Below are 263,086 nucleotides of genomic sequence, written 5' to 3' on the forward strand. Positions count from 1 at the left end.
TGCTCTTGAGGTAACATTTATTCTTTGTATATCTGCTCCTGCCCCTCGCCTGCTGAGGATGACCAGCGTTGGCCATTGCTACTTCAAGAGACGGGTGTCATGAACAGGAGGGACCACGAGCAAGACAGCTGCTGCACCCATTTACCAGGGACAGGGGACAGTCTGCCACGGGGAGGGTTTGTGACAGAGCACAGTCCTCCCATTTTCTGCAGTTATCTCTGTACTGCACTCAGAGGTCTTTCGGTTGAGCTACTAAGCTTTGTTTTGGAAGAACTTTCCCATTTCACATGCAGAAGCCCCAGACATGCATAAAATCAACATTGGGCCTTCCTTGAATTGTTTCAGATGAAGCCAAACATCTCCACACTCTTGTTTGTACTCCGGGCTTGCTTATCTGCTGTACAGAAGCCAGCAGCGGCACGTGCATGGCACAAGGTAACCAGAGCAGTGCAGCTTCATGGCTCCGCTCCCTTCAGCCTCGGGGCCAGCTCTGGCTAGGTCCGCAGCAGCTTCCTGCAGGGCTGGAGATGGCCAGGCTGCCTTTTACCTGGCGGTGGCCACCTCCAGGGGTAGGGATGGAAGAGGTTTACCAAGTTTTGCCTGACTCGTTCCCTTGCCTTGACCAAGAACAGCACAACACCCGTTCCTAAAGGGAGACATGGAACGAGGAGGGGGAAACCACAGCTCTCACAGAGTGTTCACATTCACCTCAGACCATCACATGAGTGCATGAAGCATCGCTCTGTACGGCCCTTCGGCCTTCCAAAAAAGAAAAAAGCCACTTCACCAGAACAGCACGAGTGTCAGAGAAATTATTCCCCCCCAAAGCAAATCTCCACACACAGGACTGGAGCTAGGGGGGGGGGGCTCCCGGCGGGCCCCGCGCGCTTCCCGCCGCCGCCCCGTTGCCGTGGTACCGCGGCCCGGCCGCCATCATGGCGGAGCCCAGCGCGGCGGTGAGGGAGCCCCGGGCTTCCCCGTGCCGTCCGGTCCCCCGGCCCCGCCGCGCTGAGGCCCCGTGTGTCTGCTTCTCCGCAGGAGCGCCGCTGGCTGCAGGCTGCCGGGGACTTCGTCCGCCGAGCGCTCCCAACCCGACAGGAGCCGGGTGGCGCGGAGCCGCCGCCATCACCAGAGCTGGATGCGGTGCTGCGGTGCCTGAGGAGAGCGGGCCGCGGGGAGCTGCCGCTCGGCTACAGGTGACGGGACGGGACCGGGGACGGGACTGGGGACGGGGGACATGAGGGGGTGTCGGGCATGAGGAGGAGACACCGCCCACCAGGCTCCGGGTGCAGCCGGGGGTCGCGCAGCCAGGCTGGGGGTGCACCACAACCAGCACCACCACTGTGACCAGCAGCAGCACCATCACCACCAGCAGCGTGACCAGCAGCACCACCACCACGACCAGCAGCAGCAGCAGCAGCACCACCACCAGCAGCAGCACCAGCAGCCAAAGCAGCGCTGCGCAGCCTGCCCCGGATGCTGGGGGTGGGAGGGCTGTTGTCGAAGACGGGTAACCGCACGCGTCCTCTTGGCTTCGACATGCCCCCGATCGCTCTTGCGGTATGATTAAGCGCCGTATCCGCTAGTCTGCGGTAGGGAGGGCGCAGAAGCAAAGTGGGGCATCTCGCTGAGAGCTGGATGGTGTGCAGCTGGATCCTGCTAGGCTGCACTGATACCTGTCAGTGTTAGCACGTTGAGGTTTGCGAAGAGGGAATCTAGGATAGCATAGTCCTTGTTTTAGTTGGTAAAAGGCTATTATATGCTTGGCATCATGAAAAGCATGTAACTTGCTGAGAAGGGTTCACATTGGACGGTCTGGATCACCTGGATCTATTTCTGCCATCTCCAACTCATGGTGGGGGAACGTTTGTTAAAGCCCCTGGCTTGTGTGAGAGGCTACTGGGCTGCTTGTAAGCATATGGTGTCCACAGTTAGCCTTCGAGTTCTGGAGCACCAGAGGAGGGTTCAGTAGTTACCTGCATACGATAGCAAGGATCCAGCATACTCCTTTAGTTTTGGTTTATCCAAAAAAACAATCAGCACTCATAATGAAAACATGAACAGCACTGTGTTCTGCTTGTAGACCATAGGCGTCAGTATTAATCCCAATTTTGCTGTATCTCTGAGGATGCAGCAGTTTGCTTATATCCTTTTCAGCTAATCCTTTCCAGTTGAGGTTCCTGCCAAATACACAAGTACCTACACGTGTTTATCTCTTCAGATTAATTTCTTATACGAGCACTATTTATAGCTTATGCAGACCCATCACTTGTCTAGACTAGTTTCTGGCTTTGAACTATTGATACCTGACTTACCAAGTGAAAATTTTCAAATTCATATTCTCTGAATGTGGTTATCTCCTGCTCCTGAAGAAGTGGGTGTTGCGAATACAGCTGCAGTTTCACAACCTGAAATTGTCAGCCAACCTCACTGGAAACAAGTACCAAATCACTAGCCAGAGACTGGCAATACTCATACCTCTTACAGTATTGCTGTTAGCATGGACAGAGGACTTTTGTTAATTCTCTAGCACAGACAGCCAGGTTACGGTCCAGTGAGGATGCTGTCTTGTTCTCCCATATTCAGTACTGTGGTCAGTCCAAGCATGATAGATGCTCAGATGGGGAGAGCCTCAACTGTGGTTGATGTCAGCATTACTCTTTCTTCTCACGCCCTGCCAAGGCTCAGAATGTGGATGGAAAGATTCAGGGCTCACTTGGCTGTGTTCTTACAGGTGAAGGCACAGCCTAAGATTACTGACTTATCTCACTGCTTTGTATCATGTAAGTTATGCACAGGAGCGAATCTGTTCCAAAACTGGCACAGTCTTCATCTGTTCAGCCTTGAAGAAGTTGTTCAGCCTTGCTTTGGCTACAGTTCAGCACTTTTCACACTAAATGATGGAATTAGTTGGTGTTTACCTATGTTCGTTACTGACATGTAAGCTGTCTTGAGCAGTTGTTGCGCTTTTCTCAGTCTCCCATTCAAGTTAAAAATGTCTAAACTCTTCTCTCTCCCACCTTCCCCCCACGTTACTAAAAAATTGAAAACATGTTCCAATTTGTCAGCTCTCAGTTATTACATTTTCCAGGTCTTCTGCCTACTCAGGTGACTGTAACAGCAAAGGGTGTCTGTTTTCAGAGGGGATACTTGGGCAGAACAGACATGTTGGCTGAGCTGAGGGACATCCCTGATAAATGCCGGTGAATGGGTTGATTCTTGCCATATGGTATCATCAAACCATGCCAACAGCTAAGGCTCTTCTGACTGGGCCAAGCTTTGTCCACTCCTAAGATCACTGTAATCCCTAAACTTTGCAGGCTGAGTTCATGCTTCTATGTTCTTCCTTTTCATTTTTTTCCAGTTTCATCTCGATCTCTGACCTAAAGAGTCAGCAGTGCATGCCATGCTGCAGCCACTTGACCTGGAGCACTAATGAATTTAAAGAATGGGCTCGTCAAGGACAAGGTGCTTTACCCACGCACAGCTCTTTGCCAAGGGCTTACCTGATCTTGGTTGGCTATTTAACAGATGGAAGGCAAGAGGACAAAGAGAAGTTGGTAGATGGTTGCCTATATGTGAAAGACAATACTGGGATAATCCCTTGTGAGGTATGTCCTTGGTCTGAGGGTTTCTGTGTCTATTTCTGTTTCTGGGGCTCTGTCTCAGACCGCCACAGGCTTCAAACAGTTTGCCAGGGTCTGTACTGAGAAAAATAACACATCTGCGTAACTGACATGAAAACAGCAAGCTCACATCCTGGGGAGAGGATGGAACATGTCAAATTTGTCATTGCTAGGAGAGCAAATATTGAACATACTGGCCTGGAGAAAGAGAAGAGTAAGCCTAATGTACAGTCCTGTTACACGTTGAACAGCATGAGGTGGCCTGGGAGACACGGAGATCGTAGAATCCTGGTTTTGTTGAATTTCAGCCAGTGGAGAAGAAATAACTTTCTGGAGAACTGTAGTGGTTGTTCAGTGATGCACTGATGACATAATTTGAGGAAGTAATAACTTGTGTGACAGTGGTGTCACACAAAAAGCCTCTTAAAGGTCATAGGACGGGGAGTCTAAATACTAGGTAACCCCTGGAATGGTGATGAAAGAGCAACGAGGCTGTACCTTCCAGGAAAGTGAAGAATAGGCAAAAGTGATTTAGTTCTGTTGGTATCGTCTTCTAAGGCCTATGTTCTAAACATGGGAAAAGAGGGCAAGTGAGAATTTTCGAAAAATAGCCTGGAAATAACAAAGCCTCACGGGGGGAATGATATAATTCAGGAAATGCTAGTTGTAGAGCTCAGCAAATCTGCACCAGATTTGCATCTGGAAGGCCAGAAGTTCTCTGTGCAAGACAGGGAAGTGGGTAGAAAACGCTGCTCTCATTTAGTAATGAAGCCCAGCAGTAGAATAAGAGTTTATGGTGTGTGTAACAGCAAATTAGTAGACTAACATTGTAACTAATGCTGAGAAAAAATACTGTAATTCATCTCAAGGTTTTATCTCTCTGTCTTTTGCCTTAGCTCCTGCATTTTGAACTGGAGTGGCTGGAGTCACTGTTCCTCTTCCCAAGCTGGGCATACATACTGCAGACAGACCAGGGTGCAGCAGGGTACATAGAAATCCTGTTGGATCCCATACCAGTAAATCTCCTCCCGAAGAAAGTACCTGACAGCACTGCAGTCGTCTACCCGGCATCGGCTGAGCCACTGCTTGCCTCCAGGTAAACGCCTAGCGCGGTCATCTACAACGTAGTGCTGTTGGCTCTGGTTTGGCAGGTATCACAAAGAGTGCTTGGCTTAGGAAGAGCCACGTTATGCTTCTGCCACAGGTGGGAGCAGGATGGTGAGTGATGGAAGTAAATGTTATGTAATAAAGCCACTTTTCATCAATAAGCTATTTTCCAGGAGTTTACTTGAAATTTTTATTCCGTATTTTGGCAAAGTAATCAAAATACATCAGGAAATAGTTACAATTTGTCTACTACAGAAAAAGCATGAGAACAAAATGATCACTCAAACTTCTGCTGAGGCTAAAGTTCACTACTTTGCTTAGCACAATTTTTTTCCCTTTTTTTTTTTTTTACTTACAGTGAAACAAAAGTATCATTAGAATCCAGAATTACTTTCCAATATGAAATTAATATATACCACTGGTCAAGTTCTTATCAGATTGCTGAGATAAATGCCAGTTAAATGTCAGATACTAAGAGTTAGCTGTTCTCTTCAGTGGAAATGATACTTACAGTATAAGAAAATCATGGAATGGTTTGGGCTGGAAGGATCATGCAGTTCCAACTCCCCTGCCATGGGCAGGGACACTTCCCACTAGATCAAGTTGCTCCAAGCTCCATCCAACCTCGCCTTGAACACTTCCAGGGATGGGGCATCTACAGCTTCTCTGGGCAACCTGTTCCAGTGCCTCACCACCCTCTGAGTGAAGAATTTTCTTCCTAATACCTAATCTAAATCTACCCTTTTTTAGTTTAAAACCATTACTCCCTGTCCCATCACTACACTCCTTGACAGAATCCCTCCCCAGCTTTCCTGTAGGCCCTCTTTAGGTATTGGATGGCTGCCATAAGGTCTCCCCGGAGCCTTTTCTTCTCCAGGCTGAACAACCCTAGCTCCCTCAGCCTGTCTTCCTAGGAGAGGTGCTCCAGCCATTTGATCATCCTTGTGGCCCTCTGGACTTGTTATAACAGGTCCATGTCCTTCTTGTGCTGGGGGCCCCAGAACTGAACGCAGCGCTACAGCTGGGATCTCACTAGAGCAGAGCAGAGGGGGACAATCACCTCCCTCGCCCTGCTGCCCACACTGCTTTTGATGCAGCTGAAGATACAGTTGGCTTTTTGGGCTGCAAGCGCATATTGCTGGCTCATGTTGAGCTTCTAATCCATTGACACCCCCAGGTCCTTCTCCTCAGAGCTTCTCTCAATTCATTCATTGCCCACTCTGTATTTGTGCTTGGGATTGCCTCAGCCAAGGCGCAGGACTTTGCACTTGGCCTTCTTGAACTTGATGAGGTTTGCCCAGGCCCACCTCTCAAGCCTGCCCAGGTCCCTCTGGATGGCATCCCTTCCCTCCAGCGTGTCGACCATACCACTCAACTTGGAGTCACTGGCAAACCTGCTCAGGGTGCACTTGATCCCACTGTCGATGTCACTGACAAAGATATTAAACAGCGCCAGTCCCAATACTGACCCCCTGAGGAACACCACTCGTTACTGATCTCCACTTGGACATTGAGCTGTTGACTGCAGCTGTCTGAGCATGACCAGCCAATTCCTTACCCACCGAGTGGTTCATCCATAAAATCCATGTCTCTCCAATTTAGAGACAAGGATATCATGGGACACGGTGTCAAATGCTTTGCACAAGTCCAGGTAGATGATGTCCGTTGCTCTTCCCCTATCCACCAGTGCTGTAACCCTGTTGTAGAAAGCCACCAGATTTGTCAGGCGTGATCTTCCCTTAGTGAAGCCATGTTGGCTGTCACCAATCACCTCCTTATTTTCCATGTGCTTTAGCAGAGTTTCCAGGAGGATCTGCTCCTTGATCTTGCCAGGTGCAGAGGTGAGACTGGCCTGTAGTTGCCTGGGTCTTCCTTTTTACCCTTTTTAAAAACGGGGATTATGATTCCCCTCTTCCAGTCAGTGGGAACTTCACTGGACTGACCCAACTTCTCTAATATGATGGGTAGTGGCTTAGCAACTACTTCTGCCAGTTCTCTCAGGACCCACGGATGCATCTCACCAGGTCCCATGGACCTGTGCACCTTTAGGTTCCTTAGCTGGTCTCAAACCTGATCTACAGTGGGCAGTTCATAATTCTCCCAGCCCCTGTCTTTGCCTTCCGGGGCTTGGGCTCTGTGGCTGGAGCTATTGCCCGTGAAGACTGAGGGAAAAAAGTCATTGAGTACTTCAGCCTTCTCCGTATCCCAGGTGACCAGATCTTCCATTTCTTTCCAGAGAGGGCCCACAATTTCCCAAATCTTCCCTTTATCACCGATGTACCTATAGAAGCCTTTCTTGTTGCCCTTGATGTCCCTGACCAAATTTAATTCCATTAGAGCTTTAGCTTTCCTAACCTGATCCCTGGCTGTTTGGATGATTTCTGTGTATCCCTCCCAGGCTATCTGGCCTTGCTTCCACCCTCTGTAGGCCTCCTTCTTCTGTTTGAGTTTGGCCAGGAGATCCTTATTCATCTGTGTAGGCCTCCTGGCATTTTTGCCCAACTTCCTCTTTGTTGGGATGCATCGCTCCTGAGTTTGGACAATGAGCTCCTTGAATATTAACCAGCTCGCTTGGGCCCCTCTTCCCTCCAGGGCTTTGTCCCATGGTACTCTACCAAGCAGATCCCTGAAGAAGCCAAAATCTGCTCTCCCAAAGCCCAGGGTAGTGAACTTGCTGTGCTCCCTCCTCGCTGCCCTCAGGACCCTAAACTACCACCACTTCACGGTCACTGCAGCCAAGGCTGCCCTGGAACTTCACATTCCTCAGCAGCCCCTCCTTGTTGGTAAGAATGAGGTCCAGTATAGCACGTCTCTTCACTGGCTCCTCTGTCACTTGGAGAAGGAAGTTACCATCAATGCATTCCAGGATCCTCCTGGATTGCGTGTGCCCTGCTGTGCTGTTCCTCCACCAGATATCAAGATTACTGAAGTTCCTCATGAGGACATGGGCTTGTGAACATGAGGCTACTTCTAGCTGTCTCTAGAGGACCCCATCTACTTGGTCTTCCTGACCAGGTGGCCTGTAGCAGACCCCCACTGTAATGTCACCTGTCCCTGTCCCCCCTTGAATCCTGACCCATCAGCTCTCTGCCAGCTCCTCACCCATTCCAGGGCAGAGCTCCTTGCACTCCAGCTGCTCATTGATCTGGGGGCAACACCCCCTCTCCCTGCCTGTCCTTCCCCTAGAGCCTGTATCCTTCCATTCCGACACTCCAGTCATGGGAGCCATCCCACCACATCTCCGTAATGCCAGTGAAGTCATAGCCCTGCAGGCATGTGCATCTCTAACTCCTCTTGTTTATTCCCCATGCTACATATGTGTTAGCACGGAGACATTGATTTGGGCCCCTGATGAAGCTGCCTTACTGGCTGGAGTGGCTGGAATTCCTTTGTGCTGCTCTTCAGGTGCTCTCCTGCTGACCCGTGACGCTTCTCCAGGCTCTGGGCACCTATCACTGACACTGGCATCAAACTGGGAGGAGCGAGATGGAGTGAGGTTCCCCTCCCCTGGAAACTGTAGCTTAAAGCCCTCTTCACCAGCTTGACAAGCCTATGACTGGAGATGCTCTTCCCCTTTCCTGACAGAGGAAAAAGTAGCTGAAGGAATTGCAAGTCTTACTCAAGTTCATAATTTCAGGTTGTGCTAGATAATGTTTTATCTTCATGAGCAGACAATTCTAGATGCAACACTAAAAAGTGACTAGTGGGGCTGCTTTATGTTCTTCTGGTTTAATTGGCTTTCTCTGCTTATGAACAACTTCTTTGAGCTTAAGTGTTTGGTTTAGCTCAACAACTTTCTAAACAAGAAAACTTTTTTCATATTTCAGTGTGTACACTATTAGACATTTGTTAACTTAAAGCTTCTCTGCTGGTCCCTGTTATCTGACCAATTTTCCATGTTCCTTCTTTAAAGATGTTATCAATAAAGTTCATCAAATGTTGTTCTTGGGACCTGTGTACGTTGAGGTCCTGGCATTTATTTTTAAAAACTTATTAAATTAAATGATATTTTTTGTCTAAGAATGAAGATTTTCTTTGTTCAGAGTAAGTCGAATGGTTATTTTGAAGTTCAGTACGTGTTTAAATGAAAATGATAAGTACTTGTTTCTTTAAAAGAATAATGTTTGTTGGTGTTTTTTTTTTCTTCATTTTTTGAAATGAAACCGTGAAATGACTAAATATATGCCACCCTTTTCTCCTCTCATCTGCTTTCAGTTTTGCTGCTCTTTTACTCTGTGCCAAGTTTGTCAGGAAGACTGCTGTTGCTTTCAGGCCGCTTTTGTTTATAGGCTTAGGGACTTCATAGTTTCATATTGCATGGATCTACGGAACTGAGTTCTGTTTTCTGCTGCAGAATTGCTTGTGACTTTCTTTTTTCCCCTTTCAACCTATAATTGGCTTCTTGTTTGTGATAAAGCTTTTTATAATCTGGCTCTCATCTTGGAACGTGAATCTTTTCAACACAATCCTGCTGTCTTCAAGTATTAAGGATTTTTAAAATGTCAAAGGGATTTAGTTTATGAAAAGTTAAAGTAAGAATTTTTGTAGCCAAGTGTTGTTTTGAAAACCTCTCTGAGAAATGGTCCACATGACTTTGTTAGATCCTTTATTGCCAGAAGGTGCATGCTATGTGTTTGTGTAACTTGGTTTTGAGATGCTTTGAGTTCTTCCATTTCTGATTTGCTTTGCTTCCTCAATCGTCCTGTAGGATTCCATGTAAGAAAAGACCAAAGCTCAACGTGGCAGGTGAATTGGCCAGGCTCAGCCCTCTCCTTTGTATTCACCGGAAGACATTCTTCTTTCTCTTCCTGAAGTGCTTCACCTCAGCTGTTAGGGTCCCTGTGCTGGTGCAGGTAAGCCCTTGGAGTTTGCCCACCGTATGTATTTGTGTACGTGTTGGTCAATCCATTCTTTGAAGCTTGCCCTTGACTTCTCAGTTTGATTTATGTATCCTTTTACTAGTGACACTTCTTGTCTTATTCCATGCAGCCTACAATAGTCCATGTACCACAAGTCAATTGCTATGCCCTGCAGAGGTACAACCCTCCTCCCTTCTGCAATTGCGTTGCCCTCGAACATCTTGCAGATATCACCCTTTTAGTGAGAGTGTGAGGTGATCCTCTCAAAAGAAGAGATTATTAGGTGGGGTTACCAGGGTTGGGAATAATATTTTTCCTATGCAGGAGATGCTGATGTCACTTTTTCTTTCTCTGCTCTAGAAGCCCAGCCAGCTGGCATGGCACCATGCTCTCCAGTTGGGTCACAGGTACACAGTAACAGGCCTGAGTATGTCCAGCCTGAAGAAATCTGGGCAAAGGATGTTTGTCACTGGTGTTTCTTCCTGCCTTCTGCCTTACTGTGCAGAGCAGGTAAAGGAGCAGTCATTGGACAGTGCTTGGCAAGGAGAATCCTCTCTGTCTGCTTCCCTTGAGACCACAGAGCAGCTCAGTGACTCCTTAGAATTGAGAGTTGAAGAGGAGAGGCTAGGATCAACCAAAAAGTCCAAGATGATCTCATATGTGGTAAGGATTTGTAGCATTAGCCTTCACCCACTCATGCTCTAGGTCTTCAGCTCCTGGCCTGCAAGATCTCATTGTCATCATGAATTTATTTCCCTATCACTCGGGCCTGTGAGTCTCTTATACTCTGGGATACAATCCAGAATTGTAACTTTCTGTTTGCTTTTTATTTAGGGAACCGTCACCAAAATACTCAATGCCCAAGCTGGTCTCTATGAACTTGATAACAAAGTCTGCTTGTGCCTTGCTTACCAGCAGTTGTTGAACTCTGCACGTGGACTGCGACCAGGAGCATGTGTGGAGGTAAAGTTGTGAGACTCGTGAGGTGTGGTGGGTTGATCTTGGCCAGCTGTCAACCAAGCTGTTGTATTGCTCCTCCTCCTCAGCCAGACAGGAGAAAAGAATAACATGGAGGGAAAAGGCTCTTGAGTTGAGATAAGGACGGGGAGATCACTCACCACTTACCATCGCAGGCAGAACAGACTCAAACTGGGGAAGGTTCATTTATTGCTGATTAAAAATAGAGTAAGAAAGAAACAAACAAAACTCAAACCACCTCCCCTTCTTCCCAGGCTCAACTTCACTCTGTTCCTGACTCTTCTCCCTCCTCTTCCCCCCCTACACCCTGTCCCTGTGTGGTGCAGGTGGATGTGGAACGGGGTTGCAATGAGTTCATAATGTTTCATCTCTGGCACTTCATAGGCTCCTTCCTTCTCATACTTTTCCCCTGCTCTACCATGGAGCACTTCCCACGGGCTGCAGTTCTTCAAGAACTGCTCCAGCATGGCTCCTACCCATGGGCTGCAGCTCCTGTCAGAAAACCTAATCCTGTGGGCCGCAGCCTCCTCCAGGCCACATCCACCTGCTCCACCGGGGGCTCCTCCATGGGCTGCAGCGTGGAGATCTGCTCCGTGTGGGACCCATGGGCTGCAGGGGGACAGCCTGCTCCACCAGGGGCCTCTCCGCAGGCCGCAGGGGAACTGCTGCTGCCTGCCTGGAGCACCTCCTGCCCTCCTGCTGCACTGACCTGGGGGGCTGCAGGGCTGTTTTTCTCACATTTTCTCACTCCTCTCACCAGCTGTTGTTGCACAGCAGTTTTTTACCCTTTCTTCAGTCTTCTCCTTCAGGGGCACAACCAGCATTGCTCATTGGTTCAGCTCTGGCCAGCAGTGGGACCCTTTTGGAGCCGGCTGGAACTGGCTTTTACCTGACTTGGGGCAACTTCTGGTCTCTTCTCACCTGGCTACCAAACCCTTGCCCTGGGGCATGGCTTACAAATGTGTGGGTCAACAGAAGACTGCAGGAATATTGGAACTTTTTCAGCAAGTACCTGAAATAAAATCAGGGATTTTACTTACCAGGCTTGGTCGTGAGAGTTGAAATGAGAATTACCTGATTCCTGACTCAGCAGTGGCAGGTACTTCAGTTCCATTGGGTTTATAGACCATCCAACAGAGTAACAAAGGATTTGGGGTGGGGTGATGGCTTCATGGCAGCCTGCTCATTTCCTATCTTAAGTTGGAATGTCTGTCTCTCTCAGCTCATCGATGTCCACCTCATACAGAAGCCTGTGGTGTCCTCTCCTTCCATTGTGCTTGGTGCATGCCTGAACAGCACTGTCACTCTGAAGAGTTTTTCAAGGCTCAGCACCCCTTACCAGCCACCGGCCACTTCAGGAAATCTCTACTTAAAGCTGCTCTTCCGCTATAATCTCGATATGCCATGCTACCTCTGGCTGGTGAGCCTCCTGGAGACGTTTGAGGGGAGGTGAGCATAGTTCTGAAGTCAGGCTTTGTGCAAATGTGCTTTCACAGAATCACAGAATCGTCTTGGTTGGAAGAGACCTCCAAGATCACCCAGTCCAACCTCTGTCCTAACACTAACAAGTCCTCCACTAAACCATATCGCTAAGCTCTACATCTAAACGTCTTTTAAAGACCTCCAGGGATGGTGACTCAACCACTTCCCTGGGCAGCCCATTCCAACACCTAACAACCCTTTCAGTAAAGAAGTTCTTCCAAATATCCAACCTAAACCTCCCCTGGTGCAACGTTAGCCCATTCCCCCTCGTCCTGTCACCCGGCACGTGGGAGAATAGACCAACCCCTACCTCGCTACAGCTACCTGGGCATCATATAGACCACATGTTGGCAAAATTCACGTACTTGAAGACTAATGGCAGCAGCAATTGTTCCTGGTTTACTGGCCTAAGCCAGCCATTCATTTAGGTTTCACATCAAGGCCGGTTGTTTATATCTTACAGTCACTCTTATGAGGAAATCATGGACTTTTTCAGGCCCATGTGCAGTAAGCCCACTGCTCTCTGGAAGCTGCAGTGCTCCAGAGCACATGCTGACCTACTCCCACCTACAAAGCCTTGTTCTGAAATACAGAGGCACTGTAGGAACGCGCACCTTCCAACCTGGTTTGCACGGTAAATGAGCGTTGGCACTGAGGCTGGAGCTGGGAACTGCTAGAACCAAATCACAGACGATATAAAGACTCTTATGTCCTAGTTCCTCACAGGAGCAGCACTACCTGCTCAGCATACTGCTCTTAGATGTTCTGAGTCTTTTCAGTAGTGTGAGCTTCCATTTGAGAACCTCTGTTCTGGCAGGTTTTCCCACACAAGCTTATCTCTGAGGCTTCTGGGTGGTTTCTTGCTCTCTCTGATGGCTGTGCTCTGCAGTACAGCTGTGGGACAGTTTCTGGGTTCGCTTCTGGGTTATGTTACTGAAAATGCTTGTTTTGTTCTGGAATAGTTAGGGTTGATCACCATAACTGCTGCCTCAGACATTAAATACAAAAAGGTATATATTCAATCCCAGACAAATAGCGGTTTTTAGTATGCTCTGTCTTCCTCTCTTTCACTGGCATTGTGACTTTTTACCATGCTTTCCAATAAAACAGCTTTGGTTTTGCTCCAGGAATGATGCTAGCTATAAGTTTTAGTTTTTATTAGCTTTTCCGCTTGCTTTAAATGTCACTGCTAAGTTCTGCTACTGCCTGAAAGTTGTTGCAGTGAGTTAGTTACTCTCTCTCTTTACTTGATTTCACCTTCTGTTATTAAGACTTCGTTTTGACTGGAAGCGCAATCACTTTCAGGTGTTCAAAGTGGTGAGGTAGGCTTCTGAAAGGAACCCAATGCAAGGAAAATATCAGAACAAGAGCAATCTGTGGTTGTTTTGTTCTGTCTTGTGACTTTTGCATCCTGCAAAAGAAAACCAAGTATGCCTAACATGAGTAATCATTATCAAGCTTAGCCAGACTGCGTGGAGGTCCATTTGTGTGACTTAGAGGGAGATTATCTTCATGTGGGTTTTTTGTCCGCTTGACTTTTGAGGTTTTGCCAGTCTGTCCATTTCTGTATCTCTTCCTGTTCCTTGTCTGCTTGCCTGACTTCAATGTGCATCACCCTTAAATGTTCCTTTTTTAATCACCGTCTTCTTTTTGCACTTTCCTTAATTCTTGTCAGCACATTTACTCATAACAAGCAGAAAGAATCCCTGACTTAAATGCAAAACCCACTGAAAAATGAGGACTACTAATGTGTAATCTTTTTCAGGTTTTCTTGTTTCTTTGGGCACCAGCAACTGTTGCGTAGCTCAGTACACCAAAACCCTGGAGCTGCAGAGAAGTTCCTTGTCCCCCTTCTGCAAGCTGTGGTACCTGGCAGAGAGGAAACAAGAGATGTCGATAATGAAATCCTAGCAAAAACACACCAGTGTCCACTGAAGAAGGTAAATGCTCTGTGAGCTGTTTTCTGTTTATCGGATGGGAAGAAACTCTGCTCGTATTATGATGATGATTACTATTTATCTTTTTTCCCCCCTCCCTTAGTATCTGACCCTGGATCCCCCATGCCAGATTCCATCTCTGTCCGCACTGCGTCACATGGCAGAACAGAAGAGCTGGGAAGGCTTCTGTCCCTCGCAGCTGCTCTCCCCCTTGGAGGCACAACACATGGGCACCCAGGAGCTGAATCGCAGGCTGGCCTGGTCCTACTGCACACTCTGGGCAGGAAGTTTCCAGCCCCGACTGGTAAATGCCTAGTTCCCTTTACTGCCTGTGCCCTGAGAGTTCCCAGTTCTCCTTACGCCTTCCAGCACATCTGCTGTCCTTTCCCCTGTCTGCTGCATGCCTGTTCCTCTTGCTAGGGAATGACACCACTTTTCTCAGCTGTGTTGTGTTGAACACAGGCTGCGTTTGGGCTGCTGCTGTGCATGCTCTGATTTATCTTCTTTTGTGTTGTAGATAGTACAAGGTGTGCTGAGAGTCTCCTCTAGGAGCAGTTTGCTCCAGCTGCAGGACAACAGCAGCAGACTTCCCTGTGTGATATCCCACAGGGATGGGAGCCCCTTTGCCAATACAGCTCTCATAGGTATGTCCCACAGAGCTAAACTGGAGGGTGCTGGGCATTTGCTGTTCTGCCATCCCATTACAAAACAAGGAAGAAAAGACTTGGTGTGGAGATGCTGAACTTGTCACTGCCTGGCCTCGTGACTTTAAATGAGGAAACTGAGCTTGCTGTTTTTGTGTTCTCTTTTCATTAGCTCAGCTTCTTTCTCTGTTTTCTTTGCAGGATCACTCTTGCAGGTGGAGAACTATCAGCTTGTAGTGGAAAGATTCATTCAGAGTGATTTTCCCTCCTGGGAGCAGCTGGCAAATCCAGAGTATGTGAGGGAGAAAAAAAGCAGGTGGGTCCCTCTATTCAGTACCCTAGTAAAATCATTACTCTGCAGTTCCACACCTATTTTGGACTATGGTAGAGCTGCTTATCAGCATAATAGTTCAGTGCCAAAGCAACTATCCTTTGCTACTTACAGGAAAGGAGATTTTTATCAGCAACAAATCCACCGTTTCCATTTTGTTCAAAATACGTCCGGCCTGGTAGCTGCCCCCTATTTCACCCTTTCTTGCTGCTCTTTCTGAATACCTGCTGAGCACTCGCCAGAAGTGTTTTTGCCAGATAGGTGTTGTTTTAGGCAGCCACCTGTCAGGAACAGGGAGTATCATTGCTACCATTTGTCATTTCAGTGTCTACGTGCAGTTCTACTTTGAGGATGTTCAGGTTCTCCGTGCTGCGGATGGACAAATCCAGAAGGATTGTAGGGGTGAAAACAGCACCTCTTTGAGGAAAAGGAATGATGGCAGCTCAGCATCTGAGCTGGAAACCCCAGAGGCAAAAATGCTGAAATTGGAAGATCCCAAGCCAGATCCTGACAGAGATGAGAGCTGTCAGAAGGGCCCGAGCAGCACTGGAAGAACCAGCTGTGTATCTCACCTGTTCTTGGTTACCCAGAAAGAGGGTCTGATGTTGCGCAATTACCAGCTAGCCAGAGAAGGAGGTGGAGAAGGACATGAGCTACAGCGTAGCTTTCAAGTCACGGTTCTGTGGCTGGGCAGACCTGTGCTGTGGAACCACCCCAGAGAGATCGGGAACCTACCGGCTCTGGAGGAGATCAGCTATGATGGAGAAGAGGGCACAAAACAGCAAGAAGTGAGGCGGGAGAAGGCTTTGGGGGTGGTTTGTTATGGTTGGGAGCTGGATATGTGATAATTTAAAGATCTAGATTTCTAAACGATGGGAAAGTGATTTTTGTCTTGGGTACAGGTGTGTATTTATACAGGTAACTTCCTGGTGCCGCTCCAAGGGAGTTCCTTCTCTCAGTCAACTTCCTGTAAATACATCCACCTTCCTGGATGGTGCCAACCTTACTATTCAACCAAGACACTCTCTGCTGGGCTTGTTCCCTTTCTGCTCTACTTTCTATTTCCTACCTTTTTCTTAACATTTCTCATCACCTTTTCCCCTTCTCCCCGTCTCCCACCAGGCGCTACTGCTCTTTATGGGGAAGTCACTGCAATGGTTTCCATTTCTGCACCTGGATGGGCTGTATCGTTTCATTGTGCCCCGCTGCTCGGTAAGGGAGAGGTTGTCTTGCTGTTTCCTGTTGGAGAATTTTTGCCAAATTGCATGTGGGAGATGAGCTTAGTCACCCTCTGACTTCTCTGTTCAAGGCTTGGAATTCCCATCTGTCTTGCCAAGGAACTGCCTCAGTTCTGTGTTTAGTTAAAACTTTCAGAGTTTTGAGTTCAGTGGTGGTTGTTTTTCTTTCTTTAAACCATTGTTCATCAGCAGTCCTCTTATCTGCGTAGCTTTCATCTTCTTCCTTTGATAGTCATCTTCTTTGCCTTATCACTCTTCTCTCAGGACGTGGAAGTGTTTGACAAGCTCAGATTTCCACCTGTGCCAGCAGAGTTCTTGGGCAGGTCATCTTGCCCCTTATGCCTGCCTGTCCAAGATACCTGGCGCTTGCAGCATGAGACATGGCTCTCCAGCCCAGCCGAGCACCAGGTATGCACTGCCTGACTGCCCTGGGCTTTTGCGGGTGACTTGTGGTTCTCTCCAGAACTAGCTCAGAAAATTATCGGTATGGAATATCTTGTCGATGAGATCATTCTGCTCTAAGCTCCATCAGGGGCTACTGCTGGGCTTTTTATTTTCCTGCCTTGGAATTATTCTGGGGAGGAAGCATCAGTTGTTTGATGTAAAGTACCTCAAAGCATGCAGAGTTTCTTTACTGCTCTGGCTGCTATAAACTGCAACCCATCTGAGTTGGTCTCTCTCCCAATTCTAGCTGGCAGCCAGGGCAGTGCTGACGGGCATGGACCAGAGAATTTCCTCCATTCCAGAAATACTTAGCAACAGGTTTGTTGGTCTGCCCTGTACTAGATGTGACTATGCCTTATGGAATGGGTCAACGTTGGTTTTTATTGGAGACACTACAACATAAATAAATGAATAATTAATGACTAATGAATTATCTGCCCGACAAGGATTGTTTAGAAATACTCCTATGTGTAAGTAATCCAGGCTGACTCTGTCCTGTTTATCAAAGCTAAAGGGATTGCAGGCTACATGGCTGCAAAATGGTGTCCAGAAAAAATTTGCACTACTGCTGGTATGGAGTAGGTGCCAAAGATCTGTGCTAAATTCCTGTCAGAAGTGGAAACAGGTGCAGCAGGGAAAATGTGGAAGGGTTTTTGTTTTCTTTTGTTTGTTTTCGATGCAACCGGCTCAAATAAATAAGGAGGTTGGAAGCTTTCCTTTTCAAAGCATATTTAATCTGGGGTGATATGCACACACCCCAAAACCTTTACCAGTGTGTTATGGTTAGCTGAGTTTTTCTTTGCTTGACTTCTTCCTCTAAGAAAAATAATCAGGAGTTAAGCAGAAAGGAAAGCTGTAATTTCTCTCCCATTTTCTGTATTCCTGCACCTGAAAAAGCAGAAAGCAAGTTAAGGGGGCCTCTTGTCCCTGGGTGGGGTAGGCTGCAGCAAGCTGCCCTGTATCCAGTCTTTCAGGTGCTCAAGGGCAAGTTCCCCTGAAGCTGGGCTCAAGTAACAGCACTGTGCTTAACCCTGACCTTTGTTGTTGCAATCTGGGTCGGGACTTTTTCCTCTGCCTTTGTCTTCAGGCAAGACGGAAATCCTATGATTCTGGTCTGCTCTCAGTTTCAGAGGTTCCCTTGTTTCTTTCTCTGGTGAGATAGTGGAGAGGATCTTGTGTGCCTCTCCTAAGAATGAGAAGCCTTCTGTGACTCTCAGCCTTCTAAAGCAGAAAGGTAAGATTTCATGACAGCCTTGTCAGGTAATGGATTGTTTCTTGCTTATTTCCGTTTCAGAGAGCCATTGCGCTTGGCTACCTGTGTATTTGAGAACAGGTGGAGGTGTCCCACTGTATGTCAGGGGGGAAATTGTACAGTGTGCATGGTGGCTGTGGGAATACTCTACCTGGAAAATGTGTGAGATGGAACAGTAGCCTCACTGTGACGAGAGAGAAAATACCTCCAGCAGTTTCAGCTCCGTGACAGACTAAGCTACCTGTGTGTGAGCTCATGATGTGTGTTGTTCTCTGCCTCCTTAGGGAGTCTGCTAGCCAGCGATCACTGCGTGAAGCTCAGCATCTCAGTTGCTCCAGGCTCCCCTGTTGTGCTGGACGTTTACATTGCTGCGACCTATATGCAGCATCTGTGGGGTTTGCTTCCTGGAGCCAAGATCCTCTTCCAGAACTTGGAACGCAAAATCTCCAGGTACCTCTGTCTGTAGGTCCCTGATCTGGTTCTGGTCTGGATCGGACCTCCCTTTTACTGTCTTTGAAACCATTTCTCCTCTTGTTTGGGCTTTCCTTATCCCTTGTGCATGCCTTCCTGTCTCCCCAGCCCTCACTACAAATGATTTTCCTACCATGTTACAATTAAGACCAAACCAGCCATCTCTGGTTTGTTTTCTATGAGCTGTTTCTGGCATCTACTCTCTCATATTGCAGATTCCACAATGTGTATTGCACGTACATTGCCTCCAGCTGTGTGACCATCCTCTCTCTGCCAGCTTCTCACCTACTTCTTCCTTCCAGGTGAGTCTAGGGTCTGTTGTCACCTTCAGTGTCCCAAGAAAGGTTTCTCTGTTTCAAGTTTGTCATGTTCCTGTTTCTTCTAGTCCTGCAGGAAAAGCCTCATCCCCCTCACTAGTGTTTCTATCCAACTTGCAACTTCATCTACAAAACCTGCCCCAGGCACGGATTTTATGCCACTTGTCCTGTGTGTTGACCCTGTCCCTGCAGTGGGTTTGCTCACTTTGCAGCAGCATCTTCAAAGAGGTATTCAAGCTGCCAGAGATAATTTGGGAGGAGGCTTGCAGACTTTCTACTCATACATCCTATGCTACCATGTAGAAGAAAGGAGTTCCTATCCCAATTCCAGAACCTCTTTTTCCGGTGTCTGAAAAAGACTTGCATATTGGAAAGGGACCAGAATGACAGCCGATTAGAAGTATGCATCTGATATCAGGCAGGCTTGCAGCCAGGACTGGGGATAAAGTGAGGGCATTCAGGGGGAGAATCCTAATGTGCTAGTGCTCTGCTTTTCCCCTGTGCACTGCCACTGGGGTTCATCACCTTGCAGCATGTGTTTTTTCACCCCTTGCAAACTTTTCCCAAGACATCCAATGGAAATTCAGTGAAATTCTTTAATCCTTTGCATACTTAATTAGGGGGATTAAAAGAAACAGTGGCCGTTCCCCTTTTCTGTTGTGTCCACCCGTACATAGCTGTAGCTTTACTCTTCCTTCAGGGGAAGTGCACCCGACACAGTCCACCCTGCCCATCACACACTGGAGTGAGGCAAGCCAGTGCACGGTAAGCGCTGTAAAGACTGGGTCCGGGAAGAGGTGGGTAGGAGGGAACAATTTACACAAGACGGGAGGGAATAGGCAAATCACGGATGGGCTGCGGACAGGAGAGCGAAGCTGAGAGTTGAGATTCCTCACGTCTTCCCAGCTGTGAACAAACACACTTCTCTCCCCGCTGAGACCCGTTTTCTGGGACGTGACACTTATGAAGGGGCAGGGCGTTGTCCTGACCTCCCTCCACTCCTCAGTCTGCCTGCCCTCTCCATAGGGTGCTGGTGGAGGACGGAACGGGCGAAGCTTTGGTGCTGTGCAGGAACCAGCACGTGGCGGCGATGCTGGGCTTGAGCCTTCTTGATTGGGAAGCTGTGCAGAGCTGCGTGCAGAGCAGGGGCAGAGTGTCCATTCAGTACGGGGAAGCTACTGGGACTGGGGTGAGTGGTTTGTTCTGGCAGTGACTGCAGTGTGCGGGGCTTGAGCCTCAGCTGGACTGGGTTCCTCTTTGCCACGGGTCTTCTAGTGGCTCCCTGCCTCCCTCTGCACATTCACTGACAGCACACACTTCCCTTCCTCAGTGTGCAGAGGATCCCGAGGATCCCATCGCTTGCTACCTGAGGAGCCTTTGCAGGAGTCCTCTCATCTGCCGCCCCATCCTGCTGGATTTCAGCCTAGACAGGAAGCCCTCCAAGATCCTGCAGCCTGGTAAGCAAACACTGTTGGCTTTTGTAATGCTGGGTGGGTGTGGGAAGGAAAGGAGGAGCCGGCTCACCATGCTGGGGAAGGAGAACTGCCTTCACTGCCCACAAAACAGGATCGTTGGAGGATTTCCATGGAATTGTGAGCTCTGTAGCGTAGAGCGAAGATGTCTCAGCAGAACTATGGTTACAAAAATACAGAAATAATGTATAATATTGTTGTATAAAGTGACTTTTATATATGGTTGGTTTTGCTTTACACAGAAGCATAAAAATAGTACTGAATTATCCTTGCAGTTGTGGTGAGGAACTTGGAACTATTCTGTTAACATTTTATATGTGTTTCCAGGGAAATAATTAATGTGGTTCCAGGTTGGTTAAACAACCAGGATAGTAATTGTTCTAAGGTGTCAGTGAGAGGCGTGTGCGTATGTGGTGGTGGTGAGAACATGTTTTATTAGCAACCCCCTTCCACTCTCCCATTCCCCAGTGCTGAGGTAACAGGTTTATTTCTACGGGTTGCCTCATACATAAAAAAAAAGCCTTCCCTTTTACAGCAAGTTTTCCAGCCCTGGGATGGGAGGGGTTCTGGCCAGCCAGAGTTACTGTGTGAACTTTAAAACTAAGTGGCTTTCAGCCTTAGTCAGGACGGCAGGTAGAGTCAAGAGTAGGTCTGGAAATCCTCACCACGGCCACAGAATGTAAAGTGCTGAAGAGTTTTGAGTTCATGGCACATGATGCCACAGCTGTGCAGTTGCTCTATTAAGGGGATGTTCTCCTCAAGCCACTCGTGCTAACACCTAGCACTTGGGTATGGGTCCAGGTGCTGCAGGGGCTGGCTTGTTAAGCTCACCAAAGGATGCTGTGCTGTTGAGTCTGTCTTCTGGACGTGACACTGTACAGCCAGGTTGCTGATGGTGAGAAAAGACACAAAGCTCAGTGTCGCAGCTATGTGAGAGGCGCATCGTTCACAGCAATCCACAATGTAAATGTCAGTTTCCTCTAAGCTGGAGGAATGCTGGCTAAATCCTTTAATCCTGTATTCATTAATCTTCCTGTCCTTTGTGGTCTAGCAGATGCTAAGCAGCTGCTGTAAGGCCTTCCCTCCCCCAGCAACTTTTACATTTGTCTGCTAGAACATGGCAGGAGCCATCTGCTGAGTTGTTACAGGTTGTGTCCTTCCCCTTCAGCTCCACTGCAGCTGAGAAATTTTCGGAGTGGTGAAGTTGAGTTTGTGTCACAAATGGGACCTCGACAGAGCCTGTTGTGCCTGAACGTGGAAGAAGTGGAACAAAAAGCCTTGTGCTATCTGACCAGAGAGAGGATTGGGAGGACGCCAAGTCACTGCTAAGCGGGAGCCATGGCTTAACATCTCCCCCAGTGGGAGGTGAGTTATGGAAATACTTCCTGGAATTAGGAGCTTTATTCTTTACCCCTTTCCAGTGGGAGCACAGGCTGGCGAGCACAGCATGAAGGGTGTAATCAAGAAGCTGCTGGGACTTACGCAATTCTTGAGTTCTGGACCATTGCCACCAGCCATTTTGGACTATGTTTTGTGGGAGAGGTGTTCAGTGTCTCCTGCATGGTAGTCATTGCTCTGGGCCTAAGGCACACAATGTGTGTATTTTATGTGGTAGTATCTACTAAATAAAGCTATTAAAATACAGTTTAAATAACAGTGTCTATTTTAATATTCTTTTACTTGCTGTATGGAGAACTGAAGCAGAATGTAGATTCTTGGTTTATGAGCCAGGGCCAGGCCTTTTGCAAATCATTCACTATCTTCATGGGAAACTGCAGTTGCCACAGGGGAAATTCTCCTTAACCCGCTTGAAATTACTGAAATTATTTTAAATGATTTCCTTCCTCCAAGAGGAGAAGGGAAGTGAATAAATTACTGTTTGGAGACTAAACCATGGCACTAAATAACAGCACTATACAAGCGTTGTTTTACAGTTTAAACAGTGGCCTGAACGTTACCTGGGACTGGGAACAAGAAGGATGCAGTGAGCTCTGGTACGAGTTCACAACATGCTACAGGTTTGTCCATCTGCCACTGATTGGGAAGGGAACGACTGCAAGGGTACGTGCCTGTATCTGTAGCGGCACGGCAGCCTAGCTGGTACGACACACGGGAGGGAGATCACCACTTGACATCTGCTTGCAGCGATGGCTGAGTGTTCTGCACTTGTTTTTGTCAAAATAACATCCAGATCCTTCATCCTGTGCTACAGGTTAGTAAATTCACTTCCCCACCTTACTCAGTGTGTAGTGCGTATTTGAACAGCTACTCTATTTTGGGTTTCATTTGTTCATTTATAATTAAACTTCAGGTGATGGGTTTACTGAGCATGTGTAAAGTGTCTTCACTTTCAAGGCCTGCTGGGCACTTCCAGAACAAAGCACAAGTGGCCCAAGACCTGACCAGTGCCTCTATTCGTTCAACAAAATTCTGATACTCCATCGTAAAGGAGGCTGCAAAACAGCTTAAAGGAAAGGTCTGCACAAGTTTTGCTGTGACAGTTTTTTGTTGTTTTTTTTCCCCACCTCCTGCAGAGGCTTTCTTAGAAATGGTAAAAGATTTTGCTGAAGCTCACCCTTCTCCCCCAAGAAAAACAAAACCAAACAAAAATAAGCTTATCTCAGCCCGAGGAAAACATTGACTGTAAGGACCTAAGATGCAGAGATCAAAATCTGATTAAAAAGTGCAACTGAAAGTATCCTGTAAAATGAAGTAGTAACAAACAATGCTTCAGAAATAGATAGGAAGTGTTAGATAAGAGACTTTAAAAAACAAAAAGGCAAATTTGTATGTGTAGTCTTAACTGTGTTGAATAACTGGGTTTATTTCTGAACTTGAACTTTCCAGTAATACTATTCTCCCTCTTTTCCTCCTCATTATTTTAGTCATCTGTCTGCTCCCTCTATTACTACTCTCCTACTCCTCTTAATTCCTGTTACAAATGTAATCATCCATCCTAATAAAGGACTTCAGAGGCTGTTTACCTTTGTGAGGTTGAAAACCTAACATTTACTCCAGTGTTAGCTATTTTCTAATCCATCAGTTAGCCTGTTAGGTATTTTCTAATCCATCAGGGTTTTGCCATTCACAATGCCTTTTTCAGAAAAGGAGATTCATTACGGTTTTCTGAGAAGATTAAATAGATTACTTACAGTTTTATTAATATATTCAGAGAATCACAAAACATGAGACAGATAAATCAAATCTCTTTGATTTGCCTGCTTTTAGTGTTCTGGGTTTGAAGGACCATTTCCCAGATCCGTTACAGGTAACCCTTTTTCTGTTTATCTCTGTCCACGATCAGAGTTCTGGTCACTGTGTTACTTCAGACAAGAGAACACATCTCGTTCCCATGATCAGAGTTTTTCCTTTATTTATGCAACTGTTCTTATCACAATCCTCACTCTCTTTCTGAAGCCAAAGTATCCTGTTGTTGGCATGAGTAACAAATACAAAGGAAAAATCAACTGGCTTCACTTTGTGCCACTACGTGCTCTTGGAACTGGGAGTTGGTCTTAAAAATTTCTCAACCCAAGAGGGAAGAAAGCATGAAGCATGTTCCGCGTCAGGGTAGCTGTAATGACTGTTCTGCATGGAAGGACAGAGTTGATCATTTTATAGCTAATTTTTCTGTAGCTCTCCATCACCAGTTTGCTGCAATGCTAATCAGTAGCAAAGGCAATTGTTCTGTGTTTTTTTTTTGTTGTTTTTTTTTCACCTGGCCTTGCAGCCTTGAACTGTATTCAAGGCTCGGAGAGCGCTCAGAGCAGCAAGCCAGAAGTCCACTTTTAGGGTCAAAGAGAAGGTTGAGGAGGGAAGGAAAATAAAATCATAGAATCATGAAGGGAAAATGAAGGGAAGAATAAGTGATGGTGTAGACAATGTAAGAGGAGAACATCTGGAGTTGCAGAAAGTCAGCAGGGAGCCTGTGGTGGGGACAAGCCACGTGTCCCACCTAACTTTGAGCATGGAGAAAGGCTGTAGGCAGGAGGAAGACATGTCCTCCCATTCTGCCAGGCTTGAGTTAAACCTGCTGCTGTAACAGAGCTCAGCAAGAGCTTCCATGTATCGTACCAAGCATATATGCTTATCGATTTCTCTTTCCAAGCTCACCTCCTTGGTCCAGCAGTGTTTCCAGATGTTTTATACTGACAGCAGGCACACGGGAAGCAGAAGCATCCAGTGACAGGCTGGAAGGGAGGAGGACACTGACTCTGTGTTCAGGTTCACCAGCTGCAAGTTGGTCCCCCTGGTAATGCTGAAATCTGTAGCAGAAGAATAGTGAGAGGCTACCAGAATGGAGAACACAGAAGAAAAGCAAAATGAGTGTGTTTCTTCCTCCTAATTTTTCTGAATACTGACAGACCCTGCCTCTTTTGCTGGAACTTGCTGCAGAAGAGGTATGACCCTTTCCATGTACAATAGGGAAAGATATCCAAGCTCAAGAAGCATTTGCACAACACTCTCAGACATATGGTTTGATTTTTGGGTGGTCCTGTGTGGAGCCAACAGTTGGACTTGATGATCCCTGTGGGTCCCTTCCAACTCAGGATATCCTATGATACTACAAACTGATTGTAAATACCAGTTTTACAGCAGCAAGATCCTCAATGGTTTTCCAGTTAGTGGGGGAGAGGATGAGAAAATAAATTTTAAATTTTTTCAGTATTCTGTGATGTATGTGCCTGAGATAGCATAGCTGAAGTAAAGTATCCAAAGGGTTCCCTCCAGTACAGTGTTCCTATATTTAATTTATTTATCTTCTGAATGAGATATCTGACTGATAATATCAGTACAGAGCACAGATACTTAGCTTGGAAATATAAATCCAAATGTTTTAGTCATGTATGCAATATAACATTGCCAGTAGTAAGTGTCTGACAGTCTTATTATTGAGTGGTACTATGAATCTTATCCATGCTCTTGGTAAGTGTTGCCTACACAAGTTTGCCTTAAAATAAGAGGCTGAAGATTTAGGATGGTGTAGATGACAAATAATTGAATAACATCCTTAAACCCAGCCACATTCCCTTTCAAACCAAGGTCTAGGATCCCAGGTCTTGCACAAAGTTTATGGATCAAATTCTGTTCTGTAAATGCACTGCTGTTAAAGCATAGGTATTTTACCTAAGTGACTACTTACTTCCTTTAATATACGTGTGGAGGTGGCAGTAGTTAATTGTTAAGGCAATCAGATAGGATTGTGAAGTCTATCCCAAAGTTTCTAGAGAAGCACTGATATTTTATTTTTTTTCCTTGTAGGATCCAAACTAACAAATGAGTCTAATGCCAGGAAAAATGAAGACCTATTAGTCTAGTGATACCAGTGTGGTGCAGACATGCCTGAACTAGTTCGAAAAGATCTAGTTCATTTGCTAAATCCTAGGTCGTGCTACTATTAGCACTTCAGCTATGACTGCAAATGGTAGAATGCCACAAATTCCAGCTAAGCTTTTTTTTGTAAGTTTGCTTTCCTGCAAATAAGGACTTTTAAATAAAGGGAGTGGGCTGCAGTCAGAGAAATTGTCACTAGTACCAACTAACAGCCTCCTGGTGTGTCACAAAAAAAGTGATCTAAACTGAATTGGCTGAAGAAAATGTCAAAAGTTGAGGGGGGGGGGTTGTTTGGCTTTTGTTAAAATAGGAAGGAATGCATTCCTATGAAGTGTGTCCATCCTTCCTTCCTGTTCCCTGCCCGTTCTGTCCCCGTGCCAAGGGAGCGATCGTTACCATGGAGAAGGTCTGACATAGCAGGACCAAACACAGACTGGTTCCATTACCCCAGAGAGAGACGTGCCTGGATTCAGTGGCAGATTTAATGCAATCTACAGACACATCTGACAGGTTCGGGCATCTGCCTATTTGGATAAGGGAATATTGACCAATCTGCCAGATCACATTTTGCTATTTGCGATCCAGCAGTGGAAAGCAAGCAGTGGTCCCCTGCTTTCTCTTCCTTTACAGAAACCTCTCACCAACACAGGGGAGGCAGTGCTGCAGGAGCCCCCCAGCACGCACGGATGCAGGCTTCTCCCCCCCTGCCATGCACGTGGTCTCTGGGTGGTGTTAAACCCTACCTGTCACCTTGATGTCGCCTGTGGCCTTGGCAATGCTGTTTTCAATCACACAGGTGTAGGTGGCATTAGCAGTAATGTTATGCAGCAGGGAGACCACCTTCAGAGTGATGTTTTCAGAGTTCAGCTCGTAGCTGGTGTTGGCAACCCGAGGCAGGCACTTCCCTGTGTCGCTGTAGGCTGTCCAGTGCACGGTGGGTCGAGGGAACCACCGCGGTGCTTCGCACTGCAGCGTGTCCCTGCTGCTGCTGTTCTCCACCTGGACCTGGGGGGTGCTGAAGGCTTGGGGAGGGAAAGCAGGGAGAGAGTCAGAAGAAGGCAAATATCGAGGAATTGGGCACAAAATACCCAGCTGTGCCTGCCTGGCAGTTACAGGTATTTCTAGGGCACTACTGCTCAGCATCTCAGCACTGCACGTAGCCACACAAAACGTGGGCTGTACAGGCTGGGCTGCAAGGGGATGAATGTAGAGGAATAAAGACACCAGGGGCAAGGCACACCGTTTTGACAAGATCTGAGGTTGTGGCACAGCTCCAGCATTTTTAATTCTGCTTAGTGCTTACAAGCTTGTTAACAACACCTGAACAACACCTATGGCCTCCTGCTGTAGCTCTCACACTAAATGGGGCTGCAGCCAAGGGCAGCACCACCTGAATCTGCTGGGGGTGGGAGCAGGTGAAGGTGTGGCCTTGGATGTAGGACTTGGACCAACCTTCCTGGGTTGAACAAAGCATTTAAAGCTATTGTGAACTCAGTTGTATTTGTGTTAGCCTTTGTCTCCTAAAAAAACACACCTCTATATGTTCACTGTATTTCCGATGTGCACTTACATGAAGAGAAATGACAGCTTTTTAGGAGAGCAGAGTTCACCGCTTTCAACAGAAATAAAACACTAATACAGCATTTCATGTGTTATCTCTAATGCCTTTGTGTGGATTACCTTGAACATGGAATCAACCAACATAAAAGCAGGCAGATTCACATGGTTTCAAGGAAGGGTAGATACAAGCTGCTCTTCAATCTGTGCAACTGCAAGATGCCATGGAAAAGCCATGGACCCACTTTTCTCTGCTAAGCCCTGAGCTCAAGGTGTGTGGTAGGACCACAGGGGTGCCAGCAAAAGCCAGCTAGAGAAACACCTGTACAGACTCATGTTGTCGGCATCATGTAGTTGGTGTAACTCACCACAAATTAATTAGAAAGAACCAGAGACAACAAAAAACAGGTGAAACTGCTGAGCTTAGTGGAAGCACATTGTTTTGTGCCAGCAGGGAGTAGGATGACCAAGGCCAGAGGTGTTAGAAGAATTAAACACCCATAAGTGAAAATTCAGCTGTATCAGTACGCCTTTTAAGTTTGGTTCAATCTAGCAAATATGTAATACTTCAGATAACTATGATATGGGCAGTTTGTTGCTTTGAGAGTAATTTTTTAAAATATGTATATATGAATTATAAAAACAGGAAAAGATTCTGAATATGCTAGAATTTTTACTGTGCAGCAGTTCTGGCTGGAGATATATCTTAAGTCTAGAGAGAAAAGGTTAACTTTTGTCTTTAACAGGGATGAAATCTGGATCTTTGGAAAATCATTTAACAATGCCTGTTCTAAAAATAGAGGCTCTTTGCAGTCAGTTAAGTAGCTAGTAGGCTACGTGTGGTAAATGTAAGGAAAAAAAAAAAAAAAGCAAATGCCTAGAAGTGCTAAAATAATCTCCTTTCTCTGAAACAAGGATGTGGAAAGAGAGAGTAAGGCCATTAACACCTCTGGAAAAGGAAAAAAAAAATCCTATTCTCTCACATGTAATTATTTTTCCTGCTCTGGACACTCAGAAGTTGGGGCATGATCAAAAACACTCAGCAAAGCCATGCAGCACTTCCTGCCCTTTGGAACTTCATAGAGGTGGGAAAAAATAGTGTCAGCTTTCAGCTTGTGTCATGCCATGGGATGACGGATACGGTAAAGCCACACAATTGAATTTGGCATTTCACAAAACTAACGTTTCCAAACATCACAAGCAGTTTTCAGCTGGGATTTTTTCCCCCGTCTAAGACATGTGCAATTCCTTTGGCAAGGCTGGTTTCACCAAACCCGCCTCTCAGGGAGAAGATCCTCATGACCACCATCAGACCTGTCCTACCCAGGTGTGAAGGGCCCCATAGTGGCCACTGCTCACAATGGCTCCAGCACCTGAGTAACCTCAGGTAGGTCACACAGCCACAGCATGGCTGAGGTTGGCAGGGACCTCTGGAGGCCATCTGGCCCAACAACCTGCTCAAGCAAGGCCACCTGGAGCAGGTGGTCCAGGGCCACATCCAGGTGGCTTTTGAAGATCTCCAGGAGGGAGACTCCACAACCTCTTCTGGCAACCTGCTCTAGTGGCCAGACCTGGCCGCGCCAGCCTACATTTCATAGCAGGAGTTTCTTTTCTGTATCTCTGGGCAGCATTTCCTCACCTCCTGTCTGGTACTGCAGCTCCGCCACCCCGCTCCCTCGGGACGTGGTGACAGAGCACCTGTAGGTACCGGCGTCGGAGAGCTTCACGTCTCTCAGCTCCAGGGAAGCATTTCCACCGATCACCTGGTCCGCAAACACCGCCGTACGGCCGTGAAATTCCACGTCTTGCTCTTGCAGGTGGTCCTTCCCCCCTCTAAACTCGTGAACCAGCCCGGCCACGCCAGCCTTTGCCCACCGAATTGCTATGCTGCCCATCCTGATGTCAGGCTCGAAGGTGCAGCCCAAGAGGCCGCTCTGGCCGATGTTCCCAGGGGACGTCAAGGCGGTGACGCTGATGGAGCGCTTTCCTGTGAGGAGAAAGCAGAGTGGTGTGAGGAAAGGGAGAGTGGAGAGAAGCCAGGCCACCCCACGGATGGACATCAGCCCCATCCAGACGTGATGGGGCCCTGGCACTTTGTGAGGGCACCTCATCAATATGCTGGTGTGCCTACAAGATGGTGACCCCCAGGAATGACTGATCGAGACAGTGCACAGGAGCATTTCTGTAGCAGTCAGTCTGCTTCAAAAAGTCACTTCCCATATCTCGTTGTAGGAACCAGTCAGAAGAATTAGCAGTCTTTTCTCACTCACTCAGATGTATATGGGATTTTTGTGCCAGAACATGTTTTTCATACTTTTTCTTAGTTGTAACCTCACTTTGTGCAATATAAAGCTGATTGCAAGGCATAATGTTGGCAGGGAAATAAAAGGTTGCTCTTTCACCTTTACTGGAACCACAACCATTTTCTTCTGTGTAAAAGAAATCAGCATTTCCCTTCCCTGGGGACACAGATTGTTCTTCAAGCTGAATCCTAACCAGCAATCCTGAGAGTCAGCTCCTGCCCTGAGCCGTCTCCTCTTTCCCATGCAGCCTGCCCCACGTATCCTCACCTGGCACATGCCAAGGACACCCAGCAAGGTTTTTTTGTCACCTCCAAGTGACTGGGGCAACACGCCCCATCCTGGAAGACACTTCCCAGTACAGCCCTCATTCCCCCCCCATCTGGGAGAAGGAGCACAGTATCTTCAGATCTTTCTGTGTGTTCAGGTTTGGGGCTCCGAGCCCCAGGACAATTCCAGCTAACTCAGCACCAAACCTCCAGCAGCTCAGGCTGCTCCACGCTTACCCACCCCTTTTGTCAGCTGGCTTCCCATGGAGCAGCAGATGGAGGTGGATGTTTCAGTCGCCTGCACACCAGAACCCAAGATAACAAAAACACAACAGAAAAAAAAAATGTCTGTAATTCCGCTGCGAAAGCACAGGTCAAGAATTCACTTCCTGGGGCAAAATCAGAGCTGCTCCCAAGCAGATGGGGCTCATGCGTGCCTGTGACATGTTTTCTCGGAAATTCAGAGCCAAAGAGATTTCCTCACCAAGCTCTGAGTGCCAAGCACTGTTCTTCAGCCTGTGCGCATAAATCTCGGCATTATTTAAACCATTCAAGAGCTCACAGGCTCCTAGGAGCACAGCATAGCCTCTTGGAGAGGACAATGCCCTGCGTTAGCACCACAGCACTGTCAAGGCTGGGTTCAAGTGTGACCAGCAATGCTTTGCAGGTGGCTTCTTCAATGATAGATGTGTTGTAGATTTTCCCTTTTTCTGTACTTTAGGAGGGCTATGCAAGAGCCAGGATGTGGTTTAATGCCATGGAGAGATACTTAGCCAAGAAATGTCAGAACTGAAGTCACGCATGCAATCTTCATTCGATCATCTTGCACGCAATTGCTATAAACCAAGCATTAATTAAAGGTTGGTAGTTGGCACCTCCACACGGTGCTGCACCTCAGCCCATGCTCGGGATGGAGGTTACAGATGCCAGGGCAGGATTTCATCACCCCCTGGCACCAGCAAGAAATCTGAGCAGCCTCATACCTGAGACACCAAACCCGATGATCAGGGCGATCACTGCAGCCAGGACGATAATGACCATGGTCAGGCTATTTGGGGAAAAAAAGGACAACATTACCATGCAGCCCACCTCCCTCACACCTGGCCACATCTGCAGAGCTGCTGGTGGGAAGGAGGTGGAGGCAGGTGAGCTGAAGCCCTAAAGCAAGGTGGTCTGGAAACTGTGAGCTGCCTGAATTTGGGATGTCCCATGCCCAGAGGGAGAAGTGGTTTTTGCATCAGAGTCTAGTGAGAAGAACGTAACTTTCCCAGCACATCTGGCAGCTTCCTGCAAGAGAGCCTGTGGTGTTCATAAGACTGCACTGCTCCTCCCTCACTTACCATGAGCCTGCATCAGTTGCTTATGAAATCTTGCCTGACTCTCCGCAGACGCCATGATTGCAGGACTGATAAGGAGCTCTAGGGAATTGCACCATGTGGGCAAGTCCCTCCTGCGTGAAGCAGCAGGGATGGGAGAAGGGGAAGATGGGCTCACACCTGCTCCTGGTTTCCACCAGGCTGTTTTTATAACCAGGGGACTACAGCTCTTGGCTTTGGGTGGTCGAGCACCCAGGACTGATTGCCTGCTGCTGCCTTCCCTGAAGGCAGGCAGGCAGGGACAAATATCAAATTGGGGGCCCATGTGAGCAGCAGGCTGCTGTCTGCTCCGCAAGCTGCCTGAGCCCAGGGGAACATTGCTGCACCCCCTCACCCTCTCAGCACGAGCAGTGCAGTAAGGAAGAGGAATAGCCAAAAAGGATGGGATTTGGGGTTCCCATGAGCAGTTAATGATTGCGGAGCTCTACATTTCTCAGCATGTCATTTTTATTTTGTGATCTTTTCTTCCCATTCTTTTTTTCCCTGAAATCAACAACAACCTCCCACTGCTCCTCTGAAGCTTCCAGAAAGTCTCCTCCTTCCCTGGGCCATTTCTGCAATTCAAGATGAGCCCGAGGAGGCAATGGCCTCGAAGGAGCCAGCTGCTTGCAGTGGCCTGCCGCACGCAGCTGCCGGGGCAGAAAGGGACACTGGCAGGGCTGGAGGATTGCCCTCACAGCAGCAAGAGGCAGGCGCTCATTTTTTCACACCCATCGGTCATTGCATTTCCCTGACAAGAGCCAGCTGGGCTGTCTGTCTCTGGAGAGTAGCAGGCCTGATTGTTACATGCACTCCAGTCACTTGAGAAATAAGATGCCCAGTGGATATTTACACCACATTACATTATGATTATGATTACATTATGGCATATAATGAGTGCACTTTCATTGGTGAAAAGGTCCATACAATATTACTATTTAGCTCTTCCTTGCTGCCAGATGTGACAAAGCCAGAGCACAGCTCATGCCTGAGACATCACATCCACTCACACACACACTGTCCTGCTCCCAGCATGCTGCTGTGATGGAGACCTAAGCAACTGTCTGAGGGCCAACCCCAAGCTACGAGAGCAGGCACACAGATCCTTTCTCAAGCCATCGATGCCCCAACCTATAACGGCATTAAAATCCAAGATGCTATAATCCACCCATGCAGAGTCTCTAGGATACACATCTCCATCCTGGCTGCAGTCAATGACCCGTGCATGAGTGTCTGACAGCTGCATGGCCTTACTGATTGTGTAAGAGCAGCTGCTCTGGTATTTAAGTAGCAGTATAGAGTCAAGCTGCAAAGAAATGCACTCTTGAAAGCTCCTGGCAGCAGAGTGATGCAGTCAAGGAGTCTGGAAAACGCAGTTCCCTCCCCCCTCTCTGTCCCAAAGCAGACGCAGATAATACCATACCTCCAGAATATGACCTGGCCTTGGGATGCCATGGTCGCTGCACCTACAAAGACAAGCCAAACTCCAGGTGCCTGAAGGACCCACGCAGTGTTCAGCACAGCTCCTGTCCTTTGCATGATGCATTCTCCCAGGCTGTCCTGCTTAAATAACTGAACTCAGCTAAGGGGTGGTGAGAGCAAGCAGTGAACTCTCAGGAATGAGGAAGCATGGAGCATCTCAGCTCCCCCAACCATGCCTTTGACTGGTTAAGTCACTGGGGAACAGGGGAGACCTCCTACACCATCCATTAAAGAAACATTTAGTTTGATTTAAAATAAAATATAACACAGTTCATGTTAGGGTAGCTGGATGATCCTGAGGTCAGAGCGCAGCAGTCTCCCATGCAGATCCACAGCTGACCCATCACTGGTGGGTTGCATTGGTGAGTTGCAGACAGGTCCCACCTGTGGGTCCCTTTCCTGGCCCCATTTGCAACGTGCAGCTTCTCCTGCCTCTCTGTGCTGTGCTAAGAGGTTCCTCTGAGCTCAGAAGAACCACACCGGTGTGGCAATGGCCCCTTTTCTGACTGCTGTTTTCTTCTGCTGAACTCCTCCAGACCAAATCGCTTCTCTTCCCTGAGCCCAGCTCCTGCCGCTCTCAGAGCTGTCATTATGGTGGACGTGAGAGGATGCAAATGAAAGAAACTGGAGCAGACTCTCCAAGCCTTTCCCTCAGTGTCTGGACTCACTTGAGGCTGGGATTAGGCTGAGTAACTCTTGGGGATAAGGGCAAAGAGACTGCGAAGAGAAGGAAAGGCAGCTTGCACCACTGTTTGGTTTCCCAAAAGGGAACCTGCATATCATCTATGTGTGGACTCCTTTCCAGGAAAGATGGTGAAAAGGGAATTTTTGATAGTCCTTTGATATCTCCAGTGAGTTTGGATGGTTAGTGGGAGCTAGCAGCTTTCCCATGCAAAAATTATGATGTCTGGAGGAACTGGGAACAGTCAAGCACTATACCCAGCCTAACCAAAAAAAAAAACACCAAAAACAACAAAACAATCACCACCAACACCAAAAAAAACATCAGAGGTTCAGATAAAGATGCAGCTTATTACCAACACTCGTCAGTGACCAAACTAGCTGCAAAGGCTAAGAAAATTTCAGGAGAGCTTACGATGCCCTGAGGGGCACAGCTGCCACCCAATTGTACATCCCAAGATTTCCTAATGCTCCAATATGGGCTGCTACTGAAAGCTTGTCCTTCATTGTACAGCCTCTGAATGGAACTGAGGAAGGGATATCTCTGAATCACTTACGCCCCTTGATTTTTGCAATAGTTTAAACTTAAAATGCAGACTTTATACAGTTTTCACTTCCTCTCTGCTTTGGCAAGGAATAACACTTTTTAGTCTGATTTATTTTGTAGCATTCCACTGATTACCAAACTTGTTGTAAAGTAGCAAGGCATTACTAAAAGCTAAGAATAGCTCTAGGCCATCTCATCTGGTGGGAAATAAACTTTAAGAAACATCCTGTTGCCCTCAGTGACACCTGATTTACAGCTGCCTTTGGTACACTGCGCAAACCAGGCGTCCCCTTTCAGCAGTGGTTAACTCTGGGGCAACGATCAGGTTACTTCCACTTTGGAAAAACAGGTCTGTCTCAGGCACAGACAGCGCTGGCTGGACCAGGGCAAGTCCCATTCACCTGGGGTAACATCACGTTAATTACAGAGTAGCTCTCAAGCTGGAGACTACCCCTCCCATATGTTTGTAAGGTAAAAAATGAGCTATTAAGGATATCTGACATAAAAAAATACGGATCTGTGATAATACAGTCTGCCCAGCTCTTACCACTTCTGGATTTATTAGCGATACGTCACGAGACATGACAGCAGGATCTGGTCCCACATGGTCTGAAAGCTGGTGAGTGTCTGGAGAAGACAGACATCGGCTTCCTTGGCTGAGGGGAAGGCTGCGGCAGGCACGAAGGGTTGTCGGTTTTGCTGGGCCCACCAGCTGGTAGCCCAGAGCTGGCCACATCACACGCTGCCTCTTGCTCGCATGAGGGAACAGTGTGGGCAGGAAGGGCTGAAAGTGGGTCAGGAAAAAGTAATAATAATAAAGGAGGGGGGGAGGGGCAAGAAGACATTCAGTGGTCTGTGGAAGGCATGGGCATAAGAACCAGACATGCCCTTCATGGTACAACTCATGTATTTGTTCAGAAGTAATAATTGTTCCAGAAGAGTTGCCTCACAGCGAGTTCATGCCTTATTTCAATGTCACTGGAAAGCTGAAGAAGGTACCTGTGAAGGAGAAGAACCAGGAGAAAATGGAGTTGTAGCAGGCTGACAAGCAGAAAACTTGATGAAACATTCAAGAGAGGTGAAGGCGGACAGCAGGCTGAAAAATATGAAAGTTATCCTTGGCCAAAAATGTTGGAGACCATTCTAGCCTCGTGTCCCACATCAGTAATGATGGTGTCAAGAGGTGCTTGAGAGGCACTGCAGACGGATGCACCAGTGGACCGACCCTGGGGGATGGAAGGAGAGCCTGGCTCTGCCTTATCAGCTCTGCCTGTGCCTGGCCTCGCCTCACCTTGAAGGGAAGGTGGAAGCAGCAGCGGCCAGAGCAAACCCTCATCTCAAAACAGGGAGGTGGTGAGCCACCCTGGGCTGGAAATAGGTGAGGCCACCTATGCTGCCGAAGTGCTGCTGCAAGGGTCTGCCTTGATGTGGTCAGAGCGCTCTTGTGGACCACTTTCTGCCTTGGGAAGGCCAAGAAGCCCTGCTGGGCCAGCTTCTGCACTGTTCCTGTGATCTTCTGGGGACAAACTAGACACTCGTGCATGGAGCTGTCAGCGCAGTTGTGTCAGCAGTGTGCATTGCCTCCTCTGAGGAAGGAGAATTACCACAGTAGGATCAGCTACCCTCCCATGTTTTCCCTACCTGGAGACTATGTCATCCTCTTGCCTCTGAAAGCTTCTCCTCACACTCATCACTTTCTTTTTTTTTTTTTTTATATAAGCAAGGCTTTTTTATCAGCAAGGGCATTTGTCCTGCGAAAAACATGCACCTTTACTAGCACAGTTCTGTCAGCACAGCACACGTCTGTCTTGAAAATGTCTTTGCTTGATGATCAGCCGGTCAGAAATAACATCACGCAGCCCAGCAGACCAACTACACCTCCTAATCCACCAACTGCCCAAGGCTGATTACCAAAGAACTGGAAGCCATTCCTGGGGCTCGCTGTTGGGGATCAGTGTTAGACTCCTACAGATAGATCAGCAGGACACACACGATTGGCAAAATATTTTGAGTAATGAATACCGGGCACGGTCTGCTTGCAAGTAATGGGAGGACACTTGCATCTAACCCCCCAAAGTGACTATGGGCATTAAATGTCTGCTGTGAACATGATTTCAGGCTACCACGACACACAGCCATCTTTGCCAAAGCACAGAGAGGTAGCTGGTCGATACTTTATAATCCCTGAGACTTACTGAGCCTTCAAGTCTCACAAAAAGACTGAAACAAGGCCCTCGCCCTGGCAGGACTAGCAGCCCAGGCTGTCCATACGCTGCTCTCCCATGTTAAACATGGAGCTCACACCAAGTTGACTGCAGTTCTCTGAAGGTTTTGTGTTCACTGGTGTAATTCTCATGAACAGCTTCTTGGAAAATGTCAGCGACAGGGTGTGTAAGAGATGCATAACATGAAAACACATTCCTCAGTTCCACGCTCCTCTCTGTTTGAGAGGACAGTGATATTTTAGACAGAACTTTTGTGCCTAGAAGGCAGTGCTGTGCTTATGTGTTCCCTCTGTAACACAGCTGGGAAGTTCCAATTAAAACCAACACATACGCAGGGGTGGGAGGGCAAGAAATAGAGAGACACAGAAAACGACACATTTCTTTTTACAACATCTTCCGGTACTGAGCACATAGTGAGGACAAGAATGGGTTACAGTTTGTTCCATTAAAGATTGCCTCAAATTAAACTTTCACTTTGAAATTTCAGAGTCAGCATCTTGGAGTCTTAAATTGCCTAACTTGGAGATTTAAACTGCCTAACCTTTCCCTGTTTGACAGCCCTTTCTGGATGATTAATGGACAGCTATAAACAACATTTGCATAAGGCTATCTGTCTCCTTTACTGGGAGGAAGAGGTTCCAAAACTGGCTTTGTAAGAGGGAAGATCAACAGATCAGTCTTCTAGGTCTGAGCAAGCAAACAGACAGCACAGATTTCTACTTTTTACAACCCAGCTATTATCATCCAGAAAGCAAGAACCAGTCCCCACTGTTGACACTAGAGCAGCATTCCTCTCCCCAGTGACCAACAGTCAGACCTTTGTCCCCACCCCAGCTCCCCAGGCAGTGTTACCAGACCCTAGCAACACGCACCTGTGGCTGAGGTTACTCCCGGGGCAGCAGCGTTCCCAGTGTCAATGGCACAAATGTGTTTTGTTCAGGAAGGTACCCGGAGCATCTGATTCACCCAGGCAAGTGGCAGACAGCAATCAGCACATTAGCAGTTGCCCTTACAAGAAATTGCCTCTTCCTCCTCCTCAAAGAAGTTGTTTCCCCAGCTATGGGTTGGCAGCATGCATACAAACCCAGGAGATACATCCTCCCTCCCCTGGGGAAAACGGAACAAGCTCTCCTAAAATCAGAGCATTGCCAAGACTGTGCAAGCCAAATCCAGCATATCTGCTGAAATATATCCCTTGATGCTCCTCTTTCTTAAGTTTGGGACAGATACCTGTGAGCTTGCACCTCTGGCTCCTACAGATGCTGATAGTGCCCTCAAACCTTTCCTTGGAGAGACGGATGCTCTCCTGGATCCCACATCACCTAGTAATGCTGTGTCCCACACCACCTCCACAGAGAACATGCAGACCAGGTGAATGACATTCTAGTTCCTGTTCTCATCGGTGCCATGGGTTTTCCTTGAATTTCTCTCAGTTAAATTACAGATCTGCCTTGCTCCTACTTTGCAGGGAGGGCGTAATGAGACTACAGCCCACCTGGAGAAAACATGAGAGCTGCAAACACAACAGCAGTTCTCAGGAGTGTGACTGCGCTATATGCACACATCCAAGGCCAGAACCCAGCCAGATACATGAGGGGGAGGCAGGAGCTGCACTGAGGCTGCCAAGCCTCTCCAAAGCACGAACACAAAGACTGGAATGCGCCCCGACAAGCAGCTTTGGCCTCTTCGAGAAGGACAGCAGACTGTTGATCCCGCAGAATGAGGTACATCTTGACCCTCCTGTGAGGTAACTGCTCAGACTGACTTTCCCCTCAGAGCCTGAACCCACAGGTCTCAAGTCCTCAAAAGTGCAGGCATCAGTACAATTCCTGGAGTTTGCTCCTGTCCAGGCCTAAAACAACCTTGCATACACACCCCCAGGTGGAACATAAGGCACAATTTTATTTTCCCTCATCCCATTCCTCAGTTCACACCCATCACAATGTTATTTTCTGGCAACAAGGCTCTGTAGTGATCGTGGGGATCTTCGTGGCTTGTGTTCATCCGACAGCCACCAGGAAGGACCTGAGCTCCCAGGGGCTCACCTGGCTGCTCAGAGTGCCACTGTCCTGAGCAAACTCCTCTGTGAGCTGTCATTGGGCGGCCCCAAACACTCTGAGCTCTTTGTGACTTGTCCACAGCACGACCAGTGGGGACAGCCAGGGTGACCTTTGTGCCCATGGCCACAGCCTTGGTAGCCACCTGCAAGAGAAGAGGCACCATCAGCTTGACCAAGAGGGGGTCAGAAAATCCCAGCGTGTCAGGGGCTTTCAGCAAGTGCTTCAGCCCCAGGACTTGTCTAAGAAAGGGAGGTACATGCGTGTTTAAAACCAAAATGCCAGGGTTCCATAAGAAAGGGGAATGACCAAGAGGGACTCCCCCTTTCCAGTCACTGGGGATAGCTGAAGATTTCTGTCTCCTTGCCTGCTGAGTAATGCAAGACATAGGCCTGAAGAGCCTCTTGCCAGCTGCTGGTGGCTATTGCCAGAGCTGGATATAGAGCATGCTCCCCCAAAGAAAGGAAGAGTCTGGTTCTGTACTAAACACATGCAAGACACACAGTGAAACATGCAGGTCAAGGGCACAGAAGCTGGTTGGGATTGAACAAACGAGGGAGTTGAACTCTCATCCTAATTAAGGAGTGAGCACACAGCACTGGGCACTGTGTGGCACAGCCAGGAAGCTCCCAGCACGCCAGCGCTGGAACAGAACAGTACAGCCACAGTGGTGCTCAGCCTCACTGACAAGGGCTGATGGATGATCCTTGCCGAGAGCTACCCTGCCCCATCTCCTGCAGGGTTGGCTCAGGCCTCTGTACACGGGGTGTGCTTCAAAGACCCTCAATGTTTCTCACATGTTTCTCACATGTCTCACATGTTTCTCACTGCTGCAGTCCCATCCTACCAGAAGATATGTATACACAGGTTGTCACACGCCTGCCACCTGTGCAAGACAGGAGGTGAGCTGGAGTATCCATCCACTCACATCTACCCTAGGGCAGACCAAAAGCAGCAAACCCTCCTGACGTCAGCAGCACAGGGAAAGCTGCGCACTCACCTGGCATGGTCCCCCCACAGGCGCAGCGAGCAGCTTTCTGCCCTCCACTCGAACAAAATGTGCAGCAGTGAAACACACCTGGGTGCTTGCGGAACTTGTTTTTCACTGTCAGAGTGAATGGAGAGCCCTGCGGAGGACAAGCAAGCAGAGAGGCAGCTGCAGTGGATGCTATCAGATGTTGTGTCTGCATTTGCAGAAAACAGCTGGGTGATCCTGTCGGTCACAGATCAGTAAGCTCAGTCTTAACTGCCAAGCGATAGCAGCAATGCTTTGAAAGATTTTAAGCAAATACTTAGAAAGGAGAAGCATGTAAAGAAGAACCAGTGAAAAAAAAAAAGAAATGTTACCTGTACATGCTGCCCCTTCACACAGACGCAGACGGCATATAAGCCTGGCTCCTCAGGGCTGTAGGAAACATGGTAGGTCCCATCACCGTTATCACACACTGTTGGTTTCACTGCACTACGAACAGACAAAGAGGAGTCCAAGAGGTCAGTGACTGGCAGAAAATTGCTCTACAGGTGAACCACTGTTTGGCCTAGATATGTGGTCAGCTCCTCATCCTCACCCATGTTCAGCAGCTGTGGGTCTCGAGTGAGCTTGACAGGATGCATGAGCAACGCTCGAGCACTGAGCAGCTTTCACATACACCTGCTACCAGGAGCTGCAATAACCATACAAAGGAAGTCACACAAAGCTAAGCTGTGCTGCAAGGATTTGTGGCAGCCCAGAGCGCTGAAAGAGCAGAAGATGACTGACAGCACACTTGCAAACCAGATGATCCCATCTGATAAGAGCCCTCAGAAATGGGGTAAACTCAAAGCTTCAGAGAGCAGTTTACCTCCAGAAGAGCCCTTGAGGAAGACGGGACGTAAGGCAGGTTTGATTCACTTCAACCACTACCCAACTGCACTGACCCCAACTTTTCTCTTCGACTCTCTGAGGAGTTTTAGGTCCTTGCTGGTGAATTTCCCCTTTCCAAAGTGAAGCTCGCTAGGTTTTAAAGGGACCCTGGTGGACAGAGTGACAGGGAAAAAGCATCAGCTAGTTACTTGGGAACCGATTGCCTATTTCACAGAAAGAGCCTTCCGCAGAAAATTAGCAAGCAGCTCTGCTGAAAGTGTTCTTCCTAATCCTCACTAATTAGTCTCTCGTGCCCCGCGACATGAACATCTTTAATCTTCCAGATTTGTAGGTTGTATTCCCCATCCCCCACCATTTCACATCAATACAGCTGCCTACATCATTTCCTGCCATGAACTGTGTGGTGACACTGTGCTCTTCAGTAGCTGCTGTGCCTCTCCCCAAAGCCAGACAGCTTTCAGCAACGGATGTAGCAACTGCACAAGCACAGGACGAAGAAACTGAGTTAATGTGGCCACAGCGACCTCTACCCCACAAAGCAAAATCCACGTAAACCTCATGTTTACACCTTCCTACATCATGAGCACACCTAACAAAGGAAGGTATGTTGGAACAATATTCTTGAACAACGGTTTTTTATTGACAGGCATCTGTGCACCCAGTACTGTTTCTGCATGGCTCACCAATACTTCCCCATAGCAAGGAATTTTAGCGTCCTATCCCTTTTTTCATCAGGTCATCCCCCCCAAGACTGAATCCTGGAACAAGTTAGGCTGGTTTCTTGCTCTAGCTGCAATGTATGTACTATAAAACAGAATAGAAGTTTTTCTTAAGAACTGAACCCCAACTGGTTCTGTTATTTGCATTAATGTCTCACTGCTTCAGAGGAGAAGCGTGGCATGGAAACAGTTACAAAACATTTTTCTGGTCAGTCATTTTCAGTGTGGAAATGGGAGGTCAAGTGCAGTCTTCCCTGCTTTTGCTAGAAAACTTCCAAGCGTGTTAAGGTGCTCAACACTTGGAACTACAGGAGAAAGCATGATGAAGTCTCAACAATGATCTTTTTTTCTCCAGAACATTAATTTAAGCACTTCCATCAACTGCCAGAGGTTCCTGGGCTTAGTGGCCTGTCTGTCTGACTCAGGGTGGTCATTCTGGTGTTGTTCTACACTCGTTAGGTTTTAACAAAACAGGAGCCCTAGGTGTCTGGTGGGGTGGAGGGGGGGAAGCAGCTGTTGCTCACTCTGACAATGTGCAATACCCACTGTGAACTGAATCCTTTCAGTCCCAAACTGCTGAAAGACTCGATACAAGTGTCAGCCAACACTGTCAAACTCCACACAGCAGTAAATGATTGCTAGGAAGCACTGCTTTACTGGTGGGAAGAACTATCGTGCCTTTTCCCCCTACAGATCGTGACCCAGATGCTGAAGCATTTCCTCCCACCTGCCCAAACCAGGAGGGAGCCAGGGTAAGAGAGACAGAAAAGCAAAGCCAGTGTCTGGGGAGTTTTTTGCTGAAATACCCACCAGTCCTTCTTGTCCTTGTGGGTGATGGTGACCCTCACGGCCTCTCCTCCTCTCCCCATCTGCTCTCCCGTGGTGTCATTGCAGAGCAGGGTAAAGCCAGTCAGCTCATTCTGACGAGCGATGCAGAGATCTGTAAGGCAGAGAAACAGGACAAGAAAGGATTCAGAAGAGCCACAATTGCCATCTCCTACCCACTTGGTAGCATTTCACTCATATCTGAGCACAGCCAGGACTCTGCTGCTGGCTATACAGCTCCCTCCACCCACAGGAAAAAGTAAAAGCACCACTGGGGACCAGGAGAGTGCAGAGAGCTGTAGGTACTGGGAGGTGCTGGGCAGGCTTACCCTGGAGGTCTGCATGGACCAGGGTGGTCATGGCCCAACTGGAGACTTCCCACCTCAAGGTGCACTGCGCAACCTGGAGGGAGTAGGAAGAGCCCCACCGTGCAGCGTGGAGCCCTGGAAACCTCACTGCTTACACTTTGACATGTAAAGGACCGAAGGAGCCCTGGGTCTGTCTTACCTGCCCTTCGCAGGCCAGAGGTGGCTGTGCTCTGAGGGCTGGTCTGACCATCACCTATTTGCTTGCCCGGACATTACCTATTTGCTGGCCCTACTCCAAGTCCTTAGTAAGCACACCTCTGTGAAACCATCTATGTCGCAGGCAATCTCCGAAGCTGTAAGGGGAATCAATGTGTTTGCTCAGCCACAGAGAGGATTTGCCAAGACCCATACTGCAAAACAGCTGGGGGCCCTGGCAGAGCATAACGTCCTGCCACTGCAGGCGGCGTTCCCATCCCCTGAGTAAGCCGTGGTCCTTGGCCTAGGGGTTTCCTCACGCCTCGCCCGACGCAGAGGTCAGTGATGCTGCAGAGAGCGGCTGCAGCGTTCTCTGTTACATCTGGCCGGGAATGGCTCTCGGGCTCCCTGCTCAGCACAGCTCCTGTGGGATCCCATCCCCAGCAGCTGCAACCTCTAGCAGGGCTCCAGCCTGCTGCATCCCTCTGCCCCCCTGGCCTGCAGGGAGCCACCAGTGCCTTAAGCTGCACGCTGCGTGGGTACAGGGGACGGAGAGGTGACTTTAGGGAGCACTAAGTGGTACGGCACCCCATTACCTTCCCCATGCAGGGTACATTTGGCTGGATCAACCACTTTATTGAGAATGGTCCCAAAAACCTCATAGCCACAACACTGCCCTGCCCTCTCCTGGGGAGAGAACTGGATGTTGTCATCCACGCTGGGGCGGGTGCTGTAAGCAACGCTGTTCAGCTTTGCCAGCCGGCTCGCCACCACCCCTTTGGTGATGAGGATCTCCAGGTCCGAGCCGCTTGTCAGCAAGCGCTCCGTGAACTCCATGCCTGTCCTCATGTCCAGCAGCAGCTGCTGCAGCTGGGCCTTCTGCAACTGCAGCAGGTTTTCCTTCTGCACCTTCAAGTCCTCCAGCTGCTTCAGCAGCCAGTCCCGGTGCTCTTCAATTGCTTTCACATACCCGCTGGCAAACAGACAGATCTCTGTGGCCACGGCCTCTGCACGAACGCGGACGGCGCTGCCCATGCCATCGATCTGGCTCAGCACGTCTTCTAGGGTGCTCACACGCTGCTGGGTGCTTTCCAGCAGCATCCGCAGGGAGTCCCCGTGCCTGTGGACAATGTTGCTGGCCAAGTCATAGGGGTGCTGCCGGTGCCTGTCTACGACACAGTCCCGGCACACGGGCTGGTCACACTGCTCGCAGAACAGCCGTAGCTCCTCCGATGGATGGGATGGGCAGAAGAGAGGCCTCCCAGCCTGGCTGCAATCCTTGCTGCTCTCCAGCTCTGTCACAGCATGAGAAGCAGTCTTCTTCTGTCTCCTAGAAGGGAGCAACCACAAATTTATGCACATTGGACATGCACGGCAAGCACCCAAGACCCCTCGTGAACGCCAGTCTGTACAGACTGTGCGCTGCTCCCTGCTGTATCCCCTGAAATTCACTCTGCACGAAGGACCTGTGGTCTCCTGAGGACAAGGCTCCACACAAAAGAGGACAGCACTTGCAAACATCTCATTAGAGGCTGCTCCCAGGCTCCCTGTATGCTGTCAGCACAATTTTCAGACACGAGAACCATGCACCCCACCATTGCCACACACAGACCAGGGAGCAGGCTGTCAGGCTGCTCCTGACAGCAGCCCCTACACGGAGCCCGACAGAAGTGGGGTAGCTGCAATTACCCCCAGAGCCCGCTGTGACAGACGGCAGGAGGGTGGTGTGCACAGTGAAGCGAGGGCTGGTGGAAGGTCTTGAAACAGAATTGCTCACCCACAGTCACTTCTGCAGAAGGAACAGGCAGTGTCAGGCTCCTTAGCTGTTAGCCCAATGATTTCCACCAGTTTTAAATCTGCTGAGGCAAATGAGCTCTAATAACCCTTAGGGGAAAATCTAGTTCAGGGGACAGACAGACAACAGTCTGTGGTAAAACATCGATTATTATGAAAGTCAAACCCCATTTCCTTTAGCTGCCAGGTTAGACCCCACTCAGAGGAGACCAAGGATTGGATACAAAAAGCCTGTTTCACCCAGCCATCCACTGTGTGACAGAGCTGCAGGGGAGTATTTTCATTTTGTGCTATTTTGGATGCTGTCAGCTAGTTACCAACCAGAATGTAAAAGCTGTCCCTCCTTCCTTGTCTCCTGCACTAATGACTACATGTGCAAAAGCTGACTTTTGGCAGTTGCAGAGGGAGCTCTGAGCCATAGGCAGAGAAATACTCCGAGGACCAAGCTCTAGAGTTGTTCTGGAAACACAAAGCAAACTAATCACAGAGCAGGATGTGGTCTGTTTTGCTTTTGCTTCCCAGTAATTTCTCTTGGGTCCAGCACATTTTCAATGCCTTCTACCATTGTTTGCTTAACGTCCTTCACATTTACACTTCCCTGACTTCAACCTAAGACATCTGTCACTTATTCCAAAAGACACAACAGTGGCACTCAGATACTTAGAAATCTTCCCTGCACACCAAGAAATCGTTTCAAAATTGTTTTTCTTGGCCCCTGTTCTGTTACACCATGAGGAAAAGGCAGGTGCAAGCCTGCAGATGTTAATAGGGTGAAGAAATGATACCAGTTAATATGGCAGGAAGTGCACCATTGGGACAAATTTTCTGCTGCTTTATACCTCGTACAGCTATTTCTGTCAATGCAGCAGCAGGCTGCTAATCAAGGTCTCAGTTTATCACTCTTCAGCAGCTTGCAGGGGCTGTAAGGCATTAGCTAATCGGAATGGTATGCTGAAAATTACAGCCCCATAGAAAGGTAAGTAAGAGTCTAAGCCATTTCACCACAGGCACCAATATCGGCAGGGGGAAGGGCAGTGAGGAATATGCCTCAGTTCCTTCTGGGAAAATAATTTGCTATTAAATGGAAAGGAGCAGTGAATGAAGAGGGAAAAGGCTGAGCTGATTAATCCAGGCTAAGAGACACCCTGGCTGGTGTCAGTGGGTGTTTTCCTGATCTGGCCTGTGACCTCCTTGCTTCAGAAGGCCATTCAGACTTCCTGACACTTTTCTTCCAAGGCACTGTCTTTCCTCTGCCCTGCTCACAGACCACTGCAGCCTCCTCCTCTCCAGCTCCTAGCCCTACTGCAGTCACCTCTTCTTCCTGCCCTGCTGACAAGACCCTCGCTGAGGTAAAATTCTTCTGCAGGCATTTCTTCAGCTTTCTGGAGGTGAAGAGCGGCAGGCCACCGACAACCCCACCACAGCTTAACTTCCCATCCTTCTCCCGGAGAAGCTTCTCCTTCTCCGAAGCATCCCATCCCAACACGCAAAGCTCTCATCCTACCAGCACCCACTCACATGGGAGCGGCCAACCCCAGTGCCCAGCGCCGCTAAATCAGAAAGCGACCAGGGAGGAGGGCAGCCTCATCTGGGGCCCGCCGGTGCCCGTGCGGGCACGGACCGAGGGGAGGAAGGCGCCCTGCCCGCCGCCCTGCCGCCCGCTCACCTGTGGGCCTGGCGGCAGAAGGGGCAGAGGGCGGCCCCGCACGTCTGGCAGCGCCCCACGGCCGCCCCCTCCGCGCACAGGTCGCAGCCCAGCCGGCCGCGGCCCAGCGCCACGTAGTCGGGGGGGAGCTGCCCGACGCCGCCCGGCGGCAGCGACACCTCGGCGTCGCACAGCGGGCACAGCACGGTGATGGCGGTGGCGGTGGCGGCGGTGGCGGTGCCCGCCCGTGCTGGCTCCCCCAGCGTCCCGAGCCGCCGCAGGCAGGGCGCGCACAGCGAGTGCAGGCACGGTAGCAGCCGCGGCGCCGTGCAGGGCTCCGCGCAGGCCGGGCAGCGCCAGGCGGACGACATCCCTCCGCTCCGCTCCGCCGGGCATCCCGCTAACGGCACCTAACGGCCGCTAACGGCCCGCCCCGGCTCCCCTCACGGCCACCCGCCGCCCTGCCCCCGGCGCCGGGCTCTCGCGCCCGCCCCCAGCCGTTGCTACGGGCGACGGCGGTTGGGGGCGGTTGGCCCGGACCAACAGCAAAAGGCGGTCACTTTTTTTATTATTTATTTATTTACTTATTTATTTATTTAGTGGTTGTCCGTTGACCTTTCTTTGTGATAAAGCAAGCGGGTTCGACGCGTGCTCGCCACAGGGGCGTTTTCTCAGGACTTCCCAGACTCACCCGTTTTCATCTTCTCTCGTAACAGCACAGTCTCCGGAACAAAACGCCGTGTTCTCACACAGATCTCACCCAAACTGCAAAATCTACCGTGTGATCACTTCCCCCTCTGTCCTGCTCCTCTTTGGTGAGGTGCTAGAGATCCAGTTTTGCTGCTTGGACACATACTGTCCTTTCTGAGCCAGCGGTCTGGCAGCAGCCCCTCTCCCCACCACAGGCAGATGTTTCCAGTTCTTCCATTTCCATACCTCGAGGTTTAACACCTGAGCGAGACTGCTCCACAGAGCTGCTGCAGGCCACCTTGGACCAGCCTTCGCAGTCGGTCTTCACAACAGAGCCTTTGCCCATCTACGAGATGTGTTCAGTCGGGTGTTGGGTTTTCCTCCTGAATGTTCACAAAACCAGTGAACGGCCCAGAACAGACACCTGTGCAACCTGAACAGAAATAGCGTCACCCAGCCCAGGTTCCTGGGCTGCCCTTGGAGATCATCTGATAACTGTGTTGACTCATTTCACCTGGGAGTTAAGACTATTGTAGAAGATTGGCTTTGAAATTAGATAACATTAAAGATGCTTAGACTTAGATGGTATCTACAGAATTACTTTTATCCGTCTAACTTGTAAGCTCCTCAAAGAATGAAGTCAGATTTGTTCAAAGCAGAAAAGGTCTTTTCTATAAAGCCGTGTTGACTAACAGCGATGATACTGGTAATACTGGCATTCAGCCCTTCATGACTGGACTTTACACCAGCTTTCCCATTAGTTAGCCTAGGAATCACAGAACCATTATGGTTGGAAAAGACCTCCAAGATCATCTGGTCCAACCACCCCCCTACCACCAATATCACCCAATAAACCATGTCCCTATCTGTCCCATCCTGCTGGCCCTTTTGAATAGGATGTGGCCCTCACTATCTACGAGGAAATGGTTGGCAACCTGCTACAGCACTTGGATGTACGCAAGTCAATGGGGCCGGATGGGATCCACCCGAGGGTACTGAGAGAACTGGCGGAGGAGCTGGCCAAGCCGCTTTCCATCATTTATCGGCAGTCCTGGCTATCAGGGGAGGTCCCAGTCGACTAGCAGCTAGCAAATGTGACGCCCATGTACAAGAAGGGCCGGAGGGCAGACCCGGGGAACTATAGGCCTGTTAGTTTGACCTCAGTGCCAGGGAAGCTCATGGAGCAGATTGTCTTGAGTGTCATCATGCGGCACTTACAGGGCAACCAGGTGATCAGGCCCAGTCAGCATGGGTTTATGAAGGGCAGGTCCTGCTTGACGAACCTGATCTCCTTCTAGGACAAAGTGACATGCTTAGTGGATGAGGGAAAGGCTGTGGATGTGGTCTACCTTGACTTCAGTAAGGCTTTTGACACCGTTTCCCACAACATTCTCCTCAAAAAACTGGCTGCTCATGGCTTGGACTGGCGTACACTTCGTTGGGTTAAAAACTGGCTGGATAGCTGGGCCCAAAGAGTTGTGGTGAATGGAGTCAAATCCAGTTGGAGGCCGGTCACTAGTGGAGTCCCCCAGGGCTCAGTACTGGGGCCAGTCCTCTTCAATATCTTTATCAATGATCTGGATGAGGGGATTGAGTGCACCCTCAGTAAGTCTGCAGACGACACCAAGTTAGGTGCGTGTGTCGATCTGCTCGAGGGTAAGGAGGCTCTGCAGGAGGATCTGGATAGGCTGGACCAATGGGCTGAGGTCAACTGTATGAGGTTCAACAAGGCCAAGTGCCGGGTCCTGCACCTGGGGCGCAACAACCCCAAGCAGAGCTACAGGCTGGGAGATGAGTGGTTGGAAAGCTGCCTGGCAGAGAAGGACCTGGGAGTACTGGTTGATAGTCGGCTGAATATGAGCCAGCAGTGTGCTCAGGTGGCCAAGAAGGCCAACAGCATCCTGGCTTGTATAAGAAGCAGTGTGGCCAGCAGGTCTAGGGAAGTGATTGTCCCCCTGTACTCGGCTCTGGTGAGGCCGCACCTTGAGTACTGTGTTCAGTTTTGGGCCCCTCGCTACAAGAAGGACGTCGAGGTGCTCAAGAGAGTCCAGAGAAGGGCGACGAGGCTGGTGAGGGGTCTGGAGAACAAGTCTTACGAGGAGCGGCTGAGGGAGCTGGGATTGTTCAGCCTGGAGAAGAGGAGGCTCAGGGGCGACCTTATCGCTCTCTACAGGTACCTTAAAGGAGGCTGTAGCGAGGTAGGGGTTGGTCTATTCTCCCACGTGCCAGGACAAGGGGGAATGGGCTAAAGTTGTGCCAGGGGAGGTTTAGGTTGGATATTTGGAAGAACTTCTTTACTGAAAGGGTTGTTAGGCATTGGAATGGGCTGCCCAGGGAAGTGGTTGAGTCACCATCCCTGGAGGTCTTTAAAAGACGTTTAGATGTTGAGCTTAGTGATATGGTTTAGTGGAGGACTTGTTAGTGTTAGGTCAGAGGTTGGACTGGGTGATCTTGGAAGTCTCTTCCAACCTAGACGATTCTGTGATTCTGTGATTCTGTAATACCAACATGAAACAAACGACATTTGACATTCTGGATTTTAAGTTTCCTAAATTGTGTTAAAAATCAACAAGCAAGGGAGATCTTCAGTCAGTTTTTTTTAGGACTGCTGAGAGCAGATTATCTAAACAGAGCAATGTGTAAATACTTAATCGGTAGCAGTGTTAACACTCTTCAACTCATAATGGCTTGACAAAGGCATTGTCTTCTTCATACAATATACTCAAATCTTCCTGTGTCTTTTATGAGATCAAGGCTAGGTCACGGTCAAGTGCTTAAAACCTTGAAGCTGATCAAAAAAAGAAACGTGTTTAGCGGCCTCCATGAACTGTTAACAAGTGAAGTGGTTGCTGTGGGGGTTAGAGAGGATAAAAGTTGCAGTCATTGTGAGACGAGATGACTTGATAACGATGTTAGATGTTGTGGCAGAGAGGAAAGACTGGTTCTTTCAGCCACTCTGGTGGAAGGAATAGCAAATGATGCTGTAAGTGTGGGTGTGGGAAGAAAATGGGAGAATTATAACATAGCCCTTGTGCAAAAAAGGTGAGCTATCTAGAGAAAGGCAGCATCTTCCACCGCTGCAGAGAGAAGGTGAAATGAGCCAAAGCTGGCAACTGCAGAGGAAAACCGAGGTTCCAACTCAGCTGATTTGATCCAATCATGTCGTCTGAGGCCGATCAGACTGGAGGACAGGACAGATCTCTGCTAATTCATGTATCCAAGAGTTGTCAGCACACATCTGCAGCAACCTCCCTGTGACTGGAGGAAGTGACAGTGAAACAGGCGAGAGAGGACAGTCACGAAAGCCTCCTGAAACTCTCAGAGAAAGAAGAGAGGAGAAGCAGAACTGCCAGCAGAAGTGCTAACCCAGTGGCCTGGGAAACTGAAGCAGCATTAGTACAAACTCCAGCGGTGCTTTGGTTTCGGTTATTTTTCCTCACAATGTTGCTTTCTTGGCTATTGCCAGTCAGTGGAGGAAGCCCCTATGCCACAAAGACCTAAGTTGTGGTAGGCAACGCAAGGGACATGTATGCTCGTGCCCTGTGAATACCTCCAAGAAACATATTGGGCTGCAAAGCATTACAAGAATTGGTCAGGAATGCCCTCTCCCATCTTGGATTGCTCAGAGTTTGCTTTGTAGCCAGACAAAAGGTAAGGGTAAAAAGAGAACGTTAACTTATAAACATTGACGGGCAACAGAAGAGGATAGTTACAAAAACAAAACAATGCAAATGTGTCATTACAATTACACTAAATTGTAATGATTTCCTTTTGCCACATTTCACAAGAGCTGATGGATAGGTAATTACCCCCATCATTTGACCCAAGATTTACTTGAAACGGAATCCTCTTCATACTGTCTTTTTTCCTGCTCCTATTGTTAAGTGACTATCAGAGCCACTCAGTACACTTGCTCTGGGTGACCTGTTCTTTGCCTATTGCACTTTCCTTGGAGCTCCTTCTTTTTCCTGTTTATCTGCTGCTTGTTTCCTAACACTAAGCACTGAATCATCATGCAGAGACATGGAAGATTAGATGGTTTCCTCCCCCCTTCCTCTCTTTTGTCTAATATTTCCATTGTATTTGCTAATTAGCCCATTTTAGGAGAGCTTTATGCTGTTTTCCTGTTAATATTTTTTTCTGAAGAAATATTGGTAACACTTTGTACACCATGTACCAAAAACATCATAAAAGCCCAATTGCCTTCCTAGAATCTTTGTGAGTAGTGTGTGCACAAACCAATGTTAAATGTGGAATGGGATGCCTCATGCTTCCCTATTCCTACATACTCTGTTACTTTTAGGGAGCTCTTTCTGAATATCTTGCTATGAGGGGGAAAAAAAAAGTCATTAGTGAACAGGAGCAAGGAGCAGGGCTTGCAGAAATGTCAAAGACGACTGATAATAATAAAAAAGAACCTCTGAAAGTTGCTCAGAAAGAGATCTTATTGACAGAAAATGGAGAAGCTGTTGAAATGCCAAGGCCTGGGTTAATGTCAGTGAAAGGAGGGAGGAAAGCAGCTTATCTGGGGAGTTTACAAGAAAAGAGAAGTGGAACAGACCATTGGCTGCTTTCCAGTTGACCAGCAGCTCCAGCTCCACTGTGGGTTTGTCAGCCCTGAGAGCTGCTGTGGTTCAGAGGCTTCTCTGAACATGCCAAGCAGCCACAATGGTCTTCTGGGAATACTCGAGGCACCGTTGCTTGTTTCCATGCAAACTGTTTTTTGTTGTCTATTCCCTAGCCACACAGCTAACAACTCTTCCTGTTTATATCAACCTCACCTGGAATATCCAAATCCCCAGTTCAACAAGAAATCCAAATTGTCTTCCATTAGGCTCCTGAGGAGTCTGTTTCTATCAGTCTGTTTACAGAGGCTGATGTAAGCTCATCCAAGCCTGTCCCTCAGCAAAGGGTGTGAGGCAAATTTAGATCTGGTGGCAGGCACGGTTGGGTATAAAGTATAATATAAAGGTCTTTAGTGTGCCTTGTATGAATGACACCCTCCTGCTGGGTCCAGGTTTTGTGTGTATATGATCTCAGATATAGTTTTTGTGTGTGCCTAGTTATAACAAAAACTGAGGGACAGATCCACACCCCACACGTATTTCTGGATTGTTCCTGTTGCAATCAAGCACCAAACTTTAAAGCCAACCTCCAAAAGTTGCTTGTTGAATATCTGCTCTGAGCCTGCAGATAGACACATCAGGGCCTGCAAGTGCTCAAACTGAAACTGCACAGAGCTTTTTGCTGCTGGTGTTGCCACATGTAACCCAGGCTACGGCTTTTGAAACAAAGGTCACTGGGAAAATCCCACAAGACGCATCAGAAGACTCCCGATAAAATGCCTTAGGGTGAATTCATGTGTCCCTGTCTCAGCCCGAACTTCCGGGCTGAGTAAGTACGTCCCTTAACTCTGCAGCACTCTTGCTACTAAGCAGTGCCCTGTAACTCCTGAGGCCACACAGCTGTCTTTTTTTTCTTCTTTATCATGACAGAGATGACTCCCACCAGGAGTAGGAGTAGGACTGCTCTCTAACATGGCAGAATCAGGCCACAATTAGTAAGTCTGCCTTCCAAAAAGGAGGTACCACTTGACCTTTGTCTGCGCTGGGCCTGTAAGGCACATGAGCACATTCCTCCAGGCCAAGTCTCACATGACACAATTTCTGGAAGCTGAAGGCATGGGGAATGTGACAGCTGCTGCAGGAAGGCTACACCCATCCCCTGCTTAGGTCACTGACTGGGATAGAGAATGGAGGATGTCTGCCCTAGGGTCCCTCGCAAAGTTACTACGTGGCATTTCTGGGAGTAGTTGCTTTTCTGAGAAACACCTTCATTACCAAACATCTCCCTTCACACGTGCACACCTGTACTCTCTTTCAAATTTTCTAGCAAATTTTTCCTTTCAGGCCAGTGTTGAGTTGGAGGGACTAAAAGAAACTAAAACTGAAGAGCCTTATTTAACATAAGCCCAAGTCTCTTCATCTTCATGCATGACTCTGAAGTACATTTCTGTAAGCTGCTGTCACACATCCAACCCATGCTGCAGCAGAAGGACATAAACCATTGCAGTGTGATATGGGAGAGGTGAAGGAAGAAGGCAGCAAAACAGCACACCCGGCAGGCTAAACCTGTGGAAGAGGCACAGACACCATGTATGAGTGCTTCTCTGGATCCTGAAAGAGCAAACAGGAAGCATAGGGTACAGAGATCTGCAAACACATGAAACGGAAAGCAAAGAGCAAAAAGAGAAAGCTTGATCTCTCATGTCTTCCTGATTTGCAACAGGAAACACTGAGTTCGAGGTGGTCAGCAGCGCCCTTTCAATCAGCAGTGGCTCTTTGAAGACAAAAACAGCTGCAGCTGATGCACCCAGCAGCTCTGGCTTTGCTCAGGCTTGCCCCTGCTGTGGCTTCTGACCAGGCATTCTTGCTCTCCCCTCCACCCTGCTGCGTTCGAGCCACCTGCTGCCACTTCTAGCTTTCTGCCAGCTATATATATATTCTTTTTAATCTATCCTGTGTCCTGCCTGCCTTTTTGGAAGGGAAGATGAAACTGGAATTCTTTCAAGCCAGATTTTCTAAGGAAGTAAGTTCTGTGCGATCTCTCGGGCCTTGCCAGGAGCTTTTTAACCTCCCCTTCAGCCATATTTGAGACAGGGGAGTTGACCTTAAAGATAGTAAGTTCCTATAAGCTAAAGAAAATTGATAAGTAAGACACTTAATGCTCACACCGAGAAGACAACAGAGCCATTCCCCTTTCTCTTCACTGCCCAGACCATGGGGGTCATGAGGGTATTACCTACAGTAGGTTATTCCATGGGGATACAGCTATTACGGTGGTGGCAGGTAGCAGCTGGAAAAATGGGGCAGCAATTCAGCAAAGAGCAAGCTGAATTAATTCTGCTCCTCACAGAGCAACTACAGGTCACACAGTGGAGGTGTATATGTGTGGAAGGAGCAAAGAGCATCCAGGGGGTGAGTCGGAAGTAACAAAATGTGCCATTTGGTGGTGTTACTTTGAGACAGCATCCCAGATAAGGTTTGTGCTCAGTATGAGACCTGACAGAGCTTTATTCTCATGGGTGCATACAGTGTGTGTGTGTGTGTGTGTGAGACAGGGAGAGAGAGAGAATCAGGGAAGGAGGGTGAATATAAAGGCTTTTTTTTGATCCCAGCAAGAACTTCGTCTGGGATCACTTCTCTTCTCCATGGTAGCTCTTCCGGAGCACCTCACTCCCTGTTCCTACCTCAGACACTCACCCAAGCTGCTGTGCAGGGACTACAGAGGAGGCAAATATGTTGTGTCAGAAACAAGCGTCTTTTTTTCCTGTTTCTAAGCTTCCGCTGAAACTGTGCTTGGTCACCAGAGCTGGCAAGCCTGCTAGGCTGAAAAGAGACACTCGCCCTTTTCCTCTTTGGTGCCATCTCAGTTGCACTTGGCAGTTCTCAAGAAGGCTGGGTGGGAGCTTGTGACTAATTGTCGTAAACGGTGAAGTAACTGTGCTGCACAACTTCAAGGAGGGCAGGACACGCAAGCCTGGCAGCTGCTCCCTCCAGCTCTACCCCACCCATTCCTGGAGTCCACTTCTTGTCTGCAGTTAGTGGAGGTTACTGCAAGTTACATCTGCCTTTCCATGCCCATGCCCACCTCGTGCCATCTTGCTCCTCTTGCCCAGGGAATGGTGGCTTTGAAGTGACGTGTAAGAATGATCTGTGTTTTCTGTGCCTCAAGAAATGCTTCCAAGGAAATGCAATTACTTAAGAAATATAAGGGATATACATCTTAATGCTGTTATTAGGATGGAAAATCAGTACTTTGAGACTTACAGGCTCCTCTTCCATGTTGTCCAAAGCCTGCTCTCCCACCACCACCGCTAGCACCCTTCAGGTGCCACAGAAGGAAAGGACAGAAGAACTTTTGTGACTCCTGTCATGGGATAGAGCCATACACAAGACAGTTGCCAGGCTGGGCTGTGCACATGTAAAAACAGCAGAAGATAAAGTCGTGATGATGAAGATAAAATCGTTCTCGACCAGAACTTGTGCTTCTGAAGAGCACAGGTGGCTCAGGACTCTGCAGTCATGCATCCACTCAGAGGCACAGCTTTCACAGTGCGGGGGCAGCGTGTCTCTGAGCCCAGCCCAGCCCAAGGCAGTGCTGTGCTAGGACCAGGAAACTTGGAATTTTCCATAGCTTGCTCCATACCTCAGTTTCCCCAGCTGAAAAAATGGTAAGAAATCCCATTTTCAGATTCTCTCAGATTCTTTAGGTAACAAATGCTATATAAGATGTAAAACATGCATCATGTTTAGCTGCATCTGGATTTGGTGCAGAGCTTTTTATGGATCTCAGCAAGAAAGGACTGACAACAAATAGCTTAATAAAATAGCTGTTTTACTTAGAATAACAAGAGGAATATCAATAGCAAGTAAACCTTATGTCCCTTCAGACGCAAGGAACCCCAAATTCATGCAGCATCACTTGGACCCCAGACGGATTTCTCCCACAGCACACTGCACAGATCCCATCCACGGAGAGAAGCTCCTCCTTTTTGGTCATTCAAGCTATTACACATTGTTTGCTTGCAAGTAAACAATTCTATTAATCATTTCTACAGAAGAGAAGCCCTCAGAGGCCTTCTTGCTGCACTGTTAGATGAAGGCAAGGCCGTGCAGGTGGTACAGTTTCTGGTACCGAGTGGGAGCTGCCTGCAGGCTCCTCTGTTACCACAAGCCAGCTGCGTTTATCCTGCAGCCACAGGGCTTGTACAGTGTGAAGGCCAGGCTGTACCTGCAGCCCAGCCCAGCACTGCCTGCACCCGCTCAGGGTAACTTGTATGTGGATGCATTAAGACAAATACTTTTACATCCAGTAGATCTGTTTCTCAAACTTGGTCTATCCATCCGTCTGTGTCGCTGGAGGTGTAGCTTTATCTCTGTAGCAGGGGCAAAGTGCAAGCCTGAATTCTTGAAGAGTCTTGCTTGTAGCCTATGGGGTTCAGTAAGGGTTGGGCAGGGCTTAGAGAGACAGGGGAGTGGTGCTGCTGCATAGAATTCCTCAAATAGCTTTGACAGCTGCGACAATATTTTTCAAAGGCACAAAACAAGCTGTGCCTGCAGAAACGTGTGGATAAACCTCTGAAAAATGGCTTTGTTAGTGCACAGTATAACATACAGGTATTACAATGTAATAATCATTTTATAGTATAGTTACTGTGTGTCACAGCTGATCTTAGTATTCTGATACTGTACTTCAGCTCTCTTGAGAAGCATCTCTAAAACTGTGTGCCTGAAAGTTCCTTTATCACATTTAACTCCTTACGTTTTACATTCTCAGAGAAACTAGTCATAGATAAAGCATCCCAGACTTTGGCAAAAGCAAGGCACTCAGATCCCCTAGGGTTCAATTAACATAAGGCATTTAAATCCATCACACAAAAAATATTTAAGCCCTTTTTTTTCATTACACTTTCTCAAATAAAGTGTTTTTTTTTTTCCTTAACAAATTACACTGATTAAGCATCTTTCAGCAGTAAAATATTCCAAAATTGTGGAGCTACACAGCTCTGTGCTTTTCTCTCCCTTTGGGTAACAGCACAGCTCTAAAAGCACACTTAAATTAGACCTTATTTTGTCATGGTAGCCTTCCCCTCTCTCTACTGTCATTACAGAGATTCTTCAGGTTGCAAGTGACACTTCCTTTTTTCCACAGCTAAAAAGACTACTAAAAAGACTAAGGCATCTCAGCAACTGCAATGCAATCAATCTTAGCAACTCAGTCCCCGCCACCTCAGACCTATAGGGCTACACCACTACTGTTAGGGATAGTCATCTTAACACCCACCTAGGCAACCTGAGTCAACAGTGCCAGATCACCTTCCTGATGGTGCTGGCAATTCTGTACAGCTAAAGGTTTCAGAGGGAAGAACTCTCACTGGAGCTTTTTCCATTTAAAAAGAGTTTATGGACATTGTACGTCCTCCTAAAGTCTAATGTAAAACAAAGATTGAAGTATCAGTCCTAGAAACCTTTTGGTTTCCCAGAAATTACAGCAAGTATGCATAAGCGTAAAGCAGAAAGCAAGATCTATTTCTGGACTTCATCTCTCTGCTCCCTGCCCTCAGCTATTTATCAGCTATCTAAAATTTCAAAAACAAAATAAAACCCAAGCAAGGCATTGCACAGAGCCTCCTTCATGTAACTACAGAAGGACTGATGACTAGGAAAGATGAAACAATTGAAACCCAAGAAAAACACTTAGTTTTCCCATTTCCAAAACTAAAACGAAAGCACTCTTTGAAATGAAGATTTTAATTTGGAATTTTGCAATCAAAACATTGGTAGGAAACTTTCTCATTCTCTTCCCCTGAAACATTTTCAAAGGGAAACCAACCCCTGTTTTGAACACCTGTTAAACGAGGATAACAAGGAAAAGCAAAGGCTGCAGTGCTTTTCTGTACCTGCTTTTTACTTTTGCGTTTACTGTGGTCTGTGGCCAAATGTCCTCCTGCTGACATTTAAGACAAAAAAAGGAGGAACATGAAACACCTGGAAGAAAGGAAGCAATGCAAGTAAAATGTTTACCATGCAAAAATCTTAAAATCATTAGCAATAAAAACACTGCACTGAGCGCTGGGACTGGATGACACCAGTGTTTCTATGTTTTAACACAACTGAAAAACAAAGATGAAGGCCTAAAACTTTCTCCTTCACCATATATGAAAAATCAGGTGTTACTAGCAGCTGCAGTGTGTTACATTATCTAGAACAGGCAAAAAAAAATCAGTAATACAGTTTCTCATCAACAGTGTAGTAAGATACAGACTTCCAGCATACGCACTTCCACCACACCTCAGCTGCAGCTTGTTTTTAGTCATAAAATACTGTGTGACCCTGAGCAGTAGGATGCTGCCTTCCCCCAGTCCTACGATGTGCAGGAATTTGTGGGAGGACAACTACAGACGCCCAGTAGCACATTCCTGCTTTCTGAAATAGCACAGAGCATTTAGTCCACGTTGAAAGCAAGCTCTGGCACCTGGCTAGCCCAATCAGTGCAGGGTGGCAGCTGAGCCAGCTGGCTGTGCTGAGAGGCAGGAGTGACTAGTTGGAGTTCACTACTTTGCTAACACAGCTATGCAGATTTTGGGACCCGGGCAGTAGTTCTGCACGGACCTACTGCTTCAGATGGCCACGGGCTCTGCACCCCAAATGCCATTTTATGTAGCAAAAGGTCAGTAGTCCCAACTCTGAAGCAGGACCCAAGTGGTCCTCCTGAACCTGAGTTCTACCGATTCCAAGGAGACTCAGACCTTACTCTCAGCAATCAAAAGGAAAGCCAGCAGTACTTCTCTTCTCAGTAAGCGTTTACAAGGCTGGCATACAGCTAAGATGACTCAGCTTTAAAACAAATAATTTGATAAAGGAAGCTTCCAATTCAAGGAAACCAGCTGATGATTCAAAAGGTTGATTCCAATTCTTTTATTCCTAAACAAAATCTCAGACTACATTAATTAGGAAGATAATAATTCAATCTCCTCCCTGATTACACAGCATGTGTGGCAACTGATAACTAACTGATAACTTAGAGGAAGTCAGCAACAACAGCATTAATGTGCAGACACCATGGTTATGCAGTCCCTTCCAACCTTGGCATTGAACAGCTCATGCAGAAGCAGTTATTTCCTCCAAGCAGTTTTAACTGCTGCCTCACAAAACACAGGACTATGGACCTTCGTCACTGCCCAAAGTTAGTACTTGAATAATAAATTGCAGAGATTTCAATGAATATTTGAACAGGTGTTCTTTTTCATCCCACAGTTTTTATATTCAGAAAGTGTGTTTAAAAGCAACTGCTCCCTTCTTAATAGAAAAAAGAAAAAATATTTTTTTTTCATTCTCTTAAAACTGAACTGATTGAAAGGATAGGGACTGGCCCTTTTATACCACACTCCACTAATATCTTTAGGGATGTTAGACCAGGTCAATTTAAAAAACAATAATAATTTTAAAGGGATGCTTTACTCATAAAATGCAGACTTGCAGATTTTTTCTGTCTTAAAAGATCTCAATTGTAAAGGTTTTTGCCCAGGTTTACTATAATGTAAGGAATGAATGTATTTTATTGTCAATCATCACTACTAAAATGACAGCTATTTTTAAAAAGTCAAATAAAATCAATGTGCAAACATGGTCATTAGAGTACTATACACACACAAACATACACACTAGGATAGCTTAATATAACTTACATCAGTTTTCTATTGTATCAAAGATCATATTTCAGTATATAACAAATAGAGATTCTGATTTCAACTTCCAATAGTCACTTTATGTTTACTGTAAAAAAGATATTTAAAAAGCAATCCTCAAGTCCAAAAGCAATCCTTGACATATTAACTGCACAGAAAATACAAATTTGGGGGGGTAACTGTAAAACACAGAAGGAATTATTTCTGAAGCAATTCTCATCCAGCAGAAATAGACTGGCTTCCTAATCTCCAGGTTGTTTTTGAATGTATGTGCGTATCTGTCATCTGAGTTTTTCTGGAATTTTTTCAATCCCATGTCATGTGCAAATACATGCTCCAGAAATGTTAAGTTCCACATACATTTTCTAGATCCTTCTTTCTTCAGCATATGTAATACAGGTATTGGATAAGCGTGCAGCCTGTTTGTATTGCTACAGCAGCCTCTTTGAAAACAGGTGATGCAATGCATCCAGTCTGGAAACTCATTCCCAGGAATTCCTTATTGTATTTGTGCCATACATAGTATTATACCATATTGACCTTTTTATACTGACATGAAAGCGCTCCAGAATTAAACTGTACATCTGGAGAGGGCGACTACAGTGATCCAAATTGCGGTTCATAAGAAAATAAAAAAAGGACTCGAGCGCAGCTTCCTTTACATAATATGCATTGACAATGCAAACCAACCTTCTTCTTTTTGTTTTTCTGCCTGCAAAAGAGGAAACAAGTTGAAAGTCATACATCATAAGCTTCCCACAAACTTGCTAGTCAGCACTGGCTTGCGTAGGATTATCCACTTCCCTGATATGAAGCAATTGTCTGCCACAGGGACCACAGAGGTAATCACACTGTCAACTATAGACACCTAGCTTAAGTCACATCTACCTTAAGTATTCTGAACTTCCCCTATGGGGACGTTTACTTCCCTATCAGGGCAGGAAGTCTTGGACTCCCAAGTTCAGTTATTTTGGATATCTGGAAAGACAGCATTAGTACCTTCTCACGGTTGCTACAAACAGATCTACGAATGGTTTACCAGACTACACTACTGTCTGGAATCCAATGTGAAAGCATCTCTGTAGTCTATATTCTTTTTGCATATTAGGAATCAGTAATCAAGATCAGTGATTTTTCTTTACTTTCAGATTTATTTAGTTTTCAACACTTGTGCAATGGCTATGTGAAAGCTTGCTTTTTTCTTACACATCATTCCACACCATAAAGGCTACTTGAAATTCTCTGGAACCACCAGTGAAAGCCTGAAAGAGGTTCCCCATTCTAAACACAAATAGAAATAAATGCCACAGCAGAAAGAGTAGTTACAGGAATACTCACTTGTAAACACCAGCCCCGTGACAGCAAACAATCAACATCACTAGTGCTAAGTTTGTCCAGAATCTAAACTGACATGAGTCAATTACCTTTCACCACAGCAGATTTACGGTAGGACTGAGCTCCCTACTCCCTTCTTTATCTATCTTGCATTCTCTTTATATGACACGGCAATCAAACTTACTCGTTGAAGATTTTTCAGTCTTACCTTTGGCCTTTGACTGACAGAAGTTAATTTCATGATTTCTGATGTGGCACTTAGGGGTGAACAAGGTTTGCTAGAGTCCCCTACAGACCTGTAAACATAAAAAATGACATTTAAAAAAAAGGAAGTAGTCACTGAAATCACATCTTAGATCTCACGTGATCAGTTTTATGTCACACTATAGGTATTTTAAATACAAACAATGAAATTTGAAGAAGATATTGGATGTTTGTCCTATTTCCAAAGAGCAGAATTTGATGAAGTCTGGGAAAGTTCATGAAGCCAAGAGAAAGACATGGTGATTTTTCCATCATGTTACAGTTCTGCTGTGTATGTGATCAAGACACTACAAAAAATAAAACAGTAAAGGCTCAACATTTACCTTCTCACACTGGTCACACTGGCAGGGGAAACACTATCTTCTTTGGAGCTGTCCATAGAAGCTGCCACAGGAATAGACACTTCAATCGTCCTCCTTGCATTTTCTATGAAATAATTAATAGCTTGATTTTGATGAGAACACAGCAGCATTTCACAATATTCATTTCATTTTCACTTTTTTTTTTTTTGAGGACCACCAAATAACTCTTCACAATTGCATAGAATATATAAACATATATTCATGTGGACATAAAATTTCAGGCTGAAGGTCCATTCAACCCAATATCCATCCTCTTATAACGACAGATATTGAAAGCAGTTATTCAGAGCAACTATGGACAATGTGCATAGAAACAGAATGTCTCTTCCCTGGATAAACACTTTTTTTTTTTTTTTAAAGTAATCGGAGACTTAGAAACCTGAGATTTCTCGACTTCTTTTCCTTTAGATTTTACTTTTCACACTGAATTTATCTTAAAACAGCCATAGAAGTGCTAAAAGTGTTAAGATCCCACTCTGTGAGTCACTGCGTATGCACCTGCATGCATGTGCACACATGCGGTCTCTCCTCCTCCTCCTTCCTCTCCCCACTCAAGTACTTCCCTTTATATATCCTCTGCGGTTTACGAAGGGGGAAAGGGTGGGTGTCCTAGATAGAGCATGTGTGTACTTGCTCACATAGTTCTGCTTGTAATTGCAGTAACTCCACGAAAAAGATTAAGAAGGCCTCATCTGCTGGAAAGTATTTTTGTTTATAGTTACAAATGGCAGCTAATCTACAGGTCTTGAGTTGGCAAGAATATCCCCTTCACTAATTTATCTTTTCAGATAACTGGAAGCTTCAGTTACTTCTTTCTGTTAGCACTGGCAATAACTCAGCAAGGTAGTCTGATGGAAAGAGCGCTCAAAAGACTTAAACTTCAAAAATGTGGTTGAGATACAGATAACATTTTTAGAAGCTTGATGTAAATACTTAGTCTTTTCAAAAAAGATTCTCCATCATAGAGGACTGATTAACATGCTGCAAGAAGAAAGAAAATATTGGGAATTTCAGACACCAAGGATCTCCCTTGCCAACTGCTGGCAACAAAGCCTAGTTCTGCCCTTCAGTGACTGCATAGCAGAACTGTTCTGCAGACAAGGGCACTGCAAAGAACGAATTTACCATGAAACACAATATTTGCAGCAAAGTAACTAATTACTAAAATTAATTTTAGGGGAATTTTAGCTGATAGATTATTTTTAGCTCCCTGAAGTCCTCCACCTCCAAAACCAAGGAGTGTTTGTACCACACAGGCAAGTGTACTGCTGACCACAACTACAATCAGTTCAGGACAGGTCACCCACAAAAGGGGAAAAACATCATCTTACCAGTTTTTGTTTCTCCCGAACTTGGGTACTTACCAGTATAATTTAGGGATGGGGGCAGAACAGAAGATATCATTGGAGAGACCAGATCGGCAGCCGCTACTTTCTGCTGATCTATTAGCTGCAACAGCTTATCACGTGCTTCTGTACTTTGACGATTCAGCTCTGCTATTCTTTCCTCCAAGCTCTTTGTTACCACGAGATGAGTCTACTTAGATAATTGGATAATTATACTTCCAATTAAAAAACTTAAATTTTCACCTTGAGCGAGAGCATGCAATATATTTCAAGTACTTCTATACATTTAATTCTCAAACAAAAAATTAAGTAAACTTAATTACACAGCACCTCCTGTGAGAGATCTGATTTGGTCCCTTTCACTGTCCTCTGTCTAGGTCCTTAATTGACTAAACACAATGTAATTGACTAAACACAACGTTTTAAATAGGTCTTCCTATAAATAGGAAAAATAGCGTATCTGCATCATTCCAAACAGTACCAGCACCAGCACCCCCTCAACCCTCTAGCAATTAACCATAATTAAGAAAATATTTAACCAGAAAGACACACATTCAGGAGTGAGTGTAGAAGCAAAAGCACATTTGTGGCAGAATTATCCTGGAATTCATTTTTAAACCAGGTTTTCATCCATTTTGACCCCTTCCGCTCCAGTAATTATTTTCAAAAAAAGATCATCTAAGAAGTTTGCATAATCCTGTACAACTAAATGACTCAATGTTATACGTATTACAATGAGGATGGTAACCACACATTCTCAGCCTACATTTACATGAGGGAATTTAAAATCTTTAGTATCCTTAATTGAACAGTAATTTAGCCACTGTGATGGAACAGAAGTAAAGATAGTAGCGAGGGCAGGGATGAGACATTTCTGTGATGTTAACTCCACTCGCTGGGGTGCCACTGAATAGCTGTTTAGTTGCAGACTAAAGATTTTCTATGTGAATTGAAGCCTTGAAGTTCTTTCTTTCTCCAAGATTTGGGGATTTTCACCACACAGTAAAAATGCCAAGACAGATCCAACTAGTACATACCCTAGTATCATTTTTTTTTGCAAGTGATGTACCCAAACTATCTTAAATTCCATGGGCTTCTGGGTCAAAGTAGCAGAAGAGACACATGGCATGGATTTAAATACATATTATACAAGCTTGACAAGAACCTGTGGGTTGGTGCAGTGTTTTCACTATTAATATATTTAATGGTTGGACTTGGTGATCTTAGAGGTCTTTTCCAACTTAAATGATTCTATGATTATTCACTGTTACTTCACTGATAGTATTATCCAAGCTACAAGAGATATGCCTATTGCAATCACCTCTTTCTTTGCAGCACAACCATACCCAAAGCATATAAACATGCTGCACACATGGGGCTTTTCAGCACTTGTATACAACATAGGCCCAATATGAGAAACTACTGTTGACCTCCTAAGGGAATGGTAAAATCAAAGTCCATGTGAATGAAAAGAATATCTGTTTTGCTACTCTTTTTCTTAAAAGAACTGACAGGTAGGAAACAGTCTAAAAGCATCAGTAAGTTATGGGGAAGCAGACCAGCAGAAAAGGGAGTCCAGCCTTCTGTTAAATTCTCACCTGTCCTTGCGAAGAGTCTGAACTAGGATTTGTATTTTGCATTGAGTCTGGCTGATGTAGGCAGGCACTTTTGTCTTCTGAGAAGCTTTTCAATTTGCTCAGCTGAGTTTTAATTAGTGAGTTCTGCCGTGTGATCTCAGCTATCTGTCCCAACAGATCACTGCTTTGAGAGAACTCTTCAATTGCGCTGTTTTTTCTGGCATCGGCTGGGCAGGACAGACTGATTTTCTCTTGGGAACTCTCCAAGTCTTTGTCTGCATTAGGAATTGGTTGCCTTTGAGTGATGAGACCGGTTTCCTCAGTTGTGCTCTGTGTTCTCAGGGAGGAAGGTGAGCTCTTTTCTTTGCCTGGTTCTCTCTCAGTGTTTACTGAAAACTGAGAAATTGTTGTAAATACTACAAACAAAAAATAAAGGAACAGTAATGAAAGAGACATGTTTTTTTAAGGAAAACAAATAGTAACTTTATTGCATCAGGCTAGTAACAATCAAGCAGGAATTTGAATTGCAATATCTAGCCTAAATGGCGTATGTTACTGATCAAAATCACTCTATGCAAGATCCTAATGCAAGGACTCAACAGCATTATTTCCTACTGCAAATAGTCTTACATTGTACATGAACTTGAGAAGTCAGGGAGAAGAGAAATGTTTTGAATGTCTTAGCTGATATATCAACCACTGCTTCTGCGTAAGTCCTCCATTTTCCCAAAACCAATTACCTTATCTAATAAACTGTAAGTATGTATTTTCTTCTGCTATTTATATTGGATTGGTAACAAAGCTTTTGGAATGGTACAATACAACACTTCTGGAATAATAATTTACCTATTCCCTAAGAAGAAGTTGAAGCACTGTGGCTAACGGAAAGAGTTGAATATTCTTGTGGTCTTTGTTAGCAAACTGGTAACACATCAAACACATGACCAAATATGTTACAGCGCTGTCACCCGCAAAGTCCAACTTGGATTTTGTGATCAAAACCAGAGGTTCCATGTTTTACATACCAAATAGCCATTCTTTCCCAAGCATTAGCTTTTGCCACTGGAGCAGAGCATGACATTCAAAGATTTAAACCTATATCTACTGTTCTATGAACCATTTTTCATAAAGAAATACTCAAAAAGTATTTGTTGAGCCATTTAGCATTCTTCACAGTCTCAAAAGAACAATGCATTTCTTACATACCTAACTATAGCTAAGTCTATGAGTATGGTTTCACATTCCTGTTTCAAATGGCAGACCATGTCTGACAGTTCTCAATGGGACTGAAGCCAGATGATGCTCTTTGAAGAAAACTATCTTTAGTTTATTTCATCCTTATTTATTATGTGCCTCCTCACAGCACTGCATATTACCAAAAGCTTAAACTAGATATAAGTTTCCAATGGTCTTGTCCTGACAAATTGTTAAAATTAAAGTGACTTTTTGGTCATTTTTCCAACTAAAAAAAGGGTTACAAATCAATACAGACGACAGGGGTAGGACAAAAGGAGAGAAGGCATAAAGCCTCAGTGCTGTGGCCTGTTTCCTGTCAGCAACCAAACCAGTAATTGACACAGTTATCTGTTCCACAACAACAAATACTGACTCTGAGTTAATCTGGCACCACATAATTTCACCCCAAACTTCTTCAACCACTTCCTATGCACTACTAAATAAAACCCATATGGAAACTTGCTCCCAGTTTTTTTTTTCTGGAAAAAATCTCTGCTGGGGAGATTAGCTCAAGGAGTATGCAGCCTACAGACATCCCTGTTTGTCTGCAGCACATGCTGCTAAGGTCCTAGATTTCCAGTCTTCAGTGGTTCCACCCTTATAGGTGACAGAGGCTGGATTACACCCTCAGTGGAGGGAGAGCTCAGATGATGTGCTGTAAATCGTAGACAAAGAGCTACAGCAAACAGTGACAATCAAAACCAGTACAAGTTTAAAAATGCTAGTCTGGTTTGTCACTGACAGAGGACTACAGATGGAGAACTGCAGGGGTCAGAAAGTCTAAAAGAAATCTAGCAATAGGCATAAAAAGAAAAGAAATGCATATCTGAGTGCAGAAGCAGGATATTCCAACTACAGGGCCAAGGCACTTAGGCATTCAGATTTAAAGTTTCATAGAAAAGACATCTCCAAAGGTAACATGAGCCTGAGAAACTGAAATAGTAAAAATCTACTTTGTCCAGAGATCTCACCATTCTGGAGGGGAGACAACTCCTGATTGCTCTTCTGCCGGGGTGGTGACAACAGTACAGCTGGCTGGAAGATGTGAGCCGGCAAGCTTCTGCCTGCTCCTACACCACTTGAGGCACCTGGCTTCTGAGGAAACTTGAAAGGCAGCTCTTCTTGTAGTAACTTCAGCATATTTTCCCTGTTGCTTTCATCGCTCCTGGGCTCAAAATAGCTCAAATCAGTTTTTTCTAAAGACAAACAAAGCAAGAGTAGAATAAAAAAAATAGTTTTATAGCAAAAGCAGTGTAGAAAAAAGTGCCAATGACAATTCTTATGTCTAAAATATCTACATATCTTATGTCTAAGATATCTAAAAAGACAGACTAGACTATGTTCTTCACATAATCCTAAATTCCTTCTGGTCCCCCAGTACAAAACTCCCACTAAGACATAACAAAAATCTTTACTGGGCTTAAGAGAGCAAAAAAAGCTATCATACATAGGCTCACAATTTCAGCATACTGTTAAGAGAACTGTTTGCAGCCCGTGCGTAAGACACACAGACATGAGACTTGTAAGGCACAGATTACCAGGGAGGCAAAAAATGAAAAGCATGAAGTCAAAGCTGTAGCTAGCTGTGAGACCACAGGAATTTTAATATGCTTGCATACGCTGCTCCCTTAGCGCTATCTTTGAATTTACTCTTAACGATTTTGCTCAGAATATTTGTTCCCAAAAGCAAAGTTACCAGAAAATTAGGGAGAACATATGTGATCCCAAAATACAAGAAACAAAAAAACACTCTGCAAAGAGACAAAAGAGGCTGTTTGCCTAAGATATTGTTTGTGGTTCACATTACTGAGATGGAACTTAAAACCTTATACCCCTTATATAATGACCCTGGCAAGAGGTGAGAAAGATCTTCCTCCTCTGCTTCACCATGCAGAACTGCCTTTCCAAAGCATCCTCCCCACATACTGTTTGTCATGATATTTCCCCCTCCAACTCCTCCTTCAGCCACTCTCCCTCTCTCTAGAGATGCTCTATGTTAGCTTAGTCCAGCTGCTTAACAGGTCTAACCAACTGTTGTTTCTGGTCAGCAGCGACCTCCAGTGTTTAACGGAGGAACCAATCTCATACTATGTCTCGGCAACAGACAGGCAGGGTCCTGCTTCAGTTGGACAATTCTTATTTTTTTTTTTAATTCAATTTTTTTTAAGATCCTCAGAATCCACAGAATAATAGAAACATTAAGGTTGGAAGAGACCTCCAAGATCCTCTGGTCCAACCATCACCCCACCACCAATGTCACCCACTAAACCATGTTCCTAAGCACCACGTCCAACCTTTCCTTAAACACTCCCCGGGACAGGAACTCCACCACTTCCCTAGGAAACCCGTTCCAGGATTAACCTGATTTTGTAAGACATCTTAACAGGGTAAGGAACAGAAGGATGCCTCCCATTTGTGAGGAAAGGCTGTTCTCCTTCTGCCTTCTTCTTCAGGAAAATAACGACTTGTCACTTAAAAAGTTCAAGCCCAAGATCTGTCTTTATGGATAATTTCCAAGTCCAGATCCAGATATATGAAAGCCAGCGGGATGGAATTCAGCCTATAGGACTACTTAAAAAAAAGTCTGTAGCAAAGTCCTTCTGCTCACAGCGGAACCCATGGCGTATGAATTTCCAGAAGCGAGATTCAAGCTCACAAGATGTGTTTATTCAAGTAGACATCTCTTAAATACCAGATTTTCTACTGCAGAAATAAAGTAGCCACAATTCCAGTTTTCTCCACACACACATACACATACCTTGGCCATTTGCTGGACTTTTGTTTGCAGTTCCAAAATGGTTTGGACTTTGTTCTCTTCTGGGTTCTACCAAAGGGAGACTTTTAAATGCTTGAGTGAGAGAGGTCATCTGTTCATCTGTTACAATCATGTATTGCTGAAGTTTCTTCTAAGGGAGAGAGAGAGAGAGAGAGAGAGAGAGAAATATTTTTATTCTAGCAACATGAAAACATGGATTAGAAAATTATACACCACAAGCAGTACTGAGAATAAATTCGTCCTCTTAATACCACTGCACAAATTTGTGAGATTCCACTGAGACATTATTCATGTCTCTATGTTTCTTATTTATTTTTTCCTCCTGCTTCAAAAAAAATATCACTTTTCCTTTATTTATCATCCCACTTCCTCTCCAAGGTTCTTTATTGTTTCATTGCCACATGTAACTAATAATAAGAAAAAAAATCTACTTCTACCACAAGCTGAAGAAGTGAAAATGTAGCATTACATCTATTCCACTTCACTGCTCCAATAGTGGCAGGTGCTTAAACTATTAGATTGTACATAACAAAGCTCAGTTTCCAGTTTCAAGGAACTACCACTTTCTCAAGCTTTAAACACAATTTAAAAAAACAAAACGTTGACTTCATAAACATCCCTTCCCCACACCCCACAACTGCTGTTCTCAGACTCCTCATTCAATTTTATCACTTTCTTTCCTGAACATATGGACAATGCATCTCAGACCATATTTGTAGCAAAACTCCGTAGCAAGTTGGGGAAAGGGGCTCAGTACCTGTATAGTAACGTTTTCTTCCCTCACTAGGAGTATTTCTGCAGTCAAAGCATCGATCAGTTCTCGGTGCTCATTCAACATCTCCTCGTGACGTTGCCTCATCAACTCTTTCTCACGCAGTTGTATTTCACTCTAAATAGGGAGAAAAAGTTTAAAACTTACTATAGTTAATACAGATTCATAGTTGAAAACAGGAATGGTTCAACATCACACCACACCGTAACAGCTCTTCCCACTACTGTTAAATTGACTTCACTGGACTTCATTAAATTGCTTACTGTTCCTCGTTCGTTACTCCACAACACTGCAGGGAATCCTATAAATCCGTACAACTTTTCCAGACTGCAGTGACAAGAGAAGAAATGACAAGCGTTGTCTCTGCATTGACATAATTTATTTTTAAGTCATTGATTCTTTTCCATACAGTAATGAAACAATTCCAGGTGCGCTGATGTTTGTCAGTATCCTTTGCTACTTGTGCCTGTTCTTTAGCATTCTTAATAAGCTAATAAAGACAGATTTAACTAAGTAAAGAAAGTACATGCTCATGTTAGCTCCCATGGAGAGAAAAAGTTCTAGAAAGCATCAGTGTTTTTCTTTTTTTTTTTTTTTTTTAAAAACAGGAAAGAGTGTACTTTTTGAGTAATTTACTTGAACACAAGACTTAGTCAATCTATGATTTTAAGATAGGCTACAGCAGCAGACAGGCTTCCTGTACAAGATAGGACACCAGAAACTCCCTTCTATCTTTAATGGGCAAATAGACTACACAACTGCCACTTTTTGGACCATTGTAGCTAGCAGAGCAGAGCTTATCAAGAGTTACACAGGCACCACAGAATTCAGAAACGGGGTCCTCCCCCAAATGGTAGCCTGCCATTTATTCAAGGGAACCCCTGAATAAAAGGCATACCTCCCATCTCCAAAAGGATCCTGAAAAGCAATTTGGGTATCTCTTTTGTGCTGCACTGATGAAATTATAGCAAGAGTAGTCCATCATGTACTGTAGATTCTTTTCTGCTGGCATTAGAACCAGAAGTAAAAAACCACTAAGGAAGAAATTCCTGAAATCAGAGGCTTTTTAAATAGCCACTGCAAACCACTGAGGAAGAAATTCCTGAAATCAGAGGCTTTTTAAATAGCCACTGCAAATTCATTTTCTTGAAACACATTGCCAGCTAGAATTCAAACTTCGGAACTTCACTAGCACTACTGGCTAGGTAAGACAGATGGTGAACACACGGACTTGATTTATTCCTAACATCACAGGCACTAGGTTTTTAGGAAAAAACACAGACAAGCTGTACTTCCCAGTGAATTTTCAAATTCTAACGCTGATTAAAGCTCCATGAAAAGAGGAAAAGTCAGTGAAGATTATGGACGTGTACTGTCTACCTTGAGGAACGCTGAATACAATTAATCACATTTCATAGCTTGAGAGATTTCTGCATATTTCTACTTCAGAATTTAAGAAGTAAATTCACAAAAGCTGAAGATGATCCTACAAACAATCAGCTCCTTGAAGGAAGAAAGGATAACATATCTATTCAAGTAAAAACAGCATCACAGAGGTACTCTGTTAAAACTGGGAATACAAGAGTCAGGATATGTGTTTCACAATATGTAGTCTCAACAAATACTCAAGACTCTTTGCCCTTCTGTTTGAATAGCATAAAAGCTCTTAAGATACATTGGATGGTACCTTCTCTATGGATGTAACAACTAAAGAAAAAAGTGACAAAAGAGTCTTAGAGAAAAAAATGACAGAAAAAGGAATTCAGAGGCTCAGGAACGTGCATTTCTGTGGAACACAAAGAGTAATTAAATTTATAATTCCAGTTACATTTATGACACAAATCTGATGCTATTGACGTTTTCCTAATAGATGGAAACCACTTCATTGGACTTCCAAAAAATCCTTCCCTATAACTACACAAAAAACAAGTTTAATATCCTGCTTTAGCATTGCAACTTTAACACAGAACACGTGCTGTGAACAATATTTAAAACATAACACCTCAGCCAAAGTCCATCCTCTGATGGTAGTAATTTTTCAATCTTGAATTGAGCATTCACTGTTTGCTTCCAACACAGGTCTTAAAGGAGAATCTTTCATATTTCTGTATTACCCAGTATTCAATTTATAAGTTGTTATGCATCCATACATGAAATAATAAAACAAATCAGATTTTTAAAGTAATTTTTCCAATAGTTATACACTCTGAAAAGGAACCAAAAGAGGACAGTTCCACATTCATTAGGAATCTATTGCCCTTGCTATGAAATAGAGCACTGGTATTTAGACAACACATTTTTCTGCATCTGTTAAGAGTGCAAGAACTGTCATAATCTGGTTCACAATTTCACAAGGGCTCAATGAATCTGTGAGCCACTGCTGCATCTTGAATAGCTCTGGATTAGAGATGAAACAAAAACTTCTAAAAACAGTATTTATTTCCACACAGCTTACAGGTAGTTGTCTTTATGAAATTCCATTGATCTGCAGCTGTGCATTACTATAGTAAGCACTTCAGGTCATTCTTGTTTAAGGTGAAATTGCTGCTACAGATGGAAGAAGAAAGCTAAGGAGTTCCTCAAAGAAAACTGAAGATTCGGGTACTCTTTTTGTAGTGACAATAGCATCAACTTTGAAAGGCCACGAAGAAAATGAACTTCTAAACACGGTTGTAGTTAATACCCTGCTACAGCTGTGAACATACATAAAAAATAAGTTTCAAAGTAATTTGATTAATACCTTCTGCAAATAGTGACTTGGAGACTTCCACTGCAGTCAATTCTTCCCTTTTCATTAGGGATACCTGTTTCTAACAAATTAAATTTTATCTCCTAACTGCATGCAATCCAAATAATAAGTAATGATAATTAGACTTCAAAGTAAACTGACTGGGAGCCAGGAAAGACCAAAGTTGATGCCTTTAATGCAAGTTTATATCCTTTTTCTTTCATTCTACAGATGGAATTCAAAGCCTTCTCACCTCTTTGAGGTAGCGCATCAAACGACAGAGAGCATTCACCAGGGATAAGGTAAATCCGGTGAGGCCTTCACTTCTCTGAGCTTTTTGAACCTCACGGCCTGTACATCGCTCATATTCCTCCAGTTCATGCTCCACTTCATGTAACATACAGCTGAGAACATCTAGACTGGATTTATTGTCCCTCTGAAGGTCAACGGGGATTGAATTAGCAAGAGAATCATCTCTCCTCTGTCTTGCCGAGTTCTGTACAGTTTGTTTTCTTTTCACTGGGGGGAGAAAAAAAAGTCATTGAAATTTCAATTTGTATAGAAAGCTTTGCAATAGGAATGAAATTATGTTGCTTATTGAAATAAATCAAAGGAGAGGTCCATAAGAGAACATCGTATGGATGATAAGAGAACATCCCCAGTCACTCTAGTCATTTTCAATAATCAAACCCCTCATTTTCTGTCACCATATTAGTACCTCTCTGGTGTTGCTGTTTGGTGCTTTTATCTTAGAAACCTATTCATACTTTTCTTCTCAGTTAAAAGCACAGAAACAATTTGCCAGTGACCAGCCAGTGAAAAATTTCAGCTGTTTTCAGGTCTCATACTTAATGAGTGACTCTTTTACAACTATCTTTATATGTTACAGCTGTTTAAGGGGATTGACAACAGGTATAAACTACAGGTAGAATATGCAGACTGAAATTCTTCATAAAGCTGTACAGCATCGACCAAAATGCTGTATTAGAAACAGAAAAGCACCACAGGAGGGAGAACTCTACAGCCAGCAAGGTAAAGGGCTGCACCGCAGAATCATATTGGTGGTTCCGTGCTTGCTACAGACTTTGCTTTGTCACCAGAATACACTACGTAAGGGGCTGTGGAATGACAGATGCTCAAGACTTGGACGGCTGAGGCCCCCAATCAGTCTTTGGAGTTCACCCTGCTGTGAGCAGGGAGCACAACTAGATGACTTCCAAAGATCCCTTTCACGCTATGATATTAAGGACCTTAGTCAAAAGAAGGTATGTCATTTTTTAAAAATACTAAACTTTTTGCTGAAATTTGCTTTTGTTTTCCTGAGTTTGGGTTCAGCACTTGTCTCACAGTATAAGTCGAGTCTACTGTCTCTTCTTCGTCTTCATTCTGAAGTCTTGAATGGATTCTCTTGACTACACTGGTAGCATTGAGGGCTGATTTAAATACAAAATCAAAAAAAATACATGAAACTGGAGATACGTTCTTAATAGTAGTATGTTACAAAGTTATTAGAAAGATTAGAAAACTTGGCTTTTTAGACTGGAAGATCATCTGAGCCAAATTAACAAGTCTCTCTCTCTCTCACCCCAACCCAGAACAGGAATTCTGGATGGAATCCTATAAACAGCTTAATAACCCTCGATAGTCTGCGATTTGGCAAATCCAACCTGAACAATCCAATGATGGAGAAAAAGTTGTTGGAGGAGTCAAAGGTACTTCCTGTGATAAGGTAGCTCTTCTCATACCCCTTTCAGCCCACAAACGAGAATTCACCGACGAATTTTCTTCTCTCAGTATCTGAAGCAGCCTACATTCAAAACAAGCGTAATAATGAATTGTGATATAATAGCATGATTCTAGATTATCTTTGCAATCTAGAAAAAGCTTTTTAGAATACCTGTAACTACTCAGGTGAGTTCCCTATTCACATTCATTCCCAGTTTTAAGATTACAACAAAGGCTTTCCCTAGAATTCTGAGGTCAAGAAAGGAGCAGGGAGGGAAACAAACAAACAAACAACAACAAAAAAGACCACACACAACTAACTTAACTACTTCCATACAACATCCTTTAAACTCCTATTTCCAGTATTAAAGAAGTAGAAGCTTGAACAGATATATTTGCACTGACCTGTCAGCATTGACGCTGGATTTGAAATTCAGAGATTCATGCTGTCCATCTTCCGATTGACAGATGGATAATGCTGCTTCTTGCACTTCATTAAGAGCCTTTTTAGGAGACAAAGAAAACAAAAGGAACCTCAGAGAAATATTAAGTTGTCTTTAAGAAGTTATACGTCAATTGGAATTGCTTTAAGAAAAAAAGCCACCTCTCTCCCCCTAATTTGTTTCAATCCCCACCTCCAAAACAAAATTACAAATCAACAACAGAACAAAGAACCCCACAGATCTCCATGGGAAGGTTTTGGGAGACGTTTTAGTATATGAGAAATATTCATACTGACAATTATCTTGGAAAATAACACAGCAAGTGATTAATTCAATACTCATTATTTTATTTCAATGATGCATATTGAATAAGAACTACACACTACATACACTTAGGATAAAAAAAGAATCTATCAGGTTTCTGCCCTTCTGGGTATGCCCCACCGGATAACCTTTAATCATGATTTTCATAGGAATATAAGAAAAAAATCTCACAGAACTCAGCTGACAACTATCAGTACTAGTTTCTTTTAAAAATCTAAGCCTATCCTACCACATGCATCCAGTGATGTGGCTTACAGTGATGCTACAGTTAATTCTTCACTATAAAAGCAAAGCAAAAACAAAACAAAAAAACCCCCACACACTGAAATGCATGGACAGAGCAGTAACACAACTCAAATTGCAGACAATTGTGCAAAACAATAGGAAACAGAATTAGGGAATCAAGAGAATATAACACCATCACTTTCAGTTCCACATTCCTTATGGTCTTCAGCAGTGAGCTACTTTTTAGAGGTGTCATATGACATTTCTCAAACCAAAGTGAGCATTCCTGGTATAATTCGTGCTATGAGAAGAAAATGGAACGCTGACACAATCTAAATAAAAATTTAAATGAATTTATACAAACATTAAAGTTGTTACACAAATCTAAATAATTGCACAATAATGTAAAGTATTAAAAAAAACTTGTAGTACTAATCAAGGTTGTGGAGTTAAGTGAGGTACGTACATATGTGCATGATCTGAAATAAACTGGAGCCCAACTGGCTATGTCCCCATGTATGCAGACAGTTGAAAAATCATAGGTATATTTCATTAAGTTTGTAATTAGTTTGTTCTCTATCCGATAATTAAAAGGGAGAGCATGCTAATGTGAGACATAAGAAGCTGGCGTTTCTCTTACTTAAAGGTTGAGAAATCCAAAAAATCATGATTCTCAGACTCTCGCAAAACTAATTCATCTCAATTTAATAGTTTTCTCTGTATATTATCAAGATGCCACACCATACACAGAAGAAAGGTTTAGGTCTGCTTGGAAACACTACCTTTGAATATTCTTATTTTGTGCAACCCAGAAACGTGGGACATGCATGGAACTCAATATACATTACCTGGGAATCCATGACAGATTCACTAAGGATAGAAAGCTCAGTGGGAGGATCGTGTTTTTGTATGATGGGTCCTTGAGATGATTCTAGGTCATAGTTAGGAGCCACTGTTACATTAGGGAAACCTAAAGGAATCAGATAATATCAGGAAGAATTCAGAGGACTCAGTCTGTAGTACCTCACAGGACTTAATACCAAAAAGCAAGTTCCTGTACATTGTATAAAGAGGAGTCACAGGGGTTTGTCATTTTGACTAACTGGCAAACGCCATAGAATTATCTCAAGACTTTCAGCCATGACGTATCAAGCTTCTGTCCTGTGTAAATAAACTTGTGCAGAAAAAGCATATAGGGTGAAACCATCATTATAAGCAAAAGAGAATGGTAGCCCAAAGAGAAAAAATAAACTTAAGATTTCATATGCAAACAGCATAAGGACTCATAAACCAGGATAAAAAATGGAAAAGCAATGTTCACAAGATGCTGATAAATCTCCTGCAATATCCAAGAACAAGCTGGCAACCCACGTAGCAACAAGAATCAAAACTACTATAGGTGCACAAACTGGCACTCTGTGTAGGTTGGTAACCTTGCTGCAGAAATGGTCAGCATCAGATGTTTCAGAGTAAGTGACCAAAAATTCCACAACAGACTGGTACAGCAGATTAACCAGCCATGGCTCTCTTCCTTGCCACATTAGGTGTTATCCTCATCTGTGTTTCAGCCAACACAAACAGAATCGTGTTATATCAGATGAAAACGGTTAAAAAGAATACTTTGTATAATAAGACTATTTATGAAAAGCAAGAAGATAATCTTAAATGTACTATCACATAGAAATAAGATGGTCTACCTGTTCGTGTGCGAGGAGCATCCCCAAACAAGTCTTTTGCCACAGCCATGACCTGATCAGATCGTTCCAATACATCTTGCAAATGGTACTGATCAGAGAGAATCTGAAAGTATAGCATATAAGGAAATACTTCATACGGTGCAGACTGATTTTTCCTTTGTTGTTCAGGTACAGTTAGCAAAACAGTACAGTTAGCTTCTAAACAGTTAGCAAAAGGATAGCTAAGAATGCAATGTTTACAGAGCTGGTACTGTACAGCGAGATCCCAATTAAGACCAATTGGAAGACCATACTTCATTGAGTGACTAGAATTCACCTTGTTTTTCTGAAACGTTAAGTAGTTATCATTTCTGGGGTCCCCATCAACACTGTCTCATCTGACAGACACAGAAAAAAATGAACTATTTGATTAGATACAAACCAATTCAGACAGACTTGTTTCATTCATCCTTCATTATTGAAAATCCTGCCTTAAAATTAAAATCCTGCCACAAGCCTTCATAAAAGCTTCAATGGACACAAATACAGTTGACTGCACCTGGCAACGCAAAATGATTCAGCCATCTCCACACATTTCTGACAAGATACAGCTTCAGTCTCTCTCTCACCCAGTATTTGAAGTCCATGACTGGAACCATGCCTAAGGAGGCACTCAGCTACCCTACTTTAGATTCAGCTAAATCTGCTCTCACAGCAGCCCAACCAGCGTCGCTCACTGGCTCGGCTCTAGGCAGCAGTGGGTCCCTTTGGAGCTGGCTGGAACTGGCCCTTATCTGACGTGGGGCAGCTTCTGGACTCTTCTCACAGAGGCCGCCCCTGCAGCCATCCCACTGCCAAACCCTTGCCACGTAAACCTAACACAATATGCAAGTGATCTCCACTTTATCATAGTTATTCAATTTTAGCTAGAAAAAGTACTTTAGAAGATCCCACAGAAAGACAGGCTTACTTATGCCCTCGTACACTATGCCTCTTTTGGCAGATATAATTTCTGCTCCCCTGGAAATCATAAGAAAAACTGGCATGCAGCAGTTTCAGAGCACTACATGCTATTATCTTCACAGAGTTTCTTTCAGTGCCCATTGATAAGTTGGCTAATACTTTATATTCAACCTCATTCAAAAAAAAAATCCAGTGGCATTTCACCTGTTTTTTTCCCTCATCTCGCAGTTTCCCCACATACCTCACTTCCATGTCTGTCTAGACTTTTGAGCCTGAATTACACTACAATAGATCACTTTTACTCATAACCAATTTAGCAAATCAGAGAGTATTCATGTCTCTTAATCATCTTGTATATTCGCTTCTCCAAATCACCATTCAGTTTTTATCCTTGATACTAACTTCCCATTTAGCTATCGGATGTCAAATTGATGCAGGTTTTTAGACAATGCTATGCCAGATCTACAGAAGAAAAAAAATACTAATGCTTACCTATTCCAAAACATGATATCCTTTGCCTAAAGCAATTAAAACTAAGTTGATGTGCTTACTGAGACAAAAATTATCCTGATAAATTTGTTTTCATGCTCCCCTACTACATCAGAATCAGCAGGTTCCTAAGTTTCAATCACCTGCTGAACATGTTATAAGCATTTATTTAGAGCACTGTTCCTAAGGTAAATTAGCTCACATTTGTTTGTGGTCAACAGAAAACAAAGTGATATTAGCTTCTAACCCCTCTAGGCCCATTTACACACCCTCAACATACTCACTGACTGCTGCACCTTCTCCCATGTATCACCTATGAATTTCATTTAAATTCATCTTCCTTCCCATTTCAGATTGTTACTAAAGATAATTAAACAGGACTAATCCTAACCATCCCCGCTATGTTAATCCACTCACCACCTACCATTCAGTGTAACGCACTAACAGTATTTTAGAAATATGCTGTTACAGGACCATCCATGTGGAGCTGGAGATGAACTCATTATATCTTCTTTCAGATCTTCAGGCATGCAACCTCTCCCATCGCAAACATTAAAATTTAGATGTTCAGATTCAAAGAGGCCTGAAGCATTACAGATGGCATAGCCAGGGAACAAGGGTGAAACGCTCAACTGCACAGATAAGTTAAGATGTTATGCAGCAGTTAAAACGTTATGCAGCCTATTCCTATCATGGCAAGTAGAAAGCATACACACAGATAAGTCTAACTATCTAAAAAGAGGAACAAATTCTCAGCTATGTGCACGAGCAGTTTTCCCACTACAAATCATCTGCAACAGGCTGAAAAGCACAGATTTAGCTCTTACCTCACGCATCAGAGCCAATTTCCTCTTCTCCAAAGAATCAGGGGCCAGTTGCTTTTGTTTCTTCCATTTTCTTTTCAGTGCCTTGTCTTGCAGTTCTAGATGGGCCAGTGCTTTGTTTTTTGATTTATGTATTTCATGGCGACGCAGCTACACAAATATAAAAGAGACCAGTTAAAAATCAAGGTACAACCTAAAAACAAAAGCAGCAGGACAATGATAACTATCCCTTTTTCTTGATTTTATCCTTCACGCATTGGATGTTTAATTTACTTTCATGGTAGTGCCAATGACAGCACACAAACATCCACAAATGTCAAATCCCATCAGTACTAGCCACATTTAACGCAATTCCAAAGGTGAATGATGGGAGACTCATTTTCCACCTGCAGGAGTTTTCTCAGCTGTAAATGGAGGCAAAAAACATAAACACTCCCACGTATAATAAGCATAAGAAGAGATATTTTCCTGACTTAACACTAGTGTCAATTACCAGCAAAATTCTCGCTCTTCTTCTAACAGCAATACATACATATTCAGTTTAAAAACAAATTACAGAAATCAAATGTGTCAAGTGCTTGCTAAAGTGTCCAAAGAACATCAAGATAACCACATCTATCTCTGCTATTGTATCAATCCGTCCTGACTAGTCCATCAAAATTTAAAAATCAACAACAGCTCTTATTGTCTATTCCATTTTGGTGATCAGTATTACCAATGAAAAAGAAACGGAATTAATGTATTTTGTAATGAACAAGCCATTCAATGTAAAGAAGTGCTGTAAAATTGTTTAAATGAAGATTGAACACCCCCAGAATTATAGAAAATTCCAAAATAAAGCACATTTTTTTGGTCTGTTGCGCAGAGATGAGGCTTAATGTCAAACTACTCCACTGAGTTTTTATTTATCCATGATGGGATACACTATGTTGAAATAAAAACATAGTTACTGCTTCCCAATGGAAACGGAGAACTGAAAAAATACTGACTGCCAGAGGAATAGCTGCAGATTCCTGACATATTATAAACAAAAAAACTAACAGTAAAAGAACCGTATGTTCAGAGGCTTAAAAAGGGAGATTAATTGCTGGCAAAAAACTATCCCAGTACGTATAGCGTACACTTATGCTAGATAACCAGATAAATCTCGTGGTTATAGAAAAGGAGCGATGACAAATGTGAAACTTACGATGTCCTCAGGAGTGGCACGGTGGACTGTCAGATCATGGACAGTACTCTGCAGAAAGGCACACGAGAACACATCAAAAACAAGAACAGAGAAGGAACTGGATTTATTTATTGTTTGTTAAGTTTCAGTAAAAAGCAATCCCTCTAAAACAGAACGTAAGTAGCATAAAATTATACAACGGTACACTTTCATAGCATCGAAAGCATTCCACGTTTAGCGAGGTTATCGGTGAGCAAAAAGGATATCCCTATCAAGGCTGGGAGTGCTCTTCAGCCTCGAGAGGAGGGAGAGGAGGGAGAGGAGGGAGAGGAGGGAGAGGAGGGAGAGGAGGGAGAGGAGGGAGAGGAGGGAGAGGAGGGAGAGGAGGGAGAGGAGGGAGAGGAGGGAGAGGAGGGAGAGGAGGGAGAGGAGGGAGAGGAGGGAGAGGAGGGAGAGGAGGGAGAGGAGGGAGAGGAGGGAGAGGAGGCCCGGGCGGCTGGCAGGGGCAGCACTCACGTCCCAGTCCCGCCTGGCCGCCGCCTTCCTCGGGCCCTTCCTGGCGGCGGCGGCGGGGCCGCGGGGCCGGGCCCGTGCCCCCCGCAGCAGCACCCGCGACATGGCCGCCGCCGCGCGCGCATCCGTTGCTACGGGTCCGGGTCCGTTTGCCCCGCCCGAGGGGGGAGGTGGTGGCGGTTGGCCCCGCCTCGCGCCCCTCGCGGCTCCCTCAGGGCCCGCCCGGTACGTACCGCCCAGATCCAGCACTGGTGGGGCTGTGAGGGGGTGTCTCTGCCCCCTGAGGTGGCTGCTCGTCCCCTTAATTAGCTTCATTAGTACCCCTCTTCGGTGCTCCTGCCGTCCCAAGCCAGCCCTCCGTGTCCCCGTGAGGAAGGCTTGGCAGTTTCCCCATGCGAAAACGCATTCCAAATCCTATTAAGGGGAACTAACAGCAGGATGTCACACAAGCTCTTAAATCAAGATAAAAGGTGACCCTTGGTTGTTTCAACAAACCGACCTCCTAAAGACTTGCCCCACAAGTGCACAAGATCCTCCTCTTCCCTGGGTCACATATGTAGAGATGTAAACTACTTTGAAGGGTTAGAGTTGACACTTTCTAATAATACAATGTGAGCTTAATGTTTTGTCTGTTGGAGGTGAAAAGTGAAGATGTAGGGTTTATCAGCTTCTCATTCAAAAATCATGCCTTGAGGAGAAAAATTCCCTTTCACCCAGATTTCCTGATGTTTAGGAAATGATGATTTATGATTTATTTTCCTGATGTCTGTGAAGTGACGATGTTAGAAATGATGATTTCCTGATGGTTCTTATCAGTCTAACTCCGGCTTAACCAACATCAGTGCAAAGATGCAGATGGTAATGGTCAATGTGCTGAGGGAAGGAATTGCTTTGCATATGATACCTAAAGAAAAAGAAGATGGAAATTATGAAGGGAGAAAAAAAAGTGACAGGAAAATACTAGCAGCAACTGCCTTTGCTGAAGAGCTGAAAAATGTGCCTGAGTCATTTTTTTTATGCTGTAGGTTGCACCTGAACTTCCATTTACATATATACCATATGTAACCTGAAGCTGAACATCAGACTTCAGCCTATAGTAAAAAGAAACAAAAATCCCTGATCTTAAGCATATGTATAAGGCAATGTACTGGATTCATTTCTCTCTGTTTATTTGAAAATTTGGAACCCAAAAGCATAAATTAAGGACACATCTGGAATTCTGTCCTAGAATAGCTTAAAACTGTCTTGAAGAACAAGGTGTATTGGAAAGAGGAGAAAGCAATCATGGCACAATTAGATCAATATATCATCTACTTTGAAATCTCATAAACCTCTCTGCTACTATTAATTACAACCAAATATAAATGTTAAGTACGTCATATAAGCTAATATACTACAAGCCAGAGACACTTGTTATTCAGCCAGCTCTAGTCTCAAACACTTCAGCCACATATCAGAAAATGGGGAGCAGGTTACTGTGCTTCTATCAGTTATCTTAAAGCCTGTCTACCCTTCAGTTCTTGTGCTTCACACTACGTTTACAGCAGCATCTGAAAATGATCCATTATCTCTGCAGAAGCCAGCTGAACATCTACAGCATCTATTTACTCACAGTGGAGCTTATGTAACGTAGAGACTGCATATTCAAACGGCAGACATTTAAAACCCTCATTTTCCAAAATAAGTTTCCAAATAATTTGGTTGGTTATGTTTATACTCTTTTTCTTTTATATTCCAAATTAGTATGATTCAGGGAATTCCTTTGTAATTGAGATCTTTCTCCTGTCCTGGATATTTTTGCAGTACTGGTTACCAGGAGAAATATCACTTCCTTAGAGTGTTTTTTCCAGCAGCAATGTGACTTTCTACTTCTGTTCTATGGAAAAAAAAGAAAAAGAAAAAAAAAGGCACTCTTGTGAGCCTCTGCTTCAGTAGCATCCCTCCTTTCCCCCAAGATGCTCACAACCCTGGGCTTTGCTCATCCTGGGAACAAGGGCCGTGTCAGGAGATGTGTGCCCCAACACATCCAGAGGAAAGGGCCCTGAGAACATCCCCCCTCCTGCAGGTCTGACACCCCGGGCTCGGCGCCAGCACAGAGATAGCACAGCCAAGGGCTGCCCCCCTTCGCTCCAGTGACCTTGGAGGGCACGCTGCAGGGAGGCCTCGGTGAGGGCTGACCTCCTCCATCCCACGGGAGCTGCTTTTAAGCTGGGGCTCTGGAGCTGGGCCCTGCTTGCACTACAGCTGCAGTTGTGTGACAGCCACAACTGACTTCCTGGCCTGACTCGGGTGTTTGCCTGACAATTTGCTCGGGGTTTGCCTGACAATCCGGACTCTCTGTTGACCCCAGCTGCCATCTCCAGGCATGCCCTGTTGTTCTTGCTTGGGTACGGTGGGATGGGGCCCTGGCTGGTGAAGTCCCTGCCCTGCTGGCCATGTTATCACGCTCGGCTCCCTGTGCCTTAGGGAGCTGCCAGTCTTTGCCATCCCCTGATGCCAGAGTGCTGTGGCATGCGTGAGAACACTTCCCCTGATCCAGACCCACGATCTCTCTGGATCAGCATCTTTTCTCTTACAGTGTCCCTGTTCTTTCTTCCAAAATACATGCTGCCATTCAAGAACAAGATTTAGGTGGATGTGAAAAGGGAAAACAGGCTACTCATCTTTACCAGCAGGGCTGAATGAGGAGTTATAAATCAGCCAACCTCCATTTGTTATCTGGAAAGATGATGAAACAAGCTGTTCAGCAGTCAGGGTGCAAACAACTAAAAAACAATACAGTGATGAGAAACAGGCAGTGCACATTTGTCTAGAACAAATCCCGTCAAAGTAACCTAATTTATTTCTTTGCAGAGATAACTGACTTAGGAAGTGCTGAAAGAAACAGATGAAACATTCAGACTTCAGCAGGACTTTTGACATTACATTGAACACCATCCTCATAAAGGCAAGTAGGGTTCAGATTGGAATTAACATGAAAGGAGTGTGTGATTGAACAGCAATTCCCAAAATGTAGCTGTGGCTATTTTCCGGACAACAGGAAGGTATATTCAATTAAGAGATCTGATCTGTCTGCTAAGATTGATTATTTTAATTAGTAACTTGGATGATGGAATTGACCTTTGACTTCAAACTTCTCTAAATAATACCAAGTTGGGCAGTACCGCAAGCACTTCGAAGGCAAGGATTTGAACAAAAGTACAACACTGCTGAATCATAGAAAGAGCCTCAAAACAGTAAGGTGAAATTCAATGAAGACAAGCACAAAGTATGGTATTTTGGAAAGAAAACTTGAATTCTAAAATTCAAAATGAAGAAAAAATGTGTAGTCTTCTGTGGAATACCAAAATATACATCTAGTCAGGGTGGCCACAGAGGGGTATGTGGGGCTGAAGGAGGCAGTGGGTGAGCAAGGAGCTGTGTGGTTTAGGAGCCTTGGCTTCTACAGAATGCTGAGGGGAAGCCACAAGTCTCCCAGTGCCACCACTGCTTGAAGTCCCCCAGAACAGGTCATCCTGTGTCCCAGTAAGAGGCAAGACAGAGTTGCAAGAGCTCAGAGGTGACATTGCTCAGGTCTTCTGGTCTGCACTGCATGAAACTCCAGGCTGGAAGGCACTCCTGGTGTTGGAGTGCCCATCTTCCAGGAGACCTCATGTGGGGGGTTGCCCTTAGTGCCACTTCTTAGGGCTCTGACAGAAGACAGAGTGACTTGCATGTGGTCTGCTTCACTAACGCAGGTCACTGACAATTGTTTTGTTTGTTTGCTGTTGGCAGAGATCGCATGAAGGCCCAAGGATTGAAATGGCAGCATAATGTAAGCTCAGTCGTTTTGCTGAGCCTTACAACTTTTCCTCCAAACAAAAGCAACCCCAGGGAAATCTCTCAGCCTTGAAAACAAACCCCACAGCTTGGAAAACTGCTTTGGCCAGAGATAACACAGTTGGAGGATGCAGGCTGGCTTTATAAAATCGTGGCTTCTATGAGTTTGCCTTCAGTCTGAAAAGCCTTTCAGGTTGCTTCGGTAATGCTCTACCTTCTCTGAGTTAAAAACACATCCCTCTGCCATGGGATCAGACACATTTCCCAGGCATGTTTTCAACAAAAGAGCATAGGAGGGGAAAGCAGTGAGACAGACCTCTGACCCTTTCGCAGCCCAACAGTATCGCTCTCATCTTGCTGAAAAGGTTCAGAGTATCACTGACTTTTGTAGCAGTTTCACGAACACCTCAAATAGCATAAGAAGCACCGAGCCACACTTGAACTGACGGAACGACACCGTGCTGCACCCTTTCACACCTTTGGGCTGAACTAAAAACTGACGGCATTTAACCCCCACTTCTGAGCAGCCAAAACCAGGTGTTTGGGATGGCCCCTGTGTGAGATGTGTCACAGGCACGAACCCGTGCTCCAGCAAGCCAACAGACCGTGCGGCAAGGACACCCATGACTCAGGGGGCCGGAGGCGTCGAAGCCCTGCAGATGCCACAGCCGTGCCCCCGTCCCCACACGCCTGATGACGCCTGTGCGCCCCTAACCCCATATCCCACATCCCGAAGGGGAATAGCTCCCTGACAACCGGCTGCGAAGGCCGGCTCAGAATTTGGGGCCGGGCACACGGAGGAGACCCTCCTCCCGGGGCCAGCCGCCGGCCTCCCCTCCCTCCTCTCCCTCCCTTCCCTTCCCCTCCCCTGTCCCCTCCCCGCGGAGGGTCCTTCCCCAGGAAAGTTGCTCGGGGGGGGGGCCCGGGCCTCGCTGCCTGCCCGCCTCCCCCCACCCCCGTGCGGCCGAGGGATTTATTGAAATCGCAAACCCAGCTCCTGGGCGCCCGCCCCGCCGGGGAGAGGCAGCCGGGTGGCCGGCAGCGGCGGGGCCATGGCCGGGGGGGCGCCCCCAGCCCCCGGGGCCCTGCTCTGCGCCCTGCTCTGGGCGGCGGCGGCGGCCCCGGCCCCGGGGGGCGGCCCCGGGGGCAGCCCCGCTCCGGGAACCTTCGGCCGCCTCTACCGGGGCGCCGTGAACATCAGCGCCGAGCGGCTCTACGCCTTCGCCTACCGCAGCCAGCCCGGGCAGGTAGGAGCCGCGGGGGGGGAAGGCGCCGTGATCCCCCCCGAGAGGGGCACCGGGCACCGGGGGGCTCCCGCTGCCGTGCGGGACCCGGCCGGGCTCTGCGCCCCCCCCTGCCCGCAGCCCCCGGCAAGCACCTGCGGCGAGGCAGGTTGAAGTCTGGGGGGGATCGGGAACCGCACTTAATGAGCCTTTTATAAATACCATTCTGAGGCTTGGGAGCTTCTGTAGGATCACGGGGCTGTCCCCCGGGAGCCCGGCAGGTGAGCCGCGGGGCGAGGGGACTGCGGGGCAGCGCTGCTGAAGGCACGGCTGGGCGCGATGGGGGAGGAAGCACGGCGTTTATGCAGGCTTAGCTACTGCGGATACCCCCCCCCCCCCCTTTATTTATTTATTTATTTTTTTTATTTTTTAATTTCGTGTTTAGATCAAGTAGCTAAGTGGTACCTTGGAAACTCTGCCCCCGTTGTTTGGATCGGGCATTAATTACTGGGTAAAACGCTTCGGTTTTCCAAAAGATGGTGAACCATACAAATGAACCTACCCTCCTGTCCTCAGCTGCACAGAACAAGAGAAAATGGAAAACATCTATCTTTCCACACTGCATTTCTATTTATTTTTTTATACTAAGGGAGTTGATAAGAGCATGATTTTTCAAAAGGTGGTGAGGGGGAACTTTTTGATAAGGCTTTGGTTTACCCTGCAAAATCCAGACCTTTAAAGACTTGTCTTCCTTCTGTTCTGTGTGTTACAGTGTAATAAAATGCACCCGGTATTTATGGGGCATGAATTTTGTTTCAGGGCTGATGCAAGTGAGCCAGCCCAGGTTTATTTAACTATTGGGTGTCACCACAGAGCACAAAAGGCCAAATTCATCCTTTGGACAGGAGCCTTGCTGTAAAAGCTCAGGGTAATGTAAGTTGGGCTTCTTGTGGTGTTACAGGTACTGGGTACTGTAACCAAGGCTGCTAGCAGAATAAATAGTGTCTGGGGCTTGCTAGCAGAGACAATGTGCAATGACTGTTGCCACATTTAAGCGGAAACCCTAGAGTGCTAATCTCTACATCCCCATATGCTGGACTCTGAAATCTCTGCAGTGATGTCGAGCTGGTTGAGAGCATATCTAGGAAAGCAAACTTCAGGTTTGAGGCTTGACAATTTTTGAATGCAGAACTCTCCAAACACTGCCATCAGCACACTTAAAGAGTGCCATACAGATGGCTCTGGCTAGGAAAACTAATTTGAAAGAGAGAACCACTTAAATGTGAACTGTGCTAGGAGACTTTCTGGTGAGGGGTGCCCAGAAGAGATCCTGAGGAGCCCTACAGACACCAGTCCTGAGCTAAGCCAAGCTTGCAGGAAGGTGCTGGCTAACCAGGATAACTGGCTGCACGTGTGTGGTTGTGGCCCTGAACTGATGAGGCGCAGACCTGACTGGGTCTCCTCTTGCCAGCCTGGTCAGAGCTAGAGGTAGGTCTGTCCTGGTGGTCCTGCATCTCTCTGGTGGTGGTGATTGCTCAAAGTTTGGAAGCTGGGTGGTGGGAACCTTGACTTTAATCAGGGACTATGCTCTCGTGGGCAAGCTGCTTGTCCAAGAGTGGTGAAGACGCTTAGGGGCATGCTATTAACTCAGTAGTTGTTGGATCTTCTGAAGGAACATAAGTCCTGCAAAAACTCGGTGTACTAATCCTTCCTTTTCACTGCAGTCTTTAGACTCCAACTTTTAGCGAGTGGAGGATCAGCCAGTGTTAGCCAACTGCTGGCCACGTGCAAGCTCTGCTCTTCCTGATCCCTTCAGTCTCCTCCTGTCTCTGCTGATGGCAGGTCAGCCAGAAGCCTCTTATACCTTGAGGCAGATACCACATGAAACATTAACCTTAGTTACAGGAGATTTAATTGAATAAAAAGAGCATTTTTCCACTAGGAAGGGCTGCAGTGGGTGAGTTTAATTGCTTTCCCTCTGAAGCAAAGCCAGGTCTGGAGTGGTCTGGCTCTGAAACAAAGATTTGTTTTGCTGATGCTGTGGGTTCAGCTGTTCCCCCCGGTGCTCTCACTCATGAGGGCAGGCCTTCAAGGCAGGGGACAACTTGAAGCCAAAGACAAGGCACGAGGGCTGGCCTGTGATCCATCGGCTCTTTGCAAATGCTCTGTTTGCTCACGTGCTGTGGCTGCCAGGACACATCTGAAAATGCAGCTGGATAGAGCAGTGCTTGAATGAGGGATGAGGGAAAGGAGGAAAAAAGGCCATTGCTCCTGTTTGGTGCTTCAGAGACCTATCTCTTTCTGAAAATCTGTGCTTCCTTGATCTCAAAGGGTGATCCTCATCCATGTAGTCCTCCTTATTCTCAGGGATACAGGTATGCACGCCATAGGGAAGGGGAAAGCATTCCTTATCGGATTCTTTTGCCTTGCGTACAACTACTTGTGAGCAAAGTGCAACTCAGGGTTCTGGAGCAGAGTTGCTTTGAGCCAGGCAAAGTCACTTCACTTCTTTGCATCTCCTTTTCTTTGCATATGAAATGACAAGAAGGATTTTTACGTGCTGACTTCGTCACCTGGATGAAACTTATGTATGTATACATTGCTAGTCTGTGGGGGTGAACCTCCTAGGTGCTGTGCAGAAATACTTCACCTTGTGTCTGGAGTTAGGAGAGCTTTCAGGCTTTCTTGTACTTGGCAGCTAGGGTTTAGGCCTTAATTCCTGAGTGGAGCTGTGAAAATAGGGCTGTGCTGAAGGAGGAGGAGCACAGCTACCTCTGCTGTTAGGAGCTTCTAGCGCTGGCCTGCACATGTGTCCCTCCTTGATCCCTCCATGGTTGAAACTCCTTCCTTGGTCTTCCATGGTGGAAAGTCTTCATTTATTGTGGGGTCTTTTATTGCTCTTCTGGTTCTTTTTCTTCTCCTAGCTGCACTTTGAAAATTTCCTCTCTGCACAGTTGTTTGTTTAATGTTTAACCATGAGGGTAAAAAAAATATTAAAAATAATAAAACCAGCTGTTGTTCCTGCTGATATGCACTCTAACAACAAACACAGACATGCTATAGTAGTGAACAATTAGTTGGGCAAGCAGGTTTATCTTATTTTAGGGTTGTTTAAACTGGAGACATCCATGATGGGGGGAGGTGAGGGAAGGGGAACGAACGTGGCGCGCTCCTGAGTGTCTCAAATTCCAAATACTCAACATGTCCCTAATTGGGAGGGAGGGAAGAGTATGTTATGTTGGAGCTGCCTGTGCAGTGTGTCTGTCTGGGAAGCTGAACAAGAGCCGCTGAGTATTTCTGCTGGATGTGCCATTGGCTAGAGAAGGATTTATGTGACAAGTGAGAGAACCTGCTTAGTTCCACAACTGCAATAATACAAGGGCTTCCAAAAAGATGAGGGAGGCTGGGGCAAAGTACTGAAGAAATTCAAAGTGAGCTGTTCTCTCCTCCATTGTAAGCTCTGGCAGTCACTAATGGTTAACTTGCTAGAAACACAAATGGCACTCATATTGTACTTGTGGGTTATTCCTCTACCAGGTTCAAAGTGAAGCTGGGGAGTATCTTGAGGAACAAGACTGTTGGAGACACTACAATTTCTTCCTAATCAGAGAATCAGCTGAGTGCATGTTTTGGAGGATACCTGGATACTTAGAAAAACAAGTATCTCTCAGGAGAACAAGTTTCCAGCTTTCCTTTTCTAGGCAAAACTGCTGCAATCTAGATGCAGCATGTGGACATTCATGCATTTTGGTGACGATGAGCCCAAAAGCTGAGCAGTAGGCTGCACCTATTCTAGGAGAATGAGTGGGTGATATTTTCTTCCTCCTCCTCCCTTGCCAGGAGTAAGAACAGAGTCCCGGTCTCAGTTCCCATATGGCCCAGCCTCACAGTAAGCCGTCATTGGCAGTAGATTAGGCTGTGGCTTCTCTGCTTAGCAGTCGTGTCATGTGAGGATGTGCAGCCCTGGAGTGACTGTTTCTTACGTGGAGCCTGCTTGAGAGGTAAAACCTTACCCCCAGTGAACAAGGGAGAGAGGCTGTGTGCTTCCATGAGACTTGCTAACACCACGGCCCTTCCTTCTTTCATGACTTAGGTGGGGAAGAAGTTGGCCAACCCAAGGGAAGAGGGGAAGCAATGCTAGTGAGAAGGACGGAAGTCTTTCAGCTTGATGCCTGAAGTTGCGTGGCCCTCAGGTGTGCCTTTTCCAACCCAAAGAGTGCGATGCTCTTGGGTTCCCCTGCCCCTGGGTGAGAGAGTCTTTTGTAGCCTGGTGTGGATGGCAGTTGCACTTGCTTTGCTCTGGTCGAGGAGCCAGAACTGAAATTCACCATGCATTCCTCTAAGATTGTGTGAGGAGTCATTTCTTCAGACCAAAGCCATCTGTTGCAGCTACAGGGAAACTGAGCTGTGCCACGCAGAGCAACCTTGTTTAATAACTGCCTGCAATCAGATCCGTGTTTGCTGTCCTCTGCTGTTTGACGTGCATGTCGGTCCCACTCCAGCAGCAGCTGCCGTGTCTGTTGCAACAAATCTATGAGCCTCTTTTTCACCTCTAGCTCCTGGGCTGTTCTTAGGCTGCATGTGTAGGGCTCTGCAGGCTGGAACCAAACTACCTCAGAGTATTCCTGTGCTCTCCCGCGTGTCTGCTCTGTAATGTTGGTCTTGGCTCCAGCCCAGGTTTCAGCCCGCAGCTATACTGTGCATGCAGTAAAACTTTAGTTTCCTGTTTGGAGATGGTCAAACCTGAGCTGCAGGGAGGCAGAACAGGTTAGGCTCTGTCTTTCCTCAATGCTGGGTGGAAGCTCACCATTTTAGCCACAGAGATACAGGTAAAAATCAAATCAATAGGCAAGACTATGGGCTTTTAAGTAAGAAGGAGATCTCTTAAGGTCAGCAGAGCTCTTGCTATTGCAGGATATCCAGAGCCTGAACACTGTTGCATTTTGGTTGCTGAAGCTAGCCTGTTCACCACAGGATGCAGGAAGAGCCTCCGCTCACTATTTCTGGAGCCTAATGTTAAATTAGATGTCTTATGAGCCAGAAATGTAGGCACGGTGTCAAAGCCAGTAAAATCAAAGAAAGTTACAATGTGTGGTGTCTGAAGCCTAGCAAGGTTCGACAGGGTTCCTTTGGAACACTTCTTGCATGCATAATTTGGCTTGGTGAAAGAAACTGAGCAACCCCCTGCTCCCTGGCAAAAATGAGGTAACTTAAGTGAAAGAAAGGTGGGGACCCAGCTCTACTTCAAGCTGGAGATTGGATCTTGTGCCCACCTGAGATCCCCACTCACTTGCAGTATTTTTTTGGCTTTCTGAGATATTTGTGCTTTGTGATTTATTTATTTATTTTTCTACTTAGAGGGGTGAAGGAGACTATCCATTTGTAGGCATTATGACAAAAGCCTACATATGGATAGCCCCCTCCAGTGTTTTGATTTCAAAAAGAAAGGGCATATGAATAAGGGCAACTTCATCAAAACGCCTCTCCTGGGCTTGAACCCTTTCCAAGAGCAGTGTAGCGATTTATAATACAAACATTTACATTGTAATGGAGGCTGAAATGTCCTTAAATAACTTGTGCAGAAGTTGTTGGGTAGGAAGGTATGTCTTTTCCTACCCAGACCTCGCCTGCTATTTTAGGGGATATTCAGGGAATGAAAGTGCAGCCTGTAAAAGCTGTATTGCAAGGGTGTGCCATCTGCCCAGCTTGAGAATACAGTTTAGTGTGCTTGCATAAGCAAGCGTTGTTTCCTGCTGTGTGTACTTATAGAAACACAGAGGACTTCAGAAACAGCCCTCCTTGCTCTATCTTTGCTGATGTTTTTCTTTGGACATAGAAATAAACTAGTTCAGGGTGGTTTAAAACAAACATACAACTGTTAAATGAGAAGAAAACATGTAGGAGATATAATTCAATCCACACCACTGTGATGGAGGTGAAGAACTTGGGATCCAAGAAAGAACCAGATGTTTGTGTTGTGATGGTCATCCCAGAGTTACTGCTGTGAGTTTGGGCTGGGGGAGAATTTAGGAAGGTTAAAAACTCCTTTGGTTTCAGGGGTTGTCCTAGCTCAGAGTTCCAGCTGGTAGGGGTTAGGATGATGCTGTTTGTTAGAGAACAGTTCATTCCTTAACAAGCTGTTCAAAAAGGGATTTACTTATTTATTTACTTATTTAATGCCACCCTGAAGTCTCAGGGTGGTCAGAAACAGGTACCTACTTCACACAGCATGGCAACTCCTAGTTTTTCTTTCCGTCTGGCCTAGAGTCTCCCTGGTGACATTGGTTTGAGGATATAATTTTTTAAAAAAGGAAAACAAAATATTAGCATGGTTTGTATTTGTCTTTCTTCCATTTATGCTGCACAGATACTGTTACAAGCGAGTGAACTCATGGGAACGTCTGTGGCAGGCCATAAGTCCACGCTGAGTGTATTTGCACAAAGCGGAACATTTAAATGAAAATATTCATCCTGGAACAATGTGACTGAGGCTGTGCTTGAAATATCCAGAATCTCTCACTTGGTTTATGCCGCTTTGGGTATTTAATACTTCTGGCAGAGGTGCTGTAAGAAAACTGTGGACCAAGGTTACTTGGCAGATTGCTTTAAACAGCAGTTAAGACTTACTGGCATTTGGGCACAGTGTCAGACGGAAAGGGAATGCTCTTTGAGCTCCAAGCTGTTTTTTGCCATCAGACAGGAGTAATGCTCATAAGAGGGCAGGAAAGAGGTTCTGTAACTCCAGTCGCTCGCCCGTAATTAGTTTCCTTCAGGGTCTCTGCCTCCCCCTGTCGGGCTGGCCGTGGGAAGAGTTGGGCACTAATGGGGATGTGCTGCTTCCTGGCCTCAACTGCTCTCGCCCAGCTGGCTGAATCCAACTTGACTTAGTTTCAGGGTTTATATAAAAACGAAGCGCTTCTTTTCTGCGCACCAGCAGACTGCAGCGTTCAAAAGCTTTTGTAGATGCATCCTGCACTGAGACCTTCCTTTGTAAGCACCAGGCTGCGTGTTTGCTTGCTGGATGTGTTCCCTGCCCACTGGTTTGGCTCAGTGCCTGGTCAGGCCCGCAACCAGGGCTGTTGCAACGTGGACTGATAATCCCCAAAGGCCCTGCAAGGAGAGACTTGTGTATGGGTGCCATGGAGAATGTGGCAAAGCCCCGGCGTGACTCAAAGGTTTTGCTTAGCGTGAGATGGTGAGAAGGGTTTCGACGTCCTCAAAACCCTTTGCTTGCAGCAGAAGCAGTTGCTGCAACCTCCTGCCTGCCCATAAATTCACATCCATGCAGTCTTAAGCTGCTGTGTAATCTCTGTGGGAAATGTAGACTTAATAATCAATCCAAGGACTCTTTCGTGTCAACAAGAGCCCAGTCTATTTTGCTTAATATTTGCAGCCATATTGGTCCTGTTCAGCTGTGTGAGTTTGGGACCAGCTCCTTCTGTCTGTTCCCATCTAAAGAATGGAATTCCATTGCATTTTTTTAATTTCTTCCTTTTATTTTTTCTCCCCCTATCTCCAGGGTGATAGAACTGAAGTGCAAATATTTGTCTTTCCTGGTCTAACACATTTTAATGTAGTGCTGGGAGCTCCCTCTCTTTTCAGCTAACTGCTCTGTCCACCTTGGAACACAGGAAAAAAAGTTCATGTTCAGTCATCTGAGAAACAAAACTGTCGCTAACTTGGCTGGTGAATAGAGATGTGCATGGCAGAGGCTTGGCAATGAGAAGGAGTATGTGGAAGGGAGAGGTTTTCTGTGGTGCTGGAGGTGCCTGGTCCAAAGTGAAGCCCCTCAGCAGTGGTGGTGTTGCAGCAGAGGTGGTGAGCTGGCTGACCACCTTGCTGCCCAGGCAAAGCTTCCTCCTCATCTCATCAGTGCTGAGGGAGTGGGGGTGGATGCAGAGGAGGCTCTGAACTAGATCCTTCTGTTCTAGCGTGGGGGATTGTTATTACGAGAAACAAAAATTGTGCTTTCTAGCTGGATTTCCCCCTTGTTTCTGCATGCAGCGTAGCTAGGATCTTATTTCTGTGTTGGGAGAGAGGGGTGTGTGCGGTGGGATTGGCTGAGGCAGAGAGGAGTCCTTGGGTCAGAATTGCTTGTTCTTAAAATGAAATGATCTTTGGAGAGGTATGGAGGAAGAATGATGTTTGAACTAAATAAAACACTTTGTTTTCCCCTCCCCTCCTGCCTTTTTCTTTTTTTCTAAAATGTTTTGCTGGAGATTGTACCCTTGAGGCAAATGCCAAATGTTGATTTTCAAAGGGAGAGATGCGACTTCTTGCACTGGCTCAATGGTCAAATTTTGAAATCTGTTGCATACAAATGTGTTTATTGTCTATATCCAGACAATAGGATCTAGAAGCAAAATATAGATTAAATGTTTGAGGTGGGTTAATTGTCCCAACACGACACAAACATCTGTTCGTAGGTACTACACTGTTATTCCCATCCCTTGTGATGCTTTTGCTAGACAGATCACCTGCCAAGCAAAATGTCTTCCTCTGCTAATTAGGGTTCTTTACACTCTGTAACAAAAAGTCAGAGTGGCTGACAGCAAACGAGAGAAGCTCTACTTGCAGTTCAATATTAATCTTTTCTCTACTTTCCCAAGCTTCCCTGTAATTGCACCTAAATTCTGCTGAGCTCCTGAACACCCGTTGCAAGGAGTAGATACAATGTGCTGAACCGAGGGAAGGTGGAGAGAAGTCACGTACAGTGGTTACACCATAGAATGGCTTGGGCTGGAAGGGACCTCAAAGATCACCTGGTTCCAACCCCCCTGCCATGGGCAGGGATGCCACCCACTACCAGGTTGCTCAGGGCTTCATCCAACCTGGTCTTGAACACCTCCAGGGATGGGGCATCCACAGCTTCTCTGGGCAGCCTGTGCCAGTGCCTCACCACCCTCTGAGTGAAGAATTTCCTCCTAACCTCTAGTTTAAATCTCTTCTCTTTCAGTTTAAAACCATTCCCCTCATCCTGTCATTATCTGACTGAGCAAAATGTTGCTGTCTATCTTTCTTATAAGTGCCCTTTAAGTCTTGAAAAGCTGCAATGAGGTCATCCTGGAGCCTTTCCTTCTTTGGGCTGGACAGTCGCAGCTCTCTCAGCCTTTCTGTGTAGGAGAGCTGCTCCAGCCCTCTGAGCATCTTCATGGCCCTCCTCTGGACCTGCTCTAACAGATCCACATCTTTCTTGTGCTGGGGGCCCCAGATCTGGACACAGCACTCCAAGTGGGGCCTCACGAGGGCAGAGCAGAGGAGGACAATCACCTCCCTCAACCTGCTGGCCACTCTTCTGTTGATACAGCCCAGGATGCAGTTGGCCTTCTGGGCTGCAAGCATGCACTGCTGGCTCATGTGGAGCTTTTTGTCCACCAGAACCCCCAAGTCCTTCTCTGCAGGGCTGCTCTCAATGAATTCTTCTCCCAGTCTGTACTCATGTCAGGGATTGCCCCAACCCAGGTGCAGCACCTTGCACTTGGACTTGTTGAACCATATTAGGTTCTCAGGCTTGTCCAGGTCCCTTTGGATGGCATCCCTTCCTTCTGTTGTATCGACTGCACCATTCAGCTTGGTGTCATCTGCAAATTTGCTGAGGGTGCACTTGATCCCACTGTCTATGTCATTGATAAAGATATTAAACAGGACAGACCCCTGAGGGACACCACTGGTCACCAGCCTCCACCTGGACACAGAGCCGTTGACCACCACTCTCTAGGCACAGCCTTCAAGCCAATTCCTTATCCACTGAATGGTCCACCCTTCAAATCCATTTCTCTCCAATTTGGAGACCAGGATGTCATCTGAGACCGTGTCAAAGGCCTTGCAGAAGTCCAGGTAGATGACATTGGCTAGTCTTCCTTTGTCAACTGATGCAGTCGCTCCATCTCAGAAGGCCACCAGACCGACCAGGCACAATTTGCCCTTGGTGAAGCCGTGCTGGCTGTCTCGGATCACCTCCTTGTCCTGCATGTGCCTTGCCATTGCTTCCGGGAGGATCTGCTCCATGATCTTTCCAGGCACGGAGGTGAGGCTCACTGGTCTGTAGTTCCCCGGGTCCTCCTTTCTATCCTTTTTAAAACCGGGAGTGATGTTTCCCTTTTTCCAGTCACCAGGGACCTCACCTGACTGCCAGGACTTTTCAAATATGATGGAGAGAGGCTTGGCAACTCCATCAGCCAGTTCCCTCAGGACCCTGGGACGCCTCTCATCAGGCCCCATGGACTTGTACGTGTTTAGTTTCGTCAGGTGGTCTCGAACCCACTCTTTGTTTACAGTGGAAGGGACTTTGCTCCCCCAGCCCTCATCTACAGAGTCAGGGACTCGAGAGACGTGGGCAGCCTGACTGGCAGTGAAGGCTGAGGCAAAGGACTTGTTGAGTACCTCAGCCTTCTCCGTGTCTGTTGTTACCAGAACATGTTACATAGCATATAACACTTTTCATGTGGGTAATAAATGAGAATGAATGCTTAGATTTTAAAGAATATTTAGACTTGAGAATCTTGCCTCCCTCTTCCTAGTAATCCTATTTCTTACTAGTGCAGTGCTAGCAATAATACAAGATCACAGAAATAGGAGCAAAGCTGGTTAAATGTTATAGGTGGTGTATGCTCAGCCTAGTTTTGTGAAGAGAGGGAAACTGAATGGTGGATCTGACTGCTGGATCGCTGCAGAGGGACTTTCTTTCCCCTCGCAGGCTTCTCCCTTTCCAAGCATTAATCACCAAAGCTCTCGTTTCCCTTCCCTTGCCCTGCTCTGGGATAATGAGCAGGCAGCACACCGTGGGGGTGATTAAACCTTTCCTGTATCAGGATGCGGGCTGCAGGATTTACCTCCTGATACTGGCCTAGATGCAGAACAGAAAGTGCATCCTAGGCCTTGGTGTTTGCTCTGTGACAGCTGTTGCTCTTCATAACCCCGGGGGAAACACTGCAGCCCTCCTCTAGCAAAAGGTACAGAAGGCCCAGGTAACCCGGGCACTTGTCCTCTAGGGCTCAGCTTGCCAAGCTTTGATTGTAAGGATCAGTGAGTAGGCCAGATGGAGGTGTCATCTGGGGGAGGTCAGCTCCATTAATTTTGTCAAAACCTTTGGATCTGTAATTGTAAATGTAAACAAACTTGCTTTGAGGTCTGTTTGCAAAGGCTGAGACTTTGAGGACTGCCAGCAGTTGACAAAACAGGCTGGGGTAGGGACTCGAGGTGAGATACCAGCAGAGCATCAAAGAGGGGGAGAGATGGGTGCTTAAGTGCTGCCCAGAAGAAAGCTACGCATCTGTCATCTGGGCAGTAAAAGCGTTGTTGGGCAACTGCTGGAAAGGGACATGACTTGGGGTGGCAAGGTGAATGCACCCCTGAATACTTGAAACTGAGGGAGCTTCTTGGCTGTTTAGTACTGAAACATGAGGCTGAGTGAGCTGCAGGCTTTATAGCCTGGTCTCTCTTCACCTGGTGCTTCTGAGAGTTGTGCAGTAGCAACTGTACAGAGAGCAGGTCTCAGGTTTTGAATGTCTCAGTTGTTTGTCCCCTGCTAAGCTCCAAGCTCATTGCTTGTGGCCCTCTGCCTCTCTTTGCACACTTTAGTCTCTGCATCTGTAAAATGGAGATGGTGACTGCTGTGGGCACATAGCATGTCGTTGCAACACCAGAGGCTTTTCAGAAGTTGTACATTAACTGTATAGTAGAAGACAGAACTTGCAAAAGTCTTCAGTTCTCTGAGCAGGCCCCCCAGGCATCTGGAATGGCAGTTGCCAAAACAGCAGGACTGCCTGAAAACAGATGATCGGTCCTTAACAGAATGAATTAATCTTGGCATTGCTGGTTGTTAGTTAAGTAAACATCTTGGATGCAGCCTTGGATCCATAGGGAGGTCTTTTTTTTCCTTCTACTTTCTCTCCCCCACACCCCTTTTTTTTTGTTTGTTTCCTTGGAGGAAACTTTTCTGATCTTCAGACTAATGGGGCATTTAACCTGGAAGAGCCTTGAGATCTGAAAAAAGACATGCTTAGTGCACTCGCCTGTAGGTTAAGGAGAGAGAAAAGAGTATTAGTGTTGGCAGCAAAGAGGAGGTGATGTGTAACCCTGTGCAAGTAAGGGCAGTAACCCTTGCCCAGGGACATTCCAGCCACCCTAGGCAAGGAGAATCAGGGTCTTGAACTGCAATGTGGACCCAGCTTGGAAAATTTGTCAGCTGCGTTACTGTACCTGCAGCCATTGTCTTAATTAGCTTTCCTTTCACAGGAAAATAAAATGCTAAATCTTCTGGCCAGATTCAGCAGGGGATGTTGAGGCCAAGAGGAGGGTGTCAGGGTAAAAATGTGAGTAGAGTGCTAATAAGTCACTGTATGAGCAGTTTTACTGTTGGGCTTGTCCAGGCAGCTGTTACAGAGGTGACTCCATCTTGTAAAATACTGCAAGGGTTATGCTCTGCGGAGTTGCCTTGGGCAGTTACAAACACCTGGAGTACTGTGTCCAGTTCTGGTCTCCACAGTGCAATAAAAGTGTGGACTTACTGGAGTGAGTCTACTGCAGGGCCACAAAGATAGTGAAGGGTCTGGAGTGCATTTCATATGGGTCATTTCATATGAGGAAAAGATATTGCCTCTGGTCCTAGACTAAGGCCAGTTGTCTGTTGATAGCCCTGCAACAGTGAGGGGTGGTTGAGCTGGAGCAGCCTGAAGGGAAGCCACCGGCCCAGCTGGTTCACCATGTAAGATGTGGTAATACTGCAGAAGGCGAGGATGAGAAGCTTATGTCCTGTTATGCACTGCGAGTTACTGTCTCCTGCAAGGGCAGGAATTGTTATTTCAAATAGCATTCTTGACAGAGGTTCCCAAGGGGAACAGGCTCTGACACCTGCCTCTGCTCTTTGGGTTCATGCCCTGCCTTGTCCAGCAGTGAGCTACACTGTGGGGTACTTGCTGCTCCCAGGTTCTGGGATCTTCAGTAAGATATAGCCCCTGACACCATGCACTCCTGACTCCCTAAGCAGGTAAAGTCTGCTCTCCCATCCTTCTCTTTGGGTATGAGCTGTGGGGTAGGCCATGGTCACTCTTGTCTGCCCATGCGATACTTGGGTCATTTGTGAAGCAGAGCAGGTTCCCCACATCTGATGTGGAGCTCCACAGGCAAGTGTCTGGTGAAGTTCACTTTTGGGAAAGGATGTGACGGCATACCTTGATACATTGCAAACTGCACTGGGGAAGAAATGCCTTCTGTTTTGGATAGGACTCAGAGAGCCCTGCTTTGCTTGGTTTCTTAACATTTTATGAAAGCCGTTCTTTGCATCTTATGTAGAAATGTTCAGGGATGTGTCTTAGCATGGTATTCCCATCTCTTATTAATATTTAGGAATTCCACAAATTGGCCAAGCAGACATTTAAGATTCCACAAAATGTCTAGTGAAGGTCTCGGATTATGAAATTCTGGTATTAAAAATAGTTCTTTGGTCTTGTGTTGGCAGTGTTGTGCTTGTCTGCTTATGAAGCTGTATTTGATTACGTGGCCATGGCTCCTCAGATAATACATGACAGAATGCAGGTAGCATGTGTTCTTACCTGTGTAAGCCAAATGTCATGAGACGTTAATAAAGCTGAAAAATATCCTGCACCACTGGAGATAAGTGACTTGCTGTAACTACACTGTACTGTAACAGTGGGAAGAGCTGGCATTTCCAAGGAGTTTAAGCCTAAATCGTAGAACTATCCCAAATGTATCCTAGTGGATACCAAAAGGTGTACCTTTTAATGACAGAAAGAGAGAGCTCCATTCTGTGTTTCGTAGGACACTTTAGAGCAGTTTTTTCTTTTGGCTGACTTTTCTAAACAGCTTCTAAACTTCTGTTTATGTAGTTTTTATTTTCTTTTTCTTAGAATCAATATTGAAAACGTTTGGTTTGCTGAAAGAGAAGATCTCAGGTGGGAAGAAGAGGTGTTTTCATCTGTGTATGGCTTTCACTTCTGTGTCCAAAGCCTAGGCAAACTGTGAAAGTAGTAGCTTTTTCTTTTTTTAATACAACTCAGCATTAGCATATACTTAAAACAGCTATTCCAGTTCTTAAATTAAGAATTTAGAAGTACAGATGCAGATTTTAAAGTCTTCCAGTTAATACCAATGAATCGTACACACTTCAAGTAAACCCAATTACCTGTGACATAAGCATAACTATGTCTTCTGCACTGATTTTTATGAACCCAGAAAGTACAATTTCCTAATGTGTAGCTTGCATTTGTGAATAGTTGAGGATGCATAACGCAGCAGTACTATTTGCAGAGTGTCTGGTGTGTGCTCCTATTGTGCTGTGCTAATGTGCTGAGCTCTGGAGAGTTCATAGGGTGATGTCTAACTAGAGGCGGTGTAAATCACCTGCATAGGGGGGCTTGCTTGAACCATTTCATGGGCAAAAAGCTTCTTGACATGTAGCTAGAATGTGATCTCTCTGAACTAACAGTTGGTTTCCCTGTGGATGAAGAGTGGCTGCATGTGTTCACTATATTTTCCTGTTCAGTTCCACTGTCCCTTCATTTGGGTCTGGGTTCCACATCACGGCAACTACAGCTACATAAAGTTCACTTACAGCAAACACCTACGAACAGAGCAGCAGATCATTCAGCCCACTCCCTTCATTTCCCAGTTATACCAACATGTGCTGGCTTGGCTCCCATCTGAGCAGGGCACCTACAGAGAGCAAGAAAGCTGTAGAGAAATCTTCCAGTGCTGTCCATTGGCAATGGCCTGCTGTGTTGGCCCTTCAGGTGTTACCTGTGAGTATTGCTTTGTGGTGTTTTTTTCTTAACTTGGTTTTAGCACCCTTGTGTGAAATTCTCTCTGCTTGGAAATGAAATTGCATATGCAGTTCTTGTGGTCAGAAGAAAAAGCTGGAAGGCATGCCAAAAGAGTATTGCAAAGATTTAGAAACCAGAAGGCAATGGAAAGAGTTCCTGGTTTGTACTTCAATCTCAAGGGATTTTTAATTAAATGATTTGTGATTGTTGTTGTTGTTGAAGACTTTATTTTTTAGGAATTGGTGGTTGTCAGTGCTGCATTACTGTGATGATGGCAGGAAAATTGATAATGATTATGGCTTTCAAGAGGGAAGTGTTTTGCTCCAGTAAATAAAACTCCCATGTGATCCTAGAATGACTAAACAAGAATAAACGTGAAATTTTATTCTTTTAGACTTGTGACCGCATTTGCAAAACCCTTCTGCTAAACCTTATTTCTGGTATCTTCAGTGTAAGCATAGCTGCCTCGCTGGTGTCTGGCCAGCTCTGTATGTTTTCTCAGGAGGTGTCACCCCCTTTTACCTTCTCTATGCATGGAGGATAGAAAGTTGAGATATGTATGTCGAGACTTCCACTTGAAAAGTTCAGAAGGATTCTCTCTAGGCGAGATGTGGTGGCTTTATTTCTTATCTACCTGGTATGTTTTCATTGATTTAAAGGCCTCCAATCAAGATGTACTGTGTCTTCTGACTAAAACAAGGCATGAGCTTGCACAACTCGTGAGCAATTCATGCAGCACTGGAGAGGGAGCTGAACAAGGTGTTCCTCTGAAATGGAAATGGGGCCATGGCCACACCAACTGCTTGCCTGCTTTTCAAAGCAAATAGAAAAGTGAGGGCTGCCTTCTTCACAGCTGTCCTACCTCTACAACTGTGTGGTGGCTAGACAATATAAGGCAAGACTTCAGCTGCTGGTACAGTGGGCTATGCTGGGAGCCTTGCTCATAAACCAAAGCATCCTTCCTTGGCCCGTTGAGGGCAGTCAGAAGTGTATTTCTGTTTTATTAGCTGGTGTAAATATGGGTTATGGTCATCTGAGTGTCTGTAACAACAGAGACAGATGCTGACTGCTAACCTGCTTTTTCATCACTGACTTTTAATGCCTTCTTCAGTAATTTTTGTGACTTCCCCAGTAGAGTTGAATGAGTTGGGGACATAAGAGTTCAAGCAAAGAAATTCTAGTTTGTAACCTTGGGTGATTTTTTTGTTGTTATAAAATTAAGGGGGAGTTACTCAGGTTGCTCCTAGTTGGGTAAGTAGAAACTACTAAACTTTCTTCCTCTTATCTACTGCATTTGTTCACTGTGTCTCGTCTAACAGCTCTGGGTTGGAAACAGGGCTGTGATTCTGGATCAGAGCAGCAGGAATGAGGTGCTTCTTAAATGACCCCTGGATCTGAGCAACTGGTTCAGTGACAAACTGATTCATCTGTGGATATTGCCAACATCTATGTCAGTCTAAGGACAGGGATGTGTTCCTCTCACCTGGGTTTGGAGTTGTCTTGTTTGTTGCATTCTGCTAACACCTACCTGTTCTCTCCTTTCTCTTTACACAGGTAGATGCAGTGCGCGTTTACGTGAACAGCAGCTCCGAGAACCTCCAATATCCTGTCCTGTTTGTAGTTCGCCAGCAGAAGGGAGTATTGTCGTGGCAGGTCCCACTAATTTTTCGAGGCCTGTAAGTACTGAAGTCTCTTTTTTGTAACGCATTGGTCTACTAGTTATATCCAGCACCAGCCTTCCTCTGGTGCTAGCTCTATCCACTAGTGTGGACAGCTTGGTTACAAAGCATACTTGGTCACCCTCAGCTGAACATAGGATGACTGTGATCTGGGAGGTAACCTCATGTTTGGCAGCCTGCTTGGTTTCTCAGCTATGTACACACAATACCAGGGGACATGTCTGCTTTGGACCTGCCTGTGTCACCAGTCAGCAGAGTCTGCCAAATGGTGTTGTTATTTCCACAGCTGCTTATGTTGTATGCAAGTTTTTCTTGGCCTCTGGTTTGGACCAGAGTTTGAAAAAGCTCTTGAAAGAGCCCCCTAACTGCTGGGTTACAGTGTATTTTGGGGATAAGATTCTATTTCTTGTACCAGATACAGTTGAGTCTGAGGTTGGTTTTGGAGTATTTTCTTTGTTTTTGTGAACATGATCCTGTTGTGTAGCTTCAGCAACCCCAGAGCTAGTGGCACTGCAAGTATTGAGACTTTGAAGGCACCTTAGACCATCTGAGATGTGAAGCTTCATCATGTAGCTGAAATCCTGGCAGCAGGAAGCCCGCAGTGTCTTGTCTGATGCAGGAGGTGGTAACAACAACACCTGTTCTGAGCTGTTCCTCTCTCTGAAGCTGTCACATGGCAGATGCGCTAGATCAGCAGTTGGCACGGGCGGCCTGGAGGGAAGTGAAATGCTGAGGATGGCCAGCATAACCATGTGCATACCATAAAAACAACAACAGAGGTGGAGTTTGAGCTCTGAATAAAAGGCAGAACAATCTGAAAGGCCAAGACCAATATTTCATTTATGCAGGCAGGGAAAAATCACCTAATTCGTACAACTGCAGAACAATGTCTTAACTACTGTCTTTCTCTTTCCACCTAACTTTCCCTTCTGTCTTTCCACTGGCTGTTACAGCTACCAGAGGACCTACAATTACCAAGAAGTGAGTCGGACCCTCTGTCCCTCGGAGCCAGCACCTGAGACAGGACCATCTGAACAGATTATATTTGTGGACGTTGCTTCCATGGCACCATTTAATATTGCGTATGAGCTGCTAGTGACCAGGCTTGAGAGCTTCCAACTTGAGTAAGCTGGAATGAGTGAATGCAAATGCAATTGCTTCATCCATCTGTTATACAGGGATTTGGCCCATACTTTTACCTTCCCTTTCCTTCCCAGAAAATGAGTTTTTTTTTTGTTTGTTTTTTGCTTAATCTGAAAGTGCTCTGTGTATATTCCAACTCTGAAAGCTTTAGACTTCAACATGCTGGCGTTTCTTTTGTAGGACCAACAAGCCCTTTAACTTCACTGCCAGCCCTTCCCAGCCCCAGGTAAGGAGGAGTCCTGCATGGTGTTGCTTGTATGTCTTCTCATATCTAAATGGCTCACATGATCCTTTGTTAGAGATGGCAAAAGCCTTATGTGGCTGCGTTGTTTCCCACTTAGGATGCGAGGAAGTTTCCTTCCTGTTGGTCTTTTTTCTGTAGATATAGTGAAGAGGTAGCAGTGCCTCAGATACACTGACTGACATGTTTGGATCCTCTTGCAAAACAACTGAGTGCACCAAAAAGTATGACTAGAACAAATGAATGGTATCATACAGTTCAGGAAATTCCAGAAATGTGTAGAGAAGTCCAGAGACCATTGGACTATTGCACTTCTTTGGAAGTAAGATGGTGTACACCAATGTTTTGTTATAGCCAGCACTGGTTCAGTTGCCCTGGAAAGACTTGCTAAGATGCAGTTCTTCATCAGAGAGAACCAAATCAATAAATGAGCTGTAAAGGTACAGCAGAGCTCAAAGCCCTATTCCTTATTCAAGGAAGCAAGTCAAGGTGTGAGGTGATAAATGAAATGCCTGATAAATCTGGTTATTAGTTTGGTAGAGAGAGCTGCACATCTTGCTGAGCAGCCTTGTTTAGAGCCCTGCAGAAACTACAAGTCCTCCCTTGAATAAAAATGCTGTTGGCATTTTCATATACAATAATATAGTAATAGCTATAGTAATACAGCAGGTTGTGGAGCTGAGAAAGTATGTAATTTACCCAGGCTGCCTGGTACTCCATTTTTGCTGTTGCAATCACTGTTAGTAACATCACCTAGTTTTAGGTTTCCTGTTATCAGGCAAACCAGTTAGTCTGGTCTCGAGTGTCTTATGCTGTTTTGCAGATGAATACAATGTTTTGCACTATAGAAGCACAGGAGGTGACGGTTCTTTTGTAAAACGTCACTAATTAGGATTGTAACTTGAATGCAGAGTGTTTAGGATCTAAACAGGGAATTAGCATTGTGACTTCAGTCTGTTATTTGTCATGATGAATAATATGAGATTGGTGACTTTAATTATAGGCCAGATGTAGAGAGTGCAAGATGAGTGTTTCTTAGTTGATATAATGCTGTTTTTTTTTGTAAATCAAAGTATTAAATCATCTGCCAAAAAAAAAAAAAAAAGAAAAAAGAAAAATCTAGACAAGTGTTGTAATAGCATAAAGACTGGAAAAAGACAGGCATAACAATTGCTGAGTTGTCACCCAGAACCCAGCTCATGCCTGAGGGTGGAAGAAGAAATTAGATATACTTGTAAAGGTCAGGAGTGTTGTCTGGATGCGTTTATACACTCGCTGTCTGTGCAGGAGAGTACTGTCAGTCTTGGTGCCCCTTACGGTAACTCTGCACTCTGGTATAAGCATGATTTTAGAAGACAAAGAGAGGGGTTCTCATGAGTGATTTCCTCAAGTATCTAAAGCTCTCCAAGGGTAGTGCACCTGGGTCATCAGGGAGCTCAGACTGCTAGAGTCACTGCTTGGCTGAGATAGAATGTTGTCTGCTAAAGAAACCGGCTTGGTGAGTTTTCGGTTTGAGAGGACTTGTGGCCTCAGAGCCAGTGCTCCCTTAGCAGTAGAGGGACCCTGCTTTAGTAGAAATGGACAAACTTGGGAAAAGCCTGGGTCATTTCTGACTTATCCCTGTCCTTCCAGTTTGGGGTCTTACTTCCTGGGAAGAGGGCAGGGAAATCCAGCTCGTTATTGAGTTTTATGTGACATAAAGGGACCTTTCTAGGTGAGAGTGTCTCTTAGAGAGCTGCAGGAGCTGCCTGCCTGGGGTAGCTCCCCTCCCCATGGGCTCTGCCTGCCCTGGGGCAGCAGCAGCAGCTCCCGAAGGTGACCATAAGGAAGGGTGGGAAGTGGCTGGTGGGGGTCCTCTGCTTTGCATCCCCTCCAGGACGGGGTGAGGTGCCCATCGGGCCCATTGTGGTAGCCGTGTTGCTGAGCCTGAACTCTTAATGTCTGGGCTCCAAGCAGGGTGGTGGGAGCCTCTGCAGCAAGCCTGTCCACAGGCAGGAGCACAGAAACCCTCACCCAGCAGCTAGCAATGGTAGTACATCAAACTCTTACTGGATAAATATACAAACAATCACATTCCCTGGGACGGCTTTTGCCCAAATCTGAAAAGGCCTCTGCAGGGACAGGGGAGTGCATCTCCTGACCCCACAGACTGTCCTGTGGACTTGCTCAAAACATGTCCCTGTCTCCAGAAGGGAAAGTAAGAATATCAGCAGGTGTTGTTTTCTCCTAGTTTTTCCAGAGCTATAGCTGAACTATTTTCCAGGCTGAAGTGAGAAGACAACGCCTCTATTGCCTCCCCAACTATCCTTGAAAACAAACAAAAAATCCAAATCCTACAGTCCAGTGTCAAGCATTCATTTATGAAACTCTTGACTGAGTTCAGCCATTTGACCTAATACTTTTCATTGTCACTCTCTGAGCCAACCCATCTGAGATAAAACTCCATGACATGCTCCATATGTAATGTCCCAACAGTAGTACAGAAACATCTGGAAATTGCTCTCTGCAGTATAAAATAGAGCAGACTATAAAAATGAAGTTGCTTTAGCTTGACCAGGTGGAAAAAAGCTTAAGGGGAACAAAAGCTATGCTGCATCTTGCATGTTGAAAATATCTGTCTAGTGGTGCGCTGTGCAGGGAGGTAAAAGTGATCTGTACCTGTTTAATCTGGTCTTCTCTACTGTAAGGTCATAATATTTGAAATCTGAATTTTTTGTGTAAGCCCACTACATCCAACCCAAAGCCCAGACTGGGCTGTGCAGGTGCCTTAGGGAAGCTGTGAAACTATTGGCAGAGGTGATTTCTGGACTGTAACTCTCAGTACTCTGCTTTCTCCTCAGTATTTTTTATACAAGTTTCCTCAAGATGTTGATTCAGTTATCATTAAGGTGGTGTCTGATGCAGTCTACCCGTGTTCAGTTGTCTCTGTCCAGGATATTGTGGTAAGTCTGAGGGGAGGAGGGTGAGGAGCTGTCTGCTGTCGTTCTGTGAAAACCTATGTGCCCCAACAGAGAGCATGACTCTAAGGAGGGCTTCACCCTGTCATAATGGTGGTGAAGGGAATAACTGAAAGAGGAATGAAAGTCCTGTGGGAAGGAGGCAAAGACAAATGCTGAGTTCAAGCAGCTTATCCAGAGATTTTTAGTTATTGATATTTACTTATTGAGAATTGTATTTATTGGCAAAATAGCGAGCAAGTTGTTCCTCTACAGTCTGTCCAGAGGGCATTTGTTATCATGCTCTCCTCATGAGGTTTAACACTTTACTACCTTGTGGCACAGGTCTGTCTCTCTGTGGGGTGGTGTTGGCTGGGATGCTGGCAGCTGAGTAGAAGCATAGTGCTGTTTCCTTGACTCTCCCTGGCTCAAGGCAGCATGGGGAACTTCTAATTTCCAGCCATGAGGTCTCTCCTCCTTTCCATTTCAATCTTCTCTCTTCCCTCTTGCAATTATTCATTCCCTTTCCTTGAAAGAGGAGAACAGCTGCTCCCTGCTAAGGGAGGTTGGCTGTAACTTGCAGCTGGGAAATAGCCTCCCATTTCTCCTCGCTTCCCACCTCCCTGGATGGTGCAGGGACCAGCAGTGTGGGAGCAGCAAGGCAGTGAGAGGTGCAAGGTGCCTTGGCTACCGGCTCTGAAGTCCCAGCATTTGCCTTTAATACCTGGGGTGGGGAGAGAAATGGGTAACATCAACTTCTGCTTGCATCCCCGTGTTTGAGTGGCAGAAGGGCAGGAGACAAGAGAGTGACAGGTGTTTGTTCGGCCTAGCAGGTAAAGAACTAAGAACTGTAGTGGCAAAGAGTAAGATGAGTCCAAGCACTTGGCGTATGGTACAGACCACAAAGCATGCAACACGCTAAGTGTACAGCTGAGTGTATGTACTGCCCTTTGGGAATGTCAGAGAGATCGATCTGACTGAATCCTCATCTGGGATTTAATCATAGCCCTCTTGTGAGGATGACAAGAGTAGTGAGTTCAGGCAAACTGCATCTTCAGAGCAGCTTTTCTAACTTCTGAATGGGTCCTGGTTGTCTTGTTCCCTTTGTCACCCTCCATCTACTCGTGTATCTGGCTTGACTCTTACTTGTCTGTTTTAGTGCCCAGTGTATGACCTGGACCATAACGTGGAGTTCAACGGTGTTTACCAGTCCATGACAAAGCAGGCAGCCATCACGGTGCAGGTGAGACTGACTTTTTCCAAGTGATGTTTTTCAGTGGCTTGTCCTCTGTATCCCTAGTTCTCTTCTGTTGATTCCAGGAAGGGTGTCTGCTTTCATTAGATCATCTGTTACAATGGAAAGGAGGGATTTTACCTTGACTACAAAGCCTTGGTTGTGTTTGTTTAGGTAGATGTGTTATGCCTTGGGTGCTGGCACCGTAGATCAGCATGGCTGCAGCTTCTGTGAGCAGGTGTCTTCTGTTTGAACCTTGGCTTTTCTACACTGAGCGATTATGATAGGGCCTTTTAATAAACAAAGCTTCAATAGATGGTTTATATTAATTAAAATACATGCTTCAACATTGGTTTGCTTGTACCGGGACATAATGTAATGAATACTGGTGAACTCATCTTATTGTCAGCAAGAATGAGGGGAGCCAGAAGCCAGGCTGTCCAGACCAGGCAGGTCTCTGTAGGGCTGCTGTCTGTGTAGCAATTAAAACCTATATCTAGCCTTTTGGAGCATCACCTCTGCCTTGTATGGAGGGAGAGGCTCCTTCACCTCGCATGGATTTGTCTTCTCTGTGCAGAGAAAGGACTTCCCAGGTGAGCAGTTCTTCGTTGTGTTTGTCATCAAGCCAGAGGATTATGCCTGTGGGGGTTCTGTGCCTTCTTCCATCCATGGTGAGTTGTGCTGGGGGTTGGATTTCGTTGTTCGATCTGGGTGATGGAACAGCAGAAATCCTTTGGGTCCTGCCTTTGGGATGGCAATATAAAGCTGTATCTTATCCAGGTAACTGTGAGGAAGGTTGAAGCAAAAATGTGTCAGGGAGGCTAACAAGTTCTTATCAATCCAGGAAATGTCTGTAGAGAACAGCACCTGGCTTGCTGGGGTTATATGCTCTTGTGAGGAGTGACTGCTGTCTTGGGAGATAATGGAGACATCTAGGCACTACTGGATGCAGCTCTTTTCTTGTTCTTTTCCTTCTTTTCCCTCACTCATGTTTAGCTGTTATTCTCCTGCCTGCGTGGAGGCCCACAGCAGTTCCTGCAGAAGGCATTTTCTCCCATTGCTATCTTGGGATCTATGACTTGGGGGAGCAGGAAACAGTAATAATTTTTTAGAAATAATTTATGAGACTGATTCCAATGCTTTCCCAAGTCAGAAAACAAATATATCCACTTTCTGGGCAGTGGTCATCACCACTCCTGTGATGTCTGAAACTGGAACGAGGGTGCAGCTGTCCTCATAAAAAGTGGAGTTTATTTCAGGTCAGGTACGCTCCTGTCTTCAAAGTTGGGTGGCTTTCTCTCTGTAGGAAAAGTAAGATTTCAATCAGCAGATATACTTGACTTCTGTAGTTCCACCACCGCCACACTACCTGTTCCCTGCCTCCCCTCTCGCTGACCCTCAAAAAAAAAAAAAGGTCCCACTTTGGGTGTCTTATCCTAAAGCTGTCAGCAGAGCCGACCAACTTATGGAAGGCTCAACCATAGTTTTTTTTTTTTTAGTCTGAAAAATAAGTTGTGGCTGGATGGGGAAAAAAGGAAAACAAAACAAAACACTACGTAGGCAAGTCAGGGAAAGGTTTCTGCAAAGCCATGCAAAAATTATAGTGAAAAGCCAGACCCTGTTTTTGCAAATGCAGAGAACTGAGATCAGGGCCAGAGGCCATTAATGTTTGACCATCTTCACATTTGCTGTACACTTTGCATCTCATAGGAAATGTCAACCGTACCTGGAACCTACAGCGGACAAAGAACCTTCAAGTGACGATCGTGCCCTCTATTAAAAGTCAGTGTCTCTGTGCAGAGCAGTGCAGCTTTATGGTGGGGGAACTTGGTGCTTCTGTGGAGGAGGGTATGGCTGGTCTGGCAGCCCTGTCATGGGATGGTGTCATGGAACTGGTTAGCACTGGGGACAAAGAAAGTGGGGAGAGACCTCACAGAAGGTTCTTGTCATCTCCTCTTGAAGAAAGCATATGGGTCCGGAGAGCTGTTTGGGGCTGGGTGTTATCAGCAGGCGGTGCTGGGAAGAGCAGGGCAGGCTCTCCCTGCTCTGTGGGCTGACTGCTGCTTTCTCTTTCTCCAGGGTCTGTTTACATCCAGGCCATGTTCTTCAGCTTCCTGAGCTTCCTCTCCTTTTACCTGGGCTCAGTGGTTGTTGCTTTCGTGCACTATATCAGGTGAGTCAAGGGGTTTTACAAGAACAGCCTTCTTGTTTCTCTTTATTCTTAGAAGTGCCTCATCCTGCATGGCATTTTGGGTGAAAAGGGGCAGCAAGCATCTGAACAGAGCATCTAAACAACCCCCTGATTATTCAGTGGACTCCTAGTTGCAACTGTGAAGGAACACATCAGCCAGAAGACTTTTCTTCCCCTGCTGTGGGGATCATGGCAATGGTGAAAACCTAAGGCTCTGCCCTCTAGTTTTTGCAGTGCCCCTACCCTCTGGGTTTCCCTATATGGGAACACAGGATATCAGATGGAAACTGTGAGAGGGCCAGTCTGGAATATGAGGTGTTAGAGTATTAGGGAATGGAGGTACTTTCTGGAGAGCTGGACCAGCTACTGCAATAAGTGTTGGTGACCCACACAGGACCTCGGAGTCCCAGGAGTCCCTGATCTGTATCCCCAGGGCCTAGTGCCTAGGCTTGTGCTGTGGGAAATATCCATATCTGAGCTGAACTTGGGCACAGCTGCTAAGACACATTGCTCTTTGTGTGGAAAAAGAGTAAAACGTCCTGACTGCCCCAGGGTCCTCTGTCGCTCGCTGGTGGTGACCTTGAAGTCTTCCTGAGTGACAGCAGGACTAGAGGGGCAGAAAGGGGACGGCAGCCCAAAGGAGAGGTAAGATTTGCCCTTGTAGGGCAGGTAACCACTAGCACATGATGAGCCTTGGTGGGGCAGCAGGAAGGTGCTCTTAAGGTAGTGGGGATGGTGGAGTTTGTTGGGATCAGTCACTGCTGCCTGTGTCGGCAGTGACAATGATTAAGCAAATCCTTTGTCCAAAGTGTGGAAGAAGGTTTCTTCTGCATTCCTCCCTGGCTTACTGGGCAAAGGTTGGCATGAGAAGAGCCAAGGAGAGCCTTTGGCAAATAGACTGGTTTTACATGAACAATGATTATCATGGAGCTCTTCAGACTAAAGGTGGCAAACTTTTCCACTGATTCAGAAGAAATGATCTTAAAAGTATGGTGCTTTGAAACAAAACAATTTCAAGATGGGGGGTTTGGCCTAACTTCAAAGACGTTTCAATGAACATCTCACTGGAACAGTTCATATGTCAGGGGAAAAAACTCTGCTGCTTTGAAAATGGGAGAGGTAGCCAGCAAGCAGTCATGGCAGAGCCATTTCTAGTAAAAACAGTACTTTTTTTTTTATTTATTTTTCTTCTTTTGTGGGTTTTTGTTGCTCTCTCTTGGTTTTAAAGCTTGCAGCATTTTGGCCTATTAGCAGTCTAGATAATTTTGCCATGGCTAGCAGGCAATGGGGTTTGTTGGCTGTTTCATGAGTGCCGTCTACTGCTTTTCAGGGTTCGGAGAAAGGCTTCATCTGGAAGATTGAGTCCTGAGGATGGTAAGCTCTCTTTTCTGTTGTGTGACAGCTTTAAGTGAACACGACAAGTCCTAGGCAAGGCAGGAGACAGGCAGTCTGTCAAGTACCTTCTCTCTTTTCAACCCTTCTTCCTTCCATGTACATGTTCCACACAGTCTCTGGTAATAATGAAAGATACTAGAGCTTCCTCTCTGCCCTTACAAGAAAAGGCATTTGAAGCAGGGTCCACCAAACCCTGGTCTGGACCCTTGCTCTGAGGAGCTGGCTTTTGGAGGGGTGGAGGAAGGACAAGCCTTAGCTAGACCTAGTTACAGGCTAATGTTCCCAGTGCCACGTCTGTTTATTTCTAAATAAAGCACTTTGATTTTTGGTTTACTTTTTTCAGCTCTTATGCTTTAAAATTTCCTCTGCCTAGTTTAAGAATGGAGTCTCTCTCTCTCCCATATTAAATTTTAATTTGTTTTTAACTGGGAGTTGCAGAGAACCGAGTAAATGAATGACTAATACAGTTAGGTAGTGTTGTTTGTGTTATTTACTTTGGTATTGGATTCTGTTTACTTTATGCTGCACCCACATTTCTACATACTGCAGATTTCTGTGTTATAAAAACATAGCTGTATCAGAGAAGCTACTGGTGAAAGATGAACATTTTTGTCATGAGGATAGGGGGGCACTGGGCCTCCTGGTGAGGTGTGGGAGGTTGGCTATTTTTTTTGTTTAAATATTTAGTGCTTTAAAAATAGTTCAAAGCATTGGTTTGAGGGTAAAGAAACATCATCACTTGCACCTCTCTCCTGGGGAATGAGAGGACTTTACATTTTAGCAGCAAGAACTTGAAAGGTTCTTGGTGTGTTCTCGTTCTTTTTTTTTTTTTTTTTTTTTTTTTTTAATTCCCTAGCTCCTTCAGTCTCTTAGATTTACTACTTACCATGAGCATAACTGAGCTGTGCTTAAATGATCAGCTATGGAACTTCACTCTGACCTGGCATTATTTGAGTTAATATTTCTTCAAGCAATTGAGGACATTTGGCTTCTCAAGAGTGGCTTCTTCAGCCACTGAGATCCACATATGCATTGCTATATGACACAAGGTGTGTGTGAAAGGTGGTCTTCACAACCACATGAGCAGGGGAGTGTAAAAATGTGATTTAAAAATATTCTAATGTTGAGTGACTGGGGATGGATCCTGCTGTCAGACAACAGCAGGTCTTGGAGCAGTGGGAAATGCATGTGTGCTGAGGAGTTTGGGGAAGTTCAAGGGACCTGGCCAAGGCACTGGAAGGTTTCCAGGCTGGCTGCAAGGGAAGAATGTCTAAGCCCATGAGGCACAGTCTAAGCAGGGTGAGTGCAGAAGCCCCGGGGAGCACTGCTGGTGCTGCAGCTGTGAGTATAGGTGCTGAAGGCAGCTGAGAAGCTGCTTTCCAAGCTGCCCTGGCCAGAGGTGGAAATTAAGTTCTGGTGTTTGGGAAGTTCCCAGAGAAGCTGCAGGGTGTGCATACTGTGCCTAGCACAGACCCAGAGGGTGGGAGACTGGGCTCACAGAGAGGGAGGACTGCTGAACAGCCCTGTGAAAGGACAAAGGAGTGCAATTCCTTCACCATTTCTGGGTTTCCTCCCCAGAGCACCTGCTCCTTCTGTGACTTGTCCTCTTTCTTGTACTCCATGTCACCTTCACGTGCCTGGTACTCCATGTCACAGCCACATCCTTTTCTCTGCAGAAGAACGACATCCTGCCTACATGCTATTTCTTTCTCTGTTGTCTCTTCAGGGTGTGTGTCTGACTGATGCCTATAAACTGATAACTTGCATCTTCCCTGTCCTCCAGATCACCCAGGGCATGCTGGCTTTCTGTTATTTTTTCCTTCTCTTCCCACTCTCTGGAATTTCTTTTCTACTGTAGTGGCCCTGGCTCTTGTCTTCCCCATCACTCCCTTCCCCATGAAGAAAGTGTGGATAGAGGTGCTGAACAACCTGTCTCTGTCCAGTGTCTTTGAATATCCCCTGACTCCATATGCCCCTTTGGTCACTCAGCCAATACCTGGTTTCTGTGGCTAACTTTTTTTCCTTTTTAATCCCCTGGAACGCCTCCCATCCCACACCACTGCTGCCTGGAGGAGACAATAGCTGGAGGAACCACACCCAGGACACTGCATTTACTTTGCTGACTGACTCACACACGGGGCAATGGGACTGAAATTAGTGGGTGAGCTGGATCCAAAGTGACTGCTAGCGACAGTGCAGGGTGCCTCTTCTCCCTGGCACGCCTGCTTTGTCCAGATTTAAAGCTTGATTACTTGGGAGAGGAGGCTGACGTGTCATTTGAGAACATACAGCCTGCCCTTATATAAGAAGGGGAGCATCCCTATGGGACAGGACCGATGGGAGTAGGATGTCTGTGTGTCTCAGTGCTATGAACATGGAGAAATGCCTTTCTTGCACTCTTCCAAGTGATCTGGATTTCCAAATTACTTTACAGCAACAGGAAGAGCTGTGCTGCAAGAGAGGGAGTGTTGCACGGCAGATGAGGAGCAGAAGGCAGATCTTGCTTGCTCCTGCAGCAACCTATGAGGATGTCCTGGCAATCCCTGCTCAGAGCAGAATGGATATCCTGGGGTGGGGGGCTGCAATATGTCATAACCTTTCCTTGGGTGATCAGTTCACACTACATTGTCCACTTTAGAGCCCCTCTGAGCTGTTCATTGCATTGTCAGAAGGATGGGGCAGGAGGGTAAAGAAGATGATATGGAGACCAACTGCTGGCCTATAGTGCAACGAGCACGGTGAACATGCTGAAGGAAAACAGAGATTTGGGCTTGAAAGATCTAATGTCATTGTTGTGTGGGTGCTCACTTGCTTGGGAATAAGGCTCAGGCGTTGTTCTGGGGCTTTTTACATATGTGGCTAATCAAAATGGTATGAAAACCTGCATAAGGTGCTAGAGGTGCCTGGAACTGCCATCTGGAGAGAGGAGTCTGCCTATTCCTGTGAGTCTGGAGGAGGTCAGGTACTAGGAAGCTGGAGGCACAGCTTGGGAAGACAGGGATCATTGCCAGGCTGCAGTAAGGCTGCCAGGCTTTACATGCTGTCCCATGTCCTGTATCCCTTTGCTGCTGACTGGCTGCACAACGTTGTGAGGGCGAAGCTTTAGGGGCAGCTGGGCCAGTCTTGCTGTCTGGCATCACTGGAAGGTGCGGTCCTATTCCCACTGCTCTCACTTCCTCCCTTCTGGGATAGGGGCGTTTGACCCCTCTGTTGTGAGGGGCTCAGCATGCTGGGTTTACTGCCGTGTTTGTCTGCTGCCAGTTCAGCCGCTGAGCCATGCTACAGGGATCAAACAGATACCAGGCAAAAAGAAGGAATGTGGAGCCAGGGGAGGAAAGTCCCAGTGCAACCTGACTGGGAGGTGCAGCCCTCTGTGCTTCAGGCGTGTGTGTGGGAGGCAGGGACTTCTCAGTCCTCAAAGACTTGTCCCTCTTGTCATCAACACAAGATTATTATTTTTTTTATTCATGCAACATTTTTACTTGGTTAAAACTGTGGAGTAGCTGTCTTGCCAAAGGCTGTCTGACTTTTCCAGGGGTAAATGGAGATGGTGATATTTGAATAGATCAATACATGGGGAAGGGAAGGAGAAAAATTGAAAATTCATAAGGGTGCTCTGAATATTATGAGACTTGCTATAGTATTTGCCAAGTTTTGCAGTGATGTGATCTCTATGGGATGCTGGACAGAGGCTTATGCTTTTGTGAGTCAGACTGGCTGCCTCTGTGGGGAGGCTGAAGGGAAGGTGTTTATTTCATATTGCAAAGCTGGAGTTTCCCCTTTGCACAGTATGCTCTAAATGGAGACAGGGTGCCATCTGTTAAGAGAAATGCCGCTTTTCCCAAGCCCCTCCAACTCTTCAAGCTGTTTGCATTCTCCTCAGAGAGATGCTTCAAAGCTCTGATGTGGAACTAACTGGCTCTTTTGGGTCTGTTCTTGTTGCAGGATCTGGGATTATGACGTCTTCGCACCCCATCACATCCAGCACCCCCGAGGGAAGCAGCTATGGTGCTATTGGTACCGTGTCTTCCAGAACTGAGGGCACAGGGAGTGCCCTTCCTGGTGCAGGGGAAGGCACAGATTTGGTGCTTTGGGGCCAGAAGGGAATGAAGCTATGAGCAGCTTTAGTAGCTGCATGCAACTACTTCAAATGAAATTGCAGCTTGGGGGAGCCAGGTTACACTTCAGGGGGAAGGAGGAAGGGGGATAAGGAGGGGTCCACCAAAAAAGTGCCAAATCTCTGGAAGAGGTGCCCAGAGAGTCTCAGTCACTGGAAATGTTCAAGCCTCAAAGAGTTTATCTATGTCACCCGGTTTCTGACCTCTGAACAGCCTGCCTGTATTTTTAGAGCTTTCTGGTTGGTCTCAGACTTCCAGTTTTCAGAGCCCAGGCTACTAAAGAGTAGATAATGTTAGAGATGAAAAGTAGTAGGGTAAAAGCAGGGGGGAAAAAAAGAAAACTACTGAGGGAAGGAGGTGTGAGGGACAAGGAACAGGAAGAATAGAGATAGTCCTTGAAAGTGCTCTTAGCTGATATCTGAGACTTTTAGGAAGCTTTATGATCATGGAAAAGTGTGTTGCCTGAATAACCACATTGGCTCTTCCCAGTGTATTGCTGCAGATATCTGGGCATCCTCCTTGCTGTTGTGCATAGAGGGATTTAGCATTTACCCTGCGTGTTTCCTTCTTCCTGCTGTGCTCCAGATGAGTCTAGCTCCAGTGGTGGACGGCAGTTGTCTTCCCCTGAGCGTGGGCCACCAGCTGGTTCTGACACAGACAGTTCTGTGGAGGAGGAGAGCGACTTCGACACCATGCCAGAAATTGAAAGTGACAAGAATGTCATCCGCACTAAAGTATGGCTGCTGCTGGGGTCGTGGACACAGCTGGGCTAGGACCAACACTAGTCACTCTCCAGAAATTTTAAGTTTCCACTTCCCTCTTGGGTGGTTTTCATTTAATATGGATGAACATGCTTCTTAGTGTTCTTTCAGAGTCTAGGATGTTTTCTTGATGTGCTAAGCACACTGCTGAAATGAGTGACATAAAGTGGAAAATCAGAATGTGTTGGGAACTATTGAGAAAGATGAAGGAATCCCGGAGTGTCCCAGAAAGTCCAAGGACAGCAGAGAGAGAAAATAACGTGCAATGATGTCTGGTAGGAGTAGTGACTCCAGTAGATGTATAGAGTGACTGACATGGTTTGTGATTTAAGCTATCAGCTCTCAGAAATTGCCTTCTTTTGTTGCCCTGCACTGCTCTGTGTGGGACGACAACTGAGAGCCATTCCTGGAGGTCTGAGGGTTTTGTAGAACTAGTTCAACACAGAATCAAGGGATTCTTCATGAGCAAAGGAGCTCTTACATTGCTATGTAAAGATGGTGTAAATTGCACCAAGCTGCATGTTTTCTAAGTGCTTCAAGATTTTCTACTGCCTTTTTCATCAGTTCTTTTCTGTTTTTTTTTCTTCCCTCTTTCTTCTCTCATTAATGTTTTAGGTATTCCTCTATCTCTCAGACTTGTCCAGGAAGGACCGAAGGATTGTCAGCAAAAAATACAAAATTTATTTTTGGTAAGGAGAAGACAAACTGGCAAGGCCCAAGCTTGGGACCCAGTCTCTGGTTGTGGACTCTCCATCTGTGTCCACATGCTTGTCTTTAGAACCACAGATTAGGCCTGAGGATATTCTTTGAGCTGTCCTGTTACACCCTTTTCTAACCAGCAACTGCAGATCCCACGTACCTCAAATGAGGATGTCTGTGGACCAGTGCACACGTGATCCTGGCAATGGTCACTGGTTTGCATTAACTTCTTTAAAGTGTGGTAACAAGCAATGTGCTAGAACATAATGGGGAAGGGGGAACTGAGGTATGGCCAGCGGGATGAGGAAGGTGATTCTCCCCCTCTGCTCTGCTCACTTGATACCCCACCTGGAGTACTACAGGAAGGGGTCCCCAGCACAAGAGAGACATCGACCTATTTGAGTGGGTCCAGAGGAGGGCCAGAAAAATGATCAGAGGGCTGGAGCACCTCTCCTATGAAGAAACACTGAGGGAGTTGGGGTTGTTCAGGCTGGAGAAGAGAAGGCTCCAGGGAGACCTTACAGTGGCCTTCCAATACTGAAAGGGGGTCTATAGGAAAGATGGGGAGAGACTCTTTATTAGGAAATGTAGTAATAATACAAGGGGTAATAGCTTTTAAGGCCGGGTTGGATGAGGCTTTGGGCAACCTGGTCTAGTGGAAGGTGTCCCTGCCCATGGCAGGGGGCTTGGAACTAGGTCTTTAAGGTCCCTTCCAACCCAAATCATTCAATGATTTGGAACCCAAACACACAAGCTTGTGGTGCACATCCTGGCTTTTCTTGTGCCTGTGGCGTTTGCCTCCTGTTTGGATTAGTTCATTTGTTCTTCTGCTTCATGGGGATCACAACCAGAGCTGGTATAAAGCAGTGGCAGGGAGAGAAGGGCCTGTGCCCTTAGGCACTGGGGTGTTCCTGCTCCTCCACCAGCCCTGTGAGGCTCTGTGCTGGGGGTGCAGAGATTGTGTTGGTGTGTGTAACTGCTGCTTCTGCCTCTTCTCTGCAGGAACATCATCACCATCGCAGTGTTTTATGCCCTGCCCGTCATCCAGCTTGTCATCACCTACCAGACGGTGCGTTGGCCTTTGTGGGCTGTCTCCAGGTCTTGGGGTCATCTTGTCTTTAAACATGATCTGTGGCTGCACAGTGCAAGGGTGACAGTTGCACTGAAATTGGGGTCCCCGAGGAATCCTGCTCTGTCTTTGAGGAGCAGTTTACTTTAGCTGCTCTCTGTACCAGGTTTTGATCACTGTTGCTAGCTTGTTATTCTGCTGCAGTTATTCTGCTATTTCTGCATAGTAAGCAGGGATTGCAGCTCCCTGCTCCTCTGTTTTCCTTATCCTCCAATGCCTCATTTAGGGCTTATTTCATTTTAGAGGCAGGAGGAACCTGCTCTTATCTTTGAAAAACAACCAAAAGCAAGTATGGTTTGCTATGATATGAGTGATTTCTTCCAGTCCTTGATATCCTGCTGTTATTCCAAGATTTGCAAGCAGATCTGTTTCTCATCCTAGTTCTGTTAGTGCTGTTGGGTGAGAGTGCACACACTGTTTTCTCCAAAAAACGTTGTCAGGTCTGTGGCCTGTAGCAATATCTTGCCCCCCATAAAAGCTTTGCTTGCAGATGTTGGTACTCCCCATGCCAGTGCTACTGTTAGGCTGCCTCCTGGTCCCTACATGCCTCTTTGCATCTGACTACACAGTGACTTTCTTCTGAAACACTGGCACCTGGTCCCTGCTCTGCCCCAAGTACTGAAGCTAGGCAAAGAGAACAAAAAAGACCAGATGGGTTTCAAGCCAGTCAAGGGCTCAGCCAACAGCAGCTCACCCTAATCCTGTCTGAAGGACTCTGATGGGCTGCCACAAGCTTTGCTGCTTTTCAAGACCTTGTGGATCCTGAGCTACAGTGGCTCATGAAAAGCTGCAGAGTGTAGTGGCTGCAGAGCTGCAGCCCTCAAGTGCTGTACATGCAGTTTGTCACTTACACCTTGTAAATGCACTGTGTTTGCACAACACAAATGCGTCCAAACAGGGAGGATTTGCTAACATTAGGTCTCTCACCTCCTTTCTGTCCAGGTAGTGAATGTGACAGGCAATCAGGACATCTGCTACTACAACTTTCTGTGTGCTCATCCCCTCGGGGTGCTGAGGTGAGTGAGCCCTGTGGTCACTGCATTATTGCCTTATGCATTCAGGGTGCTCATGCTGTGTCCAGGTTGGGGGTTTATCCTTGCAAGATTCGCAGCAACCATGCTGATAAGACCTGCTGATAGTTTAGGGCTCTGAGCAGAGTCTTCCTGGGGTTTCTGTTGAGCTCAGCAGTGGCTTTCTGTTGCAGTCAGATATGCACCCAAGAAAATGTGGGACTTAGGTTGCCCCAGCAAAGCTGCTTGGCAGCAATGAAGGGCTCGTGCTCGTTTGGACACTTTCACATGTATCCAAGGAGAAGCAGCTCTGAAGAGCAGTTCAGATCAGTCCTTTCAGTGCTTCTCTGACCTAATATTGGACTGCAAAAAGAACCCAGAGTTGGGAATCGCACAAAAAAAGTGTTAAATTTACCAAGGCAGATGAACTACTCAACCTAAAATTGTAGTCCAGTGCGTAAAAACGGCAGGTGTTTTGCAGCTGCTGAGGTGGAGGATGGTGGAGGTAAGGGGGGACAAAATGGATTCAGTTTATTGTGGCCCGGAGTTCAGCCTCCTGCTGCTATGCTGCCCTTGTCGTAAACTTTCTTCTTTCCTGCAGTGCCTTCAACAACATTCTCAGCAATGTGGGCCACACGCTGCTGGGTTTTCTCTTCCTCCTCATTGTGTTGCGCAGAGACATCCTCCACCGTCGGGCCATGGAGATGAAAGATGTCTATACCCTGGTAGGGAACATGGTTGCATGGGGCCAAGTAGAGGGAGGAAGGGCAGGGTGAACTTGACAACCAGAGCAATGCACTGTGGTTTTCAATTTGCCTTCCTTGCTGGAGGATTGAATTCTCCTCTTTTTCCTTCACTGAAAAAGGGTGGAGGTGAGACATGTTCCTGCACACCCCACCACTTTACTGCTTGCAGTGTGTCTGTGTTGCTGTGGTTACCCAGCCTGGACTTGCAAAGACAGGGAGATGAGTAGAGGAACAACTCTTGTGGCTGTGTCTCTTCCTCTGGTGTTCACTGTGGAAGAACAGGGACAGATATCTGGAAGCACATCTGGATCCCTGTTTTGTCCCATGACGTGGCAGTGGGGAGAAGCATCTGTCTTCTAGAAAGCAATATGTTCCTGTGAACAAAAAGCTAGACATAGGTTTGTAATGGGGTTTGTGAAAAGTGCAGCCTTAACTAACATCCTGCTAAATGTGGTGTTGCTGAAATATTTGTTTATTTTTTTCTTCCTCTGGAGAGTGCTTTTGTTAGTAGTGAGGTTTGATTTGTACAACACAGCCAAGAGTTTCTTCTTGTTACTCTTGTTAGCAAGAAGGCACAAAGCATAGTATGATAATCCAGAGGAATTTGGCTCTTTGAGCTCTGAAGCAGAGCTTGTTGTAGTCAGAACCTTTACAGTCTCTTCAGTATGTCCCGGGAGATGATGGAGGAAATCTGCAGCCCTGTGGGCAGTCATGCTGGTGATTTCTGGAGAAAGGCAGCTCTTTCACCGGCTTGGTAGCAAGTAAAGGCCTTAGCAGATTTAGGGTTCTGGTGCTTATGGGCTTTCAGATGAGATCCCAGCCAGATCCTGATGGAGACGCTTTCTTAGCTGTGTTGATGGACTCTGCTACCCAGGTGCCTTTAACCCCTCAATGACCACAAGAGCAAGGCTGCTCTTCTGGGTCCCTGTTGCTCTCTCTATTTTGTGCAGGATGTAGCACAGCACAGCTACAGGGCAGTGACATTTTGGTCTCCAGATGTCAGTAACAAGGTCATCTGAGGTCTTTAGACCAGAGGCTTGTGTAGTTAACTTGGATTCCCTGCCTGTGGATTCTACCAGCCACGCAGTATGGCTACAATTGCACACACGCTGAAGGACATGTGTAGGGGTTAGGAGGGATGAATTGATGGAGAATGAAAGTTTGCTTGTAATCAGGACGGTGAGGGCACTTTCTGTACAGCTCTGTTCTCTTCCAGGACTATGGGATCCCAAAGCATTTTGGTCTTTTTTATGCTATGGGCATCGCTCTGATGATGGAAGGCGTGCTCAGTGCCTGTTACCATGTCTGCCCTAACTACTCTAATTTCCAGTTTGGTAAGTTGAGTTGCCTTTTTCTTCTTGCGCTGGAAGTAGGATAGGCCATGCTCTGTCTCCTGCTGAATTGCCAGTGTTTCTCACCCCTCTACCCTTGCTAGGCTCCCTGGAGCTTGCCTGTTCCAGGGCTCAGTCAGGAGGTAGAGAGGCTTTGGATGATGGGGACTGATGTATTTTGGCCTCCTCTCCAGACCTTGAGACTCTGGTAGTGTGCTGTTGGCATGAACTCCCTTTGCCTTTGCCGCTCAGAGTTTGAAGATGGCAAGTGTACAGCCTGAGTGGCCAAGTGCTCAGGCCCAGGAAGCCTCTGTCTGCCATTGCAGTGGAAACTTTCCACTGTGGAGCCCCTTCACCTTCCTGGAGAAGAGGAGGCTCGGGGAGAGGGGGGAAACTTGCCTGCATGCATAAATTTCAGATGAGAGGGAATGAAGACAATGCAACCACGCTGTGCTCAGAGGTGCCCAGTGACAGGATGAGGACAGGAAACTCCATTCAAACACAGGAAAATGCTTTTTTTTTTTTTGTAATTGGGAGGGTCGTCAAAGACTGGAATGGATTGCTCAGAGTTTGTGGAATCTCCTTCTGTGGAGATGTATTCAAAGCCTGACACGGTCCTGAACAACCCTGTCATAGCTGATCCTGCTTAAGCAAGGGAGTGGAATCAGATGACCTCCAGAGGTCTCATTTAACCTCAACCATTCTGCATTTCCTTGCCTATTTCTGTGCTGTCCTGTTTTGGGCACTTTTCTTCTGAGCCTCTTTTTTGTTGCCCCGGAGCATGGTAGGTGTGCTGCAAGATAGCAAAGCACAAGCTGCTGAACGATGCAGTACAGCATCAGGGATTTGTGCCAGCTGGCCTTGAGTTAGACCCTGCTGCCCCATTTCTCTGTACATACTTGGAGCAGCTTTCTCAGCCTGCTGGTAGTACCCAGTACCTGCTTTTACTTTTTATTGCGTTCCCTCCATAGATACCTCCTTCATGTACATGATCGCAGGACTGTGCATGCTTAAGCTCTACCAGACTCGCCACCCAGACATCAATGCCAGCGCCTACTCTGCCTATGCTTCATTTGCTGTGGTCATCTGTCTGGCTGTCCTTGGAGTGGTATGGCTCTCTCTTACCTATGTTCTCTGGGAAGCAGACAGTGTGGCTGGAGATATGGCTTAAGTGGGCAAAGGACAGGGGAGAACAGCAGAGCTGGATAAAAGTGTGTTAAGTAGCTGCTAGAATTTGAATTTCTGGTGCTTTTGGTTTTTTCCTCCTTCCTTTCCCTGATCTCATAGGGATGGGAAGGGCAGAGTTTCCCTAGGTGGGCTCCTTTTCAGGCTTTGCCTACCTACACCCTCCTTCCCTCCTTCGTGCACCAAGGTGTCTGTGTACAGGCACATGGCTCGCCCCCAGTAGGGTGACCCACTTTCGAAGAGGAAGGTGGGGCTGGCTGAGCTTCCCAGACAAGTGTCCTGACCTGGTTGCTTGTGCCTCTTTCTCCCATCTGGAAAAATCTACAGCGCTGGCCACATCTCCTGCCATTGGCCTTGCTATTTTTGGAGAAATACACAGTGAGAATAATGGCTGGTAGGATCCCAGGCAAGTTTCTGGAATATTTGCTTACAGAAGGGCACTAGAGCAGAGGGAGTCACAAGAGGGTCACCCTTTGACACCAGCAGACACTGGTGGGTCAGGCTGGTACAGAGCTTTGCCTCTTTGCTCATAGCATTGCAAGTGCTGAGCTGGGTTTTCCCGAATCCCTGGCCTGTGCTTTCTTTACCTTGGAGGTCTCTGGTTCTCTGCATTTGGAGGACTGGAGGATTGTTTCATTCAGCAGTAACCAGGCAAAATCCTTGCTTTGAACTACTGGCTGGGTCCCAGCAGGACTGTTAGCCAAACTCTACCCCACATAACGCAGAATGCCCATTGATTCTATGAAGGTAAGAGGCTGTCTGTGGGATAAGGCAAGAAGGAATAGCTGGTGAACTTGAGAATTTCCAAGAATCTCTTGATAGCTGTGCTAGATTTGCACAAACACTGTTCAAAACAGGTTCAAAACACTGCACTTTTATTATGGGATGCTGTATGATTTTTTGTGAGATATTTTGAAGTTGTAGGGTGGAGCTTATAAGCTGCATGTCTCTCTTGCTCCATTCATTCAGAGGCTTTCAGCTTGCTTTTTTTCTCAATGCAAAAGGAAAAGTTCAGGCATGTGCTGTGGCTCCAGGGGAGGGGCATGTGTGGTCACAGCCTATCAGCAGACTGGAGTTTCTGGACTCTTCAATGTATAACTGAAATATTAATGTTTTAATAGGTCACTTCCAGTCTTTAAATAAACCAAAAGCCTACAATTACCCACAGAACAGCTTTATCCTTTTGGGATTGCAGTAGTGCACTTGGTAAAGTAATGGTTGGTTCTCTGACTGCCTTTGTAAAATCCAGCTGCTGACCAGAGAGCTTGCCTAATTTGGGAGTCCCTGTTTCTCTGCTCCCTGAGCCAGCTGCAGTCCTTCTGAGCTGTCACCCTTGTCTGAAGGGATATTTGGGAGGAAAAGTCCATCCTCCAGAAGTGCTGAGCTCCTCTTGCTTTCCTGGACTATGTTTGGATTTATAGATCTGTTTCGGCTTGGAGGATTTTGGGGTTTCTCTTCCATGCTCAGTGGGGCTGTCTAATGCACCGTGGTGATACAGGAGAGAAAAGGATCATCCTGCTGGTAACAGGGCCCAGTTTGCTTTTAATATGTCTTTGCTTTCAGGTGTTTGGGAAAAATGGTATGTGGTTTTGGGTCATTTTCTCGATGATCCATGTGCTGGCCTCACTGGCTCTCAGTACCCAGATCTACTACATGGGCCGCTTCAAGATTGGTGAGTGCTGTGGCTGAGCCCTCTTCCCCTGGGGCGTGCAGGTGCCTCCTGCTCAAAGCCATGTGAGCCACCTCAGTGGCATTTGGTGCAGCTGTGAGGCCAGCCTTGCAGTGTGCTCTTGTGTTCTGGGTTATCCTGTCCTCTCCCTCATCTGTTGCTCTTCCTGGCCTCTCAAGTCCTCATGTTGCTGCTTCCCAGACCATGGGAATCAGCAGACCCCGTCTGCCCTGTGGTGCCAAAAGACCTGGGCTCCCAGGGAGTCTGCCGTACAGCTGCAGCTCTACCTTGTGCTGTACTCAGAGGGGTGAGCCAGATAAACCCCCCCCTCGTGGGGAGAGGGGGAGGAGGTTTGGTGGGGATCCTGGGTCTCGTGCTCTGCTTACAAACATGTTTCTCCTTCCTCTTCTGCTCCTGTCTGCCTCAGATGGCCCTGATTCAGGTAACTGGGAGCAGCTCCCATTCTTTGAACAGACTGAACAGCAGCTTAGCGGCTGGGGATGTATGGATGTGAGGGGTGGGCAGGCTCGTGTGCCACCTGGAGAAGCGAAGTCAGTTTGCCAGCAGCTGTGCTGCAGGAAGGGTACGGTGTAGCACAGGAGAGCTCTGATCTTGGCTCGGGAGCCTTCTTGAGCTCCACGTTTGTGACTTAAGAGGGGTGTTTGTGTGCATGCATGTCTGTCCATCCCCACTACCCCTGATGGCTCTCCAGTGAAGTTTTCACAATGCTTTTGGGAGCAGGAATGGCTTGAGTACACCCTGCCTCTCTAGGCCCCTCGTACAACAGATGAGTGTCTGCTGTGTTTTCCTGCTCTGCCAGCTTGTTCCATGGAAAGTACTTTTCCCCTTCCTACATACACATCTGCCCTAAAGAGAAATGGCTGCAAAGCCAACCTGTGTAAGTGGACAGACAGGGCCTATTAGATTTCTGGGCAGTGCCAGTGTCAAGGGGATGTTTGGTTTTTAACCTGTTGTTTTGGCCAAACACTGTTCACATCCCCTGGTGGCTGCCCTTCTGCTCAGCATGGGCTGCTCCCAAAGGGCAAGAAATTAATCTGTGAACACCCTGACCTCCACACTCTGGATCCTCTGTTAGCCAATGGGTGCCTGCATCTTTCTCCTGTGGGCACTTTGGAGCTCGCTCTGCTGGCTACACTGACTTCTCTTCTTTGGCAGACTTGGGGATATTTCGTCGGGCAGCGATGGTGCTGTACACAGACTGTATCCAGCAGTGCAGTCGGCCGATGTACATGGTAGGTGATTTCTCACATCGCAGCACCTCCCTCAGCATTTGGTCACTTTCCAGTGTACAGAAGAAAGGGCTGTGACTATCTGCAAAAGTGATGCTGCCTGCTTCCCTTCTCTCCCCCTGGCCCCACCAATGTATAAGTAATTATAGATCTCTGCTGGAGCTGTTTAACCCCACCAGAACTTCTCGGATGTAAGGCTTGGTGAATAAAACATCAAAGCAAAGATGATACAAGCATGATTGTATTTGCCTTTGCTCTTCCTCCCTGGAGACATCAGTTCAAATGAATTGGGTTAAGGCTCTGTGCAGCACAGCCTCTCCAGGGAATACAGTGACTACCATGGCTGTGTGGCTTATGCAATGGCTATTACTACTACAGCACCTCGGGGCAGGCAGTGTTTTAAAAAAAAAAAAAATACCAAAACAAAACAAACAAACAAACAAAACCCAACAACAACAAAACCAGTAGCTGTTACCTCGTATCCCACTGATTGCTTTCCCCTGGGCAGAGAGCATTTGAAGCCAAATTAAGTTTTTTATTTATGGGCTAAATTTTTTTTAATTCTCCAGTTTCACAATAAGCCTCAGACTGAATTTTGCAAGCAAACTTGGTGCACTCAAGCATAAAATAAGCCTGGCTGGCCTGAAATAGCTAAGTCATAAAAGCAGCTGTGTAAGCATAAATGCACATGCCCCACAGATGTAACCCTTCTGCCATAGTTAAAGTTCTTCCCTTGCTAATGGTGAGACTGGTGAAAAAGAGCTCTCTGAATACGTGTGGGAAGCTATCAAAATTTTTTCCAGCTTCCTCTTTCAAACGTCCTTTTTCTGTGCAATAAACTTCATATAAATTGGTGTGGGGAGAGGAATCTAACGAGGAAAACAGTGGAAACTTAGTCGAAGGATTTACAGACAAATGAGCCTCCCAAGACTGATTCTTAAGTGATGGGCTGGTCCTTTTATGTGGATGTTTAGTCTCTATTTCGCAATGCTCTCGTCAAATCTGTGAGGGCCAGAGCAGTGTTCATATGACACGTGCTACTGTGGAGCAAATGTGAGAGCCAGGTGCATACACATTTACAGGAACCAGACTCCAAATCCTCAGATAATGCTATCCTGAATTTCTGAGGCAAAGGCCTCTTCTTGTTTCCTTCTGCTTTCATACGAATACTGATGTCTTCTTTTCAGGACAGGATGGTGTTGCTCATCGTTGGAAACCTGGTCAACTGGTCCTTGTAAGTAGTGGGCTGCCAGTGTCTTGTGTACTTGTGCGTGTGGGCAGAAGGATTCAGAACTGACATGCAGGTGGTCTGTGGTGGTGGGGAAATGCAGCAGTGCCTTGCAATAGTCCTGTCCTGGAGCCCTTCTGACACATTTTGGCAAAGAGATGGATCCAGGTCTATGGGTTGCAGGGCACTACAGAGATACCTGAGACATCCCTTAGTGTTTCAGCCAGTGCTGTCTCATGGCTTGTGTCTGACAAGCTTGTCCAGGGTTGGTCTGCCACCACAGTGCTCTGTTGTGCTATGCACATGTCCCTTGTAGCTGGGAGGTTTCCAGCACAGCCCAGGTGCAGGAGATTTGATAGAGACACTTAACTAGTCACAGTTGCAGAGCCTAGCTCGGCAGTAACTGGATGGCTGGAGGGACCAGGTCTTGGATGAGACATGAAATTGTTGCCTTAAACTCTTGCTGTTTTCTAAAGCTGCTTCTCAGGAACATGCCCTGTGCTAAACACAGAGATCTGGGGTCAAGTCCTTCTGAGTGAGATCCATTTGGCCATGGGGTGGAAGCAACCCAAGGCCTTTCCTCTGGTATCTCTGGTCACTCTCAGTGGATGAACGTGGATGAGTCTGTTTCACTTTGCGTTTCAATGGGGAACAGGGCTGAACACTATTTTCTCCAGGAAACTGGGAGGCTGCAGCAATGTTGCCATGTCCTGTGGTCTGGGGGGAGATGCAGGTGTTGATCAGTTTGGGGATGTACCCTGTCTCCAATGGAAGAAGCTGTCTAATGTCTCTTCTCCCCTCTCTCCCTTCAGTGCTATCTTTGGGCTGGTGTATCGGCCCAGAGACTTTGCCTCCTACATACTGGGCATCTTTATCTGTAACCTGTTGCTGTATCTGGCTTTCTACATCATCATGAAGGTAAAAAAAGGGAGATATAGCTGTCTCAGGGTTGCCTGCCTCTGAAGGGGAAGGAATAGGCCTCCTTTTGGCTGTAGTCTGGACTCCTGCAGTGCTGCAGAGGGGCATGGGGAGGCCTTTGTGGGGTCTGGGGTGGGACAAGGGGCTGGCATTGGGAAGGGGATGCTGCGCAGTGATTGTCTTCAGGGTAACTGGACTGCATCTTCCTGGAGTGGGCGACCCTTCATGGAGGTTGGCAGGCCAGCCCCGTGTGTGGCTCTGGCCCCTGGGAAGCCCCCGTGGTGAGGCTGCATCCCTCCCTGCAGCTCCGCAGCTCCGAGAAGCTCCTGCCCATCCCTCTGTTCTGCATTGTGGCCACAGCAGTGGTGTGGGCGGCTGCCCTCTACTTCTTCTTCCAGACCCTCAGCAGCTGGGAGGTAATGTTTCCCTTTTGCCATCCTTCTGCCTGTGTCTGTCTCTTGTCACCTTTCCTTCCTGTTGTTCTTTTTCTACAAAAATTAAAATAAAATACTATGGGCAAAAATTTTGGTCTGCTCATGGAGAACTGAAATGGCTCAGCTCCTTTAGCAGATTGGGAAGGGAGCATGAGAAGCTGTGTTGAGCCAACAATGACTTTGCCTGCACCTGTGGAGAGATGACTTATCCAACCCAAGCTGTGGGTTGTGGTCCCAGGTCTCTCCCCAGGTGTGAAGCATTACATTGCATTCCTCCCATGTTCTTGCTTCATGTCCTGTCAACACAGTGCTTTTTCTTTTCTTCCTCGTGGAGGGTTAGAGCAGGGTGCTCTCTAGAGGGTTCAAAGTGGCTTGCACGGTCCTGTGTGAGCAGATAGCAGGTCCTGACCACCTGCTCTCTCCCCTAGGAGACTCCAGCAGAGTCCCGGGAGAAGAACCGGCCATGCATCCTGCTAGGCTTCTTTGATGACCATGATGTCTGGCACTTCCTCTCTGCAGCTGCTCTGTTCTTCTCCTTTCTGGTAAGTCTTGCTCTCAGCTCTGCCATATGGCCTCCCCCTCTCTTCCTTTTCCTTGTCCCTCCATGTGCGTGTGGAGCTGCAGCCACCCTACAACACCACAGAAGTACCCCAACTCTTCTTGGCTCTGCCTCAAGACATCCTTCACAGTGGGATGCTCCCTTGCTACTGGAATCAGGCTTCCTCATTTGCCTTGTTCCTCCCTGTGCCTCATTGCCTCAAATTCCCTCTGGGGCTGTGGGTCCCACAGCTATTCTCCCCAGCTGTGGCTGGCCAGTGAGACCTGAAGCAGCCTTGCATTTCCCTCCTTAGGTCCTGCTGACCCTGGATGATGACCTGGACACGGTGCGCAGGGACAAGATCCCGGTGTTCTGAGCCCCTGGGGGACGGAGGTGTGGGGGCGTCCTCAAGCCCCTTGGCTGAAGCGCCGGACCACTGGTGTCTGTGGGGAATGGGCTTGCTTCAGTGGCCTGCAGCCCCGTGGGAGCGGAGGAGCCGGATCCCACAGCAAGCACCAAGGGGTGCTGCGGTAACTGAGGCAGGACTGGGAGGGAAGATGATGTTTGCTCCTTTGCTACCGCACCCTCTGGGGCAGGTACAACCCAGCAGCTGCAACCAGCGTGCAGCCCTCTGTCTCGTGGGTGCAGCAGGTACTGGAGGCAGTGAAGAGGGTGGAAACAAGAGGTGTTCATAACACCTTTGCTTCCTTTCCTCCCTGCCAATGTGCTCTGCTTCCTCTCCAGTGAGTTTGAGAAGTGCAACACAGCTCCTCCTGCATCGGCAGCCAGTGCCTATTCCCTGCAGGCTGCTACCCTTGGAGGGTCCCTTTTGGCAGCCCAGGGGGAGCGTTTGGCTTCTGTCCCACCGCCACCCCAGCGTGCAGAACAGCTGCCGAGTGAGCAAAGGCCTCCAAGCTGAGGTGGCAGCAGGGGACTGCTTTCTCTTCTGCGGGAGAGGCTCCTCCTGTAGCTGGTGAGGAGCTACAGTAACAAGAGGAACATGTCCAGGGGCTGCAGTGTTGGATGTGGATGGTGGACTAGGGCTGCTCACAAGTGCTCTGCCAGAGGCAGAGCCTCACCTTGCTATTGCAGCCGCTCTCACTCACACATGTTAAACAGCCTCCCGTCCCTTATCTGGCAGCTCCTGTGCAACCACTTGTCAGTGCGATGGTCTCCTTACAGCACCAAACATGCTGTGACCATGAAGGAGATGGAGTGGTGAAGCCACAGCCCAGCATGCTGGGTCGCTCCTTGGTTCCTGCTCCATGGCCCAGTCCAGGAGCCTCACTAAAGGGGTAGGGGAGAGTAGGGAAGCTGTCCAGCAGCCTCAGACTTTCTCTTCCCACAAGCTTTGGGAAACTTGGCAAAGCAGGTTCCCATAATTGCTGGGGTGCAGAGGAGGTCTTGGGGACATTGGGGTTGAGCTCTTTATCTAGAGATCTGGACCAAACTTTTTTCCCCCCGCTTCTTCAACTTTTCTGCATCTGAAGTTTTTTAATGTCTTCACATTCTTCCTGAATGATCAGTTATTTAAAAAAAAAAAAAAAGAGAAAAAAAAGAAAGAGATGTGAATTGTTGCAGGTGTTGCATCTAAAATGTGACCTGCTTTGCTAATTTTGGATTAAAACTATTCTTTGAGGCCTGCTGTCCTTATTTTTGTTATCTGACTTTTTTTTCCTTTGGTGTATATGCATGTATTCAGTGATACAATGGCTCCATTCTGGTTGCGTTTACCAAAGCAGAAGACTCTGGTAATTTTCTACTCTGAGAAGTCTGTATCTCCTAGGAAGGTTTTGCACTAACGGGTTTTTATTTTACTTTTTTCTAAGTTGAAGTTTGTCAAGATGGTCAATAAAATGAATGTTCCTAGTTCCCTGCTCTGCAGGTTGATCTGAATACTTCCTGCTACAGCTCTCAGCATTGGTAAGGGGAGTGCTCGGGGCAAAGGGACACCCGGTGTTGTTAGCCAGCTGCTGTCATCCTTAGGTGTCACTAAGAGCAAACAGTGACCCTGGCAAAGTTTCCTGAGCAGAGGTACTGATGACCTGCTTGTTCTCTTTTCTCCAGTTAGCCCCATGAGGACAATTCAGTTGGGAACAGAGGCTCTTGTTTGGCATGGTAGCCCCTTCAGTGGAGTGCAGAACGGGATGGAGGAGGAATGACATGGGAGGCTGCCAGACATCATTTAGCTGCACCGAGTGCAGCTGCATTACAGGCAGAGTACACAGAAGGCAGCGGTGGTCCCAGCGTGCTGAGCTGGGTTATAATGCTTTGGGCTTGTTGGGGCTTGCTTGCAGGTTTGCTGTGCAGATGGAGTTGTATATTTTCAGTACGCAGAATAGGTATGAATAGGGGCAGGTTTCTCAGACCTGTCGCTAAGTGTGAGCTGTTCTTCCTTCAAGGTATCAGCGTGTGCTGCAGGAAAAAAAAAGATGCCACTTGCTTTTCTCTGAGAAGTGCCAGCAGAGGTGTATCAGGCTGAGGAGTGTCCCTGCTTTCTATTCAGCCACCCTGCAGCCTTGCCGTTTGTTCTTGGTCTAGCTAAAGTGACAGAATCCAATACCAACTACACAGGCTTGCCTGCAGCTTCTTTTTTCTTCTCCATAAGGAGAGACTGCAGGGAAGCCTGACGTGCAAAAACCCCAAATCCTTACTGCTGAGTGCAGCAAACTGGGTGACTCTGATCGGGGCTTCATAGTGAAGCTGTGGAGCTCCATCTTGCTCAGCACAACTGTAAGCTTGCTGTACAGATGGAGCCACTTGGGTTTCTGTACCTAGAAGCGTATAAATGTTTGACTATATATATATAATGTGTATATATATTTAAATACATTTTTATATGTGTGTGTGTGTGTGTGTGTACACACATTTGCAATGCAGGTTCTGTGCTACCCTGTCCTGCTACCCACAAATACGAGGGCTGCTGTAGGAGCCCATGTTTAGGAAGCTGAGGTGTGCAGGATGTGCTCTTCCTGGAGCTTTAAGGTCACACAGTAATACTCAGTGATGGCACTGAGTGCTGCCAGCACCTTCTGTTCCTCCTCCTCTCTGCCTTTTTATTCCTGGCTCCAACAGCAGGAGCAGGACTGAGGCAGGGCTGTGTGGTGGCACCTTGAGGCTGCGTGAAGAACTGCAGAGGTAGAGCTGCTGGGAGGTGACATGTCCATGCCATGGTCATATCACTTGGTGAGGTGAGCAAGTAGGACAGCACTTTGGGGGCAGGACTGGAGATGTAGCAGAAAGAGGGAAGAAAATTTCCCCATGGAGTCCTCACTGTGGGCCTTGTGCTGGCCGTCTCTTTATCTGGCAAGTGCCTGGAAAAGTTCAGGCCAAGCCCCGTGAGGGCCTTTGTGGTGGGTTACGTGGCTTTGTGTGGGGAGGTGCCGCAGCATGGCAGTGCATGGGCTAAATCCTTGGTGCTGGGAGCACAAGGGGTTGAGAACGTGGCCTGTCAACACCAACAGCTGGAGCATCACCTCCTGCCGAGTGGTAAACCAGAAGAAGCATCTCCTTGAGGCAAGGCCCATCCCACCCTGCTGGGACCTGGAGGGCGATGTGTCTCTTTGTCTGGGGTGGGAAATTCTCGGAGGTGGGAGGCATTGCTGAGGTGGTAAAGGTGCTTGAGGTGGAGAGAGTGTCCTGCATTTGCTGGAGGCTCAGTGGTTGGAGCCTCTGCCCCCTGCAGAAACTCCACCAACCTGTGTTTTTGTAACGCCCAGTTTCTCAGTGCCTGTGCTGCTGTCACACCGTGCAGCAGCAATCGCACCAGGCAATGGCACTCTGAATATTTTACACAAAGTGGGCAAGTCTGGCCAGAGGATCCAGTGCAGTTTCTTACAAGATTTAACAGATGCTGCCTCCCTCGGACCCCTTGAGACAGAGAGCTGGGCGGGGTGTGACGTCAATTTAAAAACCTGTTGATCTTGGCAGGGTGTCAGGATCCTGCTGTTTGTGGGTCTGATCCAAAGTCCTGTTTGCTCTCTGTGCTGCCTTCACACCCCTGTCCCTTGCTCAGCCGGGTGCAGGATGGGCTCTTGCCTTGCAGGACTGCCCCAACCTGTGCTTAGCTGGGGAGAAAAAGTGGCAGCTTCTTCTCTTGTAGTCTCAGAGCTTGTTCCAAGCCTGTTTTTGTTGCTGACCAAGAAGCTGGTTATCATTTCTGACTGCGAGAAGAAACTGTAATGTTGAACAGCAGTTGGAAGGGTCAGTGTAGGAGGTAGGAGAGCAACATATGGGCTCGCTGTGCTGAGCACTAAGCAGAGCCGAGCACAGCATGCACACAGCAAGGTGTTAGCAGCAGCGCGGGAGCGACTGGCACAGAACGAGCAGAAAAACAGAGCTAAATACACGGAGAGGAACCTCAAGCCAAGACACGGGGGAGGAGGAGCTGGAATCATCTCCCTGCTGCTTCTGTGCCTACAGCTTGATGCGACGACTTAAATTTCCTCTTGCCTTTGCCCTCCCTTGTTTCTGTTCACGCTTCAGTTCTCCCACCTCAGACCCGGCACTGGCAGAAGTGGCTCTGCCTCTGGCTTGGCCCCTGAGCATACCGCCTGTCCTGGCCAGGCTGGGCTGCGCAGCCCTCAGCAGCTACAGAGCAACTCCTGCCTCTGGTCCTGCAGCACTTAGCTGGTGAATATCCTTGGGGAAGGAGTTTTTGGGGAGGTGGGAGGATCTGTGTTCCCCAATTTACAGGCAACTCCTCTGGGACTCAAGTTCATCTCTTTTTGTTGTTGTTTCATCTCTCTCTGAACAGAACAGCATTTGATGGGGGTACAGGGAAAGAAAAGCAGAGCAGTAACTGTGAAGACCTTGTGTGACAGGGGCTGGTCGCGTGGTCCCTGCATCCACTACCATGTGCTCATCCCTCCTATGCTCAGCACAAACTGCTCTAACACCTCTTGAGAAGAGGATCAAACACTTCAGTTTCCCAGTGAATCCTTTCCTCTTTTTTTTTTTTTTTTTTCTTTCTTCCCCTCAGTTGGTGAGTTTACATGGCTCACTAGGGGCTGAGAAGCATAACAGAAGCAGGAGCTACCCCAGCTGGAAATTGTGGCTGCCAGACTGTGTAGGGCATTTAAAAAAAAAAAAAAAAGCTATCTGCACTTCTACACTGATACTGTTTTCAACAGTTGGTTATTAAATACCAACTTGTGCTGATTTGCTAAGTCATAGTATATGTATTTGCTGGTTTTATAAGCAGAAGCACTACTAACTTTTGGCCTTTTTTTTTTTTACATCTCCTGCAACACCTTTCTCAGTGCTGCACCTGCCTTGGCCTTGAACATCTTCCTCAGTAAAAGCCAGCGCAGCGCTGTCACTAAGTCAAGTGATTTTGGGTGGTGCGTGGGAAGAACCAGCTCCAGCCAGTCTCAGCTGTGCTTTTGTACTCGCAGCACTTGTATGAGCCCGGCAGGACAGGGGCCTTTGGCCCAGAGCAGGCCAGCAAGCACAAGGGGCAGGAAAGTGCTTTAAGACACTGTGCAGGGACAATATTTGCCCTGCATTACTTAGATCGCATACACATTTCTTCTGGATAACAGTTTTATATATATCCAAATAAAGTGGTACATCATTCTAGTATACTGAGTGAATATGTATTGATGGAAAAGCGTAACTGTAAATTCCTACTCTCAAAGCAAAACTTTATTTTTGCTTACCTTGAAAGCCTTCCATCTCACTTTTTTTGTTTTTTGTTTTTTTTTTTAAATAGGGAAAGAAGCTGCACCGAAAAGAATACAGTACTCAAAGAACGTTTTTCCTTTTTTTTAATAAAATACTATCATGTTCATATCTATACAAATAATTATTACAGCTATGAAACAAAGTATTACATTTAACAATAGAAATCTCAGAACTCTGAACAAGATCATGGTTTGGGATATTTACACCCAAATGAAACACATTTGTAAAAAGATGTCAAAATAAACAGAACAAGATCTTATTTACAATTGCAAGATGATGTTCCTGTTCATTCATTATATATTCTACTGCAGATTTCCTTTTTCCATTACAAAATAGTAAGGACGTTCCAGTGGCGCTGTATCCAAGTAATTTACAGCTGTATAAAACAGGAGCACAGCAGAAAATTCTGGACTGAATATAAATAATTTACATTGTGAAGGGCAACAGCATCTTTGATTAATCTCCTGTGGCAAAATCCATCTTTGCTTTCCTTCTCACAGTGAGCAGGCAGGAACATGGGTACAACCCACTGCTGTGTTGGTTGTTGCACGTTTGTGATTGCTGAAACTGCACAGCATATTGCAAACTTGGAACCTACTTGTAAAAATTGTTAGGTTTCTTCTGAAATTATCGTATAAAAACTGGTATAAGCAACTAATAAATGGCTTTCATGTAACTAAGTAAGGATTCTTAGCAGAGAGAAGACTGTTCTGTATCATCATGACCAAACATTTCCGGTAAATCACTGCTTCACAGAATAATTTGCTCTCAGTGTAACAAGTGGGAATAAAGTGTTGGTCTTAGCTCTACTCTAAGGACAGCAGAGGCAGCATGAGGCTGAAGACAAGAGTTCTGTGCAAACTTGTGTCTGCACGGGCATGCCTGTCCTCACAGCTGCTGGCAGTGCTGGGTCGGTGGCAGTGGGAGAAAGGAAAATAAGAGGAAAAAACAGGTTAGGTGATAGGGAATGGAGCTTCTTACATCACTGTATCACAAAGATTGATCAATTTGGTATAAATAGATCCAATTCTACTCTTTCTTGCCAAGTCAAAGTGAGATTGTTATTGAAGTGATAAGCATGGAAGTTATCTGGGGAATAGGGAAAGGTCCCAGCTCTTAATGCATCTGACTACACTTAGTCATCCAGAAACAGACGGCTGCATGCATTCGTGACAAAGTCCTCGAGCCAGGGCTGCACAAGTACCTCTGAACAAGGTGCAAAAGACACCAGGAGATCAGAAATAACGAAATGATGCCTCTCTTCTAGGAATGCCCTTTGCAGTTGCCCTGCCAAACAATTAGTTTCTGCAACAACAGTGACCGACCGCAGCAGCAGCAGCGCAGCTTTAAAGTGCAGTAGGCAATCTGTGCAAACTTGTGGCGGCCCCGTACTAGCACAGCGCATTTCTCTTCAGAGAGGTGCTCTGCCCCTGGGCAGCGGTCCAGTGACCGCAGCAGGAACTACCAGACACACTCCAGTATGGCTCAGACACACACTCAAGTCATTTCTGTTTCCTTAGCTGCGCTTAAATGAGCTCCTTTCTCTCAATCAAACTTACATAAATGTTAATACATTACTTGTTTATTGCCTGCTTTCAACTTAATCTGATTCTGCTCATATTCACCCAGGTTTCTTAAGGGATTAATCAAGGATTACATTAAAATACATGCAATTCAGCCCTATGCCCATTTGCTATCGTTTGTTGAACTCATTTAGGACAAGCTGAAAGCCACAGATGCACAATGCTTGTTCACTGCAGCAGTCCCACCCCAGAGGTAGTTCTGAACATTTCCCTTTTGCTACTACTTTTGTTAAATTAACCAATATGGAGTATTCTTCCTCTCTTCAAATACAAAGCAAACCCCCACTTAGAGTAAGCAGCCTTCAGAAAGATACAGTGGAACCGTTCTGGAAGAAACAATTCCACTCTCAGAACAATAAATTACAATTAAAACCACAAAACCTTTTCCAAATACATTTTTAAAAACAAGAGAACTTTAAAATACCAAGTCATTCTTCTTGGCATTATAGAAGTTTGCTGAACAAAATGCATTTGCCTATAGAATTCTTATGACAACAAGTAGAGCAATTATTTCATCAGCAAAACTTACAGAATCTCCTTTTTCACACACTTTTTTCCCCCAAAAAAGCATGGTCTGAGGTAAGGTAAGCCTTCCTTAAAATTTCATCAACCTGATACATAAAACGGTTTCAATGTTAGGGGAAGAGGAAAAAGAAGAATATTCTTTCAACTCAACAGTAAAGATGTTCCACTCACTGCTCATGCTGAGAGCAAAGCCCTTGCAAAGGGCCAGCACTCAGAAAGCTGAAGCACCAACGTGCCAAAGGCCCGAACCAGCCTCTGGAAAAAATGCAAGAAGCTGAGTTGTCGCCTGGTCCATATGGAAAGGCAGGGGCAATTAGTTTACAGTGAAGAGGAAAACCAAAGCAACTCCATAATTAAAAGCTAAGAAAAGTACTTAACATCTCATTTCCTCTCTTTTGATGCAAACTATCCAGTCCATCAAACGTTCCTCCTACAGGCAGGTGAGCACCAACGTGAGAAACTGAACTCCATGGCAAGCCCACAAGTCACTCTCAAACCAGGGCACCTGGCCAGACAGAGCAAAGACCATCCCCAACTGTCAACTAGACCAAACCACTATGCATTAGAGTCAATTTTTCTTGAATTAAATTGATTTAAATGCCAGTCAACAGTGAAAATAATAGAATTTTTTTGGAAAATAATAGAATTTGGACAAAAAGATTTATACGAAGCTCTTCAGGCTAGGTCTTCCTACCTTTTCTTTCATCCCACGTGAATGACATCAGGATCGTTTGGCATCATTTATGGCATGTAAAAATACTCCTACAGGCATGTGGTTGAACTTCAACAGAAATCGCCCTCTTCAATGAGGGTAGTGAACTGGTCTCCATCCTGGTCTCAGCAGCTTTCATAAAAAGTCCTGAGAAGGACCGTGAAGCAGCATGGTATGGGAACTACCACGCCCTGCAACAGCAACGCAAGGTACAATCCTCTAGAGAAGAATGAAGGTGATACGGTGATTAGTTTTGAGCCACGCACCAGGAAACTGTGCAGTTGCTGCAAAATCAGTCTTTACACCACTAAAATGCCTCTGTGGTAATGGCCTGCACTACAGGTATCCTGTGAATAAGATTGCCTTTTTGGTCATCTTTGTAAACAGAACAGGGGCACACGAAAGTTACTGATGCAGTTACTGCCTGTTCAGAAAACAATGCACACCTTAAAAAACAAAAGATAAAAAAACACTAAAACCCAACACAAACAGTACATTCTATACTGAATACTCATGATCGCGTTAAACCTTGATACAACACCAGTGAAATTAATAGTGAAATCAATATGAAGGAAGAAATATATCCATGTAAGCTTACAGGCTCTCTCCAGTTTTGAAAGACATCATGGGGCAGTGGGAGCTTTCCCAGCAGAGGAAACTAATGCAGTACGACATGAGTGATGAGCAGGATTAACATCTTTAAGTAAAGTCCCGTAAACCAGGGCTTAACTTCTCACTATTTTGTCTTGAAAGCCAAATACGCTTACTCATAACAAACGCCACTTAAAGAGAATAAGAATGGCTCTTTTGCATTCCTCTGCACAGAAGACCCGGTAACAAACGGCGCCACTGCTGAGACAACCCTCCTGTCTCTAGCACCCACAACCCATGGATCCATGCCATGTTAGGGAACACATTTCCACCACCTGACACAGCCCATTTGGGATCTACAGAATTTAGGGGAAACCAGTCTGGTCCAATCAGACAAAACGCAGACCTGCAGTTTGCTCAGTCAGTGCTGAGGACTGACAGTCATTCCTAAGGCTACTGCTCTGCATGGACCACATGCTGCTGTTCTGTGGCAAGTGCAGTAAAGCAGGCTTGCTCTGAAGTAAAATAAATATTCCATCAGTTAGTTTTAATAAACACAAAAATAGTGAACCACCACATTTAGTGTCCTAAAGATACTCCCCATCTGAATTAAAAGGTGATCCCCGATTTGAAGCAGAACCGTTTTACTTGGCTTTGCAGGAAAACATCATACCCCACATCTTAAGAATGGAGACCAGGGTAGACTACATTCTATTTTGCCCAATTCTTTTTTATGCTAAAGCCTCTCAGCCAGGTGTGGGATGATTGCATATGAGGAAACCTAAAGTTACTATGCTATTTGGAGAATATAATCTGGAATGGTATTTCCACGCACTTAAAAATAAAAGACATATTTCTGCTTTTTTTTTTCCAAAAGAAAAATCACATTGCAGAGCCATTAAATAAATAAAACTTACCTAGTTCTTCCCTTTCCCTTAAATGAAATGGGATCAAAATCTGTGGAAGTATACCAGAGACTTAGCTAGCACACACACATTTGTTCTGTCCCTCATGCACACACAAACATGTCCCCCCTTCCTCACAATGCTCAAACCATGTCTTCCTGGTATGCAATATTTCAATCTTGACACATTCGTGTTCTTCCTTCACCCACAATCATATGGGTTTAGACAAAAGGTGCATTCAAGTGCAAAGTACTGATATTAAATTAGGCCCCTACGCTGTCGGCAATGTTAAGTAGCTGCTGTGCCCACGAGGATCCCCATTAATTTTGTGGGATGCCATGGGCTCAGTGCTCCTCCTATGTGCTGTCCAATACAACAGAGGGCTGTCACTCCTAGAAACCAGAAAGCTGGTGCTTGAGCATGGGCCAAAAGAGGAGAAAGAAAAAAAAAAAAGACATTAAGAAGGTGCTAAACAAGGTTCAAGAAACACCCTGAGGTAACTTGCAGCATATGAACAATGAAATGGCAACAAACAGGGCTGCTGTCTCTGCTGACTACACCAGCAGGGGTAGTAAGCTACATTAAAATGTTGACCAAGTTCAGCAGTAACAGATGCCATTGTTAAAACAGATCCAAACAAATTTTGTCTTAGAAACAGAAAGTCATGCTTTAAAGAAATCTCAATTTTCTAAAACAGTATTTTTAATTGCTGACCATAGAAACACAGTAATTTTTGCCAGCCTTAAGTCAAGTGTATGTGACAAGCTTCAAAGAGACAGAAGCTGCACAACAAATGGCTTTATCAAATAATGCTGGATTAACACAGACTTGACTAGTTATGAGGCTCCTGAAAATATTTTACAAAGGAAGAAGAGAAACCCAAGCCACTTCAAGTTCGTCTTTAGTTTTAGGTAAACACATCGTAATTGAAATCTGTAGCATTTTTTTTCCTATCTCTCGTTCGGATGTTCTCAATTCTTTCTTTACATCCAAGTACTACTGAGGGTGGCGATTATCCTGGGACAATCAGACATCAGACTTGATTGTTGTAAAATCAACAATCAATATTTGCACAGCTCTAAATGTTGCATTCTTACCGTTTACTTGTAAGTAAGCATTACTATAGGCACTGGTGCTTAAAAGTTAGTAAGGTGGATGGAAATACAGTGTGTATATAAATACAAAATGTACCCATATACATACGTTTAGGCAAATAAACAGTGATGCTATGAATGGGCTCTTCAGGGATGCCAGTAAGATCTGTTTTCTTTTTCTTAAATATATAAACAACACATCAGACTAGAAGTCAGTCTATCAGTCTTCATACAGCTGAACTGCAATCGTGACCTAGAATATGGCTTATATTGTGGGCAGGTCGGTTTGAGGACTGCTTGGAAGAATCTGAAGCAGATGTGTTTGCAATGGAAAGCAAAGGCGACATTGCTGAACCATCTGGAGGAAGAGCTGTGGCTATTTCTGGAAACAAAGACGTCAAGTTAAAATTGGATAAGTGTGACGTATTGGTCATGTGCATTGGCGGCATATCCGGAAGCAAAGGAAAACTCGGCTGAGCAAAACCAACAGGCCGGGGAGGGGACAAAATGGATCCAAATCGATTGTTCAAACCTCCGCTACTTGGCTTTTCTGTGCTTGGATTAGGAAACATTTGATTGGGAAAGTAAGGGATAGAAATGTCATTGGAAAGAGTGGGATGGGCGGGAGAGTATGGCGGGTAGAAGGATGGCAGCGTATTTTGAGGATCGACTGGGATTAGGGCTGGTGTTCGAGTGGCACTAGGCTGAGTAACTGGTGGGATGAAAGATGCATTGGCATTTATTGGTGGATTCATGCCACCCTCTGGAATAAAAGGGAAGCCAAAGTTCTGAGAGAGCGTGTGTTGGTCAGGGGCTGCGTTATCATTAGACACCTGAGGGCCATCAGACATAAAGCGGACAATGCTTCCTCTTTTTTCTATCGCAGACTGCTGGCGCCCGAGGATCATACTGCCACTGGTAGACAGGGGAAGATGGGGAAGACTAGGGTCAAAGACATTTCCATGTCTTTGATTTCCAGATCGGTTCCTTTCAGGCTGACGTATTTTAGAGCCTCCATTATCTTGCAGAGGATGCCTCGATCGTTGAGTAACTGAAGAATTTGGCTGGCGAACGGATGGTTGCCCTTGTTCACCATTTCCATGAGAAACGGCAGGGTGAGGGTGAGTGGGCCTCACGACTCCATGCATGTTGCTAGAAACAGGCGTATTCATGTGACTCTTTGTTCCATGACTCTCGGTCATCCTCATGGGATTGGACTTCTGTACAGAAATGTTTGGGCTTGTATTTCGACCCTGAATATCTCCCGAGGAAGAAGAACTTGAGAAAGGAATATTTAAAGAACTGTTCCTTGTGTTAATTGAACCAATAGACATGTCACAGCTTTCCCTATTCTGACCATCACCATCTCTTCGGATGTGGACGCTCTCTCGCGCTGGGGGGCAGTTGTACTCGATCGTGGAGGACGCACCACACTGCGTATTCCTTTGATGCTCTGGAAGTGTTCTTTGGCTTCCACTAACTTGCTCTCCAAGGTGAGGGGCAAGTAAACTCTGCATAAAACTTTGGTGGCATGTATTTTCATTTTCCCTTGATGGAAGGGTATTTCCTGTTGGAATACCCTGTACTGGCTGGTAAGGCAATCTCTTCTGTCTTTCTATGGACGGCGCAGTATTTTGACCAATTCGGAAAGCTTGCGACTGCATGCCCCTGAGGGATGACACAGAATTACCAATTTCACTGTTCCTTGAGGCTTGTACATCAAAATTGCCTGTTGGTTGTTGATTGGGTCCTGCTGGCTTAAATGTCTGACAATCAGAAAGCCGTTGCACATCTGAGCCAACCGTATGGTCAACAGATATACGGCCCTGCATATTATGAATGACCAACCCTTTATTTCTAGAAACATCTAGATAGCTTCTCATTTCAAGCTGGTCAGAAACTCTAGGGCCTTGAAGAGATATTCCTATTCTCTGTTCTGAATTAGAGGGTGTCTTCCCGATGAGTGCTTCAGCAGAGTAGCTGGAGACTCTGTTTCTCTCCTGCCTATGAGGAGTGCAAGTCATATCTGATGGTCTGGTTACAATACTTGCCTGGGACACCATTTGCTGCTCTAAGCCCCTCGAGGTCATAAGCCTCTGCATCTGATTATGCCCTGACACATGTTCAGAAGCTGAACCTTGCTGTCTGCTGCTAACATCTGGTTGCTGTTGATGCATAATTTCCTGGTTTATATGGCTCTGAGGGTGGTTATGGTGGTTTCTGCTTGTTGCGGGATTTTCACAGTTCTTTTCAGGCTGGGAAGCTCCAAAGTGCTGCTGCATCTGCTGCTGCATTTGCTGGTGGTGAGGATGAGGCTGACCACCTTTTTGTCGTGTCTGATCACTTCCATGGTGTTTCTGCTGTAGAGAAAGTTGTGTGGCTTGGCTTCCCTGGATAAGATTTCGTTTCTTTTGCATTTGCACCTCCTGCTGTATTGCTCGCTGCTGGTGGACACCGTGGGGTTGAGAGTGGACTGAGTTTTCCCCATGAGTGACATGGTGCTGCAGCTGATACAAGTGGTGCCTTTCTCTTAACTGTCCAGCCTGCTGTTGTTTTAAGTATGGATGATTACTGTGAAGATGAGATATGCCTTGAGAAGGACCGTGCTGAATCGGCTGCAAGTGCTGCCCTGCTTGACCTTGCTGTTCTGAAATTGATGTTTGAGAGCTGCACTGAACTTCAGTTTGTCTCAAAGCTGGTGTTACAAAGTTGCTGTTTGATGGGAATAACCTATTAAGGCCATCCGTGTGCCCTTGATTGCTCACTGATGGCACTGAATTTGATGAATTAGGAGGAATCTGACTGACTAGCATCTGCGTTTGATCAGCAATGCTCTCTGGTGTTCGGTTCATCAGTGCCATGCCTTCGAGCCTTATAGGTGCTGTCTGGCACTGCTTTTGCCTCTTTGCTGTAGAGAGCAGAAGGTCATCTTGAACAGCCCGCTTGGCAGAGTCTTTGCGACCTTCATGGCCTTGCTGCTTTAAGTGTGATTCCTGCAGCTGGGGAGCCTGCATGGTGTTTGCCCTAATAGCATTCAGTTGCTCCTGAGCATATTCATTCATCATAGCTGGTCCCGGAGACTGGTTGACATATGAACTAGATGGAAGGGAGAGACTCACCGTTGCAGGAACACTTGGTGGCTCTGAAGGCTGGGATAAACTTGAGCAACTCACAAGGGGATGGACAATGCGACTCTGGTGTATTAGATTATTCACACTTAAACTGGTTATGCTTGGTGACTGGGAGGCTGAAATCTGCAAAGAAGTGTCTGAGGTTTCCACACCTCCTACAGAACAGCTTGGTTTTTCAACTTGTCTATCAACATTTGTTTGCACTGTATCCTGAGCACTGAATTTGTTTGATGCTGCTTCTAATGGCCCTGCATTGCTTTCTTTCGCTGGTAAAGGTTTAAAAGTCGGTTGTTCTCTCTCCAAAGATGCAACCTCAGTTGACTTAGAGATGGCATCCCTCATATTAACTTGTATTCCTCCTCCACCTTTCTCGAGGTTTTCTTGATCAAAAATAGCTCTTGCTGCAAGAGCTACAATGTCAGGTTGTTCTGAAAATGTGCAGCTGTTACATGTACTGGTTGATGTGCTGCTTGTAACATCTTCTCTGGTGGTATCTGGCAACATCGACGCCACTGAGAAACCTCGACTGCTACCAGAACTGGTTGACATTGGGGAGTCTGCCTGCCTGCTGGCAATTAGGGAAGCACTAACTACTTCCTGATCAGAAATGCAGGTGTGATGCTGGGAGAGAGAATCTCCCTCTGAGTTCATTAACAAAAGTTCCTGCTTCTCAGGCAAATCAACGTTTGATTCTGCTGATTTAGAGTTTTCCATGGGAAAATTAGAATGCTCCCCCTGAACCGTAAAAGAAGAGTTTTTTTCCTCAGCTGTTCTTTCTTTTGTGAGATCAGACAGCATTTTGGTTAGACCCTGCCCCTCTAACAAGTCCGCATCTTGCATGATAATTGAAGAATCCTGTGCAACATTGCAGGACTCCGAAATTGCTCCTGCTTTGGAAGTATGATCTGCTGTGCTGCTCTGTGCTGCTGTCATCCCAGCAACCTGAGAATTTGTCATATGTGCTTCAGTACGAGAAGTCGTTAAGGTGCCAGGGGGTTCACAGGGTGCAGAAGACTCTGACAAGGCAGAGGCAGTAGGTGGATTGCTCTGAGACCGACGCGCCTGCGGGTGAGGAGCAGCATCTTTGGCAGCTGGCGGGTCCAGCACCAATGGTTCGGACACTGTGGGCTGCAGGGGCGAGGAAGCCGGCAGCTCTGCCGAGGGCAGCTCTGGCACAGGGCGGGATCCTGCTGCCTGCTCAGAGCACTCAGACTCTTTGGAATGACAGTCAGAAATGCTCGTGCCACTTGGTGCTGCCACACCACTCGCCTGTGACGTAGCCAAAGCTTGCGATGCTGCCGGAATGTTTTCAGGCAGCCCCTCACCGTTTGCATGCTTTGCCACAGTTTCCACAGGAGCACAATCTACCTTCCCCGCATCTTTGCAAGGAATTGCTGGACAGGAAACTTTACTGTTGACTGCTAGGTGTTTTTTAGTACTTGGCTTTTTGTTTGTCCTTTTTGATTTTGTATTAGATGGCAAACCAGCAGCAGCTTTTTTGGGGGAAGTATTTATTGAATTAGATGCACTAGTTAATACTGAACCCTCTGCAGATATTGCAGATGCCACCGAAGTTGGTAATGACACACAGTTAACTGTGGCGATCTGGCTATGGACAGTTGTGGGATTGGCAGGGTGGCTGAGAGACAAGTGTAAGCAGCTTTGTCCAGCCATTTGTGATATGCTTTGATTGAGGTTAGCTAAAGCACCAAATGTATTGAGGGCAACGTTGGTATTTGGATCTTCGCTGGTGGTGGGTTGAATAATTTGCATAGGGGCTTGATTTGCAGCTCCGGATGAAGACATCACAGGCTGCAATGCAAAAAGCTGCCCATTTAATGAGATAGTTTGAGGATGCTGTTGATTTGACATTGTAACTGAAAATGTTTGTGTAGAGCTAGAAGACGGCAAAGAGGATGGTCTTGGTAATATATGAACAAGGTGTTTCCCTCCAAAAGTCTGTGGAAGAGGGGAATTTTGTACAGAGTTGCTAGAGTTTGCGATTGCAGTAGGCCCATTCATGGGAACTCTTACAGAAGCAGAAGGCTGGGCAGAGAGGAGAGGAAGAGGATTCTGACTAGCAGCTTGTATAATTACAATTTGTTGACTGACATTTTGGCTAGGAACTTCTGCTCTCACGACTGGAGGGCATGGAGTGGTGTTTGGAGGCTGGAGAATTATGACATTCTGGTTGGCTGGTGCTCCTGTTACAGCCGACACAACTGGCTGAGCCATTTGAATTACCTGCATAGCTGAATTTAATGAAAGGATATTTCCTGCAGCCTGAGTTTTAACCTGTGGCTGGCTGATTAATGGCTGCATAGGTAAGGACGGACATGAGGGCAAGGTAACTACAATTTGTTCAGCTGCCTGCACATCTCCAGGCAGAGAAGTATTTAGACTAATGCTTGTAGTCAAAGGCCTGCTGTGAGCAGGAGATACAGTACCAGCGCCATTAACTGGCTCATTTAGTAGCGCAGTCATCATACTGGATGGTGTTTGGCTTAGTGGCTGAACAGTATTTCCTGCTAGCTGCAAAGTTGTCCACGTGGTCTGTGTGTTTCCAGCTGAAGGCATCCGTGTAAGGCTACTCATGTTTTTCAAGTCTGAAGCGCCAACACCTGTAGAGCCTGAAAAAGACCAGCAGTTCTCTAGGGGACTGGCAGGCAGAGTGCTTATTGCCGTTACAGCCTTAATTCCTTCTGCTGCAGAAGTCACAGGCATTCCAGCACTACTTACCAAGTCTGTACTTTTGAGGACATTTACAGAGGAAAAGCTATCTGTACTAGACAGTCTCACAGATGGCACGCAAACTGTGTCACTGTTTGAAATTACACAGCCTTCTTGAAATTCATTCCTAGAATTGGGTGTTTTTGAACAGGTTGCATTCACCTGTTGAACTTGAGAGGCTTCCGTGGAGGCACTGGAAGGAAGGCTGATTCCCTGCAGGACTGTTTTCTTCATTAATTTCGGGCACCCCTCATCATTTTTACTTTTGGAGAGATTTTGATCATTCTGTGATGTATTACTTAGAGAACGCTGTAGTTCCTGTTCTGTTCCAGATTGAGAAGTGCTCTGTGAGCTGGCAGTAGCAAGCACACCTTGCTCATTCTCTAGGGTGGAAAGCTCAAGAACATTCCCTGCTGGGACTGGCTGAGTGGGTGCCAGTGGAGAAACCGTATTCTGAGACCGTGGCTTGTTTTCTGCAGGGTAAATACCAGAAATCGTCACAGGAGTAACTAAGTTGCAAGTTCTCTGAACTGGCACAACATTGGCTGTTTGTTTTTGTAAATTATGACTAACGTTAAACGTTATTCCCTGGACAGATGCTCCCTGGTTATTTCCATTGGGTTGACTCCCATTTGAATAGACGATGATGTTCTTTTGAACCTGATCACCAGGAATAACAACCGAAACCTTTGCATTTTTGAGATTCCCCTTCCAGTGGATTGTAGGATCATCATACAGGCAAATATCATTTGCTTTCAGTAGTTCGATATATCTCCCGTTTTCCTTCTGAAGTTCATCCAATTGTTTCCGGAGTTTTTTTATCTCTTCAGCTACAAAACAGTGAGAGCAATCCATTACTTCAGCACCTGTGCAAATACCAGGTAATACTACCACGTGATTTGGAGAGTAAGTTCTATGCAATATTGAAATACATTACTAACAATGTATGGATTATAATAATAACTTCAAATGGTTAAAATAATGTAAATTAAGAGTATCCTGATAAACCCTTCTACTGAGCAGGAAACTAATGAAACCCACAGACTACTCCACTACCAATAGTTAAATATGTTAATTAGTTAAAAAACAAAACAAAAAAACACAAACACTAATCATTTAATTACCAAATGAAAAACAAACATGGTGATCTATCTTGTTTTTTTTTCCTGATCCTTTGCAGGCACTAAAATTAGTTTTATTGAATCGGTAATCTCATGACTTTCCAGGACACTAAGTTTCATTATATATGAAAATGATATGCAAAACTAAATACAATGCACTTATGTAAAGCCACAAAAAACAACACTTGGAGACAGCTCACCTATCTAGGAAAATCAACTAGGCTTGTCAAATGCAATTACATCAACAAGATGAACTATTTAATAGAATTCTATTCTATGTGGAGAAATAAAAACTACAAACCACAACATTAGCTCTGAGATTATTTCTGTCATATCTCCGTCACTGTATTTTTATGCATCTGTTAAATAAGAATTTATATGATGTATTATATTTTTATAAAGTAGATTGTTACTACCTTCAAAGTATTTGAAAGGAGAAAAAAAGAATATGCATGAAGGAAACCCCATTTTTCCAACAAAAAAAATCTGTCAGAAATTGTTCTGCGCGTTACAGTAGAATACATCGGGATGGAATCTGCTAGATGATCCTGCATTATCTGTGAGCTCTTTACATCACAATATGATTTCTTTATATCTCATAGCTATGTACAAGAATATGCACTTGGGCTTTTCTTCACGTCTTGTTTTGGAAAGAAGTGACAGAAATTCTAAAGCCTCCAGTGAAATCTATTTACCCTGTTCGTTGTTCCCTCCATTTAACAGAAGTTCATCATTCTGTCTTTTCATTTCTGTTATATACTTAAAGGCTTGGTCCAGGATCATGTTCTTGCTCTTTAAAGGAAAAACAAAGAAAAAATTAGGAGAAACCTCATCATTATTGGATCTACCAATAATAGATCTTGCATTTGTTCCAACAGTCTTCATTTTTAAAAAACCTGAATGATTCTCTGAATGTAGTTTTTTTGTTCTTTGTTTTTTAAAAGATGAACCAGAAATTTCATGGGTGATACTGACCTTAAAATGCTGTGAGTTTTTAAAGAACTGAATGTTTCATGATGGAGCTGAAACTTTTCTGATGCCAAAACCTAAATACTAAGCCACAGAATCCAAGCATCAAGCATCATTCTTGTTCACTAATAAACATATACACCACTCGAAATTTCCAGGACACTGCTTCGTATATATTTTATTAGGAAAGAAGCAATCACGGAACAATTATCTAGGGAAGCGTTTGCATAATTTTGAAACTAATATACTGGATAATATGGGATGAATAAACATACCATAACCCTTCCACCATCTTCTTTTTGTAAGATAATGTTTATTCTGCCTGCTAAACTTCTCATTCATTTCTCATTTTCCTTCTTGTTCTGCTGTTCTGTAGTAATAGTCTCTGCTGTAGATTGTTCTGTCTGGAAAAAGATGCTTCTGTGCGTCAGCCTTTGTCATTTTGTCTTTCCATCTCTCACAGGGACACTGTCTTACCTCACTATTAGCATTCGACTTTCAGAATTGCTTTCATCTCATTATATCGAAGACTACAGAAATAAACGTACATGCAATTCAATTTACATCTTAGGACATTAAGCAATCACCAGCAAAGGGCAGAGGAGCGATTGGAGAATGACCTGAAAAATGATTTTGCTTAACCCATAGCTTTCACTAGTTGAGCATTGTAAAGACTGCATTAAACAGTAAAAAAACAACTTGACAAACAGGAGATGCACAATCCAACCAGCAACCCACTGGCCAGATCCAACCTACTTCTGTCCATCCTGCCACCCTTTCATCAGAGGAGAGAGTGAACAGGTATTTGGTCAACACAGGAAAGGCAGCAGCTGGGACAGTTTTTTTTTTTATCTTCTGTTGTTAGTAATGTTCAGGCGCCCTTAATGAGAACTTTGGGAAGCCGTGGATCAGACAGAAAGGCAGACATCGGCAAGATGACTAGATGGCTATGGGCAAATGAGTCTGTCCTATGCCTTCTCAAAAATACCGCAAATGTGAATCAAAGAGAAAGTTGGTCAGTCACATGTCCAACTCATTCCTTCAACAGTTATGTGCAACACCTTCAGATATGAAGCTCAAAATCTGTACAATTGCATTAATGTGGCCCTGTACTTCTAAAAAGGAATTCTATTACATATATCTTTTTTAAATACTGCTAAGACCTAGTAAGATTTCAAGCATGTTAATTCAGACAGTTTTGTGTTCTTTGTAAGACAAATAGCAAAATAAGTATTTATACTTCTATGGACAAGGAAACACACAAGCATTTTACAGGAAACTTCTATGTACCTCTGAATGAACACTTACCTGCTTGAGTGCTGGAGAGCAGGGAATGAGTTCTCCAATTCTGTTTATCCCAGCATTAATCTTCTTCTTTCGATGCCTCTCCACTAAGTAAAGATAATACACACTTTGTCATCTAGTTGGACAAGTCAACAGCAGGACAACTAATACCCATAAGGGCTCGTAAATACATTACTTCCTGAGCTATTGGGACCCTTAATAATATGATAGTGTAAAAAAAATCCTCTAAAGTAAAGCTCAGTTATTGAATTAGCACTCAATGACACTAAAAGCTGTAACGTAAGAATCAGTATCTTTAAAAGGTGAGGATGTTCAGGACCCCTTTGTGGAAAAAGCAGAGCTATTGCAACTCATAATTCAGGTTTTGATAATGCTTTTTAGCTGTTTTCTATGAAACCCTTTTCACAAGGCAGACAGAGTAACTTTATACATACAGAAAACAAATGAAACAAGATTATTTAAAGAATCAGTTTAGGAACGAAATCTGGGTCTCTTAAATCCTAATGTGAAGTTTAGCACCAAAAGAGAAATAATTTCTTTTTTATCAGATTTGAATGTTAAATTCATATTGACGGAGCAGCCAACACAGAATCTAGCTCTAGCTCTAGGAACTATCAGTTACTCATTTTTATGTTCAAAGCTATAACTGTTGTGCAAGTTCTAATTATAATTGGGACTAAATATTTAATGAACAATATTTCTGGTGAATTACCTATTTAGAGAAGGTCAAAAAATGTTTAAATTACAGTCCTCTAGTAACGTGATTTATCTCTTCATGAGGCCTAAACACTTGCAAAAAGGGTACACGCTACATATCTAGTACCTCTGGGCATTTTTTTCAGAGATATTAATCTCTGTTTTCCTCCATAGTAAGCTTCTTTCCAATATAGTTCAGTCTTATGTAAGTTTTTGTTGTTGTTTTTTCTTTTTGAGATTTTTATGTTTTCTCTGCAAGCTCTTTTTACACAAGAGCCTGAATAAAGTTCTGTCATAGCTCTGTCAAGATTTGAATCAATGTGTCATTCACTGTGCCTTATGTTTTGTACAGCAGGGCTGTTTTGATGGCATATAGAAACCCATAGTAACCCAAAGGTTAATGTACATTTTCTACAAGTGAAACAATGCTTTACTTTGTACTCCTTTACAAAGGATATATTGATTTAAGCAGTTTTATTTCAGCAGTCTGTCACTTCAATTTACATTTTTCAAATTACTGAAGTGTTTTTTTTTTCATTATTATTATTTCAGGACAGACTGAAAGGTGTTCACAGAGACAGGCCCAGATACACTAAATGCTATTCTAATACAGCAAGATAAAGCATCTTCTGCAAGAAATTTATGATGTAAAACAAAGACAAAGTCTGAAGGAGAAAAAAAAAAAAAGCATTGCCCCAAGTCTCCATTTAGATAGGAACTGAAGCATGCGGGAATCTGTTATATACACCTCATTTAAAGTATATCCACAAGGTGTCCTCTCTGCTCTGAGGGCTGTCACTTGCCAAGCTTAAGGCAGGGGCAATGTTTGAAAATCATTCCACTTCTTCCCAGTGTTAGACATTTCCTCCCATGTTAGACATTCTAATATGTCTACAGCAAAAGGCCACCCTCCTTTAGAACAAATGAATGACAGACTCCTCAAAGAAATAAAAACCGATCAAATCAGTTACTCTGAACTAAAGCTGCATTTCATACTATTATTTAAAGACAAGGCAGACATTTGCATTCAGCATTTAAAGAAATCCTATAGCCTATCTTCTAAAGCAATTTAACAGCTCTGAAGAGTTAAGCCTGTAACTTTTACATAATATTATCCAATTAAACCACATACGAATTTAAAAGCTCATTAATGGATGCCAGTTTCACCAGTATTCTTAGTGGTCAGTCATACAAGAGCAGCTATATAAACATTAAAACCCACGATCCTTGGGAATTAATTTTTGTATCTCTTACTGTTACTTATACATACAGATATCACAGTGGTTGTGAAGTGCTATTCCTTTGTTTTGATAGTATTATCCACTCTACTCAGATTGTCCAGATATTAATGACTAAGCAAGCTACAGGGTTGGAGGGAGCTGGTCCCCACATCTTGCAGAATTCAGCCCAGAAGATGAAGACTTTGGAAAGCTATCAGCAAGCAAAACAGGAACTGAGAATTAGAATGAGTTTGGCAATCTTAAAAGTAGGCTTGATAAGATTATTTCCTAATACTTCTTAATCCTTAAGAAATTGGCCGCACCCTGGGTACAGCTCTACAAGCTTTATGTTCCACAGCTTTCACATGGAAACTGCTCAGTGTTTTTTCCATTTGAGTTTGTAAAGACCGCACATTTGAATTGTTTGATGGAGAACCAGATTCACAGTCTAGCATTTCTTATCTATATAGATAAACCTGTCAGACTCTTCCAAAGCCTTTCTGCTGATACCTATCAAATAACACTGAAGCTAAAATCTGACAGAGACAAAAGACTGCATGCTGTGTGAGGGATGTAAGTCCTACAACACACAGATGGTATTCACACAGAATTACTGGTGGGTGCCCAAGGGACAGGCTGTAGGAGTATTTCTAATCCATGTAACCTCTAAAGCACTTGGATGAGATACCTCTCTCTGATTTGCTTAAGTGTTTACCTCTGTTTTAAAAGAGGTGATAATTATTTGTGAGTGAATGCCTGTGCATTTATTTTCCTTTATAACTGAACAGAGATTGTTCACTTTTTAGTTTAATAGCAATGGTAAGATTGGCTACATGGTCACACTTTCACACTTGGACATGTTGTGTGGAAAACAGCAACCTAGAGACCAATCAAGAGGCCCTTGTGCATAGGTATTCTAAGCAGGACCACAGAAAGATGCTTTTGCTAGGGTGGCTTTTTTTTTTTTTTTAAATGTAATAAACTCCTATGAAGCAACCTTCTCCATGCAAAATAAGTTTTAATAGTTCAAAGAATATGTGCTTATTTCTAGATCAAAAACCAAAAATTGTGTTCCTACCTGCATTATGTGTCTCCCGGTTTTTCTTTCTGTTAAGCATAAAGGGAAAACAGTGATATGAAACAGAAGGAAAAAAATCTGCATACAAACAAATTTCTCTTATTTTTTTATTTTAATTACAGTTAAAAATACTAAATACTGTATTCTGCTCTGAACAAGAACACGGCAGAAATTACACTCAAAAGGATTGGTATTAGACATTGGTACTAAACAGTTTCTAACAAAAATATCATTAGTGTTCAGACTTAAATCAATTTCAGCAAAACAAAGCATAGTGTAATACTCAATTTGGTTATTGTTACATATTTACAGGACAGAGCAGGATTTTTATGTTTTTGTTCAGCAAGAACTATTACACTATCCAATGTTCAATAAAGCCAATTATTAAAAAAACACTACTTTTGAGCAACAGGAATGCTAATTGTTTGTTTGAAATATTGCTTTTACATTCACAGAATCAATGCAACAGGAGAAAATATTACCACACAAATTGATTCTTTCAGATCTGTTACCTTCAAACGTCATACCTTCTAGTATCAAAGGTTTCCTTTGTGTGAGAAGCCTGAATTACCATTCTTCTGCAACTTTTCCTCTTTACTGCCTCAAAATTCTGTCTATGCTTTTGGGGTGTGATGGTTGTCTTTATTTTCATATGTTCATCTGGGATTTCTGGACCAACAGCTACCAGCATGATCACTGTGCAAAGCCTCAAATTGCTTTGCCGGAAATCAGTAAATCCTAAATATGTACTCTCCATATATAAATCAAATGCTGCTTATTCATGCACTAAGGCAAATACTTTCAGGAAATCTACTAAAGCAAAGCACATGTCTTATGGAAAAAGAAATGTTTCATTAAAAAAAAATTCAAAAGTATTTCTGTCCAGCAGCGCCCTCTTAGTCTAGTTGCAAAAAGCAGAATAGCATTTTCTGCTCTCCACTCACTGTTAAAGCATAGTCCAGACATAACAAGGAATCTGAAGTGAGAAGGCAAGATGTATGTGGATGACACGTGTGATTATTATCAGCCACGTACCCTTTTGTGCTTTGAGTTGGCATTTATTTATGGTAACTCACCAAAAGCAGTGTGTAACTCAGACAACCTTTACAAGATAGTGCTGTTACTGCAGATGGCCATATCTGGAGACATTTGCTAAGAAATCATGCCTAAAGATGAACATCTTAAAGTCAAATAAATGCCACTGAAGCCTGCACATCTGTTCTACAGCTATTCAAGAAGAGATGAATCTTCTGTTCATTGAAAATATGCACCACCAGAACTAAAATGCAAGCAGGAGATCATTGGTTTCTTAATTTACAATAAAATACAATTTTCCCACTTATATACAAAACAATCATCTGTCATTCTTATCATAAATCATATCCTACAAGGCCAGCTAGCATAAAATGGATGCTGTAACTAGGGAATGAAGGACTACCCTGCCACATAAAGTGTTAGATCAATAACCTACTACACAGGAATGAAGACTTGGAAAGGTTGTAATGAATTTTGAGTCCCTCTGTTACAAATTTTGGTTATAGACTTGCTATTCAACCTGCGGGTGTGTTTTGACTTCCACCAGAGATTTGAGAAGACTTAGATTTCACTGCGATTTGAGATAGAGATAAAAACTCCTCCATCAAAATGAGCATAGTGTTCCCCCAACATCTGCAAGGAGTCTCTGCAATAATACAGGCTGCAGTCTAACCTAGGTGGTGATGCAGTCTTACATGCATCTGGCTGGTTTGTGTGATAAAGAAACTCCTTTGCCTTGGTGGCCAAGGTAGACACACCTGACAAATAACTCACCGTAGACAAGGGAAGAGAGAGAGGCAGGTTTGTAGCCATAGTTCCAAGACTTTTGGATCAATCCTGGTCAACCCTCAGAGCTTCTCATTAGTACCCTTATTACCCCTTAGAACCTTTTAGCTAGAAATTTTGTCACTGCAATATGACCACAGGCTACAGAACTACAAAAATCATTTTTCCACAGAAACTCACCGATGTTGCTTCTTAGTAGGTGTCTCATTCTCTGTCATCTCTGGCATGGTTTCAGAGAAGAGAGCCTGAAGAAAATTGTGGAAGGAATTAACAATAACTGCACTCTACAGAATTCTTAGGACACATTTGTTACACCATTTTGCCTTTGACCACAAGAATAGGGCCACACTACACAGTACGCAGAAGTCTATCACCTTGCTTTAGAGGGGCTAGTCATGTGAGCACTGAAAATGAAGTACATTACCTATAAGAGTGCTATAAGAACCACTGCTCTCTATGAAGAACTGGTTTCTGTTTCCTCAGTTAATTTAAACTAAAAAAAAAAAAAACAAAAACAAAAAAAAAACTATAATCCCAACTACTTAAAGAAAGCAAAAAGGAAAATTAGAATATATGATTGTTGGATTTTTTGTTTGCTTCTTTGAACGGGAGGAGGTACAGCTGAACTCGTCTTTTTCATCAGCACTTCCTAGCTGAATATGCTTTCAATTCTCAGTTCTAAATAAAGTTTGAATGCTAAGCAAAATACAAACTACAATGAGGACATTAATTATGTGACTGTTTAATAGCACTCTAATGAAATGACCTCATAATGCAGAAAGTTACAAAACTTGCTTGTTACTGAGTTAATGTACAGTTTAGAACAGACCAAACCGACACCCTACATTCATGTTTTCAGATACATAAAATTCAGTTAAAAATAAAGTTATGAAATAAAGTTATATGTGATGACCTAGTATGTTGCACCTGTCCTCAGCCTGAACACATAAGTAGTCTGTATTAAGACAACAAAAACATGACAAAAAGAGAACAGAATATAAGGTTAAATGAGTGACGATCGAACGCATTTCTACTAGAGCAAGGAGCTTTGTAGACCAAGTAACATGAAGTATACTGTAGATTACACCAGGGGATTTTTTATTTATTTATTTATTTTTGACAAGACAGAGGTCTGTATTTAGTTTCATGCTCCTGCTCATTCTCTCACCAACCAACCTGTTCTTGCAACATTTCCCATGGGCCCTCACACTCCTGGTCGCTTCACCTCTCCTTGGCTCCTCCTGGAAAGCCTATCACCTTCTTTTACTAAGCTTTGTATCTTTAGGGTATTTTGTTTGTCTGCTGGCTTGTTTTTACTGTAAGGAAGTGCGGGTAGGTTTTAATACAACTTTCAACACTAAGCTGTTCTTCAGTAAACTGAGACTACCATTACTGACACTGGCATTTAAAAGATGAGGAAAAAAAATCCCTATGAACTAGGAAGCCAGCCACCTATAGAGCTCCCAGAACACTGAAGCACACAATTCGGAAGGGAGTATGCATGCACATGTGTGTAAAGTTAACAGAAATATTCCCTATTGGGCCAGAGCAGAACTTGGGTTTGCTCTCCAGTCTTGACACCCTTAAAAGTTTGCTTGAATGTAACACTCTCATTCAGTAAGCCTTAATTGATTAACATTGCAGCTGATGCCATTTACCACACTGTCTCTTATTAAAGCACTGTATCTATTCTTAGGAAGACAGAGGAAAAGTTGGCAAACAATGAAATAAAACAAACAGGCAGTATTCTGCAGATAGATCCAGCTCGGGAAACACAAAGTGCGTGAAGTTTTCAAGAACCTAAGTCCACCTGACACAAGAGCATGCACACCAACACAAAGTCAGACACAACGCTGTGCAAGATGAGTTACAGCACTACACCACTCCGCTGGGCATTATGTACAGCCTATCTGAGGCATAACTCACCCAAAGGGAGCACAGCACTACCTACTTCTATTTCTTGACAGGCTTCGCTTTCTCCATTCTCACCAGCCATGCTCTGCCTGAGGTGTGAGAAATACTGAGTTAATGTAGTCTCTTATTGTGGGAAAGTCCTTCAAGTTACTGAAAATTCAAAACTCTGAAGGCCAGAAAACCCAGCTCCACACTCAAGACATTTATAACCTCTCCCCTGAGGTGGTGGTCAGCAGTCCTTACACATATCCTAGCTGCATTCATCGCACCAGGCAGGTGGGGCCACACTGAATGATGAAGGGATTAACTGGGAGAGTTTAGCAGATGTCCAATCCCGATTATAAAAGTAAATCTGGTCAGACCCCAGGCATCTTTTACACTGCTGGCCACCAGAGAGATGCTCACATACACATTGCAGGATTGAGGTCTGCACACCTCATTTCAGTGTTTGATGTTTCAGTTGTATAAAAGCAGCACAGCAATATCTATTGTCATTGAGGCCATCAGAAAAGGCATGAGAAGCAGACTCATTGGCTGGCAATGCTACACTCTTGTCTATCCATCTTTAAGACAGCACCTTGTGTACCAGGTGAACTTGCTGTGCAAGAGGGCACAGGGAACATTCAATTTAGCATATGTAGTTGGGTAAATATGTGGGCAACAGAGTGTGTGGACATAGTTTTGGTACTGAAAAACTCACAAACAAACTTTATGTTTAAAAGATGGAAGATGTTGATTGCATCCTGTGATAGTCATACACCTTGTTTCTTGACTTTTCTGCAGCTATCCGTAAGGGTAGAGTTGGCATCTGTTATTGGACATTACTAGACCATGTCAAGTACACTAGAAGTGAGAACAGAAAGATGAACTATGTCTCCATTTTGGTGAATTTACCATTTTTAAAAGACTAAGTATTTACCAAATAGCTCTGGTTTTTTTTTGGTTTGTTTTTTTGGAAATGTATACAATTTCAGAACCAAAGGAATACTTCTGAAGTACTGTGTATTTAATGTAGAAAGCATTAATATGAATTTAGATGGCCAGTTACTATGCGAGATAAAGCACAGATGTGTCAGAGCTAATGGGTATAAAAACAACCAACCCTCTCCCAAACCAGACACATCTGCTCTGACTCCACCTGCTTCTCCCTACACACAGTCCAGATCATATCCACATTCCCATCTTCTCTCCATGCTCCTACACTAAAGCTGCTTCTGTCTGCATTCCCTCAGCTCAATTCTTACTCCTAATACCAGGTTCCCCATTTACTAAAGGCAAGATCTATGTATTTTTCCACTGGCCTTATTCCTTCCTCCTTAGCAGATGCCTTAAATGATTCGGCAATACATTACATATTTGGGAAGAAAGGCAAGGTCTTATGGGAAGTTTGTGTTGAAATTTATTAATAAAGCTTGTAAACATTTTTAGATCCTGAGAAAATTGAGAGTTCTTATAACAAAGTGTCAAAAGACGTCCTATCTCCCTGTTTCATCCTCCTCTGTCCATTTTTTTTTAATTTTTTATTTATTTTTAATGAGGGTCAACAACCTTCTTCTAAGCAGTGCCATTCCCTGCATATTTCCAGCCAGATGCCACCACATTGAGTGTATTAGCCTCACAAAATATCAAATATAAATAACTAGTAAGATTGCATTTCGTATGGTTCAATTCTGCTGGGAGGCATAGTTCATTTCCTATAGAAGGAACAGGGCACAGGAGTGCTTTGAGTGTTATTCTAACTTCATTTTACTGTGGGATTACTTCAAGCCAGAAGCTTATTGAGATTCACACAATTCAAACAATGTTTCCCCCAAAGTTTCAAAGCAGTTTTATAGGAGTGATAAGAACAAACAAAGCTGTACGCACTACCTAATTAACCTATTAGTTTATTTCATGTTCCAATTTGCTCCTTGAAAAGAAGTGGTTAGATGTATTAAACAGCACTTATATACAACCCTGGGGCATCTATTTCAAGACTGTATGAAAAGAAAGATGGGAAACTGAAGATTTTTTTCTTATTCTTATCCTATAACGACAAAACCCTTTGCATTTTATTTGATAAACCCCAAAACAGAGCTGGCAACAGTAGGTAGGTGGTATTCTAAAGAGTTGTTGAAAACACAGACTCTGAAAATTAAAAATTAAAATATAGCTGCCGAGGCAGAGACTTTTGTGGGCTGCTGTATAATGTTTATCCTACCTCCTTTTCTTCCTAGCAGCTGCCACCACACCAGAGCTTGAACAATGGTTTCTCTTTACTTATTCCATGTCAAGTAATACTTCCAGGAGAGATTCATTTTCTGATTCACCACAGCAGAAGACGAGTATTTGCTTTATAAGCTCAGGAGCAAATATATTTTAAGTTCACTCATGCAACATGCTCACTTGACTCAGCTGAATATCTTTTGCAGAAATAATGTACCAAATTATAAATTCTTTAGACAGATCAAGGAGATGCAATTGGCCATTTATGGCTGTTTACTCCCAAGCTTTATGTAGTTTATAGCTCTTACAACGTCAACTTGAAATACTGGTTTTAGTTTAAATGCAATGCCATCCCCAGAAATGAAAAGATACTTCGTCTTCTGGAGATTTAAGTTTAATGCACTTTAATCGGTGCTACAGTCTTGCAGCTCTTAGGAGTTTCATACTTCAGGTCATGATTTATGGCCAAGATCAGTTCCAAGGCATAGGTATCTACTACACAAATGCTAATTTTTTCCAGCAAGACAGTGTCCTCTTCATTCAAGTGACTATTTTTCCAGTCTTCCATGCATGTTTTACGACAAGGCTAGCTTCAAGCAGGGACTTAATTCAAGCTTTTAATCACAAGCAAGGTGCCCTTGAGATAAAAAGCCACGACTTACTGCCTTTTCTTTATTCTCCCCTCGAGACGCTTCTATGCTCATTTTACATTCTCAGTTGCAGAAAATTTAACTTGAAACTTTATCTTTGTGATTGTTACCTACCTACCAACTACTTTTGCGACTAAAAGTAGCCTTTTAAGACCACTGTCCAGGAAACCAGCAGGAAAAACAGTCCTATTCAAGAGGAAAAATACCCTTGGTATCTTTTAGTTTGGTTTCTGAAGAACCCAAGGTTTTGTTGTTACTGCACTGTGTCTATTCACCTGCATGCTCATGGCAGCCAGGCCCACTGACTGACCTAAAAGAAATCCAAGACATTAAATTGCCAGTTGTTTACCAAAAAACTTGAGACTGCGCAGAGAAGAACAGGTGAGGTCGGTGCTGACACTGACGGTGACCAGATGGATCCTGCCCAACTCTGCGACCAGCTTACTCTACAGCACCTACGTGCTGGCTGGCCAGGGTGGGTCAGGTAGGTCTAGGAGGGTGTATGGGGGATTAAAGGGCAGGCGAGAGTTATCTCAGCTTCTCACAGAACACACGTTCCCAATCCAAAACAGCTGATAATTTCCTTGGGCAAGTGGGCTGCTCCAAGAGCTTCTGCAAAAGTTACTATCAGCAAACCAATGCCAACAAACTACAGCTTGTTATACAATCCACTTCATTCTCTTAACTTGTCTGGAAACAACAGATGGGGGAAAAAAAATTCACTGCTTTTAGAGAATTTTTTCTTTACCTCTTTTGTTTGTACTATCTAACCTCAAAGACATTGGTATTTTCCCTCCTACTAACTTAAAGCAATTAAGTTTCGGTAAGGATGTTATATAAGGTCAAGTAAGAGAACTAGAAAGAGTCTTTTTTCTCTTCCACTATAACTGCATTGCAGGAAGAAGCTGGCTTATCATTCAAGCAACGTTCTCTCACACCTACAGTCATTTTGGTTTATATTTACAAATTCCATAATATTAAAGCCATAATTGCTTGTGACCATTTCCTAACACGTCGTTTCAAGAGAGCATTGCTGTAGCGCCATTCATCTGCAAAATCCTGACCAGATCTGCTTAAGAAACTTCTGAAGATCCACCTGTCCTGTTTATTCTTCTTGCTCTGCCATTGCTGCCCCTCCAGCTCTCCTAGATTACAACCTCATTCACTTAAACCTTGTGGGAGACAGAGAGGAGTTACCGCTTCACTGAATCAAATCTATTACCTGCTCTGCTGTTCTGAAAGCTGTTTGGAGAGGCACCTCTGGACCTTAGCATCCAGAAGCGAACTGCTGCCACCTTCACTCATTGTGTGGATGATCGTGGTACTACAGACAGACTGAGGTGGCATGAAATGCAAGCAAAGGAAAATGCCTACACAAACTGTCTCCTGTGACCAGGATGAACTGTTATATGGAAGCAGGCACTCGGGGAGCAAAGAGTGATAAGCGCACAAGTAGCACACAAGTTAAAATCACTAAGACCAGAGCTGTCACCCTAAAGAGGGTCTCCAGCTATTTTAGATCAAAATAAAGGGACCAGAACTCTTATTGGGAAATCGGAAAAAAAAAAAAAACACACATGCAAATCCTCATGATACCATGCTCATTGGATATTTCATTAAGATTCAAAAGTCACCCCATACCAATTTCATGAAAGAAGTGAGAAAAAAATGAGGCATTTCTTTAAGCTGCAAGACACTGCTCATTTCCCTGGTTTTCAATGTCCAGTGATCCACTGGGCACTTCAAGACATCAGATTAATTTCAAAGTGAAGACATAGATAATTACATCATGCTTGAAAAAGGCATCAAAGACCTTTTTTTGAGGGGGAAGGCTAAGTGGATGCAGTGGCGTGCAGACAACTTCCTTCTGTGACAGGCCATCATTCCCTGTGTGGGCTAGGTTACCTGTAGCAGAGGACAAAAGCAGCCTGTACCGTGTCTGTGAGTGCACTTCCACTCTGGTGCAATAGCATCTACCAGGGAGCCAAACCTTTCTAGCAGGATGTTACCTAAAGAACAAGTCATTTATTTTTCCTGAAAAAGCTGTAACATGCAAGTCTTCCTGGTCTCTGATTAGCGGAAGCTAGATGATTATTTGTAATTGAGGAAGCCCCCCACTGGAAAGCTGTATCCAAAACATTAAAGACTAACTGAACAAATGAGAAGCTACAGATACAGCCAACGGCTAATCTGATTCTGCTTTCTGATATGTCCTCGCCACCAAATGAAATCTCTATTCAAAGACCAGTACTTTGTTACAGGGCTCGATAATCGATTTAAAATCAAAACAGAAACATTTATTTTCACTACCGCACCCAGGATACTACTCTTCACTTAATTTTTTGGTTTAAACCTGACCTGTTGTGCCACTACAAATGATCCTCACAAAGCCTGTTTATGAGGTCTTGAGAAGGTATCAGGTTAGCTGTAAGACCGTCCTCTTGTAGCCATGCCAGATGCACAGGCACTCGCTAAAACTACTTACTGCTCTCTCAAAGTCCCTAACCAATAAGCAGTGCAAAATATCCTAGAACTGAAATGTGCAGGGCATCCACAGCGTTTATGCAAACTTTTTTTTATTCATCTTTTTAGATAAGTAATTAAGTACAAAGGATTACACAATAAAGTTTTTGAATGTTTTAAAGGTTAGGGGTTAAGAAACATGACACAAACCAAGAACTCATCACGTGTTCATGCTACGGGAAGCAGTACTGTGTAGGTCTTCACTACAAAGCTCCTTTAAAACATGCAGAAGAGATCCATCCTGAGATTTGGTTACAAACATTGGCCTCCCAGCATGAAAGCTTTCCCTATGAATCTTAACGGGGCTAAACACAAAAATGGATGAGGTAGAAGGTACCATGAAACAGTACGTAGCTTTATCACACAAGCTAATCTAACTTACCCCCCAACACCACCTTTAAGACATGTAATTTCTGAGTACCTTGATTTTAAAAGAAATAGTTAATGAAACTTCAACTTTCAGAACCCTGCAAAACAGCAACTGTGTGAAAGTGCTTCCAAAGCACCTGTTCAGAGCGTACTGCCATGTCCTTCAGAAAAGGTCAGCACAGGATTCCAGAAATGGTACTTTCACTACCATCAGCTGTAACAAGCTTTAAAATCAACCACCACCACCACAAACCCGACAAAAACGAGCAAAAACCCCACAACCTTGCAATATCCTTTTCATTCCAGGCTCCTAACAAAAGGTTTTAGCAGCCGGAAGAGAGCCACTTCTCCCCTTTGCTCTTCAAAGTTTTTTTCTAGATAAAAGGGGTCCAACAGGCAATTTCTTCAGTTCCAAGAATAAGGAACTCACCTTGTGGTCTGGATGTTTGACAGATAGTTTTGTGTACTACTGGCAGGGATAAAGTTGCAAACTATCTCAGTTAGATGTAACGGAGAGGTCGGAATTAAAGATACCTGAGACCAGGTGACTAGGACAGACACACTGTCTTAACAGCCACATTTAAAAAGAAATTTAAAATCAAGATCAGTATATGTTAGACACCAGAAAAACAGAACAACTAGATGCAAATCCATAGGAAACCTGGATTCATTAATTTGTCGACTTTAGGAACTAGTTATTTATTAGCTTGGGAGAATAAATGTACATGAGCTATCCAGAGGTAAGTAGTTCTGTGAACACCAGAAAAATCACACAGGACTATTACAGAAATTCACCACCAGTAATGGAGAAGAAGCTAAAAGCAGACTTCCAAGTTATTACTTTGTGGAAGTTTGAAAGAAATGGGTAATGGCAAGGGACAGGAACAACAGACAGACTAATATCATGATCCTTAAAGTTTTACTTCATTAGAAAATCCTTCTCTAAAATGAAAATGCTTGACTTCCATCTTCTTTTTTTTCTATAATTGTCTGAAATTATCTCCCAGTTGCCACCTGAGACTACCTTGGCAAGAATATCTTAAAGTGCGACTAGAAGGGAGAGATCCCCATTGTGTTCCTGAGCAAGGGATAGCCCAAATGCATTAGTTTTTCCAAGCTAAGAAACAAGGTTCTCCCATCCCTGCCCTGCCAAAATAAAACAGAAAAACAAACAAACAAACAGAAACAAAAAACAAACAGAAAAAATAAAGCCACAAAATGAGTAAGAGGGAGTGGAAAGCCTCTTGAAACAATTTACAGGCGGGACTCTTTATACCTTGCCAAACACAGCAAGCATAAAATATACACTACTGCTTCAGACAAAAGCAATCCTTAACAATCCAAATCGTCAGGTGTTGGAACTGACCATCACCCTTGGTCTCAGACTTAAAAACCGAACAGACAAACCTCAAAGCCTTCAGCTCTCTCCTACTTCCACTTAAACGAAGGAAAGAACTATTGGAAGTTTCCCGTTCCAATCACAGGCACAAGCTAAGCCCCCTCCAGCAGGAGAATTTTTGAACTTGAGCCATGGAGAGGAAGACACGGGAAGATACATTTTATTATTGTAGTAAATGAGGAAGAAGAGTTGTAGTACTGAGGAAAAGGCAGTTTGAAGACAACCTAAGACTAGCGTTCAATTTCTAGCTAACTTCACTGGTGTAGGAAAGCAGGGCAGGGTCCAACTGCACCAAAGGGTGAAGGTCGGCATGAATTTAATGTCCCATAAGCCAACCACTCGTTACAGACTATAGACGCAGGCAGGCATCCCAAACACTTTCAGATCCTAAGATCTGAGAAACATGCACCTAGACTTATAAGTTACTAGATCCAAGCTCTAATCTCTCCAGCCTCACTAGAGAGGGGCCCCAAAAAACTCATTTTGGTTCAAGAGTACCAGCACAATCGGTGTGCTTTTAGATGGAATCGATCTCATTTTATGGTACTCCTCTTAACCAATTAACCTGACAGAAGTACCAGCACAGGTAACTGGGCGAGAAAGGCACTTGTTAACATGGAGCACAGAACATCTTTAACAGCCCGCTACTTTCTTCTCATCTGAAGCACAATGGCACACGGCTTGGCTGATGTAAAAGATTGCTATCGCACGTCATGGCTGCGAAGTAACTCATTCATCTTAGAAGAGTGATGCCACAGCTCTCCATACAGGAAACAAACTTTGTTTGCACAAGATTTGTCAATCCTGTGCATGCAGCAGAATCACTTTTGTGCTTACTCAGAGCATGACAACAGCGCTACACTTGTCAAGTCACAACAAAGCACACTTTGGATACATGAAGTGCACATGTAAAAGCTGGAATTGTATTTTAACCGTGGAGTTACATTACCATTATATAAGCGTGGCACTGCACAGGGTTGCTTCATCAGGGAGCTATGATCTTTACAAGCTTTACTGCATTGTGAAAAAAGGGAAGCCCTACCGCTCAGTGGTTCAATCCAAGATGTTTTCACTCGACTTTTCAGAACCACATTATGATCAATACCCTTCAGAATAGGAAAATATGTTCCTGAGGGACTTGACTTGGAGTCACAAATATAACAGAGATAAAGAATGCTAGCACAGGAAATAAGTTATAAAGGGACTCCAAATACTAGGAGCGAGTAGTCCTTAAAGCTGAAGACAAGCATAACGTGTCTTCAGAGGCCCAAAAACTGTAACTCAACCTGTTCTTAAACTCTTAGTGATATTAATGTTGTCAGATGCTGCACATACACACAGAGTTTATATACCCACTTTCCTAAAAACATCTGGTTTGTACACACAGCTAGGCACGCATCTCCAACGGCATTTTGGTATTCATGGACAATGTTCAGTATTATGTTACTTAACAGAAAACAGAGTCAGCTGAAACGTTGTGCTGTGACACTCATTCACTACCCTTCAAAGTGGCATAGGTTTCACAATAAGTATATATATACACACACACACGTGTAATAATATATATATTTAAAAGTTAAGATGTAAACAGCCGTGATTCATGGAGGATCTCTTCACATCAAACACTACTTATACTTCCCCCCAGGCATGTGTCATTTACAAAGTTAATTTTAAGACCATCCTGGATCTAAACGGTTATTGTAATAACACAAGCACTCATACAAAAATTAAACAATTGACTTGTCCTTGCCAAATTCAGCATGACCCCACCCATGTCCTCCATGAGTATTTAACTTCTACCCTGTTTAGAATCCAAATTCAATCCATACATTACATTAACTCACGCCAAAACTGAAGATGACTATGTATAACATCACACACTTCGCGCCAACCCGCTTTGCGAAGTAAACGTGCTTGCGAATAGAGCTCAACTCCAAGTCACCCTGCTGACTAATTTGTCAGACTTCAATACCTGGAAGCCTGAGGTGTTGTTTGTTTTCTTAGTATGTTGAAATCATAACAAACAAACAACACACAGAAGTAGCTCTTTAATTCCTCCCCTTAAAGAAGCTGGAAGCACCCTCTACATTGACCCAAGAAGAGAAAGGGGAAAGGCCGGAGCAGCTCGGTCCGTGGTGTCAGCAGAACACTGCCGCTTAATTTTTGCCGCCTTCTTCACGTGTTGTCTTCAGAATCGCAGCCTAAGGCTAACGCTTGGCTACAACAGTCGAGCCCGTGATGCACACAGCAGGCACGTGCCAGACACACACCACAACGCCACACACCGGACAGACACTTCAGTCCATCCCCGCTCAGCTCTTGGGAACACTTACTGCTTTGAAAGCCAGGAACCAAAGGAGTAAAGCCCCCAGCACACACCCACAACCTAATTCTCTCCTTGCAGCTGTCAGACTCCTCCAGGCTCCAGCACCAGTTTTCTCTCCACTCTTAAAATCCTTCCAGGTGTTGATAACCTTATTCTGAAAGGCAGTAAGTAATATCCAAGTACTACATGGGTTGTATCTATTCTCATGGTGCTTCACACACTTGATATGTTATTTTGAACATACCCGCCTTAAAGTCACGCTTGGAACACAAACAGTTTCTAAGTTTAGTTCCAGTTAAGTGATGAACGTATTTCCAGTTGTCAAACCTACTTCACTCCAAAAAGTACTTATCATTATTTTAGCACGATCATTATTATACCAGTAATTGAAAGTCAGAATTAAACTTCTAAATCTTTATAATAATACTAAGGACCATTTCTCCATATTTATTCCTTCTTGCTTGTTTGATTATTGCACACGTGTGACAAGTAACACCCTCCGGTTTGTTAAAGTGCCGTATAACGTAATCAACGTAAGCAACATTGCTCCAATGCACTGGATATGGAGGAGAAAAAGAAACTAAAGTCATGTTTCCAAACCAAGCTTTTACATCACCCACTCCTGACTGCTTAATGTGCAATCGTTATGTTATCTTTGCTTAATGTTTTTAATAATCGCATCTGCATGCGATGTAATAGAAAGCTAAGCTATTACGCGAAAAGTAAAAATAAAGACATGCAGTTTTCTAGGTACTTACGGCCAATGACCCAACGTATCCTTCTGCCTTACCCCGGTCTCCGTAAGGCCTCTGCTACTGCCAAATCCGACTGAAATCAGCCAGAATTTTTAATTCTGACATGGCTCGGGGTGTGCCCACAAGCCTCCTTCCCTCAGGAGCCCCAGCCGAAGGTACACCCGAGGGGGAGAGCCAGTCTCCAAGGGCCGTGCCGTGAATAAGCCCCGGACACAACCGGGCCCCGGTCGTGTTCCCCCCTCACGGACAAAGGGGCCCTGTGGGGGGGGGGGGAGAGAGAGACCCGCCGTCACCATGGCAACAGGCCGAAGCCCGGCGCGCGCCCTCCAACCGTCGCCTCCCTCAGGGCAACGGTCCGGGAGGGCATAACGGCGACCCTCTTCCCTTCCCTTCCCTTCCCTTCCCCTCCCCTCCCCTCCCTTCCCCTTCCCCTCACCGGCGGGCTGGGCGGGCTGGGCGGCGGCGCCCCCACGGCGGGCACCATCCTCCGTGCGGGCACCCCGCGCTGCCGCCGCTGCCTCCCCTCCGCTCCGTTCCCCTGCCGCGCACCCGAGCCTGCTGCCCGCACGCGCGGCCCGCCGCAGCCAATCCGGCGGCGCGGGTCGAGCCGCCGCGGCCAATCAAAGAGCGGTGGGCGGGGGAAGGCGTCGCTCGCTGGAAGTGGGAGAGGCGGAGGCGGCGCGGGGCCAATCGGCGGGCGGAGGGGTCGAAGCTGGCGGCGCGAGCCGTCAACAAGTTAAGGTGGCCGAAACAGGAACTGCCGCAGATCGGCACCCCGGCCGGCCAATGAGAGAGCGGGGGAGGGCGGAAGCTCTTAAAGGGGAAGCAGCTGCCGGGAGGCCCCGCCCCGGCGGGCGGCCGTTACCGGCCCCACAGGGCCCTGAGGTGGGGCTCGAGACCACAGCTGGCTCCGAGCGCTTCCACAACCGGTGAGCTGGCAAAGTTAAAATAAAATAAAATTTTGATTTCTTCTCCCATTTAAAATGTTTTGTTCACAGAATACCTATGGGACAGAGATAAAGAAATAAATAAAAGTAAATAAATAAAAAATAAAAGTTGTTTCTGTCATTAAACGCTGGCCTCTGCCTCCTTACCCTTCCCCACCACCCCCTGCAATTAGCTGCCCTACACACCCATCACTTACATATAAGGGGTAACATCCTTACCTTGCTTTTTTTTAAAACAAGGATTTTCCCTAAAAATGCAGCCCTCGTCCAAACCAGAAAAAACGAGCTTACTTTTTGCTACCCCGTGGTGCCCTGGAGTGCTCCATGAAATCCTCACATCACCAGTGCAGCGCATTCTGCACTTGACGTACAGTTAGAAGAAGCCAGCAAAAAGTTGCAGGTGAAATCACATGCGGCAGGAAATTAGTTAGGATCAGCAGTCCATTAACATACATTAGTTAAAACAATACATTTTTGCACAAATATTCAGGAAGTTGCACACTGGGTAGGATGAGATGATTTGCTGTTATGGTGATGGATGAAAACAAAACATCTGGACTACATGGGTTGAAAACATTTGGAGAACGCCAATGAGAAGGTATTAGTGCAAGAAACAGATTACAATACTCTACCAATGGCTCACCCCGAGGAGCTCCAGCAAAGCCTTTCTGTATGTTATGCCCATTACTAGTATTTTTGTAAAGGAAGCCTTATCAAATCATACTTAATTACTTGAAGAGGAGTAGATCAACCCATGGGCAATGGAAATTTGTTTGGTGGATATCCAAAGGGACTACAAATGAACCCTAAAGTAAGAGATGCCTGTCCAAACACTTAAACAATCAAAGCTACATCAGAGGATAGTATCCTCACAGGGCTAGAATCTGATGAAAAGGCAGAAATGAGAAAGTATGGAATAGGAGATGAGTTTTCATGTCAGTGGGAAGCCAACAGTGGAGTCCCACAAAAGTCTATGTTGGGGGTCCATCTTCCTCCACCCTACTGTACTGTAAAAAGGGAGTAGAGTGAGGTAAAGTTTAGTGGAGTTTAGTAAGGGTAATAAGAATGAGGAATGACAGATGAACCTTCCAATACTGAGTGTCAGAGAAGCAAAGTACACCCAGCACATACGGCTAAGTACACAATATAGGAAAGAAATCCCACTTTTCCATGTGAAGTAAATGAGTTGATACTCAGTTAGATAATGGCATTATAATTGTTCTTTGAATACATCACCTCAGTAACAAACAAACGCAAAGTGCTAAAAGAGATCATAGCACACCACAAGTTGTGACAAGGACCATGTAAATACCTGAGTATTGAATACTGCGGGGGAAGTAACTGCATGCCTTCAGTTAGTAGCAGAGCCACCTAATCTATAGAAGAGGGCAACATGAACAATCAGGGTATTCGCTAGTTTTCCTGTAAAGGATTAAATGAGTTGTCTGCAATTTTACAGACTGATTGGAGGTGATTGGGACAAGTATGGAGAAGGACAGAAACATTAAAGAGATCAGAATAAGCAGAATGGTTTGGAATGCTGAGGCAATTTGAAGTACAGCAAGTCTTCCAGCTTCTGCAGCTGCCTTGTGAGGCTAAAGTGGATGAGGATTGCTCTCCAGATAGATCTCCAGCTGTGCCTTCTAGGCCCTCCAGTAGAGGTCAGGGAAGACAGCTGCTAGCAGCAGCTCAAGAATACAGTCAAGTCTGCAGTCTGAACTTTACTTTTGCATGGTATCCTAACAGATGCAGACTCCAACCACTGCTAAAGCAGTCTCCATAAGCAGATACACTAACATATTTGGGGTTACATTCCGCCCCCCAAAAAAGTGTACCACAATACAGCACTCCATAAATGGCACTTCAAAGCACGAAAGGAGCTGAAAAATTAGTTTTAAAATATCTGTAAGAGAAGATGGAACTAGAATAGTTAAGAAGAGGTGAGTTTTACTTAAGTACCTTTCTAAAAAAGGTCAGTATTGAAGAACACTCACCACATACTACAATAAATTATGTGTACAGACTTTTTTTTTCCAAAGGTTGTCTAACTGGTGATAGCTAGCAATTAATTTCAATACTTTCAAAATACTTAGCCTATAAAAAGCCTGAGTTTAACTCAGATGAATTATTTATTATATATTATTTATAACAACTATAAAACACTAGGCTCTTGATGCCTGGTCTGTTTGTTTCAAGGCCTCTCACTATTTGATGCAAAAGTAGTCCAGGACAGTTGTAATTCTTCTCCTTCCCTCCACCCCACAAGACCGAGGATTTCTGAGAAAAGGCTCATGACTTCAGGGAAAACAAAACTCCCACTTTTCTCAGTCGTCAGACACACATGGCATTCATCACACAGCAGCCTAATTTACAGTTTATGTTAGAAATCTTCACAGTTAGTTTGTGAAGCTTTGGAAGAATGTTCTGTATCTGATTTCAGAAGGACACAGCTGGGCTGCAAAAAATGCACAACAAGTCATAAGTGACATAACTCAAATAGTGCACGTTTATTCTGAACGGTATTTCTAAAGAGTTTGAGAAAAAACAAAAACATGCTCCTGATGTACAACAAGGGCAATGATATAGATTAAAAATGGACCATCTTATTTGTAAAGAATTTGCTCCCCCTGCAACTTAAATTGTAACATTGAGAATGCATTTGTAAACTGCAAACAGCATACCTTTAACTAAATTTAAACTCAAGAGACCAGGGGTGGTCTCAGCCAAATTAAATCAGGAAGCAGTCGCAGATTCAAAATAAACATCCAAGTCAGCAAACACTTTACAAAACACAGACTTTGTGGATAGCAGCTGACCCTGGATTACAACACAGGGGAGAATATAACAATGGATGTTTGGGGGATCAAATTTTTACTAGACATCACAGGGCACCATCAAGAATTAACAAAATATCACATAAGTTTGTTTCAATTGTAACAGCATGTCATATTTAGTTGGCAGGTTTAACCATTAGCTGCATCATGTAAACTCAGCCAGTTTCTGTATACACAAAATAAATTCTCTCCCTTCCCCCTCCCAAAAGTGAGGGATATCTCTCCTGGATGATTCTTTTTCCCCTGTACTATGGTGTCCTTCAGTAGGAGTCTCTTTGTAGGTATCATCTTCATTCTTCAATCCATGTATGACAAAACAGGTTGCAGAGGTTCAGGAATAACACTTATATACACACCTTATGCTCTGAGGCTGCTAGTTGCATACCTTTTTCTTGCTACATCTTCATCCAGAACAGGAAATGCTGGTGGCTTTTTTTCTCTCCACTTAAACTCCTAACTTAAAAAAAAATGTATTTGTTCATATGCCATTATAAGTCATCATTTTTGAGCTAAAAGGAGGTCTTGTTGCAGCAAAATATAAAGTAACTGAAGTTCTCTGCAGTAAGCTCATACTTCACACAGTTTCAGTGTCTCTGGAAAACAGCACTACAGCATTGTCCTCCTACAGCCACACAGCTGATACACTAATGCAACTGTTTGTCATTCAGAACTACTGACCTTCACTCTCATCCATGTACAGGGAACACAGCTTTCTAAGAGATTTAGATTAAACCTTGTATTCAAGATTCAACAACCGTTCTCCAGGATTAATAGCCTGGGAAAAGGAGTCTTAGACGTGTGGTTACTCTTTCTTCCACCTCCTACAATACATTTCATCAGAAGTTACAATGAGGCAGGTTTGCTGTGGAATAGGAGCTCTAAGAATCGTTTTCAGGGATACATTCATAGAACGATGGCAGCCCAAAGCAAAAAGAGACAGAAACAAAAGGTTAATCCAAGCAAGTTCAGACATCAGACTCGTACTTTTAAACCTGAAGGAAAACTGTCTGTGAAACACACCAATTTGTGGAAGCCTACGACAACAGCAAATCCTAAGAGTTCATATCCCCACACCCATCTACCCAACCCAAACACTTACCACTTAGTTCTAGAAGAATGAAGAGCACTTTGCTTGGCACCAGAGGCAGCTATGGTCTGAGTTACAGCTGTGCTGCACAAACATCCTCAAGTACAATACTATCTCTCTCTTCTGCCACATACTTCTCTTGATTTGGTCTACAGATGGCCAGGGAAACTATGCTGGCATATGACAAGCTAATTGTGCTTCAGTACATCCCCCTTCTAGAAAGATGCTGGAACTGCCAACATAACCAGTGCAAGCAGGTCCTAAAAATAAGCTTTTGTCAAAAGTAGGCTGCCTCTGGCCAAAGAAACTGGTGCACAGCTTCCTGGCCAGAGTCTGCTACCAAGTGTTGCAAACACAGGTGCCCAGGCCATGCAGAGGGGCTTTTGTTGTTAGACATCTGCCCATCACCAAGACTCAATTAGTGCAAACCCAGCAAAGAGAGTAGCTGTTTCCCAGCATAGGTCTGTCCAGATGCATGCCAACAAACACTCCACACCTCTGGGAAAGTAGCAGGAATCCTGGAGCAGCTTGTATAGTCACCCCTCAGGTATCAAAAACCACACAGTGTGCAATGAGGGGTACCATCCCTTCCCTTATCACAGCTATCATCTTGAAATCCTTGGTTCCCAAATCACCCTCAAACAACTGGACAGCACCTACTAACAAGATGTAGGCTGCAGTGCGCACTACAGGTTGGAGGCTTTCAAAGTGGATGAATTCAAGATGCAAGATCAAACCTAAAAAAACTCAAACAGGAAAGGAATGCAGTTCTGTATCTACTTGGGGAATGGGGCAGGTTGGTGTTGTCTCAGCTCAGTGCACTTTCCCAGATGCTTGGAGAAGAGTCCAAGCTCAAGTTGGTATTTGTGTTGGCATACGTAAAATTGCTGACAACAGTGCGTAGAAAGGAGCACTGATGTTCACACAAAGAAAGCATGAGAGGATGCAAAGCAGAGCTTAATAGAGTTTACTGTAGCTTTGAGGTTACAGTACTAGGAAGAAGCCATTCGGTTTATTTTCTAAACCCATAAAATGGTCTAGAATATGCTGCTTTCTCCAGTGCTCCATGAACACCCTCTCATGAGGGGAGAACTGCATTATTACAGCTGAAGGGGAAAAGGGGAAAAGAATCTTCAAAGGAGCAAAACGTGCAGTTTTTAAACCACCTCCTCCCGAAGGAGCACAAACACAGCAAGCCAAGCCACTCCCAAGCAAATCCAGGAGACCCATGCAAAGCTATGTGATTAGGGTCAGATTCTTACTCATGTTCTCAACCCTGCTGACTGGCTTCCTCAACCCTTGCCTCAGATTTCCTCATCTCAGATTTGTCACCACAGATTTAGTATCTGTAGCAAATTTACCTGGAGACAGGTGCTTGCCTTATGTGATCAAAGCAACTAAGATGGTCACAATCACTTTTCCCATTCCAACAACACAGATAAAACTAACTTTCAATGAGCCCGACAGCGTTTCACCGATTTTTTGAACAAGGATCTTGCCTCAGGATTCTTTTCCTTTTTTAAAAAAAAGTTCTCTCTTGCCAACAGCAGCTATAGCTCTTACTCTGGCAGAAGTCTGCTGGGAATTTGATAAGTGAAGATAAGAAAAAATGAAGACCACTCTAAACCCTCCTCTTAGTCAGTTAAGAAATGTAGCACCAGCTTGGGTGAGGATTATTTAAAAAAAAAAGCGCATTCAAAAAGATCAGCCCAGGCAGAGTAAAAAGGTATGGTAAAGTAGCCCGCCCTTCTCAGCAAAAGATGGAGGAAAAAGCCATACTCAAAAATATTGGGAAAAACTAAAAATACTTTTTTTGAGGTGGGGGGAATTAAGAGGAAGAATGGGAAGTACTGAAGTAACATTCAAAGGCTGGGGGGAGTAAAGTACCCTGTAGGTTATAAAAAACACGATCATGTAGGAATCAAAGGACAAGATATTGCTGTTCCTTTTCCCCCCGCCTCAGATTTACATTCTGCTTACTGAAACAGATTAATTCTCTGAAGGAAGCTTGTCATCAGGATAACCTGCTCAAGCCCTCCGCACCTCAGACTAAAGAGATCTGCACACCTCTTCCCACCCCTAAAAATAAAAAGATCAAAAAAACCCCATGATCTGACAATCCTTGGAAGAAGCATTACATTTTGTTGGAGAGAGGTCAAGATAAAAAAATTAAGAAGGGGTGGAATAAAAAAAATTCAATAGGCCTCTCTTTCCTTATTTGGCGACAAGCAAGTGCAAGAAAGTGTTCATTGGGGCTTTGTTCAGTTGTCGGTCTTTTGCACATCTGTGTTCTGGCCAAGACAAGGGGCTTTGAGGTTTTTTTGCAGCACGTGAGCATCTGCGGGCTCTATCCTCTTGTAGTAGTTTTTCTTCGTCTCAATGATCTCAAAGCCAAACTTCCTGTAGAAGTCAATTGCTGACTCATTGCTGATCTGGACATGCCTGGGACAGAAAGGAGGAGACAGACAGATATCAGAACTCTGTGGTATAAAATTGTGCATCCACACTGTGAACAAAGGATAAAGAACATCAGCAAGATAAGAAAAGGAGCTATCTAGATAGAGACAAATGATTGTGTAGTTCAGGATTCAAAGTTTTCATCTTCTCAATTTAATCCTGAGCTAACACAGCTCCTAGATGACCTGTGGCAATCGTTCTGAGAATTGGCAAATACTTCCCCCTCAGTAAAACTATTTTAAAGAACACAAATATTAGAGAAACTCTGCAGTATTACTGTGTAATTCCAACTTTTCTTAATTTACAAGTGATAGATAGTTCGTAGAAATACATAGAAAGTTTCAGAGACTTTTTTTTAGCTTCCTTTAGAAACACTTCTTAAATGGCCCAAAACAGTTGTCTGAGTGATGATCCCTACACACTGTAGCACAAAACCAACCAGTGATTGCACTAACATGCCATTTGATATGATTTTAACTCTTTGCTCATTGCTTACTGCCCTTCTCCCCTCACAAAAAACTAAGTCAGTACAAAGCAGCCCTATGGACTTAGGGATTCCTCCTCCCTTCCCTTCCCCCCAGGGTTTTACAGATCTTGCTCCAGTGTATTCCCAGAATTTGAAGGCCTCCAAAAATAACAGCTACTAGTTCTTCCCTCTAAGCAACTAAGGCATTTATTTGCACAAGTTCTACCAAAAAAAAAGCTTGGCTCAGCAAAAGGTATTCATCAAATACTCCCCAAATTCAGTGGACACTGCACAAGCTCATGAATCACTTTGTCATGACAACATGCTGCAAAACCATAGAACCAAAGCAACTCCAGAAGTAACAGCAGAGCAAAACAAAAGATGTTAGTGTCAAGTCCAATAAACACCAAGTATCTAAAAGCGAATTTCATAACAAATTTAGCCAGTGATATCAAATTGGGTGCCTACACTGCATAAGTATGTTCAGTCTGTAGGAGCACAGGCAACAGAGCAGTAAAACCAACGGGCCAATCAAAGAATTTTGTTGTGCCCAACTGTGGGAGCTATTTATTATCATCCCAGAATCCCACTCTGGCAAACTGAAAGAAGGATTATGAAGGATTTTTTTCATTAAAAACAGCAAACAGTTCCTCTGCTGTGCACACAGTAATGTGCAAAAAAGAAAGCCTGTGCCAATTAGCAGGCATCTGAGAGAGAATTCATTACCACTTCCTCTGAGAGAGGAGAACAGAAATATAAGCCAAAAGCAGCTTTAATCACACTCCTCTTTAAAAGACCTGCTCCTCTTACAGACTGGACACAGCTACACTAGTAGAGGATTTGCACCTTCTTGGCAGAGTAGGACTCAGCTTGAGGAGAAAGTCACTCTATTTACACTGATATCAGTGTATGAAACACTCCTCACTGCACATCTTCAGTCCTGGCAAGAGCTCAGGGTACAGTTCTGTGGCAGCTTAAGTGCATCTAAGCCACGGCTGCTGTGGGATTACCCCCAGGAGTGTCCAGTGCCTGTGCTGGTACAACCAGGCAGTGACGGGCAGGGAAAAAAATGGCTCAGAAGTGATCTGGTTAAAAATGCATTGGCTCACTTGGTAATCACACAGATGCCAATGCACAGGAAGAAGCAGAAGCGTGTAACCAGCAGTGAGGGGAAGCAAAACTCTGGCATCCATGGATTTCAGGCTCTATTTCCATTCGGATCTATTAGGATGGCAGTGCCCTCTCAAGCAGCCCAGTCCTCTACCCTAGTACCCCACATGTTGGTATCATGTCAAGTGCTTATGTAGATATGTGGCTGATTTTTTTTTTTTTTTAAAACAAACCAACCAACCCCAGAACCAAAATGCTAAAAAACAATTTTCCCCAGCTGGGTCAGGTCACTGACTAAGTTTACTGTGTTGCTGCACAAACAGCTGACCTGTCACACCACAAGAATGGGAATAAACAGTCAGGCTTACTGAGTATGAACCTAGAAGGCTTGCAAGCACCTGTGCTGACGGTCTAACACATTAACATCATAAAAGACAGAGCGAATGCCTCAAAACTACATGCAAGACTTGCATTTTTTTTTTTTACTGTAGCATTGTCCTCAAATGGAAAACTTATCACTTTTTCTTCAAATCATGCAATGTAATTATTTTAAAGATCATCGCTTTATAACTACTTTCAAATTCAGCAAATTTAGAGAAACTGTTGTAAAGCAAGCAAGCTCTTGGTTTTCTCTGCACCACACAGACAGCTCAGAATACAATCCCCCGCTTTCTTGTTAGCATTTACAAAGAAAGATGTTTCATGACCCTACTGAAACAGATGCTAAAATGCTTTTGGATCTCCCTCCCTGTGTTCCCAAGTACACCTCAAATTCTCTTGAATGTATGGGTGCAACTCATTTACTTACAGATAGATGTTGTCAAAAGTGCCATCTTTTTCACAGATGTTTAAGACATGATTCAACATTTTAGTTCCTGCCAAAAGGTAAAGAAATACTTAACAAAACCAGAAGCACACAATCAGTAAGAGCTTTCTTGAGCAGGGGCAGGTTAACCATAGGTAGGCTAAAATGAAAGAGCATGCACTGATGACATTGGCACTATGTTCTAAAATCAGAAAATAAAATTTAAATATGGAGATGTCTTCTGTGAGCACCAAAATTTGAAAAAATATCAGTTGTAAGAAATACATGTTGCAAAGCCATCACTGTGAATGAGATACTCTTATAATTATAAATGCACCAACTTTGAATAAATCAACTCTCTAAATAGCTTATGATTTTTCTCCACTGCTGCGTTCAGAAAGATTACTAGAACTAGGAAAGGCAAATAAAATATGGTATACAAGTACTTCATCTTTCTGTACACAAAATTCCACTCAATTTTATTCTTTATTTCTCTGGAGAAAAAAACAACCCATAAGCACAAGTATAAAGCACCTTATCTAAACACAAGCTTCAAGGTCTCAAACTTGGATAAAACATGGTCAAAACAATGTATAAACTCGTGAGAGCACTGCTAAGTTTTTCTGACAAAAACCTAGTAAAATTTAAAATAGTTTTCTTGGTTTCAGGTTTTCAAAGCAAGTAGCTAATACCATAAGGTTTTGACTAACTTGGTCTGCAGATTTGCAGCGTTGAGAAATACTCATTGCTGTATAGACAGAAAACAGGTACTACCCCTGAGTAGCAACAATCAACAGTGGGAGAAGAATATAAAAAAAATAGCAAAAAGCCTTCATTTAGAAGACTGAAGAAGTGACCCAATGAAGGACAGCTGTGTTTCTGGGCTCAGCAATACAAAAAGGTTGTTAATGTACTTGAAAGCATTGAGAGGAAGGGAACAATGCTGGTAGAAGGGCTGGACACGTGTCCTGTGAGGAGAGGCTGAGGACACCTGGGTTGCCTAGTCTGGAGAAAAGGAGGCTGAGAGGTGACCCCACAGCCCTCTGCAACTCCCTGAGGAGGGGAAGCACAGAGGAGGTGCCGGCCTCTGCTCCTGTCACCAATGATGGGATGCATGGGAACAGCACATCACTGTGCCAGAGGAGGATCAGACTGGACATTAGGGAAAACTTTTTTAGTGTGAGGGTGGTCAAACACTGGAGCAGGCTTCCTGGAGAGGTGGTTGATGCCCCATGGCTGTCAAGTGCTCAAGAGGCATTTGGATAATGCCCTCAGCAATATGCTTTAACTTCTGATTATCTGAAGTGGTCAGACAGTTGGACTAGATGATCTTTGTAGGTCCCTTCCAACTGAACTACGATATTCTATGTGAGTTGCATATTGGCTACGTACCTCTGAAAAGTTGTTTCATGGTATCTCTATGCTTCAATTTTCATATCTATAGAAGCTGAGTGTTTACATCACAGGATGATGTGATTAAAAGAATCTGAAGTACTGAATTAGAAAGTTCTACAAATAAAGTCAATTTTTGAAAGGCAAGAAAGCAAGAGCATGTCATAAATCATTCTCTCCCCAATGGTCCTTCTAAAGAAATCATTGCTCTGGAAGTGCACGATCTTGGGCTATCTTGGTTAAAGTAGCAAAAACTAGAAAAAGGAATTTCAGTAGCTGCACAGAAATCTTGTTTCTTTGAACACTCAGACACAAAAGAACTCCTTACCTATTCCTAGCCTTCGGTAGGGTGCCAGGCATCCAAGTGTCATGATGTACAGTCTCTTCTGGTTCTGGGAGTGATCCACCCTACAGCACACCGCTCCCACTGCAATATCATTGAAGTAGGCTACCAGGGAGAAAAACAAAGCGTTATCAGTCACAAGACTCAGACTACACATGCAACTCTTTCATTTAAGCCCTTTATCTTCCTTCTTTCCCTGTTGCTAATTCCCCCACCCAGATAAAAATCAGATTGTAGTCGACACTGAGTGAAATTACCAGCGGTGCTCTGACACAGTGGCTGGTTTATTTCAGTTAAAACCAACTAGCAATGACTTCAGAAGGTAAGCTGGCTGCAAACATCAAGTTTTCTGCTGTAACAGAAAACATGTCTATTCCCAGTGAAATGCAAGCTATTTAGAACACAAACCCTTTGAGATTGGTACTGTAGCTTTTTAAGGTTCCCAAACAGTTATTTCTCATTATGTTAAACAACATAATAGAAGGATCTGCAATTCAAAACCGTTAAGGACAGCAACAATGAGCATTTCTGCCACCACAGCCCACAATTACTGGCAAAAACATTTGTACCTAATTTGGCTAGTTCGCCAACCTCCAGTACATCCTTGTAGAACTTGTCATTGTAGCTCACAGGAAAAATGACCTGGTTTAGCCTCTTCAGCTGCTTAATGTTGTGTGGCGTCACATCTCCCAGCTCGATCCGGCTACTGGAACAAACCAAAACATGCTTAACATCTGACACACTCCAAAATTCCTATGGACACCAAAAATGAGTTACTTTATGTTTAGAGAACTGTCCTGTCTAAGAATCAGCTCAATGCATATCTGAACTACAGTGTTCATACAATCAACTCTTTTGTTGGTAGCTGATTTAACTCAAAAAACAGTGCTATACAGTCAGAAGTTTCTCAGGCCACATTTAACACTCACATACTATATAATGTGTTTTATTCGGTTGGCAGACAGCAAAACATTCAGGAGAATACTTACCACTGTAGGAACATTACAATAGAGAAATAAATCTTGGGAGTGACAAGAGGCTAGACAGATACCAAGAAAATGAAGTCTTCACCCATGCTTCAAAGACAGCCTTAATTCTACCACCTATCAGTATAAAAGTTTATGCTTAGACAAGTTGGTATTACACATCTGTCTCTAAAATGCAACAATACTGTGTGCAGCAGCAAGCTCCTATTAAGCCTGTTAATATGTAAGAGTGCCACACGCATCAATTATGATCATCACCAAAGTCATTCTTCCTGTTGACTGAGAAATACAGACTTGAAATACCAGTACTGCGATGAATTATGCTGAGAAGAAGCATTCCAAGCTTTTCCCTTTTATAAGGCTAACTTCCTGGTAAAAACACTGCATCATATCCAGAAGCATATTGCAGAAAAAAAATAGTTCATAGTCCCCAAGCCACTTTCTTTGGGGACAGGCAGTCTAGTTTTACCAAGGACTACTAGAATGAAAAATAAGAGACAAACTAAGCAGTATCTTTCTAAAATAGTAATCAGAAGATCCAGGCAGGAACAAACCCAATGCATACAGAGTTAGAAATATACACAATTCTACGTTCATCTGCAACCCTGCTTTACAAAATACACAGGCAGATTGTTTTCTGCCCAAGCACTGTTAAAGACGCTGCTTGCTACTTTTTAAAAGATTTACATGTTTTCAAAAGAGGCAGTTTTATGAGATCCTTGTATGTCAGTCTTCAACATTACTTCGAGTAACGTGTAGCTGCTTTCCATCTCCAACACCTTTTGTGCCTAGTCAGCTTGTTGTTTTTTTTTTTTTTCAAATAGGTTGATGCCTAGGGCACAACAGCTCAGTTTTATTTACATAATACAGTAAAGCAAAGAAGAGATAATCAACAGCATTTTTCCTTCAAGAACTGTACCAACAATGCTGAGCATAATCTTTGCTTTATTAACTGACCTCAATTATCCATCAAAAAACCTTAAACAATTAATACTCCAGGTACCATATCAGTTTTAGTTGCCACTACCAATGATGGTGATAGATATCCAATGCTTTCCAGGCAGTTATGCAGGCTACAGAGCAATTAACAGAAAAAAAGCTACAGGAACAGAGAGTTTAACAATTACTTCAAGAAGCCTAACTTGCCCTCACACCCACCTCTCTCCTTTTCTTTTACAGCAAGAACCACAGCCTCCCGTTCTGCAAAGCTATTTCAGCCTCATGCACCAAGGACCACCACTGCCCGCTCTGACACAGATCTCACTCTACCTAGTGAGCCCTGCAAAAGAGGAACAATTCATAGGCAAGGCTTACCTTCTGGAGAACCACCAGGCCTTAACTAATGGACTAAGGAGGAGTGTGTAGTTCTCCATCAGACTAGTATGTTCCAGTTAATTATCCTAACCACAAAGAACTAACGATGGTACTTGCATATTGAACTTCGTATTCAGCAAAGTCTAACATTCCATCACGTATTTACCAAACAGATTAAAAATCCTCTGGTGTCAAGCATCTCATGCCAGTATGGGTGCCTACAGATGAACAGGTGAGTGAATTTCTTCCCCTCCCCCCCCCAATACAAGGGCAATTTCTAAAGCATGAATGCTTGTAGTTCGCTCCTGAGCTCTGCCCTGTTGCACAGAAATCTCTCAAGAGACGTCTCACCAGAACTGGACAGTATATTCTCCAACAGCGATCTCAGGACTGACAGAAGAAAGCAGAGTTTCTCCATAATCTTACGCTTTACCTATGCCAACATACCCAGGCATACTAAAAGCAGCAGTGGGATATATCACTGAAGTTTCTAGCTACAAACCAATATGCTTTGCTCAAACAGTAAGCAGTATCCATCTTCCATGGCTCCTACTGCCACCAGCCCTTTGTTTTACAGCTTCTTCTACCTTCTAGATTATTTTGCCCTCAATAGTAAGATTCCTTTCTTCATGTTTCATCACTTGTGCAAGCCCTTTTTAGAACTATATTCCAACATGAAGTGCTGAGCTCGTAAGGGATGATTTCCTCACATCACAGAAGTACTGCACGGTAAACAAGCATGCTATCAAATGATAGTGAAGTTATTAGACAGTGAGGTAACTAACACTTGTTTTATGCCCAGCTTGGCACAGCTGTTCAGCCTAGCATGGCAGGGTTTCTTCAGGCACACAGAAAGCAACTTGCATCCTTGCCTCATCCCAGCCACCTTTTCTCAGAAAGGGCAGGAATTAAACCTTAACATGTGAGGTTCCCACATTTATTAGTGTCCACGAGTGCTGCGCTCAAGTAGAACGCCTCAGTAGTCTCATACTAGGTGCAAAGAGAAGGCCTCTTTTGCTGCAGCCTGCATCAGAGTGGAAACCAAAGGGAGCAAGTCCCACCTGCCCAGCTAGATCAGACTAGCTGCAGAGTAGACGGTCAGTAAGAGAAGAAAAAAACCTCATTCATACTCAATCCCCTGAAAGCTTAGACCACTTGTCCAAAAGATTGAATAATACATTAAAAATAAAAAAGGTATCACTATGGTTAACCAGCAGATCCAAGGTTCAGTAGATCACTAACACTAACTAGCCTGAGCTTTTACAATGAATTCACGGTGAAGTTATTGCAGAGCAACTCCCACTTTACACTTTGGCAAGTCTCCAACAGACTACTAGCAGGTAGCATGTGCTTGCTGATATTACTTTCAAATTAGTCATTGATGAAGCAAGAAATCAAGCATTAGAAGACAGTGCGCCAGACACTGAAGTATTTCTGATGAAATCACAGAAGGATCAGGATATCTTATCAAGGGCAGTTAGGATTGAGATGTCTGAGAAAGACATGGCCTTCCCCAAAAAGGTTCCAGACAGGAAAAAATGAGTAAGTAAAGGCAGAAGGAGAGTTTAAGGCTGCTCATAGCACCTGAACCAAGACATAACCTCTCAAGTGGTCAGGCCAGAGAAACAGTTCCAGCAGCAGGTGGCCAAAGCGTGCTGCTGACCAATTTCCTTCCTATAGCCCCTGGGCTCCCCACCCCTCTGTCACCACTTGTCTCCTGCCATCTCCTCCTGCCTACTTCCTCTGCTCTGTCACTAGCTGTTTCCTCCTGGGTTGAGAATTGAGGCAGGGCCAGCAAGTTATCCTGGAGGATAATATGAAAGAAGTTTGAGAACCACCACGGGAAGCATAAATCAATATGCTAAGTACATCTGTTTAAATATTATGTACTCAAACCATAAATTACGTTAATGTATAGCACTAGCTGATTAAATCAACACCACATCTATTACACACCTTTAATAAGTAAACTAAATGAGCCAATGGAAAGGAAGACCCACATCATGAGAGTTCACTTTGCTGGAGGACAGCACAGCAAAAGTGCCACTGGGGCCTCAAGTAAAAACAAGGGAAAGCTTTCCCTGCTGCTGAAAGCAGCGCTCTTGCTGTCCCCAAGCCACTCATTTCCACCCTTTTATTGGCACAAAGGTTTGTGCAACAATGTGGTGAACCAACCCCAATTAAAAGTAACTTAGCCAAAGAAAGAAAAGTTTAGTTTTAACCCACATCAGTCCCCCGATTGGGTTCACCACACAAAGTCTTCTGCCAACACAGAGGAAAAAATCTACCAGAGGCAGAACTGCTTCTTGAGCAGAAGTGTTAGCTTACCCCAGTTTAAACTGCTTCTGGAAGAGCCGTGCAAGAGGAGCACAGGGATAATTCAGTGAGTAGATGATTTTGTGCTCTACCTTATCACGTATGGAACAGTGTGCACTTTGTCGTGGATCTTTTGAGGCTGGGGTTGTTTTAAGTCCTTAGTTTCAAAGTACACCACTTGGCCACACCTTTCTTTCCTCTAGAGTAATGGTAGTAGCTTTTCTATTACCTTTTTTTTTTAGAAAGCTAGTTACAAGTAGACCTGTTTTCTCAAGTTAGTTTCAATCAAACCAGTAACAAATTTCCTGTATCAGTTACAGTTTGATTAGGCCAGTTCTGTGTATTCCAGCTCACCACAGGCCATACCACAAATACCTATCCTTTACTGTTGCAAGGAAAAAAAATACATCATGAGCTCAAATTATCATGACAGAACCTGAAGGACTCAGAAGGGACCTGTCCTTCCTTAAGTTATTTTGTTCTATTATTCCAACAATATTCTTAAGAAGATACAGACTTATTACTGTCACCCTGTATCTCAAACAACACCCCATGCAGGAGGCAACAGTCAATGGTATTCATCTTAAGTGTCCCAGCTTCTGGAGCACTGCAGGCCCAACACCCCATGCAATTAGTTTTAACAGGGAGGAACAAGGGACTCGTGGCTCATCATATCAGGCCTCATTATACACAGTACTCATCTAGTACCAGCCCCTGGAGCCTTGGACATCTTCCATTGCAATGCTGTTCCCAAGTCATCATTATTCTCATAGTCTTTCTTTTGATTTCCACCCTGAATGTATTCAAGTCCTACCCATACGCTCTTCTGCACTGCTCATTTGCTTCAGCAGTTGATGTGAGGCAACACAGCCCACCCCACAGCCTGGTTTCTCAGACAGCTACCATGCCCTCTTTCAACTTTCCTGATCTTGACCTAAAGCCAAGATCCCAGCCTCCTTCTTTATTGCTCTATTGTCATTCTAGCTCTTCTCTGCACCCCTTCAGATTAATTTTCCTTAAACACGGTTGACCAAAACTGCTCTCAGAACTAAATGCAAACTGGCACCTTGTACAACCCCACTAGCTTTTCCCCGTCTCCACTGGAAGTCTTTTCCTGACATACCCTAGGACTACACTTGCATTTCTCCCAACTACAACGTACTGCAGTTCAGTTGCTGAGAAGACACACACCCAGACTTTGCTGGTGAGGTGAGCTGGTTTCTGGTGCACAGCAACGCCGCCCACTACGTCAGAGCAGAGTGAAGCGTGATTCACAAAATCCCGATGGATGTAGGAATTAAGAGAGGTGACACGGAGTAGTTACTGAAACTGGATCCATGCCCAGGGCATGAGCACCAACACTCCTGCTCTTGCATCCACTGCCCTGAGATCCTTCAAGCACTTGCCAGAAAAAAACCAACACTTTTTGCAGGACCAAATGCAATCCAATTAATTATACTGCAGCAGCATGCCTCTGTCCACAGCCTTTGCGGCTGCGACTTGCAAAGAGTCTACTTTTCTGATAGTGGCTTAAATTCAGACTGGAAGTAACACAGGTTAAGCAAGACGTTAGCATTTCCATATGCTGTAAGGCTCTATAGTAATGCAAAACTGCTATGGAGGATGATAGCTCAAAGTCAATTTCCAGAGTTACAGTTTGTGAGGAGAAACTAATTCAGTCACAGGGAACAGCAAGCATTGGACATCAGTTTAGAGCAGGCATCAGGGAAAAAAGGGAGAAAATCTGAGTTTCTTCACGCTGTGCGAATCTCAGTCTCATTCAGCTTTAAATTGTGCAAGTCCCTCCCCAGAGGGATGTGCTTGACTGAAACAGATCTCTGTGTAACTGATAGCTGGGCTCAGGCTTATTTAAAGCATCTGGCACTCTATATTTAGCAGAACCATATCTGCAACTCACAAAATTTACTGAGGTACAGTGGAAGAGGCAGGAGAGGGAGCAGGGGAAGAAGAGCGCCCGAACAAATTAGAGGACTTCAGAGAAGGCTTGTCACCCACTAAGCAGCCAACTAGCTTTATTGCTTCTATTTTGGCTTCCAAGTCAAAGCAGGAGTCTAGACAGGATAATCCACTCCCATAAAATAAAACCAAACCAGAGCTATGAAAGCTATAGACCTGAAGGGTGTGGCTTTGCTCAGATTCAGCTCCAAAGCCAAAAGAGCCTCTCTAGATTAAAAAAAAGCAACAAAAAACCAACCAGATGAGCTGTCTTGCTAGGCGCACAAGTTAGTCTAGTTCTTGTGGGCAGACCAGTATGTTTTCAATTATCTAGAAGATCTGCGGGCTGTAAATCTGCTCTACTTCACTTGTCAGAAAACCAGAATGGTAAGTAGAAGCCTAACATGCAAAAATTCTTACTGATTTGCTTCTGAGCCCCTGGTCGTCTTTAGCCCCACTTACTACTGAGACCACATATTCGCACAACACCTGATACCTTGCTGGAAGCTACCCCCAGCTGGGTGCTGGGTTGTAAAAAGGGACAGCACTGGATACAAGAAAGCTAAGTAGTTTTAGAACCAGAATTAACAGAAGACTTTGCCCAAGATGTGCAATTCAAATGGATCTAGATGTGAACAGATTTCACTGACATGATGCAATTCCACAAGACATACTCCAGACCATCCTGTCCCCTCTCATTTATTACAGAAAATACACGGTGCATTCCACTCCATTTTTCTTCATTATATTTGGACAATTTGCTCTGCTTCAATCTAGAAAATTTGACCATTGTACAAAGGACTGGCTGGTCTTCCAATGCAATAAACAAAGTTGTGCTAAAATAGCCCCACAATTTTCCCACCTTAATTCTTTTCTTTGATGTATTGAAGCTCAAATCTACATTTTGATCTCCCTGTCTGCATCCCCCCCAAAAAGCAAACAAAAACCCTTAAAGTGGTAGTACAATCATGAAGAGTCTCAGCTGTCTGATTATGCAAGAGCAAGGGGGAGACAATAAGGTCATTTCAACAAGTGTCAAAAATAAACTTTCCCAAGAAAATTAAAAGTTTTCTCATTCTGCAGCTGGACACAAAGAACAGGAATCGCCACACACAGCTGGCAGAACTTCCAAACTCCAAAATAATAGCAATAATTAATAGCTGGTCTAGAACAGAGAAGCAGCCATGCATACATCACTAAGTAGCCCAAACCACTTTGCTGCTTCAAAGCACCTCATGAGGTAAAGGCTTATTGTGTTACCTGACCCAGGTGCATCAAAGTAAGGTGAAAGAGGAAACAGCTTGCCTGTGATCACACAGCAGATAAAGAACTGCCAGAAATCCTAACTCTCCATTGCTGGTCTAACCACTCTCCTCAGTCAGGTAAGCTCACAACCACATCCACATTTTGAACCAGGATTCCAGTCAAAGCAGGAATCCTTCACCGGTTTAGAATAACTTAAAATTAGTTTTGTGGCTCTACTACCGATATCCTGGGACTGCTTACAAATTACAGCCCCTTTCCATACCATCAATATCCCTGGCTATGAAAGTTATAATCCTTACATGCCTCAAGAAATGACAAACCTCCACTAATTAACATCCATGAAGTACTTAATGATCCTCAGATGAGAACAGTGGTTTACCTTCAGATTCAAAACAGAAGTGATGCTGGGTTCACAAAGTGCCTTATTTACATAACTGAATACCTCAGAGAGGCTTCTTGTACTTCTGTTAGGTAACAAACTTCTCCACAGAGAACTATCAGACGAACTATTTCTATAAGTTGCCAAACACCTTTCCTCACAAACCATTCATGGTTTGTGGCAACATGGCAACTCATTGTGGATCTCCTGTCCATACTTTGGATTTTAATCCCGGATATATAGTTATTTCAGGTGTTCAAATCACATTATAGACACATACTGTGAAAAACCAACAGAATGTGCTATCAGTTTTATGTGCTTAACTTCAATACTTCTAAGGCAACAATCACTGTAAGCTCCTAACTTATGAAGCACAAAAGGCTGTTTTCTTCTCTCATTTTCCTAATTTTCAAGAAGAATAAAATGGTCTCAAACAAAAAGCTTGTGCTTAAGAGCCACTTATTAAAAACAAAAACAAAATCTCCTTTAACTGCAAATTTTAATCTAATTTGTGATCCTTGCTGGCAAGAAATTTCGAGCACCAAGTAGAGAAAAGTGCCCCAACCCTTGAGTTGCTACCCTGAGTCTCCCCTTGTACTCCGAAGAGCACGTAATACAATGGTGAGATGGGGGAAATGGGAAAACTTTTCAGGGGTTGAGATTCAAGTCTGCTACGGCCAAAAATCAAATGGAGCTTGGGAAAGAAAGGGAAGAGGGATGAGGAAGGTCACATGAGCTGAGGAAGCATTTCATACATCAAGATCTTACCGCACTGCACAGCGTTCTCAACCCAAAGAATAACTCTGCCCCCAGGAAAATTCAAATATCTTAATTTTAGCCTCCTAATGAGACTGTTGTGGAAGCGGGTTTGGTTCTATTTTCTACAAAGCCTCATTTCCTTCCCTTAATGAATTAATTCAATATGCTTTCTTCGATACAAATACAGTTACCCCATTTCAATGCTGTGCTTCTCTGCTCTCAGGTCTTCGAGTCCAGGAGCCTCCAGATAACCAGCAAGTCTTCTATGCATAGACTACTCCTCTCTTTTTTCTTCCCCTCCGTCCCCACCTCCAACCTCCCTCCTGGCAAACTTTTGCTCCTCTGAAGCTCCCAGGAAGAACATATGGGTCACTTCTTCCCTTCACCTCTTTCAGCAGGAAGCAGAAAGTAACCCTGACATCGCCTGCCCCACTTAAAGCAGAAGGGATGCAAGGGACCGCTGCACTTCTCTTTTATCGATTCCCAAACAAATACAGAGATCTGACTTCTCCTGTCCTTCCCTCCTCCTCTTCTGGGAAGAAATATCTAGTGCCTTCTCAGATTATTGGTCTGAACACTTCTAGTATTTGCCAAATGGGCAGGATTTTAAAGTTCTGAATCATTTCCACTTGTATAAAAGTATTTATCTGGCTCAACCATCACCCATTATTCCCCATTTTAGTGGGAAAGGAGGATGCATCATTTCTTTTGTCTTCAGGAGATGGCAGCAGAGTCTGTGGCATTTGGTGACTAACTAAAGATACATTTTTCACAGGAGAATTGCCCAAACTAGCAAGCCCATACATACACGTAAAAAGAACTGAATGGTCAAACTCCACTCAAGAACAACGATTAGGTTGTAGGATGCTTTCATAAAAAGACTACAACCCTAACTCTTCTTTCTTCTCCTGCCAAAGCTTCCTACTTCATGGAGCGCCTTAACCTGGTTAAGGAATTAAATTCAAAGTGGTAAAAGTTATAAGTTCAGTTAAAGAACCTATAGTAAACTGCAGAGTTTCAATAAGCTGATTTAGAAGAAATTAAGCCGATTGTAAGCACGCTCTAGGCAAGGTCTACATTTACTAACCAAGAAATTAAGTGCAGAAAATACAGCTCATGCTTGGACATTTCTAGGTTCAGAAAAATCCCAAAACCAAACACTGATTTTCAAGCTCAATTACCTTTTTTGTCCTGCCTCCAGTACACGTGACAATTCAGCAGTTTTCTCATAAACTTGGAACTTCCTCCCGTATACGTTAAGCTTAGCGCTGTGCCTTGCAAATGGAAACAAGTCAACAGTTCTGCACGAACTCTGCAATGCTAACTTGGTGGGGGGAGGAATTCCCTGTTCTTGTGAGAAACACGTACAGCCTCAGGGCCTTGAACGGTTTGCTGCTTGAATCCAGGCAAAACAAGCAGAGATATCAGAGCTCACCCATAACTGTTCACCGTGTTTATACATACTATTGATACTTTTCTGTTATGCCCAGCATTCCCCAGCTGCAGTGCCACTTGCACAAAGCCAGCTAGAGGAGTGTGAGCCCGCAAAGCCTCTCAGTTACACAGCTCCCTGTTGCAGCAGCTGCCATCTCTGTACATCTAGTTACCAAGACGGGACCCTTAGGGACTATAAAGCGTACTGAACTGCAGCACCCACAAGCTTGGGAGCGGTCTCCTGGATATTTCTTAAAAGCAGCGGTACAGCACGCGTCACCCAGCTCCCTACTTCAGCGGGTTTTTCATCACACAGCCAACGCCTGCTGGCACACGGCAGCACCACAAGCAGTTCCCAATAAAAGCAGGGAGAGCTCCGGTCCATGGGACAAAACGACACCTGCATGGGAACACGTGCCTGGGGCCCTACTCATAGCATGTGCTGCATGCTGTGTGTGAGCTGATGCTCCCGCGGGTAAAAGCACGTGACAGAGCACACGTGTCATGCACCGCACCCCTCGGGTGGCATGGCTTTGAGAGAAGGGCAACAGGGAAAGGCTGGAGGGCATCCTCACTGGCTTCGTCTGAACTGACACAGGTCAGGAAAGCACCCTGACAATAAAGGCATCGAAAGGCCACAGACAGCAACCAGCTCAAGAATCAGTACAAGATTTTCTGTTTTCTGTCCTTAAAAGCAATAGCATAACAACTGTAACAAAAATACAAAACTATTGAGCAACAACTGAATCAGCCCTGCAAAACCAATAAAGCACAGGGAGTATTATTTACATCTGCTCCACAAAAAGAGCCAAATTGCTACAGGCAGTAAAACTTGAATCCTTACCATTGCTATTTTTCCTCATGCAAATACGGTTCTAAAATAGATTTTCAAATTCCAGAACTAACAATAACAACATTTATGAATAAATGACAAAGATGAAATGGACCTCTAGAGATTCATCAAGTTCACTAACAGAACAGTGAATTATCTCAGTTTTCCAAATCACGTCTAAGAAAAAATGGGAAACCTAAGTCTCCTCCTAAATCCTCATCCTAAAGATGAGAGAAGAGCAAACATAATATCAAGTAACACAAAACCAGGTGGGATATAATAGCAATTATCAAGCTCAGAAGCTGGTATTTAGCCATCAATTAAGAAAAAAATCGTAAGCAGCTGAGAAAGTTTTAAATGAAACAAAACTTTCACCTTCCCTGAACTCAGAGGTCCTCTGAAAAAGAGGTCACCTAATCTCACATACCTGGATGACAGAAACACTACAATCTGCTCTGTGCTATTAACAGCGTTACATTGAATTTGGAGAGCAAAGAGGGCTGCAAGCAACACATGATGACTACACGGTCTCTTTTAGATCTGAAATTTCAAAAATGTCAGGGAATTCGCTAGTTGCTTTCCTAATTCTTTCTCTGCCAAAGTAGACTGTTCATAATTACAGCTGATGTTATGGGTCTCTGTGCTCCCAAAATTATCTCTGTGCTTTGTGGTGTGTGTTACTATGCAACATATGCACTCCCAGAGAAAATGCGCTCAGATGGAGTTAGTTTGTTCAGAAGAACTGGTCCACAATTTTGGATTAAATACTCAAGACAGACCAGATCTCTTCAAACAACACAGTAGTTTCTATAAGCTGGAAGCTTTATCTGAAGCCTTAGATCTATTTTGGGATCTATCTTCTGAGAGTACTTGCTTTTTAGAGATCTCCTCTGATCTTTGTAGCTTGACAAACAATTTGCTTTTGTTCCAGAGTATCCCTACGTAATTTAACGTGTTCCTTCTGCAATGCTCATCTAGCCCTTTCATTGTATTGAAACTCAGTTATTTTTCAATTTGAGTTCTATCATCCCATTTGCCTCAATCTGAATTTTTAGAGAACACCTGGATTCAATATTAAGATTTTATCCCACACAAGAACTGGCTGCACGGTGCTAACAGTGCTTTGACAACACGGGAACATGCTCTGCTCTTCAAAGACATGAAGAAATACCAGAAAAGCAGAAATATGCAAGCAGAGAACCTTAAGGGATTCATTCTCAAGCCACACTAGTGATAAAGCTGCCTTTAAGTGAAAACAAAAACTTAAGCACAGCTGGGTGCTCTGGGAGCAGAAGAGGGCTGTGGGTTCTTTACTTCCATAGTTTTTCATATTTAAAAAAATAAGTGAGAAGTTCCCTGTAAGAAGTCCTGAGCAGCACAAGCAAGGCTAGGCCCCAGCCCCTAGTGGAGCACGGCAGCAGAGCAGGCAACTCGGGCTGCAACCTGCCAGGAGACCTCAGAAGCTGCTGCCTGGCCTGGGCAGCTCAGCTGCTCCGTTTGGCTGATGGAGGGTGGAAGGAAAACACATCTCTTGTGTCAGGAGCACTGCTGAGCAAGGATCACGTCCCCACCACCATTTTCACCACGCAGTGCTGCTACACTCCTCATGAAGCCCATCATTCCAGCTGTTAGAGGGCTCTTTTTCACCTAGGGCACCCAGGTGATTAAAGGATTTCCCAGGACTCCAAGCACAGCTATCTAACATAGCCGGCTCATTACTTTTTCACTGCAGCCATTGCCAAGCCTTTCTACTGATACTCACCAGCCACTCACAACACCTGAAGCTGCTTATGAGCTGTAAGAAATGGCAAAGTACCTGCTACCAAGCAGCCTCGCTGCGTGACCTCCCCCCCGCTACTAATAAGCTAAACCCCTTACCATTTCTTAGCGAAAGCTTAAGAGCCTCAGCTTCCATTCACCCTGCCTTAAGCCGCCAGACTGGAATAATAACACCCAGCCTTGCATAACGCGGGCTTCAAGAAACAGCTGCGGGAAACTTGTTCCGCGCACGGGAAGGAGCGGAGGGGAAGGCTCGCGGCCCCACACCGCGGGCGGCACCCAAGCAGGTAAGCCCTGCGCAAGGTCACTCGGGCCACTGGGCAGGGAGAAGCCGGGTGAGGCCCTCGGGTGCCCGCAGCCAGAGGCGAGCGGGGCAGGGCCGCGGCGGAGAGGCGCTCCAGGAGCCAACCAACGGAGCCGTGAGGGCGTTGGGGGGCCGTTAACGGCCGTTAACGGCTGCGGCGGCGCAGCTCGCGGCTCCCTCAGGGAGCCCGCACTCACCCCTTCATGGCGCGGCCGGGCCTGGCCGTTACCCGCCGTCCGCGCTGGCTGCGTGCACGGCCCGGCGGCGCGGCTCGGGCCTCGTCGTCTTCTTCTTCTTCTTCCTCCTCCTCCTCCTTGTCCCGGGCTCGTCCTGGTGCCGCTGCCGCCTGCTGCCCCGGCCGCTGCCCGTCGCCTCCCCGCCCCGCGGCCGCTCCACATGGGCCGCTGCTGCCGCCGCCCGCCTCCGGCGCCCCCTCACCTCCGGCCGTTAGCGCGGCGCGTGCGCGGCGAGGGCGGAGCTTTCGCGCGTCGCCCGCGGTGATTGGCGGAGGAGGAGGACGAGAAGGAGAAGGGAGGGGGGGAGGAGAGGAAGAGGAGCGCGCTTGGCGCCGAGCGCGCGTGCGGGGGGTCACGTGGCCTGCATGGAGCTGGGCGGGGGGGGGGGAAGAGGAGGGGGAGGGGGAGGGGGAGGGGGAGGGGAGGAGGGGGGGGAGGGAGGGAAGGAGGCAGCGGCGCATGCGCACGCGGGCTGCCGTCAGCTGAGCCGGGACGCGGCCGCTGCAGGGAGCGGGGCGCCGCAGGTGAGGATCGCGCCCCCCTCCCACGCACCCCCCCCCACCCCCCTCCCGCCTGCCCCCGCCAATCCTCTCCCTTCCCCCGCGGTGTGTGTGTGGGGGAGTCCCTGTCAGGGCCCCCAACGGCCGCCAACGGCCGCCGGTGCCCGCCGCCGCCATGATGGCCCGGCCCGGCGTGTGGGGGCTGTGGAGCTCCAGTCAGCGCCGGCCCGACGGGGGTGCCCGGGGCGCTTCCCCGCTGCGCCGTGAGGGCGTTGTGGCACGGGAGTGCTGCTGCCAGGGTCCGCCGGTCGTGTTCTGGTTGAAAACGCTGCTGGTGAGTCCAGGGCGGTTTGTATTCCTGGAGCCAGGGGTGGAATCTGAGCCCAAATGAGGTGGTCCGCCCGTAAAACTCGCTTAAAGGTGAGATAGGTCTGAGGTGGCTTTGTTCCGGGTGACATTCACATCGCTAGCCGTGACCCTCAGGTATGTGACACGTATGTGTCAGGATCTATCCGTTCAAAGTGATTTCTTCTACAATTTTATTAGCTTCTCCTACTACAAAATACACAATTTATACTCCAGCGGGGAATAAAAGCAGTTTGGTGATCGTTTTATTCATTGTAATGCAATACTTCAACAGAGCACACCAGTCATTTGATCTGTCACAGTATTTAAAATGCTAATGCTACTTGATGAAGTGGAGAGGGAAAAGGAGGAAAACCTGCTGACAGCAAGCTAAAGCTGGTTCATGGGCCCACCCGTTTGTAGCGCCTCAGGGAGCATGTGCCAAGTGTAGGTTGGCATTGGCGAGTGAAAGTTTGAACAACTACAAGGCAGACCCTTAAATTATTGTGTCAGTTGCTGAATTTGTACTGACTTAGGCACTCCACAGACCTGCAGCAGGTGAAGGTTTGGCTTGTCTACACAGTACTTTTAAAGGTGTTTTCGATGAATATCAAGCATACGTATTTAATGGTATCTATGTTTTATTGTTTTCTAATTAAGAATATGTGACTTGAAGTCAATGTCTACAGGTCTTTGAACACCCCAAAATCTTGCAGATTATTTTTACTATGCTTTTCAGGTTATTAAGTCAGGTCTTCTTGACAACTATTGTATTATTGTATGGCAGAGAAAACTAGTATTAATTCCATAATCAGGAGACAAAGCGTGGCATTAATGATAAACAACCACAAGCATCAATTTGATAGGGTGGGGAAGGAGAAATTAAGACGAGGCCAGAAAATGTCAGCTGACATCAGCTGACTCTTCAAATGGGGGTTGAAGTCTTGTGTTGCAATGGTAACACAAGATCTCAGTTTCCTGAAAATGCACTCTTCCATTTTCCAAATCAAGAGCTATTTTCTACAGATAGTGCTGCTATTAAAGTTCATCCATGAGTGATTAGTACTACTTCCTTAATTTTCATACCATCTTAGCTTACATTTAACTTTTATTTTGATCTAAGTATATGTTAACTGCTTTATAACTCAATATAAACGTGCAAAGTCTGTAGGCTTCAGTGTGCTTCAGTCTTTTTTTTTCCTAGTATGACTTGGAGCATTTATCTTCCAGATGCACATGGGTACTAGCATTACTCATGGTCGTCTGAAACAACTGTAGACCAGCAGATTACTAGAGAATTCCCCTGGAGATACATTTAAATGCACCTTGGTCCTCCTTTTGTGTTTTGATATCACGATGCTGTCTCTTCGAGTTCCCAAGCCCGCCAAACTCCTGCTTGTGTTTTTCCCTCATGCTTGCTTGTTCTGAAGCTATGTTCCTAATTAGACATCCCCAGTCTTTTAGAAAGAGTTGAAAGGATTACAGGAGAACTTAGTAGATCTATTTGATTACTTTGGTGTTGACCAAAAAATGTTGCATGCTGTTGCTGGCCAATAATAGCATGCCTTTTTTAATTTTTATTTATTTTTTTTTTAAACTAAATTGCGTGGAAAAGTATTAGCACTTATACAGAAGTTATCGCAATGAACTGAAACAGATTTTCTTTCCCCAATACTTGTATCATTTCTTACAAAGAAAAGTTTTTGGTTTTTTTTTAGATTTGGAAATATTGAGGTATTCTTGAACAATGGTATCCACATGATTTTTTAGAATGGAACACAATCAAGGAAAACAGGTGATTGGAACAACTGGGATATCATGCTTGTTCACTCTTACTCACTGTCCTCAGGCATGTGACTTCTTCAGCCTTCCAGCTGGACGGAGAGAAATGGGGATCTGCTCCAGCTCAGGAAGCTGAATGAATCAACCCTTTCTGTCTATACAGAGACTAAGCTCGTTCTTCAGTAGGTGATTACCTACAGATCCATCATGCAAAACTGGCTTAGGTTGGATCTTCTGGATGTCAGCACTGTATCTTGCCTTTGTTATGAAAAAGGGCTTTTCGTGTGTGTAATGTCATCATCGTCCCCCCCACCTTTGAAAGCAGAAGACTGAGCTTATACTACTAAGCTATTGGATTTGGTTGTATCTCATGGCAATAAGTTCTACAATGTATATCTGTTATTTTTGTTCTGGCTAGCTTATCTCATCTCTGCATGCATTTATTTTGCCTGCTTCTGTCAGATTCTCCTAAACACCTCCCACTTAGAACAACTGACCTTTTGCTGACAGCTTTTTAGACTTCTTTATATAATTTACCTGCTATCTAATAGCATCATTTCTGTATTGAAGTGATACACTTATTCTGAAACTGGTTAGAGATATATGGATAAATCCTGAAAGTCATAGTCTAGCTGACTTTATTACTATCATTTAACCAAATAGCAGGTGAAAATCACTCTTAGCTGCTGAATTTATTTCCTAGGTCATCACTTTGGTTACTGCACTGAGCTTGTCTGACAGTAAATTTCAGTGTCACTGCTCATTCCAGAAATAGTTTGTCTGACAGTGATCTAATGCATGCGTGGTAGCTGTCGACAGTTCTTCTGTCATTGTTCACATCATTTTGGAGAGTCCATTGTGTCTGTTCTAAAATGTTGTAATCAAGAAGTACTAAAACTAGTATGAGAAGCTGCAGTCATGACCATGTGTCCAAAGCACTGGGCCGCTTACATTAACATTTGCTTTTTTGCATTACTGAGAAGGATAATTTTGAAGGCTATTGCTGCATCAATTAACAACTGAGATTTTTCCTGCTAGACCGTTAAACGAACTGAAACTCGTGCTGAAAGTTGACCTGTTGCAGATGCAAGCTCCTAAGGGACAATGGTGTTCCTAGAGGGTGCCTCTGTAATGTGGAATTCCATCTTTGTCCTTCCTAATCAGATGAATGGGAGTTTTGTGGCCAAGTTGAAATGTTGGTGCATTGATGAGTTTCAGGGAATCACTTATTCCAACTAACTCTTCCTTCCAGCCTGCATCCCAAGAAAAATGCAGAAATCTGCCCTGTAGAGATGTGGTGTTTCCTTCACTGTGTTGCATCTTTGGGATGCTGTGAGCTGTGCTCAATGGAGTGCTGTGGTTGCTGCTGTTGTTTAAGACTGCATAAAAGATAGGTGGTCTGAACATCTGTGACACTGATCGGCTTTCTGTGCCCTAAGCACGAGCAGTGGTACTTCTGAGGTCATCATCATGGTAGAGTGCAATGAGGGATAAAAAGATTATATGTAAAGGCATTAGTTTTATGGGCATTGAACTGTGCCTTTGTTAGAAAAGTTTAGTATAGCTTTCAGTTGTGGTTTCAGTTGTGCGAGTTTCCTAAGGGCCTGAAGAATTACTTGCCTGTTTTTTTTAATATTTTAATCTAGCAAATAATACTGCATCTTCCAAGAAGTTCAGTTAGTGGGACAAACGTTTGGTCCTTCTCATCATTACATCATTATTTCATTTCTTACTGTAATAGAAAGTTTTAAAAGCATCTCTTCAGAAAAACTAATATGGTGTTTTGTGGCTAAATGCAAACAGCATTGATAAGGGCTTCTTAAAAGTAAATTTTGCTTAATGAATTTGTTCTAGATCCATGAAATCTTGAGGGGTTTGTTATTGTGACAAATTTGCATCACCTAGTAGATATTCAGACAACTGCCACCATACATAGTTTACGTTGGAGGGGCGCTGGCTATTCTGAAGAATCTATAAATACTTAGGTAATTGAACATAAAATCTCCAAATGTGGTTTAACTTGCTTTAAAACATAAAGATGAAGTTTTCCATTATAGGAAAAGTCAACCTCAATTTAATTTCCTTTTTACGGGAGTCCCATGCGAATATGTGTGTTTGTGATTCCAACCAGGTGTTTCATTATACCAAAGTGCTGGAAAAGAGTGCTGCTATCTCCGAGGTGTATTAGTTTTTTTTTAAAGGCTTTCATGCAAAATCATTCTTGATTCAGCTCTTCAAGCTAGCTGCTTTGTCAAATACATCACATAATAAAATGAAGATTCCATAATATCCCTACTTTAAAGACTGCTCTGAAAAATAAGGGTAGCGAAATGCTTCCTGTGAATTTGTAGCCAGTATTTTGGCTATCGCCCTTAGGGACAAGGGGTTGGGTAGTGATACGGTTCATAGAGGAGCTGGTATGGTTTAACGGGCCCAAATTACTAATATGTTTTGTTGTATAAAATACCTGACCCTAACTATAAATCTAGCAATAGTTGTTTTGTGAGATTGCACACCTTTTGTCATGTAAGCTAAGAATCTTCGACTGTTCAGAAGTTACTCTACTGAACCGCAGTAAAGCTTGCTGCTGTAATTGCTTACAGCTTTGCATTCATCTCATTTTGCTGTTTGTTATCTTAAAGGCTAGAGCAACAAGAAATATTTCAAGTAACAAGGCCAAATGCGCCTAAAAGCTGAGTGACGGTTTTATTTTATGAAAACAAGGGTGGATACTTCAGCTTTGCGGTAATTTTAGTGAGGTTAATGAAACTACTGCTCATCTAGGGGAAATGACTGAGCATTGCACAAAGCAGATGGCTGCAGAACTTCTCAGCCCTAGCAGTTAGAAGACAGGATCAGGATGAGAAACTATGGTCACTGTAGGACACAGAAATGAATATTGTATTGGTATTCTCTGTTATTAGCTTGGATATCTGTTGTGTTAGATCTTTATTCTGTGTGAAAGTCTATCAAGCCAAAGAAGGGGCAGGAGGCATTACAGTCTGAAAAGAATGTCAAATTTTTCACGGTCAGAAGTTAGTAAAGCAATGTAACAGCTCAGAAATAAGGGGAAGCTCATCCATTTCAACCTCTAAAGCTCTTCTGGACAAGCCTTCTGGGCTGAGAGGAAAGAACCACTGTAGAAAAATGTATTGTGGAATGCTGGGTGGCTTTTAAGTAGTCAGGTGGTGAAGATTTACTCACACGGACAAAGTGGCTTCTCTAGAAACAGGAATATTTTAATTGACAAAACTGGGATCTTTACTGATTCTAAACACAGTGTGACCACTGCATTTGAAGTCAGAAGGCTGGTTATCTACTGAGCTGATCAAATCTCCAGTGGGTCAAATCAGTTACGCAGTGAATGAGTTGCCTGCCTTTCTGCCTGGATTGATTTCTGCTCTGCTAACTTCTCGGCCATGTTCAAACACAGCTTTTTCTCTAGTCCAGGTCTGCTCTAACTGAAGAAATCTCCCAAGCTTTTGCTAAAAGCTTGGTTGCTTGAATGGTAATTTATGGTTGGTGGTGCTTCTTGCGTGGACAGGCTTCACAGCCCCACTTTGTGGTAGGGGAGGGTCTCATGTTTATTTTATTACATATATATTCATGGTTTATGCGTACTTGGCTTGTGTGTGAGATATGTTGTTTGCTTGAAGTATGAAGCTTATGTGTATTGGCTGCCCACCAGTGAGTCCGCATGTGTTTGAGGAAGAAGGCAGTAGGAATTTGTGAATGAATTGCTGTGTTGCACAGTTGCACTTTGTAGCCATTGGCTTTCCTGAAGGCATCAGACTTCAGGAGAAGTGTACTGTGCTGACAGTGGCAGCCTGTGTCTATTTCTCTTTGGAATACACCTGGATTTAACTGTACATGTGTGAAGTAGCAAGCCTCACATGAGAGGAAGTGGCTTTATAGCACCCACGAACAAGTTACATGAAGGACAAATTGTCTTGTATGGTTGCAGGCGGTTCCATAGCTCTAAGTGAGCATTATTTACACAAATTCCTGACCTATCAAGAGCGGAGACAACCTCAGTGTGCCCTGTGGCAAGTGGAACTGTATGAATATTTAAATGGGAGGCTGTCTGTATTGTTGAGTTTAAGAAACAATGATACCTCTGGGCTTGTGGCAAGAAGATTGGTACAGTTAGTGTCTCAATGCTATGATGCTTTTTTTGAAGAGAAAACTACGGCATGTTACAGGAGGTAAATCCTGCATGATTTTCTTATATTGCAGCTGATACAAAGTTGGAAGGTAGTTGTTGACATACCAGAAGGCTGTGCTGCCATTCAGAGGGGCATCAACAGTCTAGAAAAAATGGGCTGACAGGAGTCTGATGCTGTTCAACAAAGGCAAATGGCAAGCCCTGCACATGGGGAGAAATAACTACATGCCCTGGTACTGGCTGGCAATCGACTGGCTGCAAAGTGGTTTTGCAGAAGAGGTCTTGGTGGACACCGAGTTGACCAGCTATATGCTGTCCTGAGTGCTGTGCCTGGTTCTGGGCTTTCCAGGACTTACTGGAAGTGAGTCCAGAAAAGGGCCACAAAGATTGGTTGAGGGTTTGGAGCATCTCTCTTAAGAGGGGAGGCTGAGAGTTATTTAGCTTTGAGAAGAGAAAGCTCGGAGAACCTGACCATAAAGTGTATAAATACATAATGGAAGGGAACAAGGGAGATGGAGCCAGACTCTTCTCAGTACCTGTTGAAAGAACAAGCAGCAATGGGCACACATTGAAATTCACAGGGTTCCCCTTAAACATAAGAAAATGATTTTTGTTTGTTTACTGCAAGGGTGATTGAACACCAGAGCAAGTTGTGCAGAGAGTTTGTGGTGTCTCCATGCTTGGAGGTAACCAGAACCCAGCTGGACGATCTGCAGAGGTGCTCTCCAACCTCAGTAATTCTGTTATTCGGTGCCTGAGAAACCTGGAATCATTTTCCATGCTGTATTATGGTAAAATTGCAACTGCGTAGTGTGAAGGAGCAAATGTCCTGAAAACGCTATTTGTCGTCCATTCCCAGTGACCTGTGTCAGAGTTCTGGCCATGCTGTTCCTTCCGGGAAAATATCCCGGATTGTAGATGCAGAAATGCTGCCTAACTTCTGCATTTGTCTAGTAACTCAGGCACTGTACTTTTTAATACTTCCTCTTAAAAATATCATCTGTTCAAAGGGGAAGTATAAAGTCTCCAACTTACAGCAAATCCACGTCAATGATTACCATATTTATGGGACCCATGCAACACATCTTCATGTATATGGATAGTGGGATTTGCGCCCTGTACCTGTTTCTTTGGAAAACTTTATTTGGCTGGGTTTAACTGTGTAGGCCTCTTAAGCTTTCCTGGATATTGAATGTATGGGCTTGTATTCTAACTACATTTTCCTACCCAAGAAGTCAAAACACATTACTCTGTTTCAGATACAGTAAAATCTGAGACCTTAGTTCAAATTTACTCCAGCAGAATGAATCCAAGCACTGTTGACTTGCTAATATGATGTTGCTGCCTCTGAACTGCTAGTCTTGTGCTATTTAATACTGCTTTGGTTGGCGTATTTGAGCATTTGTGCCAACTTGACATGTTGCTTATCCTAGAACCTGCAAAGACAATCTCACGAAGTTGTGACGGTTGCAGGGAGCACTTTGGATCATGCGGTTTCTTGGGGGAGAGACCCCACAGCTGCTCGTCCTTTGTACAATATGCAGGACAGTGTCAGTGCCTGCTGATCTTCGGCACCGGATGCACGTGGCCGTCACTCAGTGTGGAGCATCAGTCTGTGTAGCTGAGGTGTTGGATCTCATGCAGCTGCATCAATGCTTCTGCCAACTAGGGGGAGGGCTTTTATGTTAGCAGCGGTAAGCCCCACAAGACTATTTTGACAAGAATCAATACCTATTCTAAATACTCCAGCAATTAGCATTGCAGTGCTGTCAGCGCCTCCCTGTGCAGTCTGTTGTTAAACAGTCAGTGCTGTTAAGCTGGTGGGGAGCGGAGTGCACTGGCATGGATATGTTACGCTGGAGGCAAGCTGATCCCAGCAGAAAGCAGGCGTCTCTCTCTTTCTCCAGGATTTTTTATGCACCCCTTGGAGCATTTGGGATCCTTGGCTTTGCAGGAGGTCCTTGCTGTGAGCAATGTCTCCTGCTTTGAATTTCTTGGGCTCAGTACTGGGCACTAAGGAGGGCGCAGATGGGAGTTCGGCTGGGCTTTAGGTAGCTGGTTTGCTACTGCGGCATTCCTCAGTGCTGGTGGGAGAGAGACTGATGACTCATCAAGTCAGGTGGTTATGCCTCTGCTGTGTGTCAGAAATTTCTTTCCCCTCTGCAGCAGGCTTTCTCATCCCTGTGTGTAGGGGCACTAGAAGGACAATTATTTCTGAAGTGGTGATGCTTAGCTGCTGAATTCTTGCACTGCTTCATTTTCGGGGATTTGCGTTCCTCTGTATTTCTGCAAAATAAGGTAAGAATCTGTGTCTATGTTAGTAAATAGTCACGGATTTTCCTCCTTGCTATAAGGAGGCTCCTTCTAAAGATCTCACCAGAGTCTTAATTTTGAAGAGATCTTTGTGCTTAGGCAGATCATTGTGTAAATTGGGGACTGATCAAATGTTTGAGGCAGAACCAAGGAATGGTAACAGAAAACAGCACCGAGAGCAGGATACTTCCATTATGGGGGGTTACCGTGTAGCCAAATTGCTGTGTTGGGGAGAAATAAAGATAGAAAATGAGGTTTGCTGGCCATTTCTTGTTTATCGATGACTATAGTGTTACTTTAAAGCACCTTTCAGTCTGAGATGTTTCTGCAGCAAGTAATATTTTGTTTTCTGGTACTGTTATGCAGAATATGACCATGTTAGAGCTTAAATCATGTTTCAAATTAATAGTTGATCAGTTTAACAGAAGGAAGGTTACTAATTTATAAGTTGTAGAGGATAGAAGATGCATTTTTTTATGATATGGGGATTAAAATTAAGCTAATACTCTGTGTAGGTGTGCTAGTGGAGTTTGCCAGAGTGAACTGCATATCGTGTGCTGGCGAGAGGCCTCTGAAGGGCTGTAAGAATCAGTAGATTTCCAAAATGGCTAGCTGCTGTGGCTTCTGGGGTCAGTACATACTGTCTGCCCACACGTGAAGTGATGTTCAGCAAATTCTGGCACGCTTTAGGGAAGTCATTTTGTCTGAGTACTGACAAGGCAGACATGTAACAGTGTAGGTAAATAACGTTTCTGCCCTCTAAGACTTTTCCATCTAAAATAAACACCTAATGCTGATATGCAAAGATGAGAAAACAGTGTAGAGACAAATAACATTTTTTTCTTTATCTGCACTCAGGGTTAAAAGATTAGTAGCCCCTTAAAGAAGGGGTCAGCAAATGTGAGGAAGAATTCACCGCTTCTTTTACACTTGGAACAGTAGTAGATACTTGTGTTTCAAAGCAGTCGGTACAGCTGCTGAAGGTCAGGACAGGGCCAGGGTTCGCTGGCCTGTCCATAGGTGATCCTTCCCTGGTAGTTGGCTTGGACGGTAAGTGGGGAAGGTGGCTGTAGGAAGAGCAGCCACAGGAACAAGAGAGGCCAATGCTGGACGTGAGGAAGTTGCCTTTTAACTGTGGAATGACAGTTTTGAGGTGGTTCTTTGCCTCCCTGAAAAATAAACAGTTGCTTCAAGCAGCAGCTTCAGCCAACCTTCAGGTTTTGACTTGGATATGAAAAGTTAATTTAAATTGAAGCTGGCCGGTATTCTTCCCACCTTTGCTTACCTTGGTAATTTGAGTCTTTGCTAGCGGACCATGTACTGTCCAGTTGCCAAAGAGTGCCACTGATTCACTTAGGAAAATTGGTTTAACCCTTTCTTCATTGTGCTCCTCTAGAAGGTTTGGTATTTGGACTCTAGAGGTTGTTTCGTGTGGTGTGTTGAAGTGAGCATTTTGGGTGGATTTTATAAGACCAGCTGCATTTTTTTCAGTACAAATAGTAATTGTGCTTAAGTTTTGCAATATTTTAATTGTCAGAAGCAAAAAAAAAAAAAAAAGGATATGACAATCGTGTTGGTCCAATTAGAACCAGCTCTTACCAGTTGCTCAGGAACTGCAGATTGCTTTGTGAGGCCCTCCCTCTGCCACTTGTCAGAGGGGAATTATGAAAAATAAGGAGCGAAATTAAAGTCATCTTCAGCGCCTAAACAATAGGCAGCTTAAAGGATAAATTGTCATTTTAGAGAGTAGGGGGATCTAACAGATGCCTCACTTAGAGAAGCTTTGAGCTCTGAGTTACCAGTTCTACTCCAGGCTGGCAGCAACTGAGTCACGATCAACTGTTGGGGTGGCTGCTGTGAGAGGAACCACTGGTAGCCACGTTACACAACCCACTCCAGTGAGGAACGGAGCCTGGAAGAAGCTGTTCATTGGGACAAATAGGAGTTTTGAATCATTGGAGGTCCTTTTCTTACAGAGATGAGCCACCAATTTAAAACATTCGTATTGGTAAAGAGACCGAGGGGCAGAGGATCTGTAGTATAGCATTAAAGAGATGGAAAACGGTCATAAGATCTAAGGATGGCAAATGTCAGCTACCTATGGCTCCTGAAGAGCAGACAGCAAAGCAACTTTTAACAGTTGCAGAAGGGGTGGCAATTTAATTGTCGTCTACTCATTGTATACAGGGCAGGCTGCAAGCCTGTGTGTGCTTCTGTTTGCTGCCTTGCAGATGACGCTGGGTCAGGTCAAGCTTCTCGCGGGGACTGTGAGTGTGAACAGATGCAGCGCAACGTTCGCATCACTGAGCAGTGCTGGATAGGCCCTGTTGATAAGCAGAGCACGTCGTGTGCTGGGGCTACCACACTGCACCTTCCACCAGCACTGTAAAAGTGCCAGTAAGGTAGTGGGCAGACATTTGCCTTGCTGTTCTTGAACACCGATCAGTTTCCAAGGTAACACAAAGCATGATAAGGGCTGACAAAGCAAAACCCTTAAATGCTCTTACCAGCACCAGAAGCAGGACAGCCCAACCGCCAATTACAGGACAAACATGGATCTATGAGGTCTGTTTCTTAAGAGCTTTTCCTTGTTTCACTTCTCTAGTCAATAAATGGCAAGAGATGTGAGTCTGTTGTTTAACTGTTGTGAGGTGGGTTTTTTGGCCATTTTTCAGCACAGTTCCTCTCTAATGCTCCACAGGTTTCACCAAGAGCAAAGACTGCCTCATTCCTTTTGCTAACTGTGAGGCATGTGGAACAGACTTTCATGTTTGAGTGCTGGTGCTTGTCAATTTTTAAATTTTTTTTTACTCTGAACACTGATTCAGCAATCTGAGATAGCAAAAATTGCATTTCCACAACTAATATTTGAATTATTGCTTTTTAAAGAACAGTGGTGGTAAAGCAGCACCAGAACATTCTGTATACAGTAGGCTAGAAATCACTCAACCATGGAAAACTGTGTTTTGAAGGCGGCTAGATGAGATGTGGATGGCAGAAGAGGTTCTCCACTGTTTAAATATCTTGTTCGTTGGCTTGAAAGAAGACCAGCAGTTTTAGGGTATTTTTGGAGTGTCTCTCTTCTGTGGAGCATATTGGGGAGTGATGTTCCGCCGTGTGTTTCTGCAATAGTGGAAGCTAGTTCTTGTTTGCTTAAATGAGTTACTTTTTAACGTTTTATTGCTTTAAAATCGGAGCGGTTAAGGTGCTTCAGGCTGTATGAGTTCAGAATTATTCAGTGTTTTTTCTAAATGGAAAAAAAGAGTGCAGAGGGGAGGGAGAGGATGAACTTCCTGCATATGCTTGTGTTGTTTAGAAATGACTTTTTTCTCTTTTTCCTTCTGTACAGTTAAATAGACAAAATGGACTTCTCCAAGCTACCCAAAATCCGTGATGAGGACAGAGAGGCTTTTGTTGGCTATGTCCATGGAGTCTCAGGACCTGGTAGGTATTTTGTAAGGAAAATCATAGCTTCTGTTTCATCTAGTTTATTATTAATCGAGAAGTATTATTACTTGTTAGCTTGGAAGAAGTATAATAAAGTTCTGGGTGGGATTTTTTTTTTTCATTTTTAAGAAGAATTGCTGCCTTTTACTCTGATAAACGATTAAGAAATATACTAACAAGGTTTAATGCTAATTAGTTTTATTTAAAGATATAATGACCAGTAAGCAGGCTGAGGAATAATATTAAAAAAAAAAAAAGTTAGCAAGCATTCTCAGTGAGATAAAGCCACTTGTTCAGGAAACTGCATTAAGCTTCTCTATAAATGTATGTGATGCTTAGTCAGTTCTTACTGAATCACAGAATCATAAAGGTTGGAAAAGAACTCCAAGATCATCTGGTCCAACCATCCCCCTATAACGAATGTCACCCATTAAACCATGTCCCTAAGCACCAGGTCCAACCTTTCCCTGAACACTCCCAGGGACGGTGACTCCACTATCTCCCTGGGCAACCTGTTCCAATGCCTGACTGCGCTTTCTGAGAAGAAATGTCTCCAAATTTCCGATGTGAACCTCCTTTGGCACAACTTGAGGCCATTCCCTCTAGTTCTATCACTAGTTACCTGTGAGAAGAGGCTGACCCCCAGCTCCCCACATCTTCCTTTCAGGTAGTTGCAGAGAGCAATAAGGTCTCCCCTGAGCCTCCTCTTCCCCAGACTAAACAACCCCAGATCCCTCAGCTGTTCCTCATAGGGCTTGTGTTCCAGACCCAATCCCATTTGACCCTTTGGACTCTGTAATATTCAATTCTCTGCCATTGTCAGGCTGTCCTGTGTTACTGCACAGAGTGTGTGCTGCAGGTGTCAGGGAGGGTGGCAGTATGTGGTGGTATTACAGCTGGGAGAAGGATGACTGCTCCTCCTGTTTTATCACCTTAAATGGTTTATATGGGTTCTGATATTAACAGCTTTTGAATTATATGCAGACTGTACTGGCTTTTCCTCTCCCTCTTGCACTGTTTTCAAGAGATAAAGGAAAGGATATTAATGTGAGAACAGAAGAAGAGCATGTATTTTTGTTAGTGGAGCTGCTTTGAGAAACTTCCGTGGCTTGTATCTACCTAAAGAAACATGCCAGTTCCTTAACTGCAGAAGGGGTGCTACAAAAGGCATGATAAATTTTGTCCTAAAGCAGCAACACCTTGTGTAGTAGTCCATGTGCAACCTGTTAAAATCGAAGTCAACATGGTAGAAGGCTGCAGGTCCAAAACAAGTAGACTTCATCTGTAGAAGTTTAACTTAAATGCCTTGAAATACACATCCCTTTTCTACAAAATAAAATATCAAAATAGTGTTTCCCTACACTTGTGCAGATGTCTGCCACTTCAGACATAAAGATACGCATTGCTTCTAGCAAATACCGTGAAATTGATCTATGTATGGAAGTAGTTTGTTAGTAAGAAACACTATCAAGTTAAACAGAAATTTATCAACTTGAAAATGCAAGTCCCCAACCACATCTTGCTGTAACTACAAAGTATCAGGTGACCTTTTGACATTTTCTTGTATGTTTTAATTTAATCAGATGGGGAAGTGGCCCAGCTAACTTAAAGGGAGAAGTGACTATTTAATATGATGTCTGCAAAGTCCACTGCACCTCCAAAACCCTTAACATTCACCATCTGTCAGGATATACCAGAGGACTTGTCTGTATACTATGTTCTGATAGTATTGTCTTATGAACATAAAGGAACAGTGTAAAATGTGTGAAAGAAAGCTTTTGTTTTTTTTTGCTTTTAAACTAAAAATATCAGGACTTGTGGCAGCCAAGTTATCCCTTTGTTAAATCAAGGATGTGCTTCTGATTTAGGTGAATACCATACTTATCCTGTCCAATTCTTACTGGCTTCTGATGAGCAAATTTGCTGAACTACAGGAAAAATATTCACATGTGTGTCTGTCTTCTACAGTGGTCACTGCTTGCAATATGGCAGGTGCTGCTATGTATGAACTGGTACGAGTAGGCCACAGTGAACTGGTGGGGGAAATTATCCGACTGGAAGGTGATTTGGCAACTGTCCAGGTATATGAAGAAACGTGTATCCTTTTCACTGATCCCTTTGGAGCAGCCAGACTGTTCAGTCCAGAACACAGCGGTGGTTATGGTAAAGGCGATGAACAAAGCTGGCTGGGACCAGCGCTTGGTACTTCCAATGCCGGCAGGCAGCAGCATCTGTTCTGCCACATCTTTTGTAAATTCTGACGCTTTTGAGGTAAATCTTACCTTGCTTGGCTGTGTGACAAAGAATTTTTTTTGTTGTTTTACATGGAAACCAAGTAATATATATTTAGGTTCACGTGAATTCAAGTATTACAGCTCCTTGCTAACAAAGTTGTTGGACAAACGTCAACCACGATTGGCAAGACTACCAAGCAGTAGTATTTGTCATATTTTTTTCTTTGCTTTTGAAAATTCTGCTTGTATCACACTTCAGAAGGAAATGTAAAGTGGGCAGGATTTCTTCTGGACAAACTATTCCAACAGATGTGATAAATTCTTTTTTTTTGCTTCTGTATTGTGCTTGCAGAATCTGTGTCCAGCCAAGACACAGCCTGTATTCTAAAATCTAGTCTTAAAGTGGATTTCCTGTTGCAAGTGTAAAAGAGAACATAAGAGCAATTCATTAAACTTGAAGCCAGACTTTTTTTTTCTCAGTCTTTTAAACTTAAGAGTTGGCTCTGCCTATGTGTAAAGGCCAGGAAAAAGCCTGTGCTGACTCCCAAAGTTTTGTTTTGGGGAGTTGGATGGTAAGCTGGTTACTAGATTGTGTCTGTACCTAATAATTTGTGATTTTAGTTGGTTCATCATTGTAATATTTAGTACCCTTCCATCAATACATTGAACAAATCCAGTGTTTTAAGTATATCTTATTCTTAGATCTCTTACGAGAGGATAATGAAGGCTTTCTGAACTCAATTTGCATTTACTCTCAAGTCTTACGTAGGCTGTTGAGGTTTTCTCTTGTATTCTAATAGGGCCTTTTGTGAAGGCCCTGCTGGCCTTTTGCATCTTTGGAGCTCAGGTGGTGCATAGACTAGACAGCTCAATTTTAGAGATGAGGGGAATGCTAATCTAAGACAAATGCTCTTTAAAATAAGACTCCTGACAAAAAGGCTCTGCAAGGCTCACAGTCAAAACAGTTGTGCTGTGTTTATAACAAATTACGAAGCAAAAAATTACATACTTTCATGGCATTGTCTGGCTTTACCAATAAACCTAGAAAGCAGGTTTGAAGACTTAAGACATGCATGATGCTTTGCCATCGTGCTGCCTTGTACTCTGCTAAATTCATGCATGCAGTTGATTTGAACCATTGATCATAAAGCAGAATATATACTCCCCACTTCACCTCTCTGGAGGATGAGCAACTTTGTTGCTTTAGCACTTTCAGCTTGAGTTTAGTATAAAGTCTACATGCTTCTCAAATGATGATACATAACATGCTAACAATAATATCGCATTAAAGTTAGAAAGATGATTTAAGAGTATGATGATGTGAATGTGATGCCTTCTTCCCTGTCCTTTGCCTGGATGAACTTTTCCTCAGCAAATCTTCAGCTGGTGTCTCTGTAGGAGATCCTGTACTGCGTACTGGCAAACCCCTCTCAGTGGAACTGGGACCTGGCATTATGGGAGCTATTTTTGATGGTATCCAGAGGCCTCTGTCAGACATCAGCACTCTGACCAAAAGTATCTATATCCCTAGAGGTGTCAATGTGTCAGCTTTGAGCCGAGATGTCAAATGGGACTTCACACCTTCTAGAAATTTGCGGGTAGGTTCTGGTAAGCCTGTCGTCCTCTCTTGCTCCTCTCCTCTTGGAGTATAGAGCCACAGCAGAGTGTGAAGGCTGTGACTGCTGGTAACTGTGGTTACAATTAATTAAGTTCATGAAAAGGGGTGCGATGAGGTGTTAGTGATATATGAGAGTGAGGACTAGACACGGATCATAAAAACTTACTCTGTGTGACTTACTGTGTGTTGTTGCTGCATATGGAAAACTTTCAAAGGTTTAATGTATTTGCAGTACTATAAAGAGCCTAGTGGAATTGCACTAAACACCAGCAGGTGCTACCTCGGCAAAAAGAATAACAACAGCACACATTTTGCTCACAGTGAAGGTAGCCTTAGAAGTGGAAAATATCGTAGCTTTAGCCCTTGGCATCTGCTTTTTTTTTAATTATTATTATTTTTATTCCAGTCCTTCAGGTTAGTATATGCTGTCCTTCCTCTACTTAGCACATTAAGCTGAGAGGTATAAAAGGAACAAGGAGAATTCCTTGCACCAGTCAGTAATTGATTCAGTCCAAGCCTTGAAATGCTTCTGAACACACGTAGTATTGCTAGCAATGTGATGTTAGAGTAATGAGTTATGTAAATGGGCTACTGTGCTGTAGCAATGCATTTACAAAAGAAGTAATCATGGTGCTAGACTTAATAGCTATGGTTATATGATTCTTTGTCAGCATTTTTTTTAACTAGAGTTCTCACTTATGACTAATAGACTTGTTCTGATTTCAGGTTGGCAGCCACATCACGGGTGGAGATATTTATGGCATAGTGAATGAAAATTCCCTTATCAAGCACAAAATCATGCTGCCCCCACGGAACAGGGGTACAGTTACATACATTGCTCCACCGGGAAACTATGACACTTCAGTAAGTCTCCCAAACAGCAGTTATCAGGATATTCCATATCTCTTTCGTAGGGTTGATGTACCCTTTCTGTTCTGTATGAAGCTACAAAGCCTTTCATGCAACAGAATGTCAGAGTTGACAATCACTTCTGCTACCCTGCCAGCAGGGTTTTGATGGTTGTGCAGTTACTTTCTCTGTTTATGACTTACCAGTGGCACTTAAGTATGCCGTGTTTGCTATCCTGTGTAGGGATCTACAGTATCCTATGAATATGAAAAGTTCACTTCCTCTTTAAATGCATATTTTTAGTTGAAGCTCCATCTTGTATTTTTTTTCCTAGTAGTATTCTAAATATGTGAAAGTGCGTACCCCTGGAAGGGATGATAGGGTGTTGAAGTTGTATCAAAGACCTAGCAGCACAGAGGAGCTGAGATGAAAATTTGCATGCTGATCCAGTGTGCAACTGTTTTTGCTTACTTCAGATGTCTGGTGCTCTTTGTTAGGATGTTGTCTTAGAGCTGGAATTTGAAGGCGTGAAGGAGAAGTTCACTATGGTCCAGGTCTGGCCTGTACGTCAAGTCCGTCCTGTTACTGAAAAGTTACCAGCGAATCATCCTTTGTTAACTGGCCAACGAGTGCTGGATGCCCTGTTCCCGTAAGTATTACCCTTGATTTTCTAGTATGTAAGAAATCTCTTTTAGGGGAGAGGGTGGTGTTAATTTTTAAAGGGCAAACAGACCCCAAACCTTCACTTTGTACCTCAGCATAAATCTAAAAAAAAAAAAAAAACAAAAACAAAACAGCAAAAAAAAACCCACCCACACCTAGCTGATAATATTGATTGATAATATTTCTATATCTGCCAGGAGAACCTGCTAGTGGAAAAAGGTTAAAAAGTTAGTTTGACAAGATAGTTCTTGTGCATTAATCCAGTAAAGAATTGACAAGTCTAAATGTAATCATGCCAAATCCACAGAAAGGCTATAGCTTTCAAGCTTGGATATCTCCATTTGAGCACATGAGTAGGATCTGTTTCCATGGTCTTGAGGTTGTGCATTTCTACTTACGAAAACTGTCACACAGAATTGTAACTCAAAATGCCTTTTTAAACGGCTAACTTCCAAGGCACTGAATTTGGTAACTTTTGGTCCTAAAATATTGTGCTGCTTATTCTTATAATGCGCACTTAAGTGCAGTTGATATTCTTTTCTTGACGTTTGAATTCCATCAGTGCTTCCAGCTGTGAAAACAACCATGTTTCAAGCCTGAAAGCATAACTGTTGTACCAGCATAACTCACATAATTCAAGGGCAGTAGAAGGAAAAGTGTAGTTTATTCCCTCAGTCTTCTGGTTTAGTGAAATACCTCTGTGCTTCTCACCTAGAACAGAGAATGTTACTCCTGTCATTCTGCTTTTAATTAGACAGCTTTATTAGAAAGTATATTCTGAGAGGGGAGAGAGCTGTTTTTGAGTTCCTTGCAAATCAGAGTCCCTTTTCTTTACTCAGGTGTGTACAAGGGGGTACAACAGCGATTCCCGGGGCATTCGGCTGTGGGAAGACTGTGATTTCACAGTCTCTCTCAAAGTACTCCAACAGTGATGTCATCATTTATGTAGGCTGTGGAGAACGAGGAAATGAAATGTCTGAAGTACTGAGAGATTTCCCTGAGGTTAGTATGGAGAATTCATGGAGAGTAAACCATTTTGGAAAGACTTGCTATTATGCTGTATTGTAACTGAGTAAAATTTCTTATTGGTATAGTGACTTGAAAAGATCTTCCTGGCTGTAAGTTCTGACTGTAGTAGCATAAATTACTTTTGGCTCATTCAGGAATGACTTCAGTGGCCCCTCAAGAAACATCTGGGCTAGTATTTGAATGTACTTTTTAACTTGTTTAAAATAAAGCCAACATGAATTGCCTGGGTGTAATTTATAAAGATATTACCTTTTATTGGTGTTTTCTCTAACTTTTCTAGCTTTAGCACATATAGCAAATGCAGCATTTGTATTTAAAGGATGCAGTAGAAAATGCCTAGTTTAAAAAAAAAAGATGCAACAGATTCTGTCCTGCCTGTTGTTATATGTTAGTGGATTGGTTGTGGCGCAGCCTTCTGTAAAATAAGGGAAAGAGCAGATAGTCTGAACTGTTAGGTTGAAACTCCGCTGTTAGAAATAAGGGGTAGAAGTCTTGCTTGTGTCAATTCCAAGATGATGATGCCAAGCTGGAGTGGCCATGAAAAAGGTAGATCCAAGGATATTTTAAAGAATTCTGCATGAATGTCAGGATGTGCATTCTATTGTTCACATGCTTGTGAGACTTCATCTGAGATATGTATGTGGGTTTATGTCCAGTTGTCAAAAATGATCTCAGATTGGTATAGGTGGGAGAAAAAACACTCTGTTTCCTCCTAGACTTAGGAGGGGAGGATAAGATATTTGCCTCTTCTGGCCTAGTAAAGTGAGGCTGAAAGAAGATAATGTACTTCCTGACGCAGTGGATTTGTCATTACTCATTTGTTTGTGGTAAGAAGTGGGTTTAATAGGGATTGGCGCTTGCAGAAGGTGAAATGAGGCTGAGGTGTGTAATTTAGGGCTAAGTTGTGTGTAATCTGGATGGCAAAACTGCATAGCATCCTGAAATCTTATATCTAGTCACTGCTTTTGTTAGACTGGCTGTGAGGACAGTGTCCTCGTATAAGGTGAGTACTACAGATTAAATAATTAGCTAAAGTTATTGTTTTGTCTTATTTTTCCCCTTGCGTTTTAGTTAACAATGGAAGTTGATGGCAAGGTAGAAAGCATCATGAAGAGAACAGCTCTGGTAGCAAATACCTCCAACATGCCTGTGGCTGCCAGAGAGGCCTCTATCTACACTGGTGAGATTTGCAGAAGGCTGAAAAAGGTTGTGTGTGTAGAGCAAGCTATTGTGCTCTAGTATTTTCTGTTCCTGAGACGGTTGGTACCATGAAACATGCTTAATTACAGAAATCAACTGTTTCAGGCCTTGTCTGTGTAAAGTCCTGGTATCACAGTTGAATTTGACTTGCTTGTATGTAACTATGATCTCCACACATTAATTCTTGCTTATAAGCTGAACTTACCACACCAGGTCTCATCTAGTTTTGCCCCATGTACTGTGTAAGCTTACATTCTTCATGAATAGCTTTTTACTGACAAGTACAGCTACTCAATGGGCAGGAATAGGGCTCTCTGAGTCGTCTGCTTTCCTTTGCAGACTCTTAGACGTTTGGTTTTTTTAATATTTTTTAATTAAAAGTTGTCAGATAAAACATCTTTTCTGACATTTGTATTCCGGTAGCTTAGAAAGGAAGGAGACGTTTTACAGTAAGAAGAGGCTATGTTCATGGTTTCAGTGAGGCAAAGAACACTGTCAATGATATTGCCCTGTCTCCTCCAAGAAATGCACAGAAATGTAAGATGGGCCGGAGAGGTTTGTGAGCAAAAATGGGGAGAGTGAAATGAAATTTAAAAAAAGGCAGCATGGACATGGTCTTGTGGGAAGAAAGAGTAACTTTCAGTCTGTTGACATCAGAGTGTAAACTTAAATTATTTATCTTGTTTGCCCCTTAGTGACAACACATGAGGGTAGAATTCCTTTCTGAACTATATTCTGCAGCGTGCTGTTGTCTTTGTTCTAGGAATCACCCTGTCTGAGTATTTCCGAGACATGGGCTACCATGTCAGTATGATGGCAGACTCTACCTCCCGATGGGCTGAGGCCCTCAGAGAAATTTCGGGACGACTGGCTGAAATGCCAGCAGGTGAGTAGTCCTTTTCTCAGTCCAGTCTTGTAAATACATCCTTTAAACTCAGAGCCTTTGGCTTGATTCCTGTGTGTTGATACTTGCAGACAGTGGTTATCCAGCCTACCTTGGTGCACGTCTAGCCTCTTTCTATGAGCGAGCTGGCAGAGTGAAGTGTCTGGGAAATCCTGAAAGGGAAGGCAGCGTCAGCATTGTTGGAGCGTGAGTGTTGCATTTCTTTGCTTTGCACTGGCTGCAGTTCTTCCCATATATCTTTGCAAGTCAAAGTACTTTCAAAGACGAAGGCCTTGTTGCTCTGTGCAGCTGCAGAACTACAGATATGTAAATAGATGCTTAGTCTCTGTTCAGCCTGAAGTTAACGCTAAATTGTACATAGGGGCAGAAAGAATGAATGTGGACACTAGTTCTGTGAGGTGTGGAATCACAGTCACAGCAGTCAGAGTAAGTGGCTCCAGGAAGAGTGTCATTAGCACTGTCACTGCAAAGTATGTCAAACCACACTCAGAAAAGAAAAGAAGGGGTATTTAGAGCAGCGGTGCGGGGACGTAATTCATTATGATTCTCTTGCTAAAGAGTAGAAATACACGGAACAGCATATCTCAAGCTGTGATGGGCTGTGAAAAGTATGTGGTGCCCAGACATCATGTAGAACATGGAAATTTTCAGCTGAAGTGTTAGATGAGAACTTTGAAAAGCATTCCTGTGTACCATAGGCTGTGGTGACAGTACTGAATCCCTTCTCACCAATTACTGCATTGTACTGAAAGAATGACCAAAACACAAGAAAGCAATTCCAGAGGCACTTGAAATTTTCAGGGTGAGAGAAGAGAAAATGGGCCATCACCACTTTCCTTTTTGATACAATGACATAGGTGGCTTGCAGTGGTATGAACTAGAAACTTATACATGAGGCGGACACCTTTTGTAGACTGTATTTATTTGTATAATGTACTGTGGGTAAAATGGCTTTTCCTCATGGGGTCTTCAGGAGAGCCTCTAGCATCTGCAGCTACTCCTAGAGTCCTTATTTGCTGTGCTTAGTTCTGCTGTATACAACATAAGTGCACAAATGCATCTGCTTTTGAGTTTGGAAGGTTTTTACCTGTTTGGGAAGGCATGTCAAGCCCAAATGAAATTGAATTGGTAATAGTATAGATAAATATGTGATATTTACCTGAAATAATTTCAAAGTGGGTTATTTTCTGTAAAATAATCTTTTCACTGTGTTTCAAGCTGCGCTATCAGCACACCTATTGAATCTGTTCCTGTTGAGGTAGGTTTGGTAATCCAAGCTGGAGTTACTACCTGAAGCTAAAGTAACTAAAATCATACCTTGATATTGCCAATCAGTTACTGAAATAACTATAATTCATGGTACACTTGATATCACCTCTCTGTAGGCATGCTGCTACTATCACCACAGCAGAAGCTTATGACCTATTATTTATGTGAAATGGTGTTAGCCTTTCTTGTTTCTGTGATCACTGACCTGTATAGTCACATGTTTGGTACTTCAGCTTAAACCGTGACAGTGATTCTGATTACTTTTCCTTCTCTTCCTGCTCAGTGTCTCTCCCCCAGGTGGTGACTTCTCAGATCCTGTCACATCAGCTACTTTGGGCATTGTGCAGGTATGTCCCTCAAGCTGCAGCTCTTTTGCCCATACTGTCAGACTCAAAATCGTTGTGCTTCAGTACGTTTGTGCCAGTGGCGGTGTGAGAGCTTTGATTTGATACAGGCAACTTTGTGGGGTGCTTTGGAAAATGTTCTAACAGTGTTAAAGGGTGACCTTATGAGATGGTCTCTGAACTGATGTGTTTGAGAAGCCTTTGGAAGAGGAAAAAGAGGTGCCAATTCCTGCCAACAGTGACTGCTCAGGAATATCCATGTGCCTCCTGATTGCATCCCTTTGAGCTGCGCTTGAAGTGTGGCCACTCTTGGCTAGGATGGAAAGTGAAGCACTTCTAATAGGTACATCAAAACCAGGAAAAAATCCTCAGAGCAGGTGACTGGGAGAAGAATATCTTGCAACTGATTGCCCATCCCTGTTTTGGGAAAAGGAGCTGAGTTAAATAGGGCTCTGCTTAACTAGACTCCACTATTGACATTGTCTTTGTTACTGCTTATTCCTCCCTTATGAGGAGTCTCAAGCTAAATTCAGCTTAATGGAGTTCATCATTTTTTGAGATACATATTCGAAAGACACTACTATAGTTAAATTAGCATAAATCGGGTTTTCTTTTTCTTTCTCAGGCTTCTTTGTGATAGCCTTTGCTGTGTTGTTTGCTCAGACTTGCTTGTTGTGTTGTGTTTTTGTGTGTGTATGTGCGTGTTTTCATTTTGCTTTCAATTATTTTGTTTTGCTTTCGATTCGGAAGACTAGTTGATTTGTCTGGTTCTGGCAGGTTTTCTGGGGCCTGGATAAGAAGCTGGCACAACGCAAACATTTCCCCTCTGTCAACTGGCTGATCAGTTACAGCAAATACACACGTGCTCTGGATGAGTACTATGACAAGCATTTTACAGAGTTTGTCCCTCTCAGGACAAAGGCGAAAGAGATCCTACAAGAAGAGGAGGACCTTGCAGAGATTGTGCAGCTTGTGGGGAAGGTGAGTAACCAGCTGTGAGGAAACAGAGGGTCTGTGAGCTGTCCTTCATTTCATTACTGCAAGCACGGGCTTTTGACCATATCCTAGACCAAACTTGATGGATACTGCATTGTGGAAAAAAGGCAAATGTTCACTGGGAGATGCCAGGCTCCTCCTCCATTTAACTGTGCTTTAGTGAAACTTTCTTGTATGTTATTTGACTTCTAATGACAAACACTTTTTTAGATTTGATAAACCTTGGCTTGAGGCTATTTTTCTCATGTAAATTAAATTGCAGGGCATCTAATCGGTGGAGTTAAGAAACTTCGCTCCAGTGTTCAAGTCCTGCTAACGTCCCCTTTGTTGCAAACTGCAATAGTACTCTGTTGGAAGTAGACCTTGTAAGAGAGATGATGCAGACTGATCTTTATTTTTAGTAGCCTGAAGAAGTTACAATTTCTCAGAAACCATATTGCCAGCAGCAGACAAGAGGTGCTGGTATTTACAAGTTGGTATGCAGAAACAGAAGTGGTCTGTGTTTTCTAAAACTGGCGATTATCTAGTTTCTGTATGGAAACCTGCGACATTACATATGGCTCCATTTTACAGGCATTCTTTAATTTCCTTCGTTCACTTCACTATTTTGGATGGAGTACTGAACTTGGACAGCAAAATTTCCCCTGAGAGCTCTCAAAAGGGACTTCACTGAAAAAGGTTTTAGCTTAGCACTGTAAATATGATAATTGAAAGGTACCCAGCACATACTTGAGAGTAATTTAATTCCATGATGTTTAGGTGAGCTATGCTGATTTACAAGGTACCGGTAATGCTTGGTAACATGTTGTAACTACCATTGTTTGAAGAAAGTTTGGTCCTGGTGCTAGTCCTGTGCACTACTGTTCTAGCCCAGCTAAGATGAGGCTTTTCACTAGATCTTGCCTAGCAGAGCTCTCTTCTTTAGATATGCCTTTGAAGGAAAGGGAATACCATCTTAGGGCCTTCTGCAGTTTCTTATTTACAAAAATATGTTCTAAAAGACTACTTTACAGAACAGGATAGAATCAGTTCCTTGGCATGGAAGTGATACCGAGTCCAGTGGTTGTAACTGTGAGTATTGTTCCCACCACAGAAGTACTGGGACTAGTAGAGAAGAGTGCCCTAACAGTAATAACTGTGCAGCAGGGTTGTGTCTGTCCTGCACAGTACGACATACTGTTGTCATCAACTTCTTTATTTTTCTTGAATGCCACAAAGGGAAAGCCCATGGTTAGCTGTGGAGGCTCATATCAAATCCTTAATATTACTTACTGATCTAAAATGCTCAGATCTAGCTTTTCTTCCATGGATATCAGAATTTTAGGGAAGGGCGAATAATTTTACTACTTTATGTAGGAAGGTAATGTTTCAATGTATCTCATAGCAGCACCATGTGTGTTTTCTTGGTCTGGTGGCTCTTTCCTACCTTAAAGGAAACTTCTTTTTCATTGTTTATGATCAGGTAGGCTTAGAGTAGAATTACTGACTTTTTGGCCCATCGGGCTATTAAGTAAATTGGCTGTTCTGTAGCAGGAAGTGAGAAACATCCAAAGGAAAGAAGGTACTTGAAAGATAATGGTTCTTGGCCAGGACATACTATGCTCTAAACTCTTTAAACTAAGAAGGCAGGTTTAGATTAGATGTTAGGAAGAAATTCTTTCCTATGAGGGTGGTGAGGCACTAGAACAGGTTGCCCGGAGAAGCTGTGGGTGCCCCATCCCTGGAAGTGTCCAAGATCAGGTTGGATGGGGATTTGGCCTGGTCTAGTGGAAGTCTGTGCCCGTGGCAGGGGGTTAGAACTAGATGGTCTTTAAGGTCCCTTCCAGCCCAAACTATTCTGTGATTTGAATGGAGTTGAGTACTATCTAACAGTGGACCTTACTTTCTAGGCTTCTTTGGCAGAAACAGACAAAATTACCTTGGAGGTTGCCAAGCTGATAAAAGATGACTTCTTGCAACAGAATGGTTATACGCCTTATGACAGGTGAGATCTGAATGGCTACATAGCTCTCTTGTTAATCACTAAAAACTTAGACGCGTTCTGTAATGGTGTGTGCCTTTTGGTTATGTTGCTAAGGCAAGGTGTGCTTGTGTGTGACAGGGAGGCACAGGAATTACCATGATGTACTGTATAAATAATGATGAGGTACCTTCTGTGGCAGTCAGCTGTCCATTAAAAAAAGGAATTTTCTGTGCGTGGAGCCTCTGGATTGTTCTTATCATAAAAATACTCCCGTTCCTGTGAGCAAAGAAACTTGCAGAACTGTCAGGTTCTCCCAGGCTGCTTGCAGAAAGCCTAATCCCATAATGGACAAAACAGGAAGAAGGATTGAATGTCAGACTTGTACAGCGATGGTTACTGTTCTCCTGTTTTGTTCAGTGTTTGGGTGTTCTGGAAACCTCACTCCAGGATAATTGCCTTTGCCTCTAATAGGTCCCACATTTTCCAATACGTGAATCATAGGTTCACTGTCTCCTTTGACAGCATGTATCAGAAAGCTGTGGAGTAGTGCAGGCTGTTATTTCAGGTGAGAATTCAGAGTTGTTGTGAAGGCAGGAGCAAAGGCTAGTCCTGTTAGTTGTTCCAAGATGCCTGATGAATCTTCTTCTGTTCCATCAGATTCTGCCCTTTCTATAAAACAGTGGGAATGCTTTCCAATATGATTGCGTTTTATGACATGGCACGCCGTGCTGTAGAAACCACAGCCCAGAGTGACAATAAGATCACGTGGTCCATCATCCGAGAGAACATGAGTGAAATCCTCTACAGACTTACCTCCATGAAATTCAAGGTATGTTTGTTAGGAACTGTCTTGCACTCCTTATCGGGAGTTACCAGGGCCTCTAAAAGCTGTTTACTCAAACGTGGTCATAGGTTGTTTTAGATACAGCTCTACTCACTGGGTTACCCTCTGAGTAACTTCGGTATCCATCATTTATAGTGCAGTGTTCCTACTCCTCTCTTAAAACTCATGCATAGCATGCTGGTAGTAGCATTTACTGCTAGGACAGTAACCTGTGGCGCTGTCTGATGTTGAAGTAGCTAAGCAATATTCTGTAAAAAATGTGATGCTTATTTTAAAACTCTTATGAGCCAGTATCACAAATCTTTCAAGAATTAATGCCATGAAATAAAATTATGTTTAAAGTTGAGCATTCTTGTGTTGCCAGTGTTCTATTCCTGCAGGGTACTGGCTTGTTTCTGCAACAAGCAGATCCCTGGTATATATTCTGAAAACATCAAGAACGTAACAAGATACACTTGGGCATGTGAGCTTACTTGAGAGCTGGTTATGTGGAAATAGGGGAAGTAATACTTTCATTTACAAACCCTGGCCACTAGAAGACATCTGGCATACAGCATAGCAGTGGATAGGCATGACTGAAAAATGCAATCTGTAGAATTAAAATGTTATGTGGAGGTGGCCCTCTAATACAGTAATAGTTATGAAAGAAAAAATGTGTTTCCTGAGCAACAGCCTAAAAGGCGTGTGAATTTAAATGTCCTGCTGTCTGTGTACTTTGGAGTGATAGGTAATGCAATCCGTAGCTGTAAGTGCTCTGTGTTTACCAATAGCTGAGTTGACCTAAAGGAACATAATGCTAAGAAGAGAATGGTGAAGACATTTAACAGATTTCATAGCTTGACCGCTGTTGCTTCTTACAGGGAAGGCCTTGCAGCCTCAGAACAAGGCTGATTGTTACAGTATTTGCCCTTGTCCTTCATGAAAGGTATTCTGAGGAACATGCAGCTGTTCAAAGATGTCCTTGAGCTTGTTACGATTTCACAGGGCCATTTTAATTAACTGATCAACATCTGAGTGATGGCAAAGTAACTCTTGCATTTACAAGGAATGCACCCCAAAAAATACAGCAGAGCATTTCTCTGAGTAACAAGAACCTTACTCCATTTGCTCTCGGGACAGGAGCTGGTATGAATTACTGCAGCTCTTGGATCACACAGTATTAAAAAAGATGCTAAGTGTTATTGGATCCTCTCCAAATCAGTTGCTTTTCAGTAGGTAAAGTAAGCACTGCTCATGCAAGTAATTCTCTGTTCAGTATCCACTCTGCCTGCTCGCTGAATGTGGAAAGTGGATGAGATTTAAATCTTGTGGCTGTTGCTGAGACAAAGGACTGACAGAAAGCAGACATGGAGCTATAAATGCCTGCTCTGTAGTTAGCAGGTGTTAATGCTAAGGTCAAGAAACTATAGCACTGGCAAAGCAGGGTTGTCTTGAATACCGGAGGCTTTTCAAGACTGATCTGTTCATCCACTGTGTTGTTTTCCAGGACCCTGTCAAAGATGGTGAAGCAAAAATCAAGGCAGACTATGCTCAACTGTTTGAGGATATGCAGAATGCGTTTCGCAGTCTGGAAGACTAGACTCGGCCTCTGCAACCACTCCGTTTTGTCCTCTGAATTCCTCATCTCAACTCCTCTGCTTCCCTACCTTACAAGAATGATGCAACAGTACTTGAGTTGATAAATAGCCCTATGTTTCCCTGTTCATACTCAGTGTCTTTACAAAACATTCCTCTTAGTTTGTTCAGCATTGCTTTGTGTGTCTGAAATGGTGAGTGACGTGCGAATGGGCCCGGCTGAGTGAAGAAATGCTGTTGTACGCTTCTAGGGCGGGAAAAATTTCACCTTGCCCTCTCCCAGCTCTCTTGGTAAGCGGTCTCTCGCTCTGGGATCCAACCAACTGAGCTGCACTGGCAGAGGAGGTGTAGATCTTAATGCAGTCATGTGGTACAGTCTGAGCTGGCAGTGGTAAGGGCATTTAGGTCTAGCACTTTGCTAAGTGACTATCATGAAACTCCCTATTCTTAAACAGAATTTTTGACCATACTGTGATGACCAAAGTTCTTCACTACCCTGTCCTTTCTGCAACCTTCAACTGAGCCTGTCGGTATCGAATTGTGGTAGTTCTGGCTCTCTCCAAGAAAGGACTGACTAGAAGATGAGCATGTACAAGTAGCCAGTATGCTTTTGTACACTGGAGAAACAGAATTTTATTTTCCTACTTAATACAGATGGGACTGTTGGACTGAGCATCAGCTAAAGTCAAAGCCATAGGTGCTCGGTTTCCACAATGTTTGCCTTCTTGCATCTCACTCACCCCATAAAATTTCACAACACTCAGCTGCTTTAGTTTGTGAAGCGTGTTACTGCTGCTTCGTACTACAGGCCATAACAGGCTGTGGTGATTCCATGTGTGGACCAGGAATACAGTCCTTCCTAGGTGGTGCTCTCTACCAACACTTGCCTCCAGTGCAGTGTCCAGGTCGTCTTTAGGAAAAGAAAAGCATGTGCTTAACCTTCCCGCTCCACCTCTGCCAACTTGGCCTGTTTGGCAGTGGCACAGGTCCTCAGTTCTTGCATAAAAATATTATATGATGTTAAGCTTCTGGGGATAGGGGTTGAGGAGGAGGAAGGTCGACAGTACAAAGTGTATTTACTTCTGCCTTCTTGATTATGATGCAAGAGAAACTGGTGACTTCTGCACTATGCTCTGGAAGCACAGTCTGTCAAGCAGCTGAAATTGCTTTGTCTTGGGCTTGCTTATTGGCAAAACTAGTTTGAGATGAGGAGTGAGCATAGAGCAGCCTTCCTGTTGAACTTCAGGTGTCAGCACTCCTATCATTGCTGCAGAGAGAGAAAAAGATGCTGTCATTTTCTCCAGTCTTTGAACTCTCACTTGTGTCAAATAGCATCTAACACTTCTTTGTTGTGCAACACTGTGCCCGGCTGGCATCTGCTGACTTGTTACGGTCACGAAACAGTAACTGTTGTGGATGACACTGGTAGTGGCATGGTTGTGTAAACGTTCATTCTGCATTGAAGTGTTTTTCCACCAACTGCCAGCTTTGAATAGTAATGGTGCAAAGGGATCTTGGCGCTAAGGACCAAATGCTGCCACTTCCATTACAGTATCAGCTCGCTGTTTGCCATGGAAAACCCAGCCGAAACTTAAATGGATTTACTATTTTTGGTTCTCCCAAAAGAAACTACTACTACAGCTGATATTCTGGTAGTGAATGGTTAGGTTTACAGTTCACTAAACTTTCAATGAATGCTGCTTATTTTAACAATGAGCATGTGTGAATGAGTAGTCACCACTCAAGCTCTTGCTGGATTCCTCGTTGTTCATACCCTTCAGCACTGTACTATGTAGCATTTCATGCTAGAAAACAGATGTTCTTATCTCTTTAAATAGAGGATGTTATAAACTTTACAGAAGATGTCTAAGATAATGCAGTTCTAATATTTATTGTGCTGTACCTGGCCCTGACGTGTGACCAGTTCAAACAGTTTCATATATATATTTTTGTCTTTTTTTTTTTTTTTTGTGTCTCAGTTTTCAGTGTTGAGATTCTGATGTTCACTGTGTACTGCAAGTCTTCCCTCCACAGAGGTGGGAAGAATGAAAAGATGGGCAGAACCCAGCCGCCTACTTTATCTTGTATATTTCATAATGTATGTTGCTGGAAATTGTGTAAAAAAAAGATTAAAAAAATTGTTGAAGTCAATGAGAATAAAATGGATTTAATGTAGCTCCTACCCGTCCCATTTTCTGATGTCAAACCAAAGCTGTGCCACAGTGGTGTTCACAGCATACCATAAGCAAAGCGTACACCTTCCTTAAAATCTTACTTTTGGGGTCTTTTTAAATCAACTTGGAATAAACAACTTAGCAGGGACACTTTACCTGAGTTCCCCCACTCCAGTAGCTTATATAATCTCCTCAGACGACATCTGAAAAGTGTCACGTTGCAGTGTATGTGCTTTATTGTAATAGAAGTATAACTGTGATCCTGCTGTGACGCATGCTAATGCAACACCTTGTGAAGTGCCTTAACATTGGCACCATTACTAAGCCCTGATGTATCTCCGTGCCTTGTACATCATGTTGTGGCATATATCCCTCTTAAAATCTGAGATGCCTGTTTTAGGTAAATTGTTCTGAACTCCTGTATCAGATTAGTAGCACTACTGTCCGCACCCTTAAACTAACGTGGTAATGTTCTTTCTATATAAGGATTTGAGACCTCCTGTAAATAGTATATTCTCACTCACATGCACATTTCTGTACATCTTTGACCACTCTGTAACACCTCTTTAAGGGACATGCTTTGCCTTTATACATATATATATATATATATATATACACACATGCATATACATCATGTATTAGAGATACTGAAAGTGAGAATTGAGGAGGTTCAAGTAATTCTATTGTATTACAAAGGGGGTGCGAGTCACAACCTCAGTTCCGGGCAATCCTAGGCTACGCAGCGTTTCTCTGTGGTTGTTTAGAAGTCCATCAAGAGGCGTGATGGGTTCAGGTTTTGGCAGTGAGGAGGTTACCAACTGGCAGTGTTCTCACTTCATCCACTCGACTTTTGTGAATCTGGAAGGCAGGAGTCACCCAGCGGCCACAAGAACACTGCTCACCCCGCCAACTAAAGGAGCCCAGTTTAGACGTGCATTTGGGACACAGAAGCTGCAAGAAAAACAAATGAACTGTTATAAGCTGCATTCAGATGTAGTTCTGTGTAAAATGTAATTCTGTGGTACATTAAGTTATGGCAACCTGCACTAAGCCAGCTCCTTCCCGTGTATCATTTCAGAGAAAAACAGTCTGAAAAACAGGCAAAAAAAGAAAGCTAAACAGGCTGGTGCTTGCCATGCCCTAGGGTGTAGGAGACAGCTGTGCTGGCAGAAGGGATGGCGTGGAAATGCAGCTAATCAGACCTGGTTTGGTTCCAGGAGTTATGCCAGTCTCTTGGACATCAGAAAGCCTCAGTCAGCCTGAGACCACAGTAGGCTTTATAAGTCTCACAAACCCGTTCTCATACTAAAAGCAAACACCAGAATACCCTTGTCCAATACCCTTGCTAGTGTTCTCAGGCCAACAAGATCTCTAGCTCATTTCCTTATAAAAGGGTATTTCACATTTGAGAATCTGTCTGTAATCCGCAAAATTGATTCTGGAGAGGCTGGGAGACCTAGGACAGTGTGTGGGGACCTTCACATGAGGGAATAGCAAGTTTGTTTTGTCTTGGCAAAAAACAAACAAAAATAAAGCACATTCACCTGTCCTTCCATGACTCCTAGTAACGCCGGCTCCATCCACTGCACGGGCTCAATGAAGTAAGAGGTACACTTATCAGGGCCACCGCCACAAAGTTGCGTTGACCCCGTTATTCTCTTGTGAACAAAGGCTGTTGGTCCATCTCCTTCCACATGGGACAAAATGCTGGAACTACGGAATAGAGAGCGCCTGTCCTCCATGACAGAAGGGGGGAAAAAGCAAGAGAAAGTAAAATGCTTGTTTTTACTGGGGAAACTTAGAGACAATGGAGCACAGGAACAAAAACCTTTTGACAATATGTAAATAAATAGGATTACATATCCTACATTCTTTTCATTTAGTCTAAAAAGTCAGCAGGTACTGACTCTGTTTAGGTCTGCTTCTTAGCAAAACTTACAATTTGTGTAGTTTTCAGCTATATGCTGTTTCCTACATAGATCTTTTTTAAAACAGTTCCCACCTACTGAAATTTAAAATCTAAGCTCATATGCTTGAAAAAAATCTACATCTAAGAAGCAGCAGGACTTTGTATTTTACTTTATAATCCATAAAAAGTAGTTAAAATGGAGTCAAGTTTTTTTCTGGAGAACATGATTTTCAAAAACAAACTAGAAATTACAGTTTCAGAGCAAGCAACTTCACAAAGCCAAGCAGAATTATACCTTCCCGTACAATGTGATGAGCTAGGCTGCACAAGTGCTGTACAACTTTTGTATTTTTGTTTTTTATTTACAGTTTTGTATTTCACAATTTACTTCTGTTTGTTTAATTTCTGTGGCACATGCTATATGGAAATTTATGCAAGATCTTATCCCTGTTCTAACAATAATGACATACCCACTGATTTACACAGGCTATTTTCCTCTTGAGATCATTTCAAAATGCTATGTTGTGGGAAATATGAATGGTTCAATACCTGCATTTCCTGCATCTGTAGAGAACCTCTGTGTTCAGCGTTTGACACATATTGGTTGGATCAACAGCGAAGACTTCTCGAGGTAAGTCTTGAAGTTCTGCAGAGCAGACAATATTAAGTTGCGAATCAGATCAATAAAGCCATGATACACATTACAGTGGGAGAAGAGAGCACCATGCCTCTGCCCTAGTCACCGTATGTAAAAGCTACTTTCTTCACATTAATTTGTTCACTCAACCATTCCATTAGGTAAGCTCAAACTAAAACAGCCTCATCCCACCACACTAAGATTGGGATTTACTTAGCACAGTAAAATGGAATCTATAATGTGGCCTTAACAAAGGTAAATTAGTTGCCTTTTGCTCCGTGTTCTCATTTAAACAGGAAATAAAAGCATAGGAGGAATTGTTAGAGAACAGTTCATCACAGATTTGTGTCTCAGACACACCTCAAATACCCTGTTTTCTCCCACTGATGAGCTAGAACTGTGTAGAGACAATATGATGTGAACGTTTGTCTGGCCAACTCAAGGCCAGACAAACTACTATGCCCAGCTACTTTGAGCGCAGTACTCACAGTCAACAAACACTGAGCTCAGTCTGTAAAGTGGCGTAATTCTGATGTGCTCGTGTGCATTTAAGGACGGATGGATACATCATGCTCGTCCCACCTGAGATGTCCTATGGAAGGACATCCACTGGTTTGCTGTCCATGCAGAGAGACATCAAACAGGCTCTGAAATTAGTGTGTTTTTTTTTTTAATGATCTCTGAACCATGTCCCACCACCATAGTCACATGCTGCCCTCCCACAGCACACAAGACACATGAGATCTTCCTGATGCACAGCTAGTTAAAGACAGTCACGAACCACAGCAACACAGTTCAGAAACCACAGATGGGGGCACATGACTTAAAACTGCTAACAACGGTAACTTAAAGTAACCACACATCAGAAAGATCCACCTGGATGCCTGGTGTGGTCCATGGGGCAAAAAAGCACAGTGCAGAAAAACCGTATGATGCTGTGATCACCCAGCATCAGCCACCCAGGCCTTTGAGAGACCACAGAGGCAAGTTTCACCTCCAGCTCGAGTGCCACTGGCAGGGGCGGCGCTCCCACAGCCCCCCCGGCTCCCCCACTCACCGGGGTACCTCTCCCTGAGCATCTGCAGGCGGTACCGCTTGTACAGGGCGCTGCTGCTGTCCACCGTGCAGCCCATGGCCTCGTAGAGCTTCAGCTGCCCCTGGAAGCCCGGGTTCACCCTGCGGTGAGAGAGAGGGGCGCGGGCTGAGGCCGGGCGGGGGGCAGCGCCCCTCGCTCCGCCCTTACGGCCGGGCACTCACTCGACATCGGGCTTGGCAGCCCTGACAGCAGCGTACGCCTCCTCCCAGCCGAGCCCCTGCGTCTTCATGAGGTAGGCGGTCACCACGGCCACGCTGCGGCTCACCCCGGCCTGGCTGCAAGGGAAGGCGCGGGACGAGGCGAGGCCGGCCCTCGGCGCCGCCCGGGGCTGCCAGCCCCGCCGCCGAGTCCCCGGCCCCGGCCCTCACCAGCGGACGAGGGCGGCCCCGCCGCTCGCCCGCGCCGCGCCGATGAAGGCGGCGCACTCGTCCAGGCGGCTCAGCAGGTCGGCGCTGGGCTCGTCCCGCGCACGGACGTGCAGGGCCCGCACCCCCGGCACCGCCGGCGACTCCTCCGCGTCCACTGTGAGCACCGCCACCACCCCCGCGGCCGCCAGCGACGCCGGAGACGAGCACGACTCCGCGCCGCCCACGTAGAGCCCCGCCGACACCGCCACCATGCCGCTGACACCGGGCTCCGCCGTAGTGCCCGCCATGGCCGCGGCCCGGCGCCGCCCACAAGATGGCGGCAGCCGCCGGCAGCCGCCCACAAGATGGCGGATTGGGGGGGAAGGGGGCTGTGCGGATGTGTGAGGGACGGCTGGCAGCTGTCGGAGTCCGCGGAGCGCTTCGGTATTTAGCTGTGGTTCTTTTTGCTGTGGTGGTAGCGTAAATGGTCTCCGTATGCCTAGGATGGTTTCTGATAAAGAAGGCGTGCACAGAGTTTGGTAGAGGTTTTCCACAGATAGCATTTTCCCTTTCTGCCCAAAGAGGTTTTGGCACAGAGTGGCATTGGGAAGCATAGGAGGCACTCCTTCTTCTACCCCAACCCCCCCCCCCCTTTTTTTTTAACCTGTATTTATAGGGCGTTGTAAGGCGAGAAGTAGTAAATGGCACATGTTCAGTGCTGCCAGCCTTTCAAGTGCTACGATGAGGCTGTGAACATTCCAGCTCTGGAATTCCAGTTACAGAGAAAACCATGAAAGCATCAAGTATTGTGGTCTTACAAATACTCAGAAAACAGGCATCATTAATAAAACTCCTGATACATTGCTGAAACAATGGGGTCTGAGTGGACAAACGGATTAAAGGTGAGATCAGTCACTACAGGAAAGCTTAGCACCTACACTTCTTAAGATTTCTGCTATCCTGCCTCAAAGTAGTCCTGTGATATAACCATTACATTCAGTGAGGAAAGGAGGCCTGGAGGAGTATTTATCTAGGAAGCCTCTGGAACCAACACTGGTATGCAGGTTTGTGTTTGAATTGCTGGCTTGGAAATTAAAACAAACCATAGGGCTGTGAGGGCCCTTCATTCCCTGTGTGTTACTTTTGTAGGGCACTCACAATGAGCAGGGTTCTTTATTTGAGCTGAGTTCTTCTACAGGAAATCAGCCACACAGAAAATCTGCTGGGAAACAAAATCAGTGCACTTGTAAAATCTGTTACACAATCACATCCACATAAGCAGGAGTAAAATTGACTTACAGAATAAAACTACCAGCAGTTAGCTTTAACTCTTTCTAGACTGAGGCTTCTCATTCGGGACTCAAACTATAAGCACCTTTTTACTGTCACAGATTTTGCATTCCTGTAAACATTTTTATTACACACCTTATGGACTGAATATGCTTCTCACTGTAACCTAAAACTGAATCCAGACCAAGTAATTCCTCATGGGCCTTGCATAAAACCTCTGAGTAGCTTCTTGCCACTAAAAATCAAACGCCTGTCCCAGCTTGAAACCTGTCACGCTTATCTGCTTTATGCTGGTTCTCATGCAACAAGTAGATTTTAAACTGCAAGAGAGTTCTAACTAACTCCAGAAATCTGTTCTGATCTCTTACTGTTAACCAGGCCATGACTTGCATTTGGTGCTGAAATCTGATGCAGTGTAGACAGAGGCAACATGTCTTCCTTGATTCCAAGATTTATTGCAAGTTAAGCCATGGAAGATTATGGAGCAATGCAGAAATCTTGGTGCAGCTACTTTTTTCTGCCCTGCATAGGGTACAGACCTGCCGTATGATGAAAGGAGATAGAGCACTCACTTTTACTCCCACAGAGGAAGATGCACTGTCTTAGCAGGACACCTGTGGAAAACATTACCATGCAACACATCTACAGCCTTAACCTTTCCTTATCTCAAAAGATCCCAATACTTTACTTCCTCAAACTTTGTCTAAAGTGATCTCTAGCACGTAGCTGCAAGTTTTTCCCAGCATAGTCAGAAAGGCCCATAGACTGCTTGACAAGTTTCTAAACAGAAGAAAAATGTTGGGTTTCATTAGAAAGAGGTATGGTAATGCTGTCTTCCCAGAGTGAGATGTGAAACCTTACCCTACCTCCCCTGTATGAGATAAGAGAGCCTGAAAGCCCTGATTATCTGTCACTGGGAGGATTGTTCTTGCGCAGCTCTGTATGAGACAGCTGTAGGCTGAACTGCTGCAAAAACAGTCTGCAGGGGCCCCTCAGATCATTGTAGGATGCCAGCTGGCCACGGAGGGGGTGAGGCTGGCAGTCACCTCAGATCTGATAGGGTGAGATTAAACCTGCTGGGAAGGGAGATTGTTATCCCCATCCACCAAGAGACGTGGATGGATCTGGGGCTTGGAGGAGCAGCTGTCACGCTGCAGGACAGGCCACAGCAGAAATCCTGACAGAGATGCTACCCACACACATGCTCTTCAAGGACTCCATGACCCATGCCAGTGGGGATCATGCACTGGTTGTCAGCCTTGTGCTGGGACACAGCAGCTTCCAGGGCTGTAGAGTTTCCCTGCACAGTGCTGGTGGCCCATGGAGCAGACCAAGATGTATCTGTACTTTAGGTAAGCCCAAAGGCTTCTCAGAGTGCAAGTCCATGGCAGCTTAAAGTCTGCTGTCAACCTGCCTCACCTCCCATGCTTGTGCTGGTGCCCACGTGATTGCGTGGTGGCCCTGTTAGCAGGCTAGCCCAGCTGAATTTGACCTCTTTGGCTGGATCAGTTTTCAGCTGGGTCAGTTCCCTGAGCTGCCTCACTGCCCGGTGGCATAAACGTGACCTCTGAGCATGGGTTAGGAGAGTCTTTGATAGCTGTAATTTAGATTATTTTAAACTACATAACTACATTATGCAGAAAACCTCCTTTTCCAGTTACCACCAGCTAGAAGAAAAGGGTTTGTTGAAAAAATAACGAACGAACAAACGAAAGAAAGAAAGAATTCAGACAACTTTTCAATAAAAAAGACCCTATAATCTAGCATGGAAAAAAAAAAAAAGCATACTGAAAATAAAGATAGGTGAAAATTAAAACCAGATCAAACTTTGTGGACCTTTATTTGTGAAAGTAACTAACAGTTGCAACAAACTACTATGGCAAAACACTGGATTATCCAGCTCTTGAGGGATTTGAATAAAGTCTGCAGGCAAGTACATGTTATTGAAGGGGCTGTGAGTTTTATGTCGGTATTGTATGAGTACTAAGAGATAGTTAATCATGTCTGTTAGCCTTCAAATTGTAGGGGTGACCAGTAGCATTTGCTTTTACAGTGACAGAAGCAACAGACTGGGCTCACATGCAGAAGACTGCTGTCTGATGCCTGTGGGGTTGGTACAGGTGTGGTGTGACCACTACACTCCTGTACATCAGCTCCCAGAGCCATGGATGATGAAGGAATGTGAAAAAGCTGTAATTTCAAAGTGAAAATCTGTGGTGAGGGAAAGTACAAAATTCGTGTGCAAGAGCTTCACACGACTGAGGCTGCACTCCCTAAACAGCTTCACTGTTTCTGTGAACTCCCCTTTGCTGTCTGCCACCTGCAGCTTGAGCATATGGTGATGTATCCTGAGTTTGCTCACAACTCCCAAAATAGAGTAAATATTTTTTTCAGTTTGATTTGCAAACCCCCCCTTCTCCTCCCCCTCTTCAGCTTTTGTCTTCTCCTACGCCACTGAAATTTTTAACAGTTCGTTCTCCCCCGGGTCCTGGGAAACCGTGTGACTAATTAAGTAGCGGGGGCAAGCTCAGGTGCAAGGAAAAACAACTCAGATGACGGACCACTGCCCACTCGCTCCAGCAAGTGCATTCCATCTCAGCATGCATCATGAGGGAGGGTTGACGTGGGAGAAATCTCAACGCTGCTCATTCGTAATGGGAAAGAAAATGCTGGGCTTCCCTGGGCTTCCCACACCAGAGCCTCACAACCGGATCAGCAAAACTGGGTCTACTGCAGAAGCAAAAGTGCCGGGGGCTCAAATTGAGGCACAACTGTCTCTGCCCAACCAGAAGTATGTGGCCAGTGTACTTTGTCACCATGCTTAAAAGTATCTCTGTTTGTTCAAGCTTTTAAGCAGATTTTTGAGTATACACAAGACAGTTCATGAGAAGAAGAGTCTGTAGCCCACAGATGGCACACAGCAAAGCTGTGTGTGAAAGAGCCAACAGGTGGGAACACATCTTAAGACATTTGTGAGAGGCAATGGCTCAGTTTCTGTGTCCTCCTCAGGTCTCAATGTAGCCGGCACTTGAAGGTCATGCTTTGCATGGGTCCTGCTGGTGAAACACCCTGGTGGCATTTCTTGCCTCTTGGAGAAGTACCTCTCAGCTTTTGCTGAGCTTGGGAACTTGGTGGGAGCTGGAGAGCCCTACACAGTAGCATCTCATTCCTTGGACAACCTTTCAGCTGTTGCTGTGCTTTTAGTAGCAAATTTAACCTCAGATTTCTGAAACACTACTGTTCCCAGCATTAGACCCTGTGGGTCTATACAGGACTTTACATGTCTATTTTTATTCATCAGGAGGAAAGATTGCTGCATCTCCCCACAGGAAACCTCAAAGACTTGTAAAGGCAGCTACTAACAGAGAGAGGAGCTCGCTCCTGATAATCTGAAGAAGGATTTCACAATAACCCCACGTGAGTGGGATGTTCTTACCTGTCTCCATGCTCTCAGTATCTGCAGACAGGCAGTTACCCCATATGTCAAACAAAAGGGAATGTTTTCCAACTGCAGATTTGATGCTCAATTACAGAATAGAGCATGACAGCTTTTACTAGTGTGTATTAATAACCGTACTTCACTTTATGGCTTTAACAGTTGCAGCTGGCAAGATTTACAGTGACACATTACGTTCGGCAATGCATCACGAAGGGAAACTAATCTGACAGTGCCAGGTCACTGAGCTGACTTACAAGTTTTTAAGAGCATTTCATCTGCCAAATTTGCTGCCCTATTTACTGGATTAAAATGAACAAGTTGCTCTGTGTTTATAAAACTTCATACTTACCTCTTTTTTGGTGGTTTCCAGACTCTTTTTTTTTTTTTTTTTCCCCTCTGTTACAGTAATGTCCCAGCACCCATTTGGTCCTTCTTCCTTCCCCATCCTCTCTGAAAACTCTTTGAAATGGTTCCCACAGAGTGTGTCCCAAAGGGGAACGCACCACAGGGAAGCTACGGACAGGAGAGGAGCAAGCATGGCTGTGGGGAGGCACTGGGGTTGCAGGCAGAGATGAGGGACGGAGCAGCTGTGGGAGAAGGGCAAGAGGGTGATTGTCCAGGAGCAGAGGGAGATGGTGCCTCTCAGCAGGAATCTGTCCCCCAGTTGTTCTCAAAGAAAGGAGGGTTTGCTGAGACTGGGATTGTCTCCTGTCACTTCTCCCTAGGCTTGGTGTTAGAGCTGACAGTGGGAAAGTCAGTCCTGCCTAAATGTCAGGCATTACGGCTGTGCTCTGGGATGGGGTCAGAACCCCCTCAGCAGCCACAGCACTCATGCGATAGCCCATGCTTTTTAATCTCTTGTCTCGCCAGTGGGCTGTGCGTTCCCGTGTTTTCCATCCTCACGTAATCCACCACACAGATGCAGATGGATAACAGAAGGCTGGCTCCTGCCAGGGGTAAATGGGCTCGTTCCCCTAGACATCCATTACTCAAAGATGCATTCCTTGCTCCTCCTGCAACCTACACAAGAGTCTGCCCCAGCAGGTTTTAAACAGCGTTTCAAAATCCAGTCCCTCTGGCCTTCCTGTATGATCAATGGATAGCAATTGACAAGAGCAAGCGTATTGTCAGGAGGTTTAAATTCACTACAAAGAGCTCTGCACTTCCACTGAAGCATACTCAATGTCTAAGATATGGCTGAGATACCTCTTTGTTTTTACACTTTTGTGAAACAAGAACTTCTAAACAAATAAAGTACGAACCTTTTATCAGTATTTTAACATCTGTAATATCATTGTGCTACAAGTGTCTTTGCCTTTATTGATGTCAAATAAATATTACAAACAATATTTTTTCAACATGTAATTGCTGTTTGTCCAAGAGGGAACAGAAAATATACCATCCAAAATAGACAGTGGCATTTGAGGCAGAAGTACTGCTGAAAACATCTTTTTAAAAGGGGAGACCATTCAGTATTTTAACCTCCAAGTGAGACACTTCCTTACCGGTGGTTATGCCTCCGTCATTTCTGCTATTACTCCTTTTTGAGTTCCCTATTTCTCTTTCTTGTTTCAGAAGCACAGGAAAAAAAATGTTGAAAAAGATGTCCTGGATTCAGAAGTTCAACCCTGTAACTCCACAGACAACTGTATTATGGATTTTGTTATCTAGCAGCATCTTAAAACGAGTTAGTTTTACTCCCCTTCCTCTCTACTGCAATAGTCTGAAGGGATGATGATGTCATCAGACAAAAAGATGATAACCTGTCTTGATTGTTATTCTTGAATCGATGTTATCCTTTAATTCACATAGATCTTCTTGTTTCCTGTTACTTATGCCAAATGTGCTCACAGAGAAAAAATACAAAAACAAAATAAACCCACCCATATTCCTGCCCAGCTTTTGTTTTGGTGGCTGAAAGCCTGTTTCTGTTTGCTGAGAAAAGAGGAGCTTTTCAGTCTCCTCTCACAAGATCAGCTCTCTGCATGCGCTCAGGTTTGAGTTCATCTTTCCTTGGCGTGTATGACAGAAGAGCACTCCAGATGTGTTTTTCGCAAGGCTTTGCAAACACTGCTGTGGCACTGCTAGGTGCACAGCAAACTCCCCAGATCCCTTTTCACCTCTTTTGCCCAAATATTGAGGGTTTCCACCAGCAAGTGCAGTTTTTGTTCCCTAACTCCCGACCGTGCTTTCCAGTCACTTTCCCTCCTGTGTGCAGGCTGTTGAACATAAACCAAACCCCATTAACCCACCCGGTGCTGGAAAACCACCCCATATTCAGCTCCTCGCCCTGCCCGTACCGGGGGCGGCGTTTGCCCCGGGGGTCTCCTCAGGACAGCCGTTGGGGCGTTGGGCCCCCCGTGACTGAGGCAGCCTGTCCCCCTATCTTCGGGCTCGGCACTGTGCCCGTGTGCCCGCCCGTGTGTCCGTGTGCGGGGGGAAGCCGCCGTGCCGCCCCTCAGGGCGGAGGAGGAGCGGAGGCGGGGCGGCGGCGCGGCCATAAAGGGCGGGCGAAGGGGGCAGGGAGGCGTGCGCGGGAGCGGGGCCGGGCGGCGCGGCGGGGCCGGGCTGAGGTGAGCGGGGCCGGGACGGGGCGGGAGGAGCGCGGAGCTCCTCGCTGCGGCCGCCGGGCGAGGCTGTGCGAGCCTCTGGGGCAGGCGTGTTCATTATTCCCTTGGTAATAAGGGCTCGGGGAGCGCAGCCGGTGGCGGGGCTGCCGGCAGCCGCTCACTCCTGTTGTCAGTAACTTAAATCTCGCAGAGTAGGCAAAGCATGCGAGCGATTTCGGAGTGAGAGGTTTCCTAGGCTGGTAGCCCAATAATTAAACTCTCCCCTGAACTGTGGAGGTGAAATCTTCCTCAGCAGGTGCTGGCAAGGACGGCAGTGCACGCTATGCCCCATGCACAAAAACGCTCAAGCAGAACCAAGCACGGGCGGTGGGGTGGAAGGCTTCTGCTGGAGAAGTCCTCTCTGGTTGCTTGGTGTGCTGTGTGCCTTGCCTTAGCTGCTAAGGAGCCCACAGATGGAAAGGAGGAGCCTGTGCACTTGCAGCGTGAGCTAGAAGTCATGAGAGACTCCCATGTTGTGTAGTGATCAGAAGGTTTTGATGAAGATAGTGTTTTAAGGTGAAAGTGTATTTTAACATGCCTGAAGTCCCTGAGGGCAACTCCTGTCAGCCTTGATGCCTCTGGGGTTATGCTGTGTTGGAGCTTTAAGTACTGAGTTTGAAGAAACCCTTGCTTTGTCCTGGATTAATTATTTTATGAATCACAAGTTTGTTTCATGGCTACTGAAGCTGATATGATGTGCAGCCGCTTATGCCCAAGGACAGGAACTGCTTCCCCCGGAGCACTTTTACATTGCTGTTTGTCTGCTTTAGGATTTGACTGTGTTCTTAGAGGTGACAGATCAAATGAGCTTCTTGGGAGTTAAAAGGTGGAGAGTGACAAGCAAGAGATAACAATAGCTGCTGCTTGAATCTCGCTTAAAGTGTTCCGTATGCAGTGCTGATTCATGTTGGGAAACAGTATGGTTGTTTTTTAAACAGTTCATAGTAGGCAAGAGTTAACTGCGCTAAGTCTGAGTAGTCTGACCTTGGCAGCTGCCAGTGCAGCCTTCACAAGTACTTGGGGCAGATGAAGGTGAGACCTCAGTCTGTAGCTGTCAGGGAGCACCTGGCCACAATAGAAAGCTGGAACACTTAAAACAGGAAAGTGTATTAACTCCAGTTGGAGTTGCATGACTGTAGAGTATACAGAAGTACTGACATACTTCAAAACAAGCCACTGAAGTACAAGAGAATATCTGCTCAACCATTACAAGAGCTGTGACAGCACTCCTTAAAGTGCTAAAGCTTGGACTAGGCTGTGACAAAATCTGGTCATTGAGGTTCTCAAGTCCTTAGTGTAGAGCTGACATGTGTGCCTTAATCCCATCTGAATATATGCCAGCTCTTACGAGCTTGTTTTCCCTCCACAAATGAGTAAAAGGTCAGGGAAAGTAGGAATATTGCCCAAATGGTAATTTGATTATGTAGTGTATCTGAAAAAGAATTGCTTACAGACTGGAATGCAAACTTAAAAGTTCTGTTATCTGGCTTTATAGCTGAAGTTCTGTCCAAGATGCTGAAGTTCTATAGTTTTTTGCAGGAGCAAGGTGGACTTCTTCCTTAGCCTGTAAGAGGGAGATACTGGATGGCTAAGAAAGCAAAAAAAAAAAAAAAAAAAAAAAAATTCTGTGAAAAACTATCTTGTGTCTCTAGCATAATTGAAGTGCTCCTCAGTGAATTGGATCTCTAAGTCCTGGAACTAAAACACCTGAGTGTTTTCCACTGTTGTGTTAGTTCAAGAGAAGTTTGAGCTTTACCTATAATGAAACAAGTTCAATGTTAGCTTTTGAAAGTGTTCTGTGCTTATGGTTCTCACTGGCTTCAGCTGGTACTGCAGATCTTGGAAACCTGGGCAAAGCTTATTTGTATTATTCATTAAAAAGTTCCCTTTGAAATGTACTGCTGTGTTGCAGTACTTAACTCTGCATCACCAAGAAGGACACAGACAACTACATTTTTTGCCTGAACAAGTAGGGAAATAGAGCATCATTTCAGATGAAAGGCTTGCTGATAATCATTAGTCTGTACAATTATTTCTCTTTAGGGTCTATATGTAGACAGCAAGCAGAGCATAGGATGTATATTTAGGAAGTGCAAACCAAAAGTCTAACTCGTGGTGTTTTTTTTTCCTCCCCCACCTCCTTACAGTTTCTTTGGAGAAGAAAAACCTTAACATGGCAAGCAAAGGAAGTAATACAGACTGCATGTCATGCAGCGTACTGAACTGGGAGCAGGTCAGCCGTCTGCATGAGGTTCTTACAGAGGTGGTCCCAATCCATGGAAGAGGTAACTTCCCGACGCTGAAGATAACTCTGAAGGACATTGTTCAGACTGTTCGGAGTAGGCTGAATGAAGCAGGCATTGCAGTACATGATGTCCGTCTGAATGGCTCTGCAGCTGGCCATGTCCTGGTCAAGGATAATGGTCTGGGATGCAAAGACCTGGATCTCATTTTTCAAGTTTCTCTTCCAAGTGAGGCAGAGTTTCAGTTAGTTCGAGATGTGGTGTTGCGCTCCCTCTTGAATTTCTTACCAGAAGGAGTAAGCAAGCTAAAAATCAGTCCAGTAACACTGAAGGAAGCCTACATCCAGAAGCTAGTTAAAGTGTCAACAGAATCGGACCGTTGGAGCTTGATATCACTTTCCAACAAACATGGTAGGAATGTGGAGCTGAAGTTTGTGGACTGTATAAGACGACAGTTCGAGTTCAGCGTGGACTCTTTCCAAATCATACTGGATTCCCTGCTTTTCTACTATGACTACTCAGAAAACCCCATGTCAGAGCACTTCCATCCAACTGTGATTGGGGAGAGTATGTATGGAGACTTCGAAGCAGCTTTTGATCACCTCCAGAACAAGCTGATAGCTACCAAAAATCCTGAAGAGATCCGAGGTGGTGGACTTCTGAAGTATAGTAACCTCTTAGTGCGAGACTTCAGGCCCATGGATAAAGATGAGATCAAAACATTGGAGCGCTACATGTGCTCCCGATTCTTCATAGACTTCCCAGACATCCTGGATCAGCAGCGCAAACTAGAGACCTACCTCCAGAACCACTTCTCCAAAGAAGAGAGGAGCAAATATGACTACCTCATGATTCTGCGCAGGGTGGTGAATGAGAGCACTGTATGTCTCATGGGGCATGAGCGAAGACAGACTCTCAACTTGATTTCTCTGCTGGCACTCAGAGTACTGGCAGAACAGAACATCATCCCTAATGCCACTACTGTTACCTGTTATTACCAGCCAGCACCTTATGTTAGTGATGTGAACTTCAGCAACTACTACCTTGCGAATGCTCCCGTGCCATATAGCCAGTCCTACCCGACTTGGTTGCCTTGCAATTGATCGTTTCACTCCAGTGTTCTTGAGTGGAGGCTACTAAAAGCCAAGCTGTCAAGTGTGTATATATATAATGACTGCTGGTTGGAGGCTTTCTAATAAATATGACTCTGTTGGACTAACCATTTCCTGGTGTGCGGTAGGAATACACAGCTGGGTGATGTGTGAAGAACCTTTTCAGTATATCTCTACAAATGCCAAGAAGCCTTATTACCTCCTCACTGGGAGAAGAGAACCAGCAGCCAGATGTTAGAGGAATAGTTACAAAACTAGGTACCAGTCTTGGAAATAGCTGTTAACATGTCATCTAAGTGGAGTATTCAGTAAACTGGGTTAGTTAATAGAGCAAAGACTGGAAAATGTCTTGTGCAGAGCAGAAGTTGATCCTAAACTCTGCTTTCTATTGCCTAATCTCATTACTTTATACTTCCTCAGTTCAATTTTTAGTCAGCTTTCTATTGAACTAATTGTGCAAGAGTGGGCTTGTGTCATGCTTGGGCTGCTTCTACTTTCTGGCTGTGTAGAACTGATAACGGTATGGATATAGTCCCTCTTGTAGAGGGCCTAAAGGTTCTTTCCCATAGTACATGGGTGTGTGTGGTCCTGCCTCAAGTTCAAGATAACATCTTGGAAGTTGAAGATGAGTTAGTAAATCTGTCCCTAAAGCATGAGCTGGCTAAACTTTTCTTGAGTACAAAAAGGGATGGAAGGTGGCTTGTCTAAACATGTACCAAAACCTGATTAAAAAAATTACTAAGTCCTTGGAATAAGGCATTAAAACCTTAAATTGGAACCGCTGTTTGAATGGTGAGGATGGGAAAATACTATTAAGTATAGGCTTAAGATAAAGTCTTTGTATCTTTCAAAACAGTTATTGGCACAGTTGGAAAGTAGCACAGCTCTTACACTGAAGTGTGACTTAACTTTCTTCCTCATGGGTCCACAGCAGGCAAAAAAAAAAAACCACTAACTTGTAGTCTGTGCACGTCTGTCACAGTATAAATTCCTTAAGTGCCTCCTAAGGATTTTTTTTTTTCTTGTACAAATTCAGGAGGTCCTGAAGGCTTGCCTTTGTCTCTTCTTAAGGGTTAAGCTTACTGGCTTATTATCACTTGGTCACTATATGAGATAGTATTTTGGGAGGTTAAAGTCAAGATCTTTGTCTTTAGCGGTCTTAACCTTCACTTCATGTATATAAACCCTAAGCAGAGCTTTCCACAGAGGCTGTGTGTAGTGAAAGTCTACCCCTATTTTCAGAATAGCCTCTGAAAGTGTGTACTCCCTTGGAGGCTGACCTTCTTAAAGGGTATGTGCTGAACTTGCTGCTTTGATGCTCCTGTGCTTTATAAGGATGGTTAAGAGTTCCACGGTTCTGTATGCAGCAGTACTAGAAACTGACTGGTACACTGACTGGAAGACTTTTTCACTGAACTGCAATAAAAAAAATACATATAGCAAATGATCTTGAGGTTCCTTTGCTTAACCAGAGAAGTACTAGAAACAGAAAGAGGTACAGAACTAGAAATGCAAATAGTTGAGATACTTAATATGTACCGGTGCAATGTTTAAGGATACTTAATTGCTAACCCTTCTTTGGTCTCACAAGCTCATGCAAACAGCTAGAAGTCAAAGTGCTGAATCAAACAAATGATTTATGTGTAGAAGGTAAAGCAGAAAGCAGATGAAACACCTACAGCTGATAATAGAAGTAGAAAACAGTAGCAGTGCAGCACTTACCTGGCAGTGAAAAACTGCTTATTCTTGGTAGGACCAAAGACTTCTCATTATGAAAAGTGAGAGAACTTGCAACATAACTGATTGATGAAGACCACATTAGTACAGCAGCAGAGCTACTGTTTCCTTCATTTAGCTTAAGAAGGCAGGGAGGGATACAATTGAGGAAGCAGGCTGTAGCCAGGTATGCTTTAGGTTAATTTCTTGAACAGTCTTGTAAGCATCTTCAGTAGCAAATAGACAGTTTAGTGGCTTTTTTTATTATTGAAGGCTCTTGAATAGTCTGCCAAAGTAGTTGAATTTAAAAGTAAACCCATTCTTTTATATAAACTGTGGCTTGGACTTGGAGTAGCATACAGGCAAGGTACATCTCACCCAAGACACTAGTTGGAAGGCTTTTTAAAAAAACTAACAAATTGCTGGTGTTGTCATTTATGTCAAACTTAGAGCAAGCTTACTGCCAGAATGAGTAACTTCTGCATGAGGAGCAATACTTGGACCAGTACAGAGTATCACCAGAAGGGAGGAAGTCTTTTTAAGAGTTTAATTGCTCTCATCTCTTAAATAGCTTCAGCTGGCTTTTAAAAAAAAAAAAAAGCTATGCCCACTGCAGAAGTAAACCAGTGCCTAGAGGGACATGTTTGATTTTCGTTTCAAATAGCTTACACCCATGTCTTACAGGATCTCACAGCTTATCTTTAGGAAATCTCATGGCTGATCTTTAGGAGCTTTCTGTGCATCAGCTCATGTGGAAGAAGTAGTCCATGCTCAGGAGGGAGTCCTCATTAGCTTGAAGCAAGCTGACTTATTTCTTACTAGTCTTTGAATACCTTGGCTGCTGTGCATCAGGCCAGATGTATCTAATGGAAAAGAAAGTGCTAGAAAGCTCTCCTGGATTTATGCTGGGACAGAGCTATGGAGAACTCAAGCTTCCTGCCAAAAGTATTTGTGCTTTTGCTAATGTAACTTGTAACAGAGGATTCTAAGGAAGCTTTCTTAAAAGTTGAATGGCTGTTCTCTGAATGTCTGACTTCCTTGGTTTAAGCTTTGCAGGACTGCTGTGTTCCCTGTCTGCATCTTAAATTGCTCTGGGATAATAAATAATTGATGCTTTTTAGTCTGGATTGTTAACGTCTTGAGTAGTTAAACTGTAGCCTGAAGTTGCACATTACCTACTGCGTTGGCACTAATATATAAGGGATTGCTGGAACAATGTTGGGTCTCATTGCCTTCAAAACAAGCCTGGCTTGGTGGTCTAGGTGGAGCTGAAATACTGAATAGCTTTTCATCGTGGTGCTGCCAGCAGTCTACCCCTTTCTGACTTCAAGGTGTCCTGGCAGCCTGATGTCGCAGGTAGCAGCAGCTTAATCTGGTGCGTGCTAGTTGGTTTGGAGTCAGGTTTATGGGGGCCCTGTAGCTGGGAGTAACATGAGAATAAGTGCTAGGTTAAAGTAATGACCTTAGGCCAAGTTTAGGCTGCCTGCATGATTCAGTCTTCCTTTGGTGCTAAATGATGTAAGCCTGCACTTTCCTCTGCTTGCTACTGTATCAAGTGAAGGTTTGAGACAGGCTGTTACACTTCAGGCTATTACCCAAATGCATTCCCTCAAGGCAGCAGCATCAAAGCAAAGTTACAGCGATACTGGACTGCAAGACTTGTATCTGTGCATCATTCCTAAGGACTAGGCTTCTAGGAAGCTAGACCGTATGGTTTAAAATAGCTCTCTTCTTCCTGTAGCTTAAACTCTGTGGGGCTAAGTCAGTCTGAGGCTAAGCATCTGTTTTGAATATTTATCACCAAGTCCTCCTTAATGTACAGTTTATTAATATTTTTGTTCATTTGTAAGATAGATGAAATCTTATATTTGATAAAGATGCTACCAAGGAGACCTACTAGTAGGGTGGGTTCTAGTCACTTCCCTGAAATCCCTATGCTGATCCACAGTCATTCTGGAAAGCTACAAAGTAAAGCATGTCTTATGCTCCCCCAGCTCAAGACTTAACTGTTGCTGTGCTTGTCCTCAGCTTGTTGAGTTAGTCACTAAGTTGGAGGCTGCTTTTGAGTAACCATTTTTCAAAAGTTCTTCACCTTTTGCTTTAACGTGAATATCTCTTCTACAAAGAAGATAGTATTTAAATCTAGTCCACGTACCTAGAGATTTTTTTGAGACTTAAAACCCCAAAATTTTTTGTGACTGAGTTGTAGAGTTAAGCACTTGGTATGTTTTGTGCCTAGGTGTTGTGGGTTTCTGATTGCTAGAATTACTGCAAATGTTTGTAGTGATCTCTGCTTATTGTGTGATTGGTTGGGAAAAGGCCTCTTAGAAAATAACTTGGGCAAATTGCTTCAATTCTGTGTACTGATAGAACGTGTTTGCTGTCCCTCTTATTAAACTTGTTGAATCAGAGTGTCACAATTGTTAGGCAAAGAAATAAGCAATAAGATGGCCATCATTACTGGCAAATTGGTCTAATTTGGGCATTGGGAGAGTCAAATGGATAGTGATGCTTATAGCTTTTGCATCTAAGTCTTTCTCAAACCATTGCTGTCAATGACTTGTTAAATATGGTGAAGTGTTTCATATGTGCTCTTTAATTTCATTGAAACTTGTTATAAGGTGGGATGCTGGGCTATAGTTGTAGAAGCTTTTGTGGGAATGGTTAGAGCACTCCAGTTTTTCTCCTTCATTGGAAGAGAAGGCCACTCACTGAAGTATCTGCATTGGGCTTGTCTGTCTTTCTTTCTGATTAAAACTGCACTTTTTGTTGAAATTTGAAGGCTTTTTTCTATGTTTTTCTTTTTTTTTTTTTTTACTATTAGAAGTCAGCTCTTGGAAAATCTCATGCTTGTTCGAAAAAGTGAGTTTTCCCTTTAAGCTGGCAGAACAAGATACTAGAAGTACTTGGATTTGTGATGAGCCCGGATGTGAGACTGGTCACAACTTTATCTACTGTTCTGCACTGTGGTGTTCACTTGTCACCCTTGGAAACTGGGTTTTGGACCGTAATGATACTGCAATTCCTGTACAAATAAACTTATGCTAAACATTGCTTGCCTCAAGTTATTCTTGCACCTAAGTAGTGCTGACTGGAAGTCTTCAGAGCTTATTGAGTGGTGTGTGTAAATACACTGGTGGAGGGGAAGAAATAGTGGTGGGGTACACAGTAATGTTTGGTTTCTAGATCTTCCTCAAGAATTTTTTATCACTAATGTACAGATCTGCCTCTTAACTGGCTGAGAATGAGTCAGTTAAATGAGACAGGTAAGTGATTCATCTTTCACTTAGATTACAGTGATCTTTTTTAAAGAAGCACTTGCCTTCTCCCACTGGTCTGAGACTGAAACATGTGGAAGCATGTTTCTAGGCCTGTCAGCAACAACCCTCTGAGCTAGAGGCTGTGTGTGTTCTGTGCTGTGCTTCAACTTAATGCTACTCCAAGTCAGGGGCTCCAGTGGCCCCTCTGTACCTCAGTTTGAGTCAGGGAGGTGAGAAACGAAGTCATCAAGTACATTTTAAGATGACTTTCAGCTTGCAGGTTTTGTGGTCTTACTGTGTCCTAAGATTTGATGCTTCTGTAAGCAGTGAACTGCTAAAACTTAATGGTCAATGTAGGCTGAGCAGGTTAAAGCTAAATAAAAGCTAGGGATGTGTGGCAGTATATTTGCTGCTCTAGAATCAAAAATAAATGTACTATAAAAAGCATGCCTGCTTCTAATCCCTCCCAGAGCTCAGAAGTCCAGCCTTCAGGACCTTGTAACAACTGCAGGGGGAACTTCTGCAGAGGCTAGCAGGAGCACTGAGATCTTACAAAGGCAGTCATGAAGCCTGTGTAGTCCCCTTTCAAGGTGTAGTTGCTTCCCTATGGACATAAATGGAGAACTGATAATGCAGCTGTACAAAAGCTGGATGACACAAACCATCTGTTTGTCACCTGAAACTCCCTTACCTCAACTCCTCAATTTATCTTGTCGTAAAAGTTTCAGAGTTATTTTGGGTAACATCCTTTAGGTTTCTAGAATACCAGACTTAAATATGCAGGGTCAGACAGTGCGACAGCAAGATGGCCACAGTTAGGCAAGTGGCTGTATGCGTGCTTTCAGTTCCGTAAGGAACTTCCAGCACGGTCAAAACTGTGAGAGTAGATGAAGAATAAATGAAGAAGTGAATCGCTCTAGTCTATTGCTGCCGCATGGTTAGTGAAAACAAGCATCCTGTTTGGTGGTACTGCCAGAACCCAGTCTTATCTATGCTGGGCAAGATGAGCTCGGTTTTGTGATGGGGAGCAGGAGGCATGAGAGGACTGGTACTCCAAATTGTCACTGCTGTTCTGGCAGATGTAATTATTTCCTGCCTGCGTTCTGTGATGGTGGTTTTAATATTTTGAAGTCAGTGTTCAATGTGCCCTCATGCAGACAGAGCAGATGCTTCTGTAGGAGAAACAGAGACTGTGTGCCTGCTTATTTTGAACATTGCTTGCAACATATTTACTATATTTAGTGCATTGATATACTGAATAGGGGTAGTTGTTGTCTTCAGCAATAAAACAGGGTTTGCACTTATCCAGCCGCTAAAAAGGGAGATATATCAAAGGATGCAATACACCACTTGAGTGTGGGTGTTAGACATACCAGACATGTTCTGCTGTAGTAGCAGTGCTGTAATCTGTCGGGTTTGGTTCAGTGATAAAAAGATAAGCTCTGTATCCTATAGGCAAGACTGCCTAGTGAAGGGAGTAGTTAACCTCCCAAACCTTAGTAATTTTCCTAGTAGGAAGGAGTTGAGTCATCGTGCTGGAAAAACAGTCTTGCCAAGAACCATGTGCAAAGCAGCTGCTAGATCTGAAGCTGGTAGTTCGATTATGTAAATTAAGGAAAGCTATACTATCTGCTTCAGCATTACCACATTTGCTCTCAGTTGGGGGGGTTGGTAAACCAGCAGGAACCAATTACTTAGGCTGGCTAATCCAGCAAAATGCTGTACTGAGTCTCCATGGGTGCTAAGTGGTGCAGGGGACACTTGGTGCCCATTCGCTGCTATCCCCAAAATATGTTAGCTTTATTCTTTATCAGACTCATATGGTGCTTGGACAGCAAAACTGCTTCAGAAAATGGTGAAACCTACAGATTATACTGGTTGTATGCCAGGCAGAGTGAAAATTGTCTTCCTTACAAGAGAACGGTTGTGATGTGAGCCTTCTGCTTCGGTTGCTGCCTTCAAACTGCAAGGCAAGTCTACTGAGCATGTCGGATGTGAAACGTGAATTGCACTCACGAATCGGTCTCACTGTGGGCACTCTTCTCACTTCAAAATCAGCCTGCCACCTGCAGCAATTCCCTTCTCCACCCCCTATATATCTCTTATCTGAATTACTTACTCTGAAAGCTATATCTCAGTGTAAATCCTGGGAAGTTATTTAATCTTTCTAAAGTGCTTTCCTTAAATTTATCGTGTACTCTGAGAACCTGTTCTAATATTTGGTTGTAGTCCTTACTGAGAATTATGTTGTTTCTGTAGCGATGGATTCTCGAGAATCTTTGACCTGGGTATTGCTGCATCCTTATCAACAAGGCTGAGAAGTCCCAGTCTGTCTCATGCTATCCACTAATCCCTTCAGCTCTTGGATGAACTGAGGAAAATGAGCCCTTGAAGCCTGATATTGTATGTATTGGATTTGGAAGCTGGAAACCTTTTCTTTGGGAACTCTGTTTCTGTGTATCTAATGAACCAGCACCAGCTGGCTAGCCCAGTGCTCCACGTAGCCACAGAAAAGAAATAGTACTAAGATTACTTCTCAGCTTCTTGATGCTTGTGTCCCCAAGTTGTCCTTGCTGTTTTTACCATAGCATTATGGCATGCTGAGTGCTCTTACTGGCAATTATTTGCAGTGAGTTCAGAGTCCATCTGCTGCTCTTCAAAGCTCCATCTCCCATCTGGTATTGACAACATCTGTGTTCCTGGTTTCCAGATGTAGCGTTTTGCATTTGGTGGTATTAGAAAAACATTTTGTCTGAATCCTGTGGTCAAACGCTGACAAAGTAGATGGACAGAGCAACTCGACTTCATTGTTCATGAGCTCACCGACTTACAAGTGTTGTGTAATGCCTGCAAATGACAGAAGCACTCACAGTTTTGAGTTGTTCTTGCATACTGAAGAGTACCTGAGGTTGTTGTGGGCACTTTGAAACCTGCAGGTGGTTTAAAAACAATGTCAGCACAAAAAAAGGCGCTGACAACAAAAAAGGTGCTGTACCACAAAGGTACAGGATGCAGGTTATTTTGGGATTTTTTATTTATTTTTTCAAATACAACGTACAGACAGCAGACAAAGCCTATATTCTTCCACGGTGCTTAACAGCAGTTCCTCAGTCCTTTCCTCTGCACCCCTACATCTAAAATACTGCGGTGATGAGTATCCCAGGGGCAGGAGTTAGCAACATGACTGAACTGCTGTTGCTGTTACATCTGTTAGTCATCATGTCATCTGCTGGGCTGTTTTACTGTTCATCTGGGGCTCCCCAAATGTTGTGTAGTACTGAATAATTGCCAGGGCTGATGTAGCTTTTATAGACTTCACAAGCCGCCTTCTGCTTTCTCCTCCCAGGCAGCTTTCCTCAAGACCAGGGGAAAGTAAGCTATTTTTGGGAAGAGAGCCTGCCGTCAGTACCACTGTCCTGCTCTTAAGGGAGTTCATCAAAAAGCAGGATGGATTTGCTAACAGCCTGGCAGACCGACGTGCCCGGGGCTCCTGCCTTGCCGGCTGCCCTGGAAAGTGTCTCTGCAGCTCTGCTCAACCCAAAGAAGCAATGCGTGCAGATGGGGCTGCACCTTCAGGATCAAATTCATGGAGTTACTCCAGAGGAATACTTGTCTGCTTGTAAAAAAAAAAATGGTGTCTGTTTTGGATGGGAGGAAGCTTTGAACAGGGAGCAATACTCTAGCTGAGTATATAGACACTTTACACCAGCTTCCTTCCTCGCAGCACTTCTGTGACAGGAGGATTCCTGTTTACTACCATTTCACAGACAAAAAACAAGCCCTGAGGAGGGGAAGCAGCACTGTTAGGTAACCCAGTGGCTTGCTGACAGGGCCAGGAGTGGATATTTTGGAAGTCCTGCATATTGATGGGGCAGAGAGGGAAGGGCGAAATTACTGGGACATTTGTTTCATTCATTTCAGAAATAGAATAGAAGGATATGGTAATTTAAAGCACAGAGATGAATTGGGGAATTGAAGTTTTGAGGTAGAGCTGCATGATACATGTTCTTACAGACACATCTGACTTTTGCAATGGAAGCAACGTGCCAGTGAGACTCGCTGGGGGCCACACTGTGCCCATGTTCACATGCAGGTAGTCGTAGACCCTCCTGATTTGTAACTTCTTGCAATACTCAATTACAATATAAAATCATGGTGATTAACACACTGCTCTGTTATCATGTGTTACAAACCTGGCTGTTCTCAGCAGTTACGGTGTCAGCTCTGCCCTTTGGTATTCTCAGCTTTTTGTTTTGTGTGACCAGAACCTGATTTTTTTGTTTTAACTGTTGAAAATCCAGATTCACTGAAATATCAGTCGAAAACATGCATTTAGTTAAAAAAAAAAAAAAAAAAAAGTAATTCAGAAATGAGAGTTTGTTAACTAACAATGTTGTATTTGATGGAAGTGGTCTTGTCCTTAACTGCAAAACTGCTTGTAAAGTTATGACTTTTAATTCCAGAACAGCTGCTTTTACTTTGAAGGCCCACACTGCCTGACTTATTGCTCATGAAGAATGAGCAGTGAAAGGAGCTACAGTCCATCTCAGATCTTTTGACTTTTCTTGCAGTATTATAATACCTGCTTGTTATCAAATAGTGCACATCCATTGCTGACAAAAACTCTAGATCACAGACTTCATTGAAATGTAGTAGTCCTGTTGTAAGTCATTATATTAGTCTGTACCTGAATAGTGGAAAACTGCAGAAAAACAGTTTAATTTCTTTATGATTCCCAAGGCTGTTCCAGGCACGCTTAATAAATTACGATGTGTAATTTGTGTGAGGGGCCATCTCAGAGGAGGCCTTCCGTTGCTGCAGTTGTAATAGATCAAAAATAGGCTGCGATGTAATTGTACTGGCTTACGGAGCTGTTTGAAACAGTCTGAATAAATGGCTAAACCTGCAAAAAGAAACGTAAGGTTCAGGTGCCCAGAGCTGCCTAGAATCTGGCAGCTGGCAGCGCTTGGTCTGGTTCCTGAGGAGGGGACCTGGGTGCTTGGTGGGTTTTGGAGAGGACCCGGCACTCAGGTGAGTGCAGAGCGGTGGCACGGGGCCCTTGAATCTCCTGCCATAGCCACTGCATAATGAAGTGAATTAAGCATAAAGTAAAATCTTACCTCCACATTTCCTTGCTCTTGTTAATCAGGCTCCATAGCAACCTAACATACTTTTTTTATTTTTCTAGTGGTTTAATTTCCTTTTTATTTCCGTAGCGATGGATTCTTGAGAATCCAGACATGCCAGAGTGCTGGCAAATTATCTAGACTTTAACCAAATCTTCATTCTCGCAGTATAGAGCAACAGAGAACTAAAGAACTTAAAAATAAGGTGTAACTGCCATATAAATGTCATAAAGAAACTTTAAAAAACCGTTTTAAAGGTCAGAGGAATCTATTACTGAAGATATTTTTAAAGAACAAAAATCTTACTTTTATTACATAGTTGCTACTTTAATTTTTCTTCAGGTAGGTACCAGTTGTAGCCTTGCTCCCAGACGTTACTTCAATATTCCTGTCGTAGGTGATAAGGACAGAAAAATGTAGCTCTGACTGGTATTCAGGCTAATGTATTACTTATGCTCCAGAGTGAAGATCAAATTTTCTTTGAAAAATCAGGGTGAAATATTGCACAGGCTTGCAACAATATTTTTCTTTCAGGAAAGATCATTTATAAAAATTCTTTTCTAAAATAGATGCATTGGAACAAACCTTGGCGTTTATTTTGGCCAAGGCTTCCTGATGTGCAGCCACCTAAAATAAGTTGCTTATAGCGTTTCATGCAGCATGCGTCCTGAGCCCGGGGAGTCCCTGTGAGAACAGGCAGCCAGGCTGCAGAGCCTGTCTGGGGCATTTTGCTCTCTGAGGCTTTGGCTTCAGGTTAGCTGGGGTCCAAACTCAGCCTCTAAAATGCCAGTTTGTCTCCAGTGGCTATAAAGAAATCCTGGAGTGACTGGCTCAGAAATCTATGCTGACAAGGGTCAAGAAGAATCTTATCTCAAGCAGTCAGAAATCAGACAAAAACACCAGGAATTTTCTTTCAAGCCCACTGAAGGCATTTATTTTTGTCTCATGGTCCGTTCTTGCTGATTGCTTGAGTCTCCTCCATTTCATGTCAAGCTGGGTGTTAGGAGCCATTTCAGCCAAAGGTCTGCAGGGAACAGGGCGGAGAAGTCCCATTCAGGGAAGAGATGTCTTCACACTGTCTGACATCCACTCTTCCCTAAAGTCTGGTGACCTGCTTGTTTCTGCATTTTTTTTTTTTCCTTCACTACTGTGTATGTGCCAGGAAGTCCTGCTGTGATGACAGGAGCAGTGTTCAGGTGCTAAGTCTGACTCAGAGACCATAGCTTTGTCAAAGGGGAAAGATTCACATCTTTCAATTATGTTTAACCCATTCTCCTAGCCATTTTGACCTATTAGCTATGGTCCGAAGTTGAGTGAAATCACTGTCAGTCCTGTGGATTCAAGGACTTCCCTGTTCCCAAGTTGGACAAAATGACTCCAGAACATCTTGGAGCCAGCAAGAGAAAACCAGTCATAGAATCACAGAATCATTCAGGTTGGAAAAGACCTCTAAGATCATCTAGTCCAACCTTTAACCAAGTACTGACAAGTCCACCACTAAACCATGCTACTAAGTTCTACATCTACACATTTCTTGAAGACCTCCAGGGATGGTGACTCAACCACTTCCCTGGGCAGCCTGTTCCAATGCTGCACAACCCTTTCAATAAAGAAATTTCTCCTAACACCCAACCTAAACCTCTCTTGGTGCAACTTGAGGCCATCACTTGGTGCTTGGGAGAAGAGCCTGATCCCCACCTCACTATGATCTCCTAATTGTAAAGTACAGTAATTGTAAAGTACAGTAAGGTCGCCCCTGAGCCTCCTTTTCTCCAAGCTAAACAACCCCATCTCCCTCAGCTGTTCCTCATAAGACTTGTTCTCTAAAACAAGTCCGACAGTCTCTCTACTCAGTCAGTGCTGAGAAGTGGCTGGGGACTATGCAAACGAGACTGGTTCAGAGAGCAGGGGTGCAGGGGTCTGGAAATTGGTTTGGAAATACATTTCCAAGTTTAGGATGTGAAACTGTGGTTTGATATGTTGTGGCATGTTTCTAAAAGCCTAATATCCCAACAGGAGGAAATTGTGAGTAAAACAGATGGGAAGAAAACTTTGAAAAAAAGTTGAAAAAAAAAAGCTTTTGAAAAAAATAAGCTTTCAAATGGGGAAAATTCTTTAGGAATAACATATTAGATAGCCAAATAGCTATATTTCCACATTAAAGAGGAATTTTCCTTGAAGATAATAGAAAGATATTTCACTTTTGGAACAAAAGTTACTGTACTGAAGGCACGCACCCTTTTATTGTTTGGGGGTAAGTCTGTTAATAGAGATTCAAAAAGATGGAAGTGTTTAATATTTTTTTCTGACCAATGTTTGGAAGGGAAGGTGCTCTGCTTGAATGACAAGCTGCTCTTCAGTAATGAGGGGAAATTGTTAGAAAATAGCAACTTGCGATAGGAGTTGGCTGGAGACCATTCTGGTCTGCTGATGTTAATGTTAAATCTTGGAGTACAAGGTAAACTCCAGAAGAATGAAAGTATATGGCCTCTATTCCAGTACTGTAAGAGGGGATCTAGGAAGAACCGCATAAATCCTCATTTCTGACTCCAGTTTTACAGGTTAGTGAATAAATGTCTTGCCCATGTAAGGGAGTACATGGGCTTTTTCAGGATGTTGTTTTGTGGGTGAGGGCAATGAGTTTGCTGTGTCACTGCAGAGAATAGGGTAATACAGGTTTTGATTAGTAGCTGCAGGTATTAAGGTATTGCTGTGACTACAGAGCAACAGAGCCATCCCCACTTGCTTAAGTCACATGAGAGGAACTGGAAGTAGGCTAAGGAGAGATGATACGATATATGTCCCTTCATTTTGTGGCACCAGCTTGAGGGGTCAGGTAACTACATACAAATGGCCTTCTCCAGTTTCAGCTAGCAAATGTATAAGCCCCCATCCAGCCCCAGTTTGCACTCATAAACAATCCTGTCAGTCCACTCAAATCTGAGATCATACACCTCGTATGGCTGGAAGCCTGGTGTCAGCTCTGAGAACCCTCCCATAGTCTTTCTTGTCCATAGGGGCTCACCCACAGTAGCCTGCTCCACATTTACTCCTGTCCCACTCAGCAGTGGCAGTTAGGATGCATTCAACAGCAGAGTGCATCACCAGTCCCAGTGATCATCACAAGGTGCACGGTGTCTCTGCTGAGTGCAAGGCAGCTTTTCCCTTCCTTAGAGCCACTCAAAGGGCAACAGGCCTTTGTGGAGACAAAAAATAATTTCTCTGACAGTGGGACAGTAGCACTCAGGAGATCAGCCACCCCATCTTCATGGAAAGACATAGGTGTCCTCACCGTACCCTCCAAAAACCATCCTGATGGGCAATACAGAATGAGTCTTTCAGATGGACCCTCCTGAATGAAAAGATGACATCTGAGCCCCCTCACAAGTGTCTTGATGGAGGCCAGACTTTCACATGAGAATGGTGTTCATGTAGTGTTTGTTGCCCAGTTATGACCATTCTGGTTTTGAATGTGGCTTGTAGAATCAGGATAGCTTGGAAAATTCACACGGCCAAAGAAGTCATCTTCCTTTATGACAATGAAAAGGTGATGGTGCATGCTTTCTGCTTATTACACAGTATAAAAAATGGGTATGTGCTCCTTAAAACAATTTCACACAGATATCTTTAAGTGATTGCAGCTTTACAGAGGAGGTTTCTAGAACCATTTTTATATCTGAGAGGTGTGTTTTTTTTTTTTTTTTTTCCCCTACAACAAGGTTTTGGTGCTAGGAAAGGGAAAATGAGAGTCATGATGTATGCTAGGATGTGGAGAGTGTTACTGATGTTTCTTGACTTTCAGCTTTCTTGGCCTCAAAGCTTAAAACTGTGGTGGACTGTTTGAACCCTAGTCTTCTGATGTCACCTTTTTGCCTCTTCTCATTTCCTGTTTTCCCTGATCCATATAGGGGAAAGGTGGTTGATGTAGTGTGCACTGAGCAATGAGGCTGGTACAAGAGAGAGATTTCATTTTACACACCTGGTGTTCTCTTGAGAAATAAAATGGATTTCGGCCATGCAAAACCTATTAAAAAAAAAATAAAATTGTGAGCCAAGAGTCTTTGCAAATGCTTCAAATACAGACTACCTGTATTTCAGATTGGCTGCATAGTACTTGGAAGAAAGTAACTCAATACTGCAAGGGCAATGTTCCCATTAGGAAATACACGACATAATTTGTTCTTGAACTTTTGCCTTCAAAAGTTTCTTCCTGACTTCAAAATCTTCAAAAGATTTCTTCCTGACTATGTGTTCAGTGCTGTGGGTACTAAAAATCACTGTTGATGTAGGCTTTTTAAAGAGAAAACAAGGCAATGTTACTGATGACTAATGTTCAGATCCCTGATCCTGTCTGCAAAAGTGGATATATATACCTTTTTATTTAATTCCTGCCCAATTTAGCCAATTACCTTTATTCTCTGAAATTTTCTAGGATAGTTCATGTTATCTGCAAACCAGTTCAGCTCACCCTAAATAAATATTGCTAATGAAGAAAGCTTTTGGTTTTTATTTCTCATTTTAGAGAAACACAGGCTCTACAGTTAAGAGAGAGAAAAGAAGCAGGTATTTCAATGCCTGTATTTAAGCTCAGATAAGTCATTCCCCTTTCTGTTCTGTCTCTAATTATTTGCCTGAATGAATGAGCAGTGACTTGTTCTACTTGTGCATGCTTGCTGTGTTCTTCGAGTAAATCCCTCAGTCATTTTCTATTGCTTCTTGCCATATTTTGTATGTATCACACACTTGTTCAGCAGCTGCATGTGCCTGTTTGGGCCGGTGATAAACGGGCCACCTCTACCTTGAGCCTCATTTTATGATTTGTATTAATTTCAGGTCAGAGACAGCCTGGAAGGACTCTCGTAGTGTCTGTGAAGAGGCAGGCTTGCTGAAAGCTGTAAGGACAGTCATCTGTGTGTCCTTATAGAAGTCGTTCTCTGAAACTCCTCAGCCTCTCTGCTTCCCCCAGACTTCAGGCTGCTGTGAAGTTCAGCAAGAGGCCCTCTCCTGCATCATTTAGGAAATTTGTTTTGGAACGTGGATTATGTTGTGAAGCACACAGATGACTGGATGTTAGTTATTTTCTATCCGTAGGGCTGGAAGGTGATGATACCTCAGAGCTGGTACAGGGTGGAGAAACTCATGCATCAGTGGCAGTTCAGACTGGATATCAGGAAAAGGTTCTTCACTGAGAGGGTTGTCATGCACTGGAACAGGCTCCCCAGGGACATAGTCACGGCACCAAGCCTGTCGGAGTTTAAGAAAGGTTTGGGCTGTGCTCTTGGTCATATGGTCTGAATTTTTGGGTAGACCAGTGTGGTGCCAGGAGTTGGACTCGATGACCCTTGTGGGTCCCTTCCACCTCGGGATATTCTACAATTCCACGATTCCATGCCTTAAACCCGATTTCCAACGTTCAATCGCAATTTGCTTCTACACTTCATCCCCACCCCGTTAATCCAGCCCCCCAAGGGCAGAAACCCCGCTCAGCACCGCGGACAGCGCCGGCCCCGTCCCGGCCCCGTCCCGGCCCCCTCTCATCCCAGTCCCGGGCCGGGCGCGGTGGGCGGCCGCCATTTTGTTGCCGTCCCGCCCCGCCGCTCTGGGCTGAGGGAGAGCGCGGGCGGGCAGCGGGGGCCGGGCATGGTGCTCTGAGGCGCTCTCATTTCGCTGTGAGGGTCTCCTGAGGGTCAATTGATTTACCTTTCAGCGCGGGGGGAGAAAGAGTTTTAACTCCGTTTTTTTTGTTAGTGGAGACCTGTAAAGAGAAGGAAATGAAAACTGAAATAGTCACACGGTGTTGTGTCCCTTCCAGCTAACTGCTACGAAACACTCCTCGCTGCAGCGTAGGCTTGCACGGATTCCTGTGCTTCCGCCTCAAGAAGCACAGACAAGCATAAGGAAGTCTCAAGGCAAATCCTGTTTAGGAGACAGCTGCACAGAAAAGATAATTCAAGAGTAGACCATAGCAGGTCAAATATGAGAAGAGTGGCTTCCCAGCTCTGCTCCCAGCAGTGCATGCTAGTCAAAAGCTGCTAGAGAGTTGTTTCCAGACAACTGAGAACATTTTAAAGGCCACACTCACCTGGGTGTTGTGTTTGAATAGCAGATTTTCCCTTCTGTAGATTCTCCCTTCTCTTCTGGTGTTATGGTGTGAGCTCCCAGCCTTGTTTCAGCATGCTTGCTCTCTGGGTTGAAGACCACATATTAGCTTGGAGCAGCATTTGGGCAGCACTTTTAACAAGGAGCTTCTCGTCTGTTTGACATGGAGTAGAGAAATGTTGGGCGGGCCATGCAGTATGGGTTCTTACATAGGCCTCTGTATGGATGAGTGTGATACTTGTGTGCAAAGGACAGGAAATCTCAGAAGGGAGAACATGTCACTAAGGACAGAGAGATCAGGACTAGCTCAGCCTGACCACTGAAATGTCAATGGGAAGAAGGAGCAGGACACACTGGCGACCTTCCTTCTGCTGCCCTTGGAAGCTCTGTCTGGGACACGTGCCTTTGACCAGGTGCACCTGGTCAAAGAGGATCCAGTTGCCCACCCTGTCTGCCTCTCTCCAGTGTGCCCCCTGTGACTGGGGAGAAAAAAAGGTGAGTGGGCTGGGGGCTGGCATGAAATCCCAAGTGGGTGTGAGTGGGCAGCCTGCGCTAGGTGGCCCTGCTTGAGCAGGGGGCTGGACTGGATGACCTCCAGCGTTTCCTGTCAACATCAGCCATTCTGTGATTCTTTGAGTCACCTTCAGCTCATGTGATAATTAAATGTCCTTTTAATTAAAAAAAAAAAAAAGAAAAAAGGAAAAAGGAAAAACTCTCAGTGGTATACTATTGAAAGGGGGGGGGGGGAGGAGTGTTCTTCTCCACTCTCTCCCACAGACCCCCAACCATTATACCCTTTACTTGTACCCCCAAGACTTTCCCCAGGAACTTTCCCCTCACATCCCTTTGTAGGAACTGCTCCGAGGCTGGGCTGACTTTAAGCCTTTTCCTCTCTGTGGTCAGCTGAAAATCCCCCCCTGCAGCTTTCCTGCCTTTTCTTGCTCCACTCTCCAGGGCAAGGACCTATATCCTGCATCCTTGGGCACCTCTTCCCATGCTCTGTCCTCACTTTCTTCTGGCACCTGTCCCTTCTTTTAAACTCTTTGTCATCTGCTGGGAAGAACCTGTGTGGTTCTGGATGCTCTGCATTAGGACCGTGTCCTCCTGTAAACAGAAGGGCCTGGGAACAGCAGAGAGAGGGGTGGGATGTGAAGCGTGGTGGCAGAGCAGGTGCATGGGACCCTTTGGCACAGTGACAAAGCAGAAGCAGAGCAGTGTGGGGGCCAAAATAATGTGCCTGTGCCATTCCTATGCCCAGCCTGTGCTGCCAGCAGATCCTTTCTGGCTTCACGTGTCTGCTTGCATTTCAGCATTGCAGAGCCCAGTGTTTGCCTTGCACACCTCCTACCCAGGAGTGTGTGTCCCTGTGGCCTGGGGGAGCCTGGCCAGGTGTGCAAACACCCTGGCAGCCTTGGGGCAGCTTGTTATGTACACAGGAGTGTGTGAATTCAGTCAAACTTCACAAACAAGGATAAGGACGAACTCAGGATGTAATCAGTGCTCAAATATAGAAACTCAAGGTTTCCTGAGAGAGAGAGACAAGAGAAACAAAGAGGCAGAACAGGTGTCATGGCCCTTGTGGCTTTCACTTCCTCCTACCTTGGCTTCTCAGTAATGAATTTGGTGCCTGCCCCAGGGCCCAATTTAGACAACCTACAAGAGAGCAGCACGTCATGGGCAGCCTTGTTGCTGTGCAGGGCAGGAGTCGTACAGTGCCCTGCATGGTGGCATGTCCAGATGCTGCTAGCAGAGTCCCTGGGAGGTGGAGGCTCTCTGCAGGCTTGGACATAGCTTGGGGTGAGGCGGACAAGTACCCAGGAAATGAGAAGGGGAACCTCTGACCCTAGGGCCACGTTTGGGGCTGTCCTAGGGCTGCATGTAGGCAAAAGCTGGCTAGTGTTCAAGTAGGGACCTCCAGAGCATTGATAGTGTCAGGAAATGATCCCTGCAAAGACACAACATGCAGTTATGATTTGATTTTCTTCCTTTATCATTCAGGACACGAAGCTGCAGGGGGTGAAGCGAGTTGCAGGTCCTGTCTGTCCAAGGGATCACATTTGCTGGACCACATGGGCTGGCAAGTACCAGGGCCAATGTGACCAAGCCGTGGCCCTGAAGAGGGGCCAAATCTCCTGGGGAGCTGGAGCCCAAAGGGTAAGCATTTAGTAATGGAGGCCTCCTGGTTACTGGGATGCTACAGGGATGTCAGCTGTTGAAGGATTCTGAGTGGCTTCGTTTGGGTTTTAGCCAGGATGGACAGGAACTGGCTGTTTCTGACACAGGATGGTGCAGCAGGGCTGGTGGCTGGAAATAGCCTCCCTCTTGGTGTCCTTTCTGACTCAGAACAGCAGTTCTGAAAGAGCACACAAAAGGGGACAAAAGCCAGAGAGCCAGGTGCAGCCTACACAAAACCTTTATTAGCATCCCAGGTGGCAATAATGTACTGAACAGGGGAGCGAGAAAAGAAGAGAGAAACCAGCCATATCCCACTGCATGCACAGGACACTCGGGCTCCCAGAATCTGAGCCAGGTGTTTCCTGGGCTTCAGGAACAAGGTGCCCCCTTTCTGTGAGCTGCTTCAGTCCTCCTCCTCCTCCTCCTCTCTCCGTCATGTCTGTGCAGGGTGCTGGGGCCACCTTTGTGTGCTTGGGATGCCCAGGAGGCGCAAACCAGCAGCTCAGTGGTGGATGGTGAAAACCATCGGTGGAGAGCTGTTTGGTGGGACCATGCTCCTGAACGACTATGGGGTGTCCTGCTGCCCCTCATGCTTGGGCAGAGCTCCATGCGAGCACTATGTGATGAGCAGGTGGGGATGTTCCTGTCCATGGAGGGGTGATGTGTGGATGTGAGCAGACCCAGTGGCACTCTCTGTGGGCTGCAGGGCAGCCTGTGTCAGCTTGGCACGGGACTCTGCTGTGGGTCCTAGGACCAGCTTGGGGAGTTTCAAAGCTATTCATGGTCCTTATCAGTGGCTGAGCTGCAAAATGGGTGAGTGCAGTCCCTGGAGGAAGGCGCACTGTGGATGGTAGGTTGAGGCCTTGTCCTGGAGGGAAGGATCCTGAGGAGACCTTGATGGCTGGTCAAGAGAGGCTCTGCAAGGCAGCTGTCATCTGTGTCATCTGCTCGTCATGCAAAAGAGAGACAAGATAAAATAAGGGGCTCTACTGAGTTGCTGTGTGAGCCTGGGAGAAGCTGTGCTGTTGGAGAGGAACCGCATGCAGTGCTCTCATGGCAGGCCGAGTCCCTCATCAGGCTCCCAAGCACTGTGCGACTCATTCTGTGCTCGAGACCATTTGTCAGCTCAGCCCAAGTCAGCCCCATCTTCAGTCTTGGCTAATCTTCTGCCCTGGAAGGCTGACCACACGGTCCTGGCCTTGCTCCTGCTGCTTTGCCAGGCTCTGGTCAGCAGCAGCACTGCTCCACTGGCGCCGTGTGGGGCAGGACGTGCAGGGCTCTGCTCTTCCTTAAACACGTGCAGTTCAAGAGCCAGCACATGAAACCTCTGTGGCTTTGTAGCAGCAGGGAAGGTGTGGCAGTTTAACAGCTAGGCATTTCAATACCTACTGTAATAATCTTGAGGTTAAACACTGTTGGGCAGAAAGGCTAGAAAGAAAAAAAAAACACAACGCTGTATTCATACACTGTGTCTGTGAATTATCTTCCAACAGACCTTTTTAAAATCCTTTGAAAAATCCAGGTGAATGCCAGCTCATTCCCTTCTAGATCCTTTCGGGCTGACTGAGCTGAAGATCCCTTTGGGCTGGTGAGCTGGTGGAGCTTCCCCTGGCTGTAGTCAGCGACGGCGTGGTGTGGGAAATGTGCCTCGGCCTCGCCTTGCTTTGCTGACCACGTACTGCGGTTTCCCAGGTAGGGCACGAGCCTGCTGGGGCTGCATTTTGCTGAGACAGTGGCCTAAAGTCTTTCAAAAGCATCAGCATAAATTACCTTGTTTCATTCCATCTACAACTTGAAAATGTCCCTTTTCTCTTAAGAGCAGCATTAAAACAGGAAGGAGAGGTGGATTTCTGTCCTTGCTTATGAGGGGGGGCGGGAGAATTACTTTTTTGTTTTTTTTTTGGGTAGGAAACTAGGTCTCATTGCTCTTTTTTCCTGGAAGACTTTGACCAGAAGTGGCCATGTAGAACATGGATCTGACATGGCCTAACCAAGAGGGGAAAACAGGGGTGACCAAGAGGCAAAAACATTTCAGTCAGTTGAATTATTCAAAACATATGTGTTTTGTGTTGGTTCCTCCTAGCAGCTGTTTGTCTCCAGATGTCTGACGAGTTGTCGGAAGAAGGTGTTTTATGTGAAAAGTCAAAGATCGTTAGCTGTTTCTGTTAGAAATGGAGAAAGTTTCCATCTCTAATTGTCCTTATCTAGCCATCTTCCGGCAGAAAACAGGGCTGAGGACTGAAATGTTAGGGAAAGCAGGTCATGCAAAGAGAACCTGATTCAGGTTCAAAAATCAAATCCATGAGAAAACAGCAACAACAGCAACAACAGAACAACAGTAAGACTCTTCTTGGTTACTTTTGCTTTTTTTTATGGACCAGAAAGCAGAAGTCCTACAGCAAACATATCACAAAGCAGCGGCAATCGCCACCTTTGCCCCTGGGAGCAACGTTTTGAAAAGCTGAGTCTCACCCCACAGCACAAGCCTTTTTTTCTCCCCAGGGAGGATGCTGAGGCTGAGCTGTTATGATTTGTAGCTTGGGAAGGATGGAAACTTGCTTTGAAACCCTTCTGCCTGCTTGGCCAATGGCTTTGCATGCCTGGGAGTGCTGGGGCAGCACTGGGGAGAGGGATGCTCACTTCCAGGTGGCACAGCCAGTCTTTCCCTCACCAGCTTTCCTTTGCTGCGTGCATTCCTTCTTGACATCTTTTGTTGTATCCTCATGGTGGAGCACAGAGGAATCTCTGGAAAATTTCTGGAAGGAATGCTACAAGGGGATTAAATGCAAGGCATCTGTGTTTTGTGTGCATCAAACAATGCCGGTGCTTGTGCTCCAGTGGGCCGCTTTGGATGTGGTTTGTGGAGAGCCTGGCTCTCCCTTCTTGTGCCAAAAATGTTGGTCTGCGGTCAGGTGGGAGCTCGGGCCAGGTCCCCCATCAGCGGAGCGACCTCAGGGAACAGCAGCACCATGGTGCAAAGCACATCCCAAGCAGGCACGACAGCTCTTGACGCCCAGGCCGCTCAGTGCCATGGGAGGGATGAAGGACTGAATTTGGGAACTGTGTATGCTTACCACAACAGTTCCCCTTTCACTGAGCTGCCACTCACTCTAACTGGTGTCCTTGGAGCACTTTGGGTAAACAAATGGTTTGGTGGCAATTTCTTGGCAAAAAGGTAGTGACCCTGGGCCTTCTAGCTCATTTTCGGAGTGGTCTCAAGCAGCTGCCCATGACCAGGGGCAGGCATGTGTCCTCCATGGGATGCAGCAGCAGGCCCAGGCAGCTGAGGTTGTTGTTGTTGGGGAACAGCAAGGGTCAGGGAGGAGAAAGTTTTCTCTTTCGCTGTTGTGACATGATCAGCTTGCTTTGCTGGAGCAGCAGAGTAAAGCCACTCACTGAGCCTGCAGATTGCTGTGCCCTCCTCTGCGCCTTGTGACAATAAACCGAGTTCATGAAGGTTTTAACCTGTGTCCATGTTAAAAATAATAGACTTTTGGGCCCTGGGAAGTGGAGCACACTGTCCCCTTGTCCCTACCCCACTCCCACATCTTCCCAAAGGGACAGAGAGGGTTTCGGTGGGCCCTTCAGGCTCCTTGCTGCGCTGCCTGGTCCTGGGGGAGCAGCCCCCCCATTGTCCCGTCCTCCCCTCCCAGGAGCCCTGTGTGAGGTTACTCAACTGCGTGTATGAAAGTAACTCGTACGCCCTGGCTTATTATTTCTCACAAGTGGATGAGATGGTTGGAGGCTGATCAGAGCGGAGGAGTCTCCTGGTGAGTTCATTCTTCAAATGCTTGGGTGGGCTGCTTCTCGTTAGGGCTTGTTACGGTGCCAAGAGAAAAGACTTTCTCTCTGGCTTCGTGTGCACATGCCTCTATTGCCATCTGGGAGCTGCTCCTCTCTTGGGATTTGCCAGGCACAGCAAACCCTGTGCTGTTCAGACTCTGCAGGGTGCAGGCAGCTTGAAATGGAGGGCGTGGAGCAGCATGAGCTCCCAGAGGTGCAGTAATGCCATGGGCATGGCCCCGTCACTCCCACAGTGCCAAGGTGCAGCCATGCACCCAACTCGTGGACCCTCTGGCATGTCAGAGGGTGCTTGATGGGTCCAGGGGGCTCCTAAGCAGCTTTGTTCCTCCCCACCTAAAATGATCAAGCCCAAACCTCGAGAAGTGTCTGGAGTTAGCATGCTTAATTTAATGATGATGGATTCAGACTACACCAAGCCGTGCTGTGGGATGGGATGCCACTGGAGTGGTCTGCTGCCCATGTTGTCCTTGCTTGGTGCTCCAGAGCTGCCCCGTATTTCTGTGGGACAGCCGATGAGCATTGCTTCGGGCAGTGCGTGTGCCCAAGTCCAGGCTAATGGAGTCCTTCATTAAGGACAAAACCTTGCTACCGGCTCTGCAATGTAATATTTTCCACAGGTCTAAGGACTGTTTCTAGTTCTAATGCTCACTGCTTGCATGGATTAGTAAAATAACTTGCATCCAACAGCAAACACCAAGCAATACCTTTCCAGCCCCGCTGTTGGGTCTGTCACACTTTGAGTCCCCTTGAAAATGTGCCACCGGAGGATGGGGTAGGAGGGGATTATGCAGGGGGCAACCCCAGAGTCTGTTTTTAGTCACTGGATTTGAAAGCTCACTGCGAGTTGTCAAATATTTCCTTCACCGTTGCTTCTGTAATGACTATTTAACTGGTTTTGCTTGCTGATGATAACAATGATGATCACAGAGCGTAGAGTGAAACGTTTAAATGTGATGCAGCAGAGAATTTGCCTAGCTGCATCAGTGGCTCCGGAAATGTCTGAAAGGGCATCTTGCTCAGGGCCACTCCATCTGCATAAATCCCCCCATCTTCTCTGTGTACTGAGTGCCCATCCTGTACCCCTGGGCTTAGCTGTCCCTGGCGGGCACATAAATCCTGCTGATGGCTGCTACCACGCTAGCCAGACTGCAGAACATTTCTATGTGTTTTGCTTTGGGGTTGTAAATTGTTGGGTTGTACTTTTTATTTTATTTAAATTCCTGGATCAGTCCGTTAAAAATGCTTCATTATACTGCTATAACAAAGTTAAGTTCAAAGAGATTCTCAAGTGCAAACAAACGTTTCTGAAACAGGACAAGCAGTATTTCCCTCTAATGTAACTATTTAATTTGGCTCTGCCAATACAGCTGTCCTACCATTACAGTAAAACATGTTTGCGTTTTTGAAATCCAGGTCTACAATGCTCCTGTCTGTTCTTGTAACAGAGCAGCTCTTCCGCTCAGCGGTCTTTCTTATGTCTCTACACTTCTAAAACTTCTTAACTTGTGTAACGTTACCATCCTGCCTGTGCTGTTAACCACCAGCTGGTCTTTGCTCAGTAACTTTTCACCAGGTTCACCCTTCATACCACGTGCAAGGCCTTCTGGAGGCATTTTGATAACAAGCCAGAGAGGCTTTTTCCTGCGAGCTCAGAATGACACTGAAAGGCATTTTTAGAAGAGCTTTCTGAAGTTCTCTGGGAACAGAAAGCAATGCAGAGCATGACCAGGGAGATCTGGGAGAGCTGCAGCTATGCCCAGCAGTTTTCTGTTAGTTTTCCCCCCCTGCAGACTCAAAGGTTTTGATGGACTGGTCTCATTATAGGCTGATAGCAACAGATTCAAGTGGCCTTGGGGTCTGATTTTTTTTTTTTTCCCTTTGCTCTTCTGTGCTTGGGTTAGCACTTGCCAGGCTGGCTCAGTTATTCTCTTTTGGGATCTCCTGTTTAGTGGCTTATCTCTGGGCCCCTGCAGCTTACTGATGGGGTGTCATGAAGACTTTTAGGAACTCCTGAATCCCCACAGGATGTACGAGACTGAGAGCAGAGTCTGGTTATGCTGAGCCTGTTGTTACTGCTGGCTGCTAAAGAGAAGAATAGGTCCATTCGCTATGAACCCACCTGCCCTGAATGGTTCCTTTGCCATTTCCCATGTTCAATCCAGCAGGTACATGGTAGCCAGCAGTCAGACCAGCTCACTACTCCAGTAGAAACTGACCTCAGCAAGATCCAGTGAAGAGTTTACCATTGGATCAGTGAGCTGGAGAATCAGCAGAGCTAACAAATGCCAGGCAGGCATTTCCTTTTCTTGCAGTACAAATTCAGTCAAGGGGCCACGATGCACCTTCCCTGTTCTTGTGACAGAATTTGTTAGCCTTCAGCAAGCAAAGACACCTTTGAAATGCCCTTCCTGGGCAGACAGGGTAACATCTTGCTTGTGAATAAGCAAACCTATTCAGATCATGTAAATATGGCTTCTTCTGCCAAAGTATTAGCAATGGCTAAAGTGTGTCCAAGTTGCTATGTGAGCCAACTGCTGCTATTAACCTTTTAAACCATGTAAGTTACGTGCTCCTTGTTGTTGCAAACATTCTGGTGAGGATGAGGAATACAGCTTGTAACTACTTCTTTCTAGGAAATAAACATGGTAAACCCAATGGACAACACTTAGCGTGCTCTGCAGGATGTGCACCCGGCCCCAGAACAGGACACCATCCTACTGATATATCCGGCTGGTTTTGTGCAGTGTCGCTTTATGTAGGTGAGTACAAACTCACCTACCATTCCCGATGCCACAAGAGAAACCAAAGCAGTCCTGTGAGCAAGACAGTTGTGAATGATCCTGTCAATGAAGTAGTTCAGTAGCCTCCCAAGCAAAGCATTCAAGTCACGCAGGAACCCCCCTTGCCTGAAGGTACCAGGCACGTGTGTCTACGGGGAAAAGATGCACAATGCAGGGTCTCTGCTGCTGTAGGTATGCACAGCACAGAGTGTGTGTGCAACCCTGTGATGGGCCACACGGCTGGTCCCAGCAGGGATGCTGAATATATCATCCCAGGTCTTTACTGAAGGGTCAATGATTAAATCAGTCATTTTCCTTACCAACTACTCAAAAATTGTTTTTCATTGCTTTCTGGAAAAAAAAAAAAACAGCAAACAAGCAAGAGCAAAATAATCATGCTGACCCTTTCTCTTGAGCATTTGCTGTTCGTGTTCTCAGTGAGTTACAGGATTTTTCCAAAGGACTGAGATTAAGCTCTTTTCATATTTTCCCACAGCTCCCTTGATGGGTGATCTGAAAATGACATATGCAGATAGCAGCTCAACTGCAAGCAGCAGGCAGAGATGAGTCAGGGCCACAATGACTAATGTGGTAGACACAGTGCACATTCGGTGTGGATGCTGGCTTGCGTGTCTAGTCCAGGTACAGTCCCTTCTCCTCTCAAACCTAGACAGATGACTTCTCCAAGGCCTGGCCCAGGCTACTTGTGCCACTGCTGACTTCCTGGTTACAGAGCCAGATCTCATTCCTACAAGTGTCTCCACCCAGAAGCACCAGTATTAGAGGATGCTGAACTGAGGTTTGATGCCTCAGATGGTCCTCCCTTCACAGCACAGCAATAGACCTTTATTTATCTTCCTTTTCCTCCCCAACCCCAAAAAGCATAGGACAGACTCCTCTGATAGACCAAAGGAATGAAGAAGAGACTCTGCTTCCTACATCTCCGCTAGAGTAAGAGGTTCCCATGAAATTTGGTGAAAGTGTTCAGCACACAATACGTTTTGAGCCTTGCTGCTCTTGTTCCAACCGCACTGTAATCGCAAACAGTCCTGCTTCATCTGGACAAGGAATCTGGTTTTCAAGGGAAGCACAGCTGAGAAAGGCTTCAAACAGGATCTGATTAGCCAATTAAAAACAGATGCTGTGCTGGCAGACAGGCTGCTGTGGATCATCTGATACAATCCCCTTCCCCTCGTTTTTGTACATAATGTCCTTCCAAGCACAGCCACCTCCCCCATAGCTATGTCTAAATTGCATTAGGAATCTTGGCACTTTTTCCAGTTATACATATTGTGAATGGTTTTGTCATTTAAAATATTTTACAGGGATTTTAGAGTCAAGTAGTTGAATGCTCATCAGAAAGCCACCTGGTATCCAAAGGAGTCGGACTCCATCCTGCAAAAGGCCTGGGGCTGTAGCATTTCAATCTCTGCCATCCTTAACCTTTATGGAGCACTTCCACCCTTCTTCCAGAGGCAAGGACTCTGCCACCTCTGGGAGTGAAGGTGGAACACCCTCCCACCAACCCACACCCTTTGCTCCTGTTTTAAGCATACAAGCTAGGAGGGCTCTGTATCCCAATACAGAGGCATAAAACACCTCTCTCTCATTCACCTTTGGAAAGAAGCATCACCCTGTAGCATGCTTGCTTGCCTCTCGCTGCTCCAGCTCAGAGCTGCTTTAGCTCATCCCCATCCTCAGCTTAGCGCAGAGGCTGTTGGTCAGTCATTCACCCCTTTAGCCTGGGATTGATTCCTTTCCTGGGGACAACTGAAGAAAATGCAGTAGGCCAGTTGCTGTAGGAGTACAGGCTAGGATTAGTGTTTGTCTTCCTTGGCACTGGAGAGCACACTGAGCTGTTTCAGGTAGAGAGCTTTGTACCCTTCTGCCCCAACTGCAGTTGAACCACATCCCTTCTCCCAAGACTGTACTTGCTAACAGAAGCCACTAGGATCAGTTCTTCTTCAGCCAGAATCAACATATTCAGGCATGTCTGTAATATACTTAGAGGTGCAAACAAGTTTCAGATTGGGACTATTAATTCTATTGCTTGGTCACAGATGTCATAGGAGATTCATCCCAGAGAGGCCAAGGAAAGGGGATAACTCCTTTTGCTCTTGTTTTTCAGTTTGACAAAGGAGAAGGGCTGATATCAGCTCGTTGAATAGCAGAGCCATCTAAATTAATTTCACATGGAGTGTCTGGTCTCAGCAGTTGGATGCTAATCCTTTGCAGCACTGAAGCCACATAAGTGCTCAGGGACAGACTAGAGAGAAGGCCTAATTCAGCAAAAAGATGAGGTGGAGGCATCTATGACAGAAAAAACAAGGTTTTAGGCTACTGCAGTGGAAGAAAAGATGCCAGAAAGACTCGGAAGCTCTGTTTTCTCTCTAAGATCTTGAAAGGAGAATGCAGGGAGAGAAGAGCTCAGCTTCAAGCATACGTGGCAAATTCATGCTGGCTCAATTGCCTGTACAAAGCTGACGTTCTTGACTTTGTCCACAACTTCTTGCCACTTCCTATTCCCAACAGGATCTGGTTAATAAGCAAGCACAAAATACAACAGGAAGAGGAGAAGGAGCCACCAAATACTTCACCTTTCACTGCCTTGGTAACTGCTTCAAACTCTGGCTTGGCCAAATGACAACAGGTAAGCAGAATGACCTGTCCATGGTGAGACATCAACTTGGCAGAACCTGGCCCTGAAGACCTCTAATCACAGCGTCAGCAAAGGAATACATGATGCTTTCAGAAGAGGTGTAGCTAATAATAAACGAGTGGCCTAAGTGCTGCATACGAGCTTTAGTGACAATAACTGTGTCAGTCTAACATTAGCATCACACAGGGAGTTACAACAGTAACAACAACCCTCACGTAATTACTCTAATACACTTCCCTATGGAGACTTGCTTTCTAAGCCTGCAGATGGTGTGAAATAGTTTCAGCAAAGCATAAAGCTTTCATCAGAAGTTTTAATTCTGCAGTGACTGCACGGGGTAAGGTTTTCAGAACAGACTCATTGTTAAGACATACTGAAACTGCTTCCCTGGGCCTCTCTGAGATGAATACATTGTATGCACCCTTAATTATGGGATGACAGTGTTTATCTCAGCCTAAAACAAAAACAGTTCCGTTGGTTTATGCAAATTTTTGCATATAAAAAATAAATACCTTACTACAAATGGATATACTGACCACTTCCGTGATTTGATCTTTTTTCCCCCATGAGAATGTTACTTCTAACAGTCTGCAGCAAAAAGAAATTGGTAAGTTGCCACAACTCAAGACTCATTGGAAAAATGCAGGATCTTTGCAGCACAATGCAGGTCTGTCTTGCCACTCAGATTTGCAAGACTTGGGTAAAAAAAAAAAAAATAATTAAAGCAAGGTCTTTCAAGGGAAAAATATACACAGTAAGATGCACAGTGCCAAGATGATCTTTTTTTTTCTTTGCAAATGCTCTGGAGGCAGATTTGCACTTCATTGTGCCAAATAATTTCTTAAAATGACTGGACTCGGGTCTGAAAAACGTGCAGACTGAGTCCTAAGAAAAACGGTTCAGGTTTTATGACTCTGAGCCATCTGTGAGCTACAGGGACAGGCACCAGCTCAAAGCCGATGAAGCCGAGTTCTGTTTTCACAATATGCTCCAAATCACCTTTAATCTGCCTATTAAGTGGGCACTAGCTATTTTGCAACAGCCCTGGTGAAAATGCCATGGGTGTGAAAAACAGCAGATGGTTAATGGGGGCGGAAAGCTATACAAATCGTTAGAGGAGCATGGAAAATTCATCGCTGCCTATAAAACAGTCAGTACACAAGGGTAGCTGTAAACAGCTAGGTGAAAAGAGGAGGTAGGAACAAATAGTAGCTGCTCCATATAGACTGCTGCTATTTCCTTGTCTTAAAAAACACCAGAAAAGTGCCGAAGGAAGCACATGTGAACTGACCACAAGGTGAAATGCTCCTAAGTATTAACACCAAAGTGGTTTTCCATTGTGCTACAGTTTCCAGCTTTTAGCAGCACACCTTGGATCTGATAATGGAATCACATAAAGACCCTGGAGGCCACTTAAAGAGCATTACCACTTTTAAGTTGTATATGCATGACTATTAAACCCCAGCCAAGTTATTATCTTCATCTGTAACCGACATACCAACATGCTGAGGATATGTGGAGTATAAACACAACATTAAGCCAAAAGGAGGCCAAGGTAGGAGAGAAAGGAAACTCAGTATGGGCCATCTTTCACTGTACTAACA

At 44.8% G+C, this 263,086-nt stretch overlaps 10 protein-coding genes and 1 long non-coding RNA gene across 15 annotated transcripts; 5 read left to right on the forward strand and 6 right to left on the reverse strand.

Moving 5' to 3' along the window:
- Window positions 1-902: 902 nt before the first annotated feature.
- On the forward strand, window positions 903-21,812 carry CTC1 (CST telomere replication complex component 1). 2 transcript variants are annotated; one of them, XM_035540532.2, is made up of 24 exons: window positions 903-956; window positions 1,039-1,196; window positions 3,365-3,611; window positions 4,523-4,722; window positions 9,442-9,586; window positions 9,953-10,255; window positions 10,427-10,555; window positions 11,793-12,019; window positions 13,818-13,992; window positions 14,093-14,293; window positions 14,507-14,633; window positions 14,835-14,949; window positions 15,290-15,752; window positions 16,087-16,176; window positions 16,467-16,610; window positions 16,894-16,964; window positions 17,771-17,880; window positions 18,183-18,348; window positions 18,585-18,671; window positions 18,755-18,914; window positions 19,387-19,451; window positions 19,713-19,875; window positions 20,017-20,143; window positions 21,327-21,812. In XM_035540532.2, the coding sequence occupies exons 1-24, from the start codon at window positions 936-938 to the stop codon at window positions 21,485-21,487; spliced, it is 3,855 nt and encodes a 1,284-aa protein (XP_035396425.1). In that variant the 5' UTR covers window positions 903-935; the 3' UTR covers window positions 21,488-21,812. The 2 variants fall into 2 exon arrangements, with proteins under 2 accessions (XP_035396425.1, XP_035396426.1); XM_035540533.2 differs by lacking the exon at window positions 9,953-10,255 and having other exon boundaries at window positions 911-956.
- A 2,354-nt stretch (window positions 21,813-24,166) lies between these two features.
- Window positions 24,167-32,428, reverse strand: VTCN1 (V-set domain containing T cell activation inhibitor 1). Its single transcript, XM_035540531.1, has 5 exons — window positions 32,397-32,428; window positions 30,602-30,666; window positions 28,689-29,036; window positions 26,236-26,514; window positions 24,167-24,423 (listed from the first exon to the last, which is right to left on the reverse strand). The coding sequence occupies exons 1-5, from the start codon at window positions 32,426-32,428 to the stop codon at window positions 24,302-24,304; spliced, it is 846 nt and encodes a 281-aa protein (XP_035396424.1). The 3' UTR covers window positions 24,167-24,301.
- Window positions 32,429-37,790: 5,362 nt separating this feature from the next.
- On the reverse strand, window positions 37,791-45,773 carry TRIM45 (tripartite motif containing 45). The gene is made up of 6 exons (XM_035540530.1): window positions 45,337-45,773; window positions 42,473-43,206; window positions 41,359-41,488; window positions 39,313-39,427; window positions 38,966-39,092; window positions 37,791-38,110 (listed from the first exon to the last, which is right to left on the reverse strand). Exons 1-6 carry the CDS (start codon window positions 45,684-45,686, stop codon window positions 37,962-37,964), a joined length of 1,605 nt encoding a protein of 534 aa, XP_035396423.1. The 5' UTR covers window positions 45,687-45,773; the 3' UTR covers window positions 37,791-37,961.
- On the forward strand, window positions 44,682-46,593 carry LOC118244995 (uncharacterized). The gene is made up of 2 exons (XR_004777731.2): window positions 44,682-45,019; window positions 46,032-46,593. It is a non-coding gene; the product is annotated as an uncharacterized LOC118244995 (long non-coding RNA).
- Window positions 46,594-54,372: 7,779 nt separating this feature from the next.
- SPICE1 (spindle and centriole associated protein 1) lies at window positions 54,373-79,162 on the reverse strand. 3 transcript variants are annotated; one of them, XM_035540632.2, is made up of 17 exons: window positions 79,005-79,162; window positions 78,510-78,557; window positions 77,324-77,470; window positions 75,066-75,168; window positions 74,217-74,338; window positions 72,782-72,879; window positions 72,319-72,458; window positions 71,944-72,084; window positions 70,905-71,170; window positions 67,909-68,040; window positions 67,134-67,281; window positions 65,347-65,571; window positions 63,161-63,555; window positions 61,581-61,752; window positions 60,178-60,280; window positions 59,799-59,886; window positions 54,373-58,967 (listed from the first exon to the last, which is right to left on the reverse strand). In XM_035540632.2, the coding sequence occupies exons 1-17, from the start codon at window positions 79,104-79,106 to the stop codon at window positions 58,914-58,916; spliced, it is 2,484 nt and encodes an 827-aa protein (XP_035396525.1). In that variant the 5' UTR covers window positions 79,107-79,162; the 3' UTR covers window positions 54,373-58,913. The 3 variants fall into 3 exon arrangements, with proteins under 3 accessions (XP_035396525.1, XP_035396526.1, XP_050563989.1); XM_035540633.2 differs by lacking the exon at window positions 71,944-72,084 and having other exon boundaries at window positions 79,005-79,136; XM_050708032.1 differs by lacking the exons at window positions 54,373-58,967; window positions 59,799-59,886; window positions 60,178-60,280 and having other exon boundaries at window positions 61,617-61,755; window positions 79,005-79,136.
- A 22,387-nt stretch (window positions 79,163-101,549) lies between these two features.
- On the forward strand, window positions 101,550-127,256 carry SIDT1 (SID1 transmembrane family member 1). Its single transcript, XM_035540517.1, has 24 exons — window positions 101,550-101,626; window positions 101,826-101,871; window positions 104,727-104,828; window positions 105,982-106,065; window positions 106,634-106,727; window positions 107,767-107,838; window positions 108,136-108,229; window positions 109,578-109,621; window positions 113,588-113,659; window positions 114,346-114,494; window positions 115,137-115,210; window positions 116,223-116,289; window positions 117,292-117,365; window positions 117,961-118,084; window positions 119,322-119,439; window positions 120,408-120,544; window positions 122,185-122,293; window positions 122,718-122,732; window positions 123,467-123,543; window positions 124,728-124,774; window positions 125,581-125,686; window positions 125,992-126,102; window positions 126,549-126,662; window positions 126,972-127,256. The coding sequence occupies exons 1-24, from the start codon at window positions 101,565-101,567 to the stop codon at window positions 127,032-127,034; spliced, it is 2,055 nt and encodes a 684-aa protein (XP_035396410.1). The 5' UTR covers window positions 101,550-101,564; the 3' UTR covers window positions 127,035-127,256.
- A 10,695-nt stretch (window positions 127,257-137,951) lies between these two features.
- USF3 (upstream transcription factor family member 3) lies at window positions 137,952-164,521 on the reverse strand. Its single transcript, XM_035540639.1, has 6 exons — window positions 164,402-164,521; window positions 152,005-152,069; window positions 150,004-150,032; window positions 147,013-147,095; window positions 145,431-145,527; window positions 137,952-144,444 (listed from the first exon to the last, which is right to left on the reverse strand). The coding sequence occupies exons 1-6, from the start codon at window positions 164,447-164,449 to the stop codon at window positions 137,981-137,983; spliced, it is 6,786 nt and encodes a 2,261-aa protein (XP_035396532.1). The 5' UTR covers window positions 164,450-164,521; the 3' UTR covers window positions 137,952-137,980.
- A 2,874-nt stretch (window positions 164,522-167,395) lies between these two features.
- NAA50 (N-alpha-acetyltransferase 50, NatE catalytic subunit) lies at window positions 167,396-189,200 on the reverse strand. Of its 2 annotated transcripts, none has more exons than XM_035540367.2 (5): window positions 188,929-189,200; window positions 175,976-176,109; window positions 175,392-175,511; window positions 173,675-173,741; window positions 167,396-171,275 (listed from the first exon to the last, which is right to left on the reverse strand). In XM_035540367.2, exons 1-5 carry the CDS (start codon window positions 188,934-188,936, stop codon window positions 171,095-171,097), a joined length of 510 nt encoding a protein of 169 aa, XP_035396260.1. In that variant the 5' UTR covers window positions 188,937-189,200; the 3' UTR covers window positions 167,396-171,094. The 2 variants fall into 2 exon arrangements, with proteins under 2 accessions (XP_035396260.1, XP_035396259.1); XM_035540366.2 differs by having other exon boundaries at window positions 175,976-176,112.
- Window positions 189,201-189,384: 184 nt separating this feature from the next.
- ATP6V1A (ATPase H+ transporting V1 subunit A) lies at window positions 189,385-219,182 on the forward strand. Its single transcript, XM_035540362.1, has 15 exons — window positions 189,385-189,491; window positions 201,422-201,516; window positions 203,488-203,616; window positions 205,137-205,351; window positions 206,098-206,235; window positions 206,718-206,869; window positions 207,723-207,885; window positions 208,984-209,092; window positions 209,876-209,998; window positions 210,088-210,202; window positions 211,569-211,632; window positions 212,407-212,610; window positions 214,515-214,609; window positions 215,246-215,417; window positions 216,919-219,182. The coding sequence occupies exons 2-15, from the start codon at window positions 201,435-201,437 to the stop codon at window positions 217,009-217,011; spliced, it is 1,854 nt and encodes a 617-aa protein (XP_035396255.1). The 5' UTR covers window positions 189,385-189,491; window positions 201,422-201,434; the 3' UTR covers window positions 217,012-219,182.
- A 214-nt stretch (window positions 219,183-219,396) lies between these two features.
- DUSP12 (dual specificity phosphatase 12) lies at window positions 219,397-223,753 on the reverse strand. The gene is made up of 6 exons (XM_035540365.2): window positions 223,192-223,753; window positions 222,985-223,098; window positions 222,785-222,903; window positions 221,640-221,736; window positions 220,726-220,912; window positions 219,397-220,132 (listed from the first exon to the last, which is right to left on the reverse strand). The coding sequence occupies exons 1-6, from the start codon at window positions 223,731-223,733 to the stop codon at window positions 219,971-219,973; spliced, it is 1,221 nt and encodes a 406-aa protein (XP_035396258.2). The 5' UTR covers window positions 223,734-223,753; the 3' UTR covers window positions 219,397-219,970.
- An 8,928-nt stretch (window positions 223,754-232,681) lies between these two features.
- TENT5C (terminal nucleotidyltransferase 5C) lies at window positions 232,682-233,878 on the forward strand. The gene has a single exon (XM_035540453.1). The coding sequence runs from the start codon at window positions 232,682-232,684 to the stop codon at window positions 233,852-233,854; it is 1,173 nt and encodes a 390-aa protein (XP_035396346.1). The 3' UTR covers window positions 233,855-233,878.
- The last annotated feature ends 29,208 nt before the right edge of the window (window positions 233,879-263,086 follow it).

The sequence above is a fragment of the Cygnus atratus genome, chromosome 1, assembly GCF_013377495.2.
Source record: "Cygnus atratus isolate AKBS03 ecotype Queensland, Australia chromosome 1, CAtr_DNAZoo_HiC_assembly, whole genome shotgun sequence".
Lineage (NCBI taxonomy): Eukaryota > Metazoa > Chordata > Aves > Anseriformes > Anatidae > Cygnus > Cygnus atratus.

Coding starts and splice junctions, on each gene's coding strand:
- ATP6V1A (XM_035540362.1), top strand. CDS start 201,435: ATGGACTTCTCCAAGCTACCCAAAATCCGTGATGAGGACAGAGAGGCT. Junction 209,093..209,875: donor AGAGGCCTCTATCTACACTG/GTGAGATTTGCA, acceptor TCTTTGTTCTAG/GAATCACCCTGTCTGAGTAT. Junction 211,633..212,406: donor CTACTTTGGGCATTGTGCAG/GTATGTCCCTCA, acceptor TGGTTCTGGCAG/GTTTTCTGGGGCCTGGATAA.
- CTC1 (XM_035540532.2), top strand. CDS start 936: ATGGCGGAGCCCAGCGCGGCG. Junction 15,753..16,086: donor AGGGCACAAAACAGCAAGAA/GTGAGGCGGGAG, acceptor GTCTCCCACCAG/GCGCTACTGCTCTTTATGGG. Junction 19,452..19,712: donor GTGAGGCAAGCCAGTGCACG/GTAAGCGCTGTA, acceptor CCCTCTCCATAG/GGTGCTGGTGGAGGACGGAA.
- USF3 (XM_035540639.1), bottom strand. CDS start 164,449: ATGGTGCCCGCCGTGGGGGCGCCGCCGCCCAGCCCGCCCAGCCCGCCG. Junction 145,528..147,012: donor GCTCTCCAGCACTCAAGCAG/GTAAGTGTTCAT, acceptor TTTCCTTTAAAG/AGCAAGAACATGATCCTGGA. Junction 144,445..145,430: donor TGGAGGGAACAACGAACAGG/GTAAATAGATTT, acceptor ACTGTTTTGTAG/CTGAAGAGATAAAAAAACTC.
- TRIM45 (XM_035540530.1), bottom strand. CDS start 45,686: ATGTCGTCCGCCTGGCGCTGCCCGGCCTGCGCGGAGCCCTGCACGGCG. Junction 41,489..42,472: donor ATGTACCCTGCATGGGGAAG/GTAATGGGGTGC, acceptor TCTGCCTTACAG/ATCTCTGCATCGCTCGTCAG. Junction 39,428..41,358: donor CACAAGGACAAGAAGGACTG/GTGGGTATTTCA, acceptor GTCTGTTCGTAG/TGCAGTGAAACCAACAGTGT.
- VTCN1 (XM_035540531.1), bottom strand. CDS start 32,428: ATGGCATCCCAAGGCCAGGTCATATTCTGGAG. Junction 29,037..30,601: donor CATCGGGTTTGGTGTCTCAG/GTATGAGGCTGC, acceptor TTCTCCTCACAG/GAAAGCGCTCCATCAGCGTC. Junction 24,424..26,235: donor AGGCGACATCAAGGTGACAG/GTAGGGTTTAAC, acceptor CTTCTGCTACAG/ATTTCAGCATTACCAGGGGG.
- SPICE1 (XM_035540632.2), bottom strand. CDS start 79,106: ATGTCGCGGGTGCTGCTGCGGGGGGCACGGGCCCGGCCCCGCGGCCCC. Junction 65,572..67,133: donor AAGTCCAGCAAATGGCCAAG/GTATGTGTATGT, acceptor GTTTGTCTTTAG/AAAAAACTGATTTGAGCTAT. Junction 58,968..59,798: donor CTGTCAGTCAAAGGCCAAAG/GTAAGACTGAAA, acceptor CCTCTTTTGCAG/GCAGAAAAACAAAAAGAAGA.
- NAA50 (XM_035540366.2), bottom strand. Junction 175,512..175,975: donor TGGCGAACTAGCCAAATTAG/GTACAAATGTTT, acceptor TCTCCCTGGTAG/CCTACTTCAATGATATTGCA. Junction 173,742..175,391: donor CTACCGAAGGCTAGGAATAG/GTAAGGAGTTCT, acceptor ACCTTTTGGCAG/GAACTAAAATGTTGAATCAT.
- TENT5C (XM_035540453.1), top strand. CDS start 232,682: ATGGCAAGCAAAGGAAGTAATACAGACTGCATGTCATGCAGCGTACTG.
- SIDT1 (XM_035540517.1), top strand. CDS start 101,565: ATGGCACCATTTAATATTGCGTATGAGCTGCTAGTGACCAGGCTTGAG. Junction 107,839..108,135: donor GATCGTGCCCTCTATTAAAA/GTCAGTGTCTCT, acceptor CTCTTTCTCCAG/GGTCTGTTTACATCCAGGCC. Junction 123,544..124,727: donor GCAGTCGGCCGATGTACATG/GTAGGTGATTTC, acceptor TCTTCTTTTCAG/GACAGGATGGTGTTGCTCAT.
- DUSP12 (XM_035540365.2), bottom strand. CDS start 223,733: ATGCTATCTGTGGAAAACCTCTACCAAACTCTGTGCACGCCTTCTTTA. Junction 223,099..223,191: donor GGGGCCGCCCTCGTCCGCTG/GTGAGGGCCGGG, acceptor CTTCCCTTGCAG/CCAGGCCGGGGTGAGCCGCA. Junction 221,737..222,784: donor GCTCAGGGAGAGGTACCCCG/GTGAGTGGGGGA, acceptor TCTGCTCTGCAG/AACTTCAAGACTTACCTCGA.